Source organism: Mustela lutreola, chromosome 2 (assembly GCF_030435805.1).
Source record: "Mustela lutreola isolate mMusLut2 chromosome 2, mMusLut2.pri, whole genome shotgun sequence".
NCBI classification, from domain to species: domain Eukaryota; kingdom Metazoa; phylum Chordata; class Mammalia; order Carnivora; family Mustelidae; genus Mustela; species Mustela lutreola.
The window spans coordinates 8727221-8970479 of record NC_081291.1 but is presented as its reverse complement, the minus strand read 5'-3'; the positions used below and the strand labels follow the sequence as shown (position 1 = coordinate 8970479).

The 243259-nt window shown below is 50.8% G+C and overlaps 16 protein-coding genes, 2 non-coding genes and 1 pseudogene across 39 annotated transcripts; 12 read left to right on the top strand and 7 right to left on the bottom strand.

Annotated features, from left to right (window-relative positions):
- Positions 1-1098: 1098 nt before the first annotated feature.
- LOC131823585 (ribonuclease H2 subunit A) lies at positions 1099-8819 on the bottom strand. Of its 5 annotated transcripts, none has more exons than XM_059160108.1 (10): positions 8506-8644; positions 7187-7439; positions 6050-6470; positions 5788-5859; positions 5547-5673; positions 5356-5443; positions 2731-2868; positions 2537-2624; positions 1434-1557; positions 1099-1316 (listed from the first exon to the last, which is right to left on the bottom strand). In XM_059160108.1, the coding sequence occupies exons 3-10, from the start codon at positions 6174-6176 to the stop codon at positions 1181-1183; spliced, it is 900 nt and encodes a 299-aa protein (XP_059016091.1). In that variant the 5' UTR covers positions 6177-6470; positions 7187-7439; positions 8506-8644; the 3' UTR covers positions 1099-1180. The 5 variants fall into 5 exon arrangements, with proteins under 5 accessions (XP_059016091.1, XP_059016092.1, XP_059016093.1 ...); XM_059160109.1 differs by having other exon boundaries at positions 7187-7392; XM_059160110.1 differs by lacking the exon at positions 6050-6470.
- Positions 8820-8873: 54 nt separating this feature from the next.
- On the top strand, positions 8874-11961 carry PRDX2 (peroxiredoxin 2). Its single transcript, XM_059160113.1, has 6 exons — positions 8874-8994; positions 9460-9571; positions 9677-9830; positions 10433-10555; positions 10724-10854; positions 11637-11961. The coding sequence occupies exons 2-6, from the start codon at positions 9469-9471 to the stop codon at positions 11720-11722; spliced, it is 597 nt and encodes a 198-aa protein (XP_059016096.1). The 5' UTR covers positions 8874-8994; positions 9460-9468; the 3' UTR covers positions 11723-11961.
- Positions 11962-13977: 2016 nt separating this feature from the next.
- On the bottom strand, positions 13978-15823 carry JUNB (JunB proto-oncogene, AP-1 transcription factor subunit). Its single transcript, XM_059160106.1, has one exon. It carries the CDS (start codon positions 15514-15516, stop codon positions 14473-14475), a length of 1044 nt encoding a protein of 347 aa, XP_059016089.1. The 5' UTR covers positions 15517-15823; the 3' UTR covers positions 13978-14472.
- Positions 15824-26782: 10959 nt separating this feature from the next.
- HOOK2 (hook microtubule tethering protein 2) lies at positions 26783-38803 on the top strand. Of its 4 annotated transcripts, none has more exons than XM_059160103.1 (22): positions 26783-26949; positions 27465-27550; positions 27621-27693; positions 28690-28740; positions 28845-28977; positions 29071-29138; positions 29499-29561; positions 29870-29950; positions 30078-30238; positions 30330-30470; positions 31490-31691; positions 31959-32069; positions 32177-32264; positions 32637-32706; positions 33384-33521; positions 33629-33716; positions 33918-33952; positions 37544-37626; positions 37710-37810; positions 38007-38117; positions 38186-38257; positions 38345-38803. In XM_059160103.1, exons 1-22 carry the CDS (start codon positions 26905-26907, stop codon positions 38492-38494), a joined length of 2151 nt encoding a protein of 716 aa, XP_059016086.1. In that variant the 5' UTR covers positions 26783-26904; the 3' UTR covers positions 38495-38803. The 4 variants fall into 4 exon arrangements, with proteins under 4 accessions (XP_059016086.1, XP_059016085.1, XP_059016087.1 ...); XM_059160102.1 differs by having other exon boundaries at positions 26784-26949; positions 37707-37810; XM_059160104.1 differs by lacking the exon at positions 27621-27693 and having other exon boundaries at positions 26784-26949; positions 37707-37810.
- Positions 38804-40331: 1528 nt separating this feature from the next.
- Positions 40332-44713, bottom strand: BEST2 (bestrophin 2). The gene is made up of 9 exons (XM_059160101.1): positions 44552-44713; positions 44349-44443; positions 43428-43661; positions 43179-43333; positions 42757-42834; positions 42424-42576; positions 42257-42337; positions 41910-42064; positions 40332-41432 (listed from the first exon to the last, which is right to left on the bottom strand). Exons 1-9 carry the CDS (start codon positions 44701-44703, stop codon positions 41009-41011), a joined length of 1527 nt encoding a protein of 508 aa, XP_059016084.1. The 5' UTR covers positions 44704-44713; the 3' UTR covers positions 40332-41008.
- A 3748-nt stretch (positions 44714-48461) lies between these two features.
- GET3 (guided entry of tail-anchored proteins factor 3, ATPase) lies at positions 48462-53704 on the bottom strand. Its single transcript, XM_059160093.1, has 7 exons — positions 53519-53704; positions 52533-52680; positions 50441-50589; positions 50207-50357; positions 49504-49611; positions 49217-49414; positions 48462-48808 (listed from the first exon to the last, which is right to left on the bottom strand). Exons 1-7 carry the CDS (start codon positions 53677-53679, stop codon positions 48677-48679), a joined length of 1047 nt encoding a protein of 348 aa, XP_059016076.1. The 5' UTR covers positions 53680-53704; the 3' UTR covers positions 48462-48676.
- A 1405-nt stretch (positions 53705-55109) lies between these two features.
- On the top strand, positions 55110-58526 carry TRIR (telomerase RNA component interacting RNase). Of its 2 annotated transcripts, XM_059160095.1 has the most exons (3): positions 55124-55509; positions 57701-57778; positions 58094-58526. In XM_059160095.1, exons 1-3 carry the CDS (start codon positions 55165-55167, stop codon positions 58199-58201), a joined length of 531 nt encoding a protein of 176 aa, XP_059016078.1. In that variant the 5' UTR covers positions 55124-55164; the 3' UTR covers positions 58202-58526. The 2 variants fall into 2 exon arrangements, with proteins under 2 accessions (XP_059016079.1, XP_059016078.1); XM_059160096.1 differs by lacking the exon at positions 58094-58526 and having other exon boundaries at positions 55110-55486; positions 57701-57777.
- Positions 58527-60499: 1973 nt separating this feature from the next.
- On the top strand, positions 60500-81083 carry TNPO2 (transportin 2). 6 transcript variants are annotated; one of them, XM_059160084.1, is made up of 26 exons: positions 60500-60663; positions 62553-62638; positions 64854-64965; positions 65640-65715; positions 65803-65952; positions 68770-68876; positions 68960-69093; positions 69171-69252; positions 69327-69449; positions 69555-69673; positions 70483-70543; positions 70644-70809; positions 71020-71172; positions 74015-74240; positions 74446-74617; positions 75091-75177; positions 75258-75365; positions 75457-75615; positions 76683-76770; positions 76957-77055; positions 77614-77709; positions 78006-78081; positions 78348-78447; positions 78527-78601; positions 78743-78844; positions 78955-81083. In XM_059160084.1, the coding sequence occupies exons 3-26, from the start codon at positions 64867-64869 to the stop codon at positions 79033-79035; spliced, it is 2739 nt and encodes a 912-aa protein (XP_059016067.1). In that variant the 5' UTR covers positions 60500-60663; positions 62553-62638; positions 64854-64866; the 3' UTR covers positions 79036-81083. The 6 variants fall into 6 exon arrangements, with proteins under 6 accessions (XP_059016067.1, XP_059016063.1, XP_059016065.1 ...); XM_059160080.1 differs by having other exon boundaries at positions 77976-78081; positions 78743-78870; XM_059160082.1 differs by lacking the exon at positions 62553-62638 and having other exon boundaries at positions 77976-78081; positions 78743-78870.
- On the top strand, positions 74298-74366 carry LOC131826274 (small nucleolar RNA SNORD41). Its single transcript, XR_009351523.1, has one exon. It is a non-coding gene; the product is annotated as a small nucleolar RNA SNORD41 (small nucleolar RNA).
- On the top strand, positions 76812-76887 carry LOC131826289 (small nucleolar RNA ZL2). The gene has a single exon (XR_009351535.1). It is a non-coding gene; the product is annotated as a small nucleolar RNA ZL2 (small nucleolar RNA).
- A 1262-nt stretch (positions 81084-82345) lies between the features above and the next one.
- Positions 82346-87582, top strand: FBXW9 (F-box and WD repeat domain containing 9). 4 transcript variants are annotated; one of them, XM_059160088.1, is made up of 10 exons: positions 82348-82854; positions 83973-84112; positions 84190-84318; positions 85273-85385; positions 85471-85562; positions 86401-86549; positions 86640-86753; positions 86884-86973; positions 87065-87130; positions 87203-87582. In XM_059160088.1, the coding sequence occupies exons 1-10, from the start codon at positions 82446-82448 to the stop codon at positions 87275-87277; spliced, it is 1377 nt and encodes a 458-aa protein (XP_059016071.1). In that variant the 5' UTR covers positions 82348-82445; the 3' UTR covers positions 87278-87582. The 4 variants fall into 4 exon arrangements, with proteins under 4 accessions (XP_059016070.1, XP_059016071.1, XP_059016068.1 ...); XM_059160087.1 differs by having other exon boundaries at positions 82346-82854; positions 87065-87582; XM_059160086.1 differs by having other exon boundaries at positions 82350-82854; positions 86401-86753.
- A 509-nt stretch (positions 87583-88091) lies between these two features.
- GNG14 (G protein subunit gamma 14) lies at positions 88092-92906 on the bottom strand. Of its 3 annotated transcripts, none has more exons than XM_059160098.1 (5): positions 92769-92906; positions 92306-92395; positions 92029-92107; positions 88354-88446; positions 88092-88268 (listed from the first exon to the last, which is right to left on the bottom strand). In XM_059160098.1, the coding sequence occupies exons 4-5, from the start codon at positions 88444-88446 to the stop codon at positions 88143-88145; spliced, it is 219 nt and encodes a 72-aa protein (XP_059016081.1). In that variant the 5' UTR covers positions 92029-92107; positions 92306-92395; positions 92769-92906; the 3' UTR covers positions 88092-88142. The 3 variants fall into 3 exon arrangements, with proteins under 3 accessions (XP_059016081.1, XP_059016082.1, XP_059016083.1); XM_059160099.1 differs by having other exon boundaries at positions 92032-92107; XM_059160100.1 differs by lacking the exon at positions 92029-92107.
- On the top strand, positions 92873-96380 carry DHPS (deoxyhypusine synthase). 3 transcript variants are annotated; one of them, XM_059160089.1, is made up of 9 exons: positions 92873-93079; positions 93612-93776; positions 94004-94125; positions 94208-94304; positions 94385-94471; positions 94959-95064; positions 95144-95247; positions 95965-96090; positions 96175-96380. In XM_059160089.1, exons 1-9 carry the CDS (start codon positions 92873-92875, stop codon positions 96268-96270), a joined length of 1110 nt encoding a protein of 369 aa, XP_059016072.1. In that variant the 3' UTR covers positions 96271-96380. The 3 variants fall into 3 exon arrangements, with proteins under 3 accessions (XP_059016072.1, XP_059016073.1, XP_059016075.1); XM_059160090.1 differs by lacking the exon at positions 92873-93079 and adding an exon at positions 93291-93311; XM_059160092.1 differs by lacking the exons at positions 92873-93079; positions 93612-93776 and having other exon boundaries at positions 94010-94106.
- WDR83 (WD repeat domain 83) lies at positions 96276-100509 on the bottom strand. The gene is made up of 9 exons (XM_059160094.1): positions 100255-100509; positions 100057-100177; positions 99869-99974; positions 99185-99233; positions 98983-99109; positions 98048-98115; positions 97845-97953; positions 97632-97746; positions 96276-96579 (listed from the first exon to the last, which is right to left on the bottom strand). Exons 1-9 carry the CDS (start codon positions 100355-100357, stop codon positions 96430-96432), a joined length of 948 nt encoding a protein of 315 aa, XP_059016077.1. The 5' UTR covers positions 100358-100509; the 3' UTR covers positions 96276-96429.
- A 128-nt stretch (positions 100510-100637) lies between these two features.
- Positions 100638-102098, top strand: WDR83OS (WD repeat domain 83 opposite strand). The gene is made up of 4 exons (XM_059160097.1): positions 100638-100794; positions 100911-101016; positions 101534-101631; positions 101727-102098. Exons 1-4 carry the CDS (start codon positions 100745-100747, stop codon positions 101791-101793), a joined length of 321 nt encoding a protein of 106 aa, XP_059016080.1. The 5' UTR covers positions 100638-100744; the 3' UTR covers positions 101794-102098.
- An 807-nt stretch (positions 102099-102905) lies between these two features.
- MAN2B1 (mannosidase alpha class 2B member 1) lies at positions 102906-238578 on the top strand. 2 transcript variants are annotated; one of them, XM_059160073.1, is made up of 24 exons: positions 102906-103090; positions 103810-103912; positions 104094-104267; positions 104632-104825; positions 105481-105613; positions 105859-106004; positions 107312-107428; positions 110580-110662; positions 110745-110865; positions 110944-111022; positions 111209-111318; positions 111598-111705; positions 112025-112141; positions 113163-113336; positions 114399-114496; positions 114582-114699; positions 115888-116006; positions 116097-116198; positions 116372-116459; positions 116639-116719; positions 117139-117366; positions 117859-118011; positions 118118-118221; positions 238530-238578. In XM_059160073.1, exons 1-24 carry the CDS (start codon positions 102926-102928, stop codon positions 238561-238563), a joined length of 2949 nt encoding a protein of 982 aa, XP_059016056.1. In that variant the 5' UTR covers positions 102906-102925; the 3' UTR covers positions 238564-238578. The 2 variants fall into 2 exon arrangements, with proteins under 2 accessions (XP_059016056.1, XP_059016054.1); XM_059160071.1 differs by lacking the exon at positions 238530-238578 and adding an exon at positions 118599-118793 and having other exon boundaries at positions 118118-118220.
- Positions 130758-155066, bottom strand: LOC131823571 (zinc finger protein 709-like). Its single transcript, XM_059160076.1, is given in 5 exon segments — positions 130758-132612; positions 132615-134109; positions 134497-134557; positions 134739-134865; positions 154852-155066. Coding segments are annotated over 5 exon segments (1725 nt in total). The 5' UTR covers positions 154855-155066; the 3' UTR covers positions 130758-132573.
- LOC131823572 (zinc finger protein 709-like) lies at positions 176238-189201 on the top strand. Its single transcript, XM_059160077.1, has 5 exons — positions 176238-176450; positions 180485-180683; positions 186116-186242; positions 186437-186509; positions 186903-189201. The coding sequence occupies exon 5, from the start codon at positions 187048-187050 to the stop codon at positions 188464-188466; it is 1419 nt and encodes a 472-aa protein (XP_059016060.1). The 5' UTR covers positions 176238-176450; positions 180485-180683; positions 186116-186242; positions 186437-186509; positions 186903-187047; the 3' UTR covers positions 188467-189201.
- Positions 197838-198016, top strand: LOC131826072 (U2 spliceosomal RNA; annotated as a pseudogene).
- Positions 238579-243259: the final 4681 nt, after the last annotated feature.

Genomic DNA, 243259 nt, shown 5'->3' with positions numbered 1-243259 from the left:
TCATTCTGCATCCTACAAATATATTATCCATTTAAAAAATAAAATAGGACGGCCCCTGGGTGGCTCAGTGCGTTAAAGCCTCTGCCTTCGGCTCAGGTCATGATCCCAGGGTCCTGGGATCGAGCCCTGCATCGGGCTCTCTGCTCAGCAGGGAGCCTGCTTCCCTCTCTCTGCCTGCCTCTCTGCCTACCTGTGATCTCTGTCTGTCAAATAAATAAAACCTTAAAAAATAAAATAAAGGGACGCCTGGGTGGCTCAGTTGGTTAAGCAGCTGCCTTCGGCTCAGGTCATGATCCCAGCGTCCTGGGATCGAGTCCTACATCGGGCTCCTTGCTCAGCAGGGAGCCTGCTTCTCCCTCTCCCTCTGCCTGCCATTCTGTCTGCCTGTGCTTGCTCTCTCCCCCCCTCTCTCTGATAAATAAATAAAATCTTAAAAAAATAAAAAATAAAAAATAAAAAAAATAATAAAAAAAATAAAATAAAATAAAATAGGGGTCCCTGGGTGGCACAGTTGGTTAAAGGTCCAACTGCTGGTTTTGGCTCAGGTTGTGATCTCAGGGGTTGTGTGATCAAGCCCGTGTCGGGCTCCACGCTCAGCATCAAAGTCCCCTTGACAATCTTTCTCCATCTCCCTCTGCCTCTCCCCGCCCTCACTCCACACACCCACGTGCTGTCTCTCTCTCTCTCTCAAAGAGTAAATCTTTTTTTTTTTTTTCCCCAAATAGATAAATCTTTTTTTTTTTTTTTTTTTTTTTTTTTTTTTTAAGATTTTATTTATTTACTTGAGAGAGAGACAGTGAGAGAGAGCATGAATGAGGAGAAGGTCAGAGAGAGAAGCAGACTCCCCATGGAGCTGGGAGCCCGATGCGGGACTCGATCCCGGGACTCCAGGATCATGACCTGAGCCGAAGGCAGTCGTCCAACCAACTGAGCCACCCAGGCGTCCCCCCAAATAGATAAATCTTAAAAAAAGAAATAAAAAATAAAATCAATCAGCCAGGGCCCATCATGTTTATGTTCCAGAAGTCTGTGCCTGAGTCCAGCCGCCGAGCACACTCCCAACCTGCTTCCACCGCAGAGTACAACCCAATACCGAGCTTTCCGGAAAAGAACTTTAATCACAAATGGGGCAGGGGTGGGCTGGGGTGGGGGCACGTATCAAGGGAGAACGGGCTGGCTCCTAGAGAGTGGAGGCGGACTCCAGGCCTCGCTCCTGGAAGTACCGGTGTGGGAGGCGCGGCAGGGTTTGGGGGCTTTTGCTGAAGTAGGACATGATCCTCCCCGGTCCCTCCTGATCCCCCGTCGGCGAGTCCTCCCTGTGGGAGAAGGGGTGACACTGGCCACTTCGAGGTGTGGGAAGAGGGGGGATTCCCGGTGGGAGCTGAGCCCTGGCCTCCCTCCCGCTTTCGTCACAGCCCCTGCAGGACACCCACCACAAAACGCCTTCGGCCTCTGTCTCCAGGATGCTCTGGGCTGTGCGCCAGCTGAACCGGACAAACTGGGGGAAGCCGAACACAGGCTCCACGTGCTTCCTCAACCACGCTTTTGTCTTGGGATCTGAGGGACAGGAAGGGTGGTGTGGGCAGCGGCAATGGCCCTCGAGCCCGGACGCAATGTCCGAGTTCCTTGGCCTGGCATCTGAGGTCCCACTACCTCAGCTCAGGCCGCCAGAGTACCAGAGGCCTCTCCCACTGTTCAAGACCCATTCCTGCCTCAGAACCTTTGTGTGGGAAACTGCCCGACTCTACCCGCCAACGGGTGCTCGGGGTAGTTGAGGGAGACTGCCTCTGAGACATCCCTTCATCCTGATCAAGGACAATGGTCATTAAATGAGCATCTGTGGACCATGGTGTTAATGGCCATCATCCTCCCAAAACGGGGACCTCAGTGGGGACAGTGAGGTCCTTGTTTATCTTGTTCATGGCTCCATCCCAAGGGCTCAGACACATACCAGGTGCTCAGTAAGCACTGACTGTGGCCCAGGCTGTCTTTGGCCTGAACCTGGTTTCCTTACTTTGGCCTTACCTAAGTTCCAGTCACAGACTTGCCATGTCTCCCCATCCAACTGCCCATCCCTCCCTGGGCCTCAGAAGGACCAGAGGCCTCCCTGAACTCAACCACTGATTCTTAAAATCTACTCAAGGCAGGGAGATGGGCACAAGATCACCTACCATACAGGTGAGGAGAGTGAGCCTCATAACTGGGAAGAAAACACTACATTTAAGCCAGATTTAACTGGACATGGGCTGACACCCCTCGCTCCTGCCCCTTTCCTCTTAACAAATAGACAGATGCCCACTAAGGGTGTCAGGCCCTCAGTGGAGCGCCAGAGAGACAGGCGGGAGGACTGAGCCTGCCCACTGGAACCAGCTCTGCTCCAGGCTGGCTATCAGCAAGTGGCTCCCATCTGAGCCTTGGGCTCCTCCACTGCGCAGCAGAAAGAGCGCAACACGGAAAACTGTAGAAGAGTGCTCAACCCTGCCCCGTCAGTGTTGCTGCCACTACCACTGTCTCAAGGCAGCCGTCATCTGCTCACCATTGGGGTAACCGGAGCCATAATCCGCATCCAGGCCCTGGAGATCTTCCACAAAGTGCCAGTTCTTTACAGCCTGGTCTCGGGCTACCTGTGGGCAAGATAAAAACTTGGGATCTCCCTCCCCGCAAAGCAGGCACGCCTGCCCTCTGCCCAGGGAGACGCTAGGAATGAGCCGCGGCCAATAGGAGCCTAACCTTGGCGCAGATACTAGCAGCACTGACCACAGGGTAGAGGGCATCCGCCTTGGCCTTGACTGTCACCTCAATGCCGGGAAAGTGCTGCTGCAGCTGCTCCTGGTAAGTTTCTGGCGGCCCTACTGTGTCCACAAATACCTGCCGTGGTGACAGAAACGTATCCGGTCAACAAACATCTGGAAAAACAACTGTGTAAGTGATCCAACCTCACAGCATTTACACTGGCTGCTCCTGTGCCTGGAATATTCTTCTCTCAGCTCATCCCCAGGCTGTAGCCCTCTCAGGTATCTCTGCTCAGAAGTCCCCTCCAGGGGCACCTGGCTGGCTCAGTTGGCAGAACATGTGACTCTTATCTTGAGATCGTGAACTTGAATCCCACATCGGGTGCAGAGATTATTATTTTTTTTTAAAGAGTCTATTTATTAAGGGGCGCCTGGGTGGCTCGGTGGCTTGAGCCTCTGCCTTTGGTTCGGGTTGTGATCTCGGGGTCCTGGGATCGAGCCCCGCATCAGGCTCTCTGCTCAGCAAGTAGCCTGCTTCCCCTTCTCTGCCTGCCTCTCTGCCTACTTGTACTATCTCTCTCTGTCAGATAAATAAATAAATAAATAAAAGAAAATTATTTTTTAAAAAATTCTATTTATTGGGGCACCTGAGTGGCTCAGTGGGTTAAAGCCTCTGGCTTCTACTCAGGTCATAATCCCAGGGTCCTGGGATCGAGCCCCACATCGGGCTCTCTGCTCAGCAGTGAGCCTGCTTCCCTTTCTCTCTCTCGGCCTGCCTCTCTGCCTACTTGTGATCTCTGTCTGTTAAATAAATAAATAAAATCTTAAAAAAAAAAATTCTATTTATTTATTTGCGTATGAAAGAGAGAGAGAGACAGGCAGAGCGAGAAGCAGGCTCCCTGTTGAGCAGGGACCCAATCCCAGGATCCTGGGATCATGACCTGAGCTAAAGGCAGATATTTAACCGACTAAGCCATACAGGCACTCCCCAGAGATTACTTAAAAAAAAAAAAAAATAAAGTCCTGGGGCACTTGGGTGGCTGGGATCGAGCCCCACATCGGGCTCTCTGCTCAGCATGGAGCCTGCTTCCCTCTCTCTCTGCCTACTTGTGATCTCTGTCTGTCAAGTAAATAATAAATAAAATCCTTAAAAAAAAAATAGTCCCTTCCAAAAGAGGCTTCCTAATCACGCTGAACCCATTCTACACACTCGCTGAGCACCTAATGCATACTGGCTACACCAGATGCCAGGAATATGGCAGTAAACACACCAGGCAAAAATCTGTCTTCATAGAGTGGACACCCTGGTGAGGGCCACAGACAAGAAAAAGGATAAATAGGGGCGCCTGGGTGGCTCCGTGGGTTAAAGCCTCTGCCTTCGGCTCAGGTCATGATCCCAGGGTCCTGGGATCGAGCCCCGCATCGGGCTCTCTGTTCAGTAGAGATCCTGCTTCCTTCTCTCTCTGCCTGCCTCTCTGCCTACTTGTGATCTCTCTCTGTCAAATAAATTTTTAAAAATCTTAAAACAAAAAAAAGAAGGATAAATAATAAAGGGCAGGGGAGAGTTGGGAAAAATTATCATTTTATTCCTTCTCTACTTATTTTTTTTTTAATATTTTATTTATTTATTTGACAGAGACCACGAGCAGAAGGCAGAGGCTTAACCCATGGAGCCACCCAGGCACCCCTCTACTTAATTTTTTTTTTTAAGTAAGATCTACGTACAACTCGGGGCTTGAACTCATGACCGAGATTGAGAGTCCATGCTCTACTGACTGAGGCAGTCAGGCACCCCAGGAAGGGTTTTCATTTTAAACAGTGGTAGGAGAGATTCAGAGAGTTCACTCTGATGTGGTGACATCTGAATAAAGGCCTGAAAGAGATGAGGGAATGAGTCATGGGGAGATCTCAGAAAGAGGATTCTAGGCAGAAAGAACAGCCAGTGCAAAGGCCCTGGGGTGGGACCATGCCAAAAATGCCTGACAGCTACAAGGAGACCTCAGCTAGAGTAGAAGGATGATATTGGTGATCTCCATTGACTTTATCCTCAGAAATCACCTTTATTATTTGCTTACCAGCTGACCATCTGTGTCCCCTGACTTGGCCATGAACCCCAAAGGGCAGAGCCCTTGTCTGTCTGCTCCAATACTGCACCATCAGTGCCATGTTTCAGTCCTGGACCTCGGCCATCTCCTCAGCAAAGCCTCCCTTGTTACGTTCCCTATCTCAAGCATATTTATCCTTGTTATTCTCTCAAAACAGCCTGTTCTTTGCCGCAGAGTACTGGATGCAATGCCAACTTATATTTCACTCTGGTAATTTAATCTCTCTCTCTTATGCACTTGACACTGAACTTCCCAGATTTAATTTTACTGGGATCAAAAAATTAAATGTTGAGGGGCGCCTGGGTGGCTCAGTGGGTTGAGCCGCTGCCTTCGGCTCAGGTCGTGATCTCAGAGTCCTGGGATCGAGTCCCGCATCGGGCTCTCTGCTCAGCGGAGAGCCTGCTTCCCTCTCTCTCTCTCTGCCTGCCTCTCCATCTACTTGTGATTTCTCTCTGTCAAATAAACAAATAAAATCTTAAAAAAAAAAAAATTAAATGTTGAGATCTATTTTAGCTCACCTGGGCAACTTTCACACCCTGATCCAAGGCATACTGCACCAGCCCAATGGCTGTATCATGGGATAGGGAATTCAGGTTGTACTTGACCCTGCAGTGGGAGACAGAACCCAGTCAACCCCGATCCAGATACTGATCCCTTCCAACCCATGTTGGCTGCCCCTCCACCCAGGCCCCTCCCGGAGGTCCCTCACCGCCCAAGCATGCTGGTAGAGATGAGGTTTGGAGACAGCACGTCCAATGCCCAGCCCACAAAGTCCCCGTCCTCCTCCATTTTCACAAAGAGCCTGTCCCGCTCACTCTCCGATAGGGTCTTTGAGTCTGGGAGGAGGGTTGGGAGAGAAGGGAATCGACTGGTTCTCCCAGCTCCTGTTCTCCCCCTCCAGTCTGCACCCGCCCCGGAACCACCTCCCGAGACTCACACCTCGAGCTCACCTGCCACTTTCAGGGCTTCCAGATCTGCCAGGCGGGACAGAGGGCAGTAACAAATGGCGTAGACCATGGGGCCTGGGGAAGCGGGGATCCAACCAGTGAGCCCGTGAAAACCGCTATCTCTATTCCATTATCACCGCTTTCTTCAGTGCCATCGCCACTATCACCCCCCCTCCCCGGGTACGGTGCAATCCCGGCTTCCGTTCCAGTGCAATCAGCATTCCCTTTATCACGCCCCTCCCCCAGCCCAGCCCCGGGGGCGCACCCAGCACCGGGCCCCGGCCCGCTTCATCGACACCCAGGGCACAGGGCTCCTTGCAGCACACCGCGGGCACAGGCGAGTTCAGGCGACAGCGGCCCGTACTGTCTCTGTCCAGCTCGCTGAGATCCATGCCGCCTTTACCGCCTCCACCAGCAGCAAGAACGAGGTCTGCAGGTTCAGGTCTAGGCGCGCGTTTTCCGCGGGCCCAAAACTGCTCTCGCTCCCGACCAATCCGTGCCGAGGACACGCCGCCGACACTTCTGCCGCCGTTGAAGTATGCGCAGGCGCCACTGAAGCTCCTGCCGTACGGCTTCCTGGGAATTGTAGTTCCCAAGGCCGACGGCCCCGCTCTTTGGCGGACCGGGGTGGGCGGGGTCGCTTTCCAAGCTCCGCCCCGGAGTCCCTGACGCCCCGCCCGTCGGGGCTGGTAGGAGGATAGGGAAATAAAAGGGAAACTGACGCAGACTTTGGAGAACTTGGCCCAGTCAGGGCCTTGAAGGTCAAATACTACTATATTGCCAGACACTGTCAGTGTCTACATCACTGGGTCTCTGTCCATCTGGATGCTGGCTCTTTGTAGTCCCTGTCCCTGCCACTCCACACAGTCTTAGCCCTATCTCTCGGCACCGGGGCCGCCTGGCTCCGGGCACCCACTCTGCTTCCTAACCTCTGACTGGGGCTAAGCCTCCCCCACCCACCCCCTCCCAAATGTGATCCCAAATATCAACAGACTTCTGCTGACAGTCTGTGCCCAACAGGCAGGGCCATTCCCCCCAGTTCAGGGTTCATGTCCCCCAGTTCTCAAGTCTCAGCCGGCTCACGGCCTCAGCCTGTAGGTAGGTCCATGGCCCACATCAGGCTCATACCCTTTTCTCAGGGTCGCAGTCCTTCCATTTCAAATTCCCCCTCCCTGCCCCTCACCACCTTTCTTCCTTTCTCCCCAGATATCAGCGGGGGCTCACTGTTCCTGACTCAGCTCTCCCTTCCCCACCATCTTCTAGCTTCAGCCCTCAAGACCCTCCTCGACCCCCCCCCCCCCACTCGCGGTCAATCCCTTCTTCTCCCTGCCCACCCTGGGGACTCTCAACTCGGGACTTAACAGCCCGCCCTGGCCCCGCCTCCTCTGCGCGAGTCTCTCACCCGGGTTCAGGGCCTCCAGTCGCAGTCGATTGGTTTGCAGGAGGCACAATCCTGTTGCCTGCAGGGCCGCACCTGCACCAGATTCTCGCGGTCCATGAACACAGGGCCAGGCGCGGTGCCCAGGACCTCGCGGCTGCGCTCCTGCTTGCCCAGGTCGCAGAAACAGCGCCACTTTCCCCAAGGGCCAAGGATGGAGTCCTCCACTTCTAGGGATGGAGGGCCAGGTAGGGGGGAATCTACCCCCTTCCCTCCTCTAGGAAGGCAGGAGGATAAAGACACTAACGACATCTCCTGTTCGTTGAGCTCTGCCTTTGTGCCATGCACTCGCCCCCCACAGATGATCTCATTTCATTTCCTCATCATTCCCAGGTGGGGAAACCGAGACCTACAGAAAGCAACCCACCCTTTGAGCTCATACATCTGGTGTGTGACCCAGAGGAATTGCAAACTAACACTTCCCACCTGTGCCAGCCTGTCCATTTGGGAACATGATACAACACCCTTGATGCCCACCATCTGAAGCTGACTCGTGTCTTCAGGGGTGTGATAATGGGCCTGTTAGTAGGCAGAGTGCCCCCTAACCAGCAAGGCTGCCAGGTGGTAAATTAAGTGACATAATTGGCATACTATAATGAAGGTGCGGAAAGCCTCTGGCAATGTGCTAGCATGTAGCACAAAAACAACTATTATGACCATTTTTCAAGCAGCTACAACCTTCTGAGTGTTGGGGGGGGGGGGCTCTTTACAATGCTCTTCTACGGACGCCTCTCTATGCCACTAGGAAACGGGTCTTATCCCAACTCTGCAGCTCACAAAGTCCTAACACTTCTCGCCTTACCAAGCCTCAGCCAGACAACACTTGCCTCTTTCTTTTCTTCCGTCCAGCCCTTTGGCTTTGGCACTTGCTGTTCCCATTCCCTGACACACTCTTCCCCCTAAATCTTTGCATTTTTGGCTTTTGCTGGCTTCCTGCTGCACTGGTTAGCCATCCTCTTCAGTCTGCCCTTCTCTGATTTCAGACGTTTACCTGCCCCCTCCTTTCTCCATCTCCACCCTTCCTAGCACACGTCCCTGAGTTTACAGTTGTGTCTGCTTGTCCCCTCTTCCCCTGTAAGAGGCTTCAAGTCAGTCTCTATTTCAATTTACAGATAAGGACACTGAGCCTCAAAGAAAAGTAACCAGCCCAAGGGCGGTGGGGGCACGCCAGTGCGCAGGTGGGGAGAGATGGGAAGTCTGAAGGAGGGTCTCTTTGCAGCCAGCTGGCGAAGTGGGACCATGGGGCACCTTTCCGCACCAACACACCGGCGGCGTGGGGTTACCTTTCTCCTGATGCTGCAGCCGCAGCTCTTCCCAGGGGTCGCCTCCGCTCTTCTCGCCAAAGTAATGGTAGTCGCGGGAGACCTGGGCAGGGGTCCCCAGCAGCAGGAGAATCAGAAGCGGCAGCAGTAAGTCAGCCGGGCTCCCGGCCATGCCGGACTCCAACCGACCCGGGCGCGCTCCGAGGAGCTCCTCGCGGGGTATGTGGTGCCCGCACTACCCCCACCAGCGGTGGCAGTGGTTGGGGCCCACGGCTCCGCGACTCCTCCCGCCGCTTGCAGGCGCGTGGACCCGGCCGCTTCGCTCCCCAACCCCCCTCCCGCGGTTGCAGTGGACCCGACCGCTCCACTCGTCCGCCCACCCCACCCCCCCGCCCTATGCGTCATGGTTCGGGCCGCGCATAAAAGGCACCCAGGCCCAGGGCGCGCTCGGTGCTGAGAACGCGTGTTCGCGCGTCTGCTAGTCTGTGCGTGCCGCCCTTGCCCACGCAGGTATGGACACCTGGAGGGCACCGGGCTCTGGGGAGCCCCCGCAGAGCAGCTCCGGACGGGTCCAGACCTCAGTGCTGCAGCTTTTGTTTTCCGCTCGCTTTAGTGGCCGCCTTTGTCCTTGCAGGGGGAATCCGAGGCCTTGGCCTTGCATTACAGGCCGCATCGCCGAGCTCCCGCCCCCTGCTCGCGGGGTCTCCACCAGGAGCGGTGGGCTAGCGCCAGGGCGCTCAGGCCGACACGCTAATGGGGGGCCCCTGGCGGCTGCAGCCGGGCCGCTTTTGCCGGTCAGGGGGGCGGGTCTCCTGCGGTCTCAAGGCCGCGCAGGCCAGGTACCCCGGAGGGTGCGGGTAGTGCTGCGGCTTCTGCCTCCCATTCGATAACGGAGCCCAGCACGCAGCGTGACCTTGGGAAGGGAGGACAAAGGGTCTTCCTCGGGCGCACTGACCGGGCCGGGGGGGTTCTCAGCTTTCAGTCATGGCCTCTGGCAAGGCGCACATCGGAAAGCCCGCCCCGCCCTTCCAAGCCACCGCCGTGGTGGACGGCGCCTTCAAGGAGGTGAAGCTTTGCGACTACAAAGGTGAGGGCGGTCGAGAGTGGGCCCAGGTGGGGGTGGGGCCCAGGTGGGGGTGGGGCCCAGACAGCAGAGGCCTAACTCCATGTCTGTCCCCGCTCCCTCCCGCAGGGAAATACCTGGTCCTTTTTTTCTACCCGCTGGACTTCACCTTTGTCTGCCCCACGGAGATCATCGCTTTCAGCGAGCGGGCGGAGGACTTCCGCAAGCTGGGCTGTGAGGTGCTGGGGGTTTCTGTCGACTCTCAGTTCACCCACCTGGCTTGGTATGAGCTGGGACGAGCATGGAGGGGGGACGGAGCCAAACCTCCAACCTCCGCGGGTCCGAGCTGTGTGTTCCTGTGGGTGTTGCTCAACATTTGGGCCTCCCTTTCCCCCATCTTGAAAATAGTAGAATTAAGGACGCCTAAGTCCTTAATGATGATGGCAGTAATTAGCATCTGAAAACTAGTTGCTCGGCCCAGAGACTTGGAGATGCTTTATCTCACTTAGGGCAACACAACCTCCCTTCCAATAACTATTTCAAGAAGGTGGAAACTCCAGTTCTAGACGGTGAAGGGCTGGGCCCCAGGGAACAGAGCTAGAGCGAGGAGGAGGGGGATGCTGAGGCAGGCTTTCTGCCCCAAGATGTGGGAGGCCACCAGCGAATGTGAACGCCCTTTGCTGGACCTGGAGCCTTGGCTGAGTCTTTCCAGCTGTGGGAAAGAGCCCCTGTACCCTCTTCAGGGTGTGGTGGGTGGGGAGGCTAGACCCTTATCTCTCAGCTCCAGCACCCCCTCTCCAGCCTTTATCATACCCAGAGCCCCAGGAGGAGGACCCTGCTGTGTCAGGCATCTGGAGGTCCCAGACTGGTCTCTTTCACTCCTAGGATCAACACTCCGAGGAAGGAAGGAGGCTTGGGCCCCCTGAATATTCCCCTGCTGGCTGATGTAACCAGAAATTTATCTGAAGATTATGGTGTGCTGAAGAAAGATGAGGGCATTGCCTACAGGTACCATGGAGCCCCCAGAAAGCCCTCAGTCCTCAGGGTGAGGGGACAACACTTGGGCACTGTTTTCCCTGCCCCCAGCCCTGTGGCCGCCAGGGAGTCGATACTCCCTCCCCCGGCCCTGGCAGTGGGAACTCTCTGCTTCTCACCATGAACACTTAACATCTTCAGGGGCCTCTTTATCATCGATGGCAAGGGTGTCCTTCGCCAGATCACTGTCAATGATTTGCCTGTGGGGCGCTCTGTGGACGAAGTTCTGCGGCTGGTTCAGGCCTTCCAGTACACGGATGAGCATGGGGAAGGTAAGCACACACATGTTCACCTGTGTTCATATGTGGGTACACCCTCAGCCCTCAGGCAGACACTGCCTGCCTGCCCTGTCCGTTGTGAGGGCCCCAGTTCAGAGCCTTGTCTGCAGGACTTGTCTAGTCTGGAGGGGGAGACAACCCAATATGACGGTGGGGGCTGGGAGGTAACAGATCTATCGAAGGTATCTGAGAAGTCATGTACCAGGTTGAGCTGGAATAATATTAGTTGAATCAGAGACCTTCTCATGTGCAGGACACAGCCTGATCCCAGGCCCTCCATGTCCAGTGGGTCTGTGACTGAGGGAGAAGCAGTATTAAAGGGGTCAAAAAGAGGGGTGGCGGGGTAGCTCAGTTAAGTGTCTGACTCTTGGTTTCGGCTCAGGTCATGGTCTCAGGGTCCTGGGATCCAGGGATCCTTGTCAGGCTCCACACTCAAACAGGGAGCCTGCTAGAGGATTCTCGCTCTTTCCCCCTCCCCACACCACCCCCACCCCCGGACTCTCATGCATTGTCTTTCTCTCTCTAATAAATAAATCTTTAAAAAATAGTGTTGGGGAGGTCAAAAAGAAATTGAATTGTCAGCCAGAACATCCCGTATCCAGGCTTAAAGAGCTTCTCCCAATGTGCTGTATGGCCTTGGGGCTGTCCCACTTGGCTCTGGGCTTTTTCTTCTGCCACTCCAGCTCTTGCTTTGCCTCTCTGTTCATCCCCTCATACTGCCCTACCTCAAAGATGTGGCTCTAGCCTCACATGTGCATTCCTGTGTCTTCCCACAGTCTGTCCTGCTGGCTGGAAGCCAGGCAGTGACACAATCAAGCCTAACGTGGACGACAGCAAGGAATACTTCTCCAAACACAACTAGACTGCAGACAGGTGGAAAGCCTGGGCTGTTGGCCTCCACCTGCGCCTCTACCTGGATACCCCATTGCTGACCCAGGAAAGGCCAGATTCGCCCCTTTAAACACCATAGTCCATAACCCTGGAGGGCTTGGCCAGGGCCTTCTCATTCTCCCCGCTGGGAGCTGGTGAATGGTGAGCCCCTCCTTGGACCCATCTAGCTGGGCACAGGCCTAGAGGTGACCAATAAAGTATTAGGACAGACATGAGTTTCTCTCTGTGTGGTCTGTCCTGGTGTCCTTGCTAACTCCGCCCCTTCTCCCTGGAAACTTGACCCTGTAGTTACTTATTTTCACCACAAGGTGGGAGTCTTACCTCATGCTCACTGCTTCCTCTTTCTCCTTAGCCAGAGGGTACTGGGGGGTGGGGAGGTAGGCTGTTGGCCCCTTGCTGGGAGCAAGCCCCAGGATGGCCTGTGTCCTAAAACCTGGCCTCGCAGGGCAGCACCCACTCTTTGCCATCAGCCAGCCAGTGTTCAAATACCATTCAAGAGCTGTGATTTTTACTGGGTCTGTTCAACAGTCAGATGAGAATAAAGACAACTAACTCAACATCACCATGCACATTAAATGCAACACAGTATGTGAAGCTTGGGGCCCATTTAGTAGTTATTAGGACTGTCCCTGGGCGGTAAGAAGGGAGGGGGGACCTAGTCCTAAGAGCAGAACCAGGAGTGGGAGCTTGAGTTCCGTGTACAGGCCCTGTTGTAAGCTCTGGCCCACTCTAGGCTGGAAGGGTTGCCTACCTGCTCCTGGGGAAGAAGGATGACCGTCAGGCTGGGAGGCAGGTATTAGGAGCCAGAGTGTTCCCAAGAGTGCAGTTTGATGCTGTGCAAGTGGTTTTGCCATTCTGAACCCCCATTTCCTTCCAAAGGATTGCTATCTAGATTATTAATCCTCCAAAACACTCATCTGGGCCTTGGAATTTTATCTACACTCCTTCCCCAAGGTTCACTCGAATCCAGGCACACAATGATTTATTGCTGTTCTTTAACAGACTGATCTTGCTCTGGCCACAGGAACTTTGCACGTACTGTTTCTCTTGCCCAGAACGTTGTTGTCCCAGAACCTGGCTTTAAAAATGAAAAGTCTCATCATTAAAGGTCCACGTTTCCAATCCATTCTCCAAAGCAGCTTGCCTCCCCTGCCCCATCAGTACTACTTTGACCTGTTTTTTTCCCTTGCTAGCACTTACCACCATCTCCGAATCATGTTTGTTTATTGTCTGTCTGCCACCGTCCAGGCAGTGTCTCCAAGGTTCATAAATGAATTAATGAATTGTCTGTTCTGCCCACCCCACCCCTGCGGTTTCTCAGCCTGTGTTTTTCTCCGCTGTTCTGGGGGCTTCCAGCTCCGAAGCCAGCTAGACCCCCTACGGGCGTACCAGCAGCCCTCCCACCTTTCCCAGCTGCGGGGGCGGGCGTCCCGTGAGAGGGCGGCGGCGGCGGCGACGGCGACGGCGCCCGGCCGCCCAAGCAGCCGCCCCGGCAGGACCAGACCTGGCAGTCGCCCTGCTCCCAACCGGGCACCCGGGAGGGGAAATTGGCAGGCGGGCGCCGCCCTTCCTGGCGGGGGTGGGGGGTACCGCGGCGGCAACCAAGGATGCAGCAACCCCCCGCCCGGGTCAGGTCAGACGGAGCGCGCGTGGGCGCGGCGGAGCCCGGACGCCAACCCGATGGGGCAGTCTCTGGGTTGGCCCCGGGACCCAGGAGCATGGCCCTCCCACCGCGGACGCTCTGGACCCAGGCCTGGGGCTTTCCGGGCCCCGGCAGCCGCCTGCCTGGGAAAATCCCGGCCCCCTTCCCGGCGCCGCAGCCCTGCCCGGCAGAGCGGGGGAGGGGATTCCCGGAATCTGCCCGGAGACCGCCGTCGCGTCACTGGACAGAATCGGCCCATGTAGGGGCAGCGCTTCCGCTGCGTCAGCGGGGAAAGCCCCAGCGCGCGCACCTGGGCGGGGCTGCGCCCGCGCAATGCGCGTCTAGCCCCAGGCATCCTGCCCCCTGGTGATGGGCGGCTGGACAGCGTCCCCGCCCCGGACCTTCCAACCCCAGAGATCAGAGGACAGGAGAAGGATTGGACGCCTGGACTACGAGTGCAGGATGCTTAGGTAGAGCTGGTGAGGAGGATACAGATACCGGACCGAGTCACAAACAGGAGTGGGGTGGGGCAGCCCACTATTCTCCCTCCTCCCGCCCGGCTTGGAAAAAAAAGACAACAGAAATTAATAAAGAACCTTTTTTTTTTTTTTACTTAAATAGATTCAATAAAAAGTCGGAACAACAAACACACACACACACAAACACATCTTAAAATAAACTCTTTAGAGACCAAGTGCGTGTTTCTTATCCACAGTACGGTGCAGAGGGGGAGGGCAGGGGGCGGGGGTCCCTTCCCCAATGTCCCCGCGGGCTTGAGTACCGGGCGGCGGGGCCAGCTCCGCCGCGATCGCCCCCTCCTCCCCTCCCTGTTAAATACACAAATATATTATATTCAATATGAATCGAGTCCGTTTCCAGCAGAAAAAAAAAAATACAAAAAAAACGTGGAAGGGGGCATGTAAACGTCGAGGTGGAAGGACCGGGCGCAGAGCGGGCGGGCAGGAGTCCAGTATGGTTTGCGGTGCCGCGGGGGGCCGGTGCCCACCGCCTGCCCCCTCGCCCCTTGGGAGGCGTGCGCCCAGTCGTCCAGACTGGGGGAATGTCCGTGCGGGGGCCGCTCAGAAGGCGTGTCCCTTGACCCCGAGCAGCAGCTGGCAGCCGTTGCTGACGTGGGTCATGACCTTCTGTTTGAGCTGGGCCACCTGCTCCCGGAGGATCCCAGCAGTGCTCGAGAGCCCTGCGTTCTCGGCCTTGAGTGTCTTCACCTTGTCCTCCAGGCGCGCGATGCGCTCCAGCTTCCGCTTCCGGCACTTGGTGGCCGCCAGCCGGTTCCGCAGCCGCTTGCGCTCTACTTTGATGCGCTCCTGGTCTTCCATATTGATGGGGGACACCGGTGGCGTGGCGTCGCGGCTGCGCGCCTCAGGCACCGTCTGCGGTTCCTCCTTGAAGGTGGAGGCTGCTCGGCCCAGGCCCAGTTGCGCCGGGTGGCCGCCAGCGAAGGGTGGTGCGTGTGGGAGGTAGCTGATGGTGGCCGTCGGGTACGAGCTCCCAGTCCCGACGGCGGCCCCGGCGCCTCCAGAGGGCGCAGAGGCTGGGGAATAGCTGCTGAGGTTGGTGTAGACTGGAGGAGGCTCCGGGCCGGCGTAGACGCCCCCGGGCCCAGCCGGGGGCCCCGAGCTGGCGCCCAGGGACACGTTGGGGGGCGTCACGTGGTTCATCTTGTGCAGGTCGTCCAGGGCTTTGACAAAGCCGTCGGCGAAGCCCTCCTGCTCCTCCGTGACACCTCCCCCGGCGCCCCCCGCACCTCCGCCGCTGCCTCCCCCGCGAGGGTAAAAGTACTGTCCCGGAGGCGTGGGTGTCGTCGTGATCACTCCGTTGCTGTTGGGGACGATCAGGCGCTCCAGCTCAGATGAGGCAAGCTTGAGCGATGCGCCTGTGTCCGAACCCTGGCCGGAAAAGTAGCTGCTGCCACCGCTGCCCTCTGGTCCCGGGCCCCGCGCGCCGGGTGCTTTGAGACTTCGGTAGGGGTCGGCCAGGTTGAGCGCCAAGCTGGGTTTCAGGAGTTTGTAGTCGTGTAGAGAAAGGCCGCCCGGAGCCCGGCCGTATCCCGCTGCTGCGTATGAGTCGTCGTGGTAGAAGGGCTGTTCCATTTTAGTGCACATCCGGGCGGCCCAGGCGGTCTGGGGGGGTCCCTGCGGGGCCACCCCGGGCCTCGCTGCGGCGAGCGGCGCTCTGTCCGCGACGGTAGTGGCTGGACCAGGTATCTGGACGCGCGATCCCAGGAGCTGGCACCGACCGGGAGAGGCCAGCCGGCGGCTGTACGCGGAAGCTCCGTGCGGCTCCTCGAGCCCTTCTGCCCTGTCTGGCGTGCTCGCTTTCCTGGTGTCGCTTCCCCCTGCTCCCCGATCCCCGCTGACTCCGATGCTGGCCTGGCCGCGCTCAAGGTCCCGGCAGCTCAGCCTGAGCCACACGCCTTTATACGGCTATTGTCAGCTACGGAAGTGCGCTCCGATTGGTCCTCGCGCGAGCCGGGCCCCCGCGCCCCCCTCCTCCAGCGTGGGGAAGGGGAGGAGGCGGCTCACGTCACTGTCAGGAAGCGCGTGTCCTTGTAAACAGCGGCCACGGGCTGGGTGGCTCGGCGCGGCTGCAGGGGGAGGGGCTCGGGGGACCCTGGGGTGTGCGAGGAAGGGGGTACTGGTCCAAGACACGGGGAGGGACTCCAGGGAAGGCGATGATTCCCCTGGATACGAGGAACCGATACAAAGCAAGTGTGTCTGGGGGGCGCGGGGGGAGGGTCCTCCAGGGTGCACACGAAAAGGCCTGAGGGACTCCGAGTATCCGGGAGGGGTTGGAGGGCTGATTATACACTGGGAGACCCCGCAGAGGTGAGACAGGAGGGCTAACCTGGGTAAATGAAGGAGGGGTAAGGAATACCTGATTCAGTAATTGTGTGGGGGGTCCTGAGTACAGAGGAGTTAAAGGACTTGACTGAATCCAGGAAAACTGAGGAGGGGGAAAATCAAAAGGGTGAAGGGAGGAGATTACTCAAGAAATGAGTAGGGGTCCTGAAGTCCATGAGAGAGACTGAGGGCCTCCAAAATGGGAAGGAATTGGAGGGGGAGGGGATATAGATATGAAGAAAGTGAGTGTTCTGGGGTATACTGGGGAAAAGATGGGCGGGAGGAGATGGGGTTAGGGTTAAAGGTTGGGAGTCACTGGGGTCATCTGCAAAGCCCTGATAAAAGAGAGTTAAAAGAGTCGGGACACACCTTAAGAGCTGAGATGATAAAGACACAGGGTCTCCAGTTGGGACTTGAGAAGAGGGATTTTTGAGGATCCTGGGGATTTGGACTACTGGATCTTCCATGATTGGCACCCCCTCTTATGGGTGACTTCTAGGCGCCTGTGTACTTTGCTCCCATCTCAAAGCCCTCTCCCAGTGACTCGGGGCTTGACCAACACCGCGTCGACTCCTGGTGCCCGAACCTACCCCGACGGCCGGGGCGCGGTCACCCAACCCCACTCCTTCCTTAGAAACAGGCTGAGGAAAGAGCGCCGCGGCAGGAAGTGTGGCAACAGCCCCCGGGGAAGGAGCCCGGCCCTGTCTCCGTCACTCGGATCCTCCGGGACCCTGCGCCCCGCCCTGGGTCCGGTCGGGTTCTTCGCTTCAGAAGAGGAACGTGGACGTGCGACCCCGGCGGAGGCCAAGGGTGCACCGAACACGTTCAGCCTCATAGGCCTCCAATCACTGTACCCCTCTACCAGCAATGGTTCAGCCCGCGACACCCGCTGGCGATCGCGGAGGCTGGCAGTCCGGGGACGATTCCATTAGTCCGACGGAGGGGGACGTACCGGGAAGCGGGCCTGGTCGCCATGGCAACAGGCCGGAGTCCGCGGGCTGAACTGGGGGCGGGGCGGCCCCGGGAGGCTCTCTCCCGCGCCCAAATAAGGACACAGGAAGGGGTGGGACCAGCGCCGTCCCGGGGCCCAGAGCCAGGACCCGGGAGCCCGGGTATCTGCCAGGTCCCAGGGCGCGCCCGGGCCCCCGGACGGCTAGTCCCGACCAGCCCCGCCGCCGCCCCCGAGGCCCCCACGGCCGCCTCGCTGAGCCCCACCCAGCTGCTTTGGGGCTGCGTCCTGCCGAGCCCGGCCCGACCCAGCCTGGCAGGTCCCCGCCTGCCCGCGGGCCTGGGTCGGACTTCGCCCCCGGCCCGACAGGGCGCGGAGGGGCGGGTCAATGCCTCCAGGCGCCCCCGGCGCCGAGGCGGGCTGGCACGACTGCCTCCTTCCTCGGGTGGGGTACCCTTCCTTTAAAGCAGGAGGTCTGGGCCTCTCCCCCACATCGCTAGCGGCTGGAGTGCTCCTTCCCTCACACCAGTTGGCTAGGGGCCCTACTCCTGTTTTAGTCTAGGGGTCCGTCAACCATCCAGAATTCATAAAATGGGGGGGGGAGGATCCCTCCCCCTTCGGGGTGTCTCCTTCAGTCAGAGGAGGCCAGAAAATCCAAGGGGAGAGAATCTGAGGGAACTCAGTGCCCCTTCCCCAGCACTATATGGATGTTTAGATGGTGAGACTCCTAGTTAGACTTAGAGTGGGACTTCCAAGCAGAATGTGAGCCAAGAGAACCACAGGTGAAAGATCAGTCTCTATCTTCTGGGGGGATGGAGGTTTCTTTAGGGTAGAGAGAGGCTGAGGGGCTAGGCTGACTTTATAGGGCAAGGGGAGAGCACACTCTTAAGTGTGAGGGAGAGAAGGAAAATGAAAGAGGCAAAAGAGAAACTGAACTTGTGGGGGCAGGGGGAAGTCCAGCAGAGCAGTGAAGTTAGGGAGGAAGGTCCCATGAGAAGCTGGGGGTATCCCCATCTTTGGAGGGTCCTTGTGACCCCTGGGTGCTCCCTCCCCTCCTCCTCTTGCTTGAACTGCTCCCCTAACCCCACCCCAGGCTCAAGGGAGATTCCAGCGGCTGGCCGCTGAGTCTGGCAGGCATGCTGCCAGGCCTGTGTCTCCCGCCCATGCTAATAACTGCAGCTGACATCTGGCCGGGCCCTGCGGGGGCGCAGAGGACAGCGTTGGGGGGCTGGGCAGGTCTGGCCTGAGGGCAGCATCTTGGGAAGCCAACCTGCAGGTCCCACAGGCCAGGAGGCCACAGTGAATCAGCCCTGGTCAGGGCTGAGGTTGGCCATGCCGGGGGGAGTCCTGCAGAGAGGTGAGGCTGGCCCAAAGAGGGTCGAGATGGAGGACACAGATGAAGCAAGGAAGAGTGCATGTGTGGGGGCGGGGGTCAGGGCAGGGAGAGATGCCCAGAGAGACAAACCGGGGGCAGGGTTAGCGTCATGCAGACTAACAGTGAGACTCAGAGACACTTAAGATAGGCAGACGGACTGAGAAATAATAATTATTATTTTAATAGCTAACACTTACATGGCTCTAACCATGAGCTAGGCCCTCTTCTAAGCGGTTTACACAGAGTAACTCATTGCCTGCTTCCAACCACCTAGCGAAATGCTTGTGTGTATCCCCATGTAACAGACAAGACAACTGAGACTCGCGGAGGTAAGGAACTTGCCCCATATCCCCTGACTACAAGTACTAGAGTCAGAATATGCTGGAGCTGTCCGGTTCAGCGTATTGGCCACTGTCTTGTGGATTTTCAAAAGCTGAGAGGCATTTATGCTACACCAAGTGTATGTCAAGGTCTGCAGGCCCCTTCCTGCAGGGTCTGGTTTTAATCCGCAGAGGAGGCAGAAGAGTGGAATTGGACACAGGGCAGAGGGGTGGGGGTCGGGGTGGGAGCAGCTAGCCTGCTGAAGTGGGGTCCAGTTGCTGCTCTACTCCGCATGGGTGTTTGAGCAGGGGGTGGGGACTGGGCCGGCAAAGGAGGGCGGGGGCCCAGCCAAGCTGGTACAGCCGGTTCCAGGCCCCTGCCAGTCTCACCCTTGTGGCCTGGGCACCACCCCCTCACGCCGCCCTGCTGGCGCCAAGGCCGGCTGTGAGGAGGGTGTAAGGAGAGCCCCCTCCCCCACCCAGCCCGGGTGCCCAAACCAGCAGCTGGGTCCTGCCCAGCCCCTGGGCCTCAGATCAGCATCTGGCTGAGAAGTCTGGGCCCAGACTTCTCCAACGCCCAGTGGGCCCGGGGCCTGAGGAGAGGAATAAGGAGGAAGTTCACCCACCCCCACCCACAGGTCTCTCTGGGGCTTTTGGCCTTGAGGGACTTCTCCTTCTTATAAATAGCCTGGTGACCCCCTTGCCCCAGCCCCACTGACTGACCGGGCCCTCACCAGGAAACTGGGCTGGGGGCTGCCCGTGAGTCAGCCAAGTGGGCAGGCCAGGGCGAGAACCCACAAGTCATAGCACCCAGCCTCCCGCGTCCCTGCCCCTGGGTGTGGACAGACAGCTGGGCAGGAAGAGGCTGAGAATCACGGAGGCCCTCCCCCAGGAACCCCTGGCCTGCCAGCCTCCTCCTTCCCCCACCTCTGCGGTTTGGGGGTCCCTCACCCCCTCTCCTGGAGAGGAAGCTTCTGGGTTTTCTTGGAAGCAGGAAGGAGAGTCTGTCTCCTCAGGCTGACTCAGCTGGGCATGAGGGGAGTTTCCTACAAAACTACTTCTGCCCCCTTCCCCACTGCTGGAGAGGTCTTGGGGGGCCTGAGCATGGCTGACATCCTGGGTGTCCCCTTTACAGGGGATGTGGTGAGAAAGTAAGCCCACACCCCACCAAGGACTGAGACTGAAGAGCTGGGCCTCCTAAGGGAAGTGACAAACAGCAGGGAGGGAAGTTTGGGGAGGGTGATGTTTGGAGAGAGGAAGCACCGGGATGGGGGGATGGGGGGGGCACAGAAACAGCCTGGGAAGCACGGAGCCCCACAGCACTCTGCCTGGTCCAGGAGAGCGTGTGTGTCTGGTCGGCTGTGGGTTTGCATGTGGCTGGCCTGTCAGGGCGTGTGAGAGTGTGTGTGAGGCCTGTCTCCTCAGTGAGTGTGTCTGTCTGTGTGTTGGCTCAACCCTGCAGGGGTGTGGAGGGCCTTCTGCTTTGGGGGGTGGGAGGTGGGTGAGTGTGTGCACACGGTTTAGGGAACAGGCTGTGTGTGGCTGACCCATATGCATTTGTTGTTTTGTGTTTGGTGTGTATGTGTGTCTGTGTGTGGGGGGTCCACAGCTTGCCTGTGTGAGGTGTGTGTGTGTGTGTGTGTGTGTGTGAGGTCTGGTCTGTATGTTTATGTGAGCTCTGTGGCTGTGTGTGTGTGTGTGGCTGGTCTATGTGAGCTCTGTGGCTGTGTGTGTGTGTGTGTGTGCGCGTGCACGCGCACGTGCACTAGCCAACAAGTTCTGTCAGCGTGTCTCTGCGCCAGTGTGTTTATGAATGTCCGACTATGGCTTGTTCATGCCTCTCTGTGCTGGGTGTGACTGTCTGGCCAGACCATGTCTGTAAATATGTCCGTTTGTCTGCTTGCATCTGTCTAGTCTGTAGGTGGGTCTGAGTTGTGTGTGGTACTGCTGAGGTATTGTGTATCTAGAAGGCCGCATCTCGGTGTCCCTTGGAGCCTTGGGAGCATGTGCGTGCGGTGTGAGTGGGAGGCTCGGGGTCTCTGTCGTGCTGTCTCTAGAGTGTCCTCTTCATCCACCTCCCTATAGGTTTAGGTCTGTCTCTCTAGCCTCCGAGTACCTTGCTGACTTGGTGATCTCGGTGATGTGTGTGCGTGCACGTGCCTGTATTGCTTTGTGTCAGGATCTGTGTGTGTGTGCGTGTGTGTCTGCACATCTCCCATGCAGCAGATATACCCATCCTGAGAGCAACTGTCCCTTCTGAGACTGTCAGCATGTGTGTGTCGCCTGCCTGTGTCTGACATCCAGTTCTCTAGGTCACTGTCCTGTCTATGTGTGTCTGGCCCGTCGTTATTTGTCACAGTGTGAGTGAGCATGGCTCTGTGTCTGCTGGGCTGTGTGCTTCTCACCTGAATGTCTTTCTGTGCCTTCGTCAGTGTGTACTCTTACCTGTGTCACACACATCCTACCTGTCTGCTTCTGAGCGGCCGATGTCTCCATGTGTTGGCCAGTGTCTCCATCCAGCTCCAGAGTCTGCCCTGTCACTGCCCTATATGTGACAGCTGCCGCTGGGTTGGCTTGCCCCGATGTGTGTCTGACCCTGTCAGTGTGTCCCTGGTTAGCAGTCTCTCTGTGGCCAAGGTGACAGGAGTTTGTGTGTCTGGACTGGGTCTCTTTTGGGGTGACTGTGTGTGTGTATTCTCCTTGCCACCCCCTCCCCCAAGTCTGGCCACCCTGGGCCAAGTTTACTCTGCCCCCAGCCGATTTCTGCCCTGCCCCGGGAGGGGCTGACCCTCCAGTCTGTCCAGCCAGCAGTCCACAGGATGTTCCCCAGACGCTGTCTCCGCCGGCATCCCCTCCCTCTGGCCACCCCTGGGTCAGGACCCAGGCGTCCGGGGCAGTGGGGGTGGGGCTGCAGCATGGGGGGGGTGGCCTGTCAGGGCCCCGGAATGAGGGTGGGAGGTGGGAAGGCAACGAGCCCAACAGGTTCCGCCTCATTCCTGCCCCGCCTCTCACTTCCTGGGTGCCCGCCTGGGGCAGGGGGTGGATGGGATGAACCCCATGGCCTCAGAGCACCTGGGTGGGGCAGGGCCCACCCCACAAGGACTGGCTTCTGTTGGGCACCTTGACACCCAGGCTGGAGAGACAGGAGGAATCTGGGTCCTACTGCCTGCCAGGCCTCTCCTATTGCTGTGCCCAGCTCAGGATGCAAAGCGTCCCCTCTATTATTCACCTAATTCCCACAACAACACAATGGGCCAGGTATAATTATCCCCGGTTTTCATATGGGGGAACTGAGACTCAGATGGTTACGATGGCAGAGGCAGCATTTGAACCCAGCTCTGAATGCTACCCAAGACCCCCAGCCAGCTCACCAACCGCCTTCCTTCCCTTCTCTAAAAATGGTACATGTAGGGTGGAGTGTAAACCCAGGCCCCCATGAGGCCTGGCTCAAGGGGGCGCCCGGCTTGGGCTTGCTCTGAGTCAAAAGGGGCCCCTGTTTGAAATGAATAAGAAAACGGCTTTAACCGTTTCATCGCCACGATGGGCTCTGCCAAAACTTCCTGTGGGCTGGGGAGGAGGGGTGGGAGCTTGGTTCCCGGAGGCCTGGGCTGTGGGGGGAGGCCCTGCCAATTCTAGGGGGGAGGGAAACACCTCCAGCGACCTTGGCGAGGGCTGGCAAAGGGAACACACCGTCAGCCCCCGGAAGGGGCGCCCCTCTCCCCTGGACCGGGAGGTCCCTAAAACTTGGTTCTCAGCCCCCACCGCCTGGAGGGGGTCTCAGAGTCCGCAGCCCCCTCCCCAGGGGCCTGACTCACACTCGGGGAAAGCCGCGAAGGGTGAGTCACGGGGTGGAGAAGGGGGAGCAAGGTCGGCTGCGGCCAAGGGACCCCCGCACTGGCCTGAGTCACGCACGCTCCAGCCTCGCTGACCCCCACCCCCTTCCCCCAAGAGACCGGGAGCGGGAAGCGCACTGCCGGTGGACCACGGAGCTGAAGGAAGAGCGGAGCGGAGGGAGGGGGAGGGAAGGGAAGCACGCGTCAGGCCGCGCGGGAAGCTCCGGTTCCCATGGTAACCGGGGGTCTCTCAGCTCCACGGGGGGGAGTTCCTCTCTCAGCAGGGACGGCCCCCGCGCGCCGGGGAAGCCCCCGCGCACTCCGTTGAGGGGCCACAAGTTTCAGGTCGGGCAGGAAGGGGTTAACGGCGGCCCCCTCCCGGGTTTCACCGGCGCCCAAAGCCCGGGGAGGGGGCGGGGCTATACCCCGCGCGCCCCCGCGCGCCCCACCCCGCGCCCGCCCACGCACACGCGCACGCAGTTAGCCCATTCCCCCGCCCCGCGCTCGCACGCACGACCGCGTCGGGCTTCACGCATGCAGCGACCCCCGTCGTGTCTCACGTCACGCACGACGCACGCGCCCCCGCAGCGCGGGGAGGGGCTCCTCCCGGCGTAGAGCAGAGGGACGTGGGGCGGGTGGTGCCCACTGCGCACATCTCCGCCTCCGCTGATCGCGGTGTCCCCGGTTACTTTGACACCCCCCCCCCTATATACAAGGTCACAAACTCTCCGATGACCCACAGTGTCACACGGACACAGGATACACCTGCCATACACTGGCTCAAACCTACAGTAGTCCAGCCAGCCCCGCAGCGGTCACGGAAAGGGTCATACGGACACACAGACACACAGGAAGACCCAGATGGTTACACAGGCACAAACGTTATTCTTTGTGTGTGGAGACAGACAGGGTATCTCCCTACACAGGTGGGTTCTATGTATAGGTACTCTGATAACGCCACACCATCATCACCAAGACAAAGTAAGACACAGATACAAAGTCTTGGACGCCAGGACTCCAGATGGAACACAGTCACCATGCCTCTCACATAGAGATTGTAAAGGCACAGAGACACATGGTGGGAACAGAAAGGACAGCCATGCTGTCCTACAGTCATCACAAATAGGGTGCACAAGTTAGAGTCACAGACAAACCCACAACGCACACACAGGACACTCTGTCAAGGGGATGTGGACAAATCAAGGACACACATGTCCTTGAAAGAAAGCCACATGGAGAGAAAAGACATGGTCACACAAAAACAGAACCTAAAGCCACACTGAGGTACTGATTGTCACACTGTCACCCACTTCTCATACCAAAAAATGACAGGGATGTAGACACACAGCAAGGTTGCGTATAGAGAAGCGTGTGCCCCAGTCCCCATCAGCACCCCCCCCACCAAATCACAGTCTGTTGCATAAATTCCCAGGGCCCCAAGACACAGGCGGATGCAGACACAATGCCTGTGCACACACAATCACAGACTTACCATCTCACATAAATGTGAGCACACTTTACATGGATTCAGGCAGACAGACAGGCACACACACGCACGCACGCACGTGCGCGGGCATGGGGAGGACAGGATGGGAGTTCCCGGTGGTAAGCTGTCAGTGCCTATAAGGGCAAAAGGCCTGCCAGAGTCCCTCCTGGTATGGACCATGGTGTCCACCCTGTAGCTGGGTGGACCATGGTGTCCACAGGGTGATGTTCTTTCCCCCTTGTCCTGGGGAAAGGACAGCATCCTCCAGTTGTGTGTACCCGCGATCCCCATCTTAGCCCTCATGACTGGGTCTCTGCCCAGATGTGAAGGCTGAAGGGGATGGGCCGGGGTCCAGCTGTGGCCGCAGGGAGGGGCTGAGTCACCAGCTTCCCAGCAGTACAACCCAGGCCGGACCCAGCTGTTCCTGGAAACAGGCAGGAGGGGGTTGGGTCTCCAAACCAGCTGGGGGCTGCTGGCCCCCACCCACACTCTCTGTCCCTACTAATGGAGGCCTCTGGGGCATCCCCCAAAATTTGGGGCTCCCTCCACCAAAAATGGAGGTTTGCATCTTTCCCCAAATACAAGGTTCCTGCCTCAAAGTAAGGGCTTGTGATCCCTTTCATTGAATTGAAGGTATCCAGATCACCCCCAACAGTGGGGCTTCCTGAATCCCATAACAGAGATTTCACTCTTTCCTGCCAACATGGAAGCTTCCTTTCCCCACAAACGTAAGAATCCCTGCAGCCCCAAAGGGAGGGTTATGGCTTCTCTCCCAAATTGAGGGCACCCAGACCTTTCCTTAAATCTGGGGACTCAGGTCACTGAACATCTAATCTAGAAAGCCCATATCACATTAGAACAATTTAAGTCCATGCCCCAAATATTTGGATTCCCAGATTCTTCCTACACATCAAGATCCCTGCAGGATTTTTGCAAATATCGGGGATCCCACCCCAAATATGTGGCGGTCAGAGCATGTCTCCCATCACTGAGCAAACAGGCCCTCCCGCAAACAGTCCCAGCACCCCATTGCTTGTAAGAACCGTGGTTCCAGGCCCATCTTCCACTTTTATCTGGGGGTAGGGTGGCCCCATTTCCCCCGATTGGCAGCACCCCGTCCTCCGGTGGGTGCGGGAAGGGGAGCCAACGGTAATTGTTCCCACGCCCGCCCGCCGGAAGGGAGCCCAGCCCGGAAGCCGGCACTGCCGGCCCCTGTCCCCTTCCCTCCTCCTCCTCCTCCTCACCCCACTCCCCGGGGTCGGAGGCCGAAAACAACGCGGGAAGGGGGTGTGGGGGTGTAGACGAGCCTGGGAGGCCCCCGCGTGCGTGGGGCTGCGCGTCTGAGTGGGCTGTAACTGGGTTTCTGATGGCAGAGTGACTGTGCTCTTGCGATGCGGCGTGGGGGTGCTCTCATCTTGCTCAACCCGCTCCAGGGCAGGGTCGCGGGAGCCCGACTCAGGGTTGGAGAGAGTAGCACCCCTCCCCTCAGACCTAGACCCACCCCCAAAGCAGAGCCCGCCCCTCCCTCCAGGTACAGCTAATAACCTCTAATTACTGCTCATTACCTTGCCCGCCTCGTGGGAGAGGAGCTGCTGCGGTATTCTGGCGCCAAAGGGTGCGGGCCGGGGCTTTGCCCTTTCCTCTAAAGCCAACTAGAGCCTCTGTTTCCTCTCCTGCGACCGGGAATTAAAACAGCACCTGCCACCTAGTCGTGGGGAGATTTCAACCGCCTATATAATTTAAATCGATTAGCGCAGGAACTGCATACTGTAGACAATAAATGGTGACTGCTATTTTATTAACTACTATTGTTATCACTTTCCCTTGAGTCCCCTCCATCGCCCGGACAGGGTCTCTGAAGGGCACATTGCTTCCCTGCTGGCGGCGCTCCTGCAGTGTGCGCCCCCTGGTGGGCTTTGGGAACGAGGGCGGCTTGGTCCTGGGATCTGAAGCTGGAGGACCTCAGGGGCTCGGGGCTGGGGGGTGGGTGGGGTGGGGTGGGGTGGGGTGGCGCGGGTATGGCGCAGGCAAAGCTTGGTGGAACTAGATCCATACTGGGCAAGCGTGTCTGTCCATCGCCCAAGACCTGAGTCTGGCTGATTCATCCTGCCTTCGACCTAAGGACCACGCTCGTCTCTCCTTGTTTACCCCTGAGTCAAGACTCCCAAGTCACCTCCACCGGGAAGACCCCTTTAGGATCTCTCCTCGAAGTCCAAAGAACGTGTTATGGCCTGCCTTTTCCCAGGGCAGATCAGGGCTCCGATAAGGTTGTTAGGCAGCAGAATTTCTTCTAACTGAAGGGAAAGGACCTGAATAAGCCCGTATAACAGGGTGGGATAGCTCCGCCTCACATGATGAGGAATTATAGTGAGGTCTCCGGTACCCCCAAAAGAGCCAAGGAGGAGGGGTAGCTGGGCCACACTTGGGATGTGCAAGCTGGGCCCAGGCTGACCCCTAGCGGCAAGGCGGGCACTCGAACGCCGCCCGGATTCAAGATGGGGGAACTGGAAGTCCTACCCGGGGCCGGGAGATCACGTGTCCGGGGCGGGGCCTGCGCCTAGGGGGCGGGGCGGGGCGGCGCTCTAGGCCGAGCGGGAGGTCGGGGCTGCGGGCGCTCGCTGGTGGCGGATCTGGAGGTGGCTGCGGTGGCGGAGCTCCGCGGCCGGGGTCGAATCCGATCGGGAGCCATGAGCGTGGACAAGGCCGAGCTATGCGGGTCTCTGCTCACCTGGGTAGGTCGGGGGCGGGGCCAGGGACAGGTGTGCGCCCGCTCTTCTTGCCCGGGAGCCCTGGCCTTGGCTAAGTCTACTCCTCTGTCTTGGGACTGGGAGGAGGAAAGGGTGGTGGGCTTGCAGGGCGGTTGGACTTTGGCCTGAGCACCCGCCCCTGTCACGTGGGAGGTCTGGTGGAAAGAACAGGTGAGGCCCCGCCCCTTCGCGGCTGGGTCACACAGGGCGAGGGCGCAGGTGAGCTGACCTGGTCACGTGGGGCCTGTAGGGACCAGGTGACTCGTGATTCCGCCCTGCCCTGGTCGCGCGGGGCTTGTTGAACAGAAGTGAAGTGAGGCCACGCCCCCTCCAGTCCCAGGTGTGCAGAGGCCACTCCTCCGCGGAGCTGGTCTGAGAAAGCCATAGGCCAGTCCCAGCCAACTGTGAACGTTCCTGCTGACCGGGAAAGTCTGTAAAAGGAGAATGGTTCTCTTCTCCCAGGCCCGAACTGCCCGTTACCCTTTCCTCTTCCTCCCCAGTTGCAGACGTTCCACGTCCCGTCGCCCTGTACCAGCCCCCAGGACCTGAGCAGTGGACTCGCCGTAGCCTATGTGCTGAACCAGATGTGAGTGGGGCTGAGGGGGAGGGGTCCGGAAAAGGTCCCCCAGCAGCTCATCCCACCTTCTCGCCCCCAGAGACCCTTCCTGGTTCAACGAGGCGTGGCTCCAGGGCATCTCAGATGACCCAGGTCCCAACTGGAGGCTGAAGGTGACAGGTGGACTCATGACTGGGGGACAGGCTGGCAAAGAGATAATCAGGGAAGGCTAAGCTAGACATGTCCTGGGTAATGGGTCAGCTAGACACATGTCCTGGGTGATGGACAGACTTGGCTAGGAAGAGGGACACATGTCTGGTGACGAGCCAACTCTGTTCTTTCCTTTTCCTATGGAACAGGTCTGGGTGTGCAGCAAGGAATAAAAAAGACAAAAATTCGTACACATGCACACACACACACAGAAACAGAAACATTAACTTCCAGTGGCAGTAAGTTCTATGAAGATAGTAAATAATAAAAGCTGGACCACAAGAGAGGGCAGCTAGGTGGGTGGTTACTCCAGATGGGCTGATCTCCATGTGAAATTTGGAGAAATGGGAATCCAGGCACAGGGAACAGCAGATGCAAAGTGGGGAATAAGCGTGGGGTATCGAGGAAAGGCAAGGCAGTCAGAACAGAGAACAAGGGGGCAGGAATGGTGGATGAGGTCATCAGGAGGAGGGCAGGCTGGGGCAGGGAGATGGATTCTATTTTAAGTGCTGTGCAAAGTCAAGGGAGGGTTTTAGCAGAGGAAAGACACAACTTGGATTTGGACTTTGAAAAAGCTCCCTCTGGCTGCTTGGAGAGGAATGGGGGGTAGGCAGCAAGGGTGGAAATTGAGACCAGGTTGGTGCAGTAATCCAGGTGAGAGAGGAAGACGGCTAGGGCTAAAGGGTGGCAGGGCAGGTGATGAGAAGTGACTGGGCTCTGGGGACATGCAAACAAGATAGGCACGGGGACAAGAAGGGCGGGTGACTGGATAGTTCACCCCTAGGAGAGAGGACATTCAGATAGAGAATGAGAGAATGGTGCCAAACAGGATGAGATGAGCAGGGATTGGGAAATAAGGCAGAGGGAAAAGGCTGGGATAGGCAGATTCAGAATGGGGGCTGCCTGGCTTGTTCTGGAGCACTCTGGGACCCTGGGCACAACTCCTTGCCCCTCCCTAGGTTAGCAATCTGAAGACCATTTTACAGAGCTTGGTGGAGTACTCCCAGGATGTGAGTAACTGTGACAGGATTTAGGGGGCGGGGTTGGTTTGGGAGGAGGTGAGTGTCTGTGAGCCCCCATATCCCCTCTTCCCACCCCCACCCCCTGTTCTCAGGTCCTGGGACATCCTGTTTTGGAGCAGCACCTTCCAGACGTGAGCCTCATTGGCGAGTTTTCAGACCCAGAAGAACTTGGCAAGCTGCTTCAGCTGGTGCTTGGCTGTGCCATCAGTTGCGAGAAAAAGCAGGGTATGCAGGTTCGGAGCCCCCAGGGGACGACCCGAGGAAATCCTCCTCACCCCCTGTCCCCGGGTTTCACTGTTCCCCACCTTGATTCCCCAGAACACATCCAGAGAATCATGACACTGGAGGAATCTGTGCAGCATGTGGTAATGGAAGCCATCCAGGAGGTAGGTGGGGGTGCCTAGTGTGGCGAGGAGCACCAGGGGAGGGGACACCAGAGCAGAGGCCACTGGGCACAGGCTTGGGCCTGGTAAGGTCTGGGCTCTTCCTGGAACTCAGCTGGCCAGATTTCCCTGTCTCATGTGTCTGCCAGCTCTTACCAGCTTGGAGTCACAATTTTGCACCCTCAAAGGACCCAGCCTCCCTGCTGGATCCATGGCAGGAAGGCAGCCTCTAGACTGGGGTTCTTGGGGAGAACTGGTTGTGGGGACAGGAGGATGGAGAGATCCTTAGGCTGGAACGTGGAAGCTTTAATGGCCACCCCCAGAGGGCCCAGCTCATCTCCATGTCCTCCTGCCCCGCTTCAGCTCATGACCAAAGACACCCCTGACTCCCTGTCACCAGAAACCTATGGGAACTTTGATAACCAGGTAAGAGGTGGGGGACCTTGTTAAAGGCCCAAGCCCACCACTGAGTCTCAGGGCTGCCTCAGGAGGAGGAACTTGACCTTAAGCATATAGACTCCCTCCATCCCTCAGGGTTCTCGCCTCTTCCCTCGTTCCCACATCACCTTCCCTCCAGTGCCCTGGAGTCCCAGCCCTCTGTGAGGTCTTCAGGGTTTCTGGGCTCCTCTCTGCCACTAGAGGCACCAGCCTCCCCCTAGTCTCTTTGCGGGGGGGGGGGGGGTGTCCCTGACTTCCTCACCCCTCCCCACCCTCCACTCCACTCCCCTCCTCAGTCCCGAAGGTACTACTTCCTGAGCGAGGAGGCCGATGAAGGGGATGAACTTCGGCAGCGCTGTCTGGACCTAGAGCGGCAGGTGAGAGGTGGGGCGGGGGTGCACAGGCGGTCCTGGGGCCCAGCTGCTCGCCTCGCCTCCGTCCCCCGCCCCCCACTCCGTCCTCCCCCGCGCCGAACTCTAGCTCCTGTGCACCTCCTGCCTGCAGCTGGTGCTCCTGGCCGAGGAGAAGCAGAGCCTGGCCCAGGAGAACGCGGCGCTGCGGGAGCGGGCTGGCCGGCAAGAGGGCGAGGGCGCCTCGGGCCTCACTGCCAAGAAGCTGTTGCTGCTGCAGTCCCAGCTGGAGCAGCTGCAGGAGGAGAACTTCAGGTGCGGTCAGCTGGGGCTGTGGCCAGCAGGCCAGGGGGTCAGCCCGCCTCCAGTGGCCTCAAGCGTCCCTCTCTTCCCGCCCCACCCCCAGGCTGGAGAATGGCAGGGAGGACGAGCGCCTGCACTGTGCCGAGCTGGAGCGGGAGGTCTCGGAGCTGCAGCAGCGGAACCAGGCGCTGACCAGTCTGGCCCAGGAGGCGCAGGCGCTGAAGGATGAGATGGACGAGCTGCGGTGAGTGGCTGGTCCCTGGGTCCTCACTGCACACACTCGTTGCCACCGTGTCCCTCTGATGCCACAGTCCCTCGAAAACCCCCAGATGCCCAGTGAACCTGCACCATGTCTCCTAGACTCCACGGGGACCTCCTGAGTCCCACTGTACTGTCCCTGGACTCCCCCGTGTCTTCTGGACACCATCAAGGTTCCTGGATCCCTGGTGCCCCCCAGGACCCCACAGTGTGCCCTTGGGATCCCACATTATAGTCCCCAGACCTTGGTGCTTCCCCACACCCCAGCTACCAGCTGCCCACCCCTGTTCCCTTGCTGCCCAGGTGCCATCGTGCCCCAGGATTCTTTTGTGCCCTCCAGGACCCAAAATGCAGTCGTTCCCGCCCTTGCACCCCCCATGACCCTTCTGTGCCCCTCATGATAGGACTGTCCCTTCTTAGGACTCCATAGCACCCGTGCAGCCCCAGAGGACTTGATGGGCCTCCAGAACACCTACTTCCTAGACCTCACCATGCCTTCTGTAACCTCAGAAGGCTCCCCTGTGACCCCCAGCACCCCTGTAATGTTAAAGTGTCTAGTGAATCCCTACTGCACCTTAAAGGACCACAGAGGCCTCTGCCTGAAGTTCCCCCCATGACCCCCCATGACCCCACATGACCCCACCATGCCCTCATTGATCCCGTAGCCACCTTATAACCTCAAATGGTCCTTGGAGGCTCGTCGGAGCCTCTGGGCACCATCATTCCTCCTGGAACCCATCAGTCATTCCATATACCCCAAATCTGCGCCCCCATCCCTGAGTATGACCCTAGGCTAACCACTGGTGCTTAGGTCTCCCTCTGTGCCCCTTAATGACTCTCCAACATCACCAGGCCCGGGCTGACTTCTGACCCTCACGATCTACCACCTTGAATGCACACATCCCCAGGTGACATGACCTCTTCCCCTTGATGGAGGGCCTTAGATCCAAGCTGAACCCTGTGCCCAAACCCAGGCCTCCTCTCCCAACTTGCCTCCTCCCCCAGGCAGTCCTCTGAGCGTGCTGGACAGCTGGAGGCCACGCTGAGCAGCTGTCGGCGCCGGCTGGGTGAGCTGCGGGAGCTGAGGCGGCAGGTGCGGCAGCTGGAGGAGCGCAACGCCGGCCACGCCGAGCGGACCCGGCAGCTGGAGGATGAGCTACGCCGGGCCGGCTCGCTTCGTGCCCAGCTCGAGGCACAGCGGCGGCAGGTGCGGCGGAGACCAGGGCAGAGCCCGGGAGGACCGGGTGCTCCAGGCCGCTGGACCCCTCACCCCTCTCACTTTGGCCCATCCTCAGGGTGGCTGAGCCCCTGCCCCCAGAGCCCTCTGTCCCTCATTTCGGGTAGTGCCCTTCAGTCATGCCGGCTCCTCCCTGGGCTTGGAAGCCTCACTGCTCTCAAGTTCTCTGTGTCTGGCCTCGCTGGCCCCACGCCTCCACCTTCCAGCCCTGCCTCCCCACCCGTCCTCTCTGTTCAGGTTCAGGAACTTCAGGGCCAAAGGCAGGAGGAGGCCATGAAGGCTGAGAAATGGCTCTTCGAGTGTCGAAATCTGGAGGAGAAGTACGAGTTGGTGACAAAGGAGAAGGAGGTGAGGCTGAAGTCCCGCATCTAAGCCCCACCCTGTCCATCCTGGCATAGCCCGGTCCCCAGGAGGCCAGCCCTGCCTCCAACAGCATCTTGCACCCTGTGCTCCAGCGGCTGCTGGCAGAGAGGGACTCCTTGCGGGAGGCCAATGAGGAACTGCGCTGTGCCCAGCTCCAGCCCCGGGGGCCCACCCAGGCTGGTGAGTCGGAGGACTGTCAGCCCTAGGGCCTGGGGAAGGGGGGCCTTAAGGTGCTGTTAGGGCAGACAGAAAACCAGCGTCCCAGGGCTTGTCTAGGCTGGGGCCAGAGCTAGGCCACTTTGGAGACAGGCTAGAACGGAGGGAGGTGGCAAGGGCTGACAGAAGGCAGGCGCTGACCTCCCAGGATCAGGGTGGGGCAAAGGCAAACTCACGCCACGTGTCACTGCTCCCTGTCAAGCTGGAAGTGAGGCTTGTGTTAAGCCAGGCTCTGGGCCAAACTTGAGTCCCCAGAGATGATTCTTGGAAAGAGAACACTAGGGCTGGGGGGCAGGAGCTGTGCATCAACCTGAAGACGTTTCTGACATACTCCAGACCCTTCGCTGGATCCCACCTCACCAGCTGTGGAAAACTTAGCAGCAGAGATCCTACCTGCGGAGCTGAGGTACCCTGCGGTCGCTCAGAGCTCTGTCCGCACCCAGAGCCCACCCCTCAGCCCCGCTCCCAGTGTACGCACTTACTACTGGCCTGGCCTGCTGTGCTGGGATCCCCGGTCCTAGCTTGGCTCCTAGGTCCACTCATTCCTAATTCGGCCCTTACCTGGTTGGCGCTCTAGGCCTTATGGGTTGCTTGCCTCTCCAGGATCCAGCCTCAGTACACAAATTAGGTCCAACCCATCTGGCTCCACTCACCGAGCAAAATTCCTACCCCCGGCACCCCCCCCTCACGTCGGACTCTGCCCCTGGGGCGTAGTGCTGTCCTCACTGTAGCCCGTGCTAGGCTCAGTGCCCCGTGTCTTGCCCAGATGAACTCCCCCAACCCAGTTCTTCCCATTTCTGCGTCTGTCATTCCGCACCCTTGCTTTCTCCCAGCCACAGCGCGATGCTCAATGTTCTAACCCGCTCCGGTAGCCCCGCCTTTGCCTGGCTCCACCCTTAGGCCCCGCTCAAAACCCCGCCCATTTTGGTCCCCATTACTTTGATCTGGCCCCGGGGTCTGGCTGGGCTGTCTCCCAGGGCTCTGTCCCTCTGCCAGCCCTGCCCGTCCCAGTGTCCCTGCCAGAGCCCCGGCAGGCCTGCGGGGTGACCCGTCTCCAGCCCCGCTCACTCCCGTCCTCGGCAGGGAGACGCTCCTGCGGCTTCAGCTGGAGAACAAGCAGCTGTGCCAGCAGGAGGCGGCCTACCGGGAGCGGCAGGAGGAGCTGCAGCGCCACCTGGAGGACGCCAACCGCGCGCGCCACGGGCTGGAAACGCAGCTGCGGTGAGGACCCACCTGGTGGAGGGCACCCCCCACCGTGCGCGTGGAGGGGGCGTGTGAGTGGGGGCAGAGGGCGGGCGCAGGCACTCAGCAGCCCCGCACTCCTGCAGGCTGAACCAGCAGCAGCTGTTGGAGCTGCGGGCGCAGGTGGAGGACTTGCAGAAGGCCTTGCAAGAGCAGGGGGGCAAGACTGAGGATGTGAGTGCCCACCTCCTCCCTTCCTGCCCCCCTCTCCTGCCCCCCCCCGCCCGTAACCCTTCTCTCTCTCCTCCCTGCTGCACGATGTCCTCTGCAGTCGATTGTAAGTACCGTGGGCCCAGGGTGGCAGCCCCTGCCCTCACCCCTGGAAGGAGTTGGGAGCTCGACCCCCATTCACCCAGTGCCTGTTCTCTCTCCCAGTCCGCCCTGCTGAAGAGGAAGCTGGAGGAACATCTGTGAGTCCCCGAGAGAGGGCATTCCTGGTGTGTGTGGGGGGGGGGGCTGGGACGCAGGTGTGGGGGACATTTATTGTCTGTGGGTATTTATTTATGAGGAGAACCAGTCAGCCAAAACAGAGAAGGATCAGATCAAGTAGGGTCTTACGGGCCAAGGGAAGGAGTATGAACTGCTTGGGGGGAACAATGGGGGAGAAAAAGGTGATTCTCACTTTTTACATTTTATACTGTTAAAAAACTATTTGGGGGGGTGCCTGGCTGGCTGTCGGTGGAGCATATGACTCTTGATCTCGGAGTCATGGGTTTGAGTCCCACATTGGGTGTAGAGATTACTAAAAAAATAATAGTAATAATTAAAGAAAAAATGATTTTATTTGGTTTACATTTTTAAATTTTACTTACTTAGTCATTTGAGAGAGAGAGAACACGAGCAGGGAGAGCAGAGACAGAGGGACAAGCAAGATTCAGCCGAGCACAGGGCCTGACCAAGGGCTCAATCCCTTCACCCAGACATCATGACCTGAGTGGAAATCAAGAGTCAGATGCTCAACAGACTGAGCCAGGCAGGCGCCCCTATTCTTTTTTATTTTTTAAGATTTTATTTATTTATTTGAGAGCGGGCACAAGTAGGGGGAAGGGCAGAGGAAAAGGGAGAGGGAGAAACAGGCTTCCTACTGAGCAAGGAGCCCAATGCAGGACTAGATCCCAGAACCCTGAGATCATGACCTGGGCACCCAGGCATCCCCCCTGTTTTGTTTTATTTATTTTATTTTATTTTTTATTTTAAAGATTTTATTTATTTATTTGACACACACAGAGAGAGGTCACAAGTAGGCAGAGAGGCAAGCAGAGGCAGAGGGGGAAGCAGGCTCCCAGCTGAGCAGAGAGCCCTAGTGGGGCTCAATCCCAGGACCCTGAGATCATGATCCAAGCTGAAGGCAGAGGCTTAACCCACTGGAGCCACCCAGGCACACACCCCCACACACATTTTATTTATTTTTTATTTTTTTATTTTTTAAAGATTTTATTTATTTATTTGTCAGAGAGAGAGCGAGCGAGAGGGAGCACAGGCAGACAGAATGGCAGGCAGAGTCAGAGGGAGAAGCAGGCTCCCTGCGGAGCAAGGAGCCCGATGTGGGACTCGATCCTAGGATGCCGGGATCATGACCTGAGCCGAAGGCAGCTGCCTAACCAACTGAGCCACCCAGGCGTCCCATACACATTTTATTTTATTTATTTTTTTAAAAAGATTTTATTTATTTATTTGACAGAGATCACAAGTAGGCAGAGAGGAGGCAGGCAGAGAGAGAGAGAGGAGGAAACAGGCTCCCTACTGAGCAGAGAGCCCGATGCGGGGCTCGATCCCAGGACCCTGAGATCATGACCTGAGCCGAAGGCAGCGGCTTAACCCACTGAGCCACCCAGGCGCCCCCACATTTTATTTTTTTAAGAAACTTTTTTTGAGGGCACCTGGGTGGGTCAGTGGGTTAAAGCCTCTGCTTTCAGCTCAGGTCATGATCCCAGAGTCCTGGGATCAAGCCCTACATCCAGCTCTCTGCTCAGCAGGGAGCCTGCTTCCTCCTCTCTTTGCCTGCCTGCCTGCCTGCCTCTCTGTTTACTTGTGATCTCTATCTGTCAAATAATTAAATAAAATATTTAAAAAAATAGTTTCCTTTTTTTTTTTTTTTTAAAGATTTTATTTGACCGAGAGAGCAAGAAAGAGTGAACATGGAAGAGGGAGGGGTAGTGGCAGAGGGAGAAGCAGACTCCCTGCTGAGCAAGGAGCCGGATATGGGACTTGATCCCAGGACCCTGGCGTCATGACCTGAGCCAAAAAAAAAAACAAAAAACTTTATTTATTCATTTGAGAGAGAGAGAAAGAGAGAGAGCGAGCACAGAAGCAGGGGGAGAAGCAGAGAGAGAGGGAGAAGCAGATTCCCTGCCGAGCAGGGAGCCTGATGTGGGACTCGATCCCAGCACCTGGGGATCATGCCCCAAATTGAAGGCAGACAATTACCATCCAAGCCACACAGGCGCCCCAAATAAAATCTTAAAAAAATAAAAAATAAAAATCTCATGAGATTTTTTTTTCTCATGAAATTTTTTAAGCAAACGTAAATTAATATGAATATAAATTTTTATTCTGATTTCTCAGTTACCTATATGAAAAGTAACTTGATATCTGCTAGTCTGCCCTTTGCTTCTCTTACTTAAGAAGATGGCTGGGAGGGGCGCCTGGGTGGCTCAGTGGGTTAAAGCCTCTGCCTTCAGCTCAGGTCATGATCCCAGAGTCCTGGGATCAAGCCTCTAATGGGGCTTTCTGCTCAGCAGGGAGCCTGCTTCCTCCTCTCTCTCTGCCTGCTTCTCTGCCTACTCGTGATCTCTCTCTGTCAAATAAATAAATAAAATCTTTAAAAAAAAAAAAAAAAGCTGGCTGGGAAATTTTGCCATGTGAATAGTTGTTATTGTTGTTGTTTTGTTTTTGTTTCAATAAATACAGTAGCTCTTGTCGACTAGGGTTCCATGGGGAAATTAGGCCTTAAAGAAAATGATTTGCTTGACTTCTGCCAAGGATAGATTGTAGCTAGTACCAACCCAGAGTGCAGACAAAAGTTATTTCATTACAGAGGATGGATATATGGAAACATCGGGGCTTAATTCTCCTGTGAAATTCCAATCCAGAGAGCTGTCCTGTAACATTTTTTTGTGAATGTCATAATGTATATAAGTCATTCTTTCCAATGCCTGGGTGGCTTAGTTGGTTAGGCATCTGCCTTCAGCGCAGGTCATGATCCCAGGGTCCTGGGATCCAGTCCCACATCTGGCTCCCTGCTCACCAGGGCGTCTGCTCCTCCCTTTCCTCTGCCCTTCCCCCGGCTTGTGGTCTCTCTTGCTCACTCTTTCTCTCAAGTAAATAAATAAAATCTTTTAAAAAGTCATTCTCTCTAGGTATTTGCAATTTCAAACAGTGCCACAAAGTAAAACCTCGTATGTGCTTCGTTTTGCTTCTGTGCAGATATGTTGACAAAGTGGAATTGGGGATCTAGAGGGCACATGGCTTTATAATCTTGGTAGACATAGCCCGAGTTTCACGGTTTGGTGTTAGACCGAGCTCCATATCCAGCACACGATAATAATCTCACCTACAGGGAGTGTTCTTAGATCTTTGGGGTTTTGCCTCAGGTGGCAGAACTATAAGGTTTTACACCTTGCAGTTTCTTTTTGTTAGAAGAAATTTGCCTGCTAGAAGGATACCTGGCTGCTGGGTGGAGAAAGGCACTGAGGTTGAACGTAGAAGAGGCTGGCACAGGGTGACGGTGGCTGGGCCAGCGTGTGCGCTGGGGAATGGAGAGGAGTGGATGCACAGGGGGCTGGTGCAGGAGCCACCTGTTGAGGGGTATGGATGGTTGTGGCTCCGATGGCTTAGGAGATGATGGGACCGAGGCGCAGCGCTTGTCTTGGGGGGATGGCACCCAGGTCTCTGCAGCCAGGCAGGTGCATGGTGGCCGGCGGGGAAGGCTGTGGCCATCAGTGGGAGAAAGGGAAGGGGGCCCAGTGGTCAGCCTGCTGCTGCCCATCCTCTGTGCACAGGCAGAAGCTGCATGAAGCGGATCTGGAGCTGCAGAGGAAGCGAGAATACATCGAGGAGTTGGAACCGCCTGCTGACAGCGGCAGTGAGTGGGACGCAGTGGCTGGGTGGGGCAGGAGGGCCCTGAGCTAGGTGGGGAGCTGAGGGGTCCCTTTGTTCCCACAGCAGCCCGGCGTATCGAGGAGCTGCAGCATAGCCTGCAGAAGAAGGATGCGGACCTGCGGGCCATGGAAGAGCGCTACCGCTGCTACGTGGACAGGGTGCACACGGTGAGCACCCTGGGGGCTCCACGGGCCTCCCACCAACCCGTGCCTCCCACCAGTGTGCACCTCTCTGCCTCCCACTTCTGCACCTGCCGTACCGCCATCATATCACAGACTTCTGCACCATGCTTAATGCAGCCCAACGAGTCTCAAGGCCGTGCAAGGCCAAGGTCACCCTGCCTGTGTCTTTCCCAAACCCTAGGTCATGCAGACTCTGGAACCCAAACAACGGCCGTCGGGGGGGGCACCCCCAGAACTTCACACCCTGAGGACACAGCTTCGGGAGCGGGACGTCCGCATCCGGCACCTGGAGGTGGGTGTCCTCCTCACTTCTCGCTGTCCCCAGCATATGCAGGCCCCTGACTGGTCCCTCTTTGGCAGATGGACTTTGAGAAGAGTCGAAGTCAGCGGGAGCAGGAAGAAAAGTTGCTCATCAGTGCCTGGTATAATATGGTGAGTGCGTGTCTCTGTAGTAAGGGTTCTGGAATGTGCTGTGGGGCTCAACTTGACCCCAACTGTCTCCCCTCTTCCTCCCTCCAGGGCATGGCTCTGCAGCAGCGACCTGGGGAGGAGCGGGCACCCGCCCACGCCCAGTCATTCCTGGCCCAGCAGCGCCTGGCCACCAACACTCGCCGGGGGCCCCTGGGACGCCTAGCATCCCTGAACACGCGCCCCATGGACAAGCACTGATAGACCTCGGTATCCTGCCACCTGCCCAGCCAGCTGGGGCTCAGTCCGCCTTGGATTCCTCCCAGCTCACCTGGGGCCCAGCATGAGGAAGGCCTCAGCCAACAGCCTGAGAGCCTTAAGGTCATGACTTCTGCCCTCTGTTCTCTGAGATGGGACAAGAGTGCAGGATAGAGCAGGAGGCAGGGGAGGGCCTGTTCTTATTAGCAATGTGATTCTTATCCTTGATTTTCAACCTGGGGTTAATGAGATGCCAGGGGAGAGAGTGATTTTTATATTTGAGAAGAAAAACAATAAAGATTTTCAATCTGCCCTGGCTGTACTCTGGGCGCTGAGGAGAGGGAGAGAAGACAGGCCAGGGACTCAGAGCATTGCTTTTTGAAAGGCCTGGCTTGTGTTCTCACTAAGGCATGAGTGACTGACAGCACCCATTGAGAACCATGTTTGTGTCTGTGTAACTGGGCGTGTGGTGGTTTTTTTGAAGAAGCTTCAGACTAAAATTCCTGCCTTATGAAGCTGTCTTCCTCATGAAGGCGGACAGACAGTAAACAAAATAAAGTAAAAGTTTGATGTGAAAAGTGCTACAGAGAAAAAGAAAGCAGTCAGAAGTGACGGGGATGTGGGACGTCCATTTGGGATGGGGGGATTTTATTTATTTTTTATTTTTTTAAATTTTTAAAATTTATTTATTTTTAAAAAGATTTTATTTATTTATTTGACAGGGATCACAAGTAGGCAGAGAGGCAGGCAGAGAGAGAGGAGGAAGCAGGCTCCCTGCTGAGCAGAGAGCCCGATGCGGGGCTTGATCCCAGGACCCTGGGATCATGACCTGAGCCGAAGGCAGAGGCTTTAACCCACTGAGCCACCCAGGCACCCTTTATTTTCTAAAGAATTTATTTATTTGAGAGAGAGAGAGTGAGAGAGAGAATGAGCATGAGAAGTGGGAGGGTCAGAGGGAGAAGCAGACTCCCTGCCGAGCAGGGAGCCCAATATGGGACTCAATCCCGGGTCTCCAGGATCATGACGTGAGCCGAAGGCAGTCACTTAACCAACTGGGCCACCCAGGCGTCCCAAGGGATGGGGTGATTTTAAGTAAAAGGCCAGCAGAAGCAGCCTCACCAAGGAAGTGACAGAGACCTGAAGGAGGTGGGGGGTGGGGTGAGTGTGTAGGTATCTGGGAAAGAGTGTTCCAAGCAGTGGGAGCAGGATATGCGATGAGGCTTTGCTTCGTGGTTAGAGGGACAGTGAGGAGCCCAGTGTGAAGTGAGTGAGGGGAGGAGGGGAGAGAAATGAGGGCAGGGGGATTGTGAACTGCAGGGAATACGTTTATTCCAAGGGACATGGGAATCATGTAGGTCCTAAGGAAGGGAGGGACAGTACCTGACTTAGGTGTTCATGAGCTCTCTTTGGCTACTGTAGAAGAAACAGACTGGGGATGGTTAGGGCCGGAGCTGGGAGACAAGGGCAGTGGTTCCTGGTCCCAGTGGATGGGTGACATTGGGGGCTCTAAGATGTGGGCCCTAGAGGAACGGGAAATGGTCGGATTCTGGATACAATTTGAAGACGGAACTGATAAGACTTGCTGTTAGGTGGACAGGGAGGGGGTAAGAGAAAGAGTTGGAGAGGATTCCCAGATTTGGGCCTATCACCCAGAAGAACAAAGCCAACAGATAAGTTGGGGAAGATTGGGGAGCCAAGAGGGAGCTGGTTTCGGGGGCATGTTCTGTTCAAGGTGATGCACAGAGATACCAAGCAGACAGATGGCTCTCCCAGTCTGGAATCTGGAGAGGGATCCTGGCTGGACGTGTGAATTCACCATATGATTGAATTAAGACTGGGAGCGCTGAAGGGGTATCAGAGAATGCAGGGACTTGGGGCAGAGAAGTCAGTTGCAGAATCATAAGACAAGACTGAGAGGAGGAGCCTGTGGTCTGGGGACCGGCTGCTACATTAATGAATGAGTAAAGCCATGGACACTGATGGGGTCATTTCAGAGGGCAGAGTTTGGGAAGAAAAAGGCAGCATGCGATCAAAGAATCTGGAAGAATTCTCAAATCTTACTTAGCCTAATTCGTGGCAGGAAAAGTCAGGCTAATAATGTTTGTGTAAAAACCATTAACATTTTATTGAGCACCTATAATGGATCAACACTCTAAAATCGTTACTTCATCCCCATAACTCAATGAGGTAGGCACTCACATCTCCATTTTAAGGAAAAAATAAAGGCAAGGCACACTGATGGGTCCTCTCAGGCGGTGGAAGGAGGGAAGTAGAGCTGCTGGGAAGGACCGGCTGTTCAAAGAAGCTGGAAGAATCCTTCACCCTTAGCCCAGTGCCTGGCCCACAGGAGGCACTCAAAGCCCCAGTGCCAGCCATGAAGGACCGCGCGCAGGAGGCGGGAACCGGTCGAAATCGGACAGGTAGAGTCCACACTCGGCTTATGCAGGCCCCACATGCTGCCTGCGTTCCCTGTCGGGGTTTGTGTCCCTGTCCTTGGGGATCCTAGGCCTGAGGGCCTCAGGCTAGACTCTCCTCCTCCTCGCCAATGGGGCTGGGCAGCCAGGGAGGAGCCGGTCCCCGCGGCGCGGGCATAGGCACGGTTGTGAAGGGCTCGGGGGCGGCCCCCGGAACCGGCATCTCGGGGCCGACGGGGAGGTCCGGCTCTGGCTCCCGCAAGCCGGGGTCGAGCAGCGGGTCCCCGCAACCACACTCCGGGGCCGCGCCGTCGGGGGCGCCTGCGCACGCGCAGCTGGCGGCTGTGGACGTCTCAGACACGCAGCTGTTCTTGCGGCGCATTAGGGACAGGCGCCGGCCGAGCAGGCCTCCCGTGGCCATGCCTGCGCCTACCGGCAGGAGGCGCTGCAAAAAGTCGCCGTGCGCCTCGCCCAGCGGTCCGTCTGCGCTGTCCAGCCGCTGGAACTGCATGTCCTCTTTAGCCAACCTGTGGGACGGGCAGTGTTTCAGCGTTGCGACCTCGCTGCTCTCCTTGATTGACAGAGACCGAGACACGCTGGTCCTCCTGGTTCCACCCACACCTTTGTCCCACTTATCTCAAAAGAACTTGGTCCTTCTCTCGAGAGCCTGCTTTCATCTTCTGGGTTTGGCTAAGCTCAAACTTAGCCCTTCAGGCTTCAATTGTGACGGCGGCGTCTCCGGCACTGCCTCTGGCCTCCCCTCCAATCCTCATAGGCCTTAGCGCTTAGGTCTGCCCCCAATCAGTGGCCGTCCCAGACCTTGACCCGGATTGCTGCCCTCTCCCCCCATTCTAGTCCTCACAGACTTTAGGTTTTAGCCCCGATTCTCCAAATTGGCCCCGTCCTGGTGTCCTATAGCCCCTTCGATTGGATAATCCCCTCAGGGCCAGAAGCTCCTCCTGCAGGAGGCCCCACCGCTGGGCCCGCACATCCCGCGGGCTCACGTGATATCGAAGGTGGAGCCCTGGAAGGAGGGCTGCTGCAGCAGGAACGCTGTGGCTGCGGTGTAGGGGGCGCGAGCCTCGGTTGCGTCCCAGTACAAATCCTTCTCCAGCATGGCCAGGTCATCATACATCTCGTCCACGGCCAGCATGGACACCTGCGGGCATGGGCATGCGGGGCCGGGTGGAGCCTGGCACAGCGCGGGCACCGCAGGGTGGACCCCTCAGGATGGGTTAGGAGTACGGTGACCAAAGAAAGGATGGTTCAGGGTCCAAGCCCTGACAAGTCTAGGCGGGTGGTGGGGCCAAGGCTGGTTTGGGAGCCCCGGATGGTCACAACCGAGTCTCACCTGGAAGTTGCGGTCGATCAGAAAGTTGGTCTCAAAGTCATCGTCGTCTTCTCCGAAGGGATTGATGAGCTGCTCGGCTACCTGAAGGGGGAGAGAATAGTCTGGTAGAGTCCTGCGAACCCGTGCCTATCCCTCCCGGGGTGGCCCTACCTCTGGGCCCCACCCACCTTGAGCCAGCCCGCATAGAAGAAGAACTGCAGCAGGGTGAAGATGGGCACGCACAGGTCCAGGTTGTGGCCTTCATAGCCCTGAGCTGGGTCCAGGAACTGGCGACCGATGAGGCAGGCCAGGAAGTAGCTGTACACAGCTATGGTCACCACCTGAGGGGCGGGGTGGGTCACCAGGTTAGGGTTCTCCCGATCTCAGCAGGTCTTGGAGAGCCCAGGACTAGGATGGGGCATCACTGGCACGGGGGGTCTTGGCTGGCCCTCAGTTTTTCCTTCAGACCAGTGAGTCAGAGCATCTGATGCCCGATTTAAACGGAGGCATTACAGGGTTACCTGGGTATAGACAAGGGGTACGCTGATCCAGTCGTAGTGAAAGAGCATTCCACACTTGCCCCGAAACACATTCAGCTCCTGGGTGCAGATACAAGTCACGAGAGGGCCTGAATTGCGGGCGCACACATGGGGATCAGGTGTGGGTAGGTACGTGGGCTGGAGGCGAGTGGTTACCTGGTGGGTCACAGCGTGTGCTTCTGGGTCTCCAGGGAGAGTACTAAGTGGGGAGTGTACATCTGGGGTAGGGGATCTAGGTACCTGGGAGTTGGCCCCCTAGAGGTAAGTGTGCACCTGGGGCCTGCTGGCTAACGGTGTTGGGACTCTGCCTCGTGGGAGGCGCGTGGCACGCCGCCGTCTGACACAATTCCGGGGAGGTGTAATTTCCCTGGAATTTTCTATGAATGACCTCCCGGCGGGCCCACCTCGAGCAGCAGTTTAAGGGCGCTGTTGTCGCGGATGCGGCCCTCGCGCCGGGCCTGAGCAGCCAGGTTGGAGAACCAGACACAGGGCACCCAATACTTGTTGTAGGACGAGTTCAGGTTCTCAAACTTCTTCCGCTCCTCCCGGGTCATAAATCCTGGAGGGGGTGAAGTCGGGGTGGGTGGGAGGTTACTCGCCCCGCCCCCTGCCCTCAGCCCCGCCCCCCGCCCGGCTTCAGGGCGGAGCCTCACCCGCCTCCACTACGTGGTCGACCGTGGGGAAGCGCTTGAAGACCGCGGTGCTCACTGAGCGCAGGATTAGCACAGCCGAGAGCCCCGCGTAGCGCATGAGCGTGCGCCTATAGAGGCGGCCCCGCTCGTCGCGTCCGTGCACCGTGCCTGCCACCACGCACATGAGCGCGTCGGGTAGCGGCATGCATAGGTACTGGTTCCACCAGCGGTGCACCACCAGCGTCACGTAGAAACCTGAGGGACAGCCGGCAATGCGGGGGCTAAGTGGGGATCCTAGGGCCAGGTCGTGGCAAGAGGAATGATACACGATCTGCATTCAGAGATACCCGGGAACGCTTGTCACCCACCCACCTCTCGGGGCCACCTGGGCTGAATCGGGGGAGGGAGGCAGCCCTCTGGTCAGAGAGGCTAGAGCAGGCTGGGTCACCCCGGCTATTTGATTGTCATCTGGCATGTGGGATTGGGATCTCAGTATGGAGATGGAGACACAGGGCCTACAAAGACAGGTTGTCACCCAGGGTTGGGAGCGTGGGGATCTGAAACTGGAGGCTGGGGTCACGTGAAGTCACTGACTTGTCAGAGAAATGTCCTCTCCGGGCTGTACTTGAGAGGATGGAGTCATATGGGGTCACTGGAGGGGTCCCTGGGGCCCAGGACATGTAGGGAGCCATTAGGAGTCTCTTGCAGACACAGGGGGGAGACCCTGAGATGGCCAAGGATAAGCCTATGGGTGACACGGAGCTCATATGGCTTACTGTAACCAGGTGACATCCAAGGTCTCTGTAAATTGGGCCACACCTGGCATGAAAGATGTAGAAATATGGGTCTGTTGGGGTTGGATTTGAGGGGGTAGTGTTTTGAGGAATGGGGTCTCCAAAAGGCCTGGAAATGGCTTTCTGGGGAACTCCGGAGCGAACGCACCCAACACGAAAGAGACAGGGATGAGACTGGCATACTGATCACAGTAGATGACGAGCTTCTCGAAGTAACGCTTCTGCTCTTCCGTCAGCACGAAGCTGCGAGGGAGGGGGCAGGGGGTCACAGGAGAGCCTCCCTCCAGGACACACCCAAGGTCCCTTCCCTAAGCTCCTTGGCCGGCGCCCCCCAGCCCAGGGCCGCCTCACCGATAGGCGGCACTCAGCGCCATGTAGAGCCCGAGGAAGCAGACGAGCTCGCGCCACAGAAGTTTGTAGATGCTCCCGCGCCACAGCAGCAGCAGCTGCGAGAATCCTCCGAAGCGCGCATTGGCCACGCGGGCTGTGTACGTGACGGTCATCGCACCGCCGGGCCGGTTGCGCCTAAGGAGAGGGGGCTGAAGCGGACCCCAGCCTGTGGGCGGAGGAACGCGCCCCCCCCCCCCCCCCCCCCGGCTGCAGACAGCGGCGGAGAGGTGCGGGCCAACTCAGCGTGGTGTCCCCTCCCGCACCGTGGTCTCCTCGGCCGCGTCCGGAGCCCAGGTCCCGGTCTCCTCCCAAGCATGCTCAGTCCGGCCCTAGCCCCCCAGTCCTTCCCAAACCCCCTCTGGTTGGCCTCCCTCTTCCCAGGGTTCCTGGTCTCAGCAACTGGCGTCTACCCTCCAGGCCTTTCCCTCCACCCTCCACCCTCCACCCCCAAGACCCTTGGGTCCTGGAATCAGCCCCAGTAGCCCTCTATGCAACCCCAGCCCCCTTTCCTGGGCTCCAGCTACAGCCTTCCCCACTCCCCGAGTCCCCAGCGCCTCAGTTGCTAGAGTCCTAGGACTCCGGCTCTTCCCCAGCCTAGATCCCCATCTACAGGTCCCATCTCAGCCAGTCCCCCACCTCACCCCTACAGCTCCCAGTCTCAGCTCATCTTCCACCCCTGCACGCCCTTCTGAAGCCCTTGGAAACCCAGTCTCCAAGCCTCCAGTCCCCCAGGCTCTGTGCCCCAGGCCCTCTCCTCCGGCTGGTCTCTTCCCTATACAGTTCCCCCAGCTTACCTACTGCCGACTGACTTAACTGCCCAGGATCTGTCCCTCCCCCCTTCTCATGGACCCTTTCATCTGTCCATTCCCCTCCAGCCTTCAGAGCCCTTAAGTCCCCACCCTGAGGAGTGATGGATTCCTGCCTAAGGACCTGTCTCTCCTCAGGATCCTGTTCCCCCAGGCCTGGGCCCTCCTCACCTGGTGCAGGGTGCAGAGACACACGGGGCCAGGGACAGAATGGGCGGGTGACTTCAGTGTTAGGTGGGGCTGAGGCCAGACCCAGGGGGGAGGGGGCTAGGGAGTGGGCGTGGGCAGCCCCTCCCTAGCCCGCCCCCCTCTGGCTGCAGCCTCGGAAGTTTGTTTGGCGAAGTCCTGCCAGTTTGTTACCTGGGGCAGGGGGAGCAATCCACCCTGTCCTCCCGCGCTCCTCCCTGTCTCTGTCCTAGTTAGTCACTGGCCCGTCCAAGGGATCTTGGACCTAAGCTGGGGGAGGGGGCAGTGACTGTCTCCTTCCCAGCTCAAGAGATACATACACACACACTGCTGAGTGAGGGTGTGTCACTCCACAAGGATGCACATACAAAGACACACCATAGACCATAGACCGAGACACAAATTGAGCTTCTTTTAGAACACAACCTCCCACAAATGCGGTAACACAAGGGAGTCTATACTGTCACAAAGACTTACGAAGTCACACAAGACACGGGTAGCTCTACCCACCCCCAACATTTGAATATGGGCAGATGGACCTTAACCCATCAGGCTCTCGGCTCTCAGGTATCCATCCATATGGGACTCCAGCCACTCAGGACCCGGGACGCCGCATTCCCTCATGATCGCACCATGGAACAAAGATATGCAAGGTCACATAACCGCTAAGCACAGACCCCAGAATGCCTTCACACACGCAACCATACAGCGTCACATGGGAGGGACCATATATTTACTCCCAATCTCTCCTGCACAAACTCAGCTGTGATCACACACCAGATGCAGGCACACATGCCCTCAACACAGTAGCACATGGTCCTGGGGTCAGAGCAGGGTCCCAAACCACTCCTACAACATAGACCCCTCCCCTACAGTCCCGCAGACCCTTCTAACCAGATGGGCTCATGCCCCCCCCATAACCCTCACCGCAGTGTGCCAAGCACCCACACCCATACACAAACCTCAGTTCTCAGATACTCTCAGTAGTGCCATGAACACACAACCTCGTCCCCTAATTTGGTGTGGATGCAGGCAGATGCTCCTCCTTTACAGACACCCCTACAAAGGGGGACACCCCCCTCCCTGCCTACCACAATAGCCCCCTTATCCCCAACATCAAACTCATAACCCAGTGTGGAAGGTGCGGAGGCTCAGAGCTCCAACCCCAAGATGGGCACCTTTGAAGCCCCTCATGTTCCCCGTGTGCACTAGAAGGCCTGCTGCAGCCCTGCCCTGCAGCCCTGCCAGCCAGGACACCGTGTTCCCAGCCTGGCAGATGTCTGCCCTGCCCCGGGGTAATTAGGAACTGGCCTGGGCTGGCCACCCTCAGACCCAAATCTCCGCTGTCCAGCTGCCGGACAGCCCATAAAAGGGGATGAGGGAGTGGCGTGGCTCACTTCAGGACCGGGGGAGGGCATGGGCTTCGAGGATGGTCTCGGTTCGTGACCAGGGGCCCCCACTTCCTAGGCTGCATCCCTACACGCACTACAGCTAGCCCCCACTCTGTGCTCAGCCTGTCCTCCCCCAACTCACATATGTCCCCACACACTTCTGATTGCTGGACCCCCGCTGGTCCTGGGGCAGGCTGCCCGGGCTGCCCAGGCTGGTTCACATGCGGAGTAATTGTTACAGCAAAGAATAACAAACACTCCTTGGCGGCTCTGTGCCTGGCGGAGTCTGGCGCTGCTTACTTCATCTCACCGAGTCCTTACAAGTGGACCTACGAAACCAGTGCTTTTGTTATTCCGACTATCCAGGTAGGGAAACTGAGGCTCAGATGACACATGGCTTGAGGCACAGCTGGTTTTTGAACTAGGCAGTTTGGCTCGGAGCCTGGGGTCTGTCACAGGTTGCACCACTGTATTTATTTACAAGGGCCACCCCAACCTGTCCACACCTGCCTGCACACACCCAGTGGAATGGTGGTGGTGGTGGGGGAGTCACGTCTAGGCTCGGGGCTGGGTTCCCCCGACATGCACACCCTGGCCCACCCGTGTGCAGCCTCAACACCACTTCCTGACTCATGCATGTCCTCAGGCATCCTCCTCCTGTCCCCTTGAACCAGCTTCTGGCTTGGAACTTGCAAATGCCCCAGTCTTGGGGCTCTCAAGTGGGGATAACACTGCTGTCCAGGCAGTGGCAGGGGGAGGAGTGAAGGGGTAAGTGAGCCCACTAAATGCCTTCCAAGCTGGTGTGCTAAACCCTTCCAAGGTCTGGTCAATTTTGCCATGATTCTGAATGGCCACACTTTATGTTTCCATTTTAGGGATAAAAGGACCGGAGTTCAAACTGCAGGAAGCATGCTGCCTATCATCCAGTGAGGCTGCTCTCTAGGCAGATAGGACTTCAGGGGCCCACCTGACCTGAGTCCTCTACCACCCTGCCTCCTAATTAGCCCCCTGTTGCAGCCCTGTGCTGGGAAGAGCTGATGCCATCCCATGGGAACAGGAATCATGGGGCGGAGACTGTTAATCCTCAGTCTGGCAGGCCCAACCTCTGCCCAGGGCGCCCACTAATTCCTAAACCAAACAGCAGGCAGTGCTAGGCCTGCTGCCGGCCTAATCCGTTCCCCATCAACCTAGGGCTGGCCAAGGGGCCTCCGAGTTCTCACGCTGTGAACCTCAAAGGAAGCAGGCAGATGCTCCCCTTCTACTACAGACTTTATAGGCCCAGCAGGGACACTGCTACCCACTGATTTAGAAAAAGACTCTCTCTTAAAGAAGATACCCTCCTTCCAAAGTTACCATAATAAACATACACCTCTATTAGATCTCTGGTGTGACTTGGTCCCTCTAGATGTGCCATCTCTGAGCAGTGTACACCCTGTGCAACTGTACCTAAAGGTGCTGATCCCTAACCCCTCCACATCAACATCCATAGTGGTTTAAGATCATTTTATTGAGGGGCGAGAGGCAGGGAGAGGTGGGGGCAGCTATAGCCCCCTCAGCCCCACCAGGGGGAACAGACCTCCTCCCCGCCCCCCGCCCCCCAAGTGGCTCCCCCTATACTATGGGGGGACTTTGTGCAAACTCTGCCCCCCGGGGGGGGAATGGAGGGTGGGTGTGAAATGGTAGCGTCTGGGGCTGGCACAGTGCTACTGGGCACTGGGGGGCTTGTAGGGCTCCAAGAGGAGGGCAGAGAAGGTGTTGACCTTGTCTGCCCCCCGCACCTCGTGGGGCAGCAGCGGCAGCTTCACAATGTGGAAGTCTTCATACAGGTCCTCCATCTGTGACCAGGGCATAGGGCAGATGGTGGCGGTCAGGGGGGGTTGTAGGGCAGGGACAGAATGTGGGTCAATGGGAGAGGTTGGGTTGGGGGGCTCCCAGGATCAGGGGAGAATGTGGGGCAGGGGCTTCACATGCTGATAGGTAGGGGTGAGACCAGTGAGGTCAGAGATCACTGGGCTGGGCCTCCCCCACCCTGCGGTCAGAGGTACCAGGTCAGGCCAGTTACTGTCTTCAAGGGCCAGAATTAGGGTGAAAGCAGGAGGCTGGGGCAGAGGGTTAGAAGACAGGACGGATTAAAAGGTCAGAGAATATAGTAACTGATCCATGGGGCCTTGGTTGGGCTGGACCAGGCCCCAACTTCCAGGGTCAAAGGCATGAGGGCTAGGCAGGCAGTGGGGCATGCACACCTGGTCCAGGTACTTGGCCTGAATCTTGTGGCGGGCCTCACACATCTTGCAGGGTTTCTCGGGGTCAGGAAAGACGAGCTGGTTGACGATGATGTTGTGGGTATCAATCTTGCATTTGGCCAGCTCCTGAATCAGCCGCTCCGTCTCGTAAAGGGACAGGAACTCAGCAATGCACACGCAGATGAACGTTGTCTGCTCCTACAGGGTATGAGGGAGGACAGCAAAGGGCAAGTTCCGGCCCTGTCCCCGTCCCAAGCCTCTCACCACCCGCCCGTACCATGACTCACAGGGTCCTTGAACTGTTCGCTGACGGAGCGGATGACAGGCAGTGTCTCTTCCAGCTTGGAGGCCAGCTGGTCTGCGTTCATGTCCCCTAGGCCCAGCATGTTGCACATCTGTGGGGGGTGGGGTGGGGCTCACAGCTTACCTGGGATGCCTTACAGCATGCAGGTTGGGGACGCAGTAAATACCAGTAAATAACCTCTGACACCTCCTGGGGTAAAAGGCCCTCAAGCAGCCCGGGGTCAACTCAGCTCTGGCATTTCTGGGGGCTTGTGGCCAGAGGGCTTGACTTCCTGGAGCCTCAGTTTCCCCACAGGTAGATCTTTCCTCCAACAGTTGTGGTACTGAGGCACAAGTCCCTGTAGGGGGACCACCCACCACCAAGGGAGAGGGTGGTGGTGTGCTGAAATGTGGGGGCACTGGGGTTGTCATGCTAATAACTCCATTTGACAGACAAGGAAGGGGAGGCCCAGAGCCACCTGGCTCAGGAGGAGGGGTCTCCAAGCTCTGTCTGGAGTACTCCGTGGGTAGGGGCAAGACACAAATCCTATGGACTAGGCGGACAGTCTCCCTCCACCCTCATGGTTAAGAGCCAACCCAACCCCGGGGAACCGCAGACTGAGAGGGCGTGTGTGGGGAAGGCTTCTGCTACTGCTCGTCCACACACTCTGACACGGGGGTGCCCGGCAGCCCTGGGGCCCTGCCTGCCTGTGAGATGAAGGGGCTGATCTGGTTCTTGATCTGCATGAGGCGGCCTAGGCCCCGCTCCACGATGGTGGGGAAGTTGAGCAGCCTCAGCGTGTGGCCTGTGGGCGCCGTGTCAAACACCACCACCGAGAAGTTCATGCCCTTCACCAGCCTGCGGGAGAGACGAGGGTCAGGCCTGTCTGCCCGGTTCCACCCCAGCCCCAGGCAGTGCCTGCCCCTGCTGCCGGGCCTGACCTCATGACCTCTGCGTAGCTCATGGCCTCGTCAATGCCGGGGAAGGCGCTCATGGCCTCCTGCATCATCTTCTTGCCCATGCTTAGCATGTTGTCCTCCTCGAAGAACTCGTCAGGCAGTTCAGCCACGCCAAGGCTGGGGTCAATCTCCTGAGGGCCGAAGGGTCAAGACTCAGGCTGCTGCTCCCGTCAAGCCTTCTCGCCCAGGCAGCAGGTGAGAGAGCCCACAAAGGGCCCCAAATGCCAGCTTTCCCCGTCAGTTCATCGTTGGGGATACCCCTGAGGTGCTACGGCACTCCCCCTGGCCCCTCAGGTCCCGTGTGGTCACACAAGTAGCCAAACCATTTCACAAACAGATGGAAAACTGTAAACTGTGATCAGTGCCCCAGAGGGAAGTCAAAGCCCATGGCTCTGCCCTTGCATTGGCTGTTCCCCTAACTGGGGCCCTGACCTTGTGCAGATCATTTCTCTAACAAGAGTGTTCCCTGACCATCCCATCTAATGTCGCCCCAGCTGCCCCCGCCCCTCCTCACATGGTTGACTCATCATGTTTATCAGCTGTCAGCACTGTGAAGACAGAGGTTTTTCTGTGTTTATTGCTGTGTCCCTGGCACCCAGAAGTGTCTGGCCCACAGCGGGCCCTCTACATGTATGTGGAAGCCATGAAGGGATGACTGTCCCCAGGGTCTGGTCTGCCCTGGACTAGGTGCCTCTCTTCATCCTCTCATGGCAGCCCTTGGGGACTTGGGGACTTCACATGTCCCATGGTGAAGCCCCCAACTCACTGGCCTCAGGGGTCATTTCCCTGCAGGGAGCTTGCCACCCACTACCCCCGACAGTCACACCCTTGATGGGTTATTGCGAGTAACTGGGCCACCTCTAAGCTCCCACCCCTCACTCTCTGCCCTGGGCCTCCTTGCCTCCTACCTATTTGGGCTATCTTGTCGCCATTGTTCACTGTCAGTGTCCCTCGTGGCCGGCACCCTTATTCAGCCTGGGCTCCACAGGGTGCCTACTTTGCCCTGTGGCTGGCAACATCCTCACTCTCGTTATTCCCAGCTCTCTGCGATGGCTGCACCGAGGCGAACAGCTGGGGAATGCCCCTGAGAAACATTTCTCACACTGCTCCCCATTCCTGAACACAATCCCCAACAGGCACTCAAGCCAGACACACCCTCAGGAGTTTCTTCTTTTGCCTTAAACCCTATCCATCCCATTCACCCCCTGCTCTTTGCTAAGATCAGTGCTGTGCCTGATTGGAAAGAGAAGCCACTGGCTGCCAACACCCTTATCTCCCCACACAAAAGGTCCCCGTGCCTCCTACCCTGCCCTGCCTCCATGTCCTGGGTCTGAGAGCGGAGTGAAATTTACACCCCCTGATCTGCCTGAGGAACGTTCTCTGCCAGCATCCTTGCTCCCTCCTGCAGCCTCACTTGTCCCTTCCTGTTGGAGCATTTGCATCAGCAAACATGCTCCAGCATTTCCTTTCTCCAGCTCCGCCCCCCACCAAAAAAAGCCTCCATAACACCACCCACCTCAGCTGCTTCCAGCAATGGCCCTATTTCTCAGTTGCCATGATGGCGATCACTGTCTCCATTCCTCAGCTCACTCATTTTGGGAAGGCTTTTGCGCCCACTCCCAGAGTGGTCTCTCTAGATCTGATGTGCCTGCTGGAGCCCACTACTTCTTCCTCCCCTGACCACTTCTCCCAGCATTTTGCCCCCCACCTGAGTTTCTATGCATGGCAGCCATAGGGAACCTTCTGAAAAATGAATTTGGCCATGACACTGGTCTACTTAAAATGAACAGCTTCCTATTAAACTTGGAATCAAACAGAGCTGTTCCCAGTGGCCTACAAGATCCATACCATGTAGCTGTGATTGACCTATGATATCTCCCTCCCTCCCCTTGTTCACTAAACTCTGGTCACGCCACCCTCCTTTCTGCTCTGCAAACGTTCAACGCTTGTTGTCCTGTGGGTATGCTGAGGGATGATGGAGAATGTGCAGGACATGGCAGCTGATGGTGGGTGTTCACAGAGAGAGCCTGAAGGGCCTTTGCCAGAGTGGGGAGCTGGGCCCGGCTCCACTCACCATGGCGAAGAGGTTGTCATAGCCTTTAACCTTGGTAGGCACCTTGGAGAACTTCTGGTCAAATGCATCGGAGATGTTGTGGGCTGGGTCCGTGGAGATAATCAGAACACTCTCCCGCCCCTTGGAAAGCTGGACTGCTAGGCTGCAGCTAGGCAAGGGAAAGGTCAAAAGACAGGGAGTGAGGGGTCCGGCTCTGCTCCCTAGGTCTGCAAGAGGTTACAGAGGGCCTAGGAGCAGGGGATCTGGATTGACAGGGGCCTTGGGACAGAATATGGGTAATTGTGGTATCAAGACTTAACCCCTGTATAGGGACCCTCTCAGATTTCACCTACTGACCTACTGACACCTACTGTGTCTACAGTGATAAGGTTCAGCTGTCTGAGTTGGTCTAGCCTGATGCCCGCTGCTTCTTTGTTGGCACAGAGTGGCACGGTCCAGCTGTCCAGCCAGCCTGGCTTGACCCTGTACCCCCTCCCTAAACGTTAAGCTAAAGGGTCCCTTGCATCGCCCGCTATATTCAGGAGGGTTCAGGATAATTTGCCCCAGGGACCCCTAACCCCTCTGCCCAGCTGACAGGAATGGTCTAATCACGTGCCTCCCCTCCCGCCTACCACCTCTACCCCCACGTGGCCAGAGAATGTCAAGGTTCCCCGACTAGGATAGTTTGCCTCTCCCCCTACTCCGAGCTCACTCTGGTACGGTCCAGCTGACTGGGACACCTAAGTGCTCTCCTGGCTCCCGTGCGCTGGCTTCAATGTGGGTCTGCCCTTGAGCCGCAACGGGGGCAGTCCAAATCAGAGGGTTCCAAGCCTGCATTCAGGTAGTATCTTCCATTTGCCCCATGTAACTTCTGGGAGTACAATCTGGAAGACCCTGGTCCAGCCCGCTTGCTTGGCTTGGGGTGGAAGAGCCATTCCGGAGCCTCCTCCCCTTCGCCGGGTGGTACATCCCACCCGTCTTCCAGGCCCCTGCCGCAGCTTCCTTACCTGCAGGTGGTCTTGCCAACGCCACCCTTGCCCCCGACGAAGATCCACTTAAGGCTGCGCTGCTCGATGATGTTGCTAAGCGTGGGCTCCAGCGGCTCCACATCAGGCGCATCCTCGAACTCCTCTGCCTCAACCCCCCACCCGGCCACCCCTGCCGCCATCTTGGAACCGGCTCACGTGATCAAGCGGAGCGCACCATGAAAAGAACCTACAGGGGAAATTGCCTAGCACATACCCATCAAGTCCAGAAGCCTGAATTAATTTCCTCATGTACTGGCTTTTGGGAGGTAACAGAAGCTATATTTCCAATGTCTTTCTTTTCTAGGATTCACTTTGTCTCCCTCTTGTCTAAGTTTTTTCAGAGACTCCCCCTGCAGAATTAACCTATTGGTACTTTCCAGACTACTCCCCTTCTCTGACTGGTTCCCAAGTCTCTCAGCTCTCCTTTCATTGGCTACATTTTTTCTTACTTTCACCAATCAGTCTCACGTTCCGGTAGCCGCCAACCTCTCCTTAGCAACCAGCCAAACACCCTGTCCATGCCCTTTCCACGAAGTTAGATCCGCGGTCCGCCCTGGCCTGACTCCATAGGTTCAACTTCATGTCGATCATTTGTCCTTATTCTCTAAATTGGGTCCCAGCATCGCCTCAGGTCCGTCTCTTCTGCTCTCCAATTGGCTGTGAGCCACCTGGCTCTTGACGCAAACCAATCACAGACAAACCGATTCGTTGGCCGAAGACAGGTCCCCGGACCGCAACGGAGCTAGAGGGAGAGTTACTCTGGTTGTGGGCGAGGTCCGTAGATCTTCGTCCAGTGCGCCCTGAGCCCCATGCTGGGCAGGCGAGGGCAGAGACCACACCTGCAACTGCGCTCCTCGTCGCAGAAGGGACCCTATTCCCGGAAGCCTTCTCTCATTTTGCTCTCTGTTCGAGGGGAGATTCCAGCGAATTCTGTTTGAACCTCTGTCCTGGGCAGGAATACCGCTGGGTCCCAGGCCTTTGGCGAACACTCTTAACCTTAGATAGACTATAGTCAAAAAATTCCCGCGAGTTTTTTTTTGAGCACTTCAGCCCATAACATCCTTATTTTCAGGTGGGGACCCCACCTCCACAAAGCCAGGTGTACTCCCATTCCCAAATGAGAGCTCCGTTCCAGAGGCAGGTACCCAACCAAACCAGAGACATCCCCATTTCTATTCGGGGTGGTGTGTCAGTTGAACACACACTCTCAGATGGGGTCCTTTCTCTCACAGAGATTATCCCTGGGGCCAGAAGGGAGATTATCTCTAGTGCAAGAAGGGAGCCCCAGAAAGGTAATGTGCTCCCAGTGTCAAGTGGGAACTTCACTCCGGAGAGCCAGCTACAGTCCCAGGCCCAGACAATGGTTCCCTTCCCGGGGAGACTGTGCTTAACGCCTGCCCAATTCTAACTGGATTATAAAAATCCGCGTGGCTGGCTGGGCGGGCCCTTGGCGTCAGGTTTTACCCCCTCGTTCGCCCCGCCCCTTATACTCCGCCCCTGCTGCGGACGCCGGAGGGCCAGACCGCTTTTCCCGGCATGCATTGCCCGGGACAGGGCAAGTCGGGCGCCAAGCGCCGGGCCGGAGCCGCCTTCCCGGAGTCCTTTGCGCGGCACCTGGCGACAAAATGGCTGCCCGAGGGAGACGGGCGGAGCCTCCGGGCCGGGAGGCGCCGGGCCCCGCGGGCGGCGGCGGCGTCGGGAGCCGATGGGCTGAGTCGGGGCCCGGGACGTCGCCCGAGAGCGGGGACGAGGAAGCGTCGGGCGCGGGTTCTAGCCCAGTGTCGGGCGGTGTGAACTTGTTCGCCAACGATGGCAGCTTCCTGGAGCTGTTCAAGCGGAAGATGGAGGAGGAGCAGCGGCAGCGGCAGGAGGAGCCGCCCCCGGGCCCGCCGCGACCCGACCAGCCTGCTGCCGCCGCGGGCCCTGGGGATCTGAAGAGGAAGGGCGGCCCGGGCCCCACGCTCAGCTTCGTAAGGAGCCGCGGGGGTGGGGGCGGGCGCCAGGGCCTGCCTTGGCAGAGGGAATCGGGGCCCGAGAAAGGGTATCGGGATCCAGGTCCACCCTCCGGCCCCGGTGAGAGGGCCGTCGGGTCGCCCGCTGAGGATCCGGAACCTGGATTCAAGAAGAGAGGTCTGGGGGCGGGGGTAGGGACCCCCTGAGCCCGCCCGCCCGCGGGGACCGGGAGCCCGGGAATTGCATTCGAAACAGCGCTCCGGGGATGGGGAAATCAGTTTACCGGGATTCCTATTTGAGTGGTATTTAAACTTGGGTACTGGGACCATCTCCCACTATGGGGAAGAGGGGCAAATTCAAATCTGGAATCTGAGCGGTGTGGATTGGAGACTCAGAGCTTCCTGTGTGACCTTAGGAAATTTGCTCTATTTCCCTGAGTCTCATTCCTGCAGTGTCCATTTATTGAGCACCATACCTTATGCTGATCATTGTGCTGGGTGCTGGATGTGCCGTGTTGACCATGACAAGATCTTTGCTTTCCTGGGGTGTCTGGCCTGGCCTACCCTCAATTTTCCCATTTGCAAATATGGTTACCATCGCATTTTGTGATGTGATGAGGGTTTTGTAAGGCCATCCCGGAGGTTAGTACTGGCTTTGTCTTATAGAAGGGGCTAAACCACCAGTAGCTTTTAGTTGGGAATGAACACTCCTCCCTCCCAAACCCCTTCAGTTTGGCAGTCTGGAGAAATTTTTGGTTGTCAGAATTGGGGGAGGGCTGCTGTTGACATCTCTGAGTAAAGGCTAGAGATGCTGCTCAGCGTCCTACAATGCACAGGATAGCCCCCTGCCCGCAGAAATTGATCCAGTTCAAAATGTCACCAGTGTGAGGTCAAGAAATTCTAGGCTAAATAAATGGCAACTATATCAATGGTCAGCTCTGAGCTTGCTTTGTTTCTGGTGTTGAGATCGAATCCATGAACGCGCCTGGCTGGCTCAGTCAGTAGAACATGCGACTCTTGATCTCAGGGTCTAGAGTTCAAGCCTCATGTTGGGTGTACAGCCTGTTTAGGGGAAAAAAAAAAAAAAAAGACATACTTAAAAGTTTCTTTAACAACCAAAAGAAAGAAAAAAAGAAAGAAAGAAAAGGGGGGGGGGAGAAAAAAGTAGCTAATTCCAGCCCAGATATTAATTTTTTCAGAGGTCAAGTCCCTGTGCTGTGGAGAAAAGTGTTGACTTGAGAGTAACAGACTGGAGGTCAGGTCTTAGCGCTAACAGTGTGATTTTGGGCAAGTGATCTAACTTCTCTAAGCCTGATTTTCTTCATTGTTAAAAATGAGTGGGGATAGTCCCAGCAGCACAGGTTACTTGATGTCTGGTGCAGGGGTAGAGATGGGATGAACCCTGTGAAGCCTGTTGCTGCCTGTGGACACAAAGTGCTCAGTTGGTGGGAGAAGGAGGACTAGGATGAGGTCTGGGGTGAGACATAAGTTGGCGGAAGAGAGTATGTCAGGATGGATCTAGGTTCTTGGCTTGGTGTAAGAACCAGAGATGGAGGCTGAGTGACCTTTTGTGAGTGGGAGTAGCAGTAGTTGTCACTGATTTTTTCTTTTCTTCACCAAGGGGCACTCTTAAAGAGGCCAGGTTTGGTGCAGGGGAGACAGTGTCATTTGGTGGGTAAGGATACTGCTCTGTGGCTTGGACCCATCTGACCCTAAATCCAGTTTGCTGCCAACAAGGGGTAGGCCCTCTTCCTTCTCAAAGGTGTTCCCTCATCTACAAACTGGGGATGGTTGTAACCTTCCTCTTAGGGCAGCTATAAAAGTGAAGGATGATACATTGAAAGTACTTGGCACAGAGCTTAGCATACAGTGAGTGCTCAGTAAAGGGAACTGTTGCTGCCTGTGTGGTCCCTGCTAAGGGAGGGTGAGGGTTCAGCTTGGAGAGAGAGGACAGCCTGTGGGGGTTCTTCTTGCTTTTGGGGAGGGCAGCCCAGGGGCCCACGACTGCCAGGGCATCATGGGCCCAGGGCAGGCGCTAAGAATCGCGTGTGCTCCTCTCTGATTGCTGCGCAGGTTGGCCGGCTGGCGGAGCTGGGCGCGGCGTCGGGACGGGCCACCGGGCCGGGCTAGGAAGGTGTAGTGGGCCTCAGCACCGCCAAGGGCGGGCCCGGCTCCTGTAACCGTTGCAGTCTTCTGTCCCTTCACCCAGGTGGGCAAGCGCAGAGGCGGAAACAAACTAGCCCTCAAGACGGGAATAGTAGCCAAGAAGCAGAAGACGGAGGATGAGGTGAGCAGGCTGGCTATGGGGAGCCACCCGCGGTGCCTTTCCCTTCCAGCCTTAGTGCCTGGCTGCTGAGCCCTTTCCCTCTCTGTCCAGCTCCCGGGGCCTTGGATGCAGGGGCTGGGTGGGGGTGGAGGCTTTCAACAGGCTCCCCAGATAAACCAAGTCTGCATATCTTTACCTCGAACCCAGGACCTTAAGGGTGATGCAGGGTGTGTGTGTGGGGGGGGGGGTCAGCTGTCTCAGGACAGTCCTGACCCCAGTTCCTGGCCGCCTTGGTATCCCCTTGCAACCCCTATATGCCCCCCTCCCCACCCACAGGTATTAACAAGTAAAGGTGATGCGTGGGCCAAGTACATGGCAGAGGTGAAAAAGTACAAAGCCCATCAGTGTGGCGATGATGATAAAACTCGGCCCCTGGTGAAATGACCCCCTTCCCCCGCCTGCCTACGGCCTGGGACTCTCTGCGATGTACATAACTATTTAATGCAGCGGCAGCGGCGGCAGCCTTTCCCCCCAAGGACTTCTACACAGAAGGAAATCGAGATGCTTCCCGCAGCCGCGGATGGTTCTCCAGGACTCTTTTTTACCTTGAGCACTTGCCTCCTGAGACTTCTAGAACAGTGGTTTACTGTCCCCTCTCCTCCCACCTCCTCGCTCTCTCTGGCTCTTTCTGTCTTCCTCACCCCCAACCCCACTCCACCCCTCCTTAGCCATCACTTCTGGGAAGTAAAGAACTTGACTTAGTGCCGGAGCTGTGTGCTTGGTTTGCCTTCTTTGTTCTCCACCAGAAGCACTCCCTTCTCCCGTTGCCTGGTTCTACACCTGGTCCTGGGTCTGGCTTGGTGAGGGGTTTATTTGGGGGTATGGGACAGACAGGGGTGCATCCCCTCCTGTTGGTGATGAGACTCTCCTGAGGACCCATTACCCCCTACCCCTGACAGAGCCCCAGTGGTGCTGCTCATGCTCAGTGCCCCATCACAGCCCCATTTGGCCAGGCCAGAACTGTCAGTTTCTTCATTCAGCTGACACGAATGCCTACTGTGTGCCTCTGCTGTTCTGGACCTTGGGGTCATAAGAGTGAAAAGAACAGACCATGTACACTCCCTGCCCTTCTAGAAGGAAATGAACAAAAAGGGGAAGTCATTTGGGGAGGTGACTGGGAAGAAATACAGGGTAGAGGCTAGGGGAAAGTTGTCTATTTCTCTTGACATCTGATCTGAGTCCTTAGGGAGGTGAGGAAGCAGGTGGAGGGAACAGTGTAAAAACAGGTGGGAGAACAGGTGGCCTTTGTGGGGAGCTTCACGGTGGCCCACATAACTGGACCTAAAGAATGAGGATGGGGTGTGGATTATATACACAGCCTTGTATGTTGGGTCAGGATGTGGGACTTCATTCTTGGTAAGAGGAAGTCTTCGTTGTTGTGGGGGCGGTATGAGCTAAGGAGCAATAGGTTATGTGTTATCTGTCTTAACAGGCCCCCTCTGGCTGCTGGGGCAGAGCTTGGAGATGAGACTGGGCCATGATTTGGGGAGGGGAGGTGGTGGAGTGTTGGCGGTTGAGGTGAGGAGGGCTGGGATCTGGATTTGGTGGGGTTGCTCTTGCAGCCTCTCCAGTGAGGCTCGATTGACCCCACCCTTGTGTATATATGATCAGAAGGAGCACAAACACCACCTTGCAGAACATGATTATTCACATGTCAGGGGATGGGGTGTCCTAAGGGAAGACTGACTTCTCTAGTGCCCCTTTAGTGCTTTTACTTCTGGGCCTTCCTGGAAACTACCTAGCTGCCTGTTCCCCCACTGAGCCCACAAATGTTTTAAGAAGTCCTTGCCTCCCAAACCTCCCTTCTCAAACCTTCTAGACCACATGTGGGTCCCCCAGCCATGGGCCCAGCTACCAGACCTTCCCATGCAGGAATGCCGAGCAGCTTGCCACCCCTGCCCATCCCAGATTCAGGCTCCCATCCCCGTCCATCAGGAGGATCATGGTGGCCACCAGGTACCTGAGACCCATGTAGGCAGAGGGAGGACAGATGAGGTAGTATGGTACCCACCCGGCCTCAGACTGCCAGCTCTGGCCTATGGGAAATTGGGTGGGGCATTCCAAATACTAAGCACCAAAACAGCTGAAACACCTTGTTCCAGTGGGACTAACATTCTAGTTGAGGAAACAAAATAGAACACGGAACACATCAAATGGTTATACATTCTATGGGGGGGCGGGGAGAGGTATGAAAGGGGAACTAAGATCAATGGGAGAGATGGCAATTTTAAGTTGGTCAGGGATGGCCTCCTTAAGAAGGTAACACTTCTCCTAAGTTCTGAAAGCATTAAAGATGATCCTTGGAGGTATGCAAGGGCAAAGGAACAGGTACAAAGACCCTGAGCCAAAAGATGGCCTGGCTTGTTAAAGAGAAAAGCACAAGCAGGTTTTGGAACAGGAGACCCGCCCCTCTTATTTCTAGCTAATACACTTAGGCTTGTCTGATTTAATATTTTCCACATTGGCTCAAAGTTCTCTCCCTCCTGCTTTGGGGATGGTGAGCTGGCCCAGGTGTAACTTTAGCCTTGGGGATGTAGTGTTGGGGGAGGGGACTTAGGCAGCCAGTGTGCCACCCTTACCTCCTTCCTCAAAGGCACCAGCAGCCGCTGGATCTTTAAAAAGAAACACAAGTGGGAGAAGTAGGTCGCCCCTGCAGCAGCTCAGCCTCTTTTCTGGAGTGTCAGGAGGCAGGAGGAGCTGATGGAGTCCCAGCATCCCCTTTCACTACATTCACCCGTTCTGACCCGGGGAAAGTCTGAAGGGGAGGACAATCGAATTCAGGGTTTGGTGAGTCGCACAGCTGCGGCTTCAAACTATTCTGGTGCCTGTTAGTTGCGTGATCTTGGGTAAGTAACAGCCTTTCTGTGTTTTAAGTTCTTCATGTCTGAAACAGGGATAAGGGTGTGTTGGCGGCTCCTTCAGTTAAGTGTCTGTCTTCAGCTCAGGTCACGATCCCAGGGTCCTGGGATAGAGCCCCATATTGGGCTCCGTGCTCAGCAGGGAGTCTGCTTCTCCCTCTCCCTTTGTGTGTGCTCTCTCTCTCTCTCTCTCACCTTCTTAAATAAATAAATAATAGGGGTAGAATAGGGAAGCATCTCTACAGTCAAGTTCTAAAATAACGGCAGTATTGAAGTCAACATTAACCCTGACATTATTTAAAACAGCTGTTGTTGTTTCTCCAAATGAAGCAATTGGCTTGGGTTGGGGGACCTGTTTGAGAAATGGTGACCTTTAAACGTGGCTGCCGTGTGAAGAGATGCTCGGACAGGGAGGCTGTTGTAAACGGAGAGGACTTTGTCTCCCATCTGAGATTCACGGTTGGGCACTGGCTCCTTGATTTTCTTTTTGTACTGAGCGCTTCTAGTTTGGAGTAAGTTTGCTGTATACAGGGCTCTTATGATAGGCAGTAAAGTAGGTGCTTAAGAAATAGGGATATGAAGTGCCTGACTGTCTCAGTCGGTAGAGCATGTAACTCTTGATCTTGGGGCCATGAGTTCAAGCCTCACACTGCGCATGGAACCTACTTAAAAACAAAAGTAAAGTAAAAGAAATGGGGGAAAATCCTGGATTCGGAACTTAAATCCGTTAGCTGGGAGTAGGAAGAAAGACTTGTGTGATTATACGAGGGCTAGTATCGTGGACCACAAAGACAGCAGGGGTCACTTTATTCTGCCTGACTCTCTTCACTCCCGAGGCTTGCGCAGGACCACTGGAAACTTGACACATAAACAGGAGAGGGTGAGCATGAAATTCTCTCGCGCATCTCCAGCCCTCTTCCCATCTGACCCTTATCTGGGGCAACTCCCAACCCTGAGCAGAAAACTCCATTAGCACCCCCTCCCGAAACTTCCAGTCCCAGTCCCTCAATATCACTCTTCCTTCAGCTCAAGGCCCACCTTCAGCCGGGGGTGGGGGGGGGGGTGGGGGGTGGGGTGGGGGTTTCTCCGAACCACACGGTTTTGAGCCACAGCTAGAATCCGCAGGCACGGTGACGCGAGCGCACGGTGTGACGGGATTTGTAGTTCCAGCTCCTCAGGGTGTGCGCGGGAAGGCCATTGCGCATGCGTGAGCGGCCGCTTTCTGCACGTGTCTCTCCACCGGGTTTCAGTTTTAATAAGTAAAACCCGATTACTCCTTTAGTAAGTCTCTGACTGGCGTTAGACGCCAGCCGACCCTTCCCAAGTGTGGAAGGCCCAGTACTGACTGGAAGGAGAGGACTTAGGTACCTTTTTTCCATAAATGAACAGAGGGGCACTGACTTTGGCTAAGGGGAAGTTGGTTGAGAAACCAGTCCCCTTCCTTCAGGTTGGACCAAAAACTGACCTGCCACTCATGGAGCCAAAAAGTTCCTCAAGGCAGGGCTGGGTTGTCCTTGGAGATTAAAGGGCTAGTTGATTAAAATCAGTAAATATTGGCTTAGGGCGTGGCTGAATACAATGAAAGGATGGCCTTGAGACTCTCAGGGTTAAAGAAAGTTTTCAAAGAACAGTTTGCAGCGGGCCTGGTAATGCTTAACTTGGTGATCTCTAACCCAGCAAACTAGTCTTAAGCCCATTTGACTAGCCGGGAAACTAAGACTCCCGAGTGGCCCTAGGTTGCCTCTTCTTTTTTTTTTTTGGTTGCCTATCTGTGTATCAGCCTGGCCAGGACATGGGGAAACAGAGGGCCCAGGGTCTCTAGCTTCTCCCTCGTCTGCTGCTCCACTCTTAAAAGAGGTGCCCTACTTTGTTCTTAGATGGCGCAAGGATTACGAAGATGTCTTTCATCATGACCCTGCCCTTGCCTAAATTTCCTGGTCTGTTTCAGCTCATTCAGCTTCAGGTAGGGAAAGAGGTTAGCCCTTTCACTTCAGCGTTGATTCATTTCGTTTAGAATTTTATATCCTTGTGGGTTTTTCTCATATCCTTGTAAAAAGTATCAAACAGTACTGGAAAATAAATACACAAAATGTGCCTGAGGCTTCTGCAGGAACGCAGCCTATCTTAGGCACTCCTTTTATGTGGCTTAGTCCTTCCTTTGTGTCTGGGGTCTAATATTCACGCTAGGCTGAGGAATTCCCTCCGATCTTTCCTTGAGAACACCTACTGTGCTCTTCTCAGGAACCTTCTGGATGCGCGGGGAAAGGCCCTCTATGAATTCGTAGAGAAGGGGGTGAAAGGCACAACTGGCTGTGGCCCAGAGGTTCACGGGCCCACCAAATACCGAAAGTCCCATGCGCCACCAAACTCAGCTCCTATAAGGAAGCAGCTGTCTGGCAGGCGTGAGAGACGCTGAGAAAACGAGACGCTGGGAAGACCAAACGGCCAGAGAGGCCAGGCGAGCCGCCAATACTTCGGTCACGTGACCCGGCATCAGCGGGGCCTGGGTCTCCCCCGTGCCGGGCCACGTGTTACTGCTGTGCCTTTCGATTGGCTCGGCTGGGTCAATTTGAACGGCGTACGGAAGCCGCCGTGGTTCATTCACGGCCGCGTTTTTTTTTTCATTCCCTCTCTTTGGCTCCCTCCTTCCGCGGGAGTCTCAGGAGAAGCCGCAGCGCACGGCGCCGCTGCTGCCACCCGGGGCCGGGTAAGTGGGCCATACCCGAAGTCCGACCGGCTGAGCCCGGGCTTGCGTTGACCCTCCCGGGGCTCTGGATCTGCGTTGCGCGCGGCCCGGCCGTCGGAGCAGCGCCTGACCGGGAAAGGCCGAGAACCTGGTTTGGGCCCCATTCGCGAGGCAGTGAGAACGGGCTGAGGCGGGGGAGGGGGAAACCGAGCCGGGGCTAGGGGGCGGGGCCTCGGAGCCGGGCGAGACCCCGGTGCTTCGAGAATCGGGCCAGTGGGGCGGCTGGGGTCGGGCTGGAAGGGATCTGGGGGAAGCGCCTGGGGACTGCTTAGGGCCTGATTGGGGAACGTCGCGAGGATCGGGTGTGTGTGTGGGGGGGTACTTCGACAGGGCTTTGGTTGGATCTGGTTGGGCGAGGTCTCATTGAAAAGTTGGGGGTCTTCTTGGACCCTGAGAAGGAGGGTCGTCGGACTTCGTTCCAGAGGGCTTTGCTAGGTCTCACTTCGAGGCGTCGCTAGGATCCGTTGAGGGGAGTGCTCTGGGAGGTGTTCGACCGGGCCTAACTAGGGAAGCTGCAGAGATCGGAAGAAGTGGATTTCCACTTCGAGGTGTTGGGGGCCTTGTCCAAACTTGATTGGGGGAAACAACAGAGATCTGCCAGCAGGAGTTAATGCTGACTAGGGCAGGAGGTGGTGGTGGCGGGGAGACTTGGCCAGACCTGATTGGGGAAAGCGACAGGGACCTGTCCAGGGGTCATCTTTCACAGGGTGGCCGACTTGGCAGGCTCTCATTCCGAGAGGCAAGTAGGACCTGTCCGGGGATTGCTTCGGACTCTATTAAGGGGAATCTCTGGATGGAGTCTGGCTAGGCCAAAAAGAGGAGCGTCTGGCAACCGGCTCCGTTTGGAGAAACGGATTAGGGGAGGTGGCAGAAATCGGGACGACTGGAGTACCTTGGGACCGTGCATCTGGGAGGCTCAGGGGCCAGACCGAGGCGGAGGAGGCGCCTGGGATCTGTCGGAGCTTGAGGTCTGGATTTCGGAAGAAGAGGGCTCTTTGGGGACCGTGTCTGGACCAGGGAGATCGCGGGGACAGGGGCGCTATCGCGGTCTGGAGCAGGGCCCTGGATGGAGAGGTGGCTGGGGCCTTGCCTGGCGGCCGTGAGGCTGGCGGAAGCCGTAACGCCCGCAGCCGGGGGAGGCGGCATGGGCCGCCCTGGGACGAAGGCTCCGTGCTGGGCCGGATGAGGCCCCGCCGGCCCCCGCCACCGCCTCCCTCGGCCCGCTTCCAGTTTCCCTCACCTGCGCTCTCGAGCCCAAGACCGCGCGGTCGTGGATGGCGCATCTGGCGGGGACCCCGCACTTGGGCTGGTGTGGATCGGCAGCCTCCGCCTATCTGCCGAGGGCGCTCCCGTCGCGCTGCCTGGGGCTCAGCCCGGGTCTCACATGGGGCTCCTGGGACCCAGTGCTGACCCCCGGCCCCTACCCCCGCAGCTCACCTTGCGCCATGGACTGGCAGCCAGATGAGCAGGGTCTGCAGCAGGTCCTGCAGCTGCTCAAGGACTCGCAGTCACCCAACACAGCCACGCAGCGCATCGTCCAGGACGTATCCTTCCTTCCTTCCGGGTCTAGGGGGAACAGGGTAGACCCTGAAGGCCAGGGGAAAGGGCTTGACTCCCTAAATCCCAAGTTCACAGACTCTCTTAGGGCAGGAGCTAGCTTTGGCAGAGAATTTAGGGTTAGAATTCTTGGGTCCCATTTCTAGAGGTAATGTGGCCCTGTGGGGGAGGGGGCTGGCACTTAGTTTTTGCTTAGGTTTGTGGTTACCATTTCTTTTTCCCACGCGATGCTTAGTTAAACTTAATAAGTTAAAGTTTAAGGTATTTAAACTATCAGCAACTTTTACTTGAAAACATAGATTCCCTTCTTTTTTAAAAAAGCAGGCAACATGGGACTGTTTATGAGCAGGACTGAGTAGCCGCTGCCTCGGTTGGACAGAGTGGCTCTGGCAACCCTCTCCTGCTCTAGCCAGGTCTGAGAGAGTGGATGGGAAGCAGGAGTCAGAACTCCTGCTGACTCCCACCGGCCTGCTGACTCCCACCCGCCTGGTGATACTGGTGTGCCTGCAGCACTGTGCTGTTCTGGCCCGGGGCTTGACAGGTGGGGTCTCAGGAGCTGTCTGCCTGGTCCCAATGGTCAGAAGGACTTTTGGCTACACGACAGTAAGGGAACTCACCTGGGGAAGGCCCTTGTCTCCCAAGTCCCTTAACAGCCTGGCAGAAACTCAAACAACTGAACCAGTTTCCCGACTTCAACAACTACCTAATCTTTGTTCTGACCAGACTCAAGTCGGAAGGTATGCTCTCAGTGCCCTCCCCCCGGACTCTAGCGGGACCCCTCTTTCTCCCCCGTGCTCCCCTGACCCTCTGCCTTCCTGCCTCAGATGAGCCAACTCGTTCCCTCAGCGGTCTCATCCTTAAGAACAACGTGAAGGCACATTACCAGAGCTTTCCGCCCCCCGTGGCCGACTTCATCAAGCAGGAGTGCCTGAACAACATTGGCGATGCCTCCTCGCTCATCCGAGCTACCATAGGTGAGAGCGGGCGGCACCCCGAGTTCTTACTCCCAGCGAAGGAGCTTTTCAGCGTGTTAAGGGCATCGATTCACTGGCTGCTCCAGTACGGTGGGTGGTAGTACTACTGTTGGTGTTGCCATTTTTCAGAGGAGGACACTGAGGCACAGAGGTGTTAAGGGCCTTATTTGGTGAGTAGCAGAGTTCAGAAGCAACCAGCACTGGTCTGTGCTCTGAACCACTCCCTCCCAAGACAGCCATTCCCACTCTGGAGGCGGTCACTCAATATCCACGATTCTGTTTAGATTCTGAGGGTGTAGCACACTCGGAAGACAAGTGCATGCCCCCCACCCCCTCCTGTGGAGTTCGTGTTTTTAGTTAGTTCTCACCAGTAATGATGGGGTGAAATGGAAGTTTGGTTTGTGTTTGGACCTTCCTGACCCCCCAGGAGGGCTGCCTGAGCAAGATAACAGGACAACTGAGGGGGCGACTGGGTGGCTCAGTGGGTTAAGCCTCTGCCTTCCTGCCCAGTTCATGATCTCAGGCTCCTGGGATCGAGCCGCACATCAGGTTCTCTGCTAAGTGGAAAGCCTGCTTCTTCTTCTCTCTCTGCTTGCCTACTGTGATCTCTCACTCTGTCAAATAAATAAATAAAATCTTAAAAAAAAAAAAAAAAAAAAGGACAACTGAGAATTCTCCATCAATTTTACCTCCCGCCACTTTGCTACTGAGAAACACCAGCCCAGCTCTTTGTTACTGACTTGCTTCTTTTCCCACCTTTACTGAGGTGTAGTTGACATACAGCCGACTTCTGTTTTTATTGTTTAGATTAATGACAACTTTTAAAAGTTGTCTTTAGAAGAAAGTTCTATATGACTTTTAAAAGAAAAAACATTTGCTTGCAGTAAAGGGAACACAACGTTAAAAATGTGCAGTAAAGACAGAAAAATAGTATTACATGTGAGCCAGATACTGTCTTGCTAGAAGTCCTGATCTTGGGGCCTGCTACCCATAGGCCTGATGACACCCCCTGTGAGGCCAGCAGAAGGATCTGGACTTACCAAGTTCACTGCGTAGCTAGGTTCTGCTCTGAGTGTTTGAATTAAGGTATTGAAACTTCTAGTAGCCCTAGGAACAGGTTCTTTTATCCGCCAGTGAACCACAGAGAGGTTGGGCCATGTGGCCAAGGTTGCACAGCAGGGATGGAACTGGGACTGGGACTGCATTCCCAAGTCCTCACAGTCTCCCTTGCGCAGGTAACATCTTCCCTAGAGCAGAAGCAGGAGGCAGGGTCATCTGGAGGGATGGCCGGGCAGAGTTATCCCTGCTGGGAAAACACTGCCACCTCCTGGCTTCTAGTACCCTATCTGCACTGCTCTCGCCCTACTTCAGCTCGGCTGCCTCTTGGCCCTCGCGCCGCGCATGCCTATTGCAGGCTGCCCATGGGCTTCAAAGTCTCCCCAGGGCTTTACAGGCTGCCACAACCTGCGCCTGTCACCTCTCAGCCCTCACCACCTCCCTCTGCCTGCCCCCACCTCCGCCCTCTGACTCCTCACCCATCTTGGAGCACACCTGGCCTGCCCTTGCCCCAGGCCTTTTGCGCGCCTGCCTTTCCCTCTGTCTGGGCAGCAGGACGCTCTTGCCCCGGGGAATTGGACAGCTCCTTCCGCATCTCTTTCAGGTCTTTGCTCAGATGGCAAGGTATTACCTTGGGTGAGGCCTGTTCTAGCCACCCATTTTTTTTTTTTAAAGATTTTATTTATTTATTTGACCGACAGAGATCACAAGTAGGCAGAGAGGCAGACAGATAGAGAGAGAGGTGGAAGCAGGCTCCCCGCTGAGCAGAGAGCCTGATGCGGGGCTCCATCCCAGGACCCTGGGATCATGACCTGAGATGAAAGCAGAGGCTTTAACCCACTGAGCGACCCAGGTGCCCCTAGCCACCCATTTTTAAAATGGGGCAACTGGCTGATTTGGTCAGAGGAGACTGAGACTCTCGATCTCGGGATCATAAGTCCAAGCCCCACGCTGGGTGTAGAGATTACTGAAAAAATAAATACACAAATTAACTTAAAAAAAAAAAATTGCTGCCCTCAACCTCAGCCGTTGCCTGCCGTCTTCTCTGCTTTACTACCCCCCCTTAGCTTTCGGCACCTAGCCTCCCAGGTCTTTTGCTGGTTTATTTATATATTTGTTAACTTTAAAAAAAGAAAAAAATATATATGTATATACACATACATATGTATATGTTTAAAAGATTTTATTTATTTATTTGACAGACGGAGATCACAAGTAGGTAGAGAAGCAGGCAGAGAACCCCATGTGGGGCTCCATCCCAGGACCCTGGGATCATGACCTGAGCCAAAGGCAGAGGCTTTAACCCACTGAGCCACCCAGGTGCCCCGAGATTTTATTTATTTTTTTGACAGAGACAGACAACAGCGAGAGGGAACAGAAGCAGGGGGTGTGGGAGAAGGAGAAGCAGGCTTCCTGCTGAGCAGGGAGCCGATGCGGGGCTCAGTCCCAGCACACTGGGATCATGACCTGAGCTGAAGGCAGACGCTTAATAACTGAGCTACCCAGGTGCCCCTTGCTGACTTATTTTTACCTTGAAACCTCTCTCACTAGATAGCTCCCAATAGCAGGGATTTTGCGTTTAGTTCTGTGCTGCATCCCAGAGCCTGCAGCTGAGCTGGCTTACAGTAAGGCTCAGAGGAACTCGAAAGGGTAGGGCTTCTGGGGGACTGCACACAGCCAGCCTGTGAGCCCACGGAGCGAGTGCGGCGGGCCCGCTCCCAGCCCCCAGCCTGAGGCAGCGCCCTCTCCCGGCTGCCCCAGGCATTCTCATCACCACCATCGCTTCCAAGGGCGAGCTGCAGATGTGGCCCGAGCTGCTGCCCCAGCTGTGCAACCTCCTCAACTCGGAGGATTATAACACCTGTGAGGTAGGTGACCAGCTGTGGCCCACCTGGGTGGGAGCTGGGACGGGGCGGGGTTCACAGCTGTCTGCCTACTCCTCTCTACTCAGGGAGCCTTCGGAGCCCTGCAGAAGATCTGCGAAGACTCATCTGAGCTCCTGGACAGTGATGCCCTCAATAGGCCTCTCAACATCATGATCCCTAAGTTCTTACAGTTCTTCAAGCACTGCAGCCCAAAGATCCGGTGAGTGTGACTCCTGGGCGGGGAGAGGGCTGGAGGGGGCCGGGTCAGGGTTGACCCAGGTGCCCGCTCGCTTTCAGGTCCCATGCCATCGCCTGCGTGAACCAGTTCATCATGGACCGGGCCCAGGCGCTGATGGACAACATCGACACGTTCATCGAGGTGGGCTGCCGGGCCGGGGGTGAGCAGGGCAAGAGCCGAGGGCCATGCTGCCGCTGATCCCACCTTCCCTGCAGCACCTGTTCGCCCTGGCCGTGGACGATGACCCTGAGGTGCGGAAGAACGTGTGCCGTGCCCTGGTGATGCTGCTGGAAGTGCGGATTGACAGGCTCATCCCCCACATGCACAGCATCATCCAGGTGAGCCCTGCCAGGCAGGCGCACGCGTGCTGGGGGGCAGGCGGTGGGTTAGGGGAGGCACCCCTGGCTCGACCAGGCCTTAGCCTTTCTCCCACTCTGCCCTAGTACATGCTGCAGAGGACCCAGGACCATGATGAGAACGTGGCCCTGGAGGCCTGTGAGTTCTGGCTGACGCTGGCCGAGCAGCCCATCTGCAAGGAAGTCCTGGCCTCTCACCTGGTCCAGTGAGTGCCACTCCTGCCCTCTGCCCCGCCTCTGCCTCTGTCCCTTGCTGTGCTCTGCCTTCCGTCTGGTTATCCCCTGTGTTACCCTCAGTCTGTATTCTCTACCTCCCTTTACTTTCTGTCCCCGCGTATGTTTATTTAGCAAGTATGGTAGTCTTAAATGACTTAGAAATTAGGTAAGTTATAGGTGAAAAAAATGAAAAGTTGACAGAGGCTTCAAGTATAGCTGGATCCAGGTGCTCAAAGGATGTAAAAGACGTCAGTATGGTCTCAGATCTACACACTCTGTGTTGTCTTTGTCATCAGGCCCGACCTTCCTCCTTTGTAGTGCTGTAGCTTTCTGCTATCTTCAAGCTTAGGGACCTCAGAGGAAAGAAATTCTGTCTCAGCTAGTACCTGCAGCACAAGTCCTAGGGCTGACCCTCCTTGACTAACTTGGATCACTTGCCTACCGCTGAGTCATGAATCAAAGTTTCTAGTCCCCAGGTGCATGGAGTCCAGCTGGGGAGACCAGCTGCCCTGCCTATTGGCTTGTTTGACCTGGCCCATCCTGGGGAAGAACCCTAAGTCCTCCTTGCCTTACAGTATGCTAGGGAGCAGCCACTGTCCTAAGCTTTTCGGTGTATTCAGAGGTCTAGAATTCCCTGAGTGGCCAGGTCTGGGTCAGGAACCCTCTTGTGGAGCTAGGAGTGGTGTCCACTTTGTCTTAGTCCCAGCGGCTAGAACTAGATCAGGATAATACCCCTAAGTTCCATACATTGCTTCTGGCTCGACGCTTCCCCCTCGATGAGCAGCGTCTCTCCCAACAGGTTGATCCCCATCCTGGTGAATGGGATGAAATACTCAGAAATCGACATCATTCTGCTCAAGGTCAGTCAGGGCCCACTGTCGGGCATGAATGGGCAGGTGAGGGCTGGGGCATTGAGGCTGGGGGCCCCGCTGGTGCTTAGTGGTCTGCCCGGCCCCACAGGGGGACGTGGAGGAGGACGAGGCAGTCCCTGACAGCGAGCAGGACATCAAGCCACGTTTCCATAAGTCCCGCACAGTGACACTGCCCCATGAGGCTGAGCGGCCCGATGGCTCGGAGGACGCAGAGGACGATGATGATGACGATGCTTTGTCTGACTGGAATCTGAGTGCGTGGCCTGGCCTGTGGGGGCTGGCTGGGTGGGGGAGGGCAGCAAGCCCAGGGGCTGCCTCTCTCGGGAGGCGATGAGAGGCCTACTCAGAGCAGATGGTGAAGGTGCCCACATGATCTCTGATCCTGGGGCTCAAGTCTAGGAGGCTGGCAGCCCGTCCAAAAGGGCTTCCCTGAACCTGCCGCCTCATCTCCCCTCCTGTCCCAGGGAAGTGCTCGGCAGCTGCGCTGGACGTCCTGGCCAATGTCTTCCGGGAGGAGCTGCTGCCCCACCTACTCCCCCTGCTCAAGGGACTCCTCTTCCACCCTGAGTGGGTGGTCAAAGAGTCAGGCATCCTGGTGCTGGGCGCCATCGCTGAGGGTGAGTGCCCCGCTGGCTGGTGTGGGAGGGCCTGACCTCGAGCCCTGTGCTGGCGCGGCACTCCGGAGCTGGCCCGGGCCGGGCTGTGCTGCGTAGCCGTGGGGCCCGGCTGAGCCTGGCTGAGCCCAGCCGCAGGTTCTTTCTCTCTCTCAGAGGCCTGCTCGGTCCCCACCAAACAGCTCTGGGACAGGAATCTTCCCCTCTGCCTCTGGGCCTGAACGGAACCCCGGGGCGCCACGATGCAAGCCCTCCCTCTAATTCTTGCCGACAGCAGTTCTGTGAGGAGTTCGGCACAGTTAGGGCTACAACAGTAACAACAGGCAGCCCTCCTGATGAGGTGGGGGTGCGCAGATGGGGAAATGGGGCGGGGGGGCGGGAGGTTGACACCATCATACCTCTTCCCGGGCCACCCACGGGTGTGTTACCCGCGTCACTTGGGAGCAGGTGCTGCAGCGTCCAGGCCTGTCGTGCGAGGTTCAGGCCCAGCAGCAGCAGCCTTTACCCTGGTGAGCTTTTGAAATTTAGTTAAGGAAAGGTTTCCTTGTATGATAAGCACAGCGCATGTTACGGTAACGTCACGTGTGCGTATGTTCACGGGCTTCCTGAAGGTTCTGCGAAAAGATTTTAATGGGAGAAAATTTTAGAGGAATTGACCCTTGGGTCTCGGATTATTAGGTGGTGTGCTGTTATCTGTGTTCTCCGAACAGGAGCTACGTTCACAGTTTTTTTTTTTTGTTTTGTTTTAATAACTTGAGGGAGAGCGAGATCAAGAGATCATGGAGAGGAAGTGGGAGAGGGAGAAGCAGACTGTCTGATGTGGGACTCGATCCCAGGACCCTGAGACCACGACCCGAGCTGAAGGCAGATACTCAGTTGATTGAGCCACCCAGGCGTCCCTGTTTATGTGTTTTGTTTTGTTTTGTTTTCCAAAAGATGAAAACTAGAAAACTCATAAACATCTAAGAAATGTTTCAGAAGAAAAGTACTTGGGTGCCTGGCTGTCAGTGGAACATGCGACTCTTGGTCTTAGGGTCGAGAGTTCGAGCCCCACATTGGGTGTAGAGCCTAAGTATTTATTTATTTACTTTATTATTATTTTTTAAATTTTAATTTATTTACTTATTTTAAAGATTTTATTTATTTGACAGAGCTCACAAGTAGGCAGAGAGGCAGACAGAGGAGGGGTGGGAAGCAGGCTCTGCTGAGCAGAGAGCCCTTTGTGGGGCTCGATCCCAGGAGCCCAGGATCATGACCTGAGCTGAAGGCAGAGGCTTTAACCCACTGAACCACCCAGGCGCCCTCCAAAATAAATAAAATTTTAAAAATTTATTTTTTATTATTGTTTTTTTAAAGATATTATTTATTTATTTGACAGAGATCACAAGTAGGCAGAGAGGCAGGCAGAGAGAGAGAGAGGGAAGCAGGCGCCCTACTGAGCACAGAGCCCCATTCGGGGCTTAATCCCAAGACCCTGAGATCATGACCTGAGCCAAAGGCAGAGGCTTTAGCTCACTGCGCCACCCAGGCGCCCCTGTATTGCCTAAGTTTAAAAAAAAAAATAAAGAGGTGGGGCGCCTGGGTGGCTCAGTGGGTTAAGCCGCTGCCTTCGGCTCAGGTCATGATCTCAGAGTCCTGGGATCGAGTCCCGCATCGGGCTCTCTGATCGGCTGGGAGCCTGCTTCCCTCTCTCTCTCTGCCTGCCTCTCCATCTACTTGTGATTTCTCTCTGTCAAATAAATAAATAAAATCTTTAAAAAAAAAATAAAATAAAAAAAATAAAGAGGCGCCTGCGTGGCTCAGTTGATCAAGCATCTGACTCTTGATCTTAGCTCAGGCTTTAATTCTCAGGGCTATGGGGACGCCTGGGTGGCTCAGTTGGTTAAGCAGCTGCCTTCGCCTCAGGTCATGATCCCAGCGTCCTGGGATCGAGTCCCACATCGGGCTCCTTGCTCAGCAGGGAGCCTGCTTCTCCCTCTGCCTCTGCCTGCCATTCTGTCTGCCTGTGCTCGCTCTCTCTCCCTCTCTCTCTGATAAATAAATAAAATCTTAAAAAAAAAAAAAAAAAAAATTCTCAGGGCTATGAGTTCAAGCCCTGCACTAGGCTCCAACCAAGCAGGGCATGCAGCCTACTTAAAAAAATAAAAAATAGGGGCGCCTGGGTGGCTCAGTGGGTTGAGCCGCTGCCTTCGGCTCGGGTCATGATCTCAGGGTCCTGGGATCGAGTCCCACATCGGGCTCTCTGCTCAGCAGGGAGCCTGCTTCCTCCTCTCTCTCTGCCTGCCTCTCTGCCTGCTTGTGATCTCTCTCTGTCAAATAAATAAATAAAATCTTTAAAAAAAAAAAATAAAAAATAAAAAAATAAAAAAAAATAAAAAATAATTTTCTTTAAGATTTCTATTTATTTGTTTGACAGAGAGAGACACCAGGAGAGAGGGAACACAAGCAGGGGGGAGTGGGAGAGGGAGAAGCAGGCTTCCTGCCAAGCAAGGGAGCCCGATGAAGGGCTTGATCCCAGATCCCTGGGATCATGACCTGAGCTTAAGGCAGACGCTTAATGACTGAGCCACCTAGGTGCCCCCCAAAATAAATAAAATTTTAAAAATTGGAAGAAAATTACATTCTATCCATGTTGGTCACTGTGCTGCCCGACCATCTGTGAATCTGTGAGTGACTGTGCCAGGGTGGCGCCGACGGAGGGGAAAGGCAGATTCGGATGCCGCCTCCAGCCTGGCTTTCCCAGCCTCGGCGTCCCCCGCGTTAGGTGCTGCTCAGCTCTGCCCAGGAGGGTGGCTGTGGCTGGCTCCGGCGGGGCTCAGGCTTGCCCCCTTGCCTGTCCCTGCAGGCTGCATGCAGGGCATGGTGCCCTACCTGCCTGAGCTGATCCCGCACCTCATCCAGTGCCTGTCAGACAAGAAGGCCCTGGTCCGCTCCATTGCCTGCTGGACGCTGAGCCGCTACGCCCACTGGGTGGTCAGCCAGCCCCCCGACATGCACCTCAAGCCCCTGATGACGGAGCTGCTCAAGCGTATCCTGGATGGCAACAAGAGGGTGCAGGAGGCGGCTTGCAGGTGACCCTCGACCCCCGGCCCCCCGCGGCCCCCACCCCTGCCCCACCAGCTGCCTTCTGGGAAGTGATGACGCTCGTGATCTTGACATCGTGCTGATTTCTCACGTATTCGTACTGTCTGATCCCAAGGGCATCCCTTTCCCCTCCCGTCCCCCGCAGGCCCAGCCCCACCTGTGGCCGCCCACTAAACCCCTTCCCCACTCCAGTGCCTTTGCCACCCTGGAGGAGGAGGCCTGCACGGAGCTGGTGCCCTACCTCAGCTATATCCTGGACACCCTTGTCTTCGCCTTCGGCAAGTACCAGCACAAGAACCTGCTCATCCTCTATGATGCTATCGGCACCCTGGCTGACTCCGTGGGCCACCACCTCAACCAGCCGGTGAGACCCCACAGCATCTCCCTCTTGAGCCCTGTGCTCCTCTGCTGCCAGTGACCTGGCGGCGACCCTGTGTCGCACGCCAGGGACATGGCCGTGACCTCAACAGGCAGACAGACCTGGCCCCCGCCCTCGCCCTGCTCTCAGTCTAGTGGGGGAGACAGACAGTTATGAGACAGCGTGGTAAGTGCTGTGCTGGGGAAGCTCAGGGGCCTGTGGGAACCAGGAGGAGCTGACCCTGGCTCCGAGGGGGCAGAGTGGGCTGGGTAGGGCAGGGACAGTGAGAAGGGAGCCGCTGAGCCAGGCCTGGAGGTCTGGCTGGATGGCAGGGCCTCATAGGGCCCCCTGAGCCACAGCAAGGAGCTCAGATCTCATCGCTCAGGCAGTAGGTGCCTCTGAGTCACAGGGAGCCCTGCTGGTGCCAGGCTGCCCCCCCCCCCCACCCAGGAAGCCCCAACTTCTTGCTCCCTCTCCAGGAATACATCCAGAAGCTGATGCCTCCGCTGATCCAGAAGTGGAATGAGCTCAAGGATGAAGACAAGGACCTCTTTCCTCTGTTGGAGGTGGGTGGGCTCCTGGCCGGCTCCCAAATGCCCCGCCCCATCCTTCCCGAATTCACCTCTCCTGCCCTCCTCCCAACCAGTGCCTGTCGTCGGTGGCCACTGCCCTGCAGAGCGGCTTCCTGCCCTACTGCGAGCCCGTCTACCAGCGCTGCGTCACCCTCGTGCAGAAGACTCTAGCCCAGGCCATGGTGAGCCTCCCACCAGCCCCTGCGCTCCTCTGTGGCTACCCTGGCTCCGGCCTGCTCCCCTTACCTGCCTGGCCGCCCCTTCTTTGCCCAGATGTACACCCAGCACCCTGAGCAGTACGAGGCCCCCGACAAGGACTTCATGATCGTGGCGCTGGACCTGCTCAGCGGCCTGGCGGAGGGCCTGGGCGGCCACGTGGAACAGCTGGTGGCCCGCAGCAACATCATGACGCTGCTGTTCCAGTGCATGCAGGTGGGTGGCCCCCCACCCCCACCCCGTGAGCCTGCTGGCGGCGGGGTAGGCCTCCTGTGGTGACGTGAGGTCCTGGGGTGCCGAGCGGACATCTGGAGGAGGGGACCCACGGGGGAGAAACATGCTTGTCTTTATTTTAAAACGTGATTCAAATAAGACATGACTCAAATCTCATTGAATAAGGTAACGACAGAGAAAATTAAAAAGAAAAACGAGGGACGCATGGGTGGCTCAGTTGGTTGGACGACTGCCTTCGGCTCAGGTCATGATCCCAGAGTCCCGGGATCGAGTCCCGCATGGGGCTCCCAGCTCCATGGGGAGTCTGCTTCTCCCTCTGACCTTCTCCTCGCTCATGCTCTCTCTCACTGTCTCTCTCTCAAATAAATCAATAAAATCTTTAAAAAAAATAAATAAATAAAAAGAAAAACGAGAGGTGCCTGGCCGGCTCAGTCGGTAGAGCACGTGACTCTTGATCTCAGTCAGGGTTGTGAGTTCTAGCCCCACGCTGGGCAAGGACATGACATTAAAAGAAAAAAGTGGAAGAAATACAAAAGCAGAAGCTCGGGCGCCTGGGTGGCTCAGTGGGTTAAGCCGCTGCCTTCAGCTCAGGTCATGATCTCAGGGTCCTGGGATCGAGTCCCGCATTGGGCTCTCTGCTCAGCAGGGAGCCTGCTTCCTCCTCTCTCTCTCTCTCTGCCTGCCTTTCTGCCTACTTGTGATCTCTCTCTGTCAAATAAATAAATAAAATCTTTAAAAAAAAAAAAAAAAAAAAGCAGAAGCTCCCCCTAGCTCTGTACCACACGCATGCCCGGTGTGTCAGGGTGGGCAGCGGCTAGGACTGCTCCCTGCCTAGTGGTACCCCAAGCGAGGCAGGGGTAGACAGTGGTTCAGTGTGCCCCGAGTCCCAGCTTTACAGATGGGGCCCGTGATGGGGAGTGACAGGGTCAGGCTGTGCCCCAGGGACTGCTCCCCCAGCTGCCCTACCCTGAGGGACTAGTCAGGACCCCAGCTGGTTGGAGGGCACGGAGCCTTGCCACACTGACCCTTCTCTGACCCGCCCCCCCCAGGACTCCATGCCTGAAGTCCGGCAGAGCTCCTTCGCCCTCCTGGGAGATCTCACCAAAGCCTGCTTCATCCACGTCAAGCCCTGTATTGGTAGGACGCCACTCTTTTCATGACCCCATGACCCCAACTCGGGCCTCAAGTGATGAAGAAATGACTTTGGGAGGACAGTGACCAAACTGGGTCGTATTCGTACTGTCTGATGGGGTCAGCCGGGCCGGGTCCAGGAGCTCGCCCTGGCTGGCCCTCCTGCTCAACACTCCTTCTCCTCCCCACCAGCCGAGTTCATGCCCATCCTGGGCACCAACCTGAACCCTGAGTTCATCTCTGTCTGCAACAATGCCACCTGGGCCATCGGTGAGATCTGCATGCAGATGGGTGAGTCCCTGGCAGTTCCCGCCCCTCACTCCTTGATGGCCCGTTCCCCGCGGGGCGCTGGACCCGGCCTCGGCCTGACAGGTCCACATAAGAGAGCCCTGGGGCTTCTTGAGCGCCTCTGTGGTGGGGCACGCAAGGAGACTTCTCGGAGTCCATTTCCTCCGGGATCCTGTGCAGCCGTGGTTGGTTTTTCCAAAGAGGCTGAACGGGCAGTGGGTTCTGTTTGGACTGTTTGTGACCTCCGGCCCTGTGCAGTTGGCTGAAAGGCCCAATGTGATTGCTGGGGAGATTGAGGCCGTGTCTTCCCTCTCCCTCCCCCCACAGGGAATCTGTGGGTAATGGTGGCCTAACCCTGGTGTTAAACAGTGACTCCAAGGAAGCTTCTGGTGTTTGGAAGGTGTGGGTCTGTCCCTGGATGGTCATGGGTCCTGAGCCGGGCACCAGCTGGAGAATGTTCTTTGTCCCCTCACTGGTTGCAGTTGGCCAATGTCTGGGTGCAGCTGGGGATAAGCAGGGGTGCTGTGGGCTCCGCGGGGCTCTGACTGACGGGTCCCCCAGGGGCGGAGATGCAGCCCTACGTGCAGATGGTCCTCAACAACCTGGTGGAGATCATCAACCGGCCCAACACGCCCAAGACACTGCTAGAAAACACAGGTGGGCACCAGGCCTGAGCAGTTGCTGTTCCCTTACCTGGACTCGGGCTGCCCGGCCGGGAGGGTACCAGTGAAGAGACTTTGGGAAAGAACCAGGGATGGTGTCTGGGAAGACCCGAGAGGGGGTTCTGGAAGAGCCCCAGGGAAGATGCTGGGCTCAGGGGGAGACCCAGGTGGGGCCTATTCCCTTGAGGCCCACGGGGCGGGGCTGGTGCCTCGTGCCAGAGGCCCCGCCACGTACCGTCCCGGGGCCGCTCGGGGTTGCAGGTCGCCTGACGAGTCCCTCTGCCATTCCAGCCATCACCATCGGCCGCCTGGGCTACGTGTGCCCACAGGAGGTGGCCCCCATGCTGCAGCAGTTCATCCGGCCCTGGTGTGTGACACCCCATCCCCCCCCCCGTGTCTCCTCCCCCAGCCCGAGTGGGGCCTGTGTCGGGCGGGTTGGGCAGCAGGGCGGGTGGGGCGGGCCTGACCCGTTCCCAGGCCTGTGTCCGCTCCCGGACGCCCGTCCCAGCCCATCGCCTGCCGAACCCCCGCTCCACCCACCACCACCCCCCTCCCCGACCCCACTGCCCCCCACAGATGCCCATCCTGCCCCGGCCCCGCCAGCTGACTGCCTGCCGCTCACCTCCCCCACAGGTGCACGTCCCTCAGGAATATCAGGGACAACGAGGAGAAGGACTCAGCCTTCCGAGGCATCTGCATGATGATAGGCGTCAACCCCGGGGGCGTCGTGCAGGTCGGGGCCGCTGGGCTCAGAGGGAAGGCGCTGGGGCTGGGCTCGGGCGGCCCCTCACACAGGACCTGTCACGTTTCAGGACTTTATTTTCTTCTGCGACGCTGTAGCCTCCTGGGTGAGCCCGAAGGACGACCTTCGGGACATGTTTTATAAGGTGAGCTCCTGCTTGGCCTTGATGTTGTCCTGGGAGGCAGTGGGCGGTGGGGTGGGGGCAGGGAGGGGGAGCCTCCCCGGGGAGAGGCTGCATTCAGAGGGCTCTGCTGCGGGGCGCGCCTCACCTCCTGCTTCCCCGCAGATTCTCCACGGCTTCAAAGACCAAGTTGGGGAGGAGAACTGGCAGCAGTTCTCAGAGCAGTTCCCGCCTCTGCTCAAGGAGAGGCTGGCTGCCTTCTATGGGGTCTAGACGAGCATCACGACCGCCAGGTGAGGAGGCCGCATGCCGGGGGGCCGTTGGTGTTGGGTAGGGGGGTGCAGAGCGCAGGCCCTGACCCCCGCCTCTCCCCACAGGTTTCTGTCTGCGTCGTTGGAGGGGTTGCTGGGGAGCGCGCTGCGTCCAGAAGTCGCCGTGCCCTGGTCGAGGGGGGTTAGGGAGGAGTGAGCGGGACCCAAATCCAGACGCCTTCCCCGTCCACCTACCTGCCATGGGTGTGTGTGTGGCCTGCCGGCCAGCGGGCAGGTGGGTGGGGTCTCCACACTCATCCTACAAATGGGAGGGGGGGGGACTTCTTGGCAGCAAGGGCCCTTTGCTCTCCATCGGGGTCACCTCAGGCAGCCCACGTGGGCCAGCCTCGCGGGAGGGAAGATTCAACACGGCCGACCAAATCCGGCTTAGGATGAGGCGAGGGGAAAGCAGGCGGGGAGGGGGGTCCTTGTAGAGACACGTCCACTCACATGTGCACACATGGACACACGCATGTGCGGCGCCACAGCCAGCCGGGCTGGGCCAGCCGCCCCACCATTTCCCCGACTGCATGGAGACAGTAGAATTAGTGAACCCCTGAGTTAACCCGTAAGGCCTTCCGTGTAACCTGCATCTAGAGTTTAAGAAGCTTCTGCTGTTTTGCCGGAATTGGTGATTGGGGAGGGCTGGGTGGGTTGGGGGCCTCCGCTGGGACCCTGGGGCGGGGGACAAGGACGGCCATCTCTGGGCCGCCCAAGTCAGCACGCGCACGCTTGGGACCTGCTCCGCACACTTCCTGCCAGCTCTGTGGCAGCGCAGCCTGTGTGTCCCCCATCCTTGCTCTGTCCCAGCCAGAAGAGCGGGGGACTGCCAGAGGGGCTGGGTCTGGCCAGAGGCTGCCCTTTCTCCCCGCCACCCCCACCCCAACCCACCACCACCACCACCACCACCACCACCACTGTGCCCCAGTGACTTTTGAAGACACTGGGCCAGGGTCTTTTTCCTGAAGAGAGCTGGGGGCAGCCAGAGCTGCTGATCCCTACCCCTGCATCTCTCCATAAGCAAGTCTGTTTCAAGGGCAGCCCGTTTCTCTGTGCTTTTGAGAGCCCTCCTCTCAGGTTCCAGCCTGAGTTTTAACATGAGGGCTGGGGCTGGGCCATTTAATCCATGGGATCAGGGATGAAAGCTTATGTTCTAGCAAGAAGGAAATCGAGCCCTTTGGAGGAGGAGAATGTGGTCCACCTCTTGATCCCACTCTCTGTCCCTGGGGCATCCTGTTCATCAACAGCTCCCTGTGGGCTAGAAGACCCCATGGACAGTGATTCCAGAGGAAATTCTGGGATGGGCTGGGGATGCAGTCACCGTGTGGGAGGCACCCCAGAGAGGGGCCATGGTTACTTCCCAGTTGGCCTCAAAACTGAACCGGGCCCTGCAGCCCCCTTACGGTTTTCCTTTTTCTCCTCCCCTACTTTTACTTTTCTGGGGGGCCTTTTGGGGGTTATGTGGGGCTTTGACTGGATTCCTACATCCCGGGGCTTGTTCTGTTCATCCCTACAGGGCCCTGGACCCAGACCCATCATAGCCCTTTGTCTTTCCCAGACAAGGTTGGGCCCTGCCTCTATTCCGAGGGGCACTTGGTGCACATTCCATTAACTCTGCTGGCTTCCCTACCCTGTGAAACTCCAGCAGGTCTCTGGAAGCCATTTGTTTAAAAAAAGAAAAAAAAAATTAGGTACCATTTAATTTTCTGGTAATCCAGTTCTTTGGAGCATCCTCTGCTGGGTCTTGGGGTGTGTGGACGGATTGGGTGTCTGATGGGATTGGTGACCCCTTCTCCACCCAGGATGGGGGGCTCCAGCCACCTTCAGGGAAGGGGAGCCTGGTTCTAGTTCTCTTTCTTTTCTTCTTCCTCTTCTTTTTCTTCTTCTTCTTCTTCTTCTTTTTTTTTTTTTTTTTTTAAGAAAACTATTTAATTTTTTAATTTATTTTTGGTTGATTTTTGCACAACGAAGTTTCAGCTTCTCAACCCTCTCCCCTGCCCAGGGCTGCGGACCCTGACTGGCCTCGATCTGCAGTCCCTCTTTGTCCCACATCCCTCCTTCCTCCTCACCCCCTCCTCCTACGGGCTCCAGGGTCTGTCCATTTGTTACTGTGCTGTGCTGGGGATTGGCGCCAAGGTGGCGTGAGATTCCACTTGTGTAGAACTTTGTTGAGTAAAGATCAGTTTCTTGTGAAACCCTTGGTCTCGATCTGGCCTCCTGTATGCTTGGCTTTGGCAGTAGAGAAAAGATGTGGAGGGGGGCTTGGAATGTCTTAGAAATGGGGATGCACAGGACTCAGGAAATAATTCGGGAGGAGGGAAATAAGTAGGTGTTACCCAGGCACATTTCTTGGGACCCCAAGCCTCTCAATTTCCTTCCCGGTAAAATGGGAAGGTGAATGTGAAGGAAAAAGATTAGATGTGGTAACACACACATGTGTGGTGTCCCCTGGAACGGAGTTACAGCTCACTGAATGTCTTGAGCTCAGTTTAAAAGGGAGCCATTAGTGTCACAGCCCAAGTTCAAGATCCCATTGCCTTACACTAAATTAAGGGGCAGTTTTGTGGCACCCTCATCTTTGGTTAGCCTCACAACTCTGGGTCACTGGGCAGGTTGGACAGTTTTGTAGGAAGCTAAGCTTGGCACTTGGCCTGTGGGAGGTCTGGTAGGTGTGAGCAGCATTACAGAGGCAAATGAGAATTGGTAAGTTCTTGGGACACACAGCCTCAATAAAATCTTGCTGCTACTTCAACCTGGCCAAAGGTCACCTGCATGGACTTGGGAAAAGAAACAAAAACCTGACATTGACATATACCCAGCATTCATTCAACAAACGTGTTGTACATTCTGGTGAGCGAATAGGAGATAAACTGCGGAACAGTGGTATGTCCCATAGAGAAGAAGTTGGGAGGGGAGAGAGAACGTTGGTAAGATGGTCAGCTTTACAGTAGGATACTCTGAGAAGGCCTCACTGCGAAGGTGATAGCTGAGCAAAGAGCCACGTGGATATCCAAAGAGGCTGAACAGCAATGCTCTGAGACATTTACATGGATCGGTTAATACTGCCTGGCTCAAGAGACGCTTTCGATAAATAAGAGATAGGGCGGTGGTAGATAATTCAGAGAACTTGAAGCCCCTGCGGTAGAGCTGCACGTTTCTGTTTCCGGAAGGAGTTGGAATCCCCCTGCGGTTTAGCCTCAACTCAGGGGCTGCATTTCTAAGCTCAGTGCCACCTGTGAGAGGTGCTTTGGACAGAACCGCGTCGAGCCATGCTCAGCCGCCCGTCCGCATCAGCTCCGCCACAGATGCCTGTTTAACAAACGCTGGAAACAGGAATAGGCATTTTCTAGCCCAAGGCTGCCGCAGCTGCACCACCGGAGCCCTCAGAACAGCGTGATTCTAACACCCGACCTGTTCCCGCACGTGGCACTCCTTTCCGGTCGGCGCTGCGCCGACACGTCATCAAGCGGCGCCGGAAGTGCCTTTGCGCTGCCTAGGAGACGGGACGCGGGCCCTCGGCTGACAGGGCCCGGCTGGCCGCGCCCACCCCGGTCGCCATGGAGCTGCCCCCAGGGCCGCGAGACGATCCCCGCGCCTGGGAAGATGACTCGGACCCGGAGTCGGAGCCCGACCCCGACGCGCAGGCCGAGGCTTACGTGGCCCGCGTGCTCAGTCCGCCGAAAGTCGGGGAGGGGCCCCCACGCGCCCCTTTGCTGTCCGCGCCCGTCGCATCCCCTGGCGCCCTGGAGCCGCGGGCGGCGTCCAAGGGTGCGCCCGTGGGGGTCCCGGGACTGCTGAGCCTTCCTCCGGAGCTGCTGCTCGAGATCTGCGCCTACCTAGACGCCCGCCTGGTGCTCCACGTCCTGCCACGCGTGTGCCACACGCTGCGCGACCTCGTGCGTGACCGGGTCACCTGGAGGCTACGCGCGCAGCGCCGCGTGCGCGCGCCCTACCCAGTGGTAGAAGGTGCGCGCGCCTGGGGGCCGGGGTCAGCTGCCCAGGTTAGGCTGGGATGCTTTGAGCACCGCCCTGAAGCACGCTTCCTGGTTGGCCTGGCTTGGGTGGAGTCTGAGGTAGTTATCGATGCTGCCAAAGCCCTTGACCTCTTGGTGCACCATGAGCTAGGCGCTGGGGCTCCTGGGGCTGTGGAAATCTACCTTGGGGGGCTGGGGTCGCTGAACTCAGGATCCAATGAGCCTTAGGCTACGGGTCTGGTGGTACCACAGACCTGACCCCTGGCTGGAGGTTGACACAGGGACTTGAAGTCTTAGCAATTGGAATCTCTTGGGGTTCAGGGTAAGGCCAAGAATCCTCTGGGTATAGATGCTGAGCTAGCAATTGATGATGTCAAAGCTCCCCACCCTTACAGTCTTGATCTAGGTAGGGATGGGGCAGGGACTAAAGGCCCGAGCCTGCAACCTTTAAATCAAGCCACATCTTAAGAGGTTAGGATCCCTGCTACTAGCAATCACAGATAAATCCTCAAGCCCAGGGTCTAACCTAGGCTGGGGGCTGGTGGTAATTCCTACTGTCCCTGAGGTCACTGATAGCTGGGGGATAAGACAGCTTGGTCAGCTTCAACTGGTGGGGCTTTCCCGAACAGCCTGATAAACATAGTTGGTCGTGCCCCATTATACCACTGAATCTCTGCATCTAGCCCTTGAGTCACTTGACAAGGTTCCCACGTTTACAGAAACTAATCTGAGAACACTTCCCTGGGTTTGGTTGAGATTGTGGAGGCAAAATGTCCTAGTTCTGATGCTTTGCCTGAGGGTTGAGGCAGGACCTTAACATCCTGAGGCTACTGTCCTCCACACTTGGGTCGGGGGTTGAGACCTGCAAAGATGGTCCGGAGGCTCTAGTTACTCTATTTTTGGAAACTGGGGTGAGTAGTCCTAAGCCTGCTTGGAAGGTGGTCCCAAAGCTAGATTCTAGGCCTTCTTGGGTGGGGTCAGGGATCCAGGTGGGGTTCTCTCCAAGTCTGGTGAAGGTTGGGCTTCCTGGAAGCCAGGGATGGGCTTGGACAGCTGCTGTGGATGTCAGGATTCCTGCCCACTGGGGACCCTGCTCACGATGCCCCACAGAGGAGGACTTTGACTGGCCGACAGCCTGCATCGAGCTGGAGCAGCACCTGTCACGCTGGGCGGAGGATGGGCGCTGGGCTGAGTACTTCTGTTTGGCCGATGGGCACTTTGCTTCTATTGACTCGGTGTTGCTGCTCCAGGTGAGGTGGGGCTCGGTGGGGGGCAGGCAGGGCTGGGCCAGGGTGATTCTGAGGCCACCACCTTGTTTTCTTCTCAGGGCGGTGCGTTCTGTCTGTCAGGCTCCCGAGATCGCAATGTCAATCTGTGGGACCTGCGGCAGCTGGGGGTGGAACCCAGCCAGGTTCTAGTCAAGGCCTTGGGCACCGAGAAGAACAGCACCCACAAGGTGAGGGGTTAGGAGGCCAGACATGGGATGGAGGGGTGGGGCCTGAGTAGGGTGCCATGGTTAAGGGCAGGAGTTTCGTTTTGGCACCAGACGTTGTGGATTTAAATCTTGCTCTGCCATGACTAGTGTGACATTGGGTGAGATGCGGGACTTCTCTCGGCCTCCATTTCTGCCTGTGTCTAGGGCTCGTTTAAGATGAGCATGAATGAGATGGCTATGCCGTAGAGCTTTACGTGGGCTGGGATACACAGCAGGCACTCGGGGGGACATCAGGTATACTTGAGAGGCATAGGGCAGGGCAGTTTCGAGGCTGCCTGTGAGGCTCACAAAGCTCTGAGCATGGCGGTCATCTCATGAGAAGCGGCTGTGGAAGAAAACCACTGCCACCAGTCACCGAGGTGGTGTAGGCAGGTGGCCAAGAGCTTGGTGCCGGAGCTAGGCCACTGGGTTCAAATCCCTATTCTGCTCCTTCCTGGCTGTGTGACCTTGGGCAAGAGACACAACCTCTCTGTGCTCCAGTGTCCTCGTTTGTAGCATGCGACCCGGTTACAGCACTCTGCTCAGGGAGTTTGGTGAGGAATGGGTTAGCCACCAGCCAGTGATTTGTGCCTGTTAGCTCCCAAGGCAGGCGCTGTTTTTTGGTGCCCATTTTCCCAGTGAAGAAACAGGGAGAGCATGTCATTTGCTCCAGTCATGGAGTGGAAGCCCCACTTTTAATCGACTTGTTACGTGGCTCCAACCACCACAGGTGCTGAGTCTGGCAGGGACTGGACTTAGGAGTATCATTGTATGTGGGTGTGCACATCCCAGGCTCTGAAGTCAGACCCACCGACCTAAGTCCTGACCTCTACTTGGAGCTGCCTTGCTCTGGCTTCTGGGGTCAGCTGTCTCCCTCCTCCGACCCTTGGTTTGGTTACCTTTGGAATGGGGGTGACCACTGGGTCTGGTCTGCAGGGCTGGGTGTGGTCGCTGGCGGCGCTGGACCACCGCGTGTGCTCTGGTTCCTGGGACAGCACGGTGAAGCTCTGGGACATGGCAGCTGATGGGCAGCAGTTCGGCGAGATCAAGTGTGTGGGGTCCTGGATGGGGAGGCGGGGCCGGGCTGGGTCCCAGCTAGTCACAGCCCAAGCCTCAGGCTCCGTGTGTTCCCAGGGGCAAGGCGGCTGTGCTCTGCTTGTCCTACCGGCCTGACATCCTGGTGACTGGCACCTATGACAAGAAGGTGACCGTCTACGACCCCAGAGGTGGGCTGGGGGCCCAGGGACCCGGGTGGGGAGAGGAGGGCCGCTTGGGGTCTCCAGGGTCATGCTGGGGAAGGAGACACTTGGACCTCACAGCCTGGCTGGGATGACAGTCTCAACCAGATGCTGACCACGCCGAGCGGCCCGTGCTGTTGCTGGGCCAGCAGAGGCAGCTGGTGGGGGATGGATGTTGGGGGCAGAGGCAGCCCCCCTCCACCTGGGGGTCTGGACGGCAGGAGATCCTCTGAGCCTCAATACTGTGAGAGGTGGAGCAGCCCCTAGAACCCTGACTACCCCCGCCGCCGTCCTCGCTGTCAAGCTTGAACCTCAGTGTCCCCGTCTGTAGGTTCTGGATAGTAACCCCAACCCCATAGGGTTCATAGGAGGAGAGGACAGTAGGAACATTGGTAGAATAAATATTGGTTTACATAAAAAGCCTAGGAAAACACTGCCCAGCACCAAAGCCTTTTCTATTGTTTCTTTCTTTATTCATTCTTATTTTAATTGTAGGGCTAGGGGTCTTTTCCCAGGAGGGGCCAGAGGTGGGGGCCTGGTTATGGGAGTGGGGCTTGGCTCCGACCTGCCTGGGAGCGGAAGCATTTAATGTGGGAACTCGCTGAGGTTGGCTAGGTACGGAGAGCAGATGGGATTGGCCCGGGGGCTGGGAGGGCTGAGATCCGGGGGCCCTGGATGGCCCCAGTCCTTGCTGGGACCAGAGAGGAGAGAGATGGGATGGGGGCAGGCAGAGCAGACCAAGGGTTGTGCCAAGCGGGATAGGGGCGGGCGGGGGGCGGGAGGCAGGGGCTCTGATGTCTCCCTCCTCGCCACATCACTCCTGAAGTTGGCCCGACCCTGCTGAAGAGCCGACGGCTGCACTCCAGTGCGGTGCTGGCGCTGCTGGCTGACGACCGGCACATCATCTCGGGCAGCGAGGACCACACGCTCGTGGTGTTCGACCGTAGGGCCAACAGCGTCCTGCAGCGGCTGCAGGTGGACCCTCCCCGGGGGAGCCGCAGGGACCGGGCATGGGGTGGTGGCTTGGCCCGGCCTGAGCTGCTCTGTCCCGCATTCCTCCTGCAGCTGGACTCCTACCTGCTCTGCATGTCCTACCAGGAGCCCCAGCTCTGGGCTGGTGACAACCAGGGCCTGCTGCACGTCTTCGCCAACCACAACGGCCGCTTCCAGCTCGTCCGGGTCCGCCAGGGAGCTGGCCCCTGCCCAACAGTCCCTGGGCCTCCTCCCTACCTCCTGAACCCCTGGGCAGCTGGCGGGCTGACCCTGGGCAAGGCCTTTCCTGAGTGTTCCCTGTCCCTCCTTCCTGCAGTCTTTTGACGTGGGCCACAGGTCTCAGATCACAGGGATCAAACACTCACTGGGGGCCTTGTACACCACATCCACCGACAAGACCATCCGGGTGAGCCCCCGAGACAGGCCCCTCTCCCTTACCCTGCCCCCACCAGCCAGCAGCCCATGGCCAGACCTTTGCCCACTGCCGCCCCCCCCAGGTGCACGTGCCTACGGACCCGCCGAGGACCATCTGCACCCGAAGCCACAACAACGTGCTGAATGGGGTAAGGCCCTGCCCCGTGCGCGTTGTCCAGGTGCCCAGAGCGCCCCTGACTCCCTCTGCCCTGCATCCCCAGATCTGCGCAGAGGGCAACCTGGTGGTCGCTGCCTCTGGAGGCCTGTCACTGGAGGTCTGGAGGCTGCAGGCCTGAGCAGGAGGATGCGGACGTGGATCTGCCGACCCACAGGCTGGGCCGTGGCCTCTGTTCTCGGGGGACCATCCCCCCTGTGCTGGTGCTGCCCCTGCCCTGTCCCGAAGCCCTGAGGCACAAGGAGTCTGGGCCGTGGTGAGCTGTGCCCCACAGGCCATGGCCCACGCCAGGGGAGGTGAGCCTGGTGTTCAGGCCCACCCAGGGGACTGCTCCCCTCCCTGGGGCCCTGTTTTTGTTAGGATTTGGATACCTGCTTTCCTTCCAGAGCGAAGGAGAAATAAACCTGATGTACTGGTGTCCCTCGAGGGCCCTGCCTGTGCTTGCTTGGGACTGGGAGGCGCCGCCGGGTGTGTGACCGTCTTGGAGACAGTCTATGTCGCGGGGGAGGCAGGTCTGGCTGTGAGTGTTGTAACAATAACCTTGTCTACGCTTGTCTGTGGGCCAGTGGATGTGGGTGTGTGTGAGGAAGGGGAGGCTCTCAAGGGTTTGCACATGTTTGTGTAATGGCATGTGTGTGTGTGTGTGTGTGTGTGTGTGTGTGTGTGATGCGTGTTAGCACCCAGCCTGGGACTCTTACCCTGGGCGCGATTGTGCGGTGGGCAAGGGGATCTGCTGAGGCCACCCCACGGGTGCGGGGGGGCAGAGAGGGGTGGGGGAGGTGTGTGCCGTCCTTCTGGGGGTGCAGGACATGTGTGCTGCTGGGGCCAGGACCCTAGAACCGGTGGGGGATGGGGGTTGCGCTAGATGCGCCCGCAGCTCCCAGCAGGGGTCCCCTCTGCCCCCACCGAAGCCTGGCCAAGCCACGTCCTGGGGATCCCTCACTTCATGTTTATTGCGGCCTCCCGGGTGGTCAGGGCCGTGGAGGTCACAGGATGGTGCAGGGCTTCTTCTCCTTGAAGGGGTTGGTGGCAGCGGGGATGCCCACGAGGAAGGGGTCACTCTTGGCCTGCTCCATGCAGAACTGCAGCAGGTCGGAGGCCGCCTTGGACACCTGCAGGCCAGACTGGTCAGCCAGGCCGGGGCTGCCCACCTGCCCCCTCGCCCAGACACGCCCGTGCCACCACCCTGGCCCTCACCTTCACGCGTTCGATGCCTGCCTCCATCCGCAGCTGCTCCACGGCCCGGCGGGCCTGCCCGATGTCACTGCCAATGGCCACCTTGCTGGACATCTGCAGGAAAGTGAGAGGGGTCACGGGCAGTCGGCTCGATTCCAGACTCTGAGCCACACGGCTACCCGAGAGTCGCCTCGCCGCCTCCGGTGTCCCCCTGGGGGCTGTGGGAAGGGGGTGGCGGGTCCCCGACCCGTCAGGACCACGTACTTCAGCTTGAGGACTGCAGCTGATTCCTGACTGCTCGGTCCTCCAGCAGCCCGGCTCTGGCTCCCTCCCTGGCCAGCCTGGCCTCTCCAGCCCCCTCCGATCCCTCCCCCACCCCTGCAGAGACTTTGAAGCCAGGACACTCACGGAGTGAAATGTCACCAGCGGCAGCAGCTGCCTCAGCTGAGGGGGTCCCTGCCCCAGGGGGCCCAGTGGCTGCCCTGGTGTCATGTGTCACCTTCGCTGGGGGAGCTTGGGGGCCCTGGCTTCTCACTGACCTGCTTGATCCTCTGCCGATGGGCGCCAACCCTCCTCCTTTGCCAGCCTCTGCCCCCACCCCCCTACCACATACAGAGTGTACCTTGGCTCAGGTGAAGCCCTGTCTCTCCCCTGTCTACACTCACCAGCCGGGATCTTATCCACAGAGAACTCTACTTGCTTATGCTGATGGTTCCTTCTGTCCCCATCCCAGAGCTTTCCCTGATCTCATATCCACCCGCAGAGCCCACTGCCTCCTCCGTCTGCCGCACTGGGCTCTCAGGGGTCTCTCGCCTAGCTCAGCCAAAGCTGGACTCGGGATTGTCTTCCCCCAAGACCTTCTGCCCCCAGTTCACCACCATCCGCTCAAATGCCCTGGCCCACATCTTCAACTCCTTTGACCCTCTCTTTCCGGTGTCCCTATGTCCGAGCTTTTCTTAGGAGCCATCAGATCAACCTCAAATTAGCTTCTCAATCTGGTCATGTTTCTCCACGTCCGCTGGCATGTCCCAGGTCCTGCTCCCACCTCCGCTGGCCTGGACCAGCACAGGCGCCTCCGCCTCGTCTCCCCTGCCCTGCCTTTCCCCCCTGCCCGTTTGCTCCCTGAGGCAGCCAGTGGGGTCTGGTGAAAAACAAATCACATTACAACATGGAAAACCCTTGAAGGCATCTGTTAAGTGAAATAAGCCAGTCAGAAAATGACTGATAAAGGGACGCCTGTGTGGCTCAGTTGGTTGGACAACTGCCTTCAGCTCAGGTCATGATCTCGGAGTCCCGGGATCGAGTCCAGCATCGGGCTCCCAGCTCCACGGGGAGTCTGCTGCTCTCTCTGCCCTTCTCCTCACTCATGCTCTCTCTCCCTGTCTCTCTCTCAAACAAATAAAATCTTAAAAAAAAAAAAAAAAAAAAAGAAAATGACTGATAAGGTATGAGCCCGTTACATGACCTCCCTAGGGATGTCAAATCCAGAGACAGGAAGTAGATGGTGGGTGGCTGGGGTGGGGGACAGGGAGTTAGTGTTTAATGGGGACAGAGTTTCAGTTTGGGATGATGAAAACACTGTAGAGATGGACAGTGGCCATGTTTGTACAACAGTGTAAATGTGCTTAATGCCATAGAACCGCATACTTGAATAAATTAATAAATGTGATAATAAATTTTATGTTATATGTTTTACTACAATAAAAAAAAAGTTGGTGGAGGGCTTGGCTGCCTTTTGATCTCAGGGTTGTGAGTTTGAGCCCCATGTTGTGTGTAGAGCTTACTCAAAAATAAAAGTTTTTTTTTTTAAAGTTGGGGGAAGTAAAAACTCTCTCATGGTTGGGATGCCTGGGTGGCTCGGTCAGTTAAGCATCTGCCTTTGGCTAAGGTCATGATCCCAGGGGCCTGGGATCAAGTCCTGCATCTGACTCCTTGCTCAGTGGGGAGCCTGCTTCTCCCTCTGCGTTCTGCTCCCCCTGCCTGTGTGCTCTCTGTCTCTCTGACAAATACATAAAAAATCTTAAAACTCTCCAATCGTTTCCCAGCCTTTTTTTTTTTATTTTTTTTATTTTTTTTTTAAGATTTTATTTATTTATTTGACAGAGAGAGATCATAAGTAGGCAGAGAGGCAGGCAGAGAGAGAGAGGAGGAAGCAGGCTCCCCGCTGAGCAGAGAGCCCGATGCGGGACTCGATCCCAGGACCCTGAGATCATGACCCGAGCCGAAGGCAGCGGCTTAACCCACTGAGCCACCCAGGCGCCCCGTTTCCCAGCCTTTTTAAACCCATCTTCTTTACTACTGCCCAGAGGGCTCTGTCTGCTCTGGCACCTTCTACCTGTTCTGAATTTTCCTTTTTTTTTTCTTTTACAGATTTTATCGTTAAGTAACCTCTACACCCAGCGTGGGGCTCAAACTCACAACCTCGAGATCAGGACTCACAAGCTCCACTGACAGAGCCAGCAGGCGTCCCTGAGTTCATTTATTGACCTCTTCCCTTCCTTCATTCCTGGATTCCCGGATCACCCTGATGCCCCTGTGTGGGCTCACTGATTCATTCAGCATATTTGCTGAGATCACAGTATGCGATCACTGCACAGAGTAAGAGAAACAGCGGCGAGCCCAGACAATCCTGCCTGCACGGAGTGGCCGCTGTCATCAGGGAGGGACGGACAACAGCAGACAAAATGAAAGAGAATGATGAGCAAGGTAAGTGGGGAGTCAGGTGGTCAGAGCAGGCCTCTTGGACGAGGTAATATTTAGACAGAGATTCAGAGAAGGAGCTGGAAAAGAGGGTATTCCAGGCAGAAGGAGCAGCGGGTACGTCAAAGGTCCGGAAACAAGCTTGGTGGGTTCTCGGACAGCGAGGAGGCCGATGTAACCAGAAAGGAAGGAACTGAGGACAAGTGGTGGGAGAGGAGGGCAGGAAAGTAAGCAGGCCCTTCATAGGCCACGGTGAAGACCCTGGATTTTACTCCTAGGGAGAAGCCAGCATAAGAGAGTTTTAAAAAGGAACGATGTTTCTGGTTTCTGTGTATTGAGCTCTCTGACCACAGCCGGGAGACGGTTTGGAGGGAAGGCAGCCCAGCGTTGAGGCTTTGAGAATGGAGAGAAGGACCTGGATACAAACACCAATCATAATGTTGTACAGCTGAAACTAACCGAATGTCAAATTCTAACAGTAAGAAAAGGCACCTGGATCTGGGACCCATCTTGTGGGTAGAACTTGGTGGAGGTGCTGAGGGATGAGTGTGAGTGTGAGAGAAGGAAAGACATTAAGCTCAATTCTTCAGGGCTGAGCCTACTAGGTGCACGGAGGGCTTATTCGCTGAGCTGAGGGCTCTTTGTTGAGCTGTGGAAGACTGCAGGGAGATCTGGGTTAGGAGGAGTGGGAACTGAGGAGTGAGATCCAACTGGGGACTGTCAAAGATGTCTAGGAGGACGTTCTCTTTCTCCAATCAAGTGGGCTAATCTCTGGCCTCAGGACCTTTGCACTGCCAGTTCTCTTTCCCAGTGGGGGATGGTGGATAAAGGCCTCCCCAAATCTTCACGTATGGGGTTTTTCTGGCCTTGGCTCAAATGTCACCTCCTTGGCGTCTTCCCCAATCACCTGTTGCTTCAAATAAGGCCACCTTCCCCCCTCCATCCACCCCTACCTAAAAGACACATCATCATTTTGGGCTCCTCAATAGCACTTACCACTATTGTTGTTAGCTTTCTAGCTCCCCAAACTGTGGACTCCAGGAGGGCAGGGTCTGCATCTTGCTCACTGATAAGTCTGAAATGCCAAACACAGAGCCCAACGTATAGTATAGACTCCCTAAGTTGTAGAATGCCTGCTTAGAAGAGTACCCCTGGACCAGACCCTGTGCAGCGCTAGGAGGATCCATGAGATACAGACCCCACCTTTGAGGGTCTCACAGTCTTGATGGAGGGAAAGAGAGGTCAGCCTTGGATCCCAGAGGAGGTCCCTTACCCAGAGGAAGGTCAGAGGAGGCTTCCCAGAAGAAGCGACAGCTGCAACGGCCCGCAGGGTTACGCAGCATGTGGAGGCGGCTCTGGAGACCTGAGAGGTACGGACAACGATCACTAAACCATTCGACGAGAAACGCTCAGGGGCAGAAACTATTTGACATTTCCTGATGACTCGAATCCTGTCCAAAGGCGACGTCTAAGAAGCCACCCTCCTTCCAGAAGGGACAGAAACGAATGGGAAAGCGCCGCGCAACGCGGTGAGTCTCCAGCAGGCGGCAGTGAAAGTAGGAATCGTTATTCATCTCAGGCTTGGTAAGACACGAGACAAGGAATAGCGGCTCCTCGCAGCTTCCGTATTACGGAACGCACGCGCAAACATGGCCGCGCCCTGGATTATGGGACTCAAAGAAGGTCACGTGACTGAACTACTTCCCGCCCCTTCTGCAGGTTTTCCCGAGCCCTACTTCCTGTACTGTCGTACAGAGCGCGTGCTGAGCTTTAGTGCGTTTGGAGGCCGCTGGAGGCCTGGCCTTGGACGGCTGTGATCTGGGACTGCGGCCTCAGGAACATGGAGGGTCCTCCGGAAGGGAAGGCACCCGCGGCGGCGCTGGCCGCTGTGCTGAAGCACAGCTCGGCGCTACCCTCCGAGAGCTCCCAAGTCCGAGGTTACGACTTCAACCGCGGCGTGGACTACCGTGCGCTACTGGAGGCCTTCGGCACCACTGGCTTTCAGGCCACCAACTTCGGGCGCGCCGTGCAGCAAGTCAACGCCATGGTGAAGCCTGGGGCGGAACTTCCTGCATCGAGGGGGTGTGGCCTAAAGTAGCGGCAATGCAGTACTCGGAGGGGGCGGGGATCCCTTGAGAAGGAGGCGTGTCCTTTGTTGGGCGGTCCAATAGTTGGAGAGAGGCGGGACCCATTCTGGGCGGCAGTTTCTGTGCTGGGAAGAGGACGTTGTCTTCCCACCTCCAGCCCCCATCCCCATAGTGTTCTACAATTAGGATGAGGTTGGGACTGATTCTAGATAGGAGGCGAGTGAAAGTGTTCTGAACTGTACGGTTGAGGAGCCTAAGTCAGGCTCGGATTTGTTTTTCCCGTCGGGGAAGGGCACCGGGCCTGCAAAGGTCGTGCTCTCCGATTCCTTGAAAAGGGGGTAAAACCTGAGCGTGTGCCTTGAGATTTGGGCTGTGAATGGGGCGGAGCCTGCACAAAGGGCGTTCGTTCCCTGGCTACAGGTATTCCAGGTAGAAGTGGTAGGTGCTAGGGTTTGGGGCCAGAGGGTAACTAGACTCTGCCCTTACATCTAGATAGAGAAGAAACTGGAGCCACTGTCACAGGATGAAGACCACCATGCAGACCTGACCCAGAGCCGGCGCCCACTTACTGGCTGCACCATCTTTCTGGGCTACACATCAAACCTCATCAGTTCAGGCATCCGTGAGACCATCCGTTACCTCGTGCAGCACAACATGGTGGGGACCTCGTGGGGTTGTGACCTTGGCCTTTCTAGGTCTTAGGGCAATAAAATTACTGGTGATTTAAATGACATAGGGAGATGGGGTCAGTTTTAAGCAGAGGGACACGATCTACTTTTGCTGTAGAGCTTTCCCCAAGGGTCACTGGGTTAGTATTGGGAGCTCTACCTGGGGTGAGGGCAGGGCTCTCTTCCTGGGCCAACCTCCCTGACTTACGGCTGCAGGTGGATGTCTTAGTGACCACAGCTGGCGGCGTGGAGGAAGATTTTATCAAGTGCCTGGCACCCACGTACCTGGGCGATTTCAGTCTCAGGGGGAAGGAGCTACGTGAGAACGGGATCAACAGGTTGGGGGCCCTGGGTGGTGCTGAGCAAGGGAGCTGGGCTGGGAGTCCTGGGGCCTGATGCCCACATGCCTCATGTTCACAGGATTGGAAACTTACTGGTGCCCAACGACAATTACTGCAAGTTTGAGGATTGGTTGATGCCCATTCTGGACCAGATGGTGCTGGAGCAGAACACAGAGGTGGGGCAGGAGCGACCTAGGGGCTGACGTGGTAGGAGTCGGGGCAGGCACTGTAGGCTGAAGTCAGTGTTTCCTCCTAGGGTGTGAAGTGGACACCTTCCAAGATGATTGCCCGCCTGGGCAAGGAGATCAACAACCCAGAATCGGTGTATTACTGGGCCCAGAAGGTGAGCGGCTGGGTGGGGCCCGGATACCAGGCCTTGGTGTTTCACCTTCATAGACCCCTGGAGAGTCCATTCCTCATCTCCACTCTGAGATGCGGAATCTGACACAGAGCTCAGGTGGTTTGTCTGAGGCTGCACAGCCACTGAGTGTGACCTTGGGATCCTGGCTTGTTTCCTAGACTTGGGATCAGTTGGGGCAGCCGTCATGGGGTGGTCCCATGCTCCTTCAAGGCGGAGGTCCGGCAGAGTAGCGAGAGCGGCCGTTCTTTGTCAGACACTATCCTTCATTCTTTGTGATTTTGTCACTTAACGCTTCTTCGTCCATGAGGGAGGTGTTGTGTCCATTTTACAGTTGAGGAGACTGAGACCCAGAGAACTTAAGCACTCTGCCCAGAATCAGGCAAAGAGGAGGGGATGCCACTGGGATAGGGACCAGCTTGCTCCCACTGGGCTCCGAGCTCCAGTCACTCTTGTCTTGCTGTTCCTCCAGAACCACATCCCCGTGTTGAGCCCAGCGCTCACAGATGGCTCCCTGGGTGACATGATCTTCTTCCATTCCTACAAGAACCCAGGCTTGGTCCTGGACATTGTCGAGGGTGAGGCACAGGGGGTCACACGGGAGTAGGGGAGGAGGGCTGGCTGGGTCCACAGCCTGACCACAGCGCTCTTCTCCAGACCTGAGGCTCATCAACACGCAGGCCATCTTTGCCAAGCACACTGGGATGATCATCCTGGGCGGGGGTTTGGTCAAGCACCACATCGCCAACGCCAACCTCATGGTGAGTGGAGACAGGGCACCCAGTCCCTAGTGTGGGTGGATGCGGGCTCGCCATGCAGCCATGCCTGTGCGCTAGGCCTGTGCCATGTGCTGGGGAGACAGCTGTGGACTAGACAGGTCAGGATCCCTGTCCTCCGGGACTGATGTTCTAGCCAGGGAGACAGGCAGCGAACAAGTGACACGGTTGCCACATGGCAGTTAGCTCCTGTGGGAAGAAACGAGGGAAGACAAGATGGCAAGAGAAATGACGTTCTGGGAAAGACAGCCAGTGAGCACAGGAAACGGCCAGTGCAAAGGCTCTGGGGTGCCTGAATTAAGTCCAGGTACAGTTAGTTAGCAGGCCGGTGAAGGGGAGCGGAGGTGACCAGCAGCAGGAGCCAGGCCTCCAGGGCTGCCACTTGGGAGCTCTCAGGTGCCCTCTGGCATTTGTGGGGGATGGGGTAACATGGGGGGGGTCGGGTGAAGACTGATGGGGCCTTGATCAGAGTGGGCGTCATCTTGGTGTTTGGTGGCAGCTCTACCCATCAACCCTACCAAACCCCAACCTTGTGCTCTGCTCATGCATGGATGTGAGGCCCTTCCTTTGGAGTGGGGGGCCGCTCCGGGCTTCCTGCACGCAGGACACAGCCCTTGGCCTCTTAGCTAGTGCCCACCCCCCCGCCCCGCCATGTCCAGTGACTGGCTGACCAGCTCCCCCTGCCCTTGGCTCTCCCCACAGCGGAACGGGGCTGACTACTCTGTCTATATCAACACGGCCCAGGAGTTTGATGGCTCGGACTCTGGTGCCAGGCCGGACGAAGCGGTTTCCTGGGGCAAGATCCGGGTGGATGCACAGCCTGTCAAGGTGAGGGCTGGTCAGGTGGCTGGGGCGCACAGTCTCCCAGAGTGCGGCCGCAAGCCCTATGATTCACTCACGTCCCCTCTGTAGGTCTACGCCGACGCCTCCCTCGTCTTCCCCCTGCTTGTGGCTGAAACTTTTGCCCAGAAGAGAGATGCCTTCATGCCTGAGAAGAATGAGGACTGAATGGCTGTGGCTCAGGGAAGTCTCCCCTCTCCTGTATTTATTAGCTTGCAAACCCGGTCCCTTCCTCCCTCCTTGGTCAGCTGTGTGTCTAAAATAAATGGTCTCCATGATCCTTTTGAGTCCATGTCTGTGTCCTTGGTGGCGGTGGGTCCCCCACCTTCACCCAGTGCCACCATCAGCCTCATAAGCCTCCTCCCGCCAGCACTGGACGCTGCCTCCCGTGGCGGTCAGCAGGCAGGGCTCCGTGGGGTGGAAGGCCAGCGACTGCACCACGCCGGGACCCACAGGAAGGGCCAGCGTCAGGGCACCCTGTGGAGGGAAGGGGTGGGGAGCGGTTATCAGTGCGTCCCTCTCCCTTGACCTTCAGCCACCCGCCGCCAACAGCTTCCCAGGCACTGCAAACCTCAGCTGCCCCAAAATGAACGCCTGAGCTGCACTATCTTTTGGAGCACGTGTGGCTCAGGCCAAACATCCCGGGAGTCTTGCTCTTTCACGCTTCCCACCCGTTTATCAGCAAGTGCTCCTGGCGCGGCCTTTAGACCATGTCTCGATCCACATCCACAGCCACCACCTTGCTCCGACCCTGTCCTGTCCTGGCTTCTCTGCCTTGCTGCCATCTGGGCTCTAGGGGCCCACGGGGCAGCGTCTGTGCTCACTTCCTTCATCAGCCTGAAGTCCCCGCTCAACGCATCTGGTCCCTTAAGCAGGCTCCAAGTTGCTCTTCCCACTTCAAAAATGTTCCTCCATGCGCTCCCCCGCTCAGGGTGACTTTGTCTGGTAGACTCTCGACAAGTAAGCAGAACACTGGCGCGTTCTCCGTTGCCAGAGAGACCTGGGCCCCCAAGTCTCCATCCCCCACCCCCAGCTTCCTCCATCCTCTTAGGGGCATTACTTGCCCTGGCCAAGCCCCAGCCCTGACTCCATGAGGTCAGAATAATAGCCTGTTTCCAATCTGACCTTCCCACCAGGCCGAGACTTATCAAGACAGGGCTCACGGGGTTTGGGACTAGAAACCATGGGGATGCTCAGAGGTAGCTCAGGGTTTCTGAACTATAGCCCCATCTCAGTGGGGGTCTGGTGCGGCTGTTGGCCCCAGTTCCAAGGTCAGCTGGGCCTGCGTGGCCTTGCTTACAGCTCTGCTGCCGCCACCATCCCACAGTACCTTTGTCTCCTGACCCAAGTGGGCCACACCTCCAAGCCTTAGCACACATGTTCCCTTTGCCAGGAATGCCCTTGCTGCTTTCTCTTTTCACTCACTCCTGCAAGCCCCCAGCTCTAATAGCATTCCCCTTCGCAGGTGTGGGAGTGACGGGAAAGACAGAGCAGGCAGCCTGGTAAGGAGTTGGGGTGAGGACGCTCACCTCCACCAGGTCCCAGAAGTACACCTTCCCGTCCTCGGAGCAGCTGACCACGTGTGTGTCACGCTCACTCAGGCAGCAGTCCAGCTTGTACTCCTGGTTCTTATGGCCGGTGTACCTGGGGGTGGGAGGGGTCAGGAGGGCCTGGGTCCTAGCAGAGGGTGCTGGGGGCGGCGGCGGGGGGGGTGTGTGTGTTCCAGGACCCCGAGGACTCACTCGCCCAGCAGCTCCCCTGTGTCCTTGTCTAGAAGCCGCAACGTGGAGTCCAGGCTGGAGACCAGGGTGCACTGCCCATCTCGGCTAAAGCACGTACAGGTGATGGGGCCTGGGGGGTGGGGAGGGGCACAGGTGGGTGAGGCTGGGGCCTCCTTTGCTGCCCCGAACCGGCCCTGCCTGCCCCACAGTCCCGCCACACTTACTGCCCACGTAGTCTGAGAAGAGCTGCCCCAACCTCAGGTCATAGCGCCTCACCCGGCCATCCACAGAGCTGCAAGAGGATGGATCCAGCTGAAGCATCAACTGGGGCCAGGAGGTCCATGGCTCCAGTCCCTGGACTCTCCCTGACCCTGCCAGGACCCTGGGGCAGGGTGTGTGTGTGTGGGGGGGGGGGGCTTAGCTTGCCCTTCCCTGTGCACCCTTCGCTGTCATGCTCACACTCAAGGCTAGCCATGGGAAATAAACACTGAAATGAGTTCTTAAGTGGAATTCCCAGGCACTGGCTTTGAGACGGACACCCAGGGCCGATCAGGACCTACTCTATGGGTTTCTGATATGCACTGAGCTGCCTCTCTGGGCTAGACCTTGGGACACAGCTGCAACAAAGTCAGAGCACGTTCTGCCACCAGAGCCTTACTGACTGAGAATAATCTAGGAAGGCCTCCCTGAGGAGGTGACCTCTCAACTGGGACTTGAAGGATAAGGAGACAAACGTGTGGTCCAGGAGATGATGTGTGGGAACAGACCAGCCAACAGTCTGGGGAGCCCTGCTTGGGAATTGTCATTGTTTGCCTCTTGCAACTAGAACGTCAGCCTGATGTGGGCTGAGATTTTCCCCTATTTCAATAACTGCTGTGTGTTTCCCAACAAAAAAAGTGGTATGCAAGAGAGGCTCAAAAACACTCTGAGTAAGGAGAAAGGGAGTCTGGCTGAGAAAGAGCCACTGCAAAGGTCCGGAGGTGAGAGCATGCTTGGCATATTAAGAGAAATGAGACGTGGAATGAATAAAAGCTAAAAGCTCAGCAGAGAGCACTGTGCAGGGCCTTGTAAGCTGAGGTGAGAAGAGCAGATTTTAATCTAAGTAGCGAGGCAGTGGTGATCCCCAGCAGGGCACGAGTGAGGTCCTGGCTCCACTCACCCTGCCAGGACCTCATGGTCTGACACCTTCACACTAGATATGCCATCCCTGGCTTCGTCCAGCGTCTGCACCGGCTCAGGCCTCCGCGACCGGCAGTCCCAGCACCGTATGCTGGAATCAATAGAGCCTGTGAGAGCCAGCATGAAGGTGAGGTCAGCTTTGGGTTGCAGGGGTTAGCACCCTGCCTAGGCCCCAGACTCACCAGACAAGATGACTGTGGCCTCTTCATTAAACTGGACCGTGTTCACCTTCTGAGAGATGGGAATTGTCACTCAGAGGAGACTGGACTTTGGAGGACTGGGATAAAGGCAGGGTTCTGGGTGCTGGTTACAGCAAGAGCAAAGGAGGGGCATCTGCCTTTGGCTCAGGTCATGATCCCAGGGTCCTGGAATCTGGCCCCACTGAGAAGGGAACCTTCTCCCTTTACCCGCCCCATTGCTTGTGCTCTCTCTAATAAGTAAACAAAATCTTTTTTTTTTCTTTAAGATTTTATTTATTTATCAGAGCGAGAAGCGAGTGAGCACAAACAGGGAGAGCAGCAGACAGAGGGAGAGGCAGGCTCCCCACTGAGGTGGGAGTCTGTGGTAGGACTTGATCCCAGGATCCTTGGATCATGACCTGAACCCAAGGCAGCCGCTTAACCGCCTAAGCCACCCAGGCATCCCTCTAATAAGTCAATAAAATCTTAAAAAAAATAAATAAATAAAAAGAAAGCAAAGGCTAGAGATAGGGGAGGTGAAAGATTTTGGGGGACACTGCATGCTGGGCCCTGGGGTGGGGGTGGTAATGGGTGGGGGTGGGCGGGTTCCCTGTCACCACCTACACGTCAATGCGGGCTTTCTCCGTCATCCACGCTCTAATGAGGCCTCTTCTCGTTTGTACTCACCCCCGCGTGGCCCCGGAATTTGCGCACGACCTGCCCCGATGCCACATCCCACAGCACCACCGCCTTGTCCCCGCCGCCGGAGCAGAGACTGCTGTTGTCAAAGGAGCTGGAGGGCAAAGGAGGGAAGATCAGTGCTGACCTCAGATCCCGGTCTCTGCATCCGTATCTCGGACTGGCCCCCGGCTCACCCGGCCGCATCCAGCACCTCGTAGCCGTGGCCGCTGTACGTTCGCAGCAGCGTCCCCCTCAACGGATTCCACAGCTTCAGGGTCTTGTCGCTGCCGCACGTCAGACAGTAATTGCCATCCACTGGGAAACACCAGGAGGGAATTATAGGGCTGAGGACCTCAGAAGGCAGGAGGACCCGGAACGAAGAGGGAGCTCACCGTTAAATCGTACAGCTCGCACTGCCCCCTGCCCGCAGTCTAGCGTCTTCACCCGTTTTTGCGGCAGCTCCGGGCCCCGTGGTTTCGGCTCAGGGAAAGCCATTTGTTTCGGGTTCCCTTTCTCGCCGCCTTACATCGATCCGTACCAAGGACTCCGAATCCTGGGACTCCACGCTCGGGTGTAACTTTATTGTCTTCCGTAGCCCACTTCCTATTTCTCACTTCCGGTTCAAATATTTTGGCTTTTTTTCGGGGTAGTGTTTGGAATACTGAAACCTGATTCCAGCTTCTAGGTTTCTTTTCCACTTCTTGTTTTCAAGAAACACTTCTGGTCTTTTCCAATTCTCTATCCCCCGGCTGGAAGGAGTCCTGGCCCCGCCCCTGGGAACGGAAGCTCGCAGCCTGTGGGTGTCACTGTAAAAGCCACCCTGCTTTTCCGCACCGGAAGCTGCGACTCCCTCAGCGGAAGAGGCTCGACCTCGGACCCGCCATGTCCACTAACAATATGTCGGATCCACGAAGGCCGAACAAAGTGCTGAGGTGAGGACCCCAACATCACGGGAACAGGGCTCGGGTTGTGGTGCGAGGTCCAGGGAAGCGCTTGTCCACTTCGGGGGCGGGACTTTGAGTGTCTCTGACCCTTGAGCCTACCGCAGGTACAAGCCCCCGCCGAGCGAGTGTAACCCGGCCTTGGACGACCCGACGCCGGACTACATGAACCTGCTCGGCATGATCTTCAGCATGTGCGGCCTTATGCTCAAGGTGGGCGGCGCCGAGTTTCCTTCGGCGTAGCTCCGCCTGGCCACGAAGCCCGTGGTGGGAGCGGATTCGGAATGAAGCCGGGCTGGCGCTGACGGGGCGGGGCCTGGGCCTGGCCGGGGGCGGGGCTGCGGTGTTGCTGGGCGGAGAGAGCCAGAGCCGGAGGGGAAGCCGGGTTCAGGGTGGGTACCGGGGAGGTTGGCTTGATTTTAAAGTAATTTGGAGGGGACTCGTGGAGAAAGGATGGGGTTCTTAGTATCACGAGTCATGTCAAAGGCTACTCTTCTTAGGCCTGAGGGCATGTGGTGCTGTCAAGAAACGCAGGCCAAGAGGGTAGAACGAGAAACTGGGTACCTGGAGTATACCAGGGGGAATGGGACTGAGGGATTCTTGGGGACAAGATCCAGGTTGCATCGGGTGGAAACAGTGCGTTGGCACCCGTTTCTGGGAATGCCCCTATGGTGGCTCATTGGTGTGCCTGTCACTGACCGAATACCCCCATCCTCCTGCCTTTCCCCAGCTGAAGTGGTGCGCTTGGGTCGCTGTCTACTGCTCCTTCATCAGCTTTGCCAACTCCCGGAGCTCTGAGGACACTAAACAGATGATGAGTAGCTTCATGTGAGTCTAGGCTTAGAGAAGGAGGACTTTTGAGTAAGTGGGGAGAGGGGGACCCAAGCCTACCCTTCTGGACTGACACCTCTCTCCCCCCTCAGGCTGTCCATCTCTGCCGTGGTGATGTCATATCTGCAGAACCCTCAGCCCATGACGCCCCCCTGGTGATGTCAGCCAAGGACTACTCTGTACACCTTCCCCCAGGCCTGGCCCCTGGTTATTCAGCCCCTGCCCTCAGCTGCTGTCCTGGGCTTCCCTGAATGAGGTAGTCTCAGGGCTCGAAGCTGGATGGAGGGAACCTGACCCTTTCCCTGGGATTCCACTTCTGCTGGGCAGAGGAGAATTTCCTAGGCCTCCCCCACCTGCCTGCTTCCCCATCCTGCCTGCTGCTGGGGGAGATGCTGTCCATGTTTCTACGTGTATCCACTCGTTTCTTTTGTTGAAACCAGTTAATAATAAAGTTTTGCATTCTGGCTGTGTTTTGGGAACCTCTCCTGTGGATTGTGGGTGCTTTTCCTGGTGGGGGAGGGGCTCCAGCCTGGAGCCTTCTGGTCGTGGTGGTTCACTTGCTTCTTTCACAAGCCTTGTGACTTCAGTCAGCTGCCCGAGGCAGAGCAGTGATCCCTGTCCTCTGGCAACTCAGCAGATGGGCTCTGCTGACCTGAGGAATGTGGGCTTTCATTTTCTTATCAGACAAATCGGATAATACCAGTGAACTGGATGGACTAATAGGGATTGGGAAAAGCATGAAAGACTGAGTCCTCCCCCACCTGTCACTCCTCACCTGAGTCCCATGGGTATTTCTTCCAATTAGGCTGTATACCTCCCATCCTTAGTACCCCAGGGGGTTAGTTCCTCTATGTGTAATCCTCATAGAACAGAACAGGACCACCATTAGCCCCTGCTCCTAGCCAAGCTAGGTCCTTCCAAGACCCTAGGCCTGAAGACCGACGGGACATCGTAGGATCCCAAGCACACATCCTCCCCTTCTAAGCAAACTATACCCGGAGGAAAATTTGAAGCCTTTTCGTCCACGGGACAAAGGGCCACTCGGAGATATTAAAGGCTCCCCTGGCTAAACCAGCAACCAAGGGTGGACACGCCCAACGCCTCCCCACACTCCTAGTGTCCCCAGGGGCTAGCCGAGGGCTCAGTTCCTTGACGCGCAAGGCGGCATCCTGGCCCCGCCCCCGCCAGCAGCGATTGGCTAGGTAGGGTTCTGGGGGCGGGGTGTTTGCCCTGCCTTTGCAGGGCCCGGGAAGCCCCTGGAGGTGGCGGCTGCGGCGGCGGCGGCGGAGCCATGGGCGCCAACGCGCGGCCTTCGGGGGTCCGCGCCGGCGGTGGCGGCCGGGGCGCGGCAGGGCCCAAGACGAGCTCCCGCGCGCTGCAGCCACCGTTCCCGCCTCTCTCCTTCCTCTTTTTGTTGTTGGTGGCGGCGCCCAGCGCTCGGGCCGCGGGATACGAGGTGAGCGCGGCCCGGGAGCGGAAGCGTACACAAGCTGGAGCGAAGACCCCCGAGTAGGGTCCGGGGCTGTGGGTGGGTGTGTTCTGTGGGTGCCTAGTGAATGGTTGTTAATATGACAGTGTGCTCTGAAGGCATGCTTTGCGTCACTGAAAGGTCTGGCTGTGTGAGTCTGAGAATAGGGCTCTCGGTTCCTGCTTCCTTCCTTCTGTGAGTGGGCTTGCCGGGAGTTTGCATGCATGCACTTAACTGTGTGATCGGGCAGATGTGTGTTTGTGGCGGCGGGGGGATGGCTTGAGAGCTGGGACCCTGAAGTCGGCCTGCCTGCAGTTCCAGTCAGGCTCCCTGACTTCCTGGCCCCGTGATTTGGGGCAAGTTCCTTAACCACTCTGATCCTCAGTGCTCTCATCTGAAAATGAGATAATACTGCCCCCACCCCCAGCTGCTTGCCACTTGCAAATACCTAATAAACGTTTGCTACTACTGTTACGATTAACCCAGGGTGTGAATGAGAGCTGCCGTAAGGGGTCGTGTCAAGTGGGAGTTGTATCTGTTTGCCCAACTCTGCGGCTTCCTCCCTGCAACAGCCTCGCGGGGTTTCTCTGGGTCACTCGCCTCTAGATCAAGACCTATGTTGTGCCTCCACCCCACCCCCGACCCCAGCCTGCTTCTTAACCCCGGTGTAACTGATAGGATGTGTGTTATTTGGGGTCCCTGTGCAGACATGCCCCGTGGTGCATCCGGACATGCTCAACGTGCACCTGGTGGCCCACACGCATGACGATGTGGGCTGGCTCAAGACTGTGGACCAGTACTTTTATGGCAGTGAGTAGAGCAGGGGGATTTCCCCTTGGGGCAGTGGTCCCATGGTCCCCCATGGTCCCTTTGAGCCTTCAGATCCTTTGTGGGTCCTGGACATTGGGAGGGGGGACGTTGCCCAGCTTGGGCTCCTGTGTCTAAGAATGTCCCCCCTTGGCTCATGTGTCCCTGACCCCTGTGTCCACAGTCCAGAATGACGTCCAGCACGCGGGGGTACAGTACATTCTAGACTCAGTCATCTCTTCCCTGCTGGTGGAGCCCACCCGTCGATTCATCTATGTGGAGATTGCCTTCTTCTCCCGTTGGTGGCACCAGCAGACAAATGCAACACAGGAAGTTGTGCGGGAGCTGGTCCGCCAGGGTGAGCCTGCCTGAAGGAAGTGCAAAGAGGAAGCTCAGCTCGCTTCTGTTTCTGACCCTCCAGCTTTTGAGATTTTGTCATGTCCCCTGCAGTCTGCATGTGCATGTGGCTCTGCCTGCCTGGAATGTCCCTTTATCTGTAGAACTCCTATACATCCCTCAGGGCCCCACCTCCAGGGGAGCCTCAGGGAAGCCTGCCACGTAGGGGGCCCTCTATTCCATATCTGGCTACACTGGCCTGGGAATGACCCCTCTTCTCCTTCCCGGCCTGGGTTTGCAGGCGGGCCTTCATTTCTCCTGCATTGCCACCCCTGGCCCCAGTCCTGGCCCTGACAGTCCACCCAGATTTTCCCTTCCTGGCACAGGACGCCTGGAGTTTGCCAACGGTGGCTGGGTGATGAACGATGAGGCAGCCACCCACTACGGAGCCATCATAGACCAGATGACACTTGGGTTGCGCTTCCTGGAAAACACGTTTGGCAAAGATGGACGCCCCCGTGTGGCCTGGCACATTGACCCCTTCGGTCACTCTCGGGAGCAGGCCTCGCTGTTTGCACAGGTGATTGCCCAGCTTCGCTCCTAGCTCCTCCCTTGGCCACTCAAGCCCCGCCTTTCCCTGCAAGCTCACTTGGACCAGGCCCTGGCCCCTGGCCCTCTGGCCACTTGAGGCCCTGCCCCTTGGGTGAGCTGTGAATCCCATTAGTAGCCCCTTTCCGCTCTGCCTCTGCCCAGGCTGACCCCACTCCAGCTGGCTCTTCCCGGGTCCCACACCTGCCTCTCATCGGAGCTCTGGCCCCACCCCATTTGCTATGATCCCCAGTCCTCTCCGGAGCCAGGTGGGAGGTGGAGGCCTGCCCTGCTCTTCAACAAGCTCCATAGTCTTCGCCATGATGGCGTCCCCTTTCCATTCTCTGATCCCTTCCATTCTCAGGTGGCTTAAGGGGGAAAGTCTTGGGTCAGGCCCTTTCTGAGCTGGGGAAGGTGGAGGTTTGCTCTAGCGTCGCACCCACCCCTCCCAGCCCTCCCTCAGTGTCACCGGACCCTTCCCCGGCTTCAGAATGAGCTGAAACCCTTTCTGGTTTCAGACCTGCTTTCTCTAACTGTGCTCCGACCCTCCCCTCCCATGGCGAGGGGACTGGTGGTTGGTGGGGAGAGGACTGGACTCCCACTTCTCCTGCCCTCTGATCCCAGGCCCCATCCCTCCCCACCTCCAGATGGGCTTTGACGGTTTCTTCTTCGGGCGTCTGGATTATCAAGATAAGGGCCTACGGAAGAAGAAGCAGGAGATGGAGCAGGTTTGGCGGGCTAGCGCCAGCCTGAAGCCCCCAGTGGCTGACCTCTTTACCAGTAAGGGGGTGGCATGGGGGCAGGGCTGACCCCAGGGGCATGGGACCTGGGAGCATGCTCAGAGGGCCCTGGGTTTGCTCTTATACTCTTGTCCTTTTCCTGAAACTCTTAATAATTTATGAACAAGAACCCAGCATTTGCACTTTGCAGGGGGCCCTGCAAATTCTGAGGCCCCTCCTGGGTGGGGTGTGGCAGGCTTTGAGCCCATGGCAGGTCCAGGGTGCTGAGCCCGGTGTGGTATGCAGGTGTGCTCCCCAATATGTACAACCCACCGGAGAAACTGTGCTGGGACACGCTGTGTGCTGACAAGCCCTTTGTGGAGGACCCGCGCAGCCCCGAGTACAATGCCAAGGAGTTGGTCGATTACTTCCTACAGTTGGCCACTGCTCAGGTAAGCCTACTGTGCAGAGCCCGTGAGACTCGTGTTCATGATGCACTGGGCCCTTTCACGGCACAGGCATTCCCTGACACCTCCTCATCGCCCTTGGAGGAAGGTATCATTCCATTCACCGTTGCCAGGCTCCCCTCCCAGATTTGTGTGCATTTCTGGTTAGAAGACTACAGACACCCTTTGCTGCCCCAAATGCTCACCAAGGTCGTGAGACAGCATGGCACAGTGACTCAGTGCCCTCATCTGGGCCCCAGAAGAGTACTCAACAGCGTGAGGCTATTTTCACGTGTGTCCCTGTGCTCCCCCGTGACCCAATTCCCCTCCCCCCTCCACTCCTCTGTGTACACCACACTTGGTTTTTTCTGTTTGTTTGTCTTGTTTTTTTTTTTTTTTTTTTTTTTAGATTTTATTTATTTATTTGACAGAGAGAAATCACAAGTAGGCAGAGAGGCAGGCAGAGAGAGAGAGAGAGAGGAGGAAGCAGGCTCCCTGCTGAGCAGAGAGCCCGATGCGGGACTCGATCCCAGGACCCTGAGATCATAACCTGAGCCAAAGGCAGCAGCTTAACCACTGAGCCACCCAGGCGCCCTGTTTGTCTTGTTTTTTAAAAGATTTTATTTATTTGACACAGAGAGAGGGAGAGATCACAAGTAGGCAGAGAGGCAGGCAGAAAGAGAGGGAAGCAGGTTCCCGGCTGAGCAGAGCACCTGACACGGAGCTCAATCCCAGAACCCTGAGACTATGACCTGAGCTGAAGGCAGAGGCTTAACCCACTGAGCTACCCAGATGCCCCCACACTTGTTTTTTAAAAGTTTATTTACTTATTTGTTAAAGATTTTATTTGGGAGAGAGAGAGAGCAAGAGCATGGGTGCACACAAGCAGGGGTGCAGGGGCAGAGGGAGAGGGAGAAACAGATTCCCCGCTGAGCAGGGAACCCATTGCAGGGCCCGATCCCAGGATCCTGGGATCATGACCTGAGCTGAAGGCAGACACCTAACTGACTGAGCCACCCAGGCGTCCCAAGACTTATTTATCTTAGAGAGAGAGCTTGAGGGTGCGGGGGGAGGGGCAGAGAGAGAGAGAGAGGGAGAGAGAACCCTCAAGCCGACTCCCAGCTGAGTGTGGAGCCCAATGAGGGGCTTGATCCCAGGACCCTGAGATCATGACCTGAGCCAAAACCAAGAGTCAGATGCTCAACTGGCTGAGCACTGCACACCCACAGACTTGGGCATTTATACCACGAAGGTGTGGTCACAGGGGTGGTCCAGGACACCCCGGCCTGAGGAATTCTCCATCCCCACTACAGGGCCAGTACTACCGCACCAATCACACCATAATGACCATGGGCTCAGACTTCCAGTATGAGAATGCCAACATGTGGTTCAAGAACCTTGACCGGCTCATCCAGCTGGTCAACGCCCAGGTAGGAGTGCCAGCTCGTGGAATGAGTGTGCTTGGACCCTTGCCCTTTGGGTCACATGCATCCCAGGGCGCGCTCTCTTAGTTTCCTTTTACTACTCTAACAAATGACCAACAAATGTAGTGGCTGGAAACAACAGAAATATATCATCTTATGGTTTTATAGGCCAGAAGTCGGACACAGTTCTCAGTGGGTTATAAATCAAGATGTCGGCAGGGCTGGGTTCCTGCCTGAGGTTCTTGGGGAAAATGTCCTTGCCGTGTCCAACTTCTAGAAGCCTTTTGCATTCCTTGACTCATGCCTCCCTGTCCCTGTCTTGCCAGCCAGCCATGCAGCAGCTCTCCGCCTGAGTCTATCATCACATCTCTTTCACTCCCTCTTTCCTCTTCTGTTTTTCTTTAAAAAAAAAAAAATTATTTATTTGGAGAGAGAGAGAGTGTGCAGGCCAGCATGAGGAGGGGCAGAGGGAGAGAGAGAATCTCAAGCAGACTCCTCACTAATAAGCACGAGCCAGATGCAGGGCTCCATCTCAAGTTGCTGAGATCATGACCTGAGCGGAAATCAAGGATTGGACGCTTAACTGACTGAGCCACCCAGGCGCACCTTCTCTTCCACTTTTAAAGACTCAATTTATCTATTTATTTGACAGAGAGATCACAAGTAGGCAGAGAGGCAGGCAGAGAGAGAGGAGGAAGCAGGCTCCCTGCCGAGCAGAGAGCCCGATGTGGGGCTCGATCCCAGGACCCTGGGACCACGACCCGAGCCGAAGGCAGAGGCTTTCACCGACTGAGCCACCCAGGCGCCCCCACTTTTAAAGACTTGTGATTACATTGGCTCTGCAGATCATCCAGGATAAGCTGTTTTAAGGTCAGCTGGTCAGGAACCTGAACTCCATTTGCAACCTTAATTTCCCTTTGCCCTGTAACCTACCAGGTTCTGGGCACCAGGACTCAGACTTCCTTGGGCCTCTCAAATCTGAAATGTCCTTCCCTTCAGTTCCATCCTCAGGGCTGTCCGCTGGCGGTCTCCACGTCCTCACCCTCCACTTACCCCGGCACCACTCTTTCACCCAAAACACCCTCAGGGACATCACCAAGGCCTTCCCAAAGACATTTCCCAGTCCTCCCCGTGACCCGGAGGAGCCCTGGACACCTTGAGCACTTTCTTCTGTGAATACCATGGTCCCGAGCTGCCACAGGTTTTCTCCTGCCCCGACCGCTCCTTTGCCTACCGCATTCTGGTGGAAGTACAGTCCTGTACGTCAAGTCTGCAGCTTGCCACTTAGTGGCTCTGTGACCCTGAGAAATCCTCAGCACTCCGCCTTAATTTTCCAATCTAGAAAATGGGTACAATGGTGGCTCCCACCTGATAAGGCTGTTGGGGTTTAATGAGTTCGTTTACACAGATCCGCAGAACAGGGCCAGATCAATAGTCAATATTACGGCGTTTGCTTATGACTGTTATTTGGGGCCAAACACCTTCTGCTTCTCCTTTAACATGCAAGCTGTAATGTTTCCTCCTCCAGGAAGCCTTCACCAAACGCAGGTGGAGCTCTTGCCTTTTCCTCTGTGCACACAGTCCCCGCAGAAACCTACAAGGTCACATCCAGGCTGATAGTAACAAATTGTCCATTCAGTATCTCTCCTCCACTTGGCTGTGGATTCCAGGAGAGTGGGGCTGGGCTCTGCTTCTAGATTGTGCCTGAAATCGTGAGCATATTGAAGAAGCAAGTGGTTGGTTGTAGAGCGACTCCTGTGTGTGTGTGTGTGTGTGTGTGTAACTGTGTATGTGACTTGTGTGTGCAGGGGTAGACCTGTGGCTGTACATAAAGGCATGTAGTCCTATTCACTTCCCTTCCTTCACTCAAGTGTTTAGTGAGCACCTACAGAGTACCAGGAACTGGCTTCACGACACAAGCAGAACAAACATCTTTTTCTTCAGGGAGGAGTTCACCTTCTTGTTCCTTCATCTCCCGCAGCTGAAGGACTCTGTTCATTCCAACAATGGTGTCGTTGAGCAATAATGTGACAGTCGTGAGAAATGATGACTGCAGCCCTATAACGTCATTAGTTTTTCCATCAAAAAAATTTTTAAAAAGATTTTATTTATTTATTTGACAGACAGATCACAATTAGGCAGAGAGGCAGGCAGAGAGAGGGGGAAGCAGGCTCCCCGCTGAGCAGAGAGCCTGATGTGGGCCTTGATCCCAGGACCCTGAGATCATGACCTGAGCTGAAGGCAGAGTCTTAACCCACTGGGCCAGCCAGGCGCCCCTCCACCAAAAAATTTTTTTTAATTTTTAAAAAAGATTTTTCTTTATTTATTCAACAGACAGAGATCACAAGTAGGCAGAGAGGCAGGCAGAGAGAGAGAGAGAGAGAGGGAAGCAGGCTCCCCCCTGAGCAGAGAGTCCGATGAGGGGCTCGATCCCAGGACCCTGAGATCATGACCTGAGCTGAAGGCAGAGGCTTAACCCACTGAGCCACCCAGGTGCCCCTTTATTTATTTATTTAGAGAGAGGGATGAGCACGGGAGGGACAGAGGGAGAAGGAGAGAGAATCTCAGGCAGACTCTGTGCTGACTGCAGAGCCTTAGGCGGGGCCCATCTCATGAGCCTGAGATCACGAACTGAGCCCCAATCAGGAGTCCCACGCTTCACCAACTGAGCCACCCAGGTACCCCCGCCAAATATTTTAAAAATAAAATTGGAATGATAAAAAGGTTTAGTAAAAATTTCAGGTTTAGGGGCACCTGGGTGACTCAGTCGTTGATCCCAGGCTCCTGCGATTGGCCCCGCGTGGGGCTCCCTGTTCGGTGGGGAGCCTGCTTCTCCCTCTCCTACTACCCCTGCTTTTCTTCCCTCTCTCACGCCCTCTCTCTTTCTCTGTCAGATAAATAAATAAAATCTTTAAAAAAAAATCAGGTTTATTCTAGCATCTGTGAAATCCTTTCCATGGTGGTAATACTGAGCTGCTGCCCAAATCCAGTCTCCCACTGGGCCATTGGTGTGCACTCAAAATGTATACCAGAGAATCTGAACCCACTGCATGATGAAGGTGCGCACATGTGTGTGAGGATGTGTGTGCACACCTGTGGGCCCCCTGGGAAGGTGTGGACTCCCGAGGGCTCACACACGGACACCTCCGCCCAGCAGCAGGCCAACGGGAGCCGCGTCAATGTTCTCTACTCCACTCCCGCCTGTTACCTCTGGGAGCTGAACAAGGCCAACCTCACCTGGTATTTGGGGGAAATGGGAGCTTGGGGGGGTTGGCCCGCTCTTTGGAGCGTGACCCTGCCCTCAACGCCTCTGCCACTGCAGGTCTGTAAAGCAGGATGACTTCTTTCCCTACGCCGACGGCCCCTACAAGTTCTGGACTGGCTACTTTTCCAGCCGGCCGGCCCTCAAACGCTACGAGCGCCTCAGCTACAACTTTCTGCAGGTGAGTGGGTCCTGGGCTCAAGGAGCGCCCGGGGGTCCCAACAGGGCCGGGGCCCTAATACAGCCCCTCTGCCCCCAGGTGTGCAACCAGCTGGAGGCACTGGCGGGTCCAGCGGCCAACGTGGGACCCTATGGCTCAGGAGACAGTGCACCCCTCAGTAGGTGTTGAGACGATGAGGGGATGGGGTGTGTCCAAAGCTGGGCACAGACCCTTGGCAACCCCATTGAGCCCTTTCATAAAGCTCCTCGCGACCCCGCCCTCCCACACGTAATCTTTCCCGTCTCCTTGGGGTCTGGACTGAGAGTCCCGTGGAGACCCCACCCGGTTTACCGTCTGCCTGCAGATGAGGCGATGGCGGTGCTCCAGCATCACGACGCGGTCAGCGGCACCTCCCGGCAGCACGTGGCCGATGACTACGCGCGCCAGCTTGCGGCAGGCTGGGGGCCCTGCGAGGTGCGTGGGGTGGGGTTGGGGAAGGAGTGAGACCCGGGAGAGGCTGGTATTGAATGAAAGAGCAGAGACAGGAAGAGGCGTGGTCAAAGCAGTGGGTGGAGTCTAAGCTGCCTTTTGGGGCGGGGCCTGGGAGGAGAGAGGCGGAGACAAGAAATGGGGTGGAGCCTAGAAGCACTCATGGGCGGGGACAGGCAAGGGCTGGGGTCCGGAAGGGGGCAGAGGGAAGACCTGGGTGGGAGTCCAGAGCTGACCCATGGACCCTTATGCTCCCTCCTACAGGTTCTCCTGAGCAATGCGCTGGCGCGGCTCAGCGGCTCCAAGGAGGACTTCACTTACTGCCGCAACCTCAACATCAGTGTCTGTCCGCTCAGCCAGACTTCGAAGAGCGTGAGCCGGGCTCAGGCTGGAGGGGCGGGCAGGGAGGCAGGTGGGTGGGACAGCACTAGAAACCGAGGACTGTGGGGGCGGGGCCAAGAGGGGGACGGGGCCAGGAGGAGGCGGGGCTCGGACTGAGGGTCTCTTGAGGTACCTGCTGGTTGTGAAATTGATTGGGAGGATCAGCCTGCTGGGGGGCAGTGTAGCTGGGGTAGGAGAGACCAAAGCACCCCATGGGGTCTTGGAGCACCCAGGGACATGACCGCGTGTGGTGGGTGGGTTTCAAGAAGGCCTGCTGTGACCCATGCCCCATCTGGCCCTCCCGCATCAGTTCCAAGTGATCATTTATAACCCCTTGGGGCGGAAAGTGGATTGGATGGTGCGGCTGCCAGTCAGCGAACACTTTTTCGATGTGAGGGACCCGAATGGCACAGTTGTGCCCAGCGATGTAAGTCCTTTCAACAAGTATTTCTCCTATGAGTACCACCCCACCATGAGTACCGCCTGCGTTGTACACCTCCTCCTGGGGATTTCACCCTCCCGCCTTACCCCATCCCATGGCAACATATCCCTCCATGGGTATCTCTTCCCATGGACACCGCCCTCTCTCTCGGGTAACTCTTTTTAGTGAATATCTTCCCCTCCATCAATAGCTTGTGCCTCGTACTTTCTTTTGCTGCCCCTTAACATCATAGCCTCTTGGAAACATCCGCTCCCTGCATTCCCCTCACCCCCCTGCCCTGCCTCTCAGGCAATCTCTCCCTTTTTAATGTCTCCTCATGAATTTTTTAAAAATATTTTATTTTGGGGGAGCCTAGGTGGCTCAGTGGGTTAAGCCTCTGCCTTCCACTCAGGTCATGATCTCAGGGTCCTGGGATCGAGCCCCGCATAGGGCTCTCTGCTCAGCAGGGAAACTGCTTCCCCCCCTCTCTCTGCTTGCCTCTGTGCCTACTTATGATCTGTCAAATAAATAAAATCTTTAAAAATTTTTTAATTTTTTAAGATTTTTTTCACTAATTTCCACATCCAGTGTGGGGCTCCAGCTTACAACACTGAGACTGAGGGACCTGCCCTACCAACTTATCCAGCCAGGCACCCCAAATTTTTTAAAAAAAATTTTTAGCTTATTTCCCTTGTCCTGGAAGGCCTCTACCTATGACTCTCTTCCTCCCCTAGAACCTGCCTTTCCCTCATTCCCCTGCTTCAAGGATTTCCTTCCCTACTTCCTCCCTCACTTCCCCTTCTCCCACAGTCTCTGCACCCCAAAGTGTTTTCCCCCCACACTTTATGAATCTTCTCTGCAATCTTGAACTCAGAATTTGACACTCCGTCCTCCCTGGCCAACACCTGTATTTCTTCTCCCCATCTGGGGCTCATTCCCCTCCTGAAGTTTGACATGGCCCTTTAGGTACAGCTCAGTATGTGGACTCACAGCCTCTTGACTCAGTTTCCCTCCTCCCTTACCCAAGGTGGTGATAAATCCTAGCTCAGACAATTCGGAGCTGCTATTCTCGGCCTCAGTGCCTGCCCTGGGCTTCAGCGTCTACTCAGTAACCCAGGTGCCTGGCCAAAGCCTCCACGCCCACAACCGCCACCCCAGATCCCAGAAGTCCTGGTCGCGTGACTTGGCCATCCAGAATGAGGTGAGACTCCCTTCAGATGCCCCTCCCTTCCCCCGTGACAAATTTGAGGTGTCATGGACTCTGGATCAGTGGGTCTTGGGTTCATGGTCTAGTCACCAGTGCCCCATTACGTGTCCTCTGGTACTGACCACCTCCCTTTGAGCCTCAGTGGCCTTTCCTGGGTCTGTGAGGACCTAGTGTAGTTATGGGTGACACTGGACTGATAAGTAAGGGCTGACGGTGGTAGGGGTTTGCGAATTAAATGAGATGGGTCAGAGACCCGAGGGAGGGAACCATGTGGCCATGTTGCGGGGAGAAGGATCCAGGCGGACAGGGAGCAGCAGAAGCAAGAGGCCTCAGGCAGGAGGGTGGGGAGTGTCCCAGGAACCCCCTGAGGCTAAAGGGGGCAGGTATTGGGTGACAGGTCAGACTCCGCAGGACTTGAGGGACAAGACTTGGGCTTTACTTCGAAGGAGCCACGTCAGAAACAGGGCTGCATTAAGACTGTAATGGGCCCTAGCATTTTTTTTTTTTTTTTTTTTTGCCTTTTTGGGTCTCTTTTTCGGTCAGAAAAAATAAAAAGGTGACAATTGTATTTCATGAGCAGGCAGCTGTAGAAGACAAGTATAAAATGTTCATTTTTATTGCATTTACATTTTCTTCTGATTCTAAAAAAAAAATTAAAATTTACATATTTCTGTTGGCCCCTAAAAGTCCGCTGGGTGGTGGCACTATGATTCCTTAATCAGATGCCCCACTCAGCCCCGAGTCAGCCCAGGGGCCCAAGCTGACCGGCTGGGATGGTATTTTGGGTATCACTTGCGCCCTCTGGTGGCCGTGGTGGGAGGAACTGACTGGGGGAGGGAGCCTGGAAGGGGTTCCCTGCACTAGTCCCAGAGGGTCATGGAAATGGTGAGAAGTGGTCAGATTGAGGAGGAGGTGGAAGGTAGAGCTGTTAGGGTTTGTTAATAGGGCTGGGGGGAGGGGGCGGGGAGCTTCTGGGCTTCCTCCTGAGCCCCAGGAAGGAGAAGCTGCCCTTGGATGAGATGCTTATTAACCTCTGGCTGTCCCTTTTCTATCCAGCACCTCCGGGCTAGGTTTGACCCTGACACAGGACTCTTGGTGGAATTGGAGAACCTGGACCAGAACCTCCTGCTGCCTGTTCGCCAAGCCTTCTACTGGTGAGGGAGGGACCACCGGGCCAGGGAGGGGGGGTGCGAGTAGAGCTGGGGTCACTTACCTGACTCTCCTCTGCCCCGGCCCCAGGTACAACGCCAGCGTAGGCAACAGCCTCAGCAGCCAGGCCTCAGGCGCCTACATCTTCAGACCCGACCGCCAGAAACCGTTGATCGTGAGCCACTGGGCTCAAACGCGCGTGGTGAAGGTCTGGGGCCTTGAATGACGAGTGGGTGTGGGGGAGGTGTGGAGCCTGGGGGTGGTCGTGGGGGGGTGGGGGTGGCGGGGTGGGTTTGTATCTCTATCAGATAAGAGGGTTAGGACCTGCGGGGAATATTGAGAATCTTCCCACAGGGCTGGTATTTTTGGCTGGTTGAGTAACAGCCATTCCTTTGGAGCAAGTACAAAGGCTTTCACATCTACTGTGGGAGTCAGAGTTATACTAGATTTTGAAACTGGGAGTGGGGTGTTTCCATGGGTCCAGGAATGGGGAGAAGCAGGTGTAGCATCTTGAAGGTTCACCAAGGGTCTGTGGTAGGAGGGATTATATTTGAGGGGGCTATGCGAGCGTTCACACTTGGATAGGGGCTGGGCGATTCTCACTTAGGATGGATATCTCAGGGTGCAGCTGGCTGGGAATGGGGGGCCCCTTGGGTTTCTTGGGGCTTCTTGTTGACGTTTCCTTTTAGGGTAGCGGTGGGGCAGGTGGTGGCAGGATTCACATTGGACATGATTCCCCTTGAGGGGAACTTCTGCCTACAAGGGTTGCTGCATTAGGGTATAGTTTTGCCTCCAGTAACAGTTGCCAAAATGTGGTGCCTAAAACAAGATAGACGTTTCTTTCCATCTAACAGAAAGTCTGGATGGGCCATCCAGGGCCGGGGGAGTGACTTCGGAGTCATCCAGGCCTCTTCTGTCTCATTGTCTGCCCTCGTCAACATTCGGCTTCGACCTCGTGGCCCAAGATGGCTGCTCAAGGTCCAGCTGTCGTATTGGCATTGGAGCCAGTGGGAGAGGGAAAGAGGCAAGGGACGTGGCGCACATCTCTTTGGTCCTTTTCCATTGAGCAAACCGTGGTCACCCAGCTATTGCTAGCCTCAGGGAAGACTGGAAAATACGGTCTTTATTCCAGGTAGCCACTTGCCAAGCTAGAACCTGTTCTAAGGAGGGAAGACGGGGTAACGGTGGGCAGTGAGCGGACATGCCACACGCAAGTTAGGTGGTAACATCTGACATAGGAAATGGGAGCATCGCACCGAGGGGGTGGGGCAGGTTCCCATTTTATGAGAGGGGTTGACCTGGCTGTTAGCCCTTGTGAGTTGAGAGCCGGGGTGGGTATCCGCACGGCTTGCCTGTGTGCGGGTGCAGGCTCAGACTTGCTCCCATGTGCCCGCAGACACCCTTGGTGCAGGAGGTGCACCAGAACTTCTCAGCCTGGTGTTCCCAGGTGGTTCGCCTGTACCCAGGCCAGCGGCACCTGGAGCTGGAGTGGACAGTGGGACCGATACCTGTGGGGTGAGTGGCACCCACGGGGACTTCGGGGGTGCGGGCAAGGGCAGAGTGGGATAGGGGAAGCTCACAGTCTTGCCATCCCCTCGGGTCCAGTGACGGCTGGGGGAAGGAGGTCATCAGTCGCTTTGACACTGTGCTGGACACGAAAGGACTCTTCTACACAGACAGCAACGGCCGGGAGATCCTGGAGAGGAGGTGGGGTGACTGGGGGGAACAGGGTGGTCTGTGATGTGTGGGGGCCCAGGCTTGTGGGGGCATCTGCTGATCCTCTGAATGTGGGAAGGAGGGGATGAAGGGGGAGTGAGGCATGGGTAGACCGGGGAAGGGGGGCTGGACCCCAGCGTTGACCAAACCCTCCCCCTACCCAGGCGGGATTATCGACCCACCTGGAAGCTGAACCAGACTGAGCCAGTGGCAGGAAATTACTATCCAGTCAACAGCCGCATTTACATCAGGGTAACCCCCCATCCTGCTCCCCATGTCTTAGCCCCCCTCCACATAGTGGGGGGTCACTCTCATTCTTGGCATCTCTCAGCTGTCTTTGGTGGTCTCCACCATCCCCTGTGGTGCCTGCCTGGGGGCCATGGGCGGCTGGCTGTGGGCCCCTCACTCTCCCCTGGCCCTCCTTCCGCCAGGATGGCAAGACGCAGCTGACCGTGCTGACTGACCGCTCCCAGGGGGGTAGCAGCCTGAAGGACGGCTCTGTAGAGCTCATGGTGAGTGGCCAGAGCCCTGTCCCAGCCAGTTCCCACCCCGGCCCCCCACCTTGAAAGCTGGTTGCTGGTTTCTCTCTGTTCTCTGCTAGGTGCTCCCCTCCGTGTGTCGCCCCACTAAGCTGACACCTCCATTCCTAAGTGAAAAGTTCACTCCAAGCTTTTGTCCGGTCCCCATCTAGTTCCCCATCTCTTCCAGGCCCTCCCTTGCCCTACCCCGTTAGACCCTTACCTGCCTCTGTGCTAGTCCCCCGCTAGGCTGGGTCACCACTGGCGCCGGTGGCCCCCACTAGACCTTTCTCCGCTCCATCCTTCTCACTCTTAAGTTTCTTTTGAAATTAACATAAGCCCTTACCCAAATTTCTGGCCCAGAAATCGGCCAGAGGGACTCCTCATCCTCTCCTGACCCCCCCCCCCCGCAGGTGCACCGAAGGCTTCTGAAAGACGACGGACGTGGCGTAGGGGAGCCGCTGCTGGAGGGCGGGCTGGGGCTGTGGGTGCGAGGGCGCCATCTCGTGCTGCTCGACAAGGTGTCGGCCGCTGCCACCAGGCACCGGTTGCAGGCAGAGAAGGAGCTGCTGGCCCCGCAGGTGGTGCTGGCCCCCGGTGGCGGCGCCCCTTACCACCCGGGAGTCGCCCCACTCAAGCAGGTGAGGGGGCTAGGGCCGCCAGATAGGACCCCAAGGAACCTGGCCTTAGAGGGTACCCACTCCGCCCGCCCCTATCTCGTTCTGGGAAGCCATAAACTGCCCCCACCCCCTTACCTCAGCCCCGTCGCCCTACAGTCCCGTGATTGCTGAGTCCCATCACACCAAGTCTGGGTCTTGGCACAGCCTTGGCTCTCTAACCTCCTGCGGGCTCACTGGCCCCACCCTCTCCACCTTTTCCTTCAGGCACGGTCCCGCCCCCAGCCCCGCCCCAGCCCGCCTTGCCCCACCCCCTGAGCTTCATCCCCGTCCTGTCTCTGGGGGTCTCAGGCCAGATCCCTTCGGCCCCCTTCCGGGCTCGGCCCACCCCTAGCCTGGCACCGCCCTTCCCTGGGTCTGTCCTAACCCCTCTTTGGCTTAACCCCCACGAAATCACGCCCCTTGAGTCATAGCCCCGCCTCCTAACCGCGCCTCCGCCCCACCCCCTTTGTGCAGTTCTCAGGGCTCCGCCGGGAGCTGCCTCCCTCCGTACATCTGCTCACGCTGGCCCGCTGGGACAGGACATCGCTGCTGCTGCGCTTGGAACACCAGTTCGCTGTAGGGGAGGGCTCTGGCAACTTGAGCTCCCCGGTGACCGTGAATTTGAAGGTGAGTAAGGCAGAAGTGGGAAGGAGACAAGACAGAGGCGGAGAGAGCAGGGAGAGGGGCAACCCTGCTCTGTCCCCACTGAGCCGGGCCCATCCACTGCCTACAGGACCTGTTCTCCGCCTTCACCATCACGGACCTACAGGAGACCACGCTGGCGGCCAACCAGCTCCGGGCTGGCGCCTCCAGGCTCAAGTGGACACCAGCCACAGGTGGGGGCCTGCCCTGGGAGCTGGGGGCTGTGTGGGAGGTGTGGGAATGTTGTGGGTGTGGGAATGTCCCAGCTAGCAGTGGCTCTGGAGGGTCTGGATGGGATTCCATGGGTGTCTAGTTCTGGGGTGAGGGCTATGCCCATTCACCCCTGGGGCTGGCATGATGGTCTTCAGGTAGGGCTTGAGGGTGAGAGGGAGATGGCCTGACATCGGGGATGGCATTCAGGGCCTGGGAGACGGTTTAAAATGGGTCTGGGACTAAGGCCCTGGGTACAGATTTGAGGGTGTATGGCTCTGTGGAGGCCTCGGGGAAGGAGCAGGAGGAGGGGTGAGGCAGAGGAGGTCTGCAGCCCTCACTTCTCTCTCGCACCTCCCCAGGCCCCGTGCCCCAGCCCCCTCCCCCTCGGCTGGACCCCGCTGCCATCACGCTGCAGCCCATGGAGATCCGCACCTTCCTGGCCTTGGTGCAGTGGGAAGAGCTCGGCTAGACGTGCTGGGGGCAGGCAAACTCGCCCGCTCGTCCTCCTGCTGCTGCCGCCACTAACAAAAGCCATTAAAATGCCACTACCAAGACTTGGGTCAGGGTGTGACTGAGTGGGGTTTTGCTTGTTTCTGGAGGGGGGGGGTGTGAGGGGGAATGCACTGATGGCCTAGGAAGGTCAGCAGGCACTCTCTGACTCTTGATCTGAGGCCTTGCAGGGGAGACACCCCAGACTGCACCATCCATACCTGCTTCATCTGCCATGTCTTCGACTCCTCCTCCACTCCTTCCTCCACTCAGGCTGCGGCACAGCTGTCTCTAGAAGCTACCAAGGGTGGGCCTGCATGGGATACGTCGAGTATACTTATGCATACTCAGGGTATGAGTACGTTTCACAGTCTGCATGAGCACGTAGACATTCTCTACATCTGAGAAGCAGATGAACCCCGGAGCCTTCCAGTCCTGGCCTTGGGGAATCCAGACCCTGAGGGCAAGGAATCCAGGAGGTCCTGGTAAAGGACTGGAACAGGAGTCAGGTTCCAAAGTGAGGCCTTGGACAGGTGGGCTAGAGCTTCTGGGCTCCCAGGAGACAGGAAGAGAGTCTGGCACGTCCTGGTGTGCTCTGGGGTCTGTTATGGAGAAAGGACACTTTGAGATGAAACTGGTGATTTAGACTCGAAAGTGAGTGACTTCCCCCTTGGTCAGGACAGACTTATGCAAGTCCCTTGAAGGTGTGAGGAGGCCAGGAGGGCATCCCAGGCTGACCTGGGATGCGTGCTTCCCTGGTGGTCAGATGCCCCTCCAGAAAAAATCTGTAAGTCCCTCTTGGGGTGACAGGATGAACCTGGGCAGCTAGGAACTGCTGGGGAGGCCACTACAGGCCTAGGTAAGGTTCCAGATGGGGCCTGGGTGCTGGAGGTGCATCTTGAAATTTTCTCTAAGTCTCCCCTTAAAGAGATGGACCAGGGAGATCCAGGGAGGGAGCCCCGGTCTAGCTGCCATTCTACATGGGGTCCAGTCACTGGATGCACCTCTCAGAAACTTCATCTAAAGTTTCCCTCTGGGGTGCCGGGGTGGCTCAGGTTAAGCGTCTGCCTTTAGCTTAGGTCATGATCCCAGCATCCTGGGATTGAGCCCTATGTCAGGCTTCCTGCTCAGTGGGGAGTCTGCTTCTCCCTCTGTCCTGTCCCCCGCTTGTGCTCACTCTTGTTCTCTCTCAAATAAATACTCCCCCCCCTTTTTTTTTTTAAAAGTTTCCCTCCAGAAAGGAAAGGCAGCAAAGCCAGGCAGGGTGGTCTGGACCCCTCTGTAGGGTCCCATCTTAGGATGTGCCCACCAAATTTGCTTGTGAGTATCCTCTGGTGGTAAGGAGGACACTGGCCAGGCAGCGCACCCCAGGGTTTACACCTTTCGCCTGGTAGTCCATGCGATCTCCTGAAAACGTGCAAACCCTCCTCCAAAGGTGGGCACCATCCTGGCTGGCCAAGGAGACTCACGGAGGTTGCCCCGGGCCCCCTGGTAGTCCCCATGGTGCCTGATTGTTGGATTGGCCCCTGCAAACCTCTGTATCTGGTGATGGAGACAAGGACGGGCCAGCCAGAGAGACTTGTGGGTTGGAGGGTGCCCAGGGCCAGGCTGAGCTTCTGCATGGGCCCTCATATTGGACCCACCTGGCGGTGCCTCCTGAAAACATGGCCACATCCCCATCCAAAAGGAAGTCACCGAATGGCTTGTGCTGGGCAAGTAAACCCATGAAGGCTGCTGTGGGCTCAGGTGCTGTTACTCCTGGGTCCTAGTCATTGGGAGTGCCTCCCAAGAAGTTTCTATGTCCTTTTGTGCAGCTCAGGACCACCCAGAGGGTGAATGCACTCCCCCTCCACCCCCTGATTGGGGCAAGCAGCCCTAGCCATCCAGGGAGGCCCAGGGAGCAAGTTCCAGGCCCAGCCACGGTGACATGTAGTCTCCTAGTCATCACATATGCCACAGGACATTGTTTCCAAGTCTTCCTCTAAAGGAAGGCAGCAGCCTGCTGGGCGATGGGCCACCGGGGAGGGTGTCCTGGGCCCAGCAGCCTTCCTGTGCTGGGCTGCGTGGCTACATATGCTTCTCAAAAACATTTTTAAGCCCTCTTGGGAGCGGGAAGACCGAGCTGACATGGCCAGGGAGGCGTGGCGGGCCAGCTTCAGAGAGGGTTTAGTCACTGGGAGCATCTCCTGAAAACGTCTCAATGGTACTCTGGAGGCTGAGAGCAGCCTGGGCGCCCCCGGGAGTTCCGCGGATGGTGCCCTGGGCCCATCAGGCTCCTTCTCGGCTGCTGTGGGCCAAGATACATCCTTTGGGTGAGACCTACCCACGCAAGCTGCGTCCTGGTGGGTCGTTTCATCCCGGTCGCGCTGATTGAATTGCGCCACCTGGTGGCTATTTTTATGTCGTCCCCGGAGCTCAGCTGTGCTTGAAAAGCAAGGCTGAGTTCCCGGAGACTGGTGGCAGTGTCGCCCTGGCCGCGACAGGCTCCCCTGAGACTGGCACTGCAATATAGAGGAGAGCGACATCCAGGAACTGCGCGGATGGGCTGGCCAGCGCCCCGCGGTCCCCTCCGCTCCCAGGGACTCCCTTGAGACGTTGCAGGTAATGAGGTGGTGTCCTGGGCTTGGTCGTGTTTCCACCTTGTGCCTGGTTTCTAGATTCTCCCTCCTGAGGTCGGGATCATGGCCAGGAAGTCCTGGGTCAGGGGGCGTTCCCCTCACGCGGCTGCAGTCCTGTGTGGGGCCGGGTCCCTGGATGCGCGCCCTGAAATTTCCCCTTCTGAGGAGAGGGCAGGGAGGCCTGGCAGGCAGCTGTCCTCAGTGGGGTTCCAGTCACTACCGAGCCCTTCTGAAAATGTTTCCCGAGGAGAGGAAGGCCCCCAGTCAACTCCCTGCGTGAGGGGAAGCGCAGTCCGTGGGGATTCATTGGCTGCACCTCCCGAAAATTTTTCTAAGTCTCTCTCCATGCTAACAAGCCAGCCAGACAGGGAGGCCGAGGGAGCGTGCCCGGGTCCAGTCCACAGCCCAGATGGGGCCCAGGGGTTGGGAGAAGTGTTTTCAGGGTGCTTGGGTCCTCCCTCCTGCACTGGGGAGAGGAGAGGCCTTCTAAACCAAGGGAGGAGAATCGGCTTGTCTAGAGTCCGTGATGGCTGGGGAAGACACCCAGGTCTGGCCACAGGGATTCAAGAGGTCACTGCTGACTCACGCACTTCCTGAAGGAGCTTCTGATTCCCCTTCCTGGAGGGGAGACGGTGTCTTGGGCCCATTAGGGACACCCTGTGAGGGCACCCTAGACATGAGGGCAGATCTCTGAAATGTGTTCACTCACCACCGGTGGAAACTTCGGCCTTCGATGCCAGGCCCAGGTTAGCTCGCAAAGACATTTCCAATTCCTGGACAGCCTGGCCAGCTTGCGGCGGGCACCCTGGCTAGGCCTCTGTCCACCATGGGTCATGGTCGCAGAGGGTGCCTTTCAAAAGTCTTCTTAGTCCCTCTTTGGATGCTGGGACTGGCTTGGGCTGGATGGGGAGGATTTGGAGGGGGACCCCAACCAGCCATGGTCCCATGTGAGGCCAACTTGAGTATGTTCCAAATTTTCTAAGTCTCCAGCTTGAACATGCTAAGGACACCATGGGAAAGCTGACTGGGCCCAGCCATTATCCTGCATGAGGCCTTGTGGACCGATGAGCTTTCTGGAAATGTTTCTGAATCTCACTGGTGTCCTGGGCATGGGCCATGCCTGGCCGAGGAAGCCTGGGAAAATGTTTTGGGCAGAGCTGTGGTCTCATGTGGCTTCCACATGTTCCTTCAGGCTCCTCCAGACGGGTTAGGACAGACACACACAATAATTTTGCAGATCAGGTTTGCTCTGCTCCCTTGGGTTCAAGGGAAGAACTGGGAACCAAGGTGTCATTGCTTCAAGATCAAGGCCACTTACATGCTGTGAAGATTAGGCAGCTTTAAGTAAAAAGAAAAAAAAGAAACTTTCCTCTCATTTGAAGATGGCTATTTCTTGCTCGGGTATCGCTTGCTGTAAAGCTCTGACTGTCAACTATTCTCCAGTGCTTCTGTTGGGGCGGGGGCTGGGCAAGGGCTTCGAGCTTCACAGCCACCATTCCGCTGATGTCACTCTAATATTTTGCAACTCTTAGTCCTCTGTCCCATTCGCAGAGAGGACAATGGCAGAATTGAGTAGTTGTGATGGAGCTCACAGAGACTGCACAGGTGAGCAAATCTAGTATCTGACTCTTTTGCAGAAAGTGTATCTACTTCTGAATGAGGAGCCCTGGCCCAGAGGAGAGGCTTCAAAGTTAGAACTGCATTTAGAGCACAGTCTCTGAGCCAAACACTGTGGGTTTGAATTCAATCTTTTATCATTTACTACCTTTTGTGACTAAAATTTACTGCAATAGGAAATAGAGGGGTGCCTGGGTGGCTCAGTGGGTTAAAGCCTCTGACTTTGGCTCAGGTCGTGATCCCAGGGTCCTGGGATCGAGCCCCGCATCGGGCTCTCTGCTCGGCAGGGAGATTGCTTCCACCTCTCTGCCTGTCAAACAAATAAATAAAATCTTTTTTTTTTTTTTTTTTTTTTTAAAGAGGAAATAGAGCTATTTTGTAGAATTTGCTCAAGTTTTACTGTATTAACCTATGGGGACTGAGCAATTTCCATGGGATGGTGGCCAGGGTGTCTGCCAGCACACTGGGCCAGGCGGGAGCTGCACAGATGGCGCTGGGTAGGTGTCGGTGTTGCTAGTTGCTGGCCTGTTGTAACAAGGCTGTGTTGTTCTGATGTTGAACATGAACTATCTTCCAGACAACCTAAACCCCACAGGTTCATTCTCTGACTGATGAAACAAGACCCACATGAGGCCACTATCTTGTCTGTAACTGGATTATACAACGAAATTGTCCAAGCCACAGAAATTACCAGATATCTCACTGTGCTGGCATAAATGATTGGCAATTAATTCTTTATCATTGCTTTTAGCCCCATTTCTAGATCTAATGATTAAGATTACCTGATCATAGGGGTGCCTAAGTGGCGCAGTGAAGCATCTGCCTTTGGCTCAGGTCATGGTCCCGGGGTCCTGGGATCAAGCCCTGCATTGGGCTCCCAGCTCAGCGGGAAGCCTGCTTCTCCCTCCCCCACTCCCCCTGCTTGTGTTCCCTTTCTCGCTGTATCTCTTTCTGTCAAATAAAATAAACAAAATCTTAAAAAAATTACCTGATCATAAAATTACATTTACTTCCTAATATCATTAATCAATGTCCCAATTTCTTGGACTCCCTCCCCCTGCCAACCAACCAGTGTAAGCCCAAATCACAGAGTAAGTCTTCTCTTCCTATTAGCGTCCACTGAGATGCATCACGGTTCCTCACGGCGTATGGTCTCCACCACTGCAATGGGTCAATAACTCAACTGTGTTCTACTGTAACTGTGTTCCTGGTAATCTCTGGTTGCACAGCACTGATGAAAGCAAGATGTAAGTTTCTACTAAAATAATAAGTCATTTTCATGGAAAAGATGTTAAGTATATGGAAATAAGAGAATTTAACCTTAAAAATTGCTTTGGATCCTCAAATAAATCAAACAATTCTGACCACAAGAAAGGAATTAAAAATCAAGTAGTAAAAAAATTGAAAAAAAAAAAAACCCAACCCTTGAAGTAAATGAATATGAAAATAGAATATCAAAATTTATGGAACACACACACAAATTTTAGGGTCAAAATTGTAGTTTTAAATACATTAGAAAGGAAGAAAGGTCTAAAATCAACAATCTAAGTTTCAACTTCAGTAAACTAGAAAAAGCACACCAAAAGTAAGATTTAAAAAAGGAAATATTAGGCAGGAAAAAAAAAATAGAAGCAGAAATCAATGAAATACAACACCAGAATACCGATAGGAAAAAAATCAATAAAGCAAAAAATTGGTTCTCTGACAAGATCATGAAAATTGATAAAATCAAAACAGGACCAACCAAAAAAAAAAAAAAAGACACGAATCACAAAAATAGAAAAACAAGGAAACAAGTATACCTGCTCCAACACCTCCCAATAAAACCCACAAAACCCACAAGCCCTACAAACATACCTGAGATTTTTAAACCTATAAAGGAATCATATGAATTATTTTATGCCAAAAGATTATTTACTTTTTATAAAGATCTTATTTATTGCTTTGAGAGACAGAGTGAGAGAGAGCATGAGAGAGGAGAAGGTGAGAGGGAGAAGCAGATTCCCCATGGAGCTGGGAGCCCGATGCGGGGCTCAATCCCAGGACTCCGGGATCATGACCTGAGCTGAAGGCAGTCGTCCAATGAACTGAGCCACCCAAGTGCCCTAGATTAGATCATTTATTTGAAATGAACAATTCCTAGCCATATTCATACCAACTAAATAAACTCAGGAAGAAAGAGAAATAGAAAATCTGAACAGGTCTCTATCAAGTTAAGAAGTTGAATCAGTTGGTTAAAAATCTTCACACAAAGAAGAGCCATGGGCCAGACAACCTCACTGTTGGAATTCTAACATACTTTAATGAAGAAATACCAGGACCACACTAATAAAAGAGGAGCAACTACACGGAAAATAATTCCATCAAATCCAGACAAAGGTATTAGAAGAACAAAAAATGGCAGGGATCCATTCACCCAGTGTACTTGTGTCAAATCATTCTCATGTATATTTTATATATTTATTTATGTATTTATTTGACAGAGAGAGATCACAAGTAGGCAGAGAGGCAGGCAGAGAGAGAGGGGGAAGCAGGCTCCCTGGTGAGCGGAGAGCCCCATGTGGGCCTCGATCCCAGGACCCCAAGATCATGACCTGAGCCCAAGGCAGAGACTCAACCCACTGAGCCACCCAGGTGCCCTCTCGTGTATATTTTAAGTATATTTTAAATTTATTTGTCAGGGGCCTCTGGTGGCTCATGGATTAAATAAAGCCTCTGCCTTTGGCTCAGGTCATGATCCCAGGGTCCTGGGATCGCGGCCTGCATTGGGCTCTCTGCTCAGCGGGGAGCCTGCTTCCCCCCTCTCCCTGCCCACCTCTCTGCCTATTTGTGATCTCTGTCTGTCAAATAAATAAATAAAATCTTTTTTTAAAAAAAGGTATACTTAGGTTGATCTCTAAAAAAAAAAATGTATTTGTCACTTATACTTCAGTGAAGCTGGAGGAGAAAGAATGCCGAAGCAGAAGTGGGTTTGGGTCGACTGAAAAAAAGGAGAGGGGAAAAAAACCCCAACAATCAGATGAATGACCTTCACGAACATAAAACCTCTTAACAAAATATTGGCAAATGAAACATGGCAAGACATATAAAGGTTTACACACTATGACGAAGTGGAGTTCGTCCAAGAAGGTAAGAGTGGACTTAATTGTTGTCAAGCGCTATTTAAAAGGAAACTTCAGTCTGATGAAACATGAAAAGCCTACAGCTAACACTCTACCCGTGTAGAGGTGTGGGCTGAATGCACTTCCCCTCACAACGGGGACAGAACAAGTGTCCTCTTCCACAGCTTCCATTCAAAACTGTCCCGGAACCCCAAGTGATGCAAGGCAAGGAAGAACACTTACAGGAACAAAGATAAGAAAGAAAGAAGCAAAACTCTTATTTGCAGATGACACAATCTTGTTTGTAAACGTGACTGTTGACTCTAAGGGGAAAAGACTTAAAATAGCAAGGTCAAGGGATCGAAGATCTAAGAACCCACTTTGCTCTAAACTAGTAATGAAAAATCCCAAACTGAAATTAAGAAAATCCCATTCAGCACCAAAGACAAGACACTATTCTGGAGTGGCAGCATGAGGAGCCAACTCTGTGGACCCCTTCCCCAGTGAAACAAATATAAAGAATCACTTTTAAAATGCAATTATTGGGGCACCTAGGTAGCTCAGTGGGTTGAACCTCTGCCTTTGGCTCGGGTCATGATCTCAGGGTCCTGGAATCGAGCTCCGCATCGGGCTCTTTGCTCATCAGGGAGCCTGCTTCCCCCATCCCCTGCCTCTCTGCCTACTTGTGATCTCTGTCAAATAAATAAAATCTTCTCAAAAATCCAATTATGGGGCACCTGGGTGGCTCAGTGGGTTAAGCCACTGCCTTCGGCTCAGGTCATGATCTCAGGGTCCTGGGATCGAGTCCCGCATCGGGCTTTCTGCTCAGCGGGGAGCCTGCTTCCCTCTCTCTCTCTCTGCCTGCCTCTCAGTCTACTTGTGATTTCTCTCTGTCAAATAAATAAATAAAATCTTAAAAAAATCCAATTATTGCAAGCCTCTGGAAAGTGTCATAATGGGATATAACACATAAACACGTATTCAGTAAAACCTAAGTAAGAGTAAGGGGAGTGAGGGGCACCTGGGTGGCTCAGTGGGTTAAAGCCTCTGCCTTCGGCTCGGGTCATGATCCCAGGGTCCTGGGATCGAGCCCCGCATCAGGCTGTCTGCTCCACGGAGAGCCTGCTTCCTCCTCTCTCTCTCTCTCTGCCTGCCTCTCTGCCTACTTGTGATCTCTGTCTGTCAAATAAATAAATAAAATCTTAAAAAAAAAAAAAAAGAGTAAGGGGAGTGAGAGTCTGTGGCATTCAAACCACAAGAACTAAGAACCACAAGCTAAGAACACCAGGCTTCCCCAAACCCTGCTCTCAGTCCAGGGATCTATCTTCCCGGGAGGGGCAGGCACCAGCCTCTGTCATTCCCTCGCAGCTACAGACTGCAGGGGGCCATTTCCCTCTGGCCGCCCCTGATAGGCGTGGAGAACCCACTTCAGATATGGCATGTTAAGAACATTGGAGGCCCAACTGCCCTCTTCCTAGCTCGTTTATAGGGCAGAAATCCTATGCCAAAAGGCAGGTCAAGAAGAGGCTGCCACCCACACCTAGCATCTTTCCCCTAAAAAGGGGGTTATTCAGGGGCTCAGTCTGACTTTGGCTCAGGTCATGATTGAGCCCTGTGTGGGGCTCTTGCACTCAGTGTGGAGTCTGCTTGTCCTTCTGACCCTCCCGCTGCTCTATTAAAATCTTTCCAAAAAAGTGGATGGAGGGTTATTCCGAGAAATGCAGGCAAATGACCCCACCCATTATTCCAGAGCTGTGGTGCAAGAATTTTGTTCACAAGCAGAGGCAGTTCCTAAGAGCAGACAGCTCCGAAGCTCTCTCTAGAAGGGTGAACTTTATTTGAAACAAATGGTGGACGTTCAAGACCAAGGGTGCTCTTAAAGACAAGGGAGGTTCTGACAGCAAGCCAAGGAGGCAGCTAGTAGCTTCATGAGATCAATATATGAAACAAGCAGGCCAGCTAGTTTACTGGAGAACCAGGGAGAGAGACAAGGAAAGCCTTCTTGGGATTAGAACAAGTCTCAAACACTGGCCTCAAAAACTGCTTCCACAAAGGGGCAGGAATGAAACTGATCATGCTCTGGGCTAATCTGCATCCCAGGGTACCATTAAAAACAATGAAGCAGTCTGCTGCGACAGTGTGATCAGGGGAAGGCAAGGAGCGCCCTGTCAAAACCGGTCATCCCACTGCGACTGCTGGGTCCCCTGGGGAGCAACATCAGATGCTCACATGCGGAAAAAACAGATGTCACCAAAATGTCAGCCAGCTAATCTCAAAGCAAATAAAACAAGCAGCCCTGGGAAGCACAGGATCTATAATGTCAAATTTTCGACTGAATGGAAAGGATTGACTTACAAAGAGAAAAAAGGCAGACAACTGCCTGCAAGATGGTCTAGATGACAGATTTAACAAGGACTTCAGGGCAGCCATTATCAATCTGCTCCAAGAACTAAGGGAAACCACAGTTAAAGAAGTAAAAGAGGATACGATGATGTGACATTAAAGACTGTCAACGAGAGAGTTACAGATGGAGAGAGATTATGCAATCTAAAGAACAGGTCAGACTGAAGAACAATGAAGAGTCCTTGGAAAACATGGAATACTACGTACAAGAACATAGGCATAATGGAAGTATCAGACCAAGAAGAATCAATTCCGTGACCCTTCCTCTCCCTTTGCGCCTTCTGGGACTCCCATAATGTGAGTATTGGTTAGTTTTACTCGTTCTCTGCTCCTCAGACTTACCATTTCAAATGACCAGTTTTCGAGTTCACAGATTGTTTCTTCTGCATGTACAAATCTGCTTTTGATTCCTTTCGTGACTTTTTTCCAATTCAGTTTAAAAATAATTCTCTGTGATGTTCTCAATTTCTTCATCTATTCTTCTCATGACTTTTTCTCTTAAGCCCTTTAAGAGTTATATACGTATATGATAAATATGTATTTATATATAAATCATATATAATATGCAAATATATGTAACACATTTATTTAGATAGTGTGCACACACTCAAGTTGGGGGAGGTACAGAGGAAGAGAATCTTAAGCAGGCTCCATGCTGGGCACGGATGTGGGGCTTGATCTCACAACTCTGAGATTATGACCTGAGCCCAAGTCAAGAGTTGAGCCACCCAGGTGCCCCAGAGTTACTACTTTAAATTCTTTGTCTCCTAACTCTGAAGCCTCTGTTTCATTATTAGGGTTGGCTTCTGGAGATTTATGATTTAATTTGTTCAAGTGGGCCATGTTTTCAAGTATCTTTGTGAGCCTTGTGCTCTTCTGTTGAGACTTGGGCATTTGAACCCTGCAGGCTGGCTCCATGAACAGAAAGACCTTCACTGCCAGCGCAGCATGAAGACTTAAGGTATTCTCAGGCCTTTTCTGGGCATGGGTCTTACCTCAGTCCGTGGGTGTGATTTCCACCCCAATTCCCCCATATGTATGTCTGTTTTTATTTTTTACTTAAAAAATTTTTTTTACATGTCTGCCTTTAAATGTATTAATTTCTGTAGGAGTCTCACAAGTCCAAATCCTAGACCTTTTGACAAACTTCACACTGATACAATCCATTTTTTAAAAAAATTTTCCTTATTTTGGGGGCACCTGGGTGACTCAGTTGGTTAAGTGTCTTGGTTTTCACTGGTTAACTGACTTGGTTTTGGCTCAGGTCATGATCTTATGGGTCATGGGTTCGAACCCTGGGTCAGCTGGAAGTCTGCTTGAAGATTCTTTCTCTCTGTCCATCCTGTCCCCCCACTCATATGCTCTCTAAAATAAAATAAATCTTTAAAAAAAGGTTTTACTTATATTTTTTAAAGATTTTATTTATTTTACAGAAAGAGACACAGTGAGAGAGGAAATGCAAGCAGGGAGCCCGATGCGGGACTGGATCCCAGGACCCTGGGATCCTGACCTGAGCCAAAGGCAGATGCTCAACAACTGAGCCACCCAGGTGCCCCAGAAATATTTTACTTATTTTTTTTTAAAGATTTTATTCATTAACTTGACAGACAGAGATCACAAGTAGGCAGAGAAGCAGGCAGAGAGAGAGGGAGAAGCAGGCTCCCTGCTGAGCAGAGAGCCCGATGCGGGGTTCGATCCCAGGAATCTGGGATCATGACCTGAGCCGAAGGCAGTGGCTTAACCCACTGAGCCACCCAGGTGCCCCGATTTTACTTTTTTTTTTTTAAAGTAGTCTGTACAGGGCGCCTGGGTGGCTCAGTGGTTAAGCCGCTGCCTTCGGCTCAGGTCATGATCTCAGGGTCCTGGGATCGAGTCCCGCATCGGGCTCTCTGCTCGGCAGGGAGCCTGCTTCCTCCTCTCTCTCTCTCTCTGCCTGCCTCTCTGCCTACTTGTGATTTCTCTCTGTCAAATAAATAAATAAAAAATCTTAAAAAATAAATAAATAAAGTAGTCTGTACGACCCAATGTGGGGGCTCAAGCTCACAGCCCTGAGATAAAGAATCACACGGTCCATGAACTGAGCCAGCCAGGTGCCCAATATCCATTGTTCTTTATGGTCTGTGGTTATCTTTAATAACTACAATTCATTCCCCCTCTCTTTTTGACTACAGATGTCATTCTGGTAGTGTCTGGCAAGAAGGCACTAACGAAACCACGATGTAAGTTTTTGGAATTAAGGATGATGACGAATTTGTTTAACTGCAAAAATTATAACTACAGATTAAAAAAATTGAGGAAAAAATACTTTAACTTGTATGCACATGATGATACTGGCCCAGAATGACAAAATTACAAGTTGATTTGAAAATCCACAATTGCAATGGCATGTTTTAATATATCCTATCAGGAAATGGAGAAAATAATATTTGTTAGTATACAGCAGTTAATAAGATTTTAAAGGAACATGTACAGAAATGTTGGTTTGATAAAAGAAATGTAAATCACATACAAACATAACTGAAAATGGACTGAAGAATTAGGTTCAGTTGTGAGTAATGAGAAAAACCCACAGTTTGCCTGTAAGAGGAAGGTGTTTATTCTCACAAGAAAGGACTGGGTCACAGAAGTCACTGTACAATGCAGTAGAGAAACAAACTACCACAGGGTTCCTTTTGACTGCATCACTGTAGCTGTGCTGGTGGAATGAGGAACCCAGGACTAGATGCTCACTACATGTATTAGACCTTATACAAACACAATCCAGAGAAGAAGGATGTCAGCGCTTTAAAGGACATTCTCAACCATGATAGTCTACATGTGTTGCCTCGTGGACACAGGATGGCTTGCAGGAAAATCCAAATGGCATCGATCTCTGCTGTGGAACTTGTGGACACATCTGTGGAAACCTATGCTCTGAGAAAATGGAAGTCAAGGAGTTGGTGGTGGTACTGAAGATACTCTTGACTGGCAGGGCAAAGAATGGCCTGGAAGGTGTGTGGAAAACGCCTCTGGTCTCTATCACTACCTGTACTGTAACTCCAAAAATGAAGGCCTTGTTCCCTTCTGCCTTCCAAATCTCATGCAAGTGAGGCTATTAGTGAATTCTAATAGGAAACTATAAAGAGAACAGATTCTAGAAAATTAGGTCAAAACATTACCCATGTTGACCTGGCACATTCCAGAAGAGAGCCATCTCCAATTCTACATTGTTTTTTGTTTGTTTGTTTGTTTGTTTGATCACAGGTCTCTTAAAGTGTAATATCCAAACCCACAGGAGAAATGACGAAGAATAAAAGGAAAATAAGTAAACAGCGATTCTAATGAGATAATACCCTATGATAAACTCTGCATACTTACAAATGTACGCCAACTACTTATTAGCCAGGAAAATAAGTCTCTTTTGATGAAAGAAAAAGAAGGAAATCTTTTCTCATATGAAAGGAGGACTATTTATAATGGATAAGGAATATCCAGTACCTGTGACATGAGGTCAATAGGAAAATGTCAACAAATACCAAAATGTCATTATTCCTTGGCCCCTTCACTTACTGAACAATTAAAAAAATATTAAAAAATTAGCCCTCCTTACATATTAGAAATACACTTTAACTCATCCATTGATCCAACAGACTTCAAAAGGGAAAGACAAAAATTTTATGACCTGATTCAAGGAAAAACGCTACCTACTAAGCTTACGTATGTACTATTGCTTAAACAGTGGTTACAGAATTGTCTCGACTCAGTGTCCAGCTGAAAAGCAACAACTGGAAGCCACAGTCCGGAGACTGAGTTTCAGAATGAAATTCATTATTTTTAATTTTGAAGCATTTCTTTCATGTAGCGAATTCTCTGGAGTACTATACTTGAATTAATTTATATCAGGCTTTCCCCTGTTGCTTTCATTTAGAGCATTTCTCTCCAGTGGTGTTTTTACATGACCTTGAATTTGTTAAGACTGAAAACTCTCCTGTATTTTTCAGTTATAATGTACCTATCTAGTGTGCATTCTCATCACATGTTTATGTAAGGATGTGGGCCAATTGAAGGCTTTTCCACAATGTTTACATTCCAGAAGTTTCTCTCCAGTGTGAATTCTTTCATGGCTTCTAAACGAGCTGGGTCGACTGAAGGCTTTCCCACATTCTTTACATTTATAGGGTTTCTCGCCAGTGTGCACTCTCATGTGTCCCCGAAAGGTTGTGCGATAAATAAAAGCTTTCCCACATTCCTTACATTCATAGGGCTTCTCTCCAGTGTGCGTTCTTTCGTGTACTTGAACATAACTTGAACAACTGAAGGCTTTGCCACATATTTTACATTCATAGGGTTTCTCTCCTGTGTGAGTTCTCTCGTGTATCCGAAAGGAACTGGGACAATTGAAGGCTTTCCCACATTCCTTACATTTATAAGGTCCATCTCCAGTGTGTGTCATCATGTGTCTTCGAAAACTTGTGAGAGAAACGAAGGCTTTCCCACATTCCTCACATTTATAGGGTTTCTCTCCAGTGTGAGTTCTTCCATGTATCTGCAAACCTAGAGGAGAACTGAAGGTTTTCCCACACTGTTTACATTCATAGGGTTTCTCTGCAGTGTGAGTCCTTTCATGTCTTCGAAAGGAAGTGGGACAACTGAGGGCTTTCCCACACTGCTTACATATATAGGGTTTTTCTCCAGTGTGAGTTCTCACATGCACTTGGAAAGTGGTCAGCCAGTGGAAGGCTTTTCCACATTCTTTACATTGATAGGGTTTCTCTCCAGTGTGAGTCCTTTCGTGTGTTCGAAAGGAACTAGAACAACTAAAGGCTCTGCCACATTGTTTACATTCGTAGGGTTTTTCTCCAGTGTGAGATCGTTCATGTATTCGATATGAGCTGGGACAGCTGAAGGCTTTCCCACATTCCTTACATTTGTACGGTCCAACTCCGGTATGTGTTATCATGTGTCTTTGAAAGCTTCCAAGAGAAATGAAGGCTTTCCCACATTCCTTACAGTCATAGGGTTTCTCTCCAGTGTGAGTTCTTTCATGTTTTCGAAGGGAACTGGGACAACTAAAGGCCTTACCACACTTTTTACATTCATAGGGCTTCTCCCCCGTGTGAGTTCTTTCATGACTTCGAAAGGAACTGGGACAACTGAGGGCTTTCCCACACTGCTTGCACTGATAGGGCTTCTCTCCAGTGTGAGTCCTTTCATGTGTCTGAAAGGTTTGATGATATCTGAAGGCTTTTCCACATTGTTTACACTGATAGGGTTTCTCTCCAGTGTGAGTCCTTTCGTGTTTTCGAACAGACTGGCGATACCTAAAGGATTTCCCACACTCCTTACATTTATAAGATTTCTCTACGCTGTGATTCCTTTCGTGTTTTTGAAAAGGCTGGAGATAACTGAAAGCTTTTCCACATTCTTTACATTTATAAGGCTTTTTTCCATATTCCTGATACTTGTATGGTTTAGGTGAAGTGTGAGATCGCTTATGCCTATTAAGGGATGAATGGCGCATAAAGACTTTTCCACACACGCTGCATTCCCATGGTTTTACTTCAGTAGTTTTCTTATTCAGATTAAGATTTGGAATAGGACTGAAGTTTCCGCCACACTGATTACCTTCTTTACTTTGGCAGAACCTCTCTACCGTATGACTTCTGTAAAACAAAAACCAAAAAACCACCAGAAGTGTATTATTGTGATTTCCCATCTATTAGTAAATACCGGAATTACATTGTTATCAATTACATGTAGGGGAAAGGGTAGGTTTTTCTGTCTTGTCTGAATTGTTTGAAAATGCGTATTCTACAAGAGGGCTCAACCATAACTATTCTATGAAAACAGTGATAGTCACATATGGAGTTTCTGGATAATATTTCCAAATGAACTATTTTTGAAAACACTGAAGATGTGTCACATTTAAGAAAACACTTTTGGTGAAAATTTTCTAGAAGGAAATACATCTGAAGCTAGGCTTGCTTTTGCATTTTCGTAACATACAAAGATTCCCTTGGATGCTGCTTTCCACCATGAGTGCTACTCACCTTAGTTTTCTTCCCTGGTTTTTGTACTCATCTTCAATGTTACGGTCTTTCCATTTTTTCCCTACAATGAAAAACCAGAAAAAAACAATACATTATAGAAAAATTATTACAAGTCCATGATGAGTTCTGACCACGCCTGAGTTACCGGAGTATTCCTTTTCCCATTCCAATTCAAAGAATGCTGATGGGCGAGAAACACTTGTCCTCTAATGGACAAGGTCAAAGTAAGGTGTCGTCCTTACCTATTGAGGCCAGGTTCCTCAAGGTTTCCCGCATCACATCTCTGTAGAGCTTCTTCTGTGAAGGATCCAGCAGAGCCCACTCCTCCAGGGTAAAGTTTACAGCCACATCCTCAAAGGCCACTGGGTCCTAAAACATCCCACATATGTGCAGAGGAGGATGGATGAGACAGCACTAGGAATCTACAGTCAATTCGTAAGAAGCTCACATGATTCTATCTCAAAAAATTCTATGACTTGGTCATCAGAATTCTCACTCTCTGTATGTAATCATTTCTCATACATTTAGGAACATCATGAACACATGGAAATTATTTCTACTTTTTTACTTTGTTCAAATCTTATTGCTCTCTGATGGTGGCGTCCAAGGCACATCAGTGAATGCGAGAAATGATATACAAAGGAAAGAAACATTTGCATTTTGAGACCACCAATTCCTTGTGAGAAAAAAACTCAGCTCCTTCCTTATTAGCCACCATATCGCACAGCACTCCACGAAGTGCAGGGTCACATCCTCATGAAGTTTTAATGTGTAAAAACACAGTGAAACATGGGGAGCTTTTCCTTCTACGTCCATTGTCAGACATGTAAGGCCAGAGGGCCTGTGGGGATCCAATGTATAACCAGGACCAGCTGGCCATATTGTCCTGAAACACTCCAGGCCATAAGAAGTAGTCGGATGCCACTGGCTGAATGAACATACCTAGCAGAAAGTATTAATTTTTTTTTAAAGATTTAATTTATTTATTTGACAGAGAGGGATCACAAGCAGGCAGAGAGGCAGGCAGAGAGAGAGAGGAGGAAGCAGGCTCCCTGCTGAGCAGAGAGCCCGATGCGGGACTCGATCCCAGGACTCTGAGATCATGACCTGAGCCGGAGGCAGCGGCTTAACCCACTGAGCCACCCAGGCGCCCGAGAGTATTAATTTTAACTTGTCTATAAGAATTTTTGTCAGAAACTGAGTTATTCCTTTCTATTTGTCCCATTTCATGGGGCGAGGGAGTTACCCAGAAACTACAGCTCAAAAAGAAGGCATCACAACTTAGAACTCTACAAAAATCCCTACATTCATGGGCCTCAGAGCTGTCGCTCACCAACTTTTAGCATTTATACACACATCTACTGGGATGGCTAAGAGGCTAGAAGAGCTTTTCCAGAACCATTAATGGTGTACTCCAGGCCCTGCTGAGCGTGTGGAATGGGACAAAAGCTGCAATTTGCAAGGAAGGTCATTTGAAAGCCACATGCTTTGGTGGCAAGTGTGCCCACTGCTGTAAAACACACACAGGGCTCAGTGGCATTTTCCTCCAAGAGAACAGAAGACCTCCCTTCTCCAATTTCCGGAGGCAGTGATTTTCAACCAGCTGCTCTGGAGGCCGCCCTTCCATTTCTCTCACTTCTGTCCCCTGAGGTACGGCACAGGACAGGACTGCCTCACCTCCCGGCCTGCACAGCCTGCAGCTAATTCATTCCCCTAAATGCTGGTCTCTGAAAAAGATGATTAATCCACAGAGGTCTATATGCAGGGGATAACAGCTCCCACACAGTAATTTGGATGGCAGAGTTCACCCATTTGGTTAAGAAAAGAGAGGGGAAACTCACACTTCTTGGTAGATCCACGAAGTAAAATGAGCTCCCTGGGTGGGCTCTAATGACTCTTTCTATAATGGACCCGTGCACTTGCTCACAGAACGTCCTATGACCCAGTGTGCAGAAGGGAGTGGACACTACTAGCAGGCACGAGATTTCTGATCCTTATGAACGCCTGCCCATGGTATTTGTCCTTGGTTGGTATCTAGGAGCCAAGATGTAAGAGGGAGCCCATCAACCTGATGAGAGTGACTCAGTGTGCCAAAAGCTTATAAATTTATAAACATAAGCCAAAGTTTATGCAAAGAATATGATACATTCCAAACTCTAGTTTTCACTCTGAGAGTCTGAATTTTCATTATGCACAGAAGGGAATGCCTGTGTGACCCAGGCACTGAGTCTCTAAATAAGCTTCCTGGGAAGATAACATTTCCATGTGCTGTCACAACAGGTCGCTTGGGGGACTGAACCCTTCCTATGGAGTAAAACAGGAGGTAACATCTCCTTGAAGCTTGCATCTGTTTTCCTCCAGAACAAATTTACTTATATTATAATTTTTAAAGTTTATTTATTTTTAAGTAATCTCGACACCCAATGTGGGGCTCAGACTGATGACCCAGGATCAAGAGGCACATGCTCTTCCAACTGAGCCAGTCATATACTTCCCCCCCACGGCCAAACCAATTTAATTAAATACTAAACAAAAAAAAAATGGATGATAGTTAATGATCCTAATAGAAAAAAACTTAAAGTTTTAAAAAGATTTTATTTGGTAAAAGAGAGAACAGGCAGGGGGAGAAGGCAGCTCCCCAATAAGCAGGGAGCCTGATGTGAGTCTCCATCCCAGGACCCTGGGACCATGACCTGAGCCAAAGGCAGAGGCTTCACCGACTGAGCCACCCAGGTGCCCAAAAAGATTTACATTTTTATTGAGCATCAAAGAATGAAAAAAGTGAAAATATGGTACATGTTCTTAGAAACAACTCCATTTCCCAAGATGTTTCCTCTCCCAAAATGTTTTTCTATAAAATCCCATCAATCCTCAAAACAGACTTTTTTAGGGATCAACAAAAACTATTCCTCCAAACCTAGTATGAGGAAAAAAGGTCTTCCAAAGAACAAAGGGGTGGCTTGCCTAATACACATCAAAGTTTCTTAAACTATAGCATTCCAGACAGCACAGTATTAGCAGAGAGAAAAACAGACCAAGAGAAAGGAAAAGCATCTTCCATGGGCCAGCATTAAATTCTGGAAGCTGGTCAAGGGCAGATCAGACATTGTGATCTATACAGTGGCAGACATCAGAAACCCTTCTGATTTTTTAAAAAAATTTTATTTATTTATTTGAAAAGTGGGGGGGCAGGAGAGAGAGAGAATGGGCAGGGGGAGGAGCAGATGGAGAGGGAGAAGCAGACTCTCCACTGAGCAGGGAGCCCAATGCGGGGCTCGATCCCAGGACCCTGGGATCATGATCTGAGTGGAAGGCAAATGCTTAATTGACTGAGCCACCCAGGTGCTCCCAGAAAGACAAACTATTATCTACCTGGAAAAATGCATTGTATTCACTTCTTTCTTTTTTTTTAAATTTTTAATTTTTTATAAACATATATTTTTATCCCCAGGGGTACAGGTCTGTGAATCACCAGGTTTACACACTTCACAGCACTCACCAAAGCACACACCCTCCCCAATGTCCATAATCTGACCCCCTTCTCCCAACCCCCCTTCCCCCAGCAACCCTCAGTTTGTTTTGTGAGATTAAGAGTCACTTATGGTTTGTCTCCCTGCATTCACTTCTATTCCATGGAAAATAGCCAATGTATTATAGATGAAACTAGGGCACTTGTAGAAGTCATAGATAAATGCTTCATTGACCCAAAAATAGGGAGGGAAAGAGTAAGACCTCAAACTAGAGACTGAACAATTCATAATCAAACTAAGGAAATTAAAAAACAAGGTAGAAGAAAATATCCGTAATAACGTGCAATACTAAAGAGTTAGGGGCGCCTGGGTGGCTCAGTTGGCTGGGTGTGTGCTTTCAGCTCAGGTCACGATCCCAGGGTCCTGGGATCAAGCCCTGTATTAGGCTCCTTGTTCAGTGGGGAGCCTGCTTCTCCCTCTGCCTGCTGCTACCCCCTGCTCGTGCTCTCTGTCAAATGGATAAATAAAATCTTAAAAAACTATACTAAAAAAATAGTTTGCAGAGTTAAGACTGAACAGTTTAAAAATTAGAAAATAATCAAAACATATTTAAACAGGAAGATGAAAGACCATATATGAAAAAAAAAAGTCCATCTGGGGGTGCCTCTACAGTGCAGTTGGCTAAGCATCTGACTCTTGGTTTTGGCTCAGGTCGTGATCTTGGGGTTGTGGGATCAAGCCCCACGTAGGGCTCCACATTCTGTGCAGAGTCTGCTTGGGATTCTCTTTCCTTCTCTCTCTCTGCCCCTGCTGCTTGTGCCACCTCTCTCTAAAAAAATAAATATTAAAAAAAAAAGTCTATCTGCTAAGTAATAAGAGAAAAAAGAAAGGCCAAGCACATTACATTTCATACTGATTAGGATAAAAATTAGTTAATTTAATAACGCCAGGTGTGGATGACCAGTCACCAAATACATAAATCATGCACGAATGGAGGAAACCATCAACTGATATGCTCCATTGCCATTTCCTGTCAAAATCTGAATTTGATCACAAGCTACAATATTCCTCCAATGTCCACAGAGTTTATTGTGTATTTGCACTTGGGAGTCTGACACAAGAAAGAAAGGATATGTATTTTTTTTTTTTAAGATTTTATTTATTTATTTGACAGAGAGAGATCACAAGTAGGCAGAGAGGCAGGCAGAGAGAGAGAGGAGGAAGCAGGCTCCCTGCTGAGCAGAGAGCCCGATGCGGGACTCGATCCCAGAACCCTGAGATCATGACCTGAGCTGAAGGCAGCGGTTTAACCCACTGAGCCACCCAGGCGCCCAGGATATGTATTTTTAATGAGAGTAAAAATGAAATTTGAAAAAGCCCAAATACCAAAAGCAAAGCAACGGGTGAATGAGTTGGATGGCTCGCAGCCTCAAGATACAAGCATTTACGAAACATACCATTGCAAAGAACCAACCAAAACACATTTTGAATGTGATTTCATTAATATCTATTTACTTATTTAATAATCTATCTATTATTTTTATTTATTTGACAGAGAGAGTGAGAGAGCACAAGCCGGGGGGCGGGTAGTAGAGGGAGGGAGAAGCGGGCTCCCTGCTGAGCAGGAAGCCTGATGTGGGACTCGACTGCAGGACCCTGGGACCATGACCCCAGCCCAAAGGAGACACCCAACCATCTGAGCCACCCAGGCACCCCTATACTCATATATCTAAAGGTAAAACTAAAAGAATACCATTTAGTGGGGAAAAAAATGATGGCAAAGGTTAGGGCGAATAAAGCATCAAGTCAGAGGGCATTCATGGTGCAGGATGGAGAGAAGGTAGATCAGGAGTCTCAGGAGACAAAACCTGTCCAATGCCCACTTATAAATAATGATGATCACAAAGATGTTATTATTACTATTATATTGTTATTACTATGAAATCTTCCCATGGAGCATTATATGTATCATTTTCTGAATATATTTGATGATAAAAATTTAAAGAATTAAGTTTGGATTAGTATGAAGTTCTTATTTTTTATTCTTGGCCCTGTGATATAGAAATCTGAATCCTAGTTCACAGATTTGGGCAGCAAAAAAACTGATAACAAGTGTTTATTTTGAAAGAATTGGTTACACAGCTCTTAAAAACAAAGGGTGAGACACACTGGCATGGAAAGATGTGAAGGATTTATCAACAGAATAAGTAAGTAAAATGCATTGCAATAGATACACCAGGTTACCTTTTCTGTAGCTCTAATAGTCACCCGCAGAGGAAGGTAGACGCCCACCCAAGATCTGACTCAGATCAGACTGACCGCACACACAGGCCAAGAGGGGATGAAAAGATTTCTTCCATAATGCAAGTGCCCAGCGGAGGTAGGGCAGGGCAGGCCTCTCGACCAGGGGAGAAGTGCCTTGAGAAAGCAAGGAAAGGAACCTGGTTGGGTTTTTTATGGAGGTTTGGGAGTGGGTTAGGGTGGGACTTCGGGAACGGGGACAAGGCCTTCAGGGAACCGAGTATCTTGCCAGCACCAAGGCAGTGAATAGTTCGGCTGTCTTGCCCCCTTGTACGAAGATGGAGGAAAGGAGAGATGAAGGTTGAAAGCGATCAGCGGACAAACGTTAAAAAATGTCAGACGCCTGGTTTTAGGTCAGCCATGTAAGGAGTTCAGACGCTGGTATTCTTGTCCTCATAGGAAAAAACCCCACACATGTTAAAATCAACAACTCTCTTAGATCCATCAGAGAACTGAGGTTACAGGGAAACTACTGCTTCCAAAGTCAGAGAGACAAAAAGTAGCCAATTAAAAATATGTCCAAAATATTCTGTTCTTTACCAGGCCTTTCCTCTCAAAATCTATTTATTTTTAAAGATTTTATTTATTTATTTGACAGAAAGACAGTAAGAGAGGGAACACAAGAAGGGGGAGTGGGGGAGGGAGAAGCAGGCCTCCCACTGAGCAGGGAGTCCGATGCGGGGCTCGATCCCAGGATCCTGGACCATGACCTGAGCCAAAGGCAGACGCTTAATGGCTGAGCCACCCAGGCGCCCCTCAAAATCTATTTTATGAGAGCATGACTGACTGGGATTTTCTTGGCACCTGGTGGACCTGAGGAGGTGGAGGACAGAGAAATACTTGTGATAGTGACACATTCTTCCTTCTGACATGAAGTATGTGACAATTCCTCTAACACCACGGCTCCAACTCTGATTCCCCCAGTATGTGGCCATTAGTTCAACTCAGTACTAACACTAAGCGTCAGATTCACAGATTAAGCACTCACTACAACAAAACTGCCCCATTTCAGATGCCAGCCTAAATGGGGTGTCTCGTCTACTGACATTTCCAGCCAGCTGACTACAAATCCACAGATGCCTCTGAAACCCCTGAGGTTTGATAATTTGTTAAAACAATTCTGAGAACTCAAGAAAGCACTGACTGGGGTGCCTGGGTGGCTCGGTTAAGCCTCTGCTTTCAACTCAGGTCATGATCTCAGGGTCCTGGGATTGAGCCCCACAACAGGTTCTCTGTTCCACAGGGAGTCTGCTTCCCCCCTCTCTCTGCCTACCTACTTGTGATCTCTCTGTCAAATAAATAAAATCTTCCAAAAAAAAAAAAAAAAAAAAAAAGAGCACCTGACTTACAATTACTGGTTTATGACAAGAGATAACAACTTAGGAACAGCCCAATGGAAGAGATACATAGGGGAAAGAATGAGAGCAGGGGTGAGGGGGGCAGGATCATTTGGAGCTTTCATGTTCTCTCCCTACAAGCTGTCCCCACCTCCCCCTGCCTCCAGCACCTTCAGGGGTTCACCAACCTGGAAGTTCTCGAAGTCCCATCTTTTTTTTTTTTTTTTTTTTTAAAGATTTTATTTATTTATTTGCGAGAGAGAGAATGAGAGCGCGAGAGAGAGCATGAGAAGGGGAGGGTCAGAGGGTGAAGCAGATTCTCTGCTGAGCAGGGAGTCTAATGCGGGACTCGATCGCAGGACTCCAGGATCATGAACTGAGCCGAAGGCAGTTGCTTAACCAACTGAGCCACCCAGGCACCCCTCGAAGTCGCATCTTTAAGGGTTTTTTTTTTTTTTTTTCTTTAAGTCTTCCCTCTCCAGAGGCTGGGAACTGGGGCTGAAAGTTCTAAACTTCCCATCAAGGCCTGGCGTTTCTGGTGTCCAATCCCCATCCTGAAGCTATGTAGGAGTCCACCAAGAAATGCCTCATTAGAACAAAACTCTCTCTCTCAGCCTTACCGCTCGGGATTCTGAGGGCTTCAGGGATCTTTGCCAGGAAGCGTGCTCAAGATCAAATGTCTTCCCTGTATTTACCCCAGTTGGCTCAGCTGGTTAAGCGTCCAGCTTTTGATTTCAGCTCAGGTCATGGTCTCAGGGTTGTGAGACTGAGCCCCGCATGGGACTCCGTGTTGGGCGTGAGGCCTGCTTGGGATTCTCTCTCTCTCTCCCTCTGCCCATCCCCACAACTCCCTCTGCTAATTCAGGCTCTCTCTTAAAAAAAAAAAAGAAGTCTCCAAGGAGACAGAGCATTCCATGCTGCTTATGTGAATAATAACGTGGCAACATACATGAGTTTCCCATGGACAGAACGGCAATGAGAAACAGTCGAATCCACTATTAGAGCTGAATACATCAACACCCTTTATTAGTAATCAGATCAGCAGGAAGAGTATCAGAGAAGTTGCAGTTTAAATGGGCAACGCTATCACTGCATTTAGTTGAAAACTGTGGGATACGTCATCAAAGAGAATACACATGGAAAATTCACAAAGACTCCAATAGTGCAATCTGGTCATCTGAATGACCAAATATATTTTTGCACACATATTTGGTTGTATTCCACAGTTCGGGCCTCAAAATCTACCCCAAACCTTGGAGTTTGCTAAGGGCTGGAAGTGATGAAGGGGCTGGTGCTATGTTAGTGCAGGGACTTTGGGAAAGCACCTGAGGAAGGGGCTGGGTTGCCAACAGGGCACCATTTGATTGGAAAGTTGTAACTTTCAGTCCCCCCCAACCCCCGACCTCCAGGGGGCCCAGGGGCTGGAACTGAATCAGTGGCCAAAGGACAGTGATTTAACCAATCAAGCCTATGTAATGCAGTCTCCACAGAAACCTAACAGGATGGGGCTGGAGAGCACCGGAAAGTGACGGGACAGTGGTGCATCCAGGCAACACGAAGGGTCTGAGCCCTTTCCCTATACCACACCTTACCCCCCTCCATCTGGCCTTTCCTAGTTGTAACTTTCTTTTTTCCTAGTTGTAACTTTTTATAGTAAGTGGCAATCTAATAAGTACAATGTTTCACTGAGTTCTGTGAGCCCCTCTAGCAAATTAGTGTTCATCAAAACAGAGCCAAGGAGGAGGTTGTGGGAAGCTCTGATTTATCACCAGTCAGAATAGGTCACAACCTGGACTTGTGGCCGCCCTCCTGAGTTGAAGGGGGTTGACAGAAATTCTAATCTGTAGGTCAGAGCATGGGTAACAGCCTGGTATGTGCGTGCGGTCTCAGACCTCAACCTCAGCCTCTGGAAGCTGCCCCTATCTCTAGAAGTCAAAGCTAATATAAGGAGACAAGAAAAAGAAATAAAAGGCATACAGGGGTGCCTGGGTGGCTCAGTGGGTTAAAGACTCTGCCTTTGGCTCAGGTCATGATCCCAGGGTCCTGGGATCAAGCCCCGCATCAGGCTTCCTGCTCCACGAAGAGCCTGCTTCCTCCTCTCTCTCTGCCTGCCTCTCTGCCTACTTGTGATCTATCTCTGTCAAATAAAGAAAATCTTAACAACAACAAAAAAAGGAATGGGAAGTAAAAAACAAAAACTGTCTTTGACACATATAAAAATGACTATCTAAGGAGCAAATGTCAAACAATCCACCACAACAAGGAAAGTCCTCTGAACTAGAAGAAAGTAGAGTAAGGCTGAAGGGATAAAAGGTTAATATAGCGGGGCACTTGTGTGGCTCAGGTGGTTAAGCGACTGCCTTCAGCTCAGGTCATGATCCTGGAGTCCCAGGATTGAGTCCTGCATCGGGCTCCCTGCTCCACGGGGAGTCTGCGCTCCCTCTGACTTCTCCACTCGCACGCTCACTCCCTCTCTCAAATAAATAAATAAAAATTTTAAAAAAGGTTAATCTAGTAAAGGAAAAATTGTGCCATCCTATAGATCCAAACAAATAGAGTCAACTGATCTATGACAAAAGACAAAGGCCATTCAATATAGAAGACAGTCTTTTCAACAAAAAGTGCCAGGAAAAGCAGAATCCACATGAAAAAAATTCTATAGATACAGAGCTTACAGCTTCTGTAAAAGTTAACTCAAAACAGACTCAGAGATATATAAAAAATTCCCGTAAGATAACACAGGAGAAAATTTAGACGACCTGGGGTTTGGTAATAATTTCTCAGATAGAACGCCAAAATCAAGATCCATGAAAGGAAAAATGATAGTTGAGTTTGGCTTCATTAAAATGAAAACCCGATCTGTGAAAATTAAGAGATGGAAAACAGAAGCCACAGACTGGGAGAAAACCTTCACAAAACACTTCTCTGATAAAGGGCTAGTCTCCAAAATGTCCAAAGAATTCTTAAGACAAGAACAGTAAGACAAGCAACACAATTAAGAAATGGGAGATGGGCGCCTGGGTGGCTCAGTGGGTTAAAGCCTCTGCCTTCGGCTCAGGTCATGGTCCCAGGGTCCTGGGATCGAGCCCCGCATCGGGTTCTCTGCTTCCCCCCACCCTCTACCTGCCTCTGCCTACTTGTGATCTCTCTCTGTCAAGTAAATAAATAAATAAAATCTTTAAAAAGAATGGGAGAAAGATGTGAACACACCCTTCACCAAAGATATATAGATGGTAATTAAGCATATAAAACAATGCTCAACACCATGTCATTAGGAATTGTGAATGAGAGAATGATATACAGCCTGACATTTATTACAACAGCAAAAATTCAAGACACTGAAAAGAAAAAAAAACCAACAACAAATAATAGTGAAGATGTGGGGCAATAGGAGCCTTCATTCATGGCTGATGGGAATGGAAAATATATGTCTATTTTGGGAGGTGGGCAGTTTCTTTTTTTTAAGTTTTATTTATTTATTTGACAGAGAGAGATCACAAGTAGGCAGAGAGGCAGGCAGAGAGAGAGAGGGAAGCAGGCTCCTCGTGGAACAGGAAGCCTGATGCCGGCCTTGATCCCAGGACCCTGAGATCATGACCTGAGCCGAAGGCAGAGGCTTAACCCACTGAGCCAGCCAGGCACCCAAGGTGGGCAGCTACGTAAAAAACAAACTATTTTTTTAACCATATTAGCAGTCCCCATCCTTCCTATTACTCCAAATGAGTTGTAAACTCATAAAAATACTTCATAAAGAAACCTGCACACGAGTGTTTATAAAAGCTTTATTCGGGATTGCCAAGACTTACATGTAACTAAAGTATCCTCCAACAGGTGAATGGAAAAGTAATCACTGGGACCTCCATATAATGAAATATTATTCAGTAATAACAGGAAAGGAGGTATCAAGCCAGAAAGACGTGGGATAACCTCAAAATCATATTGCGAGGTGAAAGCAGAGACTATGGCAAGGCTACCCACTGTATGGTTCAAGCATAGTTCTGGAAAGCTCCAAACCAGAGACAGTTAATTAGCTACAGTTGCCCGGGATCTGGGGGGTGGGAAGGAGGAATGACTAAATGGATGGCAGGGAGTGCTTAGGGAAGGGAAAGTAGATACATGATCCAGAAATGACAGACACACATCATTTGATGCTGTGTGACACAGAGACTGGCTACTGCAGACCAAGGGACTTTACCACATCAGTACCGGCTCACGGAATGTAACAACTATAACACAACAATGCGAAATATAAAAAATAGGTCAAACTATATGAAGGCAAGAGGGTTATGTGGGAACTCTTTGTCCTTTGTTTAAGATTTTATTTACTCATTTGAGAGAGAGAAAGAACATGCGCGTACCTGAGCACACAAATGGGGCGGGGGCAGAGGGAGAGGGAGAAGCAGGCTCCCCATCGAGCAGGGAGTCCCACGCAGGGCCCCATCCTGGGACCCTGGGACCATGACCTGAGCCGAAGGCAGATGCGTAACCGACGGAGGCACCCAGGCGCCCCCCTCTTCTGATTAAGTTTTCTGTAAAACTAAAACTGCTGTAGAGAAGTCCGCCTGGGGAAAAAAAAAAAAAAAAGACAGAGGCGTTCATACTCATCCCTGCTGACTGACGACTAAAGAGGCCATGGTTCATTCAACTGATCTGAATTTATCAGTGACCTACATGGCACCCTCTGAGGCCTAAACCCAGAGACTTGGGAGAACAGAAATTTCCACTGAACGCCTTCCGGACAGCCAGCCACCGTGTGTTCGGAGAAGCGACATGAGTGTCTTCGTTGCTCTCAGTAGCATCTAGAACTCAAATGGGGTAAGGCGTGTCCAGGCAAGGACTCGCACTGGGACCTCAGCGCACGTGGAGACAAATATCACCTTGGACAGGTCTAGGAGGAAAAAGTCCCCAACTTTTTACCACGAAGGAGCATCTCTTCACAATCCCCCAAGAGTCTACAAACGTAGCTGAAGCCAGCGCTGGTCAGTGCTAAGGTGATGGACTGATGAAGGGCGGGCACAGTTTGGGGCCTGGGGCCACTTCTTGCCTCAGAAGCCCATGGACAAGGTAAGGCCATCACGGGCAACCCCAGGAGGCCTGAGGAGTGGTCACCGAGGCCTCTGTCCTGAAACAGTGTTGGGGGCACTCACAGGTGTTCCTGCTGTGTGGCAACCGGACCAGAGCCCAGAGCCTTCCGTGTTGTCATGGGGGTTCCTAGACAGGGTGGACCATTTTGAGCAGCAACGGGCTCAAGAAGGATTTTAAGCAAAGAGTATGTTGCGGCCACAACACCAAAGGAATCTAGCCAGTGTGGTGGCTGTGGAGAGGGACAGCAGTTACTTCAAGGAGTGTGTCAAGGAGGGAACAGGCTCCAGATTACCAAATAATTTTTAAGATTTTTTAAAAAAGATTTTATTTCTTTGAGAGAGCACAAGGGGAGGGGCACAGGGAGTGGGAGAGGGAAGCAGGCTTCTTACTGAGCAGGGAGCCCAATGCGGGGCTCGATCCCAGGACCCTGGGATCACGACCGGAGCCGAAGGCAGAGAGAGGCTTTAACCCACTGAGCCACCCAGGTGCTCTGAGAGACAGGAAAACTGAAGGGACCTCACAAAAAAAGCATTTTTTTCCTTTGCTACTTTTCCTGCTTCTATTCTTGCTAGCACCTGTACCCCTGCCTTACACAAGCCTCTTTTTGTTTTTTTAGGAGATTTTATTTATTTATTTGACAGAGAGAAAGAGAAATCACAAGCAGGCAGAGAGAGAGGGGGAAGTAGGCTCTCCGCTGAGCAGAGAGCCCGATGCGGGACTGGATCCCAGGACCCTGAGATTATGACCTGAGCTAAAGGCAGAGGTTTAACCCATTGAGCCACCCAGGTGCCCCAAGCCTCTCTCTCTTTTTTTTTTTAATTTATTTATTTGACAGATAGAGATCACAAGTAGGCAGAGAGTCAGGCAGAGAGAGAGGAGGAAGCAGACTCTCCGCGGAGCAGAAAGCCCAACGCGGGGCTCGATCCCAGGGCCCTGAGATCATGACCTGAGCCGAAGGCAGAAGGCCTCTTTTTTTTTTTTTTTTTTTTAATAGCCTCCCATACAGGGCCTGAACTCAGGACCCTGAGATCCAGATTTGAGATGACTTCAAGAGTCAGAGGCTTAACAGACTCAGCCCCCTAGGCACCCCCTTACACATGCCTTAATGTATGTCCTCCTTGTAAAGACCAGGGAGTTAATGATTTCTTTGGTGTTTTCCAGTACAACAGATAACATCCAAGGAATGGCCTGGAGGGGTCAACGTACACCTTTTCAAAGACCACTGACTCCAGATACCCTGCCGCCAAGACACCTGGCTCCAAGGCACACGTGAGGTATGGAGGACACCAGAGCACTCGTGCTCACTGGGCCAGGTCCCAGACACCTGAGAGGACACGTACATCAAACCAGCATTCTCAATAAGAACCCCAGACCCAAGGGGTCCCTGGATGGCTCAGCTGGTTAAGCGTCTGCCTTCAGCTCAGGTGATGATTCCAGGGTCCTGGCATGAAGCCCTGCATTGAATAAATAGAACATTAAAAAAAAAAGATTTTACTTATTTATTTGACAGAGAGAGAGAGATTACACGTAGGCAGAGAGGGGTGGGGGGGCGGCAGGAAGCAGGCCCCCTGCTGAGCAGAGAGCCCAATGTGGGGCTCGATCCCAGGACCCTGAGATCATGACCTGAGCCGAAGGCAGAGGCTTTAACCCACTGAGTCACCCAGGCGCCCCCCAGCCCCCGCCCCGCTCTCTATCTTCAATAAACTCTGCTCTCACTTGCTGCGGGCTTACATTTGATTTCTATCCTAAGCATAACCAAGGACCCTCTTGGCTGGTCCTGTGGGACCCCGTCTGGGTCTTCAGAGCCAGTTTCTCTACATCAGTTTCAACACTTTTTTCTTCGGTTTCCTCTGGTTTTGTTTCGTCCATCACTGGGTATACTTCAGGGAGCGGGGTGCTCTCTACCTGGGTATTTGTACACTGTTTCCTCCTGGGAGCCTCAGAGCAGCGCCAGCAGGGCCTGGAGCCTCCTGCATGACCGCTGGTTGTTTTATTGAGCTTGAGAACCCTGGACTCAGATCAAGTTTGAACTAATGCCTTTGCTGTGCCACAGGAGGCCCCTGAGTGTGTCCCTTAAACTTGAAGCTCCAGATCTTTGCTGCAGGAGGCAGGGGTGGCACAGAGGTACTGAAGGGTCCCTGGGATTAGGGGTGTGGACTCAGTCCACCGGCTTCTGGCTGCCCTGCCCTCTCCTCTTTCTCTAACTCAGTGACCACTATTTCAGGAGTGACCCCCCTTCCCCGTGGGCCCTCCTCTTGCACAGGATAGAGTCCCCTCTGCCACTCTACCCTCAGGTATGTGGGGCCAACCGAGGCTCTGTCACAGTGTCACCCTACCACAGACATAAATCAGCAAACACATCGTCCTGGACCACTTTAAGGAGGGCCTTGCTCTTACACTCCTGCTCCCACATGCCTGGGGATTGTGTAAACCGCCGAGTCTGGTAGGCTGAACACAGAACTGAGGTGTGGGAGGGTCAGCCATGCGACACGAGGCAGCACAGGTCACAGCACGCGCTCCCCAGCCCCCAGTGTCCGCAGAACATGCCTCCATCAGGCATCAGCGCAGGTGAGGTCAGAGCAAGAGAAGCGGACCCACAGCCTAGTGGTCCTGCCCGGATGTGGCTGGTGGTGCCAGTGATTATGGTCACCTGCGGAGATGTGGTTCCCATGTCGAGACTGGGGTCAGTGTGGCACCAGGACATACAGACACAGAGCAAGAAGGTAGGAAAAGGTTTACAAATCACATAATAAAAGTCTCTGGGGAAGGGAGGGCTGGCCCTTCAAGCAGCTCTGATTGGGCTTCAGAAAGCAGTGAAAAGAGCCTGGTCTGGGGTTCATTGTGTTTGGGGGGTGGGGCTGGGGCAAGAATCCTTGCCCGGGGCAGGGGCCTGTGTGATCTGAATCTCTGGCCAGCTCTAGAGGAGACACCACTTAGACTTTCTCATCAGCCTGATCCAGTGGGAGGCAGAAGACAAAGAGGGAGGGAGGAAACTTAAACTGTGAGCAAACATCCAAAATACGGAAGCTGACTGCTCATACAAGGAGAAAATCGTGGTTAGGAAAAATGCACATTTGCAAGAGCTTGTCTTCATGTAAAGACAATATATATATATAGTCTTTACACATATATTATTATTATATATGTGTACATAATATACATATATATGTATATATATAATATACAGAATATATAGTCTTTATATTTATATATTTAAATTAACATATTAGAAATATAATATTTAAATAATATATTAAATAATATAAATATATTATACTATATATAATTTATATATTTATAATATACATTTAAATTTAAATATATCTAAATACATATCTAGAGATTATATATATATATATAATATGTCATATAAAGACATATAAAGGGTGCCTGGGTGGCTCAGTGGGTTAAGCCGCTGCCTTCGGCTCAGGTCATGATCTCAGGGTCCTGGGATCGAGTCCCGCATTGGGCTCTCTGCTCAGCAGGGAGCCTGCTTCCCTCTCTCTCTCTCTCTGCCTGCCTCTCCATCTACTTGTGATTTCTCTCTGTCAAATAAATAAATAAAATCTTAAAAAAAAAAGACATATAAAGAAACACTAACAGGATGCTCAAGAAATGATCAACACTCATTTTTGGGGGTGGCTGAAGCCAGAGCTCCGGAGTAGACCAGGGTGTTCTGGCACTGAATCTCCTTAGACTATATTTTACATTTTTTGCTAACCCTTGCATATATTTTTTAAGGTAAACAGTAATATATATAAGCAATAGTTTTTCTTTTTAATACCCTTTCTTTTGAATAACCTTCCTATGCTTTTTTAAATTTAATGAAAAGTTTTTTCTACACAGGAAACCATTCTAAGATTTCATCCTTTAAACATGAACACTTATGAGGTGCCTGGGGGGCTCAATCAGCTGAGTGTCCAGTTCTTGATTTCAGCTCAGGTTGTGATTTCCAGGCTGTGGGACTGAGCCCTGTGTTGGGCACTGTGCTCAGCAGGGAGTCTGTTTGAGATTTTTCTCTCTCTCCCTCTGGCCCCCCAGTCCCCGGTTATGTGCACACATGCTCTCCCGCTTTAAAATAAATACATATTAAGAAAAACAAACATAGGGATGCCAGGGTCGCTCAATCATTGAGAGTCTGCCTTTGGCTTAGGTCATGATCCCAGGGTTATGGGATCGAGCCCCGCATCAGGCTCCCAGCTCAGCTGGAAGTCTACTTCTCCCTCTCCCATTCTCCCTGCTTGTGTTCCCTCTCTCTCTGTGTCTCTCTCTGTCAAATAAATCTATAAAATCTTTTAAAAAATGAGTATTTATAAAAGTTTAAGCCATGAGAAACAAAAAGAATTTCAAATCTCTTTGCATAATAAAAGGCACCACAGTTGGTGGAAAAATTGTATAGCTCTGTATAGAAGAATGAAACTTGACCATTCTCTTATACCATACACAATGATAAACTCAAAATGGATAAAAGACCTCAACGTGAGGCAGGAATCTATCAGAATCCTAGAGGAGAACATAGGAAGTAACCTCTTTGATATCGGCCACAGCAACTTCTTTCAAGATATGTCTCCAAAGGCAAAGGAAACAAAAGCGAAAATTAACTTTTGGGACTTCATCAAGATCAAAAGCTTCTGGGACGCCTGGGTGGCTCAGCTGGTTGGGCGGCTGCCTTCGGCTCAGGTCATGATCCCAGGGTCCTGGGATCGAGTCCCGCATTGGGCTCCTTGCTCGGCGGGGAACCTGCTTCTCCCTCTGCCTCTGCCTGCCTCTCTGTCTGCCTGTGCTTGCTCACTCGCTCTCTCTCCCTCTGTCTCTGACAGAAAAAAAAAAAAAGATCAAAAGCTTCTGAACAGCAAAGGAAACAGTCAACAAAACAGATAATCACGTCGAAAAACGGGCAGAAGACATGAACAGACACTTCTCCAATGAAGACATACAGATGGCTTATAGACACATGAAAAATGTTCATCATTATTAGCCATCAGAGACATTCAAACCAAAACCACAATGAGATACCACCTCACACCAGTTAGAATGGCCAAAATCAACAAGCCAGTAAACAACAAGTGTTGGACAAGATGTGGAGAAAGGGGAACCCCCTTACACTGTTGATGGGAATGCAAGTTGGTGAAGCCACTTTGGAAAACAGTGTGGAGATTCCTTAAGAAATGAAAAATAGAGCTTCCCTAATACCCTGCAATTGCACTACTGGGTATCTACCCCAAAGATACAGATGAAGTGAAAAGAAGGGCCATCTGTACCCAATGTTCATTGCAGCAATGGCCACAGTCGCCAAACTGTGGTAAGAGCCAAGATGACCTTCAACAGACGAATGAATAAGGAAGATGCAGTCCATATACACTATGGAGTATGATGCCTCCATCAGAAAGGATGAATACCCAACTTTTTAACAACATGGATGGGACTGGAGGAGATTATGCCAAGTGAAATAAGTCAAGCAGAGAGAGTCAATTATCATATGGTTTCACTTACTTGTGGAGCATAAGGAATAACATGGAGGAAACTGGGAGGAAAGGAGAAGGGAGCTGGGGGAAATCGGAGGGGGAGACGAACCATAAGAGACTGTGGACTCTGGGAAACAAACTGAGGGTTTTGGAGGGGCGGGGGGAGGGGGCTGGGAGAGCCTGGTGGTGGGTATTAAGGAGGGCATGTATTGCATGGAGCACTGGGTATGATGTATAAACAATGAATCTTAGAACACTGAAAAAATTAAATTAAATAAAAAAACACGAAAAAGAAAAAAAGGCACCATTGTTTCTCCTTTCAACTTTCACTGGGGGGTTAGGATTAAGTAGCATATTATAATTCACTAAAGATTTGGCCTTCAGACATGAAATGTATGGGAATTATCAAAGATTTATGCACGTTTTGAGTAGTTTTCCTTGTATCAATTAAAAGAGGAATTAATTTGCCTTAACCTTTAACTGTATTACAGCGTTCAAATTTCCAAAGCTCCCTCTACACACACATACATACACAAAACCTGACCTAAAATGTAAAACCTACCCAAGAACCTCAAATACCCCCATCTTGCCTCTTGAGAACCTTTTGCCTAAAGGGAACAAACATTGTTTGGTTCCAGGATTCTTTCCATTACTTCCACTGTATCTTTCAATCGACCTGTATTTTCAAAATCCAATAACTAAAAATGTCATGCTCTCACAAAGCAAACAGTATCACACATGGCTGAGGGAAGCAACCTAAAGTTAAAGGTTACAAAATGCAATATACAAACATACAAGGAAAGAAACGCAAATATTTGAATCAGATGAGATAAGCAGCCTGCTCCCACAACTCAGAAGGAAAATTCATATTCCCAGTTTGTGGTCCAGAAGGCACCTGTTGGAATACAACCTCTAGAGTCAGAGAGGAGGTTTGGGGAGGAACACTTGGAGCCCCAGGAATGAAGCCTGGGAGCTGTGTACACAACTCCCTTAGGGCATAATGGAAACATTTCTCTCTCAGGGTTCCATTCACATAAGTTAAGAAACTACTGGCCAGATTCGGTGTAAGGATCTAACTCAAAAGAACTCCCCAATTCACAAACACTTGGTCCAGAAGACCTACCTCCTGATCTTCAGACTTTCTCAATGTACAAAATTACTCTGAGTGCACTTACACTGCACACACAAAGCTCAAGCTTATGTCTAGAAACAGGCACAAGGAAACCACAATTTCCACCCCAGGAAGAGCAGCACTGCCCTGTCCTGTAATGCCATCCCCCACGTACACAGGCATCCCAGCTTTCTTTGGTTCTCTAGTTTCTCTCAGTTCCTTCGGTGCTGTCTTCCAGGAAGAACGAGCAGGGCCTTCAAGTACCTCCCTTCTCAGGCTCAAGGGGGAGTCCTTACCTTAGAAACACTGAACTCAGGCTTCTGCTTCCTACCAAGTTGCTCTGAACCACCACTAATTCCTCAAATGTGATAAGCCTAAGGTCTGGACAAAATCAAACCTGGTGTTTATGAATAAGGGAGAAAAGAAAACTGTAAGGATTCTTCTAGTAAAACAAAGAGAACACACCAACATCTACTTCTTTTGAAAATATAAATATGTTAATTACAATTTCCATCGCAAAAAACTGGAAACAATCATAATTGAACACACTTCTAGGTACTTCAAGTCTAAGTCCTGATACTGCATTTCAAATCACCTAAAAGGACAAATCTCTGGGCCTTAACACACCCGCTCATGGGAAGGAAAAAAAAAAAAGGAAACAAAATTTATAATAAATGTAACAATGGAATTTTTTCCCCCTGAAATTCACCCCTTTCTTGCCTCTTTGTAAAATTTCATACTTTGGAGATCTACTGGTTAAAAACATTTTAACTTAACTGAAACGTGCAGGCTTAAAGTTGAATAAAGTCACAAACTCACATAGGGTCAATACTGACAGGAGACAACACTCAGGGAAGTCTCCAAGGAGGAACCGCCAACCAAAGGATTTCCCATAGGAAGTCGATGCCCAGGGAAGACCCTGGGAGGAGAGGCAAAGGGATTTCATGTGACGTATTCCAGGTGTTTAGTCGTGGCTCTCCTCTTAAGTAAAACATCCATGGGTCAAAAAGATAAATCTTTAAAAAAAGAGCCATCCATGGCTTTGTAGGTAAATGATAAAATACTGCGTAATATGAAATGCATCCCGGAGAACAAATAGTTAATAATGATGCTCTGAACTGGAGAGGAAAGATGGCGTTTCAGAAAACACGGAAAGATCTGGAAATTGAGGCATTTATTGCCAGTCCCATGAAGAGCTAGGCTGGGGGCACAGGGTCGTGACTTTGAGACCCTACTCCCCAAATGTTTGGAAAAGTGCGGGGACACTGAGTCCCCCCAGAGAGAGGGAAGGGGACCCCATAGACCACAGCACCTCCCGCGCACGAACCTGGGAGAATGAGGCATGACCGTCCCCTGATGACCCTCCCTGTGGTCATCGCCCGATCTGAGGGGATCGCGGCCACGCAGGGACGGGACAGGATGGCATGGGTCCCTGCGGTCGGGCCGCCCCGCGCTGCGTGCCGCGCCACCCGCGGCCTCGGGTCCCCAGACTCCGGAGTTCACCGCGGGGAAGCCAGGTCCAGCCGCGGCCGGTTCCAGCCGGTCCCACAGCCCCCGTTTCCCGACTCCCGGCCCCGCACACTCACCATTGCCCGCTTTCTGGGGTACCGGGTCGACCACCATGTGATTGCCGCGGCCGGCGGGGCTCACGGCCACAGAGGATGTGGCGGAAGCTCCCCAAGCCTTTCAGGACAGCGCGAGGTGATGCGAGCCTCAGCCGGACAGCGGCGACGGCACCCAGTCCCCACCGTCCACAGCGCGTCGCCCGCACGTACCGTTCCAGCGACTCCCCTGATTGGGCCGTGCGCGAGGCCCCGCCCCCGCCCGCCTGAGTGACAGCGGGCCGGAGGTCACGTCTTTGAGTCGACCTTGCTCGGGCGGCGGGCTGCCACCTGGTCTCTGCGAGGACGTCGCTCTGAACCGCGAGGCCGCCAGGCCACTCACGGAGCCGGGACCCTTCCTCACCAGCACGGACCCAAGTGACCTCACTTAGTGCGGAGTCTGGTTCCATTTGGATCCTGGACCGTCTGCCACCAGGGAGTCTTCTGCCCACCACGCCCCCCAACCGCACTCGTTTGTATGGAAAGAATCTCGAAGCCTTGGGCCACTTAGCGTGCTGGGAGGTTTGAACCCCACAGTCCTAGACCAGCCCCGAAGCCTCAGGTGCTCGCAGGTCAGAGACCTACTGAGGCAAAAACCCACTGGAAAACCTTTCAGCGTCATTCCGTGGATACTTACCTGCTCAAAGGTCAAAGGAGGAAACTGCTTAGGGACAAGAGACGGTGAAGGTACCGAGGATAAAGCATGGGGACAGCGGCCATCGAAGGGGCAGGACAGGCGAGCCACGGAGGGAACGTGAGACTCTCACTACTGCCCACACTTAGGAATCTTGATGATGACTTCGGGGATGTTTATATTATTAGCAAATCCTACCGCAAAACATTTTGTACATTCTTTCCTCAATATATGTGATGATAAACAATTTTAAGAAGTATTTAAGATCGAAAAAGACATAATTTGTATTTTTTTTTTTCTGTAATGTGGTAATGTGAGCTTTCATTTCCAGCTTTAGCAGAAACCCCCAAGGTTTGGTTGAAAAGTAGAAAATAAAACACACCTTCTAGGAATACATGAAAGGGGTTATTACTTTCATAATGGAAGTTTCTGGGGAGGACAAGGCAGGCCTCTCAAGCAGGTGGGAATGCCTTGACAGAGCAAGGAAAGGAAACAGGCATGTATTTTTTTTTAAATTTTTCTTTTATTTATTTTTAAAAAAAAATTTATATATTTATTTGACCGGGAGATCACAAGGAGGCTGAGAGGCAGACAGAGAGGCGGGGAGAAGCAGTCTCCTCCCCAGGCAGAGAGCCTGATGCAGGGCTCTATCCCAGGACCCTGGGATTGCAACCCAAGCCGAAGGCAAAGGCTTAAACCCACTGAGCCACTCAGGTGCCCCAACAGGCATGTGTTTTTACTGAGGGTGATTGGAGGGTGCCTAGGTGAGAGTTTAGTACTGTGACAGACTTCTCTTGCCAGGGCCAAAGCTGAGCGCCCAGGCTTTCTTATTACCTCATACAGATGTGGAACACAGAGGGACGAGGGAGAGGTAAAACTCTAAAGCAGTCAGCTGTCAGATAGTAGAAAATATATACATATTGCTTTCTGTTCCAAATTCCTGGAGCTTGTAAATTCCTAGAGATAAGAGTACTAGGAGCCAGTCTTGTTCTAATATTTGGTCTTTGACTCTGTCCCTGACATAGGGCTCCTGAAACCATGTAAAGTCCTAAGTGATAAGAGCACTAGAAGCATCTTTTGTTCTAATGAGGTGACCCTGGGTGGGCTCTTGGGTGGGGACTGGTCATCAGAAAGTCCAAGCCATGCTTAGAAGCTTTGAATTTTTAGCTCAACTCATCCTCCAGAAAGGGGGGAGGAGCTAGAAATGGAGTTAATATTTGATCATGTTTAGGGAAGGATGCCTGGGTGGCTCAGCCGGTCAAATACCTGAGTCTTGATTTCAGCTCAGGTCATACTTTCAGGGTCCTGGGATCAAGCCTTCCATTGCGCTCCATGCTTAGCAGGGAGTCTTTGAGGATTCTCTCTCTCCCTCTCCCTCTGCCCCACTTCTCTCTTTCTAAAATAAAGAATTCAGTCTTTAAAAAAATTGATTGGGGCACCTGTGTGGCTCAGTGGGTTAAAGCCTCTGCCTTCAGCTCAGGTCATGATCTCAAGGTCCTGGAATAGAGCCCCACATTGGGCTTTCTGCTCGGCAGGGAGCCTGCTTCCCCCTTTCTCTCTGCCTGCCTGCCTACTTGTGATCTCTCCCTCTCTGGCAAATAAATAAATAAATAAATAATCTTTAAAAGAAATTGATCTAGTAAGCCTCCATAAAATCCCAATGGTATGGGGTTTGGAGACTTTGCAGGTTGGGGAACACATCCACATACTAGGGAACACATCCACATACTACAATTCCATAGGGGCCCTCTAAGCACTCTCTCAACATATGTTTTCTTTTTAATTTTTTAAAGATTTTATTTATTTATTTGACAGACAAAGATTACAAGTAGTAAGAAATGCAGGCAGAGAGAGAGGGGGAAGCAGGATCCCCATGGAGCAGAGAGCCCGATGTGGAGCTCAACCCCAGGACCCTGGGAGCATGACCTGAGCCAGACGCAGAGGATTTAACACACTGAGTCACCCAGGCGCCCCTCAACACATGTTTTCATCTGGCTGTTCATCTGTATCCCTTATATTATCCTCAATAAACAAAATCTATTAAGTAAGTGTTTCCCTGAGTTCTGGAACCTGCCATAACAAATTAATTGAACCTAAGGAAGGATTGCGGGAACCTCTGATTTGAAGCAAGTCAGACTGAAGTTGTGGGTAACTTTATTGGCACCTACTACAAGTGATTGGCATCTGAAGGGAGGGGGTCTGGTGGGAAATGAGCCCTTAACCTGTAGGATCTGCACTATCTACAGGTAGATAGTGTTAGGATTGACACCCTGCTGACATCACAGCTGTGGGGGAAAAACCCTCACACATTTGGAGACCAGAGCTGTCAGAAGGAAAGTGTTCTGGGTGAATCAAAAGAGATACACGGGAGAAAAGAACTGGGTTCTCTCTACTCAGGAATAATACTGATTTTCTCAACATATCAATTGTCAAATATTTAAAAATGGAGTCAGAGGCTTACGGTTTCTTCCCTGGCATGGAAGGAGTTTAGAAGGTGACATTTCTATCCTTACCAGAAAAACCTAGCCAAGTAAAATCAATGATTCTTCTTAGACCTATAGAAGAATTGAGGTCACAGTACAAACTGCTGTCTCTAAAAATGGAGACATAGAATAGTTGCCATTTTGAAATATTCCTACAATATTCTGTTCTTCTTAGCAAGATCTGTCCTCAAAAGATTGTTTCTCAAAAAAAAAATTGTTTCTCAAGAATCCCATGGGGTCAGGGAAGGATGTAGCCACTTGATTCCCCTCTGGCCTTTCTGCCTGACCTAAGTTGAGGGTGTGGGGGAGCTTAGATACCCTTGTGGGATTCGTAGGTCATTTTTCACTGCTCATAGTCAATATGTTGGGTTTCCCAATGCATTGGAACAAAAAACCAAAATGTTTTTCCAAAACCATTTCTCCAACTCTCAACTGGGTGGCCTACAATTCAATTCAATTCTAACACTAACCAGAGTTAACATCAGACTCTACAGTTTAAGGATATACTCCCACAAAATGGTCCCCATGTTAGAAGCCAGCTTCAAGTGGGAGGCCCAGCCCTTGGAGGGTCCCTAGATATACTCCCATGTTTGTTAATTCAGTAGAAACACTATTAGAATAAAATTTACTTCTTATTTATTGATTTATTTTAAAGGGCACAAGTCAGAAACAGCCAAATGGAAGGGGCGTACAAGACAAAGTAGGTGGGGGAGGAAGGGACCTTCCATGTCTTCACCAGATACAATACCCTCCTGCCACACTGATGTCTTCACTAAAGTAGAATCTCTCTGAATCCTGAGGTGTAGGGGTTTTGATGGAGTTTCCTTGCATAGATAGGTATGACTGATGACATCATTGGTGGTTGGTGAATAACTCAATCTCTAGCTCCTTCCCATTCCCCAGAGGTTGGGGGCTGGGCTGAAAATAAAAAAAGAAATCAAGCCTCTAATCAGATCTTGGTCTTCCTGATGACCAACCTCAATCCTGAAGCATTACAAATGCTTGAAGGCTTACAAATAGTGGCCTCTTTGAAAATAAGATGCAGGGCGCCTGGGTGGCTCAGTGGGTTAAGCCGCTGCCTTCGGCTCAGGTCATGATCTCAGGGTCCTGGGATCGAGTCCCGCATCGGGCTCTCTGCTCAGCAGGGAGCCTGCTTCCCTCTCTCTCTCTCTCTGCCTGCCTCTCCATCTACTTGTGATTTCTCTCTGTCAAATAAATAAATAAAATCTTTTAAAAAATAAAAAAAAAAAGAAAAGAAGATGCTCCTATCACCTTTCTCACCAAGAAAGTCCAAGGGCTTTGATGTTATTTAGTAGGAACTATGGACAAACCCCAGAAATTTGGGGGGAGTCCTTGGCTGGCTCAGTCAGTGGAGTATGTGACTGTTGATCTCAGGGTCATGAGTTCAAGGCCCATGTTGGGTGTGGAGCCTGCTTAAATTAAAACAAACAGACAAAAAACCCCAGACATTTTTCTTATTATACCAAAGGTCACAGCCCAGAAACACATGCTCATTAAAATACTGAACACTTCCTCTCCATCCACAACATGCCATTACATCAGGATGACCCCCATTTAATAACAGTGGAATAAACTGAAAGAAATATACATTTCAGAACTTATTGTAAGAAGTCTTTTCAGTACTCCCAAAAATGACAAAAGCAAGGACACCTTGGGTATTTTAGCCTTTGACAGCTACAGAGAGTAAACACAGACTAAACCCTCATCATATAAACATGAACCCTCAAGCTAAGGACCTAGTTATCCCAGTTCTTTTTTCACAGTACATCATGACTGGTATTCAACACTACCAACAAAAATGTTAAAATACACAGTTTGAAGAAATAGTACAAGTAAAAGCACTCGATTCAGACATAGCAGATATGTTGCAATTATTAGACAAGAGATGTAAAGCAACCATGATCAATATGCTAAGCATTTTAATGGAAATAGTGGATAATGTGCAAAAACAGGTAGGTAATTTACCCAGAGATGGAGACTAAGAAAGAACCAAAAGAAATAGGCAAGAAATGAAGAAACAAAACAGTAGAAGAAAAATGAAGAATTCCTTTGGGGGACTCATCAATACAGTGAAAATATGTGATGAAAGATTTAGTGAGCTTGAGGAAATGTCAATAGCAACTTCCTTTTTTTTTTTTTTTTAAAGAATTTTATTTATTTATTTGACAGAGAGAGATCCCAAGTAGGCAGAGAGGCAGGCAGAGAGAGAGGAAGGGAAGCAGGCTCCTGCTGAGCAGAGAGCCTGATGTGGGACTCGATCCCAGGACCCTGAGATCATGACCTGAGCCGAAGGCAGTGGCTTAACCCACTGAGCCACCCAGGCGCCCCCTCAATAACAACTTCCAAAACTGAGATGCAAAGAGGAAAAACAAAAAAGGCAAAACAAATCTAAGAAATTTGGGACAGTGACACAAAGTGTAACATAACATAATTGGACTACATGGAGGAAAATAAAAACAGAAAGGAACAGGAGATATAAGTGAAACAACAATGACTGAGATACTTCCAAATTAATGTTAGACACCGAACTACAGATCCAAGAAGCTCAGAGATCACCAAAGAAGATAAAAGCCTACAAATGCACACCTAGCAATATCTTATTCAAAGTTGAGGGGAAAAGACAAAGAGAAAATCTTGAAAGAAACTAGGGGGAGAAAATAGAGTTACATAGAAAGAAAAGAATTAATTCAGGCTTCTTTTCAGAAACATGCAAGCAGGAAGAGAGTTTTGTTAAATCGTAAAAGTGTTGAAAGAAAAAAATCCAACTACAGTTTTGTGTCAGACAAAATAATCCTTCAAAAGTACAAGGAACAAAAGACTTTTAGAGACAAAATTTGAGGGATTTTGTCACCAGTAAAACCTGCTTCCCAAGAAATGTTAAAAGAAACTCAGTAGGAGGAAGATAATAATCAAGAAAGAATGTCAGAGAACAAAACAATAAAGGTAAAATACAATGATTTGGTTTTGGTATTTTTATTTAATCTGACAACACTTTGTTCAAAGTCATAATAGCAATGTTTTCAGTAATTATAGCTTATAGATAAACAAAATGAATGACCACAATGTTACAAGGAACAGGGAGGGAGGAATTGTGAAATTCTTCACAATGAAAGAATCTGTGAACTTGAAGACCAATCATATGAAATTATACAGAGGAAGGAAGAAAAAAGAAAAAGGAATGAAAAGGAATGAAGAGGGGCGCCTGGATGGCTCAGTGGGTTGGGCCTCTGCCTTCGGCTTAGACCATGACCTCAGGGTCCTGGCATTGGGTCCTACATTGGGCTCTCTGTTCAAGGGGAGCCTGCTTCCCCCCACCCAGCCCAACCTGCCTCTCTGCCTGCTTGTATCTCTCTCTGTCAAATAAATAAATAAAATCTTAAAAAAAAAAAAAAGGAACGAAGAAAGCTTATGAGAATTAGAGGACACCAGTAAAATAAATAATGTGCACATTACAGAAATTCCAAAAGAAGAGAGAAAGGTATTAAGCTTATTTAAAGAAATAATGGTTAGGGGTGCCTGAGTGGTACAATCAGTTAAGCATGTGACTCTTCGTTTTGGCTCTGGTCTTGGGGCTGTGGGATTGAGGCCCCCCATCGTGCTCCATGCTCAGCATGGAGTCTGCTTGAGATATTCTCTTCCTCTCCCTCTGCCCCTCCCACTCGTGCTCTCTCTAAAATAAGTTAATAAATCTTTAAAAAAAATAATAAACAGGAACACCTGGGTGGCTCAGTTAAGCTTCTGCTTTCTGCTCAGGTTGTGATCCCAGGGTCCTGGGATCAAGTCCCACATTGGGCTCCTTGCTCAGTGGGGAGCCTGCTTCTCCCTCTGCCTGCCCCTCTCCTTGCTTGTGCTCTTTTTCTCACTCTCTGACAAATAAATAAATATTTAAAAATAATAACAAACAAATAATGGCCAGAAACTTCCCAAATCTTAGGAGAGATGTGGACACCCAGGTACATGAAACTCAAAGATCCCTAAATAGGTTGAACCTAAAGACCTCACAAAGATGCATTAAAAGCAGTTTATCAAAAATCAAAGAGAATTTTGGAAGTAGTAAGAGGAAAGCAAAACATCACATACAAGGAAATCCCAATTAGACTATTAGCCGATTTCTTGACAGAAACCTTGAGGACATGAGACAATGAAATGATTTATGCCAGGTGCTGAAAGAAAGAAACTGCCAACCAAGAATGCTTTACTTGGCGAAGCTGTCCTTGAGAAAGATAGGAAAGAGAAAGACTCTTTGATAAACAAAACTGAGGGAATTTCATCACCACTAGATCTGCCTTACAAGAAACGCTAAGTGGGGTGAGAGGGGGCGGCAGCACTTGGTGCCTCAATTGGTAAGTGTCTGCCTTCAGCTCAGATCCTGGGATAGAGTCCCTTCTAGAGCTCCCCGCTCAGTGGCAGAGAGAGAGAGGAGGAAGCAGGCTCCCTGCTGAGCAGAGAGCCAGAGGTGGGGCTCGATCCCAGGACTCTGGGATCATGACCTGCGCCGAAGGCAGAGGCTTTAACCCACTGAGCCACCACCCAGGCATGAATCATGAAATAGGAAATCAAAAGCTCAGTAATAAGTAAGGAAATTGAATTAGCAATAAAAAAAACTCCCAACAAAGAAAAGCTCAGCACCAGATGGCTTCAATGGTGAATTCTACCAAACATTTAAAAAAAAAAAATTCAAAGCAATCCTTCTCAAATGCTTGCAACAATCAGAGAGGAAGAAACACTTGCAAAACCATTTTACAAGGCCAGCATTACGATGATAACACAGTCAGACAAGCACACTCCAAGAAAAGAAAATTACAAGCCAATATCCCTGGGAAACATAGATGCAAAACTTTTCTACGAAATACTAGGACATCAAATTCAACAGCACATTACAAGTCTTAGACAACATGATCAAGTTAGCTTTATCCCTGGGATGCAAGGATGGTTCAATTTCCACAAATCCAAAAATGGGTTACACCAAATTAACAAAACGAAAGATAAAAGTCATATGATCATTTTGACAGGTGCAGAAGAGGCATTTGACAAAACCCAACATCCTTTAATGATGAAAAGAAACAAATTAGGTATAGAAAGAATTTATCTCAATACAATAAAAGCCATAAATGACAAATGCATGGATAACATCATACTGAATGCAGAAAAGTTACTTCTTTCAGAATGATGGTACCCGGCAAGCAACTGCGAAGAGCATTAAGGTGGGGCATACATACCTATTTGTCGCCTATTTTATATTCAGTAACTCCCTACATTAGCAGGGGTAACTTGCTGAAATTTTCTGGAATCCCAATATAACTATAATTTGAACCCTAGTCTTATTTGCATGAAGGTTTCCAAATTAGTGCATTGAAGCAGATGGCAAAATTAATTCAGAATCTCTGTCAACCCTTTGTCTTTTAAAGATTTTATTTATTCATTCAGGATGGAGAGAGGGTGCACGATCAGGAGGAGTGGCAGGCAGAGGGAGAGGGAGGGGGAGAAGCAAGCTCCCTGCTGAGCAAGGAACCAGATTCCAGGACCCTGGGATCATGACCTGAGCCAAAGGCAGACACTTAACTGACTGAGCCACCCAGGTGCCCCTGGTTTTTAAAGGGTTTAAACAGTGACCTGTACTCTTTTTTTGTTGTGTAGATTCCTTTAGTGTATTTTGGATTTCCAATTGGGTGAAATTGTGGACCTTTCTTTCAGTGTTTTTCTCTTTTCTTCTTTTCTTCCTGTCCTTCTCTATTTTGAGTTGTTTTGTTTGGTTTGTTTTTGGTCACTGGATCAACTTCAGGGAAAGGAGTGTCCTCTCTACCTAGGTATTTATATATATATTTTTCCTTCAGTGAGCCTCAAATCAGTGCCATCAGGGACAGGAGACTTTCCTGTGACAAATGTTTTGCTTTATAGGATCTGAAGATCCCGGACTTAAGTCATCTTAAACGAATACCTTTGCTGTGCTGTGTGTGTTGGCCTCTGTGGCCCTGAGGGTCAGAATCATTGCCACAGTCTGGCAGAGAAGCAGCCCCAGAAGTATTTCAGGATCCTGATGAGTCCTTTGGTATTTGGGGTGAGGACTCCCCCTGCATTCTAATGATCTGCCTTTCCCCTCTCTTCCTTTCTTCTTTTTAAATGACAGCTGTTTCAGGGGTGACCCCTTGATACACTCTCCTCTTGTATAGTCCTCTCCCCCAGCCCTGCCCTTGGGCTATCTCAGGGCCAACCCAGCCTTGATCGCAGTTTCATTCTAACACACAGATAAATCCCTGCAAACGTATCAACCCAGGACCACTGTAAGGAGGGCCCCAATCCCATACTCCTGCTATGAAAGGCCTAAGAATCCTAGAGCTACCACCTCTGGTCAGTTTGATTCTAGAACTTAGGCTTCGTAGGGTCACTGGCACAGGGCAGTACAGCACACAACATGAGCTCCCGGGGACTGGGAAGCCCACAGTGCATGCCACCATCAGGCAGAGCAGGGGAGCAGGTCAGAGTAAAAGAAGACAGACCCATGGGTGGCGGCTTCGTCTGGACATGCTGTTCACAGACGAGAATTAACAGTCACCAACTGATATGCGGTTCGGGTGTTAAGACTGATGCCTCCTCCCTGCCCCAACACACACAGCAAGTCGGGGGAGGAACTTGGTCACATATCAAGGGTGATCAGATATGGAGGGTATGGGGATGATTCTGGATCAACTGATTTAGCAGTCTTTTTGCTAAAACCGGGCTTTACAAGGAGCTACCAGGACAGACTAACGAGAAATTTCAGGAGCCCGACTCAAGTTTGGCCAAGCAAAGAATCTTTGTCAGGGGTTGGGGCCAGGGCAAGAATTCTGCAGACAGGGGCTTGTGTGCCGGGAATCTGAAGTCAGTACCATATAAGAGAGTCTCCAGACTTTCTTGTCTGTTTGTCCAAGTGTGGAGATAAGGGAAAGAGGGGGAGGTGAGGGTAAGCTGCCAGCAAACATCAAAAGATGTGGAGTCTGGCTGCTTGTTACAAGGACACGCATGGATAAGAAAAATATGCATTTGAAATGGCTTGGTTTCTATCTAAAGAAACACAAAAACTGGCCGGAAGCTCCTGAAATGATTAAGACTGTGGATTGGAAGATGGCTGGAGTTATAAAACTGGAGGGGAGTGGGATGTGTGGGCAGTGAGTTTTCTTTCTTTTTTTTTTTTTTTTTTAAGATTTTATTTATTTATTTGACAGAGATCACAAGTAGGCAGAGAGGCAGACAGAGAGAGAGAGGAGGAAGCAAGCTCCCCACTGAGCAGAGAGCCCCATGTGGGGCTCGATCCCAGGACCCTGGGATCCCGACCCAAGCCAAAGGCAGAGGCTTAACCCACTGAGCCACCCAGGTGCCCCAGCAGTGAGCTTTCTTTCTTTTTTTTTTTTTTTTAATAAGGATTTTATTTATTTATTTGACAGAGAGAAATCACAAGTAGATGGAGAGGCAGGCAGAGAGGGAGGAGGAAGCAGACTCCCTGCTGAGCAGAGAGCCCGATATGGGACTCGATCCCAGGACCCTGAGATCATGACCTGAGCCGAAGGCAGCGGCTTAACCCACTGAGCCACCCAGGCGCCCAGCAGTGAGCTTTCTTAAGTCAGATTTTCTATCTCATGGTTTTACTTCAAATCAACAGAAGTTTGTGTATACCAAGTTTTACTATTTAGCAGTCTTTATTTAATTTTAACTTTTGTACATAGGAAACCATCCTCATATTTAATTCCTTTTTTAAAAAAGATTTTTAAGTAGTTTGTACCCAGTATAGGGCTCCAACCCACAACCTTGAGATTAAGGTCTTCTGTTCCACGGATGGAGCCAGCCAAGTGTCCTAGATTTAATTCCTTTAAACACTAAGAGTTACAAAAGTGAAAACCATAGAAAATGAGTATTTTCAAATATTTTTCTAACTAGAAGGACATGTGGCATCATAGTTTGCCCTTCGAGTTCAACACTGGGGATATTTTCAGAAATAATGTTCTGATCCAATAGGGGTTTGAATTTAGCTCCTTAAATGGACTGGATTTTCAAGGACTTAATTCATAAGCTACAGGTACATTTCCTCATGTCAATTAAAATAGGAATTCACTTTCTTTGTCCTTTTAAATGTCAGAGTCCTCTAGAGACATGTGCATACAAGCACAGATGTAAAAATGAAAACATGTACCTGAAAACTGAAGCACGTTCATCTCAAATCTTGAAGTTCTTTCGCCTAAAAGGAACAAAAATTCTACTGAGTTCCATAGTTTTCTTACCTTACTGCCATCATCCCTCTCAACCAGTTTACATTTGCAAGCCCAAGAAACAAAAAATGTTATTTCTCCCACAGGGAACAAAATTACAAAGTACCGGGTTGCCTGGGTGGCTCAGTTGGTTAAGCGTCCAACTCTTGATTTCGGCTCAGATCATGAGCCCGGGGTTGTGAGATGGAGCCCTGGGTCAGGCTCCACTGGAGTCAGCTTGGGATTCTCTCTCTCCCTCTGCACCTCTCCAACCTCCCTCCCTTTCTAAAAAAATTTAAAAAAAAATTACAAAGTACTAAGGGAACCTAGAACCAAAGGGCGTCAGTACTCAATCCATAAAGGAATCCAGAGAAAAGAAATGTAAACATTGGATTCAGCACAGAGAAGAAGTCTGCTTCTCACAGGACATTAGGAGAGCCACGTTCATATTGCTGAACATACTCTAGACTCTCCCAGTGGAGGGGCACCTGGGTGGCTCAGTGGGTTAAAGCCTCTGCCTTCGGCTCAGGTCATGATCCTGGGGTCCTGGGATCCTGCCCCGAATTGGGCTCTCTGCTCAGCAGGGAGTCTGCTTCCTCCTCTACTCTCTGCCTGCTTGTGATCTCTGTCTGTCAAATATATAAATAAAATCTTAAAAAAAAAAATAGACTCTCCCAGTGGAGACAAAAGCCCTGGAGTTGGTAGATCCCCAAGAAAGTGGGGGAGGGGAGAAAGGGACACCTGAGCAGCCACAAGAATGAATCCTGGGAGCCCTCCCCTCCCTGGGGTGTAATGGAACCCCTCTCTCCCTAAGCCTTCCATTCTCACAAGCAGGGAAACCCTCAGCTGGATTCAGGTTTAGGCTATTACCTAAATGAGCTCCCAAATTTGTGAACCCTAACCCAGACACAGAACTCCTGACTTTCACAGACTTTTTCAATCCAAATTACACTGAGTGCACCTGCACAGGGATGCAAAACTCCAAACTGTCCAGACACAGGCACAAGGGTACCACCACTGCCTTGGAAGAAGATTACCTCCCTTCCCCTTTGTGCACATGCATCCCCAGATTTCCAGGCTCTGTAGCTTCTCTTCATATAAAGCTTCCTTCTGTGGTGGGTATGAGCAGGTAGGACACCTGCAGAGGCTCTCAAGAAGAACCATCTGGGGTCTTGAAGGCATTTCCTGTTGCAGGCTCAATAGGGCAGAGTGTGGGGAGCCTAGCTTGGGTCACTAGTCATAGCCTTCTGTTCCCAGTCACATAGCTTTGGACTATATTGATATTTTCTAAAGATTTAAAAAAGTTTATTTGACAGAGATCACAAGTAGACAGAGAGGCAGGCAGGGAGAGGTGGCGAGCAGGCCCCCTGCTGAGCAGAGAGACTGATGTGGGGCTTGATCCCAGGGCCCTGAGATCATGACCTCAACCCACTGAGCCACCCAGGCACCCTGTATATTTATATTTTTAATGACACAAACCCAGGATATGAAGAATCTAGGAAAGTAACACACACCCAATGTTTATGTAGAAAAGGTGGAAGAAAATTGTAGTTCAACAAGAAAATCCAAAAGTATTTATTACTTTCAGAAATAATGATAGTAAATAATTATTTCCATGGCAAGAAATTGTCTATAATCAATCACTGAATACACTTAATGGTGGAATTACATTGGAAATTGCTCCCCTTCACCCTCACATGCACACACACACACACACACACACACAGTCACCTAAGAATATTACTACACCTTCTCAGGGATTAGAAAAATGAGAAATTTTAACACATGCCATGTGATATTAGAATTTTTCTCTTTCGTGGCGCCTGGGTGGCTCAGTGGGTTAAAGCCTCTGCCTTCAGCTCAGGTCATGATCCCAGGGTTCTGGGATCCAGCCTCTGGGATCGGCTTCTGGGATGGGCTCTCTGCTCAGCGGGGAGCCTGCGTCCTCCTCTCTGCCTGCTTCTCTGCCTACTTGTGATCTGTCAAATAAATAAAATCTTTAAAAAAAAGAATTTTTCTCTTTCTCTTTGGAAATATTTAATACTGTGTTTCTCAATCTATCGATTAAATACATTTACATTTGAAAACTGGAAACTAAAAATGAATAAATTTTATCAAGGTGACAAACCTAGGCATGGGCAGTGCTGGCTGGAGAGATCACCCAGGAAACTTTCACGAGGAACCTCCCCCGAAAGGACTTCCCATTGGATGTCCGTGCCCAGGGAAAGGTCCTGCGAGGAGAGGCCCAGGATTTCATAAAAAGTTCCACGTGGTTATTCTCTGCTTGCCTCTCATGTAAAATATCCAGACAAAAACTATAAACGTTTAAAATGAGCCATTCATTGACTGTGTGAAAACAATAAATAGTTAAAATACTGAGCTGTGTGAATTGCACGCGGAGGACAAATGGTTGATGCTGATGCCATGAACTGAAGAGGGGAAGCTGGCGTCGGGCCAGGCGGGCGGGACTGGGAAACAAGCATTCATTGCCAGTCCAAGGAAAGGATAGGCCGAAGGACAGGGTCGTGGATTAGATCCTCTGCTTCCCGAACATCGGGAACACTCAGGAGAAACGGGTGCCCCTCGACAGAAAGGAGGGACTGGGGCCCCGGACCACAGCACCTCCCGCGCACGAACCCCGGAGGCCGAGTCACGACTGTCCCCTGACGACCCTCCCTCTCCGTGGTCACCGCACGATCCGGGGAGACGCGGCCGCGCGCAGGGACGGGACACGACGCCGCGGTCCCCGCTGCCCGCCCAGCCCGCACGCCGCGCGCCGGAGGGGACTGAGGTCCGATCGGCGCCACCGCGGACTCGGCTCCGCAGACTCGGGGGCTCCCGCGCGAGGATGGGTCCCGGCCACCGCCCGTCGCCAGCCCCTCCGCCCCTTCCTGGCACACCCGGCCCCGCACACTCACCATTTCCCGGCTTCTCGGTCCGCCGGCGTCGGCCCTACGGCTCCCGCACCGGGTGCAGCTCTCCGCGCTATAGACGCGGCAGCAGAGCCACCTGGGACCCCTAAGCGCAGGTGTGACTTCACCGGGAGCAACTTCAGGAGCGTCCAGGAGGCTGAGGCGCGTCGCCACACCCACCTGCCCCGGCGGCGCCCCTGATTGGACAGCTCGCAAGGACCCGCCCCTCCGCTCCAGAGTGACAACAGGGCAGGAGGTCCGGATGTCTCAGGCGCAGGGGGTCTTTCCTGGGGGTGGGGAACGGGCCACCACCTTGGACGTTCGCTTTTAGACAACTCTTGGTCCAGGCCCTGGAGGGACAGTGGCGTCTTCCTGCAGCTCCTTCTAAACGTGGGGACGCAGGTGTGCGCAGGAAGTTCGAGAGTCGGTTCCAAGGGAAGGACGCCCTTGTTCAGAGCAAGAGGGGCGCTTGACCAGGCTAGACCAGGCCAGGCCAGACGGGAACTAGATGGTGTTCTGGGGTTGCATGAGGCTGAGAAACCAATGTCAGAAGTGGAATAAATGCCTAATTTTGAGGTCACTTCCACGTTACCAAATGTCACTTTCTTCTCTGATTGACATGATTACCAACTATTTGCTCTCCGTGATGTATTTCGAACAGACTCAATGTTTTAATTGGGCAGGACAACATATCCTGTATGAAATCCATGTGACTCTTCTGTAAGTATATTTCCTGGGCACAAACATCCTATGGGAAGTCTTTTGGTAGAATTTCCTCTTTGAAACTTTCCTGGGGGAATCTGTCCTGTTAGAACTGCCCCACGCGGGGTTTGCCACCTTGAAAACATGTGCTAATTTATTTATCTTTTTCCAATAGGGATAAAATTTATTTAATTAATAGAGGTTGAAAGAAAGTATGAAATGAGAAAGCGGTGAATTTCAGAAAAAAACCAAGATATTCTAATATTACATTCCATTTGTTAAGGATTTTGATTTCACTTTTTCTTCTCCTGAGAGTGTCTTGTAAGTTTCTGAGACCTATTATTTAATTCTGGGTGATTTCAAATCTGCTTAGATTTGCAGAGTGAAAGTATTCAAGCAGGACTAATTATTTGCAAAACAATGTCTTGCCATGAAAAATAATTGATATCTTTCCCCAAAAGGAGTAGATATTTGATGTTTTCTGGTTGAACTAGTAAATATGCATTGCAGTTTCTTTACTCCTTTCCACATAAACACTGAGTTTGAGTGACTTTGTTGAAACACTTGGTTTGTGTTGTTTAGAACATAGTATATAATGGTTGTGTTGTTTAGAACATAGAATATAAGCAACTCCAGTGGGGCATAGACCCCTGTGGTCAATGACCGAGTAAGGCTGTTTGAATCACTGCTTTCAATTCCCAAGAGAGAATTGCTAGCTTAGAGGATAACTCAGTTTGTAGTTTTGGGGGAATTGCCATGTTGTTTTTCAAACCATCAACATGATTTTATATTCTCAACAATAGTGTAACAAGGGTTCCAAAAGGTATTTTCGTTTCCCTGATAGTGTCCTTTAAGAATGAAAGTTATGGGGGTGCCTGGGTGGCTCAGTGGGTTAAAGCCTCTGCCTTCCCTTCAAGTCATGATCCCAGGGTTTTGGGATAGAGCCCCGAATCAGGCTTTCTGCTCAGCAGGGAGCCTGCTTCCTTCTCTCTCTCTGCCTGCCTCTCTGCCTTCTTGTGATCTCTGTCAAATAAATAGATAAATAAATCTTTTTAAAAAAGAATGAAAGTCATTAATGAGGTCCAAATTTGATAAAGCCCATTTCCTTTCCATTCTTGCTCTTGGTGTGTTAGCTACTAATTCCTTGCCAAATACAAGTTCAGAATTGTTTCCTATATTTTATGTAAATGTGTCATAATTTACTCTTATGTTTAGGTCTTTATCCTTTCTTTTAAATTATTGTATGTGGTGTCCTGTAAGGATAAAACCTCTTTCCTTTGTATATAGCTATCCAGTTGACCCAGCACAAATTTATGAAAAGAACATTCTTTTTTTTTTTTCTTTGTTAGAGAGGGAGTGGCAGGGAGGAGAGGCAGAGGGAGAAGGAGTGAAAGAATCTTAATCAGGCTCCACACCTAGCACAGAGCCTGACACAGGGCCGAACTCACAACCCTGAGATCATGACGTGAGCTGAAATCAGGAGTCAGACACTAAATTGATTAAGCCACCCAGGCACCCTTGAAAAGAATATTCTTGTCCTATTCTTAGTACCCTCCCCAAAATCAGTTGACTACAGATGTGTGGGTTTATTTCTCAAATATATTTTTAAAAGATTTTATTAATTTATTTGAGAGAGAGAGAAGATGGGGAAGTGGAGAGGGAGAGGGAGAAACAGACTCCTCACTGAACAGGGAGGCTGATACGGGGCTCAATCCCAGGACCCTGAGATCCGGAACTGAGCTCAAGGCAGAAATTTAAACAACTAAACCATCCAGGCACCCCTATTTCTCAAATCTTAATCTACCGTCAATACCACATTCTCTCTCTTTTTAAAAAGATTTTATTTGTTTGACAGAGTGAGAGAGCACAAGTAGGGGGAGTAGCAGGCAGAGTGAGAGGGAAGAAGCAGGCTCCCCAGTGAGCAGAGAGCCTGATGTGGGTTTAAATCCCAGGGCCCTAGGATCATGACCTTAGCCAAAGGCAGACTTTGATTGAATGACTGAGCCACCCGGGCGCCCTAGTACCACATTCTCTTGATTACTACTGCATATTACAAAGTTGTAAAATCAAGAAATGTTAGTCCCACCACTTTGTTTTTCTTTTTCAAGAGTACTTTGGCGATTCTGGTTCTTTTGCAATTCCATATAATTTAAAAAACCATCTTGCCAATTTATATAAAGGGAAATAAGGGATCATGATAGGTATTGTGCCAAGTCTCTAGATCATTTAGGGGGCTAGCACTATTTCAACAATATTAAGTTTTCTGATTCACTTTCCCATTTATTTACATATTCATTAATTTCTTTTGTTTATGTTTTAGTTTTCTGAATATTCATTTTGGACTTTTTTTGCTAAATTATCCCTAAGTATTTTATTCCTTCTGATTTCATTGTAAATGCATTTATTAATTTTATTATCAGACTATTCCTTTTTTTAAAGGATTTTATTTATTTGAGAGAGAGCGAGAGAGTGAGTATAAGCAGGGGGAGTGGCAGAGGGAGACGGAGCAGCAGGGAGCTGACAGGTGGCTAGATCCTGGGGACCTGGGTGGCTCAGTGGGTTAAGCCACTGCCTTCGGCTCAGGTCATGATCTCGGGGTCCTGGGATCGAATCTCGCATCGGGCTCTCTGCTCGGCGGGGAGCCTGCTTCCTCCTCTCTCTCTCTGCCTGCCTCTCTGCCTACTTGTGATCTCTCTCTGTCAAATAAGTAAATAAAATCTTAAAAAAAAAAAAGATTTCATTTTTAAGTAATCTCTACACCCAATACAGGGCTTGAACTTACAACCCAAGATCAAGAGTCCCCTGCTCTACCAAACTGAACCAACTAGGCACCCCTAAATTATTAGTTTTAGGAGGGTTGTTTTTTTAGTGGATTTTTTAGAATTTTCTAGAAACAAGATACCTCAGTGGGGAGGTGGTATAGTTTTACGTCCTAACTAACCTTAATGTGTTTTGTTTCCTTTTCCTGCATAATAGTTTTAGCTGTTTTAGCTAAAATAGATGGTGCATCCGGAATATAAATGGCAAGAGCAGATATCTTTGCTTTGTTCCTTACTTCAGGGGAATGCATCCAGCTTTTCACAACCCAAAACAATACTAGTTTGGGTTTTCCATAGATACTCTTTTTTTTTTTTTTTTAAAGATTTTGTTTATTTATTTATTTGACAGGGAGAGACACAGGGAGAGAGGGAACACAAGCAGGGGGAGTGGGAGAGGGAGAAACAGGCTTCCTGCAGGGCAGGGAGCCCGATGTGGGGCCCGATCCCAGGGCCCTGGGATCATGACCTGAGCCGAAGGCATAGACGCTTAATGACCGAGCCACCCGGGTGCCCCTCCATAGATGCTCTTAATGAGCTTAGTTAATTTCCTTTTACACCTGATATGCTGAGTGGTTTAATCACACAAGCATATTGAATTTTGTCATTTTCTCTGAGGCAACTGAGATCTTGCTATTTTGTTTCTTTTTTTTTTTTTTTAAGATTTTATTTATTTATTTGACAGGCAGAGAACACAAGTAGGCTGAGAGGCAGGCAGAGAGAGAGAGGAGGAAGCAGGCTCCCCGCCGAGCAGAGAGCCCGATGCGGGGCTCCATCCTAGGACCCTGGGATCAAGACCCAAGCTGAAGGCAGAGGCTTCAACCCACTGAGCTACCCAGGAGCCCCTGCTATTTTGTTTCTTACTGTATCGATGTTCTTCTCATTATTTCATTAACAGATTTTGAGATATTAACCCAGGCTTTCATCCTTGGATTGTATCCTACTTAGTCATGGTATAGAATATTATATATTGCTGGATAAGTTTTGTGGGTTCACAAAATGAGCGTGAAGTATTCTCTCCATTCTCATTTGTTTCTAGTTATACTCTTCTGGGAGGAATGTAACTCCATGCTGGCATTGTGGAAAATAGGAAAATAGTTTGGCAGGTTTTTGTTTTTTTTTTTTGTTTTTGGTAATATACAGATTGTTGTCACATGATCCAGCAATCCCATTTCTGAGTGTATACCCGAAAGAATTCAAAACATGGACTCAAACATATTTGTCCACCTGTGTTTGCAAGAGCATTATTTACAGTAGCCATAAGGTGGAAGCAACCCAAGTGTCCATCAGAGATGAATGGGTAAACAAAATATGGTATACACACACAGCAAAATACTACTCAGCTTTAAAAGAAGTGAAATTCTGACACATGCTACACCACGGGTAACCCCTGAGGACATAAGTGAAACAAGCCAGTCAAAAAAAGACAAAAACTGTATGATTCCACTTATATGAGGTGCCTGGAGTAATCAAATTCACAGAGACAAAGAGAAGAATAGTGGTTCTCAGGGCAGTGGGGATTTGTTGTTTAATATGTATAGAGTTTCAGTTTTGCAAGATGAAAACAGTTCTGCAGACTGGTTTCACAGTCAGTGTGGCTCACACTACTGAACTCTATCTACACTTAAAAATGGGTAAGATTATTTATAGAATGTGTATATTACCACCATGAGAAGTAAAAAGTTTAAGAGAATGAACACACAACCCATAGAATGAAAGAAAATTTTGCAAATAATATAACTGAAAAGTACTTGTATCAAAATATAGAGGGACACCTGGGTGGCTCAATTAGTTGAGCATCTGCCTCTTGATTACAGCTCAGGTCATGATCTCAAGGTCATGAGATTGAGCCCCATGTCAGGCTTCACACTTGGCCTGGAGTCTGCTTAGGATTCTCTCTTTCCCTCTTCTTCTGCCCTCCCTCCCTGACTTGCATGTATTCTGGAAAACAATATGGATGTTCCTCAAAAATTAAAGAGAACTACCATACAATCCAGGAGTCACACTACTGGGTATTTACCCCCAAATACAAAAACACTAATTCAAAGGAGTACATGCACCTCTATGTTTTTTTTTTTAATATTTTATTTATTTGACAGACAGAGATCACAACTAGGCAGAGAGACAGGCAGAGAGAGAGGAGGAAGCAGCCTCCCCGCCGAGCAGAGAGCCCAATGCAGGGCTCGATCCCAGGACCCTGAGATTATGACCTGAGCCGAAGGCAGAGGCTTAACCCACTGAGCCACCCAGGCGCCCCTGCACCTCTATGTTTATGCAGCATTATTTATAATAGTGAAACTCTGGAAGCAGTGTCCATCAATAAACAAATTGATAAAGAAGTGGTATCTATCTATCTATCTATCTATATATGTAACGGAATATTACTCAGCCATAAAAAGAACGAGCTCTTGCCATTTACAACAACATAGATGGAACTAGAGAGTATAATGCTAAGTGAAATAAGTCAGTCAGAGAAAGACAAATACCATATGATTTCATTTATATGCGGAATTTAAGAAATAAAACAAACAAGCAAAGGAAAAAGAGAGAGAAAGACAAACCAAGAAACAGACTCTTTAGTATTAAGAACAAATTGATGGTTACCAGAGGGGAGATGGGTGAGGGCATGGGGGAAACAGGGGATGGGGATAAAAGAGTATATTTATCATGATGAAAAATAACATAAAGTAAAATGATAAAAAAAAAGAAATGCTCCCCCCAAAGTTCCTCAAATAAGTGGAAAATGCTTTAAGAGTTTTTCAATCCAGGGGCGCCTGGGTGGCTCAGTGGGTTAAGCCGCTGCCTTCGGCTCAGGTCGTGATCTCAGGGTCCTGGGATCGAGTCCCGCGTCGGGCTCTCTGCTCGGCAGGGAGCCTGCTTCCTCCTCTCTCTCTCTGCCTGCCTCTCTGCCTACTTGTGATTTCTCTCTGTTAAATAAATAAATAAAATCTTTTAAAAAAAAAAAGAGTTTTGCAATCCAATCTCTTAAGCATTAATTAATGCTTTCAAACAACATCCCATATTTACGTAACCTTTTCTTGTTTCTTGTTATTTGAGTCCAAACAGTAATCGAATTACCGTATAGGTTTTATAACTTTTATCTAGCACAGTTCTCTCAGGATACATTCAAACAGTGATCTAAAATAAATGTGTTTTCAGTATAAAACATATACCAGAGAATTTAGTCAATACAGTTTACAACTTGTGATTGGTTTTAGAAAAGTTCCTGCACCCACCTGGGCCTGGGGTTCTAACTTCCCACCACAGCGTGGTGCTTGGAAGGCAATAGGATTTGGGAGGGGGGGGGGGCAATAGGATTTTTAAAACTGTGAAGTAAGGATGGGAAAGTGTTGGGTGGAAGACCCAACGCTTTCAAATCATCAAACATCAAAATGGAGCCAGGTGACTCCTAAGGGTCTGTATTTGTAAAGAAGCGTCAAGTTCCACGAGTGGACGGTCCGCATTACCCTCCTAAGTAAAAATCCCGGGAGAGAACGAGTTTCCGCCGCGGTCCCCCAGACATCTCCCCTCTGGCCAGCTGTCACTCCCGTGGGAGCGGGTTGTGGGCCTCGCTACCTGTCCAATCAGGGGAGACGTCAGGGCAGGTGGGCGGGGCGATACTCCGCAGTCACTCCGCGGGAGGTTCTGGCCCCCGCCATTGTTGGGATCGGGTGGGGGGGGGGGTCCCTGTCCTTAGAGCTTCCAGGTCGCCCTTCCCGGGTTTCTGTCTTTCTTAGACCTGTCCCTTCCTCGAAATCGTAGGCAGAACGCCGGGAGACCCCGGAAAGCTAGAGATGGTGAGTGTGCCGGCCGGGGCTTCCAGACAGGGGGGCGGAGTACCGGGTGGAACAGCCCGGAGACGGCGCGGGGCGCGAGCTGGCCTCCCTGCGGAGAACTCTGAGGTCTGCGACTCGAGTCGGTCCGTGGCGTCGCTCGGACCTCAGTCCCCTCCCGCGCGCGGCCTGGGGCCTGGGCCCGCAGCCGAGACCCCGGCGTCCTGTCCGGTCCCTGCGCCCGGCAACTTCCGCCCTGGGGACGGCTCTGCGCCCGCAGCTCCGCGTCTCTCCACGTTGTGCGGTGACCCCCGGTGACTGGGGACGATCGTGACTGGCTCCCTGGAGTTCGTGCTCGGGAGGTGCCATGGCCTGTGGGGTCCTCAGCCCTTCCTTTCTTTTCAGAAGGGACCTCGTTTCTCCTGAGTTTCCCCAAATTGTGGGAAATCCACGATCCTGTCGCGGCACCTGCGCCCCCCTCCACCCAACGCCCAGCTCTCCCTAGGACTGGCAGTCGTTGCGTAAATTTCCAGATTCCTCTTGGCCCACTTACCATTTCCAGTTCACAGCGTCACTAGGAACTAGCTATTCGTCCTTCATGGTGCATTTCAAACAGACCCAGTATTTCAATTATTTATCATTTTTTTCCTGCTCTCGGTGGATGGCGCTTTTAAACGGGCTTAGTTTTTGTTCCTGGATATTTTACGGAAGAGAAAAATAGCGAATAATGACCTGGAACAACGTTGTATGAGATCCTTGTGCCCCTCCTTCCAGGGTCGTTCCTAGGTATAGCCATCCTATGGGAAGTCCTTCTGCTGGAGGTTCCTCTTTGAAACTTTCCTGGGTGACCTGTCCTGGTCACGATCCTTCCCTCGGTTTGTCACTTTTTTTTTTTTTTTTTTTTTTTTTTTTAATTTGACAGAGAGAGAGAGAGAGAGAACAGAAGCAGGCCGAGCAGTAGGCAGACGGAGAAGCAGGCTCCCCCGTGGAGCTGGGAGCCCGATGTGGGGCTGGATCCCAGGACCCCGGGATCATCCCCAGCCAAAGGCAGATGTTTAACTGTCTGAGCCACCCAGATGTCCCTCAGTTTATCACCTTTAAGCGATTTATTCAATGAACTTTAGTCTCAGATTTTTCAGTGAATAAAAATTTATTTAATCCATACATTGTGAAAAACTAAAATATTTTCAGACTCAAGAAAGGGGTGAGTTCAGGAAAAAAAAAATTCTAGTGTTACCCTGCAGGTATTATTCTTTTTTACTTTTTTCCTCCCTTGAGTGTGTTCCTGATACTCTGAGGTCTGTTCTTTAATTTGGAATGAGTTCAAATAGATTTCCAAGGCTTAGACTTGCAGACCTATAGTGTTCGACTATGATTAGTAGTTTATAAAACAAATTGTTCTGTTAATAATTAACATCTTATTATTTATTTATTTTTGTGACTGCAGTCCATACTTGTGAGGTTTCTTACTGAGCCAGTAAAGTGCCCTACATTTTTTTTTTCCTCTTCCTTTCCACATAAACACTGGTTTGAGTGATTTGCTGCATTGTTCAGACATTGAGTTTATGTCATTTAAGATATCACTGGTGGTGCAAAGCAATGTCAGTGGCAGGCAGAGTCCTCAGGATGGTGTCTCTAAACTCTGACCCTCTTGAGCTTTCAAGGGGAAGTACATAATGCCCAGTTTTTCTTCCCGGATCGCCTCCCCTGCATGTGTGTGAAGTCCCAGAGTTCATTCCTGTGGCTGCTCACGTGTCTATTATCATTGCTTCCATATACTGACCCATTCCAGGGCTTCTGTCTCCACCAGGAGAGTCTAGAATTGGGATTTTTTTTTTTTTAAAGTAAGCTCTACGCCCAAGGTGGGGCTTGAGCTCACCATCCCAAGATCAGGAGTCACATACTCTACCCACTGAGTCAGCCAGGTGCCCCTAGAATGTGGAACTTTCTGAATGTGGCTTTCCTTCTGTCCCGTGGGAAGCAGGCCGCTCATATATGTGGATCCTTATATGATTCCTTTAGTGATTAAATAGTACAGCCCTTTGGCTCTAGTTTCTTTAAGCACTTGGGCTCTGGAATTGTGAGTTGATTGAGAGATACAGTGGGAAAGCAAGAAAATTGTGGAACTAGATAGAATTTGTGTTCTCTTTAGACAGGAGAACTTCAAGACATGAGAGGCACTCAGTCAACTTTTCTTAAGGTCATTTTTCATTTTTGGATCAGTTAGAGCATGTCCATGCCCCTAGAGAATACTGACATTCAACAGGCTAAAGCAATTGAATTCCTGTTTTAATTGATGTAAGAAAAACTGCCCAAAGTTTAGGTAAATATTTGAAAACCCAGTGCATGTAAGGTGCTCAACTCAAACCCCTAATGTAAGTAATATGGTACTTATTTCTGGAAAATACCCTGCGTGTGATCTAGGGAATGGACAAACTAGGGTGCCCCATGTCCTGCTAATTAGACATTTGAAAATTTTCAGAAACCATACAAATGGTTTACATTTTTGTAACCTCTAGTGTTTTTTTTTTGTAACCTCTAGTGTTTAAAGGAATTATATCTTAAAATGATTTCCTGTTACAAAGTTAAAATGAAACCAAGACTGTTAAATACTATAATATACATAAATTCATATACATATATACATACATGAGTTCATATATATATATATATATATATATATATATATACATATATATGTATATATATTTAACGATTTTATTTATTCCAGAGAGAGAGAGAGGGAGAGGGAAGGAGTGGAGGGAGAGGGACAAACCAGCTTCACACTGAGCACAGAACTTGATGTGGGGCTAGAGCTAAGGACCATGAGATCATGATCTGAGCCAAAACCAAGAGTCAGATGCTCAAGTGACTGAGCCACCCAGGCGCCCCAAGTTTATATATATATTTACAATAAATTGGGGCACCTGGGTGGCTCATTGGGTTAAGCCTCTGGCTTCGGCTCGGTCATGATCCCAGGATCCTAGGATTGAACCCTGCATCAGGCTCCCTGCTTCCTCCTCTCTCTCTTTGCCTGTCCCTCTGCCTACTTGTGATCTCTCTCTCTGTCAAATAAATAAGATAAAATCTTTAGAAAATAAAATAAAATAAAATAAATTTGTAAGATAGGGAGTGTAACTTAATAAAATCACCGTGAACGGATCTGAGTTCCTTCCAGCACTATTAAGCCCAGCCACTCCCAAATACAGAGTTTTGATCATTTCTCGAGCCTCCTATATCCAAGAAGCGGTTGCAAGTGTATATTATTCTTACTGATGTTTGTCCTTGTCACTTACAAGTTGTCTTCACAAAAATGAGACCTCTTGCACTGTACCCTCTAACAATAGTTCATATGGCCCTTGAAGGATCGAAACCATTTACAAAACCTGTTCAGTGAAGGGTTGATTATTCCCAGTGCTTCTCCTTTGGTGAAAAGCTGAATTTGACTTATTCTTACCTGGAACAACTGAATGACACCTCACAGTCGATTGCCACAACTGTGTAACTGTAACTGTGGTCATGCCCAATGGACCTCTATACTCAGTCCCCAACTTTAGGGAAATTATTGATTCAACCAATCAACAATAGGGTTAATACCCTGCTGTCCCAGATTGGGTGGGATCTGTTCTGGTTGGTGCTTATCTCAACAGCCTCACAGCGGCAGTGGCTTTTATCTTGAAGGGACACAGTACACCTTTTCTGGGTTATCCTCATGGATCATCAACAGTTTTGCCCTCCCAAACAGTCATCTGAACTGCATCTGGGTTTCTCCAAGAACACAGGTGCCCCATTAATGATCTCCTCCCCTGAGGACATACTAGGGAGGCAAACATTGAGAAAAGGAGCTAGCAAAATGTGGATGGGGCATTGTCATGCGTGAATGTGAGGCCTGGTCAACCTTGTTATTTTACTGGACCTTGTTTGATAATGTGACACCTCCCCTCTCTAATATCACAAGGAAATAGCTCTTCTCCCAGCAGCACTCACATCTACTATGTTCCAGAGGAAACATATTTCTTGTTTACAAATTTTACTTGAACTCATTTATGCTCTTACAGTGGGTACTGGTACCTCAAAAGGCTGGAGATTCTTGAAACTGCCACTGAACCGGCCCCGGTAGTGTCCGCAGCCTTCTTCGTTTGACTGCTTCCGTGACCTCCTTTCATGCCTTCTGGACTTACCATGATGGCCTTGAAAAAGGCTGCTCTTTGACCAGCTTGAGACATGGGGCAAACCGTGGACCTTTGGGATAGCCAGGTACAGGAGAGCATGGCCCTCTTTTGCAGTCTTTTGCAAGATGCCATGGTGTTGGAGGAAGATGCCTCCCTTTCCCAGACCCCTGGGCTCTCTGGGGAGCTCCATAGGAGTATCTGAGTGCAAAGCAATGGGAGTTCATAGACTTTAGGTATGACATCACTATGTTTGTGCGTAATGGAGTTTAGGCAGAACTGCTGCTTCTTATGTCTGAATTAGATCAGACCAGAGGGTCATCACAACTTACTGTACATCAATCAGTGATCTTAGCACCAGTTGACAGTTGACACCATCTTCACCTGTTCACTAGTCTGGAGTGACTCTCTGAGTTGCCCTACTGGGGTGAAAGGACTCTAGGAATCCTATGTCTCCACTATCCCCAGTATAAATAAAAGTAACACTTGTCTATATGTATATTAAGGCCAGAACACAAGGCCTTGCCAGGAGCCATGTAATCGATGTCTAAGTCCAGATGTTACCGATAGTAACAAAGGCACTCATTTCACTTCTCAAAATACACTGCTGGGGCATTCTCACAGGCATTCACTGGAAGTTTCTCCTCTCTTCCAAGTCTCAGGGTGCAGACTTCATAAAGCACCATAATGGCTTACTGAAATAAGTTGAAATACATTGAATGAAAGATGGTCTGTGCCTCACATGGGTCAGTTATTAGGTGTGAATATTAATGTGTCTCTTTTTCTTTTCCTAGTAGACTTTTTTTTTTAAGAGAAGTTAGGTTTACAGAAAATTTAATCGGAAAGTACAGAGACTTCCCCCAAAATCCCTCTGCTTGGACACAGTTTGTCCTATATTTTATATCTTGTATTGTTGTAATACATTTGTTACATTTGTTGAACCAACTTTAGTGCATGAAGTCCATACATTAAGGTTGACTCTGTGTTGTATAATCTCAGGACCTCAGCTAATGTGAAATGACATGTCTCTGTCATTTTTTTTTCAAGATTTTATTTATTTATTTGACAGAGAGAGAGAGAGATCACAAGTAGGCAGAGCAGCAACAGGTCAGGGTGGGGGAAGCAGGCTCCCTGCTGAGCAGAGAACCTGATGTGAGGCTCCATCCCAGAACCCTGAGATCATAACTCAGGCCAAAGGCAGAGGCTTAACCCACTGAGCCACCCAGGCACCCCGTCTGTCATTTTTGTATCCTATAGAATACTTTCACTCTCTTGAAAATCTCCTGTTCTCTACCTGGTCATTCACCCCTCCCTCCCACCCCAAAACCCAAGTAACCAAAGATCTTTTGATGCCTTTTAATTTTCTCTTTTCTGGGAAATGCCCTATGATTGGAATCATAGTGTGTAGCCTTGTTATGTAGTTTTCTTTCACTTAAGAATATGATTTTTAACTGTCCTCGAGTCTTTTCGTTTGATAATCCGATTTCTCTCATCACTGTAAAATATTTCATCCAGTGGATATACCAGTGATATTTTTTTTAATCAGCTCACCTATTGAAATTGTCTTGGTTCCATGTAAGTAATGACAAGTGTGCATAAAGCTCCTGTAAACATTCACATGTAGGATTTTTATGAACATAAGTTTTAAATTCATTTGTGTTCATTTGAAACACATAATTGCTGCATAGTATGGTAAATGTAGGCTTAGTGTTAAAAAACTGCCTTTCTTCCAATGTAGGTTCACCATTTTCCATTTCCACCAGCAATGAAGTTGGTTTGATGTTCTCATGATGTTTAGCCATTGTAACAAGCAACTCATTGTTCTTTTTAAAATTTTTATTAAAAAAATTTTTTTTAAGATTTTATTTATTTGTCAGAGAGAGAGAGGGAGCGAGAGTAAAAAAATTTTTTTAAAGATTTTTATTAATTATTTGACATACAAAGATCACAAGTAGGCAGAGAGGCAGGCAGAGAGAGGGAGGGGGAAGCAGGCTCCCCGCTGAGCAGAGAGCCCAATGCAGGACTCGATCCCAGGACCCTGGGATCATGACCCATGCCAAAGGCAGAGGCTTAACCCACTGAGCCACCCAGGTGCCCCTCTCATTGTTCTTTTTATGTGCAACTTCCTAATGAAATAAGATTTTGAAATTGTTTTCATGTGCTTATTTACTGTCTATATATCACTGACGAGGGATGTGTTTAGATATTTTCCCCTCTTCATTTGGATTGTTTTCCATTTGTTGGCATTTTAAGAATATTTTGCTTGTGTTCAATGCCAGTCCTTTATCAGATAAGTGATTTTGAAAGATTTTCTGCCAGACTATGGCTTGTGTTTTCATTCTGTTAACTTCTGTTTCACCTCCATCAGAATTCTTAAAGGCGGAATTCTGTGCAAGGGTGAGTCCACCCAGGTGCTGGGAGGTTGGTGTGTCCATGGCGAGGGAGGAGCTGTGCACACCCTGTTTTCTATTCCCCTTACCCATACCACTGAGTTTCACTGAGTAGTTTTTCACTGTAATGAAAACGTTTGTTGTTGTTTTTTTTAAGAAAATTAGTCACCAAACACCACATCACCAGGATTTTCAACTGTCTTATCTTTTAGGAGTGTTGAAATGAACAATTTGTACTAAGATCTATGATCAAATTTGAGTTAACTTTTGTGAAAGGTATAAATTCTGTAGATTAAAAAAATTTTTTTTTTGCATGTGGATGTCTAGTTCTTTTGGCATTATTTCTTGGAAAAACTGTTTCCATTGAGTTACCTTTGGTTCTTTGTTAAAGATGAGTTCACTGTATTTGTGTAGATTTCTGGAAAGCAATTGCCTTTCTATATTAACTTCATATAATTTTTCTAAAGATTTTATTCATTCATTTGAGAGGGAGAGAGAGAGAGCATGCACAAGCCGGGCAAGTGGCAGGCCAGGGGAGAGGGAGAAGCAGGCCCCCACTGAACAATGAGATGGATATAGGGCTTGATCCCAGGACCTTGGGGTCATGACCTGAGCCAAAGGCAGACATTTAACCAACTGAGTCACTCAGGCACCCCAACTTTTTACATATTTATTCTTTTTTTAAAGTAGGCCCCATGCCCAGTGTGCGGCTTGAACTCACGACCTAAGATTAAGTGTTGTACGCTCTATTAACTGAGTCAGCCAGGCACCCAAATATTCACTTTCTTTAAAAAAAATTTTATTTATTTATTTGAGAGAGATAATGCACATGTGAGAGAGCAAAAGTTGGGGGAAGATGCAGAGGGAGAGGGAGAAGCAGACTTCCTGCTGAGCAGGCACCCTGATGCAAAGCTTGATCTCAGGATGCTGGGATCACAACCCAGGCTGAAGGCAGACACCTAACCAACTGAGCCACCTAGGTGCCCCTTAACTTTTAAAATTATTTTTAAAAAAGATTTATTTTTTATTTTTAAAAAAGATTTTATTTATTCATTTGACAGAGAGAGAGATCACAAGCAGGCAGAGAGGCAGGCAGAGACAGAGAGGGAAGCAGGCTCCCCGCTGAGCAGAGAGCCTCTGCGACAGGTAGAGGCTTAACCCACTGAGCCACCCAGGCGCCCTGATTTATTTATTTTAGAGAGAGAGAGAGAGAGAGAAAGCAAGGGGAGGGGAAGGGCAGAGGGAGAAAAGCAGGCTCCGTGCTGGGAGTGGAGCCCCATGGGCCTGATCCCGTGACCCAAAAGTTGGATGGATGCTCAGTCAGCTGAGCCACCCAGGCTCCCTTAGCTTTTTATCTTTTATTTTTGCTCTTGGTTCGTGGGGTTTTCTTTGTTATTTGGAATTTTTTTCATTTTCTCAATTGACAATCTTTTTTATTAAAGATTTTATTTATTTAACAGAGAGAGAGAGACAGCGAGAAAGGGAACACAAGCAGGGGGAGTGGGAGAGGGAGAAGCAAGATTCCTGCTGAAGAGGGAGCCTGATGTGCGGCTCGATCCCAGGACACTGGGATCATGACCTGAGCCAAAGACAGATGCTTAACGACTGAGCCACCCAGGTGCCCCTCAATTGACAATCTTGTCATGATACAAAGACAGTTTTATTTCTTACTTCCCCAAATGTTTACCTTTCATTTTTTGTTATTTACCTTTTGTTATTGCCCTTGTCTGAGTGTATTAGCTAAGAATTCCAGTATAATGTCATTTAAGTGTAGCGAGAGGGGACATTCTTGACATCACCCTGAGGTTACTAGAAAGCATGTTTTTTTTTTTTCCAAATCATGCACTTACATTAAATAAGTTCCCAGTTGATGTAGAGGTACATGGGGCCAGTGGGGTGGTATTCTCTTACCTCAGTGATTTGCTGTCAGTCTTTTTAGTGGGCCCTTGTCCCTGGGCTTGCCCTACTATAAGAAGAAAGAAGTATGGTAAGTATCCTCAGTTCTTAGCAAAATCCTCTTGAATCCCTTGAAATTACTTCAGTATTAATTGTGAATGAGTGTGTCTTGTCTAATGAGGCACCTCTTGTCCACTTACTAGGTAGCTTTTATCATGGAGTTTTGGATTCCTGAAATAGCAAGCTTTTTTAAAAAAAATATTATTTGAGAGGGAGAGATAAAGAGGGAGCAGAGGAAAGAGCAGATGGAGAGGGAGAAGCAGACTCCACGCTGAGCAGGGAGCCCGAGAGGGGTGGGATCCTGGGACTCTGGGATCATGACCTGAGCCGGAAGCAGACACCCAACCAACTGAGCCACCCAGGTGCCCCCTAAAATAGCAAGCTTTGATTAAATGTTTAGAATGTTGAGCTATAGCTCCCAGCTTCTGGGTATAGGACAGGAACTGGAGATTGGGTTAATCACCAGTGGCCAGTGATTTAATAAATTGTGCCGATGTAATGAAACCTCCATCAGAATTCTTAAAGGCGGAATTCTGTGCAAGGGTGAGTCCACCCAGGTGCTGGGAGGTTGGTGTCTCCATGGCGAGGGAGGAGCTGTGCACACCCTGTTTTCTATTCCCCTTACCCATACCACTGCCTTAACTTTCCTATGCATTGCAGCTTTTCTCTGTTCCTGGGTTGTATGCTTTACAGTAAACGGGTAATGGTAAATAAAGTATTTTGCTAAGTTTCTCAAAATCATTTCAGTAAATTAACAGATAAGACAGAGTGTAGCAGAAATCTGTGAATTTGTAATTGGCTACTGAAATAGTAAACTTGGCTCCCCATTTGTAGCTGGTAATACAAGTAGGGGCAGTGTGTGGGACTGACTTCTTAAACTATGAATCTGACTTAAATTTTGGGTAGTTTAGATTAGAATTGAATTGTTGGACACCTGTTTGGTGACATAGAATTGGAGAAGTGGCTGTGGAACAAATACCACATATTTGGTGTCAGGAGTGAGAAAACACTATCATCCTTACAATGTCCCACCTTTGGAACAGGAAGGAAAGAAATACCCTCGCCCCTCAGGTCACTTGGGCTCTGGAAGTCATATGTAAACTGCTTATTAATTGAGTATAAGTCTTCAGTGGTCTGTCTCACCCATCCTATATACATATATGGGATTATTCAGGACTCAGTGGCCTTTGAGGATGTGACTGTGAAGTTCACCATGAAGGAGTGGGCTCTCCTAGATCCCTCCCAGAAGAAACTCTACAGAGATGTGATGCAGGAAACCTTCAGGAACCTGGCCTCAATAGGTAGGATGATGCCATTCTTACTTGCTAAATCAATTAGAGATTCAGTGTAACTTGCTCATCAGGGCTATTTCAGGGGAGAAAAATGGGATGGGAATATTTTCATTAATAAACCTGCTGTGGTCACAACTCATCATGGACCTAGAATCCTAACAATTTTTCTATAAATTTTTATAATTTATACTGCTTTTTTCTAGTTTGTGGTTCAGAGGAAAAATGGGATATCCATGACAGTGAAGATCAGAATGAAAATCATGGGACAGATCTAAGGTGAGTAGCATTCACATGAGAAAACAGAGTTTCATTAAAGAATCTAGAGATGTCATGAAATTTTAAAAACAAGCAAATAAATCACCCCAGCTTTAAATTCATTGATCCTTAAGATATTTTCACCAAAAGTTTTTTTCCTCACATGTAACTGAGATGTACAGTTTCTGAAAAATGGTGTATCTGAAAACTGCATGTAGAAATACCATTTATGAATATTACTGTTTTGATAATACTTAAGATAGAGGCCTGTTGTAAAGCTCTCAGTATGTTCATTTTCAAATAATCAAAATATGCAGAAAACCAACATTTTCCTTGAAGATGGTACAAAAGTCACTGTCATAATTAATAAGATTATTAATAACCTATTAACAATATGCTTCTCATATTTTACAGCAGTCAAATGGTAGAAAGACTCCATAAAAGCAAAGAATGTAGTCAGTATGAAGAAATCTTCAGCTAGATTCCATATCATAATCAGAAGAAGAAAAGTCCTACCAGAATAAAACTACGTAAATGTACTTTGTGTGGACAAGTGTTCATGTGTCATTCATCCTTTAACAAGCACTTGAGATCTCACACTGGACACAAACCATATGAGTATCAGGAATGTGAAGAGAAGCCTTATAAATGTAAGGAATGTGGGAAATCCTTCAAGCATCGGCAATCCATCCGAATGCATGAAAGGACACACACTGGACAGAGACCCTATGAATGTAAACACTGCGGGAAAGCTTTCATTTGTCACAATTACTTTCAAATTCATGAAAGGGCACACAGTGGGGAAAAGCCCTACAAGTGTACAAAATGTGGCAAAACCTTCAGTTATTCAAGTAACTTACGTAAACATGAAAGGACTCATATTGGAGAGAAACCTAGCGACTGTAAGCAATGTGGTAAAGCTTTCCGTTGTCTCAGGTCCTTCCGAATCCATGAAAGGATACACAGTGCAAAAAAGCCCAAGGAATGTACAAAATGTGGTAAAACCTTCAGTTATTCAAGTAATTTACGTAAACACGAGAGAAGTCATAATGGGGAGAAACCCTATGAATGTAAGGAAAGTGGGAAAGCCTTTCATCCTCTTACCAAATTTCGAAGAGACATGATCAAGCAAAGTGGAGACGGACTTTATAAATGTAAGGAGTGTGGGAAAGCCTTCAGGTGTCCCAAAAACTGTCGTAGTCACGAAATGACACACAGTGGAGTGAAGCCCTACGAATGTAAGGAATGTGGTAAAGCTTTCAGTTCTCCCAGGTCCCTTGGAAAACACAGAAGAATTCATACTTCAGGGAAGCCTCATGAATGTAAGGGATGTGGTAAAACTTTTCGTTATCCCAGTTCCCTTCGAAATCATGAAAGAACTCATACTGGGGAGAAACCTTATAAGTGTAAGGAATGTGGGAAAGCTTTTAGTTGTCCCAATTACTTTCGAATTCATGAAAGAACTCACACTGGAGTCAAACCATATGAATGTAAGCAGTGTGGAAAAGCTTTCAGTTGTGCCCAGTCCTTTCGAATACATGAAAAGACACATAGTGCAGAAAAACCCTATGAATGTACAAAATGCGGTAAAATCTTCAGATATTCAAGTAACTTACGCAAACATGAGAGATCGCACACTGATGATAAACGTTATGAATGTAAACTATGTGGTAAGGCCTTCAGCAGTCACTATTATGTTCAAAAACATGAAAGAACTCACACTGGAGAAAAGCCTTATGAATGTAAGGAATGTGGGAAAGGCTTCATTTTTCGGTCAGGTGTTCGATCACACATGGTGATCCACACTGGAGATGGTCCTTATAAATGTGCGAAATGTAAGAAAGCATTTATTTCTCCCAGTTCGTTACAAACACATGAAAGAACTCACACTGGAGAGAAACCTTATCGATGTAAAATTTGTTGTAAAGCCTTCAGTCTTATTCATTCTTTACAAAATCATGAAAGAACTCATATGTGAGACAAAGTCTATGGAAGTAAGGAATGTAAGAAAGCTGTCATTTGTTGCTTAGTCTTTCATGCACACTGGAGAGAAATTATAGAAACGTATGGAATGTAGGAAAGCCTTCTGTTATCCTGTTTCCTTCAGAACTTACCAGAAAAGTCAATAGAGAGAATTTCATTGATGGTAAACAATGTAGGAAATCTTCACTTGTCCCACAACACTGAAAATCATGTTAGATTATTCCCTGGATTCATACTATAGACTAAAAAATAAGAACTTTTTACAGATATTTTAAAGGTAGTGTGAAAATTATATGGGAAAGAAAGAAGTAATATAGGTAAACTTTGTGAACATGAATTCATGGAAAATACTTATGAAAATTCACAACATTAAAGAAATTATAAATGTTATACACACTATGGTCTTTATCAGATTTTCATTCCTTTTTGAAAAAAATATTTTATTTATTTATTTGTCAGAGAGAGCGAGTAAGAGAGCTCAAGCAGGCAGATTGGCAGGCAGAGGCAGAGAGAGAAGCAGGCCCCCCGCTGAGCAAGGAGCCCGATGTAGGACTTGATCCCAGCACCCTGGGATCATGACCTGAGCTGGAGACAGCGGCATAACCAACTGAGCCACCCAGGCAGAATTGAGGAGAATTCTTAAAAGTATTTCTCTGTACTGTGGACTTCCACTTACTTTTACAAGCAGATTCTGAAGTGAGATAATTATGTAGGCACTTTTAAAACAAGAGTTCCCAAGTTTAATAAGTAAATTTATCCTTAGTAACATTTTTAAACTCTTATTTTGAAATCTGTTGGGTCCATGGGTGATTGAAGTGTATTTCTAATATGCAAATATGTTTAATTTTTATATTTAAAATTATGTAAGGAAAGGAATGTTGAAAAATAACACTTTCGTATTTTCCTTTCCCTGGTGTCCTCCTGTGGGGCAAGTACTCAGTATGCTTTAGTCATTATTTCTATATTCTGCATTTCTTTATTAACAGAAAGCTCCCATCTCATTGGCCTGAAGAGCCTTATTCTGTTTTCCTAAATAGTTGCCATACAGTTGTGAATATGTAAAGTTCATCATACATTATAGTCTCGTGAATTATTTTCTTCTTTTGTCCTTTGCTCTTTGTCATTGGTTATGGCTGGGACTTGGAGTATAGAGTTACATTAAGAATAGAGGCCTGTGTGAGATAGAAAAATAAATCTAGAGTTGGAAATGACCCTCCTTGAAGCTGTTAATGTCAGAGTCAGTCATGCAAACTACTAGATTCCTAGAATCTGTTGCATTTATGGTTTTGTGTTAGAATTTACCAAAGCCTAATTTACATAAAACTTGGAATTCAGAAGTGAAATAGGACTAGGCACATTTTTCAGCCACCTGTATAGAGGTGGGTAGAAGCATACACCTTCACAGACACGTGCTTCCTGCCTGTTTTCCTTATTCCTTTTTTTTTTTTTTTTCCTGGAAAGCAAGAATAATCTCAAAACCACCGCCAACTGCTTGACTTCCATTGGATCTGAGCAGTAGGCTTCTCCACTTGGCTCCAGAGTTCTACATCAAAGATCCAGCATGGGTTAAAATTTTCCTGCAAGTCCTTAAGTACCCACAAATTTAGATTGTTATGGTTGAGAATGTTCTCTGAAGTGTTACTCTCCTCTTTTCTAGATTTTATTCATATAAAGTCTAATTTGTGTATTAGACATATTTTTCTGTTAATACCTATTGACTGTTCTTTTGAGATGATGGAGCGTTCTCTATCTTGAGAGTGTTGCAGTTATATATTTGTGAAAATACATAACTACTCTTAAATTACATGTGTATATTTACTAAAAGCAATTAATAGAAAATAGTAAACATGTTGTTACATGCTAGGAAAGTGTTAAAACCCTAACTTTGATTTCTGTGTGCGCCGTATGTCCTCCAACGTGGGGTCCTTCGTAGGAAGTAGTCTAAGAAGGGGGGAAGAGGCCACCAGAGACCTGTCTTGGAACCCAGCCTGACATAGGAAACCCCTCCAGGGACACACCTACCTGCATGTCATACACATATCTGGTGAGAAAGCCGTAAGGCTCCCGGTGCCACCTCAAACAGCAGGATTCTCAGATCATAACTTAAGAATGCTGTTGTCTGAAACAAGGGTGCGGCTAACGGATGCTGGTGGGAGCTGCCTGGGTTTTTCCTAATCTAATCTTGGGTTATCAACATCAGGTTCCCTGAGAGCTGGTCTTGAGGCCATTTCCAGGTGTTACGTTTCTCATCTCTTACCTTCTTGCCTTCTCTGGGCCAGCTTGCTGAGAAACAAGTTTAAGTCATACGTATCTATTTAGTTATATGTGTGTGTGTGTGTGTGTGTGTGTGTGTGTGTGTGTGTGTGTGTTTTTAAGGGTGGACAGGAGGGGCAGGGATAGAGAGAGACTTAAGCGGGCTCCATGCCCAGGGCTGAGCACCACCTAGGGCTCAGTCTCACAACCCTGAGATTATGACCTCAGCGGCAATCAAGAGTCAGACGCTTAACCGACCGAGCCACTTAGGTGCCCCCCAAGTTTAGGGTTAATGCAACACCTGTACTACTCTAGAAATGTTCTTGGTCACAACTGCAGGTGACTGCGAAGTGAAGCTGTGGAAGAACCTGGAACGGTCAGGAGACACCGGCCCCTCAAGCAGAGTCACCCCTGCTGCCCCACAAGCATCAGCTAGGCACCAACCAGCGCAGCTTCACAGTAGTCTCAAAACCTCCCGTGATGTCAAAAAAGAGAACCCTGCTTTGTTCTAGTCCCAGGCACCGCTGTCCCTAAACCTCCCTCCCTGAGTTTGTGGCACAGGCCACCTTGAGGCTTCAGCTGCCCATGTGCCAACTAAGCCCAGGTTCCCTTCCTTCAGAGCCTCCCTGAGGGTGAGTTTGGAGGCAACTCCCGAGGCCCAGGCCAACTCTCTTCTGGACTAGGACTCACCCTACAGAGTACCGGCCGGTGGTCTGTGGGAAATGGAGATCCCTGGCGGACCCTCCACAGCCCCAAGTTTCCCTTTGTAAACATGGCCCCCAGAATGCAATGGGGTCCAACGTCTAAAAAGTGGCAGAAACACGGCGGATTCCCTCCCTCCCGAAAGCACCCAGACGCAGGAGGTGGTGCCCTCCTTTGTCAGAGACCACACCACCTGATATCTTGAAGACACAGAAATGGGTTCTGGAATGTCTTAACGTCATCTTGCAACAGCATCTAGTGCTTTCCTGAGTCCACAAAGTGATCTCTCTGTGGCTGTGAGACCTGGAGTTTAAGGTTCTGAGGCTGCCACGCTCCCCACCAGCAGACGTTAACTAGGACGGACAGCCATCAAGGCCTCGGTGAGGACAAGCCAACATGGCTGACCTGAGCGAGGTCTGCGCACAGATGAGACCTCAGGCGGGCATGGATACCATACTGAGGAGAACACAGCAGAGGACATGGCAGTAGGGGGAGGAGACACCAGTCTGTGTTCCCCTCAGTGAATCCTCCACAGAGAAGCAAAACGTGGGGCACCTGAGTGGCTTAGTTGGTTAAGTGTCTGACTTGGGTTTCTGCTCAGGTCATGCTCTCAGGGTTATGTTCTCAGGGTCATAGGAAATCATGCCTGGCATGGGGCTCTGTGCTCAGCAGAAAATCTACTTGAGATTCTCTCTCTCTCCTTCTGCCCCTCCCGCCCTCAAATAAACAAGTAAATCTTAAAAAGAAAAGCAAAATGAGGACATGTAACGTCATGAGGGGTGTGTTTCTAGATGCAGTTACAGCAGCGCGGGGGGCTGGCCCACAGTAGCTCCAGCTCTCATGGGCCCCAACTCACCTCTCGAGGCTCCTGAGTAGCGTTCTTTTAGACATGACCTTGTATGGTTTCTGTTCAGGAAGTGTGAAGTCACTGGGCCATCAGGAAGGGCACATGGATCCTCCTTTGGGAGTTGGTTTGTTTGGGGGCCAGATGACACCCCTCTGTCACATGGGAAGGAGATGAGAACAATTCACTCGGCTCTGATCAAGCCAAGCAGACATGGTTCCTGTGATGAGGTGGGGTGTGTGAATATCTGTGAGGCCAGTTAGTCAACAAGGGTCAATCTCCAGTGTAACAGGCGCTCTAGTGGGTACTGCAGTGAGTGACAGGGAGCAAACATCCTTGTCTCCTTAAGGTTGACATTCTAGAAGACCAGAACTACAAGTAAGATACCTAATGTATCTTAGGTGGTAGTCCTAAGGAGGGAGAGAAAACTTCAGGGGAATCCAGAGGGCCTGGGCTGGCCATTTCTGGGCCATTATCTCTGGGGTCTGTGAATTTGGGTATTTGTGTGTGTCCCCACAAATATGTCATGACCGTCTCCAATTCCCTATGTTAGCCTGGGAAGGTGCGCATGTCTGTTCTCTGGAACATTTTTTAGTCTTGCCTAATTGCCCTAATTGTACCCCTTCCATTACCACATCGAAATGAACTGGTGAGAGCAAACTTTTTTTGTCTTTTTTTCTGATCTTAGAAAGCTTTTATTTTTTCACCATCAAGTATTTGTTAGCTCTGGGTTTTTCCTTGATTACGGATTTCATGCGGACGTAGCTTTTTGAGGTAGTTTATCACAGCTAATTGAGTGTTTTCCTTGTGAGGGTGTGTTGAACTTTGTCAACTGCTTGTTTGTATTTATTGAGATGATTCTCCAGTTTTTGACATTTATTCTATGAACGGTCCATTACATTAATTCCTTTTCAGATGTAAAACCAACATTGTTTCCATTCCATGGTTTGAATCCCAAGTAGTCATGATGTTTAGGTCATTTTATATATTGCTGGGATCAGCTGGTTAGTATTTCATTGTGGCTTTTTTCATGCACAGCAAAAGGAAGTAGTTGTGTACTGTATTATAATGTTGTGTATAGTATAAAATCATCCAATACGGTATGGCATATACTTTACAGACTATTATCAGCCATAATGGGTATCATTACCATGTCTTTCCACAGAATTATTTAAATAAGCCATTCACATACCCCCATGGCATATAGGAGAACCTCACCAATTTGATTCTGCAAAGCCCACCTCCCTTTGCCCTCAGTTTTCTCTGCTCCAGAGTGGAACTGAAGTGTCAATATATGTTTCCAAAAATTGAAGTAATTTATTAGCCTGAGATCGAAACGAGTCTGTCCAGTTTGATTTTTATTATTTGTGCCAAGACATATGGGATCCTCTTTTGTATTTGAGTCATTATGAGGCACGATTATCCTAGAGTGCTTTATACCAAAGGGGTGACCTTGGATAAGGAGTTCTCCCAGACAACTAGATCATTGGCAATCCTAAAGGTATGTAAAAATGTGGAGATAAAGTAGACTGTTGGCCAGGACCTCCTCCAGCATGATTTTCTGGAGTATGATTCATCCTGCTGCCAGTGGGTCCTGTCTTTGATCAGGGGTGGCTTAGTTAAGGACAGAGAGCAGCAGCTCTCCCATGTTCTCCATCACATGTGCTGGTGATATGCTACCATGGATATTACAACAGGTGCAAGATATATTCTTTTTTTTTTTTTTTTTTTTTTTTTTTTTTTTATTTATTTATCCGACAGAGAGAGTTCACAGTAGACAGAGAGGCAGGCAGAGAGAGAAGCAGGCTCCCCGCTGAGCAGAGATCCCGATGCGGGACTCGATCCCAGGACCCTGAGATCATGACCTGAGCCGAAGGCAGCGGCCTAACCCACTGAGCCACCCAGGCGCCCAGGTGCAAGATATATTCTTAATAGCAGAGCAAAGCTTATTTCAAAACGTAAAGGACATTACCTTTGCAAATCAAAGAGAAGAAAAATGCGGACTTTAAATTGCTTCTTTTTACATAACCTCGGAAAAGATAAGAAACAAATTATGTTGTTATCTATAGGAGCATGGGGAGACTAGATGTCAATGCCAGAAGACATGCCACAAGAGTGTCTTCAGGTGCATTTCTACATCTCAGTTTTTGAACTTGATAATCATAATAAACAATTCATGATAAGAAATTTGTCTTACCCATATATTTCTTTACATTATACAAATTGATTTATAGATCACTTACAGTTATATTTATTGATCACATCAATATAGATAAAAAGAGAAAAGATTCAAATTCATACAATCAGGAAGAGGGACATTGCTACCGACATTACGGAGATAAAAGGATGGTGAAAGGAATTAATGAGAAATTGTCTAGAAACAATCTAGATAATTCAGATGAAATGCACAAATTCCTTAAAACAACAAACTACTGAAACTACCTCAAGAATAAATGGGAAGGGGCGCCTGGGGAGCTGAGATGGTTGAGCATCTGCCTTCCGCTCAAGTCTTGATCTCCAAGTTTTGGGATCGAGCCCCATGTTGGGCTCCTGGCTTGCCCGGAAGTCTGCTTCTCCCTCTCCTTTTGTCTCTCCCCCTGCTTGTGCTTGCTTTGTCTCTCTCTCTCTCTCTCTCTCAAAGGAATGAATAAAATCTTTTAAAAAAAAAGTGGGAAATCTGAACACCTCTATAACAAGTAAGGAGGTTGGTTTAATTTAATACCAATCCTTCACAACTCTTTTAAAAATTTAAGTGAAGTGGTGCCTGGGTGGGTCAGTTTGTTAAACGTCTGCATTTGGCATAGGTCATGATCTTAGGGTCCTAGGATAGAGCCCCACATTGGGCTTTCCTGCTCAGTGGGGAGCCTGCTTCTCCCTTTCCCTCTGACCCTCTCCCCTGCTCATGCTCTTGTTCTCCCTCTCTCTCAAAGAAATAAATAAAAAATCTTAAAAAATAATACAGAATATGGAAACAACCTAAGTGTCCTTCAATAGGTGAATGGGTAAAGATGTGGTATATATACATGATGAAATAATACTCAGCCACAATAAAAGAATGAAATCTTGCCATTCATGACAACATGGATGGACACAGAGAACAGTATCCTAAGTGAAATATGTCAGACAGAAAAAGACAAATCCCAGGGGTGCCTGGGTGGCTCAGTGGGTTAAGCCTCTGCCTTTGGCTTGCGTCATGATCTCAGGATCCTGGGATCAAGCCCCGCATCAGGCTCTCTGCTCAGCAGGGAGCTTCCCCCTCGCTCTTTGCCTGCCTCTTTGCATACTTATGGTCTCTCTCTCTGTCAAATAAATAAATAAAACCTTAAAAAAAGGAAAAAGACAAATCCCATAGGATTTCACTTCTATGTGGAATGTAAAAAAAAAAAAAAAAAAAGAACAGACTTTTTTCTTGGTTGAGAAACAGACTCATAAAGAATAAACCAGTGGTTGCCAGAATGGAGGTTGTTGAGGGAACAGGTGGACTAAATGAAGAGGATTAAGAGCTACAAACTTTCAGTTGCAGAATGAGTAAATCAGTGGGATGAAAAGCACAGCGGTAGGAAATTAAGTCAATAACTTGTTATGGTAACACATGGTAACTACACCTTTCTGGATGAGCATTTTGTAATGTATATAATTGTTGCATCACTGTGTTGTACACCTGAAATTATATGGAAGCCATACTTCAATTTAAAAAATTGTACAAGGGGCGCATGGGTGGCTCAGTGGGTTAAAGCCTCTGCCTTTGGCTCAGGTCCTGATCCCAGGGTCCTGGGATCGAGCCTCGGGCTCTCTGCTCAGCGGGGAGACTCCTTCCCCCTCTCTCTCTGCCTGCCTCTCTGCCTACTTGTGATTTCCCTCTCTGTCAAATAAATAAATAAAATCTTTTTAAAAATCTTTAAAAAATAAAATAAAAATAAATAAAAAATTGTACAAGTACAGGTGCACATGGCTGGCTCAGTTGGTAGAGCATGGGACTCTTGATCTCGGGGTCATGAGTTCAAACCCCATGTTGGATGTGGAGCCTCCTTAAAAGAAAAAAAAAAAAAGAAAAAACTGGGCATGTACAAAAATAGATATAAAGGAAAGAACATGTCACATTTACTTTGTGAATGTACAAACCCAATCCAGCATTATATATGAAAATTCTACAACATGACCAAGTGGTGTTTATTCCAAAGATGAAAACTTGGGTTAGTATCTGAAAATCCATTATTGTCATAATGAAGGATACCAACAGAGTAAAAATGGCAAGATTTTCTCAATAGCCTCAGAGAAAATAGGCAAAATCCAATACGCTTTTTAAGTTAAAGCATTTGGCATACTAGAAAAGAAGGAAATGAAATAATATCATTATGAGCATCTATGGGAAAATCCAAACCAATATTATTTTTAGTAATGAAGGACTGGATACTTCCCCCTGAAAGTAAGGAACAAAAGAATATCTGCATTTTTAAAAATATTTTTTAAAAGATTTTATTTATTTATTTGACAGAGAGAGAGAGATCACAAGTAGGCAGAGAGGCAGGCAGAGAAGGGGGGAAGCAGGCTCTCTGCTGAGCAAGGCTGGATCCCAGGACCCTAAGAGTAGGACCTAAGCCGAACTCACTGAGCCACCCAGGCACCCCATGAAGTTTCTGTGTTTTTAAACCAGGCTCAGAGTTCTGTTGAGTCGCCCCATGGCTATTAAACGAAGCCCTTGACCCCTAGAGAACACAGCGTCCTCTTGTTCAGTGAGGTCTGGCCTGGACCACTGTTGTCCATCTCATAACTGAATGCACACGCAAGTGCCCTTGTGTTCTGAAGAAGCTGACACTATGGACAATGAAGTCAGCCAGGCTAGGAAATGTTCTGTTTGAAAGCAATTGTCCTCAGGCGCCTGTCTGGCTTAGTGGGTAGGCAATGCAACTCTTGATCTTGGGGTTTTAAGTTCAAGTTCCACACTGGGTGTAGAGATTACTTAAAAATAAAGTCTTAAGCGTGTCTGGGTAGCTCAGTGGGTTAAAGCCTCTGCCTTCGGCTCAGGTCATGATCCCAGGGTCCTGGGATGGAGCCCGGCATTGGGCTCTCTGCTCAGCGGGGAGCCTGCTTCCCTTCCTCTCTCTCTGCCTGCCTCTCTGCCTGCTTGTGATCTCTGTCAAATAAATAAATAAAATCTTTAAATAAATAAAAAATAAAGTCTTAAAAAAAGGGAAACAAAACAGAATATTTGGGGCATATTTTAAAATGTTGTCTTTATTTCTTCTTTTCCTAGTTTTGGAGAGAGTGGTTTGCCTGTGACCACAGTGTTCTTCTGGATCCAAGAAGAGTTGTTCAGAAAAAAAATTTTTTCCTACAAGGTCCAGAATGGCAGCTTCCATGTTCCTTATACCAGATGAGAAAATGGAACTCTCTGGCTCCAGGTTTGTTTGTTTGTTTTTAATTTGAGAGAGAGAGAGAGAGAGAGCGCACAGGCATGAATACACATGAGCCAAGGACAGGCAAAGGGTGGGGGAGAAAGAGAAAATCTTTTTTTTTGGTCTTAAACTATTTTGCTTTTATTAATTTTTTACTTTCTCAGCAATTGAATCGCTTCTCGGCCTTTTGGCTAAGATCAAGTGTACTTTGTCAGCAATTGAAAGAGAAAATGCTTTATGCACCATTCAAATTAACTACTCACCAATATTTTAGCCTATTTAATTTTTTAATTTTTAAAATTAACATATAATGTATTATTAGCCCCAGGGGTACAGGTCTGTGAATCGCCAGGTTTACACACTTCACAGCACTCACCATAGCATGTACCCTCCCCAATGTCCATAACCCCACCCCCCTCTCCCTACCCACCCCCAGCAACCCTCAGTTTGTTTTGTGAGATTAAGGGTCTCTTATGGTTTGTCTCCCTCCCAGTCCCATCTTGTTTCATTTATTCCTTTCCTACCCCCTAAACACCCCACGTTGCCTATCAACTTCCTCATATCAGGGAGATCATATGATAATTGTCTTTTGAGAGAGAAAATCTTAAGCAGGTTCCACACTCAGCACAGAGTCCCATGCCGGGCGCGACTGAGCTACCCAGGTACCCTATCAGTTACTGTTTGTTTGTTTGTTTGTTTTAAGATTTTATTCATTTATTTAACAGACAGAGATCACAAGTAGGTGGAGAGGCAGGCAGAGAGAGAGCGAGAAGCAGTCCTCCCCCTGCCCTGAGCAGAGAGCCCGACTTGGGGCTCGATCCCAGGACCCTGGGATCATGACCTGAGCCGAAGGCAGAGGCTTTAACCCACTGAGCCACCCAGGTTCCCCGAAAAAGAGACATTTTTAACAAATGATAAAGCTTGGTTTAAAAGGCAGAAATAAGAGTTTGAAGGCGGATTCACAATGGCATGTGAGACAGTGGGTGCAGAGTCTGCTTAGGATCCTGTTCCTCTCCTTTTGCCCCTCCCCCCCCACGCTCTCTCTCTTTAAAATACATAAATAAATCTTTTAAAAAATTAAAACACTAAGAATGAATACAATCTGTGTTCTGTGACAACAATGAAATGAAATTAAAAATCAATAACTTGGGGCACCTGGGTGGTACGGTTGGTTGTCACCAACTCCTGGTTTCAGCTCAGACGGCTCAGGTCATGATCCCAGGGTCCTGGGATCAAGCCCCACTTCAGGCTCCCTGCTCAGTGGGGAGCCTGCTTTTCCCTCTCTGACTGCCTGCCACTCCCCCTGCTTGTGTTCTCTCTTATTCTGTCAAATAAATAAAATCTTTTTAAAAAGGAGCATTTATAGCTGTAACTGCCTATACTAGCAAAGAAGAAATATCTCAAATCAATAATGTAACCTTTCACCTTAACACACTTGTAAGGATGAGCAACCAAGCCAAAGCAATGAGATTAGGAAAATAATAAAGATTAGAGCAGGAATTAGTGGAAGAATAGAAATACCATAGAGAAGGGGTGCCTGGGTGGCTCAGTTGGTTAGGTGTCTGCCTTCAGCTCAGGTCATGATCCCAGGGTCCTGGGATCGAGCCCCAAATCAGGCTTCCTGATCAGCAGGTTGCTTGCTTCTCCCTCTCCTTCTGACGCTCCTCACTGCTTCTGTGTGTGCATGCTCTCACTCTCTCAAATAAATAAATAAGTTTTAAAAAAAGAAATACCATAGAGAAAATTTGTGAATCCAAAAGTAGGTACTATGAACAGATAAATAAAATTGGCAAATCTTTAGCTGGGATGAACTAGGGGAAAGAGGGAAGACTTAAATTCCTACAGTTAGATCAAAGAGACTATTACCACCAATTTTACAGCAATAAAAAGGATTGTAAAAGAATTCAATGAACAGCAGAATACCAGTAAATTAATTAACTTAGATGAAATGGACAAATCCCTAAAAACACACAAACAACTGAAATTAGCTTAAGAAAAAAATAGAAAATTTGACTAGAACTATAACAAGTGTTGTGGTTGAATTATTAACCAGAAAATCATCCAAAAAAAGAGAAAAGTATAATACAGACAGCTTCATTACAAAATTTTTCCAAACATTCAACAATTTTATATTATTATCCATGAACTCTGTCAAAACACACAATCAACACAACATTTAAATTCATTCTATGGGACCACTATAACTTTGATTCCAAAACCAAATAAAAGCATTACAAAAAATTAAGAGACCAGTTTGTCTTGTGGAAATGAATGCAAATATAAAAACAATATTAGGAACCCTAATCCAGCAGCGTCTAAAAACATATATACACCATGACTCCGTTTCATTTATTCTAGCAATATTGGGTTAACATCTGAAAATAAATGTAATACACTGTGTTAATAGTGTAATAAGCAAAATGTCATGATCATCTCAGTAGACTTACAGGAAGTATTTGACAAAATCCAACACCCTCTCATAATAAAAACTCTCAGCAAGGGGGGCCTGGGTGGCTCAGTCACTTAAGTGTCTGCCTTTGACTCAGGTCATGACCCCATGGTCCTGGGACTGAGTCCCACCTCAGGTTCTCTACTCTGTGGGGAGTCTATTTCTCCCTCTGCCTACCATTCCCCTGCTTGTGCTCCCTCTCTCTCTCTCTCTCTCTGTCAAACAAACAAATAAATAAAATCTTAAAAAAAACAAACTCAGCAAACTAGGTATTTTTTAAAAGTTTTATTTATTTACTTTTTTGTAATCTCTACACCCAACATGGGGCTTGAACCCACAACCCCAAGGTCAAGAGTTGCATGCTTTTCTGACTGAGCCAGCCAGGCATCCCTCAGTAAAACTTGTATTGATGGAGATTTCCTTAACATGAAAATTAACACCTATAAAAAAACCCTCAGCTAATATTGTATTTCATCGTGCAAGACTGGTTTCCCCTGAATATCAGGAAGAAAACAAAGATGTCTGCTCTTAGCATTTCTATCTGACAATGTCCTGAAAGTTTCAGCCAGTACAATATGCAATAAAAGGAAATAATATAAGCCCAGATTGGATAGGAAAAACTATCTTTACTTACAGATGACTTATCTTGTATAAGTAAACCAAGGAATCCACTTAAAAAAACCCCAACAGCTTGGGGAACTTGGGTGGCTCACTCAGTAAGGCATCTGCCTTCAGCCCAGGTCATGATCCTGGGGTCCTGGTATCAAGCCCCACATTGGGGTCCCTGCTCAGTGGGGAGCCGGTTTCTCCCTCTCACTCTGCCTGCCTCTCTGCCTGCTTGTGCTCTCTCTCTCTCTGTGTCAAATAAACAAATAAAATGTTTTTTTAAATGCAGCACCTATTAGAGTTGATAATCAAGTTTGGCAAAGCTGTAGGATATGGGATTGATACATAAAAATGAATTGATTTCTACACACTTACAATGAATTATCTGAAAATGAAATTAATAAAACAAACACATTTATAATGACACTGAAAAGAGCAGTTAGGAGTACATTTAACAAAGAAAAACCAAACAACAACTCTGAAATCTTTAAAACATTGATGAGGAAAATGAATAAAGATCTAAACATATGACATAACTTCCCATGTTTATACATCAGAATATTTAATATTTTTGAGATGGCAGTAGTCCCCCAAATGATCTACAGATTTAATGCAGTCCCTATGAGAACTTCAGCTGAGCTCTTTAGAGAAATTGGCATGCTGTTTCCAAAATTTGTATGGATTTTCAAGGCATCCAGACTAGCCAAAACAATCTTGAAAATGGAAAATCAAGTAAGAGAACTCACATTTCTTTATTTCAAAGCTTTTTATTAAGCAATGGTAATGAAGGTAATGTGGTACTGACACAAGGATAGAGGTATAGATCATTGGAATAGAATTGAGATTTCATAAATAAACCCATACATCTATGGTCAACTGATATTCAAAAGCACTGAAAATGAGGAAAGAATATTCTTTTTAAAAATTGGTGCAGGGGAGGGGGAGCTGAGATGGAGGTATAGTAGGAGAACCCTACACTTGCCTTGTCCCTTGAACCGAGCTAGGTAACTATTAAATCATTCTGAATACAAACTGTACAGCTAGAGAGCAAGGAGAGGCCACATCAAGGAAGGTAAGAACTGTGTGGAGACATGGTTTGGGGGAGAAACAGATTGTTGGTGTTTCAGAAGGGAGGGAGCCCTGGTTGCAAAGAAAGGAGAGAAAGAGTGGAACACACGGGGATGTGCCCAGGGAGAATATGGCCCCAACATTTCCATTGGCTCAAAAAATGAGAGGGGCTGACTTTCATGAGTCTTTGCAACGAGTGGGGCTCAATGACTGGAGTTTTAGAGGTCAGAAGGCTTGGCTGGGATGGAACCCGGAGGGCGCTGCCCTACTGCATGAGAGAAAGCATAAACAACCTCAGGACCAACAGCCTGATCTGAGGATCACCTAAGGTGCATGGAGAGAAACTGTTCACTCTTTCTGGAGTGCATCTGCGAGAGGTGGCATTTGCAGAGTCGCCTCCTTGGGAACAAAAGAGCAGGAGGATACCATTTCCCTCCTGCCCCTCAGCATAGGTGCAGAGACACCTGCTGAGGGTGGTTAACCCAGACGCTGGCTGTTTAGCCAGCTTGCTCCAAATCCCATGCCCCTGTGCTCTGGCATAGTCCCCTTCTGGGACAAACCTGCATCAGTCCCAGCATAGCAAGACCCTCCCCCAAACACCAGTATAGGTCCCCCCTACACCAAGTCCCTGAAGTTTGGGGTTTTTAAAACTCCACAGGCTTGGCTGGATAGAGCCCAAAGTACACTGCACTGCTCTAGGCAGGCAAGCAATCCAGAGAGAGACAGCATGAAAACAGTGATCTGAAAAATGCCTGGTGTGCATAAAAGGAAATTATTCACTCTTCTAGGAGTGGTACCCTCGGAGCAGCAAGTATGGAGTCCCCTCTCCAGGGACAAACGAACTGGCTGATGCCATTTTGCTCCCCTGCCCCTCAGAATAAACCAACTTCAACATAAAGCTTAGCACCAACACTGGTTACCTAGCCTCATTACCAACTCCTGCCTCTCTGAGCTCTGCTGGTACTGCTTTTCTCAGGCAAGTGTGCCCAAGGACCAGCACAGTGGGCCCTTTCCCCAGAAGATCAGCAGAAATCCCCACTTGCACTATGTCTACTGACCATAGAGTTCTGCCAGTCTTCAGTTCTACTAGAGGTACCACTAGAATACCTCATTTAACAAGCAGACTAGAACCCACCTAATTAAAACTCACCACGCTCTGCCCAAGGTCCAAACGCTGCCCACTGCAGGCAAGGAGAACCTCTGTAGAGGACTGACCTGAGGGACAGAGCAGCCAAAACACAGCCACAGAGTGCATGCAGGAAACAACAGAGACAATCCCTGAAGTGCCAGACGTTGGACACTATATGTCCTCTTCTTCATAAAGCCATTACTCTCAGGAGCAGGAAACATAACATGATTTTCTAACACAGAAAAGACAGAAACCTAGATAAAAATGCCAAGGCAGAGGAATTCATCCCAAAAGAAAGACCAAGAAAAGATCATGGGCAGAGATCTAGTCAAAACAGATATAAGTAGGGGCACCTTGGTGGCTCAGTCAGTTACACATCTGACTTTGGCTTCATGTCATGATCCCAGGGTCCTGGGATCCAGCCCTGAGTTGGGCTCCCTGCTCAGCGGAAAGTCGGCTTCTCTCTCTACCTCTGTCCCTCCCCCTCACTTGTGCTCTCTCTCTCTCAAATAAATTTTAAAAATCTTTTTTTTAAAAAAACCCAGATATAAGTAATACGCCTGATGGAGAATTTAAAATGATATCATAAGGATACTACTCCCTGGGCTTGAGAACTGCATGGAAGACATCAGGGAGACCCTTACCACTGAGATAAAAGAGTTAAAAAACAATCAGGCAGAAATGAAAAATGCAGTAACAGATTTGAAACTGACTGGATGTAATGACCACAAGGGTGTAAGAAGCAGAGGAATGAATAAGTGATACAGAAGATAGAATAATGGAAAATAATGAAGCTGATAAAGGAGAGAAAAAAGAATTATCAATCATGAGAGTTAGGGACTCCATCAAATGTCATAACATTCATATCATAGGCATCCTAGAAGAAGAAGAGAAAGAAAAGAGAACAGAGGTTTATTTGAGGAAATAATAGCTAAAAATTTCCCTAATCTGGGGAAGGAAAAAGACATCCAAATCCAGGAGGCACAGAGAACTCCCATCAAAATCAGCAAAAGAAGGCCAACATCAAGACATATTGTAGCTAAATTTGGGGTGCCTGGGTGGCTCAGTGGGTTAAGCCTCTGTCTTCAGCTCAAGTCATGGTCTCAGGTGCTGAGATCAAGTCTTGCATCAGGCTCTCTGCTCACTGGGGGCCTGCTTCCTCCCCTCTCTCTGCCTGTCTCTCTGCCTCCTTGTGATCTCTCTCTCTCTCTGTGTCAAATGAATAAATAAAATCTTAAAAAAATACATATTGTAGTTAAAATTTGCAAAATATAGTGATAAAAAAATCTTAAAAGCAGTAAGACAAAAGAAGTCCCTAAATTACAAGGGAAGACCCATAGGGCTAGCTGCAGATCTCTCCTTAGAAATTTGGCAAATGAGAAGTGAGTGGCATGACATATTCAATGGGCTGAATGGGAAAAATCTGCAGCCAAGAATACTCAGTTCAGGAAGGCTATAATTCAAAATAGAAGAAGAGATAAAGAGTTTCTTAGACAGACAAAAACTAGAGTTTGTGACCACTAAACTGGCCATGCAAGAAATATTAAAGGGGATTCTTTGAGTGGGAAAGAAAGACCAAAAGTGACAAAGACTAGGAAAGAACAGAGAAAATCTCCAGAAACAATGACAGAACAAGTAATAAAATGGCACTAAATAATATCCATCAATAATTACATTGAATATAGGTGGACTAAATGCTCCAATCAAAAGACAAATGGTGTTAGAATGGGTAAAAACACAAGACCCATCTATATGTTGCCTACAAGAGACTGATTTTAGACCTAAAGACGCCTACAGATTGAAAGCGAGGGGATGTAGAAATAGTTTTCATGTAAATAGACATCAAAAGAAAGCCAGAGTAGCAATTTATATCAGATAAACTAGATTTTACTCCAAAAACTATAACAAGAGATAGAAGAAGAGCACTATGTCATGATAATGGGGACTACTTTATGAGATCTAACAATTGTAAATATTTATGCCCCCAACTTGGGAGCACCCAAATATATAAAAGACATAATAACAAACATAAAGGAACTAATTGATAATAATACAATAATAGTAGGAGACTCTAATAACCCACTTACACCAATGGACAGGTCATACTTTAAATATTTAAAAAAATAAAAATACAGGGTCACCTGGGTGGCTCAGTGGGTTAAGCCTCTGCCTTCGTCTCAGGTCAAGATCTCAGGTTTCTGGGATTGAGCCCCACATTGGGCTCTCTGCTCAGCAGGGAGCCTGCTTCCCCCTCTCTCTCTGCCTGCCTCTCTGCCCACTTGTGATTTCTCTCTCTGTCAAATAAATTTTAAAAATCTTTCTTTAAAAATTTAAAAAATAAAAATACATGGAAACAAATGAAAATGAAAACACCATGGTCCAAAACATTTGGGATGCAACAAAACAGTCATTAAGTGTGAAGTATGTAGCAATATGGGCCTACCTCAAGATGCAAGAAAATTCTCAAATAAACAACCTAACTTTACACCTAAAGGAGCTAGAAGAAGAACAACAAATGAAACCTATAGCCAGCAGAAGAAAGGAAATTATATAAAGATTAGAGCAGAAATACATGATACAGAAAATGAAAAAACCAAGTCGAATAGACAAATCAGGAGCTGGCTCTTTGAAAGAAGTAATAACATTGATAAACTTATACCCAGACTTATCAAAAAGAAAAGAGAAAGGACCCAAATAAATGAATTAGAGAGGAGAAATAACAACCAATACCACAGAAATACAAACCATTGTAAGACAATATTATGAAAAATAAATATGTCAAAAAATTGGACAGTCTGGAAGAAATGGGTAAATTTCTCAAAACATATAAACTACTAAAACTGAAATAGGTAGAAATAGAAAACTTGAACAGACTGATAACCAGCAAAAAAATGGAATCATTACTGGGGAATCAGCCAGTTAAAGCTTTTGCCTTTGGCTCACATCATGATCCTGGGGTCCTGGAATTGAGCCCCATGTCAGGCTCCCTACTCAGTGGGGAGCCTGCTTCTCCCTCTGCTCTCCCCCGCTCATGTATGCATGCATCTCACTCTCTCTCAAATAAATAAATAAAATCTAAAAAAAAAGAAAGAAAGAAAGAAATGGAATCAGTACTAAAAAAAATGTCACTACAAACAAAATACATGACCAAATGGCTTCACAGGGGATTTCTACCAAACATTTAGATAAGAGTTAATACCTATTTTTCTCAAACTATTAAAAAAAATAGAAATAGCAGGAAAACTTCCAAAGTCATCCTATGAGGCCAGCATTACCCTGATTCCAAAACCAAAGACTCCACTAAAGATGAGGCCAATATTCCTGATGAACAGGGATGCCAAAATTCTCAACAAATTACTAGCAAATCAAATCCAATTGTATCTTAAAAGAATCATTCATCATGGTCAAGTGGGATTTATTCCTCTCCTGCAAGTTTGGTTCAATATTCACACATCAGTCACTGTGATACGGCACATTGATAAAAGAAAGGTTAAGAACCATATGATCTTCTCAATAGATGCAGAGAAAGCATTGGACAAAATACACAGTTACCATATAATCCAGCAATACTACTGGATATACTTCTGGGGAGTATATACTCAAAAGAATTGAACGCGGGTACTCAAACACCCACGTTCAGAGTAGCATTACTCATGAAAGCCAAAAGGTGTTCTCAACCCATGTGTGAATCAATGAATGAATAACAAAATTGAGCATATACATATAATGCAAAATTATTCAGATTTATAAAGAAAGGACATTTTGATACATATACTGCAATATGGGTGAACCTTATGGACATTACGGTGTTTTGGTTTTTCAGTTTTCTTTTTTCAGAGATACAGAAAGAGAGAGGGGTGGAGAGGGGCAGAGGGAGAGGGAGAGAGAATCTTAAGCAGACTCGGCACTGAGCACAGAGCCCATGCAAGGCTGGATCTCATGACCCTGAGATGGAGACCTGAACCAAAAATCAAGAGTCAGAGGCTTAACTGACTGAGCCATCCAGGTGCATTGGGTTTGTGGTGTTTTTTTTTTTTTTTTTTAAGGACATTATATTAAATGAAATAAGCCAGTCATGAAGGACAGCTACTGTATGAATCTACTTGTATGTAGTACCTAGAATGTGAAATTCATAGGGACAGAAAATTGAATGGTGGTTGTTAGGGCCTAAGGGAAGAGCTCAGAGAGATGTTTAATGGGTTCAGATATTCAGTTTGGAAAAATGAAAATGTACTGATATTGGCTTTCCAATGTCAACATACTTCTTACTACTGAACTATACACTGAAATGTAAATTTTATGACATGTTTATATATATTACCACTATTTTTTTTAAAGACTTTATTTATTTACTTGAGAGAGAGACAGTGAGAGAGAGCATGAACGAGGAGAAGGTCAAAGAGAGAAGCAGACTCCCCATGGAGCTGGGAGTCCGATGCGGGACTCGATCCCGGGACTCCAGGATCATGACCTGAGCCGAAGGCAGTCGTCCAACCAACTGAGCCACCCAGGCGTCCCTATATATTACCACTATTAAACGTAAAAATTTTAGAGGCATCTGTGTGGCTCAGTGAGTTAATCCTCTGCCTTCTGCTCAGGTCATGACCTCAGGGTCTTGGGATCGAGCCCCGGGTCGGACTCTGTGCTCAGCATGGAGTCTGTTTGACATTCCTCTTTGTCTCCCTCTTCCCCTCCCCACAAATTGCTCTCTCTCTCTTTCTTAAGTAAATAAGTAAAATCTAAAAGTAAACATTTTAAAGCAAGAGAGTGAAAACACAACCCATAGAATGGAAGAAGATTTTGTAAATCATATATCTGATAAGGAATTTGTATCAAAAATATATATAAATAACTCTTACAACTCAATAATAAAAGTTCAAACCACCCAATTTTAAAATGTCAAAAGATGTCAATAGATGTTTTTGCCAAAGAAGATGTAGAAATAGGTGAGGACACACTAAGAGATGCTGGCATAATCAGTCATCAAGGAAATTCAATAAAATCCCAATGAGCTACCACTCTGCAACCACTAAGACGGGTCAATCAAAAAGTGAGATAAGGGGGTGCCTGGGTGGCTCAGTGGGTTAAGCCTCTGCCTTCGGCTCCGGTCGTGGTCTCGGGGTCCTGGGATCGGGCTCTCTACTCAGCAGGGAGTCTGCTTCCCTCTCTCTCTGCCTACTTGTGATCTCTGTCTAAAAAATAAATAAATAAAATCTTTTTTAAAAAAGTGAGATAAGTTTTGTCTAGGACGTGGAGAAATTTGAACCCCCATGCACTAGTAGTGCAAACATAAAATGGTGCAGCTGCTTTGGAAAACGGTCTGACAATTCCTCAAAAATTAAACCTAGAATTGCCATAGGACCCATCAATTTATTCTAGGTACATACCCAGGAGAAATGGAAATATATGTTTCAGTGAAAATTTGTACATGAAAATTTCTTGCGATGTCCTTCATAATGGTCAAAAGGTTGGCAACAAACCAAATGTCCTTGAAGGCATGAATAGGTAAATGTGTTTTATCCATATCATGGAATATTATTTGGCTGTAGAAATGAATCAATTATCCATATCAGCAACAGAAGGGATGTTCCTTGGGAAAAGTATGCTAAGTGACTGAAGTTAATTACAAAGACAATATACTGTATGATTTCATTCATACATGATTCCAGAATAGGGAAGTCCATAGTGACAGAAAGTAGATTAGAGGCAGTCTGAGGCTGTGGCTTGGAGGAGGAAGATGGGAAGTTGGGAAAGCTAAAGCCTACAGGACTTTCTTTTTGAGGGACAAAATGTTGAAAAATTGTGGTGCTGATTGTACATGTCCAAGCTGCCATCAAAGATCAAAATGGAACCAAACTTTTGCATGCAGTGAGGGGTTTCTTTTTTTTTTTTTTTTTTTTTTTTTTTAGATTTTATTTATTTTAGAGAGAGAGAGAGAGAAAGTGAGAGGAGGGACAGAAAGGGAGGTGGAGTGAGAATCTCAAGCACAGCTGACCTGAGCGTGGAGCGGCCTCCCCGCTGGATCTCAGGAACGCACCAAAGCCAAGAATCCCACCGCTCAACCGACCGAGCCACCCAGGCGCCCCAAGGTGACGTCTTTTTAAAATATGTTAGTAAGCAAGGGTCATACAGGTCCATGTGTGATTTCTCAGTCTCGTGCCCGCCCTCTGCCCCCAGCACCCCCCCCCCCCATCCCAGGAAGGACCTCAGACCCTCTAGTTCTAGCAAATAGTTGGTAATCATGTCAATCAGAGAAGAAAGTGACATTTGGTAACGTGGAAGTGATCTCAAAATTAGGCATTTATTCCAGTTCTGACATTGATTTCTCAGCCTCATGCCAACCCCAGAACACCATCTAGTTCCCGTCTGGCCTGACCTGGTCTAGCCTGGTCCGGGACCCTCTTGCTCTGAACAAGGACGTCCTTCTCTTGGAACCGACTCTCGAACTCCCTGCGCACACCTGCGTCCCCACGTTTAGAAGGAGCTGCAGGAAGACGCCACTGTCCCTCCAGGGCCTGGACCAAGAGTTGTCTAAAAGCGAACGTCCAAGGTGGTGGCCCGTTCCCCACCCCCAGGAAAGACCCCCTGCGCCTGAGACATCCGGACCTCCTGCCCTGTTGTCACTCAGGAGGGGAGGGGCGGGCCCTTGCGAGCTGTCCAATCAGGGGCGCCGCCGGGGCAGGTGGGTGTGGCGACGCTCCGCAGCCTCGTGGACGCTCCTGTAGTTGCTCCCGGTGAAGTCTCACCTGCGCTTAGGGGTCCCAGGTGGCTCTGCTGCCGCGTCTATAGCGCGGAGAGCTGTACCCGGTGCGGGAACCGTAAGGCCGACGCCGGCGGACCGAGAAGCCGGGAAATGGTGAGTGTGCGGGGCCGGGTGTGCCAGGAAGGGGCGGAGGGGCTGGCGACGGGCGGTGGCGGGGACCCATCCTCCCGCGGGAGCCCCCGAGTCTGCGGAGCCGAGTCCGCGGTGGCGCTGCTCGGACCTCAGTCCCCTCCGGCGCGCGGCGTGCGGGCTGGGCGGGCAACGGGGACCGCGGCGTCCTGTCCCGTCCCTGCGCGCGGCCGCGTCTCCCCTCATCGCGCGGTGACCACGGAGAGGGAGGGTCGTCAGGGGACAGTCGTGACTCGGCCTCCGGGGTTCGTGCGCGGGAGGTGCTGTGGTCCGGGGCCCCAGTCCCTCCTTTCTGTCGAGGGGCACCCGTTTCTCCTGAGTGTTCCCGATGTTTGGGAAGCAGAGGGTCGAATCCGCGATCCTGTCCTTCGGCCTATCCTTTCCTTGGACTGGCAATGATTGCTTGTTTCCCAGTCCCGCCCGCCTGGCCCGACGCCAGCTTCCCCTCTTCAGTTCACGGGATCCGCATCAACCGTTTGTCCTCCGCGGTGCAATTCACACAGCTCAGTATTTTAACTGATTATCGTTTCCACACAGTCAATGGATGATTCATTTCAAAATGATTTATTTCTTTGTGGATATTTTGCGTGAGAGGAAGCAGAGAATACAACAACGTTGTATTAAGTCTTCTTTTTTCAATAAACCTAAAATTTGTTTACTCAGTAGATCTCGAAAGGCAGTATGAACTATTTCCAAAGAGGCATGCATGAAAGAAGTGTATTTCAGAAAAGATAAAATATGCCAGTATTGCATTGCAAGTATTTGTAGTTTTTCAATTTTCCTCTTCTGAGCAGTTTGTAGTAATATTTTGAGGTATTTGTTTATTTATTTATTTATGTAGGGGATTTCAAATATAATTCCAGGGCTTAGACTTGAACTAGTGATTAATTGTTGAGAAAACATTTTCTTGCGACGAAAATAATAGTTACTGTTTTGACTGTTTGACTGCAAAAAAATACTGGTGGATTTTCTTGTTGAACAAGAAAAATGTCTTCATTTTCTTTCGTCCTTCCTTACCCCATAAACATTGGGTTTAGTGATTCTTCATTACTGGGTTTATGCCATTTAAAATATTTCTTGTGGCCCAGAGCAACTCCAGTGGTGGTTAGAGACCCCAGGTCAGTGTCTCTAAGGTAAGGGCCCCCTTGAGCCTACAAAGGGAAGTATTTGAAGGCCCAGTAGGTTCTTCCGGGGGGGGGGGTCCTCCCCCTACTGGTGTTCTACCTGCTCACACCCACCTGAGAAGGAGCCCTTTAAGGTGGGGATACAAGTGCATATGGGGTTGGGGGAGGGAGTGCAGCGCAGATGCCTTCTGAGATTTTAACTGGTTTGGGAGGGTTCTTTCTTTCTTTCTTTTTTTTTTTTTTAAGATTTTATTTATCTGAGCAAGAGAGAGAGGGCACGAAAAGAGGGGGAGAGGCAGAGGGAGAAGCCAACTACCCCTGAACAGGGATGAAAGAAGTGTATTTCAGAAAAAATAAATTATTCCAGTATCAATTACCGATGTGGGACTTGATCCCAGGACTCTGGGATTATGACCTGAGCGGACAGATGCTTTACCCTTTACCGACTGAGTCACCCAAGTGCCCCAGGGGGCAGCTGGGATGGGGGGGTTCTAAACAAAGGATTTGAGTCTGACATCACATTGTAGGTGCACTCAGAGTGTAATTTATTTATAATTTACTACATTGAGAAAGTCGGAAAGTCAGGAGTTCTGTGATGCCTCATGTCCTGTTGGTTAGAAAGAGTTTTGAAAATTTTCCTTTTGTATGGTTTGCACTTTTGTAACCATTAATGTTGAAAGGAATGCGATCTTAGAATGGTTTCTGATGTACAAAACTTAAAATTAAATCAAGACTGTTAAATAGTAAAATTTCCGTATTTTATTTATTTATTTTAAAGATTTTACTTATTTATTTGACACAGAGAGACACAGCGAGAGAGGGAACACAAGCAGGGGGAGTGGGAGAGGGAGAAGCAGGTTTTCGAATGAGCAGGGAGCTGGAGTCGGGGCTTGATCCTAGGACCCTGAGATCCTGACCTGAGCTGAAGGCAGACAATGACCGAGCCACCCAGGCACCCCTATTTTATTTATTTATTTTTGAAGATTCACTTATTTGTGTGTGTGTGTGTGTGTGAGAGAGAGAGAGAGAGAGCGCGCGCAACCAGGGGCTTCTTACCAACCTTTGTCCTTGCAGTGAGCAGTCAGACTTTTTGCATTTTTGCGTGTTTGAGTGCTGACAGCTTAAACCTCATCCAGCTCTCTGCTCCCCCTCCCCCTCCCACCCCTGCCCTTGTGCTCCCACCAGCTGAACTGATGAGAATGCCTGGGTGGTCTCTTCTCTAGAGCAGCAGTGGTGGCGTGGGGTGGGGGAGTGGGGGGTAGGATTTCAGCTGGAAAAGTCCCGCCTGTGTGCAGATCTCTTGCCTCTGCCCCACACTCCAACCCCAGTGAACTCTATACCCAGCCAGGCTCCTTTCTGTTCTTTGGTGTGAGAGGTCCGCCCTGCTCTGAGACCTCTGTTATGTGAGTCCTAAGTTTTTCCCTACTGTCTGGATGTCTGTATTGTGTTGGGGCGGGGGTGGGGCAGGCTACATAACTATATCCTTCAACTTATTCTTCTTCATTTTTTTAAAGATTTTGAGAGCGGGAAAGAGGAAGAGAGAGAGAGCGTGAGAGGGGGGAGTGTCAGAAGGAGAAACAGACTCCCTGCTGAGCAGGGAGCCCGATGTGGGACTGGATCCTGGGATTCCAGGATCATGACCTGAGCTGAAGGCAGCCCCTTAACAATTGAGCCACCCAGGTGCACTCTTTTTTTTTTTTTTTTTTTTTCCCAAGATTTATTTATTTGAGAGAGAGAATGGGGGCTGGGGGGGAGGGGCAGGGGGACAGAGAATCTCAAAGGAGATTGTGCCGCCCCATGGCTCTATCTAAGGGCCCTGAGATCACGACCTGAGCCCAAATCAAGAGTCGGGCTCAGCCTACTGGGCCCCCCCTGGCACCGCTGCCCCTCAACTTCTGAACCACTCCCATGCACATGACCATGACAATGGACGCTGTGAGCAGCATGTCCACATGTGACCACCATCCCATGGATCTGTCTGTTTTTGTTCTGTATTGCACACCCGCTCTGCTGTCTGGTGATGGCAAGCACTGGTGGGTGCGGGGGAGCTCATGCTTTGTGACCTGTGGCGCCTTATGTCACAGTGGCGACCCTACTGAGTTCCCACTCTAGATGTGGCTGGCCATAGTTGGCCATCAGAGAATTGGAGACATGGCCACCTTTACTTGCAATGACTAAGCTCCCCTTTCTGAATATTCGTCCTAAACCTGAAATAAAAAGAACCCACTCACCCCCTGCTCAGGGAGCCATGGCTTTGGAAATTATCCCCCAAGATCTTCTTATTTGCTGCAGATAGATGTCCCTCTGTGTAACAACTCCACCTGTTGTGGTCTCTGTCTAGAACCCACCAAGGAGCGAACTCACATTTCTTGGCTGACACACTCTTGTCTTAATGCATTAGCTCAGAATCCAGGACAGGACTGACTAGGATTGGTGAGAGAGAGACATTCTTACGTTATTAAAGTGCTCCGGGAAAGCATCTAATTCTGTCCGAGTAGTGTGTTTGTGTTAACCAAGAGCCCAGTTGATATAGAAGCAGGTGGGGGCAGAGGGGAAGGGCCCTCTGCTCCAGGGGTTTGCTCTCAGTCTTTTAGTGAGCCTGTGTCCCCAGGCTTGACATCCTCAGATATAATAAGAGATATTTGGAGGGCACCTGAGTGGCTCAGTCGGTTAAGCATCTGCCTTCAGCTCAGGTCATGATCCTGGGGTCCTAGGATCGAGCCCCGCATCCAGCTCTCTGCTTGTGGGGAACCTACTACTCCTTCTCCATCTGCTTGTGCTCTCTCTCTCCCTCTAATAAATAAATAAAATCTTTTAAAAAGGAAAAAAGAAAGATATTTGGTCTTTGTCCCTGATTCCTAGCAAAAGCCTCTTGAAGCCCTCAGAATTCACTTGAGTGATACGGGTAACAGAATATTTTTTGTTTTAATGGGGAAACTATTAGCCAGCCTTTAGATAGCTTCAGGATGGGGCTGGGCACTGGGAAAACCAAGCCTTGACTATGGGCGTGGAATGCTTAGGCCCAGCTCCCAGCCTCCGGAGACAGGAGAGGGACTAGAGATTGAGTTAATCACCAATGGCCAGTGACTCCCCATGAAAACCCTGTAATCCAGGATTCAGAGAGTTTCTGGGTTGGCAAGCACAGGCAGGGGCTGGCAGGGGGGCATTCTCTGTAACCCCCTTCTCCCCCTCCACACCCCTCACCAGTATGCCCCCCTTACTTTGACCTATGCGTCACTACATTTGTCTGTTCCTGTGCTATATCCTTTAGAGCACATCAGTACAGTTCAGGGGAGTTCTTACCATTGATTTGGGAACTTACCAGACGTGATGGCACTCTGAGGGAACCTGAGTGTGTAGGTGGCTGGGCACAGATGCCGGCAACCTGGGCTCCCGTCTGTGGCTGGCATCTGGAGTGGGGCCACCAGTGTGTGGGGCTGAGCTTTTCCCCTGCGGAGTCGGACGTGAACTCTGGGTGTTAGTGTTGGACTTGACTTGAACTGTGCAACCCATCTGGTGACACAGAGTTGGAGAAATGACATCGAACAGTCACCACATACTGGGTATCAGGCAGGGGATAAAAACCCTGTTGTCTTCACAAGTATCCTACCTTGTGGAAAAGGCTGGAAGAGCCTCAGGTTGGCTATTTCCTTCCTCCCAGGTCAGAGAGGCTCTTCGAGAATCCCAGTCAGTGACGCTCTGGTGAAATAGATTGTGTGGAGGCCAAAATATTTTGGACATATTTCAAAATGGCTACTCTTTGGCCTCTCTAATTTTTGGAGATGGTGCTTTACCTGCTCCCTCAGTTCTGTGACAGAAGCGTTGTTGATGTTCAGGTGTCTTGCTTTTGTCCTCCGAGGACTGGAAGCCACGTTCTGAGCTCCTTACATGTCCAGCCAGAGGCGAGAAGTCTCAGACTCCTTCTTTTTCTGATGTTTGCTGACAGCTTTCAACCCTCCTCTCTCCTTCCTCCCCCTGTGCCCACATCCGTACAAGGGGGCCAGACAACCTTTGGTTTTGGCAAATGATTCAATCCACAGGAGACCCTGCCCCTGTCCCCCAATTCTCACCATGGCTCACCCCTAAACCCAGGCCAGGCTCCTTTCCTTGCTCTCTCCAGGCATTTCCCACCTGCTTAAGAGGCCTGTCCTGTGATGCCCTCCCTGGATGCTTGCATTATGGAAGGCAGAAACACTTTCAAGGGCGCCTGGGTGGCTCAGTTGGTTAAGTGTCTGCCTTTGGCTCAGGTCATGATCCCAGGGTCCCAGAATCGAGTCCTGCATCAGACTCCCAGCTCCATGGGGAGTCTGCTTCTAGCTCTGACCTTCTCCTCTCTTATACTCTCTCTCTCTCTCTCAAATAAATAAGTAAAACCCTTAAAAAAAAACCCACGATGCTTTCATACCCTATAGGGCATGTGTGTGATGCCAGTGTTGACAGTCTGAACCAAATCTCCGGCGGGGGTCCACCTGCCCGTGCAGTCGACCCTAACAGTCACCCAATGGGTAACCTGCTGCGTATTTGGCAATCCACTTTGCTTTCTTGTTCTACTGATAAATCCTCCAGATCTTTTCATATTAGTGCATGCCATCCTTGTATGAGTCTCTGAGTGCAAATGCACAAAAAAATTCTGTGACCACGGATGTGGGAGTGCCGAGCAAATGGTCAAGAAAGAATTCTTGAGGTGTTTTTGGTGCAAAAGGGTAATTTTATTAAAGCACAGGGACAGAACCCGTGGGCAGAAGGAGCTGCTGTGGGATTGTGAGGAGTCACTGATGATACACTAAATTTTAGTGAGCAGGGGTTAGGGATAATGTAAGGTCTGAGGAATTTGTGTATGCTGAAAGCAGGGTCTCTAGCACCTTGGAGGGCAGCTGTTGTTAAGATAAGGTGATCCTTTTTAGTAAAGCATTAGTCATGAGACGCTTCACACGTGTGTCAGTGGGCCACATGTTGAAAGATGATTGTTATCCTACCTGGGAGGTGTTGGTTATCAGAGTCAAGTGACACTAACCAGAGCGAAGCTGCAATGGTGTAACATTAAAAGAAATCTCTGAGGGGCGCCTGGGTGGTTCATTCAGTTAAGAGTCAGAGTCTTGATTTCTGCTCAGGTCATGATCTCAGGGTTGCAAGATCCAGCCCCGCACTGGGCTCTGTGCTAGGGGTGGAGCTTCCTTGAGATTTTCTCTCTGCCCCTCCCCCCTCTCTAAAATAATAAATCTTTTAAAAAAAGATTTTATTTATTTAACAGAGCGAGAGCACAAGCAGGAGGAGCAGCAGGCAGAGGGAGAGGGAGAAGCAGGCTCCCTGTTGAGCAGGGAGCCCGATGTGGGGCTCGATCTCAGGACCCTGGGATCATGACCTGAGCCAAAGGTAGATGCTTAACCAACTGAGCCACGCAGGCTCAGTTCATTCCCAATTTAACAGGCCAATTCAGCTGTTCAAAGGAGAGGTATGGGGAATAATCAACCAACTCAGTAGGCTTGGTATAGGGTTTCAATCCTTCAAAGCACTGTGCAATTTCCATGGGGCCATATTAGCTGCTTTATTTGATGGATAAGGTTCATGGGGTCCCATCTTTTTCAAGGCCATTTGTAAGTGGCAATTACTCACCTTAATTTTAGTTTACAAATCATTTGTTCAGAGCTTCTCAGCTCACTATCGGATATTTTAGGACAATGGGTGCTATGACCATGCAGGTTTAGACACGACCATATTTCTTTCTTTCTTTCTTTTTTTTAAGATTTTATTTATTTGACAGAGAGAGAGATCACAAGTAGGCAGAGAGGCAGGGAGAGAGAGAGAGGAAGAAGCAGGCTCCCTGCTGAGCAGAGATTACCCCCTACCCCCGATGTGGGGCTTGATCCCAGGACCCTGGGATCATGACCTAAGCCGAAAGTAGAGGCTTTAACCCACTGAGCTATCCAGGCGACCCTAGACAGGACCATGTTTCTGATGGTCAAGGACAAACAGCTGGTCTATCTGTCCCATATATGCTAGTCAGTAACAGCCCTGAGATCATCCAGGGAACGCTGCTGCTTAAATGGAGAAGGATCCCAGGTTTACCTGTAAGTTAAGACCTAGTATTTTTTTTTTTTTTTTGGAGAAGTGGAAACAGAAAACCTTACATAGCCTCACGTCCCACACAGAGCCAGACACAGGCTCGATCTCATGACCCTGAGCTGAAACCAAGAGTTGGACGCTTAACCGACTGAGCCACTCAGGCACCCCGAGACCTAGTATTGATTAACTGAATGTTTCTGAATTAGTGCATTATGCCAGATAGCAAGCTTAATCTAGAACTTATGTGGTAGAGATGAAAAGCCAAACTGTGTACCTTTATCTGCTGGATTTACAATTTGGTCAAATTGTGGTCTTTTGTTTCTGTATTTTTTTTTAAGGTTTTATTCTTTTGACAGAGACACAGTGAGAGAGGGAACACAAGCAGGGGGAGTGGGAGAGGGAGAAGCAGGCTTCCCTCTGAACAGGGAGCTCGATGTGGGGCTGGATCCCAGGACCCTGGGATCATGACCTGAGTAGAAGGCAGATGTTTAACAACTGAGCCACCCAGGCGCCCCTTGTTTCCGTATTTTATCTATGAGTTCCTTACCCTTGCCCATCCCTGTTTTGATATCTTTGTCACCGGATATACTTCAGGGGAGCAGGTGACCTCTCTACCCCAGTACTTACACATTTTTCCCCTGAGAGTCTCAGACCCCTCCAGCAGGGTTAGGAGCCTGCATAAGACAACCAGTGGCTTTACTGCATTTACGGACCACGGGCTTATGTCAACTTTGAACTAATCCCTTTGCTGTGCCATGGTGTGGGGGGGCAGGGGCAGGGTGGACCATGAGTGTCGCCAGCTGGGGCCGGAGGCTCCGATCTTTGCTGCAGTCAGGCCCTGGCAGCACAGGCCCTTGACAGCGGAGGGACTGAAGTGTCCTGACAAGCTTCCTGATAGCAGGAGTGTGGACCCAACCTGCCATCTGCTGGCTGCCTTTGACCTTCTCTTTCTCTACATAAATGACTATTTCAGGAGCAACCACCTGATGGGCCCTGGCCTCTTGCACAGGATAGAGTCCCCTCTGCCACCCCACCCTTGGGTATGTGGGGCCAGCCCAGCTCCTATCACAGCGTTGCCCTAATGCAGTGTCACCCTAAACCAGCAAACACATCGTCCTGGACCACTGTAAGGAGGGCCTCGCTCTTACACTCCTGCTCCCACATGCCTGGGGATTGTGTAAACCGCCGAGTCTGGTAGGCTGAACACAGAACTGAGGCGTGGGAGGGTCAGCCATGGGACACGGGGCAGCACAGGTCACAGCACACGCTCCCCAGCCCCAAGCGCCCGCGGAACATGCCGCCATCAGACGTCAGCGCAGGTGAGCAGGTCAGAGCAAGAGAAGCGGACCCACAGCCTAGTGGTCCTGCCTGGATGTGGCCGGCGGTGCCAGTGATTATGGTCACTGCACAGGAGTGGTTCAAGTGTTGAGACGGATGACCGTGAACTCCCCACCCCATCACATGTACACAGAGGGTAGGAAGAAGCTTAGGACCCTAAGAACAGGAGTATCAGGGGAAGGCAGGGAGGCCTCTCTGGCAGCTCTGACGTGGCTTCAGAAAGTAAGGAAAGCGGGGTGCCTTGGTGGCCCAAAAATAAATGTCTGCCTTCGGCTCAGGTCATGATCCCGGGGTCCTGGGATTGAGACCCATATGGGCTCTCTGCTCAGCGGGGAGTCTGCTTCTCTCTCTCCTCCCACTTGTGCTCTATCTCTGTATTGTTCTCTCAAATAAATAAATAAAATCTTAAAAAAAAAAAAAAAAGCAAAGAAGGAGAGCTGGCTGTGGGGGGACGTGAGGGGTCAGGTGGGAGAGGAGACCACCCAGGCTTTCTCATCAGCTCCTTTAGCTGGGAGCACAGCGGGGCAGGAGAGGAGTGGGGTGTGGTGTAGAGGGCAGGGTGAGGCTTAAGGTGTCAGCGCCCAAACACCCCAAAATACAAAGTCTGACTGCACGTTACCAGGATTACATCGGTAAGAAAAACATGCATTCACAATTGGTTGATTTTATAAACAGAAACCCAAACAGGAGCCAGTGTGAGTGTTCTCTAGAGACACATACAGCCAAAAACTGATTGCAACGTGCAGTATGTTCCTGAGAACTTAAACTCATTCGTCTCCCGTCTTGAGGTTCTCTTGCTTAAATGAAACACAAATTCTGTTTGGTTTCCCTAATGTTCTAGCTTTCCCCAGCCCCCATCCCTCAATCAACTTATAGTTTAGGAGCCCAAGTGCTGAGAGAAACCAGAGCCAAAGGACTGCATGTTTGATCAGGAAAGGAATCCACGAGGGATGCCTGGGCGGCTCAGTTGGTTAAGCGTCTGCCTTCAGGGCTCAGTAGCTTCTGTTAAAGAAAGCCATCCAGTGACTGTGGGGAAATGATCAACAAAAGATTGGGACGGTTTGAATTGCACCACGAAGGACAAGTAATTGATGCTACGAATCCGAGAGGGGAAACTGGCTCCTGGGAAGGTGGGGAGACATCTGGGAATTTAGGGATTTATTGCCAGCCCGAGGAAAGGATAGTCTGGGAGACAGGGTCCTGGATTTGACCCTCTGCTTCCCAAACATCTGGAACACTCAAGAAAAAACGGGTGCCCCTTGGGGAGAGATGGGGGACCCCACAGACCACAGCACCTCCCACACACCAACCCCGGAGGCCGAGTCACGACTGTCCCCTGACGACCCTTCCCATGGTCACCGCACTTTTGGGGAGACGCGGCCGCGCGCAGGGATGGGAGAGGACGCTGGGGTCCCGACTGCCCGCCCAGCCCGACTGCCCGCCCAGCCCGCTCGCCGCGCCGGAGGGGACTGAGGTCCGAGCGGCGCCACCACGGACTCCGTTCTGCAGACTGGGGGGCTCCCTCGGGAGATCGGGTCCTGCCACCGCCAGGTCAGGCCGTTTCAAACCCGCCCATCAACCCCTCCCCCGGCTTCTGGGCACCCCAGGAAGCATGTTCTGAGTTCACCATTTCTAGGTTTCCTGGGTCCCCCGGCGTCCCTCCCAGGTCTCCGACGACCTGAGCACATCCCAGCACTACGGGCGACCGGCAGAGCAACTTGGGGTCCGTAAGGGCAGGCGACTCGCGATTCGCTGGGAGGCAGGAGGTAGGGGCGCAGCCAAGGGACGTCCTCCACCCACCCGCAGCGCCTGGGCTCCTGGTCCCACCCCCACCCCGCCACCCCCGCGTGTGGCAGATGGTCTGGGGTTACCAAGCACAGTGGGAGCCGGCAGTGGTCCTCTGTAGGGAGGTTGCACAGCAACGTAATGTTCCAGGCCGGTTATGGACCCGGGATGCTTGTTTACAAACACAGACACTTCAGTGTCACCTCGCGAGATGCCATCATTAGTCTAGCTCCAGTTCGATCTTCGTTGACAGAGTTTAGACCTCCACCCACAACTTCCCTACCTGCGCTCATTTCCTACTTGGAAAAATCCTGTGGCCTCCCAAGCCCTGGGCTCTGCTGGGAAGTGGGAAACTCGCCACCCTAACCTGGACCCAGGAACCAAAGCGTGGGGACGTCACCCTCTAACTACGAGGTAGGAGCTGCGCTCCTTACATTCTTAGATGAATGTTTTCCATTGGAAGGAACTTCATTAGATCATTTCTAATGGGTTCTTTTGTACTGATAGAAGAAAGAAAAAGATTATGTAAATGTGAGATGTCCCTGGGAAATATTAATATGCAGGAAAGATTGGGTTGCTAGACACTTTTGCATTACAGAGCTCTGAAAACACTGGTCGCTTCTGTGAACAAAGAGTTCTGTCTCTAGCCTAGCCTTCCTTCAGCTACCAAGCTTGCTGGAAAATGACTTTCAAACCACAAGGTAGAGGAGTCGGGGTCCATCAGGTCTTTCCTCCTCTAACAAGTGACAACACAGAAGCCACAGCAAAGGAGGGGTGGTGGGCACATAAACATTTATGATGAAAACCAACATGGGTATGTAGGGGAAGAAGAACGGTCCTTTCCTCCAAGCTTCTTTCACCTGGTTTAGGAATTAAATGGCCACAAGCACATTCACGGGAGGAAAAAAAAACCAGTTTTATTGTGTGTATACGCCCAGATCAAATTGGACCGGAAGAAAATACAAATGCAGGCAGTTTTATACATTTCAGACAAAGACACAATACATTTGTGAGGAATTGATAGAATAAAGAAAACAGATATTTGGAAGTGTTGATTAGTAAAGAATTCTAGGGGCGCCTGGCTGGCTCGGTCTGTAGAACATGTGGCTCTTGATTTCCAGGTTGTGAGTTCGAGTCCAACGTTGGGTGCAGAGAGGCAGACAGGCGGAGAGACAGAGAGTGGGGGAAGCTCAGCTCCCTGCTGAGCAGAGAGCCTGATGTGGGGCTCGATCCCAGGACCCTGAGATCATGACCTGAGCCAAAGGCAGAGGCTTTAACCCTCTGAGCCACTCAGGTGCCCCAATAAATAAAATCTTTAAAAAAAAAAAAAAAAAGGAATTCGGAGTGGAATTTGGACTCAGGTGGTAGATTAGGAAAAAAGAAACAAGGTTTGTTTCTATGGCTTTTTTTACCCTTAAAGTCTTCATTTTTGGTGATAAGGATATCTTATTAATATAGGGAGATTTTTTTTTTCCTATGGGAGATTTATTTCCTGTTTGGGGGGACAAAGGAGAGACTGGGTGACCTTGTACTGTCGCTTTCCCAAGTAGTTCCAGTTCAAAACAAGCAGTATGTAATCATGGTACATTTGGGGACAGGCTGCCCTGGGCCCCTGCCAGTGTGGGGACAGAAGACGAATGCACAAACGTTACACGTTCTGACAAGGTAGAAATAATGTAACTGCGAGAGGAAAGGGAACATAGGGGAATGGGTTTTGTTTTGTTTTGTTTTAAAGATTTTATTTATTTATTTATTTGACAGACAGGGATCACAAGTAGGCAGAGAGAGGAAGGGAAGCAGGTTCCCCGCTGAGCAGAGAGCCCGATGCAGGGCTCGATCCCAGGACCCTGGGATCATGACCTGAGCCGAAGGCAGCGGCTTAACCCACTGAGCCGCCCAGGCGCCCCGGGATTGGGGTTTTGATGTGGAGGTAATCCAAGGGAATTTAAAGGACCTAAAACCAAACCGGCTAACCAGATGCCGACCAGTTAGATAAGGAAACAGAAAAAGCGTTTCAGGGGTAAATACAAAGAAAGGCACTAGAACAAAAATGGAAACTTTTTTTGTGGTGTCTCTCTTGATGGGCTGGGGACCCCCAAATGTGGGGTGACAATCGGATCGAAGCCGGTGGCGGCGTGGGCGGGGACAAGAATTCACCTGAGGCAGAGCAGAGGAGATAGAAGCTTACGGAATACACAACAGGACAGCAGAGGAGAGGCTATCAGCCAGGAGGCAGTGGGTGGGGGTCGTTTCTAAAGGCGGAAGGGGAGGCGGTATGGGGACATGGGATTCTCCCTCTTTAGGGAACTGTGCCTGGTGGTAAGCAGCCCTTTGGTTAGGGCTGTTAGGGCCTGTGGGTAATTTGAGGTGACCCAACTGATGAGCCTCTGTGTCTCCAGCCAGGGGTCACTCTGGGCCCGTGTGCCTTGGTCAAGTTTCCATTGATCAAGGCTGTTGTCTAAAAGCGGTCTCTAGGGCACCTGGATGGCTCTGGCGGTTAAGCGTCTGATGCTGGATTTCGACTCAAGTCATGATCCCTGGGTGGTGGGATTTAGCCCAGTGAGGCTCCAGACTCAGCGCCCCAGTCCCCCTGACATTCCCTCTCCCTTTCCACTGACTTCGGTTCCGGTCATGAACTTCAGACTCCTTGCTCAGCGGGGAGTCCAGGTCTCCCTCTCCCTCTGTCTGCCGCTCTCCCTGCTTGTGCTCTCCGCCTCTCTCTATCAAATAAATAAAATCTTTAAAAATAAATAAATAAATATAAGTGTCCTTTACATTCTCAAATTGCAGAAACAGCACAGAAAATACCTCATAGAGGGAAAAACAAAATTTAGGTAATTACAAGCCTTACGATATCTAGAGAAAATGACACCAGAGGCACAAAAGCACACCTAGTACCCACACTTTGGTACCCACTACTATTACTGTACTTTTTACTAATTTTTAAAAAGATCTTATTGAGGGGGTGCCTGGGTGGCTCAGTTGGTTAAACTCAACTGAGCCTGGATGGTTCAGTTGGTTAATTTTGGTTAAGGTCATGATCTCCGCCAGGTGGTGGCACTGAGCCCAGAGGCAGGCTGGACGCTCAGTGTATAGTTCCTTGACATTCTCTCTCTCCCTTTCCGCCTGCCTCTCCCCCTGCTTGCATGGGCCCTCTCTAAATAAATAAATAAAATCTTTAAAAAAAAATTTTTTTTTGAGCCGCTGCCTTCGGCTCAGGTCATGATCCCACAGTCCTGGGATCGAGCCCTGCATCGGGCTCTCTGCTCAGCGGGGAGCCTGCTTCCTCCTCTCTCTCTCTCTGCCTGCCTCTCTGCCTGCTTGTCATCTCTCTCTGTCAAATAAATAAATAAAAAATCTTTAAAAAAAGATTTATTTATTTGACACACAGAGAGAGGCACACACACAGCGAGAGAGGGAACACAAGCAGGGGGAGTGGGAGAGAGAGAAGCAGGCTTCCCACTGAGCAGGAGCCCGATGTGGGGCTCCGTCCCAGGACCCTGGCATCATGACATGAGCCTAAGGCAGACACTTAACCAACTGAGCCACCCAGGCGTCCCTGTCTAATTCCACTTACAGGAGGGACTTATATTAGTCAAAATCACAGAAACAAAAAGTAAAATAGTGGGTGCCGGGGCTGGGGGGGTGGGGAAGAAAGGGGAGTTAGAGTTGTTTTTTTTTTTTTTTTTTTTAAAGATTTTATTTATTTATCAGAGAGGGAGAGCAAGCACAGGCAAACAGAATGGCAGGCAGAGGCAGAGGGAGAGGCAGGCTCCCCGCTGAGCAAGGAGCCCGATGTGGGACTCGATCCCAGGACGCCGGGATCACGACCCGAGCCGAAGGCAGTTGCCTAACCAACTGAGCCACCCAGGCGTCCCGGGGAGTTAGAGTTTAATAAGTGCAAGATGACAATGGTTGTGGGGACAGATGGTATTGGTGGCCACACAGCAATGGGGACGGGTCTGGTATCCCTGATCCTGCTGCTAAGAAGCCAAGATGGTGAATGTTATGTGTATTTGAACACAGTTAAAAAAGGAACAAACACGGAACTGAGGTGGGAAGCAAAGGCAGAAGAGAAATAATCAAATTGCCATACTACCTACAACCGATTGACAAGTCCTTGAAACAGGCAGAATGACATTCCTCTAGGGACTCAACTGCCTCAATGTTAATGCTTGGCTAAGGGCAAAAGGCAATCTTAGCCCAACCCCTAGGATCCTGTAAGTCTACTTTAACGTATAAAAATTCCTTTAGAAATTTCCTTTATCTCTAAACCCCCCAAGACATGTGTGGGCAATCACCCCCCCAGCATGTGGCCCACTGATAAACATCTGAAGGGTCTCATGACTAAGGTTTGACTAGACGGTAATAAATGACCTTTTTCCAACAAGAGCTAGCCCCCTCAAGGTCCTGGAAACCGTGCTCCCAAAATTCCTTAGACTTACAGATCCAGAACCCTTTCCCAACTTGAAAGTATGTAATGGGCCACTCCTCGTGACCCCGTGCAGCTCCTTCTGCCCAAGGATCCTGGCCCTGTGCTTTAATAAAATCACCTTTTTGCACCAAAGATGTCTCGAGAATTCTTTCTTGGCTGTAAGCTTCAAACCCTAACGTCTTTTCCTCCATCCGAAGCATGGCTTTTTAGAGAAATTGCTGAGTGTAGGAAGGAAATATAGCAGATGAGCTTGGAACAGCTTATAAAATCGGAAGCCAGGGGTGCCTGGGTGGCTCAGTGGGTTAAGCCTCTGCCTTTGTTTGGCTCGGGTCATGGTCTCAGGGTCATGAGATTGATCCCTGCATCAGGCTCTCTGTTCAGCAGGAGCCTGCTTATCCCCCCGGCCCCCTCCCCTGCCTGCCTCTCTGCCTACTTGTGATCTCTCTCTCTGTCAAATAAATAAATAAAATCTTTAAAAATAAGTAAATAAAAATAAAATAAAACTGGAAGCCAACTGAGAGAGCTCCCAAAGGCCAGAGCTGGAACAATTTGAGCAAGAAAAGAATGTCATATTGGGTTCTTTTTTAAAGTTTTAATTTTATTTATTTATTTGGTGGGTGGTACGAGCAGGGGGATGGGCAGGCAGAGGGAGAGGGAGAAGCTGGCTCCCTGCTGAGCAGGGAGCCCGCCTGGGGCTCCATCCCAGGATCCTGGGACCATGACCTGAGCAGAAGGCAGACGCTTAACCAACTGAGCCACCCAGGTGTCCCATCATATTGCATTCCAATCCAAAGGATAAAACAAGTATCCTGGATCCATCCACTTGATTCAATGAGGGGCTAGAAACAAAAGTGCGGATGAGTGAATAAACCATACAGAAAAATTCCCAATATTGTAGGGATTTATTCCTCCTGAAGGATGTAAGGTGTAACCCCCTTTCCTGGAGTGTGTGGTATCCTCTGCGTTGGATACCTTGCAAAGAATACAATATGGCACGGGAACAAGAGTGAACCTTATAATGGCAAAACTCGAGAAACATGACCTTGGCCCCGCGTTAAAGGTCATCATAAGCCCTGATGAGTCATGTTGAGAATTCACACTTGGGATATTGTGATTTATAAGTAGAAATATATATTTGGTCTTTGGTTCCTCGAAAGGGGCTCCTAAAATCCCTTGGAATTTCCTGTGCTAAGGCAATAAAGGTGTCTCTTGTTATGTTAATGAATGACTTTTGAAAAGCCCTTAAGTTACCTAAGCTTGGCGCTGGTTGCCGGGGGAAACAGTCACGTGAATAGAGGGCTGTAATTTTCTGTCTCAGCCCCAGACCTCCAGGGATGGGGGAGGTCCTGGGGGTTGAATCTATAGCCAAAGGCCAATGATTTAATCAATTGGGCCTGTGTCGAGAAGACGTCATAAAAACCCAAAAGGACAGGGCTTGGAGAGCTTCCGGGTTGGTGCACACAGAGATTTGAGGAGACTGTAGGGCCCGGAAGCTTCAAGTCCCTTTCTCCATACCTTGCCCTCTGCATCTCTTCCATCTGGCTAGTCCTGAGTTCTAGCTTCTTACAGTAAGTCTTAGGGCAATGTTTCTCATAGTCCTGTGAGCCACATTAGCAAATTAATCATTAACCTTTTGTTTGTTTATTTCCATAGAAATATCTCTTACCAACCTGATGCAACTACTCACACCCTGTAGCGCTAACCTTGGGGGGCCCCCCTGCATCACCGCCTCCGGAAATGAGACACAACTTTGAACCTATCGGAACCATTCTCTGGACCAAGAGACTGATCAGTTAGCTCTGGAACAATCTACCAACCCAGGACAGGTTCAAACCTACATTCTTCAGGTGGCCCAAGATGTTAAAATAGTCCACAATATCACTGAAATCTTTGAACAGATTCCTGGGGCCTCCAAGTTTTCTGACTTAGTTTTGTTGTGGGACCTTTCAAGTTTGGCACAAGGACTGGAACCGGACTTCAGACTATTGTCGCCTTCAATATCATAGGATTTGCTACGATAATCCTTTTTCTTTTTCTCTTTCTTTTTTCAAAATTTTTTATTTTTAAGTAATCTCTGTACCCAGCATGCGGCCCGAACTCACAACTCCGAGATCAAGAGTCACTTGCTCCACCAGCTGAGCCAGCCAGGTGGCCCTATATCCTATCAAGACATTTGCTTTCTGGGTTACAAGATGTCCCAACACTGATTCTTAGTGGATCAGCTCCATCAGCTGGTAATACCCTCACCCTTGACTCTGATACCCTCATGCGTCACAGAGTGGGTTGTAGTATAAGCAAGGACAGGTTTTTGGTTTTTGTTTTTCTTTTTTGTAATGCAAGTGCCTGATTCAGGTTTGGATTGCCAAGCCATCCACTTCAAAGACGGTATTTCCAAGAAAACACAGTGCCCGCCATGCAAGCAGATACAGAACCAGGACGCCTCCCCCCAGCCCTGGCTCCTTTGTTTTAGAGATCCTGGTTGATTTCAGCAACCAACTCTTTGGGGGCACTTGCCTTTTGTCTTCCTGAGCTTTAAATTCCTGCTCTTTTATTTTCAACTCTTCCATAAGGAGTGAGCCAGAGAAACCCTAGGCCCCCACGCAAACTCATAAAAGCAGACTCCCTGGTTTGCCTTCTCTTTCATTCTCCTGGTGACCTTGCTGTGTGGCCCCAGGTGTGCTGTATAACTTCCAGGCCTTGCAAATAATAAACCTTTATTTCTTCCAAGTTTCCAAATCAGCGTTGATGAAGGGTATCTTGCAACTTCTTATAATAAGAACCACAAGATTCAGTCCAGTCAGTCCTCGGTTTGGAAAGGGGAATGTCTGTGGGGAGTGCACCTGAGCCCAGGTGAGAGGCCCAGGCATTTATAATCAATAGCATTACTATCAATAAGGGAAGACTGGTACAGCTATTAGTGAAAGAAGACAGAGGAAGTCAAATACAGTAGGATTTCACTTATATATGGAACCCCCCCCCCCAAAATGAATATAAACAATGCAACAAAAATTGAGGTCAGGGGTGCCTGGGTGGTTCAGTGGGGTGGGCCTCTGCCTTCGGCTCACATCATGATCTCAGGGTCCTGGGATCGAGCCCCACATGGAGCCCTCAGATCGGGCTCCTGGCTAGGCAAGGAGTCTGCTACTCCCTCTTCCTCTCCAGGCTCATGCTTTCCTTCTCATTCTCGCTCTCTCAAATAAATAAAAAAAATTTTAAAAATAAGTTATGGGGATGGGGCGCCTGGGTGGCTCAGTGGGTTAAAGACTCTGCCTTCGGACTAGGTCATGAACCTGGAGTCCTGGGATCGAGCCCCGCATCGGGCTCTCTGCTCAGTGGGAAGCCTGCCTCCCCCTCTCTCTATCTGCCTCTCTGCCTGCTTGTGATCTCTGCCTGTCAGATAAATAAATAAAATCTTTAAAAAAAAAAATAATAAGTTATGGGGATGTGATGTACACCATAATGACTATAGTAAATAATACTGTCCTGCATATTTTATTTATTCATTTAAGATTTTATTTATAAGTAATCTCTACACCCAACATGGGGCTGGAACTCACGACCCCGGAATCAAGAGTTATATGCTTTACCCAACTGAGCCAGGCAGGTTCCCCTGTACTGCATATTTTACCAGCTTTTTTTTTTTTTAAATTTACTTGACAGAGATTACAAGCAGGCAGAGAGAGGAAGCAGGTTCCTCACCGAGCAGAGAACCTGATGTGGGGCTTGATCCCGGGACCCTGGGACCATGACCTGAGCCGAAGGCAGAGGCTTTAACCCACTGAGCCACCCAGGTGCCCCTGTTCTGCATATTTTAAAGTTGCCAGAAGTAACTCTTCAAAGTACTCATCACAAGAAAAAATGACTGTGTGGTGAGGGCTGTTAACTACCCTAACCACCACTAACTGTGGTGATCATTCCACGATATATACCAATAACGAATAATTGTGTTGTACACCTGAAACTAGTATTGGGACTTAGGGCAGGAAGTTGTTGCAGAGGAAGGATGGCCTGACCCCAGCTTTGGGGAAGTAAGTCCTCCAGGTGAAAGGTACCCTCCCTGCACTAGGAGGTAAAGAGACATTCTTATGTCTCAGTTGCCAGAGATGGGGAATTTGGAGCCAAGAAAACTATATAAGCAAACCCTGTTACTTCTTACCAATTTACTACCCCAGATTCTGTTTAGAATTCCTTACTAACTGAAGCTCCCCAACGTAAGTGTTCTTTGTCTTGTCAATTCCTCATGGACTTAGTTGTCTAAAACGTGTAAAAACTTCCTGCCTTGGTCATTTCTTTAGGTCTCTATTTTATTCCAAACATAAGACGTTTTTCCTCTCTTAATTGGTTTCCTATCAATTTTATTCTTAGAACAGCTGAAAGAACTTTGAAAGATAAAAGGACATTTTTCCTCTACACTAATACAATATTCTATGTCAATTATACCTCAATTAAAAAATTCTTTTTAAAAAGTGTTTGTTTTCCCCAAAATGCTCAGGCCCAGTCTATTTTCCCCCATTTTAAATATCATGCTGCTATTCTTTTTAAGATTTTGTTTATTTATTTGACAGAGAAAGTGAGAGACAGAACACAAGCAAGGGGAGTGGGAGAGAGAAGCAGGCCTCTCCCCTCCCAGCAAGGAGCCAGTGGAGGGGGTTGATCCCTTGACCCTGGGATCTTGACCTGAGCAGAAGGCAGACCCTTAAGGACTGAGCCACCCAAGTGCCCCCATGCTGCCATTCTTATGCAGTTTTATAGTTTGGTGGCCTAGATGACACTCAGTCAGTGATGGGCATTAAAGTGTTGGGGTTTTTTTTTTGGTTGTTGTTTGTTTTTGTTTTTAATATGATCAATGGTGGGCACGAACTGTTCCTACCAGGACTCAGGGAGATCAAGGCTGTTTTACAAAGGGAGAAAAGTTTTCAGGAGAAGGTATGACCCCATTGTAAAGTTTTAGTTCAGCACTGTGATTATATTTGAGAGAGAGAAAGATAGAGATTGCTACAGAGAGCATGAGTGGGGAGGAGAGGGAGAAGCAGGCTCCCTGAGGCTCCCTGCTGAGCAGGGAGCCCAACACGGGGCTCCACCCCAGGACCCTGAGATCATGACCTGAGCAGAAGGCAGATACTTAACCAATGAGCCACTAAGGTGCCCCTGTATTTATCTTTTATCTACATTTTTTTCCTTTGTATGCCATGATTTTCCCTGCCAAACCATACAAAAATACTTTTTAAAATTATTTTAAAGATTTTATTTATTTGAGAGAAGGATAGAGAGAGCGCGCACAGGGGCAGGGTGAGGGGCAGAGGGAGAGGCAGGCTCCCTGCTGAGCCGGAAGCCAGATGCAGACTGGATCCTGGGACTCCAGGATCATGACCTGAGCCAAAGGCAGAGGTTTTACCCTGCTCCACCCAGGCGCCCCACAACTGATCTTTTTTTTAATCAGAGAATGTTCGGGGCACCTGGGTGGCTCAGTGGGTTAAAGCCTCTGCCTTCAGCTTAGGTCATGATCCCAGGGTCTCAGGATGGAGCCCTGCATCAGGCTCTCTGCTCAGCAGGGAGCCTGCTTCTCCCTCTCTCTCTGCCTGCCTCTCTGCCTACTTGTGATCTCTGTCTGTCAAAAAAATAAAATCTTAAAAAAAAAAATCAGAGAATGTTCTTCGTCAAAGGGAACATGTGTCGTGTGCTTGAGGATCCCTTGACGTCTGCAGCAGCACAACCACCTCCCAAGTCATGAACCCCAAAGGTGTCACCAGCTATTGCCAGATATCCCCGAGGGGCAGAATCCCATTCCTGTCCCATGACAGACAACCGCTCAGTTCCTGGGGTGGCAACATACCGTTCAATGATCATTTCTCCTTATTTTGGTACTTGGCGCATCTGATGAAACTTGAACTTCTTTATTTGCACTAATTTCCTTACTACCCTATGGATTTACGTGTAGACATATCATTTAGAATTACTTGCTTATGAGGCAGAAAAAGGCAAATTCGACTGGAAATAAATTCTTCAAGTTCTGTGGCTGTGGTAGGGAGATGGGCATCACTGAGTTCAGGGCTCTTCCACGCACCAAAGTCGACTTGGACGTGATACTTCTGTGGCTTCATCAGGAACCACTACACTTTTCCCCACGTAGATCCTGCACATGGTGTCGACCATGACCTCCAAATTTTATATATATTTTGCAAGGCGTGATTTTTAGTCTAATAATCTATGGTATGCATATGATATGTATTTTTTAAGATTTTATTTATTTATTTGACAGAGATCACATGTAGGCAGAGAGGCAGGCAGAGAGAGAAGGAAGCGGGCTCCATGCTGAGCAGAGAGCCCGATGTGGGACTTGATCCCAGGACCCTGGGTTCATGACCTGAGCTGACGGCAGAGGCTTTAAGTCACTGAGCCACCGAGGCGCCCTGTACGATATGCATTTACACGACGTTCAGCTGACCAACTCCATCAGTGGTAGTAGATTTCTGGTTATTTCATCTTTAGTTTGTTAAGTAAAGAATACCATCACCTCCAATGATAATTGCTTCTTCCATGCTATTCTTCATGCTGGTCATTGTGTTTTCTGACATGAAGTTTGAGATGAATGCTCTGATAAGTCATTGGAATGTTGGTAAATACCTCTGGGATTTGGTTTGGTTCCTCCTTTCAGTGGGAGGCTGCCCACACACCGCTTCCTGGTCATGCTGTGCTCCCGGACGTCTTGGATGAGTCCTTGGCTGCCTGGCACACAGTGTGTCAAAGTGACCGCAAGAGCCGGGCACCAAAAAGTGACTGACACTACTGTGGCACTGTCCTCAGATTTTGACCAGGGGCAAGCAAAATCAATTCCATAGTGGGGATTTTTAAATAAGGTTAGAGGGGAAGAATAAAGATGTTTCTGGGTCACACAAGGGAGTCCCCCTAGGCAATGAACCATTTGTCCCAAATTCCCAATCAGAGTGAAGTGTGTTCAGTGGCAAAGCTTCATCTGGTGCTGAATCTGGGCAGCCCTACTGAGGGCCTTTGTGATGTGAGGCTGGCCACTTGCCCTGCTGTGTCTCCCTTTCCTCCCTCATCAGATGGGATCTTAGTAGTACTTCCTTGCTAAGAAGTCTAGGAAGATGAAGAGTAATGAGCCGATCCACCTGTGAGTGGAGTGTCTTACACTTAGTAAGCCTCCCTAATGTGTCTATTACTAGTGTGAGCCTTCCCGTTACCATTCTTACTGTCCTTGTCCTGGTTGTCTCTATAGACTTAAGATCAGGAAGCAAAACGTCTCTCAGTGTTGTCTGTGACGTTTTACACTGTAGATGAGTCAGTGTTCCTGGACAGGTAAGCGTGCACTTGGCCTGTGAAACTCCTGGGAGGTAATGCCTTTAATGATGACTATTTTGATTTCTTGTTTGGGTGGTACCTTCCCATACTTTGAAACCTTCACAAGTACCTGCTGTGATTGCTCGCTTTTGGCAATTTGTGCCTTCCCTGTAAGATAGAACAATTTGGCTGAGGGGGTGCCTGGGTGGCTCAGTCGGTTAGGCATCTGCCTTCGGCTTGGGTCATAATCCCAGAATCCTGGGATCAAATCCCTCATAAGACTCCCTGCTGCCTGCAAGGAGTCTGCTTCTCCCTCTGCCCCACCCCCATCTCTCAATCTCTCAAATCAGTAAATAAAATCTTTAAAAAAAGAAAGAACACTTTGGTTGTTTCTCCCTCCCACTATTACCTCAAACACCATGTCAATATTTCTAACAGACCCACGAAGAACCAGTTTTTTGGAAAATGCACGTCTATATTCTGCCACTTAAAGATAGTTCATATTTTCCACTACAAGAAGGATCAACTGCTCCCTTGTCTTTCGTTCAGAGCCAAGAGCAGCCTTTTGAAACTTGGGTGACCCATTCCATTAGGGGCCTAGTTCAAGGTCATAGAGAAAATATCTCCATATGATCAAAGAACTCCTTGAGTTTCATAAGGGGAGCTCTTTATTCTGGGTTAGGACATTGTCTTATAGATGGGTCTTGAGTTTTCATGGACTTTCCTCAGTGCAGGTGGAGGCAACAGCACTCTAGTACATTCTGGCAGTAAATGTTGCCATAACGAGAGATCAACACAATCACCCACTCTTCCCAAGCACAGCCTCAAGATAAAATATCCCGTTATGCCAACTACACTGATTAAAGGGCCTTTGAAAGCACCATGATGTGACCTCAGGACAGGACCCGACTGTCCCTGTTGCTACCTGTGAGAAGCAGAACAATCCATGGCTATCTGTGGGAAGCGCATCAGCGCTCTCCGTCCAGATGGGGCCACTACGGGAACTGTACAATTCCTGCAAATGAAAGTAGGGCAGAGGAGCACAGAAATGAAATGTGGCTTTCTCAGCACCATCTTCTGAAGCTCGGCAGTGTGATAAAGGGGAGCCAGACTTCTGCATCTTTTCTGGTGAATGCACATTCTTAGCATGGTGGGTGTTTTATGAGGCAGCGATGGGAAGTTAGGAGAGAAAACCAAAAAAACCCCAGAGGTGTTCCTGACATTAGGAAATCGTGACTTTCAAGAAACCTGCTCCTACATGATTGTTTTCCAGATAGTTCTGAAAGGGGAGATGAAAAACAGATCCTGAAATGGAAATATCTTCTGAAACCATAAAAGGCCTAGAAGAAAGCTCAGGCAATAATTTCTCTGACATTGGCCGTAACAGCATTTTCCTACATAGGTCTCCTGAGGCAAAGGAAATAAAAGCAAAAATAAACAATTGGGACTACATCAAAATAAAAAGCTTGTGCACAGCAACAAAAGATAACCCACTGAATGGGAGAAGATACCTGCAAATGATATATCTGATAAATGGTTAGTATCCAAAAGGTATAAAGAATTTATAGAACTCAGGGCACCGGAGTGGCTCAGTCAGTTGAGCATCTGACTGCTGGTTTGGGCTCAGGATATGATCTCAGGGTCGTGAGATTGGGCTCTGAACTCAGCTTGGAGTTGGCTTGTCCCCCTTCCTCTTCCTCTAACCACCCCTGCTCTCCCGGCTCATGCTCTCTCTCAAGTAAATAAAATCTTAAAATCAAGAATTTAGGGCACCTGGTGGCTCAGTTGGCTAAGCATCTGTGTTCGGCTCAGATCATGATCCCAGGGTCCTGGGACAAGTCCCACATTAGGCTCTCTGCTCAGCGGGGAGTCTGCTTCTCCCTCTCCCTCTGCCTTCCCTCCCACTCCCCTGCCCCTCATGCTCTCTCTTTTTCCTCTCTCAAATAAATAAGTAAAATCTTTATTTTTTTAAGGGAATTTTTTAAAAAAGATTTTATTTATTCATCTGACAGAGATCACAAGTAGGCAGAGAGGCAGGCAGAGAGAGGGGAAAAGAAGCAAGCTCTACCACTGAGCCACCCAGGCGCTCCTAAGGGAATGTTTTTGTTTTTGAAGATTTTATTTATTGGGGTGCCTGGGGGGCTCTGTGGGTTGGGCCTCTGCCTTTGACTCAGGTCATGATCTCAGGGTCCTGGGATCGAGCCCTGCATCGGGCTCTTAGCTCAGCAGGGAGCCTACTTCCCCCCCACTCTCTGCCTACTTGTGCTCTCTCTCTCTGTCAAATAAAAAATCTTTAAAAAATATTTTATTTATTTATTTGACAGAGGGAGAGACAGTGAGAAAGGGAACATAAGCCAGGGGAGGGGGAGGGGGAGAATCAGGCTTCCAGGCAGAGCAGGGAGACCAATGTGGGGCTCCATCCCAGGATCCGGGACCATGACCTGAGCCGAAAGCAGACACCCAATGACTGGGCCATCCAGGTACCCCAAAATAAATAAAATCCTAAAAAAATAGGGTGCCTCGGTGGCTCAGTGGGTTGAAGCCTCTGCCTTCGGCTCAGGTCATGGTCCCTGGGATTGAGCCCCGCATCGGGCTCTCTGCTCGGCAGGGAGACTGCCTCTCCCTCTCTCTCTGCCTGCTTCTCTACCTACTTCTGATCTCTGTCGAATAAATGAATGAAATCTTTTAAAAAAATCTTAAAAAAAAAAAAGAATTTATAGAACTCAACACCAAACAACCAAATAATCCAATTAACAACGGGCAGAATACAGGAACAGACATTTCTCCAAGGAAGACATACAGATGGCCAACAGATACATGAAAAGATGCTAAATATCATTTGTCATCAGGAAATGCAGATCAAAACTGCAACGAGATGTCACCTCACACCTGCCAGAATGGCGAGACTCAGAAACATGGGAAAACAGAAACGCTGGTAACGATGTGGAGAGGAAGGAATCTTCACGCGCCGTTGGTGGGAATGCAAACTGGTGCAGCCATGGTGGAAGACAGTATGGAGGTTTCCTGAAAAATGAAAAATAGGTCCTGTGATCCAGTTAGCTCACTACTGGGCATATACCCAAAGAGTACAAAAACACTAATTCGAAAAGATATATGCACCCTGATGTTTATAGCAGCCTTATTGACAATAGCCAAGTTAGGGAAGCAGCCCAGGTGTCAGTGATAGGTGACGGGATAAAGATGTGGGGGGTTCCTGGGGGGTTCAGTTGGGGAAGTATCTGGCTTCAGCTCAGGTCATAATCTCAGGGTCCTGGGATGAGCCCTCAGTCCAGGATCAGGCTCCCTGCTCAGTGGGGAGTCTGCGTGTCCCTCTCCCTCTGCCCCTCCCCTAGCTTGTGCATATGTGTGTGCGCTCTCTCTCTCTCTCTCCATCAAATAAATATATAAAATCTTATTTATTTATTTATATAAAATCTTTTTTTAAAAAATGTGGTATATATGTACAATGGAATACTATTCAGCCATGAAAAAAAAAGAAATCCGCCCATTTGGAACAATATATGGAGCTAGAGAGTATGATGCTAGGCGAAATAAAGCAGCAGAGAAAGACAAATACCATAGGATTTTACTCCTGTGTGGAATTTAAGAAACAAAACAAATGAACAAACAAGAAGAAGGAGACAGACCAAAATCAAACCCTTAGCTACAGAGAAAAAAACAGGTGGTTACCAAAGGGGCGGAGCAGGGGATGGATGTGGGTGAAACAGGTGATGCGGATTAACAGTGTCTGGGTGGCTCAGTCGGTTATGCCTCCACCTTCTGCTCAAGTCCTGATCCCAGGGTCCTGGGATGGAGCTCCTTGCTCAGCAGGGAGCCTGCTTCTCCCTCTCCCTCTTCTTACCACTCCCCCTGCTTATACTCACTCTGTCAAATAAATAAAATATTTTTTAAAGATTTATTTATTTATTTATTTGACAGACAGAGATCACAAGTAGGCAGAGAGGCAGGCAGAAAGGGGGTGGGGGAAGCAGGCTCCTGCTGAGCAGAGAGCCCCATGCAGGGCTCAATCCCAGAACCCTGGGATCACGATCTGAGCCACCCAGGCGCCCCTCCATCCCTCAATTTTTAAAAAGATTTTATTTATTTATTTATTTGACACAGAACATGAGTTGGTGGGGGTGTGTGTGGTAGAAGCAGGCTCTCCTCTGAGCAGGGCGCTGGGCATGGGGCTTGATGCCTGCCTGGACCCTGAGATCATAACCTGACTGGGGGGCAGCCGCTTAACTGACTGAGCCACCCAGGTGCCCCTCCACCTCTCACTTCTTGAAGCTGAATAACTTTTCTTCTGTCGTATGGGTGACTGAGGATGCGACTGCCTGCAGGGTCCCCTTTGTGTGAGAAGCTCTGGTAGAAAACTGGCCCTCCTTGTCCCTTTTCAGTGAGATCAGTTACGGTTCCTTAGCTCCTCCCCACAGTTGCCACCTGCTACGTGGCTCCGGGGAGGCTTCTCGGTCCCTGAGCAGGGTGGGGACACTGCCAGAGTCGAGGGGGATGTAGGTGGCCTGGTTTGACTCAGACGATCTTAACAGTGACCACGTCCTCGGAGAACTGAGAGGGAGCGATCTGTCGCAGAGTGATTCTGATTCCATCATTGTCAGAATGAAGATTTCCGTCTAGTATCCCATAGACTCACCCATCAGGGGGATTGTTATTTTGATGAAACGCAGTTTTCTGGTAGGTCTGGTTATAGATGGGATTAACTCGTGTAATTACCAGAAAGGGTTGGATCATGACCACCGGGAATGACTGGATCACTGCTGAGAAAAGAGTCCCTGCCTTCTATTTTCCACGTCAGAAGCATTTTCTTATCTTAACCCATTCTAAACCCAGAAGTCCCTTTTCACCTCAAGTGATGCTTTGGTTTTGGTTCCAATGATGTTTTTCTGAATCTGACCGAAGTTCCGGAAGGATGTCCGACCCGGGCATCTGCCTGGGCATCTTTATGCCAAAAGTGCCATGTCAGACTCTGGCTGTTCAACACTCAAAGACCAAAATGGAGCGAGACTCATTGCGTCTGGAGAGTCACGTCTGTCTGTGTTTGCAGAGAAGGGTGAGAGTTTTAGAAGCCCACTGGCAGCGCTACGTTTCCCGGCGCGCATTCGCCCAGCGAGCGCTTTCTCGCCGGCGTTAGGCTCAGACATCTAACCTCCGGCCCCGCTGTCACTCAGGCGTGAGGGGGCGAGGCCTTGCAAACTGTCCAATCAGAGGCGGCGGAGGCGAGGCGGTGGGTGGGGCGACACGCCGCAACCACCCCGGACGTCGCTGCTCCTTTCAGTCTCCCTAGGGGATCGCGGGTCGCCTGTATTTAAAGGTGCCACGTTGCTCCGCTGCTGTTTCTTTCGTGCTGGGCGCTCTCCCGTGCGCCGTATATCAGGGGGGCCGCCGGGGGACCCAGGAAACCGAGAGATGGTGAGCGTGCCTGGTGGGGTGAGGAGACAGGCGCTGAGGGGCCGGTTGGAACCGGTCGGAACCGGCTGTGGCGGGACCCCCGCGGTCATCTCCGGAATCTGCGGACCCCAGTCTTTGGTGGCGCCCCTGGGACCTCGGTCCCCTGCGGCGCGCAGCTTGCGCGCCGGCCCGGCAGCGGGGACCCTGGCGTCCGGGCTGCCCCGTTCTGTGCGCGGTGACTTCGGCCCTGGATGGTCAGGGCAGCTCTGCGCCCGCAGCCGCGTCTCCTCCAGTTGTGCGGTGGCCGCGGGGAGGCTCGTCAGGGGACCCGTCGTGACTCACTCGTTCTCGTTCGTGCGTGGGAGGCGCTGTGGTCTCTGGGGTCCCCAGGCCCTTCTTTTCCCCCACTGGGGGCCCGTTTCCTCCTGAACTTCCAAATGTTTGGGAAGCAAGGGTCTGAACCCTCTGACCCTGTCCCCCCAGCCCCGCTGCCCCTTGGGCAGGCAATAAAACCTACTTTCCCAGTTCCTTCCCGCCTTCCCTAACGCCAGCTTCCCTTTCCCAGTTCACTGTGTCGTTGTCAACCATCGATCCCATGGGTGTGTTTCAAACAGACCCACTCTTTTACTTGTTCATTATTTAGCCACAGTCAGTGAATAGCTGTTTGTTTGTTTGTTTGTTTGTTTTTAAATTTTATTTTTCCTGTGTGGAGGCTTTACTTGAGAGAAACGCCGAGAATAATCACCTGGAACTGCTTTTGTATGAAATCTTCGTGCCTCTCCCCCCCAGGATCTTTCCTGGGCACAGACATCCTGTGGGAAGTACTTGGGGTGGCGGTGTACCTCCTTGAGACTTTCCCGGGTGTTCTGTCCTGTCAGCACAGTTCCAGGTCAGCGCTGCCCCTCTCTGAGTAAGTCGCTTTTAAAAGATTTATTCACTTGATTTTAGTCTTCGTTTTTCAATGTATAAAACTTCGTGTACTCAGTAGAGCTTCAAACACGGTATGAAGTATTTCCGAAGAGGCGAGAGAGAGGGGTAATTTCAGAAAAATAACGCCTGTACTGCATTGCATGTGTTAAAAATTCTGTTTCCCCCCATTTTCCCCCTCCCAGCGTAGCTAGTAATATTCTGAAATCTCTTATTTTGGGTGAGTTGAAATGGATTTTCAGGGCGTAGATTTGCAGACCTGAAGTGTTCAAGTATGATTTAAGTTTCTGGAGCAGTTACTTGCCACGGAAATAATAATTAACACTCCCACCCCCCCCCCCCCGCGCCCCAGGAATGCAAGAATTACTTGTGAGGGTTCTTGTTGAACTAGCGGAGGGCCTTTCAGTTTTCTTCTTTTTCCTACATAAACACCGGGTTTGAGTGATTTTGCTGGACTCTTCAAACTGTGGGTTCATGTGATTTAAAATATCAGTGGTTTCCAAGCCACTTTCAGGGGGAAGCAGAAATTGAGGTTGATGTCTCTAAGCTAAGACCCCCTTATTAGATTCTGTTTTGTTTTGTTGTGCCTACCCTGGGGCTTGAACTTACAACCCCCAAGATCAAGGGTTGCATGCTCTACGGACTGAGCCAGTCAGGTGCCCCTTAAACGAAGACCCCCTTAAGCTACGAAGGCAAGTGCTTGAAGGCCCAGTTGTCGCTCCCCCCCCCCCCGCGCGCCCCCCCTCCTTCTGCTTCTCCCTGCAGGTGTTCTGTTTGCTCACACCCATCGGAGGTTAGGGATCAGTGGGTAGGTGGGGGTAATGAGTCTGTGATGCCTTTCGGAAGTTGTAGCTATGTAATAGGTGTGCTCTGAGTATAAATTAGGTATATCCAGAAAGTCTGGGAGTCTGGAGTTCTGTGTTCTGGGTAAGGATCAGTGAATGGGGAAGTTGTTTGGCTGAGAACCTTGAACTGAATCCTGGTGAGAGTTTCCTCATTCAGGAGAATGGAAGCCTAAGGGAGGGAGCAGTTCCATTTCACCCTGGGGAGGGGAGGGCGTGCAGGGCTCCCAGGGTTCAGGCCTGTGGCTGCTCAGGTGCCCCAGCCCTGCCTCACCAGGGACTGACCCACTCTGGGACTTCTGTCCCCACAGGATGAGTCTAGAATGTGGAACCTTCTGAATGTGCCTTCCCCTTCTGTCCTGAGGGAAGCCGGCTGCCCCTCTGTGCTGAGTCCCATGTTTATTTCCTGGATTCTTTCCTGATCCAACAGTGCAGCGCTTTGGCTCCGGTTTCCCTCAGCACTTGGGCTCCTGGGCTGTCAGTTGATTGAGAGATAAGGTAGAAAGCTAGAACGCTAGGGAAGCCAAGTAGAATTTGTGTTCCGTTTAAGCAAGAGAACCTCAAGATTGGAGGTGAATGGACTTAAGTTCTCAGAGACATACTCCATTTTGGTATGAGGAAAGCTAGAAAATTAGGGAAACCAAGTAGGATTTGTGGTTTGTTTAGCCAAGTGAACATCAAGATGGGAGAAGAACGTGCCTGTTTCCGTTCATCTTTACGTGTTAAGTCATTTTTCATTTTTAGTTTGTGTATTGCTATGTAGCCTCAGGCTACATTGTGAAAAAAGATGAGATACCGTGGTGCTGGAGGGGGGCCCCCCCTTTCCCTGACCGTCAGGCTCCCTGGGTTGCTCCTTGGGCGTGAAAATCAGTGGGAGTTCCACCTAGTTTAGGGACCACAGCACCGCTCTTGTATGTGTTGGGGCTCAGCTTTTCATGTCTTCTCAGCGTTTGTGGAGCTGGGCTGTAGAACAAGGCTTTGAGTGGAAGTTCCTTCTCTCTTTCAAGTCTCAGGATGCAGGCCTCAAAGAGCATCATAGTGGGTTATGTTTTTTTTTAAAGATTTCATTTATTTATTTGACAGACAGAGATCACAAGTAGGCAGAAAAGCAGGCTGAGAGAGAGGAGGAAGCAGGCTCCCTGCTGAGCAGAGAGCCTGATGTGGGGCGCTGTGGGGCTCGATCCCAGGACCCTGGGATCATGACCTGAGCCGAAGGCAGAGACTTTAACCCACTGAGCCACCCACACGCCCCCATAGTGGGTTATTGAAACGAGTTCAGATTAATTAAATAAAAGATGTTCTGTTTCTGTCATCAGGGATGGATGTTAAAGCATCTGTCTTCATCTTTTTTTTTTTTTTTTTGCTGCCTTGTAGGCTTGACTTCTTTTTAAAGAGCAGTTATGTTTACAGAAAACTTGATCAGAAAGTGCAGAGAAAAAAAAAAAAAGAAAAAAGTGCAGAGATTTCCCATATAACTCTTCTGCCTGGACATAGTCTCTCTGTCTCTGTCTGTCTCTCTCTCTCTCATACACACACACACTCACACTTATTTTTTTTTTAAGAGCATTTTAAGATTTTATTTATTTATTTGAAAGACAGAGATCACAAGTAGGCAGAGAGGCAGGCAGAGAGAGAGAGAGGAGGAAGCAGGCTCTCCGTGGAGCAGACAGCCCGATGCAGGGCTCGATCCCAGGACCCTGGGATCATGACCTGAGCCGAAGGCAGAGGCTTTAACCCACTGAGCCACCCAGGCACCCCTGTTAAGAGCATTTTAAAAAAACGTTAATTTTTTTAGTAATCTCTAAACCCAACGTGGGGGTTGAACTCATGACCCTGGGATCAAGAGTCACGTGCTCTTTCACCTGAGCCAGCCAGGCGCCCCTCTTATTTTATGCCTTGTATTACTTTCGTGCATTTGTTAAATTTGATGCACCAACATGGATGTGGTTTACATTAGGGTTGACTCATACAATCTCGGGTCTTCAGCTAATATGAAAAGACATATTTTCATCACTTCTGTAATATATAGAATATTTTCATTGTCCTAAAAATCACATGGGCTCCCTGATTCATGGCAACTAAGATCTTTTCGTGTCTTTTACTTTGATCTTTCCCAGATACTTGTCACATTGGCATCTTCCGCTTAGGAATATGATTTCAAGTTTTCTCCCTGTGTTGTTGGCTTTGTAATCTCATTTCTTTTTATAACTGAAGAATATATCATCCTATGGATTTACCAGTGATTGTATGTCCATTTGCCCATGTGGTTTTGTTGTTGTTGTTGTTGTAGTTTTTTTTTTTTTTTTAAAGATTTTATTTATTTTATTTGACAGACAGAGATTACAAATAGGCAGAGAGGCAGGCAGAGAGAGAGAGGAGGAAGCAGGCTCCCTGCCGAGCAGAGAGCCCGATGCGGGACTCGATCCCAGGACCCTGAGATCATGACCTGAGCCGAAGGCAGCGGCTTAACCCACTGAGCCACCCAGGCGCCCTGTTGTAGTTTTTTAAAGTAAACTCTACCCCCAACATTGGACTTGAACTCAAAACCTCAAGATCAGGAGTTACATGCTCTACCGTCCAGGCCAGCCAGGCCTCCCCGTTTACCTATATAATTTGTGCTGGTCTCAGCTTGTTTGTACCAATTGTTGTATTTGGACTGGTCCTTGTGGCTCCTGTTATGCTTGCAAGACTCCTTTTAGCAGTAACCACCAGTAAACTTTGAAAAAAAAATTTATTTGTAGAACTTAGAGGATCTAGAAACTAGACAGCACACCCAGGGCTACACATCATTGTCTCCAGTAGAGAGAGACAGCACACAGGCTTGTGTTCTTATTTTATCAGAGTATGGGTTGGTGGCGGTGATGGGGTCTGTGGGTGGACTGGCTCCTCATTATTGTTGAATTTAAAAACTTAAGAACAGGAATTTAAATCACAAGAGAAAAAACAAGTAGCCTGAATGGCCAGTTATCTTAATCAACCAAGATCTCTAAAACAAAGGAGGTTTGGCTCTTTATCTAGTCATGTGGCTGGCAATGTGTTTATTCTAGATACAGTCTTTGAAGTGGGTGCCCCTTTGAAGTGAATGCCTCCGCAATCAAAGCTTGGGTCAGGCACTTGCATTACAAAAAAGACAAAAACCCCAGACTGGCCAGCCTTACATTACAATCCCGTCCTGTGATGCACACGGAGCACTCACTGCGGGGGACCTTAACTGACTGCCTGGTTAGGTTGGGTTTCTCCAAACCCAGAAAATACAGCTCTGTGTAGGAGTCTAGTAGCAAATTCTGTACTAATTGAACAGGCACTGATAGTCTGAAGTCTAGTCCATAACCATCGTCCCAAACTTGAAGAGTCTCACAGTAAAACTCCGTCAGTGATCTCACGGGCCCTGGAAATCTGTATGAATTGGGTAATATTGTGGAATATTTTATTTAACATCATGGGCCATCTGGTGTAAGTAGGTTTGAACTCAGCCTGAGTTGGTAGATGGCTCTTTACTTAGCTCGTTGATCTAGGTTCTTACTCCTGAGAATGGATCAGTTCTGTTAAAGGTGGTCTGTGTCACATTTCAGGAGGCAGCGATGCAGGTGGGCTCCCAAAGTTTGGCCTGCATGGTGTACGAGTATTTGCAGGTTTTAGTAAGAGGTAGTTCTGTGGAAACAAGAAAAACTGGTTAATATTGGAGCAGATTCGAATTCCAATTTCTCAGTTCTGGAGGCAGCCGGTCAGGATGCCTGTAGGTGTTGGGATCCAAGCGTCTTTATAGATGGAGAGTGAGGGCAGGCAGGGGCAGGCTGGTAGATTGTCTGGCTTTGTAGTTTGAATGTTCTGTGATCTTTCTGAGTGGCCCGGCCCTCAGCACCGGTGTGGATATTGACCAGGCGCATATGAGCTGTTGGAGTGGCTTCCATCAAGTTTATATCGAATTGTCCCACGTTAACTTGCGTGCATTTGGGGAAAGGGTAGTTTTAGTTCTCAGTGATTCCAAGCCGAGTGGGCAAAAAAATACCAGCTGAGTGGGAAAAAAAATGGGAAACGTTAGTTTGGAGAGTTGTAGCCAGATATTGGAGGAAACAAGAATTTAACATCCAGTTCAGTTCATAGGTAGAGAGCAAAATCTCAGAGACCATGAGCATAACTAGAATCTATAATATCTATAAAGGTTTATTAATGACTCAACTTTTCTCTGTATAATCACCCCCCATTGCTATCAAAGGTAATCATAGT

Coding starts and splice junctions, on each gene's coding strand:
- LOC131823585 (XM_059160107.1), bottom strand. CDS start 8,656: ATGGCCGGGAGCCCGGCTGACTTACTGCTGCCGCTTCTGATTCTCCTG. Junction 5,674..5,787: donor GGAAGCCCTGAAAGTGGCAG/GTGAGCTCGAGG, acceptor CCCTCCTCCCAG/ACTCAAAGACCCTATCGGAG. Junction 2,869..5,355: donor AGGGTGTGAAAGTTGCCCAG/GTGAGCTAAAAT, acceptor TCACCACGGCAG/GTATTTGTGGACACAGTAGG.
- PRDX2 (XM_059160113.1), top strand. CDS start 9,469: ATGGCCTCTGGCAAGGCGCACATCGGAAAGCCCGCCCCGCCCTTCCAA. Junction 9,572..9,676: donor GAAGCTTTGCGACTACAAAG/GTGAGGGCGGTC, acceptor TCCCTCCCGCAG/GGAAATACCTGGTCCTTTTT. Junction 10,855..11,636: donor CACGGATGAGCATGGGGAAG/GTAAGCACACAC, acceptor GTCTTCCCACAG/TCTGTCCTGCTGGCTGGAAG.
- JUNB (XM_059160106.1), bottom strand. CDS start 15,516: ATGTGCACTAAAATGGAACAGCCCTTCTACCACGACGACTCATACGCA.
- HOOK2 (XM_059160102.1), top strand. CDS start 26,905: ATGAGCGTGGACAAGGCCGAGCTATGCGGGTCTCTGCTCACCTGG. Junction 32,707..33,383: donor ATCCTACCTGCGGAGCTGAG/GTACCCTGCGGT, acceptor CGTCCTCGGCAG/GGAGACGCTCCTGCGGCTTC. Junction 38,118..38,185: donor TCCGCATCCGGCACCTGGAG/GTGGGTGTCCTC, acceptor CCTCTTTGGCAG/ATGGACTTTGAGAAGAGTCG.
- BEST2 (XM_059160101.1), bottom strand. CDS start 44,703: ATGACCGTCACGTACACAGCCCGCGTGGCCAATGCGCGCTTCGGAGGA. Junction 43,662..44,348: donor CCCTGTCTCTTTCGTGTTGG/GTGCGTTCGCTC, acceptor GCTGTCCCTCAG/GTTTCTACGTGACGCTGGTG. Junction 41,433..41,909: donor GGCTCCACCTTCGATATCAC/GTGAGCCCGCGG, acceptor CCCGTCCCACAG/GTTGGCTAAAGAGGACATGC.
- GET3 (XM_059160093.1), bottom strand. CDS start 53,679: ATGGCGGCAGGGGTGGCCGGGTGGGGGGTTGAGGCAGAGGAGTTCGAG. Junction 52,681..53,518: donor GTTGGCAAGACCACCTGCAG/GTAAGGAAGCTG, acceptor TCCCTTGCCTAG/CTGCAGCCTAGCAGTCCAGC. Junction 49,612..50,206: donor TCAGCCCCTTCATCTCACAG/GCAGGCAGGGCC, acceptor CACCCCCCACAG/ATGTGCAACATGCTGGGCCT.
- TRIR (XM_059160095.1), top strand. CDS start 55,165: ATGGCTGCCCGAGGGAGACGGGCGGAGCCTCCGGGCCGGGAGGCGCCG. Junction 55,510..57,700: donor CGGGCCCCACGCTCAGCTTC/GTAAGGAGCCGC, acceptor CCCTTCACCCAG/GTGGGCAAGCGCAGAGGCGG. Junction 57,779..58,093: donor AGCAGAAGACGGAGGATGAG/GTGAGCAGGCTG, acceptor CCCCACCCACAG/GTATTAACAAGTAAAGGTGA.
- TNPO2 (XM_059160084.1), top strand. CDS start 64,867: ATGGACTGGCAGCCAGATGAGCAGGGTCTGCAGCAGGTCCTGCAGCTG. Junction 70,544..70,643: donor TCGACATCATTCTGCTCAAG/GTCAGTCAGGGC, acceptor CCGGCCCCACAG/GGGGACGTGGAGGAGGACGA. Junction 75,366..75,456: donor AGACTCTAGCCCAGGCCATG/GTGAGCCTCCCA, acceptor TTCTTTGCCCAG/ATGTACACCCAGCACCCTGA.
- FBXW9 (XM_059160085.1), top strand. CDS start 82,446: ATGGAGCTGCCCCCAGGGCCGCGAGACGATCCCCGCGCCTGGGAAGAT. Junction 82,855..83,972: donor GCCCTACCCAGTGGTAGAAG/GTGCGCGCGCCT, acceptor GATGCCCCACAG/AGGAGGACTTTGACTGGCCG. Junction 86,974..87,064: donor CCACCGACAAGACCATCCGG/GTGAGCCCCCGA, acceptor CGCCCCCCCCAG/GTGCACGTGCCTACGGACCC.
- GNG14 (XM_059160098.1), bottom strand. CDS start 88,446: ATGTCCAGCAAGGTGGCCATTGGCAGTGACATCGGGCAGGCCCGCCGG. Junction 88,269..88,353: donor CAGGCATCGAACGCGTGAAG/GTGAGGGCCAGG, acceptor TCTGGCCTGCAG/GTGTCCAAGGCGGCCTCCGA.
- DHPS (XM_059160089.1), top strand. CDS start 92,873: ATGGAGGGTCCTCCGGAAGGGAAGGCACCCGCGGCGGCGCTGGCCGCT. Junction 93,777..94,003: donor ACCTCGTGCAGCACAACATG/GTGGGGACCTCG, acceptor TTACGGCTGCAG/GTGGATGTCTTAGTGACCAC. Junction 96,091..96,174: donor TGGATGCACAGCCTGTCAAG/GTGAGGGCTGGT, acceptor TCCCCTCTGTAG/GTCTACGCCGACGCCTCCCT.
- WDR83 (XM_059160094.1), bottom strand. CDS start 100,357: ATGGCTTTCCCTGAGCCGAAACCACGGGGCCCGGAGCTGCCGCAAAAA. Junction 97,954..98,047: donor CTTCTCAGACTACGTGGGCA/GTAAGTGTGGCG, acceptor CCCACCCCCCAG/GCCCCATCACCTGTACGTGC. Junction 97,747..97,844: donor ACAGGGGAGCTGCTGGGCGA/GTGAGTCCTCGG, acceptor TCCCACCCCCAG/GTACACCGGCCATAAGAACC.
- WDR83OS (XM_059160097.1), top strand. CDS start 100,745: ATGTCCACTAACAATATGTCGGATCCACGAAGGCCGAACAAAGTGCTG. Junction 101,017..101,533: donor TGTGCGGCCTTATGCTCAAG/GTGGGCGGCGCC, acceptor GCCTTTCCCCAG/CTGAAGTGGTGCGCTTGGGT. Junction 101,632..101,726: donor CAGATGATGAGTAGCTTCAT/GTGAGTCTAGGC, acceptor CTCCCCCCTCAG/GCTGTCCATCTCTGCCGTGG.
- MAN2B1 (XM_059160071.1), top strand. CDS start 102,926: ATGGGCGCCAACGCGCGGCCTTCGGGGGTCCGCGCCGGCGGTGGCGGC. Junction 104,826..105,480: donor AGGCCTCGCTGTTTGCACAG/GTGATTGCCCAG, acceptor CCCCACCTCCAG/ATGGGCTTTGACGGTTTCTT. Junction 111,706..112,024: donor TCAGCCAGACTTCGAAGAGC/GTGAGCCGGGCT, acceptor CTCCCGCATCAG/TTCCAAGTGATCATTTATAA.
- LOC131823572 (XM_059160077.1), top strand. CDS start 187,048: ATGTGTCATTCATCCTTTAACAAGCACTTGAGATCTCACACTGGACAC.